General features: G+C 39.8%; 1 protein-coding gene across 1 annotated transcript; it reads right to left on the bottom strand.

Annotated features, from left to right (window-relative positions):
• Positions 1–80,368: 80,368 nt before the first annotated feature.
• LOC128857233 (segmentation protein Runt) lies at positions 80,369–194,188 on the bottom strand. Its single transcript, XM_054092882.1, has 5 exons — positions 193,910–194,188; positions 189,381–189,597; positions 130,571–130,774; positions 81,584–81,784; positions 80,369–81,514 (listed from the first exon to the last, which is right to left on the bottom strand). Exons 1-5 carry the CDS (start codon positions 194,186–194,188, stop codon positions 80,625–80,627), a joined length of 1,791 nt encoding a protein of 596 aa, XP_053948857.1. The 3' UTR covers positions 80,369–80,624.
• Between the last annotated feature and the right edge of the window lie 27,282 nt (positions 194,189–221,470).

The following is a 221,470-nucleotide window of genomic DNA, read 5'->3' as shown; positions in this document are numbered from 1 at the left end:
CACATACAACCTTGATCAAAAAGTACCCAGAATATATTCAGAAAACTCAAAATACAAATTTATACCCAAAAAGTAAAATTATCGCCTTCAAAGAACTCCCCATCAACTGCAGCGCACTTAGTCCAGTGTTTGATCCAGCTCACGAAACATTTCTGGAACTGTATTTTCCGCATAGCCATCAGAGCCATCTTCGATTCTTCCATTACTTCCTTTCGGCTATTAAAACGCTGAAGTGGTTCCCCGTTGTAGTTTTTCAACTCAATCAAACAGAGAAAAATCGTAGGGAGCCATACCAGGTGATTTCGATAGCTGTTGGATGATATTCGTTTCATTCTTGGTCAAAAATTCACGCATAATAATGGTAGTGTGCGACGATGCGTTGTTAGAGTACAAAATCCACGAGTTGTTTTCCCAAAAATCTCTTCTTTTTTGGCGAATTGCTTCACGTAAATGTCTTATTTTTATTTTTTCCCCCTTGTTCATTCCACTCGGGAGCATGACAGGACTCAGTCTTGCGTTGGTTTCGTTAATCTATTTTGCTTTCTGGCAGGGTTGGTGATTAGCCTGCCACCTCCAGTTCTAAATAGGAGGAATGCCCACCTGTCGTTGCTTAGGCACAACACCTTCTAACTGTGTAGAGCGCCACCTGTGCTTCACATTTTTCTGTCAGAAGGATCACACAGATGGTTGGAAATGTCTCATAACGCCCAAATAGTAGTACTTATTAACTGTCTGGTCTGCTGCAATAAATTGGTGGTGTAGAGTACCGTTGCAATACATAAAAACCGTGAGCTTCGTACTCTTTTTTTGATTGAGAACTACGTGGTTTTTTGGTCTTGGTTCATTCGGAGCTCTCCACTCATTCGCCAGTTGAGATGGATTGCGTGTCATACTCAAAAACCCACGTCTCGACTCCAGTAAAGAGGCGTTTGAGGAATGTTGGGTCGAATGCAGCTTTGGAAATCATGTCTTTGGCGATATCAACGCGATCTCTGTTTTTCATGAAATTCAGGTTCTTTGGAGCCAACTTTGCAGCAATACTTAACTACAATGTCCTGAACGGATCCATAAGCAATGTTCAAATTCTCTGCCAGCTCTCTGATGACTAATTTGCGGTTATTGATCAACTTTTCATTTCACTTTATTGATGTTTTAATCAGTTTTCGATGTCGACGGCTTCCATAGTTGCAGTGTTTGATTTTCAACCTCGATGGCCTCACGATGTCTTCTTCGATGAAGGCTTCATGCCACTGGAACGCTTCATACCCCGGCTGTTTTCTTGAGAGTATCATTACCGAAACTCCGAAACAGTTTGCCAATATTCCTAAGGTTTTCGCACCATTAAATCCATTTTGAACGCAAAATTTTATCCAAACTCGTTTTTGCAAATTCAAATCCATTTTTAAAACTCTAAAAAATCTAAAGCACGTGCAGAGGCAGATCTGCTGAAGACGGCGTAATTTTAACAAATCTCAAGCAGTGGCGATAAAATTTTGGTAGTAACGTCAATCACAGATGTGGCAGTCTAACAAAGGAAAAAAAATCAATTGACTAAGAGCGTCACCTGGCGGTTGTTCGGGTAACTTTTCGATCAAGGACTTTTTGAACCGGAGCAACATATTTCAACGCACAATATTTGCCTGAAATTCCAAAATAAGCAGCACCACCGCCAACTTTCCTGCCAAGAATAATCTGTGACAGGGCAAATAAACATAAGCAAACCACCAAATGCACACACATCCACACATGCGTGTACTTGTGCCGCATATGCAACATATTTGTAGTTGTTTGCGCGAGCAGAACAAATATCCTGCGGGCCACGCACACACACACGCACATGCACGAAGTCTCATATTGCCAACGCAAACTCATTTCATGAGGCAAGCAACAGCAACAACATCAACGCTGCTGGGAGTGAAGGGCATTCATAAGTTGGTTGGTTAGCTGGTTGCTTTGGAAAAAAGTTTCATATCCGCTTAATTAAGTCGCTGGCAAAGTGGCTTGAAGGATTAATAATTCGCAGGATATTTGCGCATTTGTTTGTTTGCAATCCGTGCGCATACAAATGAGCCAAATGAAGCGACGAGTGCGCTCCAGCCTCGGCTGACAAGAATGATTGGCGGCAGCCAAAGGTGAGAGTAGCAACGCCGGCAAAAGGTGAGCTGTTGCGACAGCGTCGGTGGCTGGTGTGCGACGCTGCTCTGCGCGCAGATCCGTGGGTTTGTTGTGCAAATGAAAAAGTTTCAAATGCAATAAAGTTGGTAATGTTACACGAGTAAGAACAAACAACACGAATAGCAACAACAACAACAACAACCGAAACCGTAAGTACAAACATGAAGAGGCACTTGAAAATTATTATGAATTGTCGTCGTGAACGCATTGTTGTTTTTTTGGTTTCTTTTTTTTTTCATTTTTCATTTTTGTTTACAGGTGGATATGGATATGGAAATGCGTGCAGTCTCAATTAAGCTCATGACAATACGCGCGCTAATAAGGATAATGAAGACATTTTGTTTACTTCATTTGTTGCCGAAAGTTTTGCATTTTTCTAATTGTTGTCATGAGGATCTTATTTGCATCAAGCGAATAGCAAAAACAATTTTATTTTCATAATTACAGATATGTTGCCACCTCGACACTTCTTCGGCACTTTGCCAAATGTACCCGACGTGACAGCTTTAGATGGTAGGGGGTATTGCATGGTAGTTCTAGTATTTTTATTAGAGGGTCGCATAACACTTGGGCTGAAAAGTACCTGTCAACCTACGCGTGGTATAACCCTTTTACAGAGGGCCGAGAAGTAGTGGAAGATTTGCCCCGATCTGGTAGCCCATCAACGTCTTCAAGGGTGAAAACGGCGACAAAGTCAAGGAAATGGTGCTAGAAAACCATCATTTAAGTTTGAGGGAGGTAGCTTGTGACCTTGGCGTCTCTCACGAATCAATTCGCAACATTTTACACCATATATTGGACATGCGATGCGTGGCTGCTCGACTCGTTCCAAGAGAGTTGAGTTTCTTTCAAAAAATTCATCGATAACAGGCTGAAGACATGCTTGAGGAAGTGACTTCGGACCCGGCGCAGCATAACAAGTGATGAGCCGTGGGTACATGAGTTTGACATGCAAGCCAGTCAACATGCAACCAGGCGTTATCCAGGCGAATGGCGTTATCCACATGAGCCGAAACCCAAAAAACCACGTCAAAGTCAGTCAAAAGTGAAAGTCATGCTACTCGTTTTCTTTGATTATCGTGGAGTTGTGCACTCGGAATTCGTTCCTAATTGGTCTGCGGTAAATAAGGAATATCATTTGGAAGTTATGTAACGTTTGAGAGAGAAGGAAGGAGGTGCGTAGGAAACGGCCCAAAGAAAACTCGAGGATCTTGCACCATGAAAACGCACCGTCTCGCAAGGTTCATATTGTGAACACTTTTTTGACGAAAAACGCGACAAATATCATCGAAAAACCATCGTATTCACCGGATTTAGCCCCGTGGGGCTTTTTCCTTTTCCCATTTAAATTGTCACTCCGCGCACGCCGCTTTGAGTCTATTGAGGTCATTAAGGAGAATTCGCTGAAGGAGCTGAAGAAGATCTCGTCAAATGCGTTTAAAAGGTACTTTGATGACTGGACTAATCGTTGGCATATGTTTATTGCTTCTAATGGAGTCTATTTCAGAGGCGACAAAATCCCGGTACTTTTTTGACAGAATGTAGATGGCACCCATTTTATTGCATTCACCTCGCTTTCGGTTAGTACTAACCTTAAAAAGGCAGCTGTTAAAATTTCATGATATTCTATTCATTAACTCGTGAGTTATTGTGTAAGAGTGACGCTACGCGTAAAAAATATTGAGTGGATGGACGATGATTAGTCTGGGCATGTTAGCTGATCGCGCGCGTCGTATGAAAGTATAATTTTACAGGCTTTATAAAATTTTCATTGCTCAAGTCCACCTTTATTCTGTTCAAAGTGAAGAATGTGGAAGTCTGAAGAAATTCGGAACTTGATTATAAATAGAAGATAAGAAAAAGGGTGACACATACGCAAAAATATCTGAGAAATATTCCATGCCATTGGAGGCGCACTGAAGATTTTTTAAAACTTCCGAAAAAGGAAAACATGCAAGACTAAATACGGAGTAAGTCCAAAACCAAAAATTTCGATACACGTTGAGCGCCTCGTGAGAAGAAAAGTTGCAGAAAACTCTAAAATTTCATCAACTGTGTGGACCGAAAGTTTGAACTTGGATGTTTCCGCCAGTACAGTGTGGATAGATAGATTGTAAAAGAGGTTTGCACTTCGACCTCATGGTCTTTTGTGCCCTTTACTCGTCACCGTACCTCATCCAGACCCAGTTCCTTATTAAACTGAGGATAGAGATGAGTTGGATTGAGCGTATGTGCCTTTTCTCTGGCTGTAATTGGCCAGGATGCCTCAAATTTATCCGTGCTATAGCGCGGCATACTAGGAGAACATGCATTGGAGTGTCCCGAGATTCGTGGCAGAAATTGCAAGAGTCCGTCGACCAAATCCCGATCACGTGCAGATGACTCCGCAGTCAGCAGTGGCCTGTGAGAATGCTAGTTAGCATCCACAGTTTATCTTTGTGGAGGGTTATGTGTTTTTTAAACCTCTTTTGGTTATACCCTAATGTAATGATTTCACCTGTCGCAGCTCCATAGTTTGGTGCTAGCAAACCTCCCTTAGCCCTAGCTCTTTACTCTTGAGCTTCTCCTTGATGGTGGGTTGTCCCTTAGCAAGGAAAGGCTCGGGTCCGAAAACATAACCTGTCTCGCCAATGCGTCCACTTTTTCGTTCCCAGTTTATGAATCCGTCTTGTGCGTTCCTAGTAGATTAAGTTTTTCGATGCACTCATGGAACTAAGAAAATTTGGTTTAAAAAACTATGTCGCAAAAAAATGGCCACGGCTTTCCATTGCGATTAGGAAAAGAGGCTTCAGTTTGCGAAAAAGTATCTTGTTGAAAGATAAACGACGCGAAACACGTCCCACTTTGCTACTAACTTTTATAAAGAAAGCGTCATCGAAAAACTGAACTGGCCAGCACAATCGCCGCTTAAGTCCGATTAACAATTTGATACCAAGATAGCAAAAAGCAATCGTTGAAACATGGAGTAATTTTTCTCAGAGATGAGCCTGGAATAGGTTAATATTAAAATAGGGTTTTCCAAACAGAGGTGTTATTTTGATGTTCAAAGAAAAATGTTATTTTTTAATATAAATGATCGGATTTTTATTTCAATATAAAGAGGAAGATATGCCGTTAATAGTGGAAAATAACATCAGGCAAATTACCACCACGTCCGCGCTTACAGGACAACATCCTTTTCATGAAATTTTCCACAATCGAATTGCAAAGTTGCTGCCCTATGTCATTGATAGCCTAACGAATTCCATCTTTGAGGTCTTGAATCGACCCTGGGCTGTTGGCGTAGACCTTCTCTTTCACGTGGCCCCAAACGAAAGAAGTCACAAAGTGTTAAATCACAAGATCCCGGTGGCCAATTGTGATCACCTCTTCCAGAGATAACGCGGTCCGGAAACTTTTCCCGTAAAAGATCAATTCGTTGCTTGTGTGGCACATAGCGCCGTCTTGTTGAAAATAAACGTTGTTCAGATCAATCCATCCAATTTCGGCCATGCAAGTTCGTTAATATCGATATCGCAATCCATTCATCAATAACACCTATTATTGGAAACCCCTATATTAAATGGTCAATCCAATTTTCGACTACTTTTTCCAATAAATCTAGCTTGCAACTTTGAGCTAGCAAACCATAATTATCGATATCGATTGATTTCGAGCAGCTAAAAAAAATACCCGATGTAAAATTCGTCATCGTCGTATAAAACTCCTCCCTAACCTCAACACCCGACCCACCTTCAGACTCTCCAGGCAGGCTTTCTAAGTGCTATAAGGCCTTTGATAAACGCCTTTCTAACACTCAAAAGGTCTACTAGGTTATTAAAAAAGTTTCGCAGTTCGATAATAGAAACACAATTTTTTGGCCCTAAATGTACTTTATTATACAGTATAGTCGCCCGGAACATCAATAAACTTGTTCCAATGAGATTCCAATTTATGAATTCCATCCCTGAAGTGAGACTCTGGCTGGCCTGCCACATTCATTTCCACAGCTGTTGTGACCTCATCATTTGATGAAAAACGCTTTCCACGCATGCATTTTTTTAGATCTGGAAGCAGATGGGAGTTGCTACGGGTCAAATCTGGTGAATTCTTCATGGATAGTGAATGCTCCAACAATTCAAATTTTAATTCATGGACTTCAGCCATTGTCAAAATGTGTCTTGCGGCAGACTGGATTCCCCGAATAAGGCAGATGCTACGACATGTAATAGCCGGATGTAAATATTGTCGAGTCAGGAAGACAGAACCTCACACGCCATGCCCTGATGAAAAAGAATTTGTTTCTTTTGAAAACTGTGACTTTTTCACAAATTTTTTCCTTTATCTGGTTTAAAAGGCTACAATAACATTCAAATTATATTAATTTTTTTACCAGTTTGCAATTCCAATCGCATCCCAAAAAACTGTTGCTAATACTTTCTTGGCCGATTTCTGCACACGAACTCGTTTCGGAGCCGAAGAACCAGGTTCACACCATTCACACCACACTTTAGCCTCTTGTTTTGATTTAGGATCATGGTGTTAGACCCAAGTCTCATCCACAGTGATGAATCGACGCACAAACTCCGCTTTATCCTTTCGAAAACGCTCTAAATGTTGCTGAGAAATTCGCCTTCGAATGTGTTTTTGTTCGATTGTTAGCAAAGGTGTCACTTATTTTGCACACAGCTTTCTGAAACCCAACACTTCAGTCCAAATATTGCTTACAATGCCTAACTAGACGCCTAGGGCTTCTGCTAAATCTCTTTCAATTACTTGACTTGTATATTTTTTTAAATGTTTCTACGATTTCTGGTGCGGTTGCTGTTTTTGGACATCCTTGACGTGGATCATCTTCAAGACTTATACGACCACGTTTAAATTCAGCAGCCCATATTTCTACTGCACTAAATGATTCCGAAAAGTCCTTATGCACTTTCAACATTGGTTTATAAATTTCCTCTGGTTTTAAACCCCTCAAAAATGAAAATTCAATCCTTGGCTGATACCTCATTTTTTTCATATTAGAAAATACTGTGACACGTCGATACTAAACGGCTTGCAAACAAAGAACGAATTGACAGATTGAAATGAAACTTCTTCTTGCGAAAAGTGTACCAACATAACAACAACAAATTTAGACTACTATCAAACGCTCCCTCTTATCGATCGGAAAACCTATTGAACAGCCTAGTATATATTATATTTATCGGGTGTACAACTAATTAATTTCGTATTTCTTACCAACCTCAAATTATATTTATGTAGTCAATATTTTGACAATGACAGCTATTCTATGTTGAAGCACGCAAAAAAATCAAGTAAATTTGACATGTCACAGTGAATTTTAGTAACCACACACATTTTTTTTTATTGTAGTCAAAATGTCAAACTACGTTCCAACAAAACAGCATTTGCGGGGAGGATTGCTTTTGCTCTTCAGTTTAAAGAAAAGTGCAAGAGTAGCACATCGTTTACTCTCAGATGCTTATCCTGAATATGCTTCAGAGGTTAGAGTATGTCAGCAGTGGTTTCCATGATTTAAAAGTGGTGATTTTGGCACAGAAGACGAAGAGCGATCGGATTCATCAAAAAAGTTTGAAGACGAAGAATTCGAGGCATTACTCGATCAAGATCCATGTCAACCTCGAGAAAAGCTTGGAAAAACATTGGAAGTCACTCAACAAGCCTTTTCTAAACGTTTAAAAGCAGCCGGTACATTCACAAACAAGGAAATTGGGTGCCACACGAATTGAAACCGAGAGACGTTGAGAGACGATTTTGCATGTCTGAAATGCTGCTTAATCGCCACAAAAATTAATCGTTTTTGCATCGTATTGTCACTGGCGATGAAAAATGGATTCATTACGACAACCCAAAGCGTAACAGATCATACACATATGTGAAGCCAGGCTAACCAGCCAAATCGACACCTAAGCCGAATATTCATGGTTCGAAGGTAATGCTCTGTATTTGGTGTGATCAGAAGGGTGTGCTGTACTAGGAGCTGTTAAAATCGGGCCAGACAATCAAGGGAGAGCTATACAGGCAATACGTGATACGTTTGAAGCAATGGGGGCCCTGACACGGGGCGACCTGACACGAGAAATTGATTTTCCATTATGACAATGCTCGGCCACATGTTGCAGTACCGGTCAAAAATAGTTTGGAAAATGCCGGATGGGAAATTCTACCTCACCCGCCTTATAGCCCAGACATAGTTCCTTCTGATTACCACTTGTTTGGGTTAATGCAGAATCATCTTTCAGGAATACGGTTCACCAATGTTGAAGATATTAAAAAATGGCTTGAAGACTTTCTCGGCGCAAAAGATGAGTAGTTTTTTTGTGACGGAATCCATAAATTGCCTGAAAGATGGGAAAAAGTAGCCGCATCTGATGGACAACATTTTGAATGAAATATTTTTTCACTTTTATACTTAAATAAATGGTTTTTTTAACAAAAAAATACGAAATCAATTAGTTGTACAGCCAGTATTTAGCTTGGCACGAAGACAGCACTAATTTGTCCGATAACTTCAAAAAATATATTTTGTAAAAATGAGAGTACACATACACATACTACTACTACTACTGATACTACTACTAGTAAAGATATGTGTACATATATATCGCCCTATCTCAACGATCCTCATGAATGTTCATTACAACTTCTCCAACACTCCATAATTTCGCATATTTCTTACCTAATCTCGCTGCAACTTTTGGAATTCGTATACTCCGTTTACGGTTGCGTGTGCGAATGTGTGCGTGTAGAAGTGAAGTTCGACGACTATTGATTTGAATCAATTAATTCATGTGGTCGGCATTGGAATTAATCCCACGAATCTAATTAATTTTAATGCGCGAATACACAGGCATAGAGAACCCGCACCCGCATTTGTATATCTACTTCTATGTATGTATGCATGCATGTATGTGTGTGTATGTGTGCATATTTGCACACATGCAAATGTAATCACAAGCCAATACTCACACATGCAAATACCCATCCATGTGTGTTGTATAAGGCCAAAATTTGTATGTGTGTACACACACTCACACACACAAGCGCACAAACTATCGCCGAGAATGCACTGACTGACTGACTGACTGACGAATGATGTTGCTGGCGCTTCCTGTTCACTGGATTTATATAAGCTGAATTATACAATTTGCTACCAATTGATTGCGTTTCTCCGTCACTGTCAATGCACCAGGATGTATGCATGCATTTTCGTTATCTGTGTGTATGAGTGTGTGTGTGTGTCTGTGTGTGAGTTTGTGGGCATTGGTTTTTATTTTGCCAATTCGTTTTTCTACATTCGACATTCGAATATAATGAAATTCTTGTTAAAATAATATTTGCCCATTTTGGCCAAATCATTGAAACGTTTTAGTGAATTTGCGTTCGTTCGTTGGCTGTTTTAGTTTGTTGGTCGGCTGGACGGTCGGTCGGTTGTTTGTTTGGTTGGCTGGCTCGCTAGTTTTTGGCCAGTTGGTGGGCGGGCGGTCGGTCGGTCGGTTTTGGTGAAATAGTTGGTCAAATTGGTGTATGTGAATGTGCATTTATCTAAATTTATGCTGGCTTATCTCTTCACACACACAGCCACGCGTGTGTACGTCAGGCTAGGAATCCAATATGGCTGCTAGCTACTGCTGAGGGTTGTTGGTGCAATATTCAAATTCACGATCAGAACTTGCGAGTGCAAAATTTTGATATTTTGAAATCAAATCTGTACAGATGTAGGTAAAATTTTCAAATAGAGTTGGACTTGGGAAAGTGAGAACAGCGCCGAGGACAAAAGGCTTCATTAAGGAAGCACTTTGCTTAAGGTTGTAAAGTGTGTTACGCTGTGAACTTATGACTGAGCACAAATGTCTGTAACTCTCAAGCGGTTTATTCATTGCAAGTGCATTTTGGAAAAAAGTAGTAGCCAGCGATGGGCAATACTTTCAATGCTTCACTTGTAACCATTTTTTCAGAATTAAGTTGTATTTTCATAAAAAACACAACGAGAACTTAGTTGCGCACCTAATACTGCGGCGGGAAAATCATCTCTGTGGCGGTATACTATAAAATTATTCGGGGGAATATTTGATTAAGTGAATCGATGTGTAGGGAGCCTACAGGATCAGGCACTCGAAGTGTAACCACTTAAAAAGGACAAAAATTTAGTTTGGAAAATTTACTATAGGCTTGAGACGGTCCAGAAACGCATCGCAAGCGGCCGGAATGTGACTTGCAGGTATTTTGGCCCACTCGCGGACAATGGCTTTTTTCAGCGCCTCTAGACTGGTGAATCTTTTAGTTCGGACTTTGCTCTCCAAAATGACCCAAAGAGAATAACCCATCGGATTGGGGTCTGGTGAATTTGAGAGCAATTGTGTGGACGTTATGCAGTTCGGAACGTTATTTTTTAGCAATTCTTGGTTCACTCGGGCTTTGTGAGATGGTGCCGAGTCCTGTTGAAACGTGCGTGGTCTGCCACCGAAATTTTTGTCTATCCACGGCTTCTAAGCAACATCCAGAATACTTTCCCGATAATATTTCGCATTTACCTTGACGCCGAGCTCGATGAAAACGATTGGAGAATGCTCATCTGCGGTTACAGCGGCCCAAACCATTACCTGCGGCGGGTGCTGCCTCCTGGTGGCCAATCGATGACTCAAATTCTCTTATGAACGGTCGGTCAAATAAACGCTCTCGTAGTGTTCATCGCGCGCTCAGGCCAACTTATGGTGTTCAGCAGTGAGCTTAATGGCTACGTCAATAAGGAAAATTGCCGTATTTGGGCTGAAGAACAGCCCCAAGCCATTCAAGAACAGTCAATTCATCCATTGAAATGACCTATGGGCTGGATCATCGGCCAATATTTCTTCAAAGGCAAGGCTTGCACCACAGTGAACGGCGAACGCTATCGCGCCCTGATAAATGACTTTGTGATGCCGGTTGCCGGAAATTGAAGCCCGCGATCTCCACAACATTGGGTTCCTACAAAACGGCGCTATTTGCCATACAGCCCGTGAAGAAATGGATTTACTGTCGTCGTTTCAATGAGCAATTCATCTCTCGTCTCGGACCAGTGGGTTGGCCACCGAAATCGTGTGATATCACACCTTTGGACTTTTATTAGTCCATGTAGGTTAGGTTAGGTTGGAGCGGTTGTCCACTATGAGACACACTCAGGCTCATGGGCCATTGTGATGCCGCATGGGGAACTAGCCCTTATCCCTCCTAAAACAATGTGTACTTTTCAAATATAATATTTTGTAATATCCTTAATTTCTTCCAATTCATTAAAGGTTTGTCTACCGAAAATGGCGAGTCTAAGTCTAGATAGAACAGAAGGTGCGGGAACGTCTCTTCCTCGTGTAGACCACTTCTGCAGAAGTCATGTGTTTGCACACCCATTCTTTGGACGTGCCTACCGATTAGGCATTGACCCGTAATAACTGAAATCAGTGTATTAAGGTTCTTCTTAGTAGAAGTTCCGTGCGTTTAGCAATGAAAGTCGGTCACAGTTGTCGGGTGATTTTGCAAGTGGCTTCGTTACGCCATCTTTCATTAGCTACTCTTATAATTTCCTCGAGGATACGTAGATTACATGTTTGCAAGGGTGTACCTATGTTATTATCTATGTGCTTATCAGTCAATTTGGTACCGATTTTCGCTAGTTCATCGGCTCTGCAGTTCCCCTCAAAGTCACACTGGCCAGGAACACATGCTACCTTTAGGTGAAATGACTCAGCCATCTCGTTAGAGGTGTGCGGCATTTCATGGCTAGCTTGAAGGTTATCGACTGTTTTGTGAGGGATTTTATCGCCGCTTTGCTATGTATACATGGATGGAGTCGCCCTGTTTTACCACGTCCCGTTCCCACTCTTCCCTTGCTGTGTAATGGCAAGTACTGTGTTGCCCATATTCGACGGACCCATGTGTTTTGTTTTTAAATCAAAGAAAAACACAATTTTTTTGATATTGACGAAAATAATAATTTTATTTAGTTCAAGTAGATTTGTTGACATCACTTTTTGAATAGGATATCTCTCAAATGGCCGCCTTGAGCCTGTACGGCGTATTGGGCCCGTTTTGCAGCATTTTCCATAGTTTTAGCTAACATTTCGGCTGGAATAACGGCTATTTCCTCACGGATGTTGTTCTTGAGCTCTTCTATGGTCTTTGGCTTATTAATATAAACCGTTGATTTTAAATATCGCCACAAGAGGAAGTCAGGTGGCGTTAAATCGGGCGAACGCGGTGGCCAGTCAAAATCGCCATTTTTCGACATCAAACGAAGAGGAAACAATTTCTTCAAAAAATCGATTGTGGTGCGAGCTGTGTGTGGTGGAGCGCCATCTAATTGAAACCAGAACTGCCTCATACGCTTTCGACGAATAATTGGCATCACAAAGGTGGTTATCATATCGTGGCTCTTCCAATGCTTGTTTTCGAAGAAAAACGGCCCAATAAAATCGTTTTCGCCCTAACGCCGCACCAAATAGTGACTTTTTCGTCGTAAAGAGGCACCTCTTGAATTTCGTGAGGATTTTCAGTGGCGTAAATACGGCAATTTTGCTTGTTTACCGTCCCATTCAATAAGAAATGAGCCTCATCGGACATCATGATTTTGTTCTTCTTCTTCTTCTTTTGACTTCTTTTGTTGAATGTAATTTTCAACAATTTGGGAGCGCTCGCGTGGCGTGTACTGTTCCATGGTAAAAATCTGCTTGGACTAGCGCTTCCAACGCGGTATGTCATGAAGCGATCTGACGTCTCTGTCAAAAGGGTTGCCAGATGGGTCCGCCGAATATGGGCAACCCTGTATAGTCCATTAGTCCAGGTATGTAAAATCTAATTGATTTGTGGACAAACCAGCTTCAATTGTGGTATTCGAAGCCAACATTACTAAAGTTAGCCACGAGCTACCGACCGAAGTCCGCCAGCGAGTCGCGAGTCACTCAAAATTGGTGTTTACGGATGGCCGAAATACGGCGCAGTAGCGGCCAACATTTGAAAGGGATTATCTTTAAAAAATAAATATCATGAATAGTTCTACACAAAAATAATAAAGATAAAATAACTTTTGTGAAAAGTCTACCGAATTCACAACGATTTCTCAAATAACCCAAATTATATAAATTTTATTATTTGGTAAATTTCGTTGCAGAAAATTTTATTCTTGATATTCTGATGGTAAGCAGTTTTTAGTAGCCACATTTTATTTCTTTATGCCACGAATACACACACACACACGTATGTATGTATGTATGTGTGCGTGCATATATTTCTAAAGCATTTACCAATTTTGCAATCAACTGCTCCACTTATCGCAACCCGTTGAAATTACGTAAAGCATCGCGCCATCAATTGTCATTTGGCGATTGCAGTGACCGCCACTAATGGCTTAAATATACATAAAACATTTGCCTATCGAACTGTTGCATAAAGTTATTTTTAATTCGCATTACAAATACTAAAATGCGCACCCCTCGCCCCCACTCCCCCACACATGCCTACATTTTTATAATATTCAAATCCTGCTTAATACAAAATGGCTTACGCAAGAGTCTCCGCGTTCCCCCGGCCATCACCACCGGCCAGCACTACCCCACGCACACTTCCGGAGGGCGAACGCAAGGACGACCAATAAATGAATGAATTGAATGATTTCAAATCGTTTTGTGGTTTTTAGAATGCACTGCAAATCATTTTAATTAAAATTTTCACTAAAAACGGAAAATGCAAATTTTCAGCGTAAATGCGAAATGATAAAATAATTCATTAGAGTTTGCATTGTGCAACAGCAACAACAACAACAGTAATGGCTATAAACCACGCTAACGAACAATAAAGCAGTTGCCAATTTTGCATTTAAAAATCATTATTTAATTCTGTTTTATTTCTAAATTCATTAAAATGTATTTCATTTTAATTTAACGCGCCGCTGGCCGAGAGTTTAGGGATTAATGGGCGAGGTGAGCAAATGATGATTCGGTGGAATGCGCGCATTTGGCGGGAAAGTGTTGCGCTTACCCAAAAACGGTGTATGCGGCGCCATCTGTTGAGCATTTAGCGGCGAAACATTCAATAGAAAAAAATAAGAGTAATTTTTTGTTTTTTTTTAGTTTTTAAATCGCAAGCAAAGAGAACCACACAGGTGTAGCCTCAAGAAAAAGTACGCCTACTCTTAGCGGCGCTCAAGTACCTACATACATATAAAAAAGGGGAAATCAATGCGACTTTTTTTTTTTTTCACTTTTATTTTCTCTTTCGCCTTCAAGAAAATTCCGCCTTGCTCAACATCTTGGAAGAAAGCCACCCCTTTTAGCTGGGGTTTCTTAGAAAAAATTCCAAGTGGAAAAAGCAAAACCGAAGGGATATTTCTAAAGGCAGCCATTCCACCACCCCACTCTTCCCACACTCGCGTCAGCTTAACGCGCGCGCACTTCATTTTCCTTATACTTTTCTTAGTAGCCACTCAACGGAGGCTACTGTGGGGAGATTGAGGAACTTTTGGGTGGCTGGCAAGCACTTCAACACGAATACCAAAAAGGGGTTGGACGCTGAATTTTTCTCAAGCATTTCACGAAGGAGAACTTCTTAAGTGCTGTGTGCTGTGTTTGGGGCGCATGGGTGGCGGCGGTGGGGTCGAAAAGTTGCAAGCTTCTTAGCGTTATTTTTTCGCAATACAAATTTTTTTCTTCAACAAAAGTTGCTTCATAAATTAGCGTTAATGCGCATCCCTGACGATAGATGGCGACCCGGTGAAAAGCTCCACTTTGCTGGCTCAAGAAAGTGGCAGTTTAGAAATAAATAAGTAAATATTTATTCGCAATGTGCTTTTGGTTTTCGTAATATTTTTTTAACACTTGCACATTCTCGTATTTACTTTTATTTCGGTTCTAAAAAAAAGCAATAACTTCTTTGGCATTTATTGCGCTCCGCATTCACTCGATAAATATTTATATTGTACTACTTAGCTCTCGCTCATACGTTCATAACTTGGCATGCTGCTTGAAGAAATGGCGCATATCCTGACACATAGTCACACACACACACACAAAGGGGTATACCCATAAATCTCAACATACAGCCGCATATGAGTCGGATTTCGACCAATTATATTTTGTGGTTAACCGCAAAAATTCATTGAAGACAATTTTCGTAGTTGTACGACGTCGGCGCTCTGATGTTTCAGGCATCGGCAGCGCTCTCGACTGGCTGGTAGAGGAAGTCAACTCTCATACGCGTTCACTCACATTAAGCACTGCGTAAGGGGATGTATGTATGGATGCCCCTGCCAGCCGTCTACTACACTAACATACACACGTGTATTAGGGTCGAATTAATACGAGTACGTATGCATATGTATGTATGTGTATGTGGGCAGAAATACTCGTAATCAGTCATTCATTCGCATATTGGAAATTTTATGCAAACGGTTACTTAGCAGCTGCAATTGTACTCAGTGGTGGTGAGTGGTGAGTGGAGTATTTTTTCATGTGCACATACTCATGAACTGAACAGTTCCAACCCTCACCAAGTGAGCGTACTCGTATACTGGCTGCCCGGCTGGTTGTGCGATTGACTGACTGACTAACTGACTAGCTGTCTAACTAGCTGACTTGTCGTTGTTGTTGCTCGAGCAGCTTACTTGTCGTCGTCTTATCCGCTGCTGTCAGCAATGTTTGTGGTACTTTTGGTGAATATCGACCAGATAACGTTTTAGTGTTTGCACCTATACATGTGTGTGTGTACACGTATGCAAGTTCGTTTTGTGCATGCGAATGCGCTCTCTTCATAAAATTTGGTTGGATGAATTTTTACGTACCAGCGTTTTTCTGTTGACTGGATATGGAATTATTATGATTTGCGGTTAACCACAAAGAAAACAAAACTCCGCCCCTGCCAGACATACAAATGCACTTGAGCACATGCGTATGCAGGTATGTATAAGTCAAACACATTCGTACTCTGGCCATGAATTGGTGGTTGATGTGAAATATTTTAAAATTGCTAGATGCCCTGGAAATGAGAACTTCTAATGACTTCGTAATATTAAAAATATTTTTTTTTTCCATTAAATCCAGAGAAACATTTTTTTTTTGTATTATAAATTAAGAATTTATACAACTTTACTAATTTCTGTGGAACCCATGCGCTGCTAAGTATACGTTATGCGTTTGTATGTACATATGCACTTGTAGGTAACTAATTACTCAGTACGCGAGGTAATCTAATTAGTAGTCATCGTATTTCTTCTTACTTAATAAAGACTTGCGAAATGGAATTTGTTGATTTTAATTGAAATCTTTCAATACAGCGTAAAATATGAAATTTTTCATGCAGAGAGCAGGGCCAAAACTGCGCTAAAAGAAAAACTTTTTCTAAAAGGGATGACAATAGAAATTAATATAAAAAAATGTTTATACATTGTTTATTAGTACTTAAACTTTATAATTAAAAAAAATTAATTTTAATATTTCTTTAGAAATAAATGAAATAAAAAAACACGTGACCCAAAGTACAATGAAAAAAAGTTGTTCCACGGTCTGCATAATTTCTTCTTGAAATGTTGAGGAATCTGTAAAAAGTAAAAAAATTCTTGTAAAATAAAGTTGTACGAGTAGTTATGTCTGTCGAGCCGGATTTTTGAATTTCGAAAAATTTTGCAATTTGCGGCATTTAAAAAAAATTATGCGTTTTACGTCATAAATTTCACACTTTAATTATGTTTATGAAATTTTTTTTTTATAAAAATATCAAAAATCCGGCAGTCTCGGCAGGCTATAGAGAAAACACTTTCGAATATTATATTTAAAAAACAAAACCGCATCAAAAAATATTAAAAACTGTATGAGTTATCATGCAGACCGTGCCAGAAAAAGGAGTTTCGAGAAAATCGAATATAAACTTTGAAGTGACGAAAGTAACGACCAGCTGCTTCAAACGAAGGACAGCTACCTGTGCGCATCAAACCCTCGTCGGTCAGCTACATTTTCTACGATAACTTTGTATCTACGGCGAATTTTTACAATCGTCTTCCACAGAAATACACCTAAAACTATAAAAAATAATAATCTATAAAACAAAAAAATCAAATTTTTTAAAATTCTGGACACATGTAAACCCTTAAGTTGTTATCACTTTTATATCAACTCGCTCTCTTATTTATCCAATATTTCATTAGGATTAGGTGGCGCAAATTTAAACATCCAATTTTGTTCTTGCACAATTTTTTTACTAAATTAAAAAAAAAAAACATATTTTGAGTAATAGTAGTCTTTACTTTGGCCTTTACGTGCTCCATTGCTTGTCTACTTATACACAACGTGAAAAAATTATGGGACCAACTAAATTTCTTATAAAGGGTGGTTAAATTTCAAGGGCCGATGTTGAATGTGAACCACACCTAAACGCCAAGTCTTTTCTGCATTTCATTTGACACTTTTCAGTTTCAGACTAACTCAATTTGAACCATGGAAATATACACAATCGAGGAACGCGTTAAAGTTATTCAGGCTTATTATGAAAACGGGCGTTCAAATCAAAATGCATATCGCGCACTTCGTGATTTTTTCGGTCAATTTAATCGTCCAAATGGAAAAACTGTGCAAAAGTTAGAGCAAACCGGGTCTGTAGGAGATGTGAAAACACCAGTGCATGCTCGTACAGCTCGTACTGCAGGAAATATTGCTGAAGAGCCGTCCACCTCAACTCGTCGTCGTGCCCAACAATTTCACCTCTCACGCTCGTCGTTGATGAACATTATGCATAAGGACTTGCATTTACACGCTTGCAAGGTGCAATTGACTCAAGAACTAAAGCCCCTTGACCATTTCAAGCGTCTTCAATGGTCGGAATGGTGGCAGGAAATGGCAACAGTGAATGAACCATTTTCGAAGAAAATCATCTTTAGTGATGAGGCACATTTTCACCTCAGTGGATTCGTCAATAAGCAAAATTGCCGCATTTGGGCGAACGATAATCCAAAAGTGATTGCCGAAAAACCAATGCACCCACAAAGAGTGACTGTTTGGTGCGGTTTATGGGCCGACGGCATCATTGGGCCGTATTTTTTTCCAAAATGAGGCCCGTCAGGCAGTTACTGTGAATAGTGTTCGCTATCATGAGATGATACCGAACTTTTTATGGCCCGAATTTGAAGATATGGATATGGACGATATGTGGTTTCAACAGGACGGTGCCACTTGTCACACAGCTAACGAAACAATGGCTCTTTTGCGCGAAAAATTTGATGGCCGAATAATCTCACGTCGCGGCGATGTCAATTGGCCGCCAAGATCATGTGATTTGACATCGTTGGACTTCTTTCTTTGGGGTTATTTGAAAGAAAAGGTGTACGTCGATAAGCCAGCAACAACTCAAGAGTTAAAGAATGAGATAATTCGGCACATTAACGGCATAGAACCTCAATTATGCCTCAGCGTCATCGAAAATTGGACCATCGGATGGAGGTGTGCTGCCGAGGCCGGGGCGGTTATTTTGCCGATATTTTGTTCCATACGTAATTGAGCCATACTAATATTATCATAATAAAGAGAAATGACAAAAATTTCTTAAAAAACTTGTATTTTATTCAAAATCAACATGAGCCCTTGAAACTTGGCCACCCTTTATTTGTATTATCAGTTTAAGGCCAACGAAACTTGAATTAATTATTAAGAAAAGTAAAATCTATAGAATGAAAAAAGTATAAGAGCCGTGTTTTTATATTCAAAATAAACAAATAGAATTCTTTGGGTTAGTTTATAATTTGGAACTTAGTAATTTGTGTTGGATAATAATTGTTGAATTTGTCGAGACATCGACCTGATTAAGTTGATTATAATACTTTGGTACATTTTTGACCACCCGACAATAATCGCACTTCTAAGGCTCTCACTACGTCCATGCCAACGAGGCCTATTACTAGTCACCATCCCAACCCTGTATCAAGACAAGTTGGTGATGACATTCCATCAGCGTCTGGTGCCAGAAGTAGGCGTCCCCTCGCCAAGGCGCGGGCTGAAGCCTTCATAGCCGAATACCGGGAGAAGGCTTAAATGGATTCTGCGCTAGGGAAGCGCAAAAATGGAGTGAGGGGACATCGGCTGAAGCCAAAAGATCTGAAATGTCCGCCACTCAAACAACCAACAACATGAAGAAATCTTTTGCGGGAGTGTCGAAAGAAAGCCACATTAGAGCGGTGATTGATCGCAGATCCCATGACGGTGCGATCACGCAAGCCAACTCGGGCCTGATAAACAGGAGTCTCTGGAAAGTTTACAGGGACATCCTGCAGGAAATCCAGGACCCCCACCCAGCTGCTCGTTCGCGGGTTGGTTTCAATCACGCGTCAAATTAATCGGGTGCGCTGATCAATGATCGGTGGACCTATACACTCTGGGAATAAAGCGCGTAGGGGAGCCTTGGCCGGGGGTCCGCCTCGATGGGGTTATCCGAGAAGGCATCCCCAATCGGCTAAGATCTAAAGCATGGATACCAGACTTCCACACCGACCCAGAGGAAGCTCAAACTAGGTAACCCTGAGCTACTTACCAGCGATTGGAAAGTAGCAAAGATTGGTGAAGTGGATGGCAAGAAGAGGCTAGCTGTGATCATCTTGAATGAGGAATCACTGGATCCACTCGCCAACCAGAATGGAAGATTAACTACGGCTTCCAATCACTGACACTCCATGTCTACAGACAACATGTAGCCAGTAAAAGCAGCTCCGCAGAAAACATGACCTCATCTGCGGAGGAGACCACGGGTGCGTTAGACAACCAAAAGACGAGGTGGCATCCAATTCCGGTATGATAGGCGAACTCCTCCGAAGGGTTACCCTAGATGATATGGGGGAATATTCCGAGCACTCGAATGCTTTGGGAGATGACGAGTATACTCCCACTTCATCCGACGAAGAGAACGCTGACCAAACCGTGGTTGGCTGTCATCCAACAACGTATACCAGCGATGGTGGGAGGTGTACAGATCAAACTTCACCACAGTAAGGCGGCTTCAGCTGCACTCATCCTCTGTCTCGCTGAAAGAGAAGAGGAAATTGCGATCATCCAAGAACCATGGGTCGTAAGAGATCGGGTTTGCGGGTTGAGCAACAAAGAGTTTAAACTGGTCTATGCCACCGACCAGCCACAATCAAATTGTTTTACATTTTTGCAAACCGATGGAGAAAGTGTTGCCCAGGCATTTTGGATTGGATTAAGGTTACTGCTGCAGGCAGACTATTCTCAAATTGGTATGCTTTTATTTTTTGCTACTGAAAACTCTTTTGTTGCTTTGGAAGCATGAATGGCTCCGTTGACACGGTGGAAAATCCACTTCTCATAGAAGTTATCATCAAAATAAGGTTCAGTACTTCGTCTAGCAGATGTATATACTTGACACCATTCAATTTTATGGATATGAAACATTTAGGCCTTTGAAAACATTTTCCTTGACACTAATGGCTGCCCAAACCATTACAGAAGCCGAAAATTACGAGCCATTCCCTTCTCTTTTTTCTTCCAATTATCATGCCTGGTCCGTCCAGATTGAATTTTTTTTTTTGATCGGAAGAAATTACTGTTTCCTATTTATTTTCCCAAAATTAAAAACTTTTCCGCATATGTCAGTCTGGCCTGTTTGTGTCGTACGGTTAACTTAGGTTTGGATAGCGAAAATTATAAATCTTCCGATAGGGTGATTAATTTTGCGCCATTTTGTATCATATAATGAGTTTTTTTTTTTTGTTGGGACAACTAGCAAGTACAGCACTCAGACACAATTAAGTCCATTGTACTGCACTCGGGTTCCCTTTTGAATTTTCTTTAAATCCACCCGACCTCCGAAGAAGAGTAGATCTGAGTAGATCTTGTGCTGCCAAGGAGCCAAGGTGGTCGCTTCTTAACACATCAGTGTCAAAGACCCCAATCCTGATACGAGCGAAGGCCGGGCAGATGCACAGAAAGTGGTCCGCCGTCTCATCCTCCTCTCCACATGCTGGGCAAAATGCACTGTCTGAGATGCACACCTTTCCCATGTGCTTCGGCCACAGAAGGTGCCCGTCATCAGTACAACCAGCTGCCCACAGTCCCTTCCGCTTAGTGATAGGAAGACCTAGACGGACGGTCGGACATGACAGGTAACATCAGTTTTGTCCATCTGCAGTATCTCTCAGTCCGCCAAGCTCGCTTGTGGGTTGAAGTAACCGGTTTGGTAACCGTGGCTTTGATGGCTGCAGAAGGGTATGGCAGAACTGATTCCGGGACAAACTAGTTGGCCTCAGAGCCCACCCTAGCTAAAGAATCAGAGGTCTCGCTTTGCAGTCACTTCAGACACATGCAGATCTGCTTCTCTACCTGTTTTCCACCTGAATCACTTTTCGTTTGAGAAAAAGGAGAAAATACTAAAAACATTCAAAAATATTCAAAAGTCCAGAATATCAAAAACATTCAATTGTTCGCTTAGAAGTTAAAATTACGCTCCCAACAAACAAAGTAGTCCTTAGACTGTTTTTGTGGTCCGCTAAAAATAAATGTTACACCGAGCGTATAGAGTCGTTGAAAGAGTTGAAAGATCAAAACAAAGCTAAGATTTGTGAGATAATGATGAAGCTTTCGAAAACTTACTGAAACATTGGCTTGACAGAATGGACTACTTGAAAACCAGCAGTGGATTAAAATAAACAAAATAAAGATTTAAATAAATAAATAAAAATAAATAACCCTTCGGCCCCAATGCAATATACGGAGGACTCAGAAAGTCCTGGGGACTCCACGCTATTCAATTTCCAAATTCGTAACTGTATTTATCGGTTATTGGGCGGTCAGATTACATGCAGAAAAGCTACGTTCACCATTTAACCCCCATTGCAGAAGCTGTGGGAGCTTTGAGAGAAAGAGACTGTAGAGCATTTTCTCTGTAAATGTGCGGGTTTGGCAGCTTGACGACTAAGGTCACTGGGCGCTCTTTTCTTCGATAGCCTGGGGCAGTGCGCCAACCTAAATCCTATCAATCGCCTCCATTACATAAACAGCTCTGGCTGGCTGTGGATATCTGCCTGTTGGCGGTCTCTTTAGTGCTACTGGAGGAGTGCCAGACCGGCACTTCAACCATTTCACCTACCTACCTACCTCGATGTTGTTCCACAAATGGAGGGATCTACAAATTTAAGCCGACTCCGAACGGCAGATAGTTTTTTGTTTTATGAGGAGCCTTGTCTTGGCAGAAATACAATCTGAGCCTGCCGAGGGGCGACCGCTATTAGAAAAAACGTTCTCTTGGTTGATGTTCATGCACGGAGATTCGAATCTACATACTCTAGAATGGTAGTCATGCATCAACCCATTCGGCTACGGCAGTCGCTGAACTTTTTCCAATAAAGAAACCAAAAGTCATTAAAAAATATGAATGCGCCTTTTATTTAAAAGCAAGTAAAACTAAATTCCAAACACTAAATGGATCACCCTTTATAAATATCAAAGTAGGAGAGGCATTTCTTTCGGTGCACTTTCAAGCGTCCTTAAAATACCACATCAATTTATTCACTGATCCTCAATGTGCAAATAATTGCCTGCGTCATCCTTTTCCCCACTCAGGTATGTGTGTGTGTGTATGTATATGTATGCCCTCAGACTGAAGGCTTTTGTAAAGCTAAATTTTAATTAATCCCACTTGAAATATTAAAATAATACTAATTACACTCACTCGCCTTCGAACCTCAACAAAAAAGCAACTGACCCATACGCAAACTGGAAAAAGAAGTGGAAGAGGATGCAAGCCAAGCGTCGGTGGTAGATTTTTCGGTGTCAGACGGACGTAATGAGTGCACTCGAGCAGATTAGAAACTCTCTACTGCGGGTATCTGTAGATAAACAAAAGTTAAGGGATACTTACTGCCGCACACACATACAGCCTCGTCTACATATGTGAATGTATGTATGTATGTGTGTGTGTGATATTCCGGGGGGGAAAAAGTAGAAAGTAAAGCAAAGTAACGGAAAACTGCAACACTTCTTATTGATGTCTTTGTTTTTGTTTTGTGTTGTTGTGTGAAAGACGAAAGGATTAAAAACTACTTCAAAGGATAAATGTGCCATGTGTGCATGTATAAGTGAGTGAATGAACAGGAACGAACAAGTGAAAAAAGAAAAGTCACATCGCTCGAACTGTTTGCTGAACTAAGAGTCGAGGGACTAAGAAGAATAATGCGCCAATACTGAGCTACATTCTGGGTGTGTGTATGTACAAGGTGAAGTCCAAAGTAAAAAAGACTGGTGTCATAAAAATGTTTTGGATGGCGCCATCTTTCTAATGAGTTAGTGCGTTGGAAGTTACATCCTTAGCTGACTTCCAGTGAAAGCTTGTGGACATTCGGTTCAGTGGAAGCGAAGTTATTGCGTCTAAAGTGTCAGTATGTTTCTGTCAACGGTACAAAAATCAGTTTCAAACAAAGAGCTAATATCAAATTTCGTTTTGAAATCGGTAAAACGTTTAACGAAACATTTGAATTGATGAAAAAAGTTTATGGCGATGATTGCCTAACTCGTGCCAGAATTCATGAGTGGTTTACACGTTTGAGAGATGGTTGTGAGGACATAAATGACAATGAACAAACGGGTCCAAAATCAGTCATCAACGAAAACTCCATCGAAATTGCTCGTGAATTTATCAAAACTAAACCGAAATCATCGTTGAAATTCATGGAATCAGAGTTGAATTTCTCCAAAATATCGATTTATCGCATTTTAACTGGTAATTTGGACTTACGAAAGGTCTGCGCACGTTTCATTCCGCTCAAGTTAACTGAGGCACAAAAATTGCTCAGAACTCAATATTCGAAAGAACTCATTAAAGAGCCGAGAAAATACGCGAACTTCTTTTACAACATTGTGACTGATAATGAAACGTGGTGCCTCCAACATGAACCTGAAACTAAGCGTCAAATTGCCGAGTGGAGCCCACACCCAGACCCCAGACGAGCCACCACCCAAAAAAACGCTTTTGGAGAAGTCAAAAGCCAAATCGATGCTCATTTGTTTTTACGATTCCAAGGGAATTGTCCACAAGGAGTTCGTGCCAATGGACCAAACCGTGAATGCAATTTTCTATTTAGGCATTTTGAAGCGTTAGTCCCATCGCATTCGTCGAATTCGCCTTGAATTCCGCGAAGAAGGTAACTGGCTCTTACTACATGATAATTCACCATCTCATCAATCCACTCTTGTGGCTGATTTTTTGAACACAAATCGCATTTGAACCATCAATCACTCACCGTATTCGCCTGATGTGGCTCCCTGTGACTTCTACCTGTTTGGAAAAGTCCATTTGGCCATGAAAGGAAAACGTTTTGCGTCCGTAGAAGTCATAAAAAAGGCTTGCAGTGCGCAAAACAGTGTATCGAGGTCAGAGGGGACCATTTTGAATAAATAAACTCGAAATTATCAGATTAAGGCTACTGTCGTTTCTATTTTAGCTCAGTCTTGTTTATTTTGGACTTCACCTTGTATATAAGTACAGTAGAAACTCGATACTTACGAGAAAATTTGTTTTCATTGCGTACTCACTTACTTGCGACATTAAAACCTATTTGCCTGAATACTTGCAACATTTTTTGTTTACTCTTTCTCATTAGCTCAGTTTACGGTGTTTTTTTTTTTTTTTTTTTTTTTGAGAATAAATCAGTAAGGGTAAGTACCATGTAATCCATTTGCTGACGAATTGACAATTTTTCGTAAACGTTTGCTTGGTGGAGTCTTATAATGGCAAAGGGAAAATTTACGCTGCTTCCGGTAAAAGAAAAAGCTGGCATGCATTAAATAAAACTTTCACATGCATAGAGCAACAATATCTCGTATTGCAAAAATGAGCACCCCATAAAGAAGCTTGTAACGAAATCTAAGTTCGGTCCCATAAAGAAGCTTGTAACGAAGTCAGGTCCAGCTAAAAGTTTACTTTCAGGCAAAAGTTTCTGAAAAAAGATATCTGAATTTCCAAAAATGGAAAAGACGTTGTTCGATTGGTTTTCGGATCAAAGGGTAAAAAGCTTACCAATTACGAGTGATATGCTAAAAGAGAAAGCCAAATTATTACAAGCCAACATTCAGAAAAAGCTTGGAGGCTTCCACGCTAGCATTTGTTGGGTTGGCAAATCGGCAATAGAGGCCTGGAATACTATGTCTAAAAATTTGCGTAGAAAAATGATCAAATAAGAGTGACTCCATCAACCCATTTCTGAACAAAATTTAACAAAATAATTATGGATTTAAGTTTGACAAAAAAATAAATACGCAATGCCGATGAGATTGGTTTGGGTTTGGAAGCTCTTATCCGCTAAAACTCTTGTGCGCTCAAAAGAAACCCCGGCTCCGGGGCATAAGAACAGTAAAGAGAAAATTACGTTCCTTGTTTGTCAAAATTCTGCTGGAAATCATAGAGTACAAATGATGGTTATTGAGAAATCGACGAATCCGCGTTCATTAGCAAATTTTACTGATATGTCTGTTGTCTACAAAGAAAATAAAAGTGATTGGGAGACTTTAACTTTGCTTGAAGAATGGTTTCACATAACATTTGTTCTAGAAGCATGTTCATTTTTCTCAAAACAAAGAATCCTGTTTTAATAAAAAAATGCTTAAATAAGCAGATAAATGAGTTCCTTCGTGCATCGCAAAGAAGGCGTCTTAAAAAGCTACGGTCAAATATAGGTAAAAGGGTCTAAGGCTTACTAAATCGAACTACATGAAATCCCTCTTAAGTCACATTTGTACTCGTGGAGAAACTATCCATGAATCACTGCAAATTAACGATCTAAAAAATGAATCATAATATGCTTTTTAGCTGGTGCATGGGCTGCTCGTATTGCAACTTCAATTCAGTAATCGTCCCAAAAATTATTTGAAAACTCGTCTGACGGGGATTGTGACGATGTCATTCCTTTTTCTCAGTTACGATTGCAGATAGATTATCATCAAAATCATCATCATCGTTTTCTGTTTATTCTAGTGGCGCATATTGCCTCAGTAAAACATCGCCATCTGGTTCTGTTTCTTGCACCATCTAGTTCTGAATCCCTTTCAAGTTTTTACTGACGTTTTAACTTCCTTTTCGATCGTTCACTTCCAAGATATTTTTTGGCGGTCAACCTTGCGAAGATTTTGTGGATCCCAATACAGTGCTTGACGACAGATTTCATTTGCGCCTTGCGAAGCGTCTGCCCAATCCCCTTCCACTTTCGTAGTTGTACCATTTTAGCTACTGGCTGGTTTTTGCACCTCTCGTATAGACCGTCGTCATTTATGATGTTGGGCTACCAAATATTCAATATCTTGCGTAAACATCACACAGCTTTGAATTTTGTTTTCAATCGAGTTCTTTGTAAGCCAGGTCTCCGACCCATACAAGAGTACTGATAGTCAATTTGACTTAAAAGTACGTAATTTTGTGTATACGCTGAGGATGCTTGACGACCAAATAGATCGGAGCTGTGCATAGGCGCCGTTTTATATTTTTTTTTTTTTGGCGAAAACCTCGAGTTTCGCGCAATGATACTAGTCAAGTTAGTAAAAGTGTCAACGTTCTCAATTTGATCACCATTTAAGAGCAGCAGGTGGCTGCTCGTGGACTGAGCTTTGATGGCTTTCATTTTCTCGTGATTTATTTTTAGTCCTGCATTCAATGAGGTTGAAAACAGATCGTCAATTCTGTTCTGCATGTCAGTGTGCTTGACTGAGAGAAGGCAAATATCATCACCAATAGATACCTCTTCTTTCCACCCAATGCTGCTCAATAACAATTAAAAATAACAAAGGAGACAATAGGCAGCCTTGCCGTACATCAGCACTGGTGGGAATGCTTTGTGGTAGATTACCATTGTGCAAAATCCTGCATTTAAAGTTGTTAAATAGATAGCCGATGATGCATCCAATATTCAGTTCATTCCAACTTTCCTTCGGGAAGTAGAGCCACTGCAGCAAGTCTCCCAATCTGAAGTCGAGCATTGGACTGTTGACTCTCATACGGAACCCACAGCTTTAAATGAAAAATACTGTTATGAAGACGAAACAGTCGGTGAAGAAACTAACGACGAGATGCTAAATACGAATAAAACTGCACCAGAGGAGGCAATATCAGCATTCAATATTTGCTGGCATTGGGAAGAGCAAAATAGTGCTTCCTTAAATGATGTTATGATGCTGAAGAGGCTCTGAAACTGTGGGGCACTGGACAAGCGAGAGTGCACAGAACAAAAAAGAATGGAAATTTTTTATATTTCATTTGAATTGCATTTAATTAATATAATAAAACCAAATAAACTCGGATTGCTATCAGTAAAAAAGCTAATTTCATTTGTATAGAAAAAAGAAGGAGCTCCCCATCAAGCTCAAATGCAGGCTTCCGGACGAGCGTAGTGTTTTCCAAGCGGACATAGTCGCAATTAAGGAAGCAGTGGATTGGTTGCTTACCACTGTAATTACTGGAAAATACGTAAATATCTACTCCGACAGCCATGCGTCAATTAGGGCCTTGGGTTCGTTGCTTGTGCGTTCGAAATGAGTCGGGGAATGCTTGACTTCTCTTTCGATAGCAGCCTTCGATATCAGGCTCATAGGTGTTCCCGGGCGCAGCGGCATAAAAGGGAAACTGCTCGGCTGATTAGCTGCCTAGACAACTAACCCAGGAGACGGTTTCATCGCAAAACGAGAGGATTGGGGTTACCTTGAGAACCTGTGGTTAACTCTTCGTAAGATGGGTCTTAGAGAGCACTGGGCTACTACGCAAACGTGCAAAGTCGCGAGATCCTTCTGGCCATGGGTAGATCGGCGGCGAACGAGAGCACTTCTAAGGGTAACAAAACAGCAGCTCTCGAATTTGCTATATATTCTTACCGAACGTTGATCGCTAGGTGTTCATGCGGTGAACTTGTGATTGCCTGAAGTACTTTCTGCAGAAACTGACTAGAGTACGAGTTGGAACCATCTCAGCACCTGCAGATATTGCGGCTTTAAATATCACACATCTGGTGGAATTCATCAGTAGCTTGAAGCGGCAAATTACGAATCTAAATTTGCCACTGTTAGTCGTTATCCTCTACTCACAAGGTTCCTTCTTCTTTTTTGACCTGTCTCGTTCATTTCCTTCTCTATTCCCCTGTATGGTATCACAACGAGCGAATTTTGAGTTTCGAGTTTCTACTGTATATATGTTTGTTTGCTTGTATGTATGTATACCCCAACAGTTCTCCTCTGTGTAGGATGCAGAATATCAGCCAACATTGGAAGCATCAATTTACATGAAATTTAAAATTCTACATACTTACATATATACGTATAAATACACTTACATATATACTACTCACATACACACCCACACATAGGTAACGCTTCGTTGAAAAATACGAGCATGAGAAGGACAAACATCAGTTGAGCTCAGATAGCGCAGCAACATGATTTTAATGCGAGGAAGCAGCGCGTTTTTCCGCAACATTCACTTAAAATTAATAGTTTTCCAAGTTAAAAATGATGATCGCCTTTCAAGTCGCTAACCGCCGACAATATGTAAACGACGACGCGAAAGGATGTGGTGGCTCAAATGTGTAGCATGTGGAGCTGGTCGGGGGTGTAGGTGGATGTTGTGTGAGCAGCGTTGACGAATAGTACAAGTGGCATGTACGCCAAAGCAATTTCGCAGTAGCTGTGCTCTTCCTCGTTTCTCAAAAATGTTGTTGTTTACCCAGACTTAAGGATTTGCCACATACTTTAGCATTTTCGCTTCACTTTCCTTGCCATACTACATATTTTTTCACGGAATTAGTTTTGCGATAAAACCATTAAAAATCCAAACTAATGCCTGTCGAGTTGAAAGATGCTTGCGTCTACTTTGTCTTCCTCGTACTCCTTATTGTCACAGGACTCTAAGACTCGGTTGTGCAATATTGAACATTCATACGTGTGTGTGTGTGTGTGTCATATCCTGAGTGGCGCATGTTTTTCCTTATCCCTTTCTCATTTTTCACTATACCACATTTTATGTATGTAAGTATAAGAACTTGTTTGGCATCTCGACCTCTTGATGTGTGCTTCAACTTGGATTAGATTGCACTGTGCACAGTGAAAAATATTAGATGAAGTTAAAATTTGCCAGCGATAAGAGTTCACGATTTTCAATGATGAAATTAAATTAGTTTAGATTAGCCACTTTATATATGAAATTAGTCATCCAACTTTGTTTTTGAATAACTTTTTTACTACATACAAAAAATGGCTTTGAGGGATTGGAATCTTTATTTGAGTCCTCTACGTGAACTCTGAGCTGGCAGTACTTCACAAAGGCGATATCAGCGATCGATTCACCACCAACGCAGTCGTAAGCCAAGGTTGTCCCCAGACGCCCCTTCTCTTCGCCATCATCCTTAATGACGTCACGAGCCAACTGGCCTGCACAAAAAAGGTATCGTACGGAGCAGCACCAGACATCTTCAGGACCTAGATTTCGCCGATGACATCTGCCTTCTCTCTCACAAACTCTCTGACATACAAGCGAAGGCAGACAGACTAGTCGCTCTGGCACGCACTGTCGGATTGGAGGGCAACAACGTCAAGGCTAAGGCCATAAGAGTTAACCACAATAACGCCAGGCAGATATTGGTTGACGGATGCCCGGTGGAATTCGATGAAAGCTTCTGCTACCTCGGCTGCATCATCGCGGCAGCTGGTGGAGCAGATGAAGATGTCAACTGCAGGCTAAACAAAGTAAGGGCGGCTTTCGGGCGAATGCATACAGTATGGGGGAGTTCCCAAATATCCAGGCGCTCTGAACTACGAACATTCGGCTCACGCATGAATGCAGTATTGTTGGGTAGAAGTGCAGAATATTCTGGTCAAACACCATCAGTAACGACGCACTGTGGAGAATAACGAGCGACGAGCCCATCCTGAGGCAAATCACACGTAGAAAGTGGCGATGGATAGGTAACACATTGAGAAAACCACCAGATAGCAACACGAGAATGGAACTGGGCTGGAGCCCGTAAGGGAGCAAAGGTCGCGGTCGAACAAAAACACTTGGAGAAAATCTATGTTGCGCGAACTAGCAGATGCCGACATCTCATGGGACGGTGCAAAACCAAAAGCAACGAACATCATACGTTTGAAGAGTCTTGTCGAGGTCCTATGTTCCCGAAAGGAGTGAAGAAGGAAAAAAAATGTTGACCGTTACGCGCTCATTACTTGTCGTTTGTATACTGCAGCTGCCTAACTTCTTCCACTTGATTGGCGCAATAACCGCTCACGCCATTTTGGCCCAGTTTAACAAAGCGTGTTAGTCGTTTCCTCCTCGTGCTAATCGGCGCCAGTTGGAAACACCAAGTGAAGCCAAGTCCTTCTGTACCTGATCTTTTCAACGCAAAGGAGGTCTTCCTCTTCCTCTGCTACCACCAGCTGGTACCGCATCGAATACTTTCAGAGTCGGAGCGTGCGTATCCTTTCGGACGACATGACTCAGCCAACGTAGCCACCTGCCCTTTGTCAATGCCGTCGTACAGCTCATACAGCTCTTTGTTTCATCGTCAATGATACTCGCCATGGCCAATGTGCAAAGATCCAAAAATCCTCCGCAGAATCTTTCTGTTAAACACTCCAAGGGACCCTTATCGGATGTTGTAATCATCCAAGCTTCTGCGCCATACGTTAAGACGGGCGTGATGCGAGTCGTGTAGAGTGTTGGTTTTATTCGTCGAGAGAGGACTTTACTGCCCAGTTGCCTACTTAGTCCAAAGTAACAATTGGCAAGAGGGACTCACCTTTAGATTTTAAGGCTGATATGGTTATCGGTGTTAATACTGGTTCCTAAATACACGAAGTCTCTTACATAGATTGCAGTATCACTCTTCTTGTGGATTGGGCAGAGCAGACTTAAATTCCAATCGACAGGCATGCTTTCATTCGACCATATTTTGCATAGAAGCTGCGGCATACACCTTACCAGCTCCTCGCCGATATGTTTGAGTAGCTCAGCCGACAGTCCGTCGGCTACACAAAAATATACGTTGTTGTTTACTCTTTATCGTTATCGCTATTCTCACCTCGTCATGGTCGGGTAGCACAACAAAAGTTCCGTCGTCAACGAGTGGGGCGTCGGGATCTTCACGCTCTCTGTGATATCCGCAGCTGTCACTATTTAGCAAGTTCGAGAAGTTTTTCCTTGATAATTCACGCACGCTCTAGACGTCAGTCACCAGATCGCCGTCTTTGTTCTTACAGGAAAACGTCCCGGTCTTAAAAGCTTCCGCAAGCCGCCGAACTTTCTGGTACAATTTTCGTTGTTTCTATTGGCCAGCATCTCAAGCTCCTCGCACTCACGTATTTCGGCCTCTCGTTTCTTCTTTCGGATAATACGTCTCTCTTCCTTTCTTATCCCATATGGCTCGCGTTGCGCTCGATCGCAGCGTGGCTCTATCTTTTATTTCTGCGGCAGCATGACATTCCTCGTCGTACCAACTATTTTTTCGGGCTCGCCGGAACCCGATTTCTTCTTCGTGAAATGTTGCTCCATTGCTCGCGCATGCCGGTTTGTTGGGCAGTACTCTCTGAGAGCAGGAGTGTGAGTCGAGTGGCGAACCTTCTGGCTGTATGTTGTAATTGCAGCTTTGCGATGTCGAACATTCTTTGTGTGGTTAGCTGTACGCTTTTTGCTGCACAGAGGCGTGTGCGTAGTTTGGCTGCAACTAGGTACTGATCCTAGTCGATGTTGGGTCCTCGGGTCGTACGTACATCTAATACACTAGAAGCGTATCTTCCATCTATCACAACACGATCGATCCGCTCTCGCGTTTTTCGATCAAGAGACAGCCAGATAGTTTGGTGTATCTTCTTATGCTGGAATCTGGAGCTGCAGACTGCCATGTTTGCAAATATATTTTATTATTATTACTAACATAATGAGGGTATTTAGTACTTCAAACTAAACGATCTGGTATGCCTCCTTCATGGCATCAAAATACTTCTCCGAGCCAAAATTCCTCAATAAATTGTGGAGTAATTGCGTCAGTACTCAAGTCTTCCACGAAGCCATTTCTGTACCGCTTTCGCTCAGCCTATTAACGTTGAGTTAATAGTCAAAACTTACAGGCTGTGGATTTTAGTAGTCTTTTACAGAAGGCGTGTTGTGGTGATAGAAAAAGAAAGTCACTTCCTCGATTCAAGCGAATGCCAAACACACAGAAAAATACCGATCTGGCGGAAATTTGGTGTGTGTTCTTCCAAGAGATGCTACAAACTAAGCATAACTGCGATACACGCCAGTAGTGCCATCTCTCTGACTTTGCACACGGACTTTTCCAACGACCCTCGTATGATAATTTCTTTAAAACGATTCACTACAGTTCACAAAGGCTTCTAATTTTGTTTATTTCATCGATGTCGAGCATAGTATATTTTGGCACTTAGTTCATAAAGAGGCCATGCTAAATAATCCTTATTACTCCGGACTTAGGTAGGTAAATGAAATGGTTGAAGTGCCGTTCTGGCAATTCCCAAGTTGGCGAGGACTTAATGCGCTGTGAAATTATTTACATCAGATTGTTGAAAAACGTAAATATTATCAGCGAACCGTCCGGCGGCAGCCTTCAAGTTTGATTCTATTAAAGAGCAATTAATCAGAAACTTAACCCGTTGCGCCATAAGCCAACACTGGTGTGTGTGTGTGTGTGTTTGTAAATTCATGTATCTCAAGTCCACCGCACGGCATTTTCAACTCCGCTGTCGATTTTTGTGTTGTAAATGCCAGAAATTTTAAACACTAATGAATTATCCTTTATTAGGATAATGTATGATGTGGTTCTTTGACCCTCCGCCCTCCCCCCCCCCCCACGGATGTTCGCGCGAACTCATAGCAAAAGAGCATAGCGTTCATGGTCGGGTCGGCGTCGTCATCGTGAAGTGGCTTTTAAAAAGGGCACTTTGGCCTTTTTCCATCCTACCTCGCACACGCCGCCGTACATTCATTGTCTCGCTCGCCAGCAAGCGCACTTTTCTGTGAAATGTTAAGCTGAAGTTGTTGGCAATTTATGAAAAGAGCCAAATTAATCAGACTAATAACGAAAAGACGCAGAATTACAGCAACATCAACAACAACAACAGCAGCAGCAACATCAACAACAACAACAGGAGCAACAGCAACAACAAAGGCAGCGTTTCGGCAACAAGCAACTAAATGCGAAACTTCTTGCATTTCCCGCAATCACCAGCCTGTAAGTTATGAAAAGTTTTCCTTAATGAAAAGATTTACGATAGCAACGCAAAAATGTTTACAAATTCTCAACTCACCGCAGTTCAACTCACCATTGGATTTGCTGTTTATAGTAGAATTTTTTTTTTCCAAAATTTGCCTACTTCAGTGGTGGTGCTGAGGATATTTGAAGATGGATTGCTGGAGGGGGACTGCTGTTGCTGAGGATGAGAGTTTGCTTTTGCTGCTGGTATCGATGACGCACTGGGCCTAATTAAGTTGGGTGGGGGTGGGGTATCACAAGCAATTTGCTTTATTTTTCAAATAGAAAGGGAAGGGGCAGTAGGCAAGGCTGTTGTAGAGAAACTGTGCAGCCCGCAAATGCAGAAATATTTGCAAATTAGGGCAGAATGGCGGTCGGAAAGCCCAAGCAGGCAACGTGCATTTATGCTTGTAGAAACTTTTTGTACTAACGCAAGAAATTATTTATTTTTTTAGAATAAAAGTGATGTAAAATAGCACTTCTTAAATGCTTTAATTTGTGCATACTGGGTAATTTTTATTTTTCGCATTTCTACTACATAACTTTTTTTGTTGGTTTTTGTTTTTTACTAATAATAATAAATATCTGTTTAATAAAAAAACTTAAACTTCAGCAAAAAATTTGTATTACGAATTCCAAACATTTATTGCAGCATCAAAATTTCGTTTCTCCTTCCCGAACTTGGCCGCCATTGCTTATATTCTGTACTGTTGAAGCAATTTAGAAAATATTTCTTCAATCTCAATAAAAAATTTTATGGCGAGTGCAAATTCTCTACTAACTCCACTGCGTACATCGAACTCGGATATTTTGCAGCGCCAGCTGAGCTACAGCTGCTGTTGGTGGCGAAAGGCAGTCAGTCACCTCAAAGCTGCTAAATCTTTTACTTTTGTACACATTTACATACACACATACAAGCATATGTATATGTGCGTCTTGGCTGTGTGGAAGCTGTCTACCATTTAATACGCGCAAATATTCAATATTTATAAATTTTTCCCGCAGCTGCCGTATTGTAACAACGCCGAAAGCTCCAATGGGACGCTGCACCAGCACAAATTGGCCGAATTCCGCGCGAACAACTGGGTGCGGACAGTCTAAGTTGCATGCACAGACATAAGTACGAGTGGTATACAATTTTTCTAAAAATTAAAAAGCCAAAATGTGAGGAGCCTGGAAATCATATTGCGCTGTTTTGCACATTTTCTCAAAACTTTCAATGAAACTTGTGCGAGGGAAAGTTGAGACTTGCAAATGAATCGCAATGCAATTTTGCTCGTTGAGGCAGTTAGCGGTATAATTTTGTGCAATGGAGTACTCGGTGTGTGTGGGAGTATTGGTAAACTTTCATAAAATAGCCTTTTAAGTAAGCCGCTCCTATTCCTCTTTGTTGCAAGCTCTGAAAATTAGAAATATTTAATATTAGGTCATGTAAAAAAAATCGTTTATCTTTGCATGATATTGAATGAATATTTATTATTATATATATATTTTTTTTCAAGTAGTTATTTTTTATGGATTTTTCAGTCAAATATAAAAGTGAAAATCTGACTTTTATTCTTCGATCACCTATTGCCGTTTGAAAGTAATTTTATTATGATTATCTCAAAGGAAGCCATGATTCAATAGTTACAGGCTTGCTCATTTGTGGCATTAGAATTCTGGCACTCCCTTGCAAAAGGTCGCATTTACGAAGTGTGAAAAAAGTGGAAAAATTAAATACCTTTTTGGTAAAAATGGTAGCAAAACAGTGTTTTTTTTTACTTAAGGGGAGAGCCTGCTTTAGAGGCTTCAAAAATCGATGTTTTTGCATAAATGTTTTCCCAAACTATCCAAGAATGTGTTCTCAAAATTTCAAAAGCAAATTCAAAATATTTTCGAAGTTACAGAAGAAATTGTGAGCAAGCGCTCGAATTGCGATTTCTCGGTTTTTTATTTTTACGGTTTTTCCTAATTGGCGGGAAAGATAGAGAAAAAGTTAAACGTCCAATCGACACGAGATTACATTGATTGTATTCGGAATTACAAACGACGACACAGTAAATCCATTGTTTCACGGACTGTATGACAAGTAGCGCCGTCTTGTAGGAACCAAATGTTATGGAGATCAAAGGCTTCAATTTCTGGCATCAAAACGTTGTTTTTCAGGGCGCGATAGCGGTCGCCATTCAGCGTTACATTGGTGCAAGCCTCGTCTTTGAAGTGATATGGGCCAAAGATTCCTCCAGCCCTTAGGCTGCACCAAGCAGTGTTTTTCAATGGATGCAATGGCAGTTCTTGAATGGCTGCGGGTTGCTCTTCAGCTAAAATGCGGCAATTTTGTATATTGAATAGCGATAAATCGAAAATGGGTCCCATCGCTGAACACCATATTTGGACTGAGCCCACGATGAACGCTTTTCACAGAGCGTCGATTTTCGTAATATAATTTTAGAATTTGAAAACGTTGTTGAGGCCTTGAAAAAATGTCCATCAATTCTGAAAAAAAAGAATGTATTTAGTTTGATAGTAGTCACGCGTGATCTTTCAAAAAAAACCCCCTACTGGAAAAATTACCTCCAATCTGTTCTTCTTTTATGAAAAAAAAAATCCTACATTTAACACAAATATAATAAATAATTCGGCAAAAATTCTTTCATACACCAAGAAATTAATCACAAAATAAAATGAATTATGAGAACAAATGCAGGCCACTTCGCTGACCAACAAGAGCAGCAGAGCCTATAAATCAAGGAAATACAAGGGGGGCAAATTTTGTTTACATGCGTATTAGATGGTCACCTCGTGCAATAAATAATTGAGCGTGGCCAAAATAACATAAGAGGTTAGGGATTTCTCCCACAAGATGCGAGATGTGTGAAAGAAAGGATTGCCATTGACCTTTGCAACATACATACAGCCATTTATCCTCCAAAACACTCACTTTCACATTATTTCTCCCGAATTTTTTTGCTTAAGAAATTTTGGCACGTATTTGGCCACATTTACAAAACATTAAACAACTCAGCGTATGCCACATGGAAGGATGTGAGTGTGAGCCTGGTGTGGGCAAAAGGATGTCCGACTTGCTGGCGTTTACAAATTGCTTATTGAATGCTGATGAGTGGCCGATGGGAAAGGCAAATAGCAAAAAAAAACACAAAAAGGCCAAGCAAGTGGAAGACAAATGCGTGAGAGCGGGAAATTGAAGTGCTGGTAATTTTTCTTAGTTCAAGACCAAAGGAATCCGCAAAGGCCAACCAAACATGCGTGGCGAATGTGTGCGAAATTGGTGAGTTCAGATGAAGGATGGAGAAATACTGTAACAGCTACATACATATGAGCATACTTATGTACGATTAGATAGTAGGTATAATAAATCATTTTAGGCCATGTTGTGGCAGCAGTGAATAAAAAGAGAGCAAAAGAAAGCGGGGGAAAAAATACTATAATGAAAAGGCAGAATTAATATCTGAAGATATCTGCTGCAATGGAAATCAATTTGTTATCCTTAGAACTATCACTATACTATTTGTTGCTGTTACGCCCCTGTTGGCTGACTTACTATTTTATGAATGGAATTTTATACCTACCATCAAACTAAATCCATGACTTGTCTTTCACAATTTAATTCATTCGGACCTTATTCTTTAACGGAGTCCAACTACAACTTGCAGCGCCCAGTACAGTCGGTTGGATATAATTTTGCACAGGTCTGTCATGTAAGCCCTGTAAGCCATGATTCCTATGAAAGATCGAAAGGCGTAGACCACCTACCTTCCTACAATTGCGCACCATCTTCAATAGTGACTGTCGAAAACAGAGCGAAGAAAAGCTGGATTCCTAAGTAAAGAATTAGCAGCAAAATTTTTCAATAGTGTTGCCAAAAATTAGAAACAGAGAACGATGACTTATTATCATTGAATTAACCGTTTCTTACTACTTATGGAATTTATCAAGCGAATGAAGTCTAGGTCTAAATAAAAAAATAAGTGAGACCCAAGATGCTTCAATCCTTCTTCTTCTCCTTCTTAATTGGCGCGATAACCGCTCACGCGATTTTAGCCGAGTTTAACAAAGCGCGCCAGTCGTTTTCTTCTCGTTCTAACTGGTGCCAACCTGATCTTTTCAACGCAGAGGAGGTCTTCCTCTTCCTATGCTACCAACAGCTGGTACCGCATCGAATACTTTCAGAGCCGGAGCATTTGTGTCTTTTCGGACGATATGACCCAACCAGCGTAGCCGCTCAGATTGCTCACATGGAAAGAAAAATTTTAGGAAAGATCTTTGGGCCAATAAGAATGGATTATAGAATGGTACCTATAGAATCCGGTTGAACTCAGAATTGAACGATCTAACTCAGAACGAGACAGCTGTGCGTTTTGTTAAAGCGCAGTACATAAGATGGCTAGGTCATACGATCCGTATGCCTGTTGTCTGTACCGTGAAGAAAGCCTTGACAGGAAAGCTAATGGGCGTGAGGAACCGAGGAACCGTTGGATAGGCGCAGTGGAACACGATCTTAAGAAGCTGAGAATACGTAACTACGAAGCAACAGCTCAAGATAGACCGCTTTGGAGGAGCATTTTGAAGGAAGCTTTGACGCACCCCGCTTTGTAACGCTATGAAAGAAGAAGCGTAGCCGCTTAAGTCCTAGCACGGCGAGAACAGAATAATTGAAAAGTAGGTAAGGAGATGTTTTCACCTCATTCTCCAGATAACTACTGCAAACGAGACTCAAAGTGATGCCAAGTCTTACCGCATGGTTGCATCTTTGCGCTAATTGGGTCTGGGATGTGCTACTCAAAAAACCCCTACACCAGAACACATACAAAGTCGAGATCTGTGGCTTTATGTTATTAGTTTTAGAAGTTCCCTCAGTTTTCCTAAGATGCATAAATGACTAGAAGCATGCGATGGCCTTATAAATTTGTATAATGGCTCAGCACTCGCTGAGTTGACGTGAAATCCTTGAGTTGACATGAAACTTTCCTTGGGCAGACCACAAGGGACTACCAACTTAGTGTTCCCTGCCTATGTAGCATATCACACTAACACTTTCTGGAATATTCATGCAAATAGGTACTCCAAGCGGCCGCCGTAGCCGAACGGTTTGGTGCGTGACTACCATTCGGAATTCAGCGAGAAAGTAGGTTAGAACCTCGGCGAAAGGCCCAAATGAAGAAAAAGTTTTTTTAATAGCGATCGTCCCTCGTCAGGCAATGGCGAACCTCAGAGGCTATTTCTGCCAAGGAAAATCTCCTCATAAAAAAATATCCCTCCATTTGTTAAACAACATCAAGAAGCACGCCACAAATAGGAGGAGGAGCTCGGGCAAGTACGCAATAAGGGTGCACGCTCCATGTGTTTACTTAAAAAATGTTCATAAGCAGTCGAAAGGGAAGTCAGACACTCTTCTATTAGTTTTGAATGCATCATCAACAAGCTCAAGACCTTAACTCTCGCCATGACAGCTTCTACATCCGCTTGGAAGGCACTACAGTTGGACGATAGTCTAAAATTGAGCTTGATGGGAGACTCCACGCAGAATACTTCTTCACCAACCTCTCAGTTCAAGTGCGAGCCTTTCATGAACATATTCACCGAGCTCTATATCTAAATGTTGCAACTCACCCACTTTTCCTTGAGGTTATGGGAATGTAGAAGATCCCGCTTGGATCCAGTGTGGGTGTAGAATGATCAATCAAAATTTCTAAAAACCCTGGAGTTTTCGTCGTTAAGTAAAACTTGTGGTCCAGGCCTCTCGGACAGATTGCGGCACGCTCAACGCCAATTTTTCCTGCTATATAATGCCTGCTTGATGATTCCAATGAGTGGGAATTTTTGTACTTGTTGTTGTAGCAGCAAAAACATTCCCCATACATGCACGGGGAGTGCTGCTGGAGTGACCGTCCTTGGCCGGATATAAATCCGGGTCGTTCCGGAAACATAGACAGTCGGGTCATGGGAACGACTCTTATATAGTCTTCCAACGTGCAAAGGTCCAGAAATATTCAGCAGAATCTTTCTTTCAAACACTTCAAAGGACGCCTCATCGGATATTGTCATCGTCCAAGCTTTTGCGCTATAACAAATAGGATGGATAGGGTAAGAGAGTAATAAAGTGTTAGTTTTATTTGTCGAGAGAGGACTGTACTATGGTATTTCCTAGTTAGTCTAAAGTAGTATTTGTTAGCAAGAGAGATTCTCCTTTGGTTTTCAGGGCTGACATTGTTTTCGGTGTTAATGTTGGTTCTTAGCTTTCTAGGTGATTAGCGAGCCTGATCATTTTCGTCGAGTTTCACCAGTTTCCATACAACAAAACTCACTTTTTAATAGTAATACAAAGTAGTTATCGTGAGCGAGGGGCTAAATTTTTTGCCAGTGTCGATCTTGTAGCCGAATTCCGGGAACGTTATCGAAAATCAGTGGCTGAAGTATAAATGACATCGAATGAACTACACTGCATAGTTGATTATAGAAAAGTATGGCTTTGATTACAAAACCTACAGCACAGCCGAAGACAATGACGTCCTTACTTGCACACAGCAACGGGTTACGTTAGGCGACGTGCGTGAAATGAGTTGGTAAAGGATTTTCATTGAATTTTTTTTTTGCCACTCAGTTCGTTTACGAATACAGTCTACAACGAATTTTTGCACGTCCTTGGAAAAATTCTTCGGTCGTTGCTTAAGTTATTTTTCTCTATTTTCGTGCATTTTGAGCTCTTTCTTGCACACGACTTGGTTTTGTGAGCAGTTAAAGTGGTCATAAATCGCATGGGAACGTGAGAAGCGACTCAACGAAATGAGGTGCTGACAGCAAGCGACACAAATACCGGCTCGTAGATGGTGCAAAAGGGGAAGTGTTTTATGTTGCATATCTAAAGCAAAAATCTTTAAAAAATCCTGTGAGAACACTGAAATTTAGTTCATTAAACCGAACTCTTTTTGTTTCTCTGCTTGCACCAATATTTTATTTCATTTTCTAATACATTTCGTTTTTTTTTTGTTTTGCCTTGCAATGTCTATCATTTTTTCCGCCCGTTTACCACAACTGAAGGACGTGAGAAACGGCGTAACGAACAAAGAATGTAAAATACTTTTCACCATTTTACCGCCAACACAAGATTTAATTAAACCAAAGACTTGATTTATGAACGGCGAAAGGATTCAACGCAAGCAGCCGCTACAAGCCGAAGTGGTGGCCTCCGTTGCGCATCCGGCACGAAAGCTGTGAGCACGAAGAAAAGGAATATATGGCAAGGATGTTGTCATCACAAATGGGGGCGACGGTGGTGGTGGTTATGGTGCTTAGGAGGCAAATGGGGTGCGCCACAGGCGAAGACAAATGACTGTGGGAAGAGAGTGGAAGCGAAAGAAGTGAATGAATAAAAGAGATCCTTCGCCGAGTGAAGGCGAGGCGGGCCATTCTGGTGCACTTGGGCGATGTAACAGCCGTTGTTGTAATAATGAGTACGTCCACAAAACAGCAATAATGGCAACTGTGCCAGTCGCTGGAATAACAGCAGCAATAGCAACAATAGCAACAACAGCAACATCACTTCAAGTCATATCCCTTTACTGTGTGTACAACCGTTGCAGGCATTGTTTTAGCCCTTTCCCGCCTGCCCGCGTTTCCTGCTGCTCTTGTTTTGCTTGTATCGATTTGAAATTGAATAGCGAAATTTCCTGTTCCTCCTCTGCACTTGCCCCCTTCTCTAGCCGCTCTATGTAGGAAAGCACCTCGTTTTTATTTGCTTTTGCCCGTCTTGTTGTACAATATTTGCTCTGTGTTTTGTTTCATTTTGTGAAATTTTTCATTATTTTAAATGTTTGCGCTTCTTGCCTTCCCAACATCCTGTCGGTTCCTCAAATACACCAAACTGGTCGTTTGGCCGACGGCGGCATTCCGTCGATGTATCCACCAATTTGGGTTATTAAAAATAAGCGTTGCGCCACAGTTGGAGTATATTGAGTGTATGCGTGCAGATGTGCTTGTATTTGTGCAATATATTTCTAAGTATGCGCAATGTGAGCGAATAGCTATGGATATAAATATTATTATTTACGAAAGGGTTTCATAGATGGCTGCGCTGGTGCTTTGGTTCTGTCTCAGCTTGAGTTTGTTAACATAATCGATAATCCGCCTTTATGGACGCGTTTTTTTTGCTTTTTTTTGTTTTAAGTCGTCATGTAACCAAGTTGGATATTAGGAGAACAGGAAGCCGAAAGGAATCGATAGCTTAAAGACTTTAAATTCGAAATTACGCAAAGAAAGAAATTCTGATGTTTTTATAAACAAAATATTTTTGCCTCAGCACATTCATGGAAAAGCGAGAAAGCCAAGCGTCAAATAAAAACAAAAATACAAAATTTATAAATTTCGGGAACAGTAATTTTAATACAGCCACGACTTTGTTCTTTTGCCAGGTATATACACTCAAGGACCAGTGGGGACTTAATCTCACACGACGCTCAGAATGGCAATTCGCTCATTCTGGAAGTTTCTGTCTAATTCTATCTTCATCTCTGCACTTCCGCTTAGAAGTTGCTTGTAAAACTACCCATCGGCACAGAACGCTTGGTTTTGGGGCCGTATGTATATTCCAATTCCTATGCCTACTATGGTATTCGAGCCATCTGTATACCAGTGCAGGATATACTCCTGGTGTTTCCTTAGAAATGTAGGTCTACTCCAGTTTAACTTATTGTCCATTGCAATTCTGAACTTCATTTCGAATTTGATGACTTTAGTCATATTCCCGTGCTGACTGACGTACAGAGCAGGTGACTGACGTACAGAGCAATCTTAAATTATGGAGGGAACACTTCTCGAACCTGTTAAACAGTGACAGGTCACAGAGAATGTGAAGATCCCGATACCCCAATCGTTGACGACGGAATTGTCGTTCAGCTACCCGACCATGACGAGATGAGATAAGCGATAACGCGGCTAAAGAACAACAAAGCCGCGGGCGCCGACGGACTGCCGGCTGAGCTATTCAAACATGGCGGCGAGGAGCTGGCCTATAAGGTTCTAGCGAGCGTATTGTGTGAAAGACTGAAGCCCAGCGTCAACCAGCGTCAACCAACAACAACAAAATTGGACCTTATCAGTGTGGCTTTGGACCTGGAAAGTCTACCATCGACCAAATATTTACAATACGATATCATCGGCCTTAACAACCGCGCTGTTAGTTCTGCCTTCTCCAAACTGGATAAAGAGGCAAAGCGAATGGGTTTGGTGGTGAAAGAGGGCAAAACGAAGTACCTCCTGTCTTCAAACAGTCGGCGCACTCGCGTATCGGCACCCACGTCACTGTAGACAATTATAAATTCGAGGTTGTAAAGGACTTCGTTTATTTAGGAACCCGCATTAACTCCTATAACAATGTCAGCCTTGAAATTCAACGTAGAATCTCTCTTGCCAACAAGTGCTACTTTGGACTAAGTAGGCAACTGAGCAGTTAAGTCCTCTCTCGACGAACAAAACTAACACTCTACAAGACTCTCATCATGCTCGTCCTAACGTATGGCGCAGAAGCTTGGACGATGACAGCATCCGATGAAGCGACGCTTGGAGTGCTCGAGAGAAAGATTCTGCGCAAGATTTTTGGACCTTTGCACTTTGGCAACGGCGAATATCGCAGACGATGGAACGATGAGCTGTATGAGCTTTACAACGACATAGACAGCGTAGCGAATAAAGATCCAGCGGCTACGTTGGCTGTGTCATGTCGTCCGAATGGATACAAACGCTCCGGCTCTGAAAGTATTCGATGCGGTACCAGCTGGTGCTAGCAGAGGAAGAGGAAGGCCTCCTCTGAGTTGGAAAGATCAGGTGAAGAAGGACTTGTCTTCACTTGGTGTGTCCAATTGGCGCCGGTTAGCACGAGAAAGAAACGACTGGCGCGCTTTGTTAAACTCAGCCAAAATCGCGTAAGCGGTTATCGCGCCAATTAAGAAGAAGAAGTGATATTCCCGTACCATAACACCACCTTCACCGCTGTGATGTCGACTCAAGTACCTTTCCTCCTTTCTTAAGTCATGGAAATAGTATTTTTATGCATCCGGTCTATCCAGATTGCACTTTCTTCCATTCACCGAGATCGTTATTTCTTGCAGAACTCCAAGCCACGTGGTACCTTGCGAAATCGAGGCGGCGTTATTTGCGGAATTCATTCAAAGGTGTTTTTTTTTTCGTGCATGCGGCGAATTAATTTTGCTCAACTCTTACGAAAAATCTCACGTGCTGTCTATTCACGTATTTCTTACTTGACGGGCTGGTTCAATCTACCCGAATTTTTTAATCACTCACTTCTCATTTAACGAACCTCAGTCAATACTCCGACCATACTTTTTACGAAATTTGGAAATTGTGGCACTCAAACTTAATTATTTTTTAAATGTTTTGGGAAAGAAAACGCGCATACTGTCATCTAGTGCTCCGTTTTACTAACCCAAAGCTTGCATATGTTAGACGGATTTTTGTTTTAAAATTTGTTTAAAAGTTATGGAAAATTGTTGGGAAATTCAGACCAAATTTTTGAAAAAACTAAAGTTTTGGTTATAATCACAAAAATGTTGATATTCTATCCTTGCAGCCAATGATTTCAACTATAGAAAGAATTACAAAGAGACTTCATTACACAAAAAAGCAAATATCTATCTGATTTGCTCTTAACCTTTGTACAATAACAAAATTATGTTGCCCTTGGGAAAATCCATATTAGAAAAGCCACCACTTTGTTTTAGCCATTGTATTATATTTTCTACTTTCCGCCATTTACGATTTTTTTACAGGCAAAACGAAAAAAAAAATCCAAATCAAAAAACTCATAATCGAAATTGGTCACAGGTGGTGTCTGGCATTGGCCACTTAATTTAATAATAGACTCGGTTAAAGTAGCAGCTGTTTAAAGCAACAACAAGAACAAAGTACTTTGTAGACGCATTTCCATAACGATAATGGGTGGAAGAGCTAAAAGTTAGTAAACAAAGTAGTAAAGAGGAGTAAAAAGCAAAAGTGCGCATTATAGCAAATGGTTTGTAGAATTTAGTATGTGGCAACTAACAATGCCAGAAAAAATAATACCAAAATACATTCACATTCATATGCATGTACCTTCTGCTCAAATATGAACGAGACGTTATCAATAAAACGGTCCGCGGATGACATATGGAAAAACTAAATTTTTTGTTTTTTGGTAGGGCTGTTATAAGCTTACATGGTGAATTTCAGCGTGATATGTCACATAGTTTGTTTTCTGTGCTACTGTAAACAAGTCAAGCTCGAGTGTGTTCTTCGAATTTAACGATGGAAATTCAAGTTGAACAAAGAATTTGTTTGAAATTTCCAACAATTCAAGTCAGGGTCAAGTCGGATCTTCATCCAAAGAAGTTCATGATATGTGTTTGGTGGGACTAGGAGGGCATGATATAATATAATATAATACATTAGGAAATGCTCGACAAGAATGTCACATTGACCAGCTACACTGCGTGAATGAGGCTATTTGACTAAAAAGACCTGATCGACATGGTCAAACCATTATCCTCCACGACAACGCCGGGCCTCGTGTTGCACAATCGCCTCATGTTGCGCAAATCGCCGCGCCCCAAGAACTCGAATGGGTCGTTCTTCGGCATCCGCCGTATTGTCGGGATCTTGGACCGACCGATTACCAACTTTTCTGCTCTCTGTCAAACCATATGAATGGCGTTACCTTCGATAACAAAGAGGTGCTTAAAAACTGGCTCAAACTGGCTTTTTTGACATCAGACCAGGCGATTTTTGGCGGAATGGCATCAACAAACTGGTCGAGAGGTGGGAAGAAATTGTAAACTGCAACACCGAATATATAATTGATTGACTTACTGATATAATTTTGTTTTTTTGTTTAAATAAAAGTCTGATCCTACGGTAATAAGAATAGAAATTTCAGTTTGGTGTGACTTAAAAAAAAAATAAATAATTGGCGCGTACACTTCTGTTAGGTGTTTGGCCGAGCTCGTTCTCCTATTTGTGGTGTGCGTCTTGGTGTTGTTCCACAAATGGAGGGACCTACAGTTTCAAGCCAACTCCGAACGGCAGATATTTTTATGAGGAGTTTTTTCATGGCAGAAATACACTCGGAGATTTGCCATTGCCTGCCGAGGGGCTACCGCTATTAGAAAAATGTTTTTATTAATTTTCCTTTCACCGAGATTCGAACCAACGACCTCTCTGTGAACTCCAAATGGTAATCACGCACTTGGCTTTCCTAAATAACCTTACTTTTATCGCCTATTTTGCAGAGTCCAGAGTCTCTGAATCTCAAACCAATCGGGGGTGTCTGATTGCATTTAAAATCATCTGATTGCCTTCTCCGTACTGCAGCAATTTACGCTTACATCCTTTATTTGGTGTTTGGTAGAGCTCCACCTCCAATTTGTGGTGTGCGTCTTGAGATTTTCTCACAAATAGACGAACCTACAGTTTTGGGCCGACTCTTAATGGTGATGGTTTTTTATGAGGAGTTTTGTCATGGCAGAAATACATACACTCGGAGGTTGCGATTGCCTGTGGAGGGGTGAACGCTGTTAGAGAAAAAGTGCGTGTAGCGTAGTACAGTACATAACAGAAGTGAAACTTTCAAGGCAGACAAAGAAAGAGAGAGAGACTCGAGAGAGAGAGAAAGAATGTATATCTAAATTCACAACAAATAATTCACAACATTTGCAGAGAATACAAATAGACAAAATTTACAAAAAACGGAGAAGGGTCGACCGGTGTAGGTTAACACCGGACTCAAACCGTGGCAACAACGCGCATTACTCCGAGCGTTTATCACCCGCACAAACGCAGCGATTCCAGGACCGCAGCAACGGCACAAATTACAATTACGCAAGGCAATACCAATAAATCCGTCGCCGGAATGGATAGCACTTTATAGTACACACAAGTACTATCCGGGGAACGAAAATTAGCGCCAAAAAGTAGGACTAAAAACACGCCAAGAAAATTGGAACCAAAAAACGTCCCAAACAGTAGGCACCAAAGCAATATAACGCCTAAACGTAGGCACCAAATATATATTTCCTATAAGTTTGCACCAACAAACAAGCGCCAAAAAGTAGGCGGTGTTATTTCTCACTAGAAATTAGCAACCATAAGGAAAAACTCAGGATAAGTAGCCTAAAGTGTATCTAAGATATATATAAGTTATAGCTCTCTCTCTCCTTTTCTTCAACGTTATATCTTTTTTCTCTCTCGCGGAACGAAAATGCCCAAAACGTTGCATGGTCTTCAAATTTCACTCTCCATTCTCGCTCGTCCATCGACGCCTAAGAAGTTTCACTTCTAAAACTTTTTCTATAATTTGATGTTTCATATGCGGGGATTCGAACCTGCCCACTTTTGAATGGTAGCCATGCACCAACCCATTCGATTACAGTGACAAGCGATAGATCACCTAAGAAACAAATTTCCGCACTTTAATATGGAGCACCGGAAAAAAAGGTTTGGTTTGAGAACTGCATAGCAAACGGGCCAAGCTGAATAGGGATGGGTATACCAAACAAGAGACGGAACAATAAATATTGAAATTATGAAAAATAAGATATTTTTTAAATAATGTGAAATGTTACTTAATTAATAAGAGAAATATATTGAAATAAAAGTGCCCTCACTGCGAAATAAATTAGACTTTAATGCCTGTCAGACGCATTGTGATAATTTCTTTTGTACCCATTGTGCATCTTTGCCAACCAGGTTTAGAAACGTATTACTGGAATACAAATTATTTGTGGGCCGCAGTGTTCCCTTATCTTTCTTTATCCAATTTCCTATTTATCTGCCTTTTCATACATCTTTAAGACTTTGATTTCAAGCAAACTCGCCAGTTCTCTTTAAACATTGCTGTTTTATACTTGCCACTACTGGCTGAGGCGTGGATCCCACATGAGATTTTCCAATTGCTGAAAACCATTAATCAAGTTAGTGTCCCTTTAAATTAAAAATAATTGATTTAACACCCCGAAACAAAGCGCCACTACAATAATATCAACATCAGACAGAGCGGATCGGTCGCATCGCATTGCTCCCCCTTCTCGTGGCGTGCCTACTATTTCTCTGAACTAATGGCATCGCCATAGCCATTCGGATACGGATGCGCTGATAAATGAATGCAAAATAACAAAGACCGCATTGCTAACAAAATTCTACATGTCTATGTGAGTGCACATGTGTGTATGTGTGTGCGTGTATGAATGCATGTATGCGTGGAAGTGTGCTTTCACATGCCAACAGACAATTGAGCAAAAAGTTACACACATCCAGCAAACAACAGTAACAAACAAATGGACCAACTAACGGACTGACAACGAAGCATCACAGTTCACTTCAATTCTGTTAATACACACATACATACATGCATATATTTATACATGCATACATATATGCACACATACACTCATGCATACATACAGCTACCTAAATTTGTTGCAACCCACAGCTGTGGCATGGGGGGGGTGTTGGAGTGATTGTGCGTAACTGCTGGATAAAGCAGAGGCGTCGGGCATACGCCAATAAAAACCCCAAAAATTTGAAATCAGTAATAGAAAATACCGTACCCACATCGCAACGCACCACAACACAACGCAAACGGAAATCAATCATTAATTTTCTGTCGTTACCAGGGACACGGCAGTGTTGGGCTGCAGCAGTAGAGATGATGAGGGTGTTAGTCCAGAAAATGCGATGCTGAGGTAATTTCACATCGCAAGTAAATAAATTTGCTGATTTTCGGTTGGACAGCAACTTAGGCGGGTATTCATTAATGATTTTTGTAGTCTGGATTTCGGACATTTTAAATTATTCAAATTGTGTAGTGCGCAGAAATTTAACAATGCAATACAGAAGCTCTGTTCATTAGGCTTCGCAGCTTTTTCAAACACACTGGAAGAAAATTTACTGAAAGGAAATCATTAAGGGTGGCACAAAATTAATCACCGTATCAGGAAATTTATGTCAATTATAGCTGATACTTGTGAATCAGACAGCTGCAGCATACAAACAAACAAGCAATGGAAGTCGTAAAAGTTAAAAAAAACCCAAAAAAAAACTTTTTATTTAGCAAAAAGTTTGTTCAAAATCAAAATTGGGTAATTAATTTTACGCCAACTATTTAAGTTTTTTTTTTTTTGTGGAAGTATTGAGAAATACAAACAGTTGCTATCCACCAACAAGTACCAAGAAAGCTCTTAGAACGCAAGCCTTTATCAAACGAGCACGAGATGTGTCATTCGGAGTTCTTATAGGGCCCCACCTAATCTGATGGCGTGTTTGGAAACATGAAGGGAGGATGAGTATGGATTTTTGAAGATTCTGCAGAAGCTATAGAAGCGGGCGAAGTGAAACAAACAATTTCTCATCTTCTCTTTTACAGTCCTACACTAGGAAGCCGAAAAAGAACATTTTCATTAAACACCTTTGTTTGGTTCTTAAATTCAAATTTTTTTTAAATTTGCCGGGATTTTATTTTATTAAAGTTTAAAGCGTGATTTTTGGACATTTACAAAAGGAAGCTAAACAAAGAGAATGAATCATTGTGATCAGTAAACATTCACATTCGGCCGTCGTAGTCGAATGGGTTAGTGCGTGACTACCATTTCATAGCGTCCGGGTTCATCACCTCGGGCTGGAAAAAGTTATTTGTATTGGCGGTCGCCCCTTAGCAGACAATGACAAACCTCTGAGTGCATTTCTGCCATTAAAAAACCGTCTGCCGTTCGGAGGCGGCATAAAACTATAGGCCAATATGGAAACCAAGCGATGGATAGGTAGATGAAATGGTTGAAGTACCAGTCTAGTACTCTCCAAGTAATACTAAAGCACCGTTTTGATCCCATTTTGAGACCTCCAACAGGAAAATAACTACTGCCAACCAGAGCTCTTGATGTATCGGAGAAGGTTGATGGGATTTAGGTTGGAGTACTGCCCCAGGCTGTCAAAGAAACTAGCACCCAGTGACCTTAATCGTCTAGCTGCCAAGCCTGGACATTTACAAAGAAGTGCCCAATGGTCTCCTTCTCTGCAATGGGGACTAAAAGGTAAATCTAGCTTCCTCGCGTGTGTGCTAATCGTCCAGTGTCCAGTAAACACAGCTCCGAGTTTGGAAATTCAATTGCGTGGAGTCCCCAGAATTGCCGGCGACCTTTACATATCGTACTGGGGCCAAAAATTTTTGAAATAGCACCTGAAGTAACGGAGCTCCATCTAAGTTGTGCAATACCCCTTTAATAACAGTCAGGGTCATGCCGATAACCGGGTACGAGGTCTCTGGGACCGATTCAGCCCCCTTCCTGCAAGCTCATCAGCAATTTCATTGCTTTCTATGTTCCTATGTCCTTAAAGCCAGATCAGCGACATTTTATCTGCACATCCTTTTATCCTTACTGGAGTTGTTTAATTTGGATCTCACCATGGCGTTGTCATAGCCTTGATCGCGGCTTGATTATCAGAAACGATGTTAATATCCGCATCGCTCCCACCTTCCCTAAGCATTTTGCAAGCCTGCAGAATTGCAAAGATTTCTGCCTGAAAAACACTAACAGTATTCGGCAGTTTAAATAAAATAATAAATAATATATTAAAATAAATATGGTTAACTTTTAAGGGCTGGTGTTAATTTTGAATAAATTACAATTTTTTTAGGAAATTATTATCATTTCTCTTTATTCAGATAATATTGGTATGGCTCAATTATGTGTGGAGGAAATATTGGCCAAATGGCCCCCGCGGTGTCGGCGGCACACCTCCATCCAATGGTCCAAATTTTCGATGACGCTGAGGCATAATTGAGGTTCTATACCGTTAATGTGCCGAATTATCTCATCCGTATCGACGTACACCTTTTGTTTCAAATAACCCCAAAGAAAGAAGTCCAACGGTGTCGTTGACGTTTAGGTGTGGTTCACATTCAACATCGACCCTTGAAAATTAACCACCCTTTAGATAAACTGACTGCTTCAGCTTCCGATTCCATCTTGGGACCGCCAGTGAAGGCAGAGGTACCAGTTTCGGTACAGATTTTCGCTTCGTTGCAATCCCGCCTACTTGGAAAGATTGCGCGTCCCGACCTTTAAGCTCCAGTTTCAAGAAATGCGATGAGGACATTCTAAAAGTTCTACCATATCTCTTGAGGGAGTACCTCCAGAGGCTAACCTCCTTTGACCTGAGTGAACTTTGAGCAGCGATGGAAAGTCGATGGAAAGTAAGTGCAAAATGACATTCAGGATAGCACTGGGGCAAGTTTCACATGGTCCGCTGATGCCAGCACATGCAGTCCTCTCCCCCTTCCCCAGTTTAATGATATTATAGCTCTACCGACGAGCTTTCTACCAAACCAGGGATGAGCTTTCCCCTAAACCACTCACGATGCAGAAGAATCGACACTTGTTTCTCGTCACTCTGGATTATTTGATAAGCATGCATCGCTGAATAGAGTTGTGCATTAATAAGAATCCCATTGATAAAGTATGAGAATTACTCAGAGGAAGATAATGGCTCATTATTATTATTAATAGTTGCTACCGTGCCGACTTTGGGCGCATAGTGCCGAGACAAATGTTTGCCAATGTTGCCTACTTCTCGCGTTTGTCTAAATTTGAGTCCAGGAGAGAGATTCGCCAATTTCTAAAAACTTCTCATTAAGGCTACGTCGCCAAGATCCTTTAGCGCGTCCTCTGCGGTGCATTCCTTATGGGTTCCAGTCCAGCACTATTCTACTTATGGCGGTCGCTGGCTTGTGCAGTGTATGGCCAATGCATTTCGATTTTCTCTGTCGTATTTCAATGTGAATTGGTTTTTCGATCAAGGAGTTGTACGGCTTAAATTCTCGCAGAAAAGAAAGGCAAAGAAGAAAATTAGCGAAAAATGAAGTAATCGAGTAGGAGATTCGCAAATTTGGAAAATTAAACCGCTCAGTGTAGTTTTTGTTAAACAAAATTTAGTTTCTTGAAAAACTGACCAACTCGTAAGATTTTATGTGTCTTTAGCCTTTCCTCCTTCTTATCTAACTGGCCGCCTTACGTAATTTAACAGCGGCAAATCCATTGAAGAGAAGGAGGAAGTCTGCTCGGAAAATACAAAATAAGATGTGCCTCGTGGTGAATAATAAATGAAAAGTTTCAAAATGGTCAGTCTGAAGTTCATTTTCTTAGTTGCTAAAGAAAAACTGACCTCCTTTTACCATTTATTAGTACTGATAAACTGAGGGATATCTGAAAAGGGTCCCTTTTAAAGTCGTGTAATCAAAAACGAAAACCTCAGAAACCAGAAAAAGCTTCAATGATGCTGATTGGCATTTAAATAGTTAGATAGCGTTGAGGCTATTTACGCCCGTAATTGAGTTGTCAAACAGTGACGTGGCTAAAAGTAGACATTTCCCAATCACGAAAATAAATACGAGAAAAAAAGCAGCAGCATAGCTGAATATTTAGAAGTAATGATGTTGACCATGACTTGCAATTAAGTTTCAAAAGGAATTCGGCACTGCAAGTAAATAGAAGCTGGCGCACAAGTGGCACGGGGGATATTGGTAAGCGAACGTATTTTATTTATCTGCTAATGCAGTGTGAGCTCTTTAGCGTTAGAAAATTCAATTACGCCACCAAAAATGAGATGAAAATTAGGTATCGCTGCTGGAAAGGAAGGCGCAGGAGTTCTCCTTGTGGTACGTGCGGCACAAGCATTTGGAATAGAATTGAAGGAGCACTGACTACCGTCACAAATATGTACATTTATATATGTATGTGTACGTATGTAGCTCCGATTTTTAGTATTTCTTTTTTTTGCAATAAATTTTTTATTTTCAATTCGATCAACGGAAAAGCAATTGCAATGCCGCTGCCACAGACGTTGATTGCCGCGCAACACATGACTTGCAATGCTGCCGATGATGCTGGCAACTCGTTGTTGACATTGATGAATCGTGCAACACAATATTGGCCCATTTCGTTAGCATTGCTACCACCAACGAGCTACCAGCCACCAGCCGGCGCATAAGCCAGCCATCACATTACAATCTCATTATGTGCAACATATTGCAGACGTTGGCGAAAAGCATTTTTCGAATTATAATGATTATCGTATGTATGTATATATGTGCTGGTACATCACAAACACACACACACATGTACATACTCGTGCAACAAAAGTTGATTACAATTTGCTTATCACCCAGCGCAAAGGCAGCGAAAAAAGAGGCAAAATGTAGCAATTGTCATTCGGCAAACGAAATGTCAGCATCTCAAAGTGTCACCGCATTTCGCACAATTTGCGAAGGCTGAAATTCGCGCTATTTTATGCTTTTAATTTTTGCATTGCATAGTTTTTGGCGTTCAACAGTGGCAGCGCTCACCAGTGCAACAGCTATTAGCGGCACCCAAAATCAGCGATAAATGACAGTTAAGCAATGAGCGACCAATAGAAATTTCAATGTATTTCGGAGATGATGCTTCGCAAACGGAGCATGATTTTAGGCGTTATTGCATGAAATTGCAAAATGCAATAGGAAATTTACGCTGACACATGTCAACGAGGCGTTAAGGTTGTCGTTCGTCGCTAGTTTTTGATCGCACTCGATAAGAAAATTTTATTAATTCAAAAATACTGAAACGAAAACCATTAAAAGCACTGCGCCAGCACAATTCTCGTAAAGTGACAGTCGGAGACGACGCCCTTGCTTTCTAGAATGGATGAAATAAGAAAGATTTTCGGCTTTAAAGTAGGCTTGAAATGAACGTTGAGTCTGATCAAATGATTAGCTTGATAGCTACTGATTTTATATCGATGTAAAATTATCGAATGGTAGATAATTCCCTTTCCTAGTTGAAGAGATTTGCAAGTAGGTATAAGCTAGGTTAGGTTAGGTTAGTCAGATTGCTTGGCTCAGACAAGGCACTCGGTGGCCCTATGGCTCATTGTGATACCTGTACTTTATTTCCATCCCCTAACTAAGTTGCTTAAATCATTGCTTAAATCATCTTTTTAAGAAGGCGACTAGTCCCTCCAGTGAGACATTTTTGCAAATTCCCCGGTCTTCAAAAAATAATCGCCAACATATTTGGCACGGTTTCTTTGAACTGCAGGACATTCACAGAGAAGTTGTTGTACCAACTCAATTTCTTCTTCATCTACACATCTCCTGCAGAAGTCATTATGAGATACACCAATTCTACTGGCTAGGGTGGCCAATAGTGCAGTGACCCGTTAGAACACCTGTGAGGACGCTGGTAGTTAATCTGTTGAGAACAAGCAGACATATTGTTCTTTTAAGATTCAGTTTTGGCCCCAGCGCTTTGGAGACCAAGCAGTTAGTAGTCAGAGACTATCTTCCATTGGTTTCCGTGATTACACTCAAGTCAATCGCAGTGTACTATTCGTTGAGAGGACTGCATATGTCCTCTACCCCTCGCTGAAGGTCAGCTTCAGAGCCTTTCCTTGCACACTCATCCACTCTTTCATTTCCCTCCACTTCAGAGTGCCCGGGAACCAAACAAAGTGTGCTTTTGTGTTATTGGATAAGCGAGAGCGATCTCCTGTATTCTTTAATTCTTCGTGACTTGATGCGCGCTGAGGCCAGTACCTTAATCACTGCTTGACTATCAACAAATATGGTGGGGTTTCTCGGAGGTAAGTCCATCAGTCTTGTCGTTTTTGCTGATTTGTCTATAGCGTCTCAGCTTGGAAGACGCTACACCAGTCTGGGAGTCTAAAGGTGGAGTTTAAGGAAAATCGTTCCGAGTACACTCCCGATCTTTGAGCCGTCAGTATAAATATGGTGACCCCTGTCTCAAATGTATAAACTATGAGAATTTAAAAAATTGTTATTATAGGTGTCGTTTGTTAAGCAATATTACCGATATTTACTAGATTATAAGAAAAAACTTGGGAAGGAATACAATTCTAAAAATCTTATATCTTTTATATTCCTTTTATATTTTGCATCCTTGGAACAGTACGTGTGGTATTTGGTATTTTGTAGCATAAACTTACGTGTATGACATTTTCACTTACGAGCTTTATTTCTTCTCTTTTCAGTGAGCTGAAAAATTCATCTCGCCTAACAAAAGTAATTAACTCGTGAAAATTTTTGGTTCGATGATTTATTACAATTTTCTAAGTTAATTATTGAAGCACTTACTTCAACTTTTGGCATTGAACCATCACACTTAGCTGCTGCGAAACACTGGTACAACGAGTTCAGACCGTGCCCGTTGATTCTTACAGACTGAATTTTGTGAGTACCGTCCAAAAACGGATGTTGTGCCAGAAACAAACGATGTTGTGCGTCAATTGTCAGTTTTAGACAATTGATAACGCATGATCGTCATATGACATGTCGCGACGTAGTGGAATCATTGGGTACCAGTGGGACTAGCATGCATTCAATATTGCAAAAACATTTACATTTGATCCTGAAGAAGATTTATTCGTGGTGGCTAAAACATAATTTGACATTTTCGCAGAAAAGGACTTGTGTCGATTGGTGTAAAGAAATGTTGAACAAATTCACCTGCATCGTTCAAAACACGTCTATGACATCGTAACAGGTGACGAATGTTAGATCTGTGCTTATGAGCTTGGAACAAAACAGCAATCGCCAATATGGCTGCTCCAATACGAGCTCAATCCAACAAAAGTTTTTCCCGGAAGAAGCAGCTCAAGGCAAATGATCGCCTGCTTTTCCAGAAAATCGCAACAGTACCACTGGAGAAACTTAAAGCAGTAAATTCTGAGTGGTATATAACCATTTGTTTCTGGCAGAAGTTTACGAGTTTCGAAGAATTTAGGAAATCCAACGGCCGAAGAAGAATCATTCTTCACTAAGACAATGCGAGCTCTCACGTATCGGTTCATACAAGGGAGGTTTTGAGTCCTCAAAAGATTGAAATAATAAGTCATCCGTCGTATACCTTGATTTGGCACCTAACGATTTTTTTTTGTTTCCTAACATCAAAAATAAAAAGCATCGTCAACGATTTTCAACGCCTGAAAAAGTTGGTGAAGCTTTTAAACAGTTCGTTTGGGAGATATCCTCTTCCCGGCGGCAAAAGTGAAAATTGGTGCAGGCGAATGAAGTAGTGTATTGACTTCAAAGGGGAATGCCAGCTTCATGAAAACGTTCCGGGAACAACCGCCACGTGACGCTCTCAGTCAACTGGCTTGAGTTCTATTTTGTTGTTAGGTTGCCACATCTGTGATAAAAATTTCCATCAATCGCCATTGTTTGACATTTGTAAAAGTTACTCCGTCTTGGGTAAATCTAGCTCTGCACGTGTTTTCGATTTCATACAGTTTTGAAAATACGCTTGAATTTGCAACAACCAGTTTTTATCGAATTTTACATTGGATTCAATGGTGTGAAGACCTTAGAAATGTTGGGAAACTGTTTCGGTGATACTCTGAAGAAAACAGCCATTTACGAGTCGCATGAACATTTGCGAAGAGATCGCGCGTCCATCGAGGATGAGGAACGTAGTAGCAGGCCCTCGACATCGAAAACTGATGTAAACATCAATAAAGTGACAGAAATGTTGATCAATAACCGCAAATTATCCATCAGAAAGCTGGCAGAGGCCCTCAACATTGCTTATGGATCCGTTCAGGACATTGTAGTTAATGAGATTATAGTGAGATATAATTTTTTATTAGTTTAAAAGCTCTACCTGTTACGGCAGCAGGGATATCTGACCCAGATACATGTACCCTTGTACCCTTTTCACTTACAAACTCACTCCCCTACAAGACAGCTGACTAACATATAATCACTCAGATTATCATCATCACTATCCTCATCCAACTACACATTTTTGTTCTAGCTATGGAAAAGTCGGTGTGATATTCTATCTCGCTTTTACCAATAGCAATTTCTTATAACTGAAAAATATATCTACTACTATGCTCTAAAGGCAAGGCAACTTCTCATTTTTGTTCTCAACAAGTAATCAGCACTGATAGGCCAAACTACTCATTTTCGTCATCAAAAAGTAATCAGCACAAACTCCTCAATAACTCCTCATTTTCGTTAAAAAGTAATCAGACTGAGGAGTTTAGAAATTATAAAATTTATATATTTTTTTTTTCATTAAAAAATTTTTGCACAGCAATTCGGTGTTTCATCCACGGAGATTCAAACTCACAAATTTTCAAGTTTTAGCAAAGCTACTCATTCGCCTATGGCGACGTTATAACAACAATAGCCAAATTTCATACTAGAACTTTTTTCAGAGCAGCCACATTATAAAAATACAAATGAGATGCCTTGGCGTTTAAAGTATAGTAGATATATTTTTCACTTATATGAAATTGCTATTGGTAAAAGAGAGATAGAATTCACACCGAACAGGGGAAAGTAATATCAAATGAAATATTTGATTTCCCCATTAAAAAATGTTGTATAGTATATGATATTCTGATAATGTGCATGTATTAGAGACTAATAAAATACTTGTAAATGTGTAGGTATTTTTGTCGAAAGTGCTCAGCACTGTCTTGTAGGGTACCAGATATCATATATCACACTCATACCAACCCATTTTCTTTTGTCACTAAGTTCCGTTCTGAATATTTGTATTAAGCAAATCTTCGCTTGGTTAGTACACCTCGCCATTCCGATCTCCAGGTATTGCTACATTAGAGTATAAATCTTTTGCTACTCAGATACCCTTTTCCACGTTATTCCCTCATTCTCGAAATGTCGCTCTTCACTTAATTCTGAATGTGAATATGAAGAGATTTTAGTTTTCAAAGAGCTTCCATGGGTGCTGTTGAATAGGTTATCATGACTACTGCAATGCAAACCTCTGCAGCTTATTGAGCAACTTAATGGCGCTCTACCGATTGGTTCTGTATTCCATGGCGAATTCTCGTAGGTTATTCGCTCCCAACTGAATATGAATTCATCTTTGAATGTAAAAATATAATTGACGCTCACGCTCTTTATTTGGTGTTTGGCCGAGCTCTTCCTTCAGTTTTTGGTGAGCGTCTTGATGTTTTTGTCCACAAATCAAGGAACCTACAGTCCGCCGCCGGGCGGCAGATGGCTTTTTTAAGAGGAGGCTCTTCATAGCAGGAATACATTCGGAGGTTTGCTATTGCCGGCCGACTATAAAGACGGATCACATTTGATATACAGGCGAAATAGGTGAAGAAATGGACTTTACTCAATCATCACACGTTCAATTTATTTTCATGTGGACTTAAAATTGTAGTGTTTTCAAATATATACAAATATTTCCAACCTTTCCTAATAATTTAGGAGGAAGCTGTTCTACCTACCCTTGTGGAAAGGGTATCAAATAACACGCTGATGTGTATCCCTAGAGTTCTGAAATCGTTGATTTTCGGCCAGTTTTACTTGTATTGTGTTGACATGAAGAAACGCATTCAAACAAAAGCTTGAATGCGTTTCTTCATGTCAACACAATACAAGTAAAACTGGCCGAAAATCAACGATTTCAGAACTCTAGGGATACACGACATGAAGAAACGCATTCAAGCTTTTGTTTGAATGCGTTTCTTCATGTCAACACAATACAAGTAAAACTGGCCGAAAATCAACGATTTCAGAAATTTTAAATCAAGCCAAAGAACTGAACATACTCATATCACCAATTCTCGTAGAAAAACCGTCTCATCCAGAATGGATCGTACCAAGCTATTTAGCCATAAATAATTTAATGCATCATCAAAAAAATATTACTGGCCCCGATGAATTCAAACAATTATATCTTGAAACTGTTTCTCCTTTGAAATCAGACTGGGACCTGTTATTTACTGACGAATCTAAAACCGATACCTGTACTTCATTTGCCGTAACAAACGAAATAGGTACCACTATAACCGTTGGAGTTTTACCAAGTTACTGCTCAATTTTCACAGCCGAAGCTGCTGCGTTACTTGAGGCGGTACACTTTGCGTCCCAAAAAAACAATCAATATATAATATGCAGTGACAGCAAATCAACAATCGAGGCTATTCTGAACCCAGCCAATAACACTCCAGTAATAACAAAAATGCGCAACATGCTCACACAAAAAAAAAGGTTCAATTAAATTTATGTGGATCCCGGGGCACAGTGGCATCAAAGGTAACGAACAGGCCGATAGTAGAGCTAAGGAGGCAACCAAAGAGCCATTGTACATGTTCGAATACACTCATCCAGAAGATATAAAAAAGTTGGTAAGGTAAGATATAAAAAAGTTGGTAATTATGAAAGTTCCCTGAACAAATGGAACCAGTACCAACATCACTACAAATCCTTCAATCTCTCGAGTTCGAAAAACCAATACCCGTCAAATTCTTCATGCCGGAATATTAAGACCGTTGTTCGTCTGAGAATTGGCCATACAATTTCAACCCACTCGTATTTGCTAAATGGTTTGCCGAAACCCCCGTGCCCGTTTTGTGGATTTAGCGAATTCACCGTATCGCACTATCATCGGTGTTTAGAAATATCAAACCATCTGAACTTCTGAAGCAGACAACGGACTATAATATTAGTATCATAAACCAATTCGTTTCTTGCTGTAAATTAAAAATTTAACTTCATAGACTTCTAAGTTATCTGGTGTGTATAGTAGTGGTTAACTCCACATACCTTCTATTGTACTATCTTCATCTTCTCCACTGTAGATATTGTATAATATATTTTTATCTCGAATCTAGCGTATAATAAACCTAGTATAATATAATTATTTCCTTTTCTCGTCTTGATATATAGTATTAAACATTTAAAACAATAGCCGAAGGCCTTAGCAGCCAGTGCTTGTTCCTTTTTTTCTTACCTTTAAGTGGAATAATTATTTATAATTATTACTCTTTTCAATAAATAAATAAATTTATTTGTGCACAGTATTTTCACTAAGGCAACCTCTAACCGCCAATGAATTCCCGTGCGCCAATAAATTGTAAAGAAAGTTAATGAGATTGGAAAGGAGAGAAATCACTGTTTACATTTCTCATTATCGTATATTGCACTTTAAAGTAGACAAAGCCAAAGAAAACAGACAAAAAACAGAAGAAATAAAGTTTTAATCCGTTGACAGTTGCAGTCACCAAACTGCGAACCACACCTCGCTTTTCAATACCAAAGGTATATCAGCCGTTGGCTCTCTTTGGCAGTGGCCACAAGGAATAAATGGAAATGCACCCAATTTATGTTAATGTAATTTTCCAACAGGCAGAAAAGTAAATGAATATTTTGATAGTTTGTTTAAATTCTTATATCCAGTTCTTTTGAATTAGAATTATTTGAAAAAACTGTTTTGGTGAATTTATTTTAAAATCAGAATGGAGGCATTTAAAAGCTACAAAGGCGGTATCCCGCTGGTGCCAACTTTTGAAAGGAGAAAATCTTAAATTGTTTAAGTAAGTGCTATATTCGGCTTAAATTAATGAGTATAAGGTGGTATAAGGAAGAAGTGCTCAACGAGTCCATGTAATACGCTTAGAATGCAAAAATTCGATTTTATTTCTCTCTAAAAACCTCAGTCCATGATTACTTCATATTTCTCTTAGAACTCTCCCAAAAGGATTAAAATGAACTCATTCTAAAACAGCTTTTAGCGTTATTTCTTCATAGCCAGTAAAATAACTGATAGGCGATAATGACAAGTCGGAAATAAGCAAGACTAAGCTAAACTAGAAACGACAAGAGCTTTGATCTGATAACTTCGTGTTTATTTCCCCGAAATAGTCCTCTCTGGCCTCGATACACCGTTTTGCGTTGATCTAAAAGCTTTTCAAAAGAGTGTTTCAGGTCATTGACCGGAATGTCCTTCAGGATGTCGGTACAAGCCTTTTGGATGGACTCTACAGACGCAAAACGTTTTCCTTTCATGACCAAATGCAATTTTCCGAATAGGTAGAAGTCACAGGAAGCCATATCAGAGGAATACGGTGATTGATTGATGGTCAAAATGCGATTTCTAGTCAAAAAATCAGTCACAAGAGTAGATCGATGAGAGGCAATAAGCGCCAGGTTCCTCTTGCGCGGTATTCAGGGTGAATTCGACGAATGCGATACAAACGACGCTTCAAATCGCTAAGATAGAAAATCGCTTTGACGGTTTGGCCCATTGGCACGAACTCCCTGTGGACAATTCCCTTGAAATCGTAAAAATAAATGAGCATCAACTTGATTTTTGACTTCTCCAAACGCGATTTTTGGCTGGTGGCTCTTCTGTGGCCTTCCATTCGGCACTTTGACGCTTAGTTTCAGGTTCATGTTGCAAACACCAGGTTTCCTCACCAGTTACAATGTTGTAAAGGAAATTCTCGTCCCTTCTCACCTCTTTAATGAGATCTTTTAAATGCTGAATTCTGAGCAGTTTTGTTCCTCACTTAATTTGTGCGGAAGGAAACGTGCACAGACCTTTCGTAAGCCCAAATGATTCGTTAAAATGCTATAAGTCAATGTTTTGGAGATATTCAACTCCGATTCCATGAATTTCAATGATGATTTCGGTTCATTTTTGATAAATTTGCGAAGAATTTCGATGGAGTTTTCGGTGATTACTGATTTTAGGCGGCCCGTATGTTCATTGTCATTTATGTCCTCACAACCATCTCTGAAACGTGTAAGCCACTCATGAACTCTGGCACGAGAGAGACAATCATCACCATATCACCAGGCGATCCACGAATGCCCAAATGTTGAGAAGGTCGAGATGTCGATGACGAAAGTTGTTCAATAACTCTTTACAGTACAACAGCAAAATTCTCAACAGAATGACCAGTTTTTGGTCTGCCAGTCCTTATTTTAACCCCAAGAGCCTTTATATTTCTTCACCAATCGACTCAATCGGACAATTATTTGCATTAAAGGCCGACCATTTTCATAGTAAGTTTCAGTAATTTTAGCGCAATATTCCATCGTGACAAATTGTACCTCGATCTACTTGAGGAATGTTAGAGACAGATGATATCATCTGGGAATTTTTCACTACTGATATGTAGTCGTTACTTTTGAAGAACCCTTTATTACACTGAGGGACTGTCCAACTGATCCAGGAAACACTTCATATGGACATGAAACTATTGATGGAATATCATGGGAACATAAAAATAAAAAAATCTTTACCTATAAAACAGCCTTTAGAGAGAACATCAAAACGAAGTGCTATTATTTTATTGTGAGAATAAAGTTAAAGCCAAATTATGCCTGGAGCGCCTATTATTGCCTTGCCTCGATTACTTATTTTATTTTTGTTATTACATAGTTCAATTTTTATATTTTTATATATTTTTTTCTTAATTAATTATTTGTATAAAATTTTTCCATGCATGCCTGCGTATGTATATGTACGTATGTGCCTACATAAATATATTTTCAATTCAAATACTCTTTATGCATTTTTCTTCTTTGTTTTTTTTTCGGTTTTTGTTTTTTTTTTTTTCTTTTCTGCCAGTAAAACTAAATAAATTTATGCCAGATTACAACGAATGGCAACATTGGCGGTGGCGGCGGCGGCAACGATAATGATGGCGATAATCAGCGCCAAGAAAAGCTTTTAAGAAAATTAATTTTTTTACGCGCTGGACAAAAGTTCAAAATTAAAAGAGTGCAACGTGCAACATTCCGGGCGGCAGTGGGAAAGTAGCAGAAAAATTTTACGAGTTCGTTAAAGTTTTCTATTTTGATATTTTCTACCGGCTTTTGTTCAACTGGCATTCTTTTTAATTTGAAAATAAAATATGGAGGTGTGTGTGAAAAAGTGAAGCAAGGGAGTTAAGAAAATGCGTTTTTAACTTCTTTTTTTTTGTGGGGCAAATAAAGAAATTCTTAATTGAATGGTCCGGTCAGCGCTGAGTTTCATCAGCCAATGTGGGCAAGTAAAACAACAAGCAAAGCTGCAATGGGGTTGAGCTGATTTTCTGCTAATTTATATAGCACTTTTTGCAATTTTCATTGGTAGAAGAAACTCCATTTAATTTGAGAAGAGATGTTTTTTTTTCCTGTTTTTTTTTACACTAATGCCCAACTTACAGCGGTAATACGCTGATAAGCCCTCGTAAAAGCAATGAAATTGGCTTTAGAAACATAAGGCAAACGAGTATTCTTTCACGTCTTTCCTACTTCTTCCGTTTTGTGCGATTTTATCTACTTCTCTCTCTGCATTTCTTGCCGTAACTGCAATAAATTCAAAGCGCACTTAGCATATTTCCTTGAGTACTTAATTGAGGAGCTAAATCTAAATTATATTGAAACCCTATAATCACTGCAATTTCACACGCTCTGCTGCCAAATCTCCACCTTCTCGCTTCCGTTTGCAGTTCCATAGGCCTTTATGACCACTTGCCGTGCAATAGCAGCTCGTTGACATTCCGACTTTGCAGCATTTCATCACTCCCTCAATTGCTTGACATTCGCACTACAATTAAGAGCAATTTATTAATTTCCTTTCACGCCTTGCCAAGCAACACGTATGCACATATGTATGTGTGTGTGTGTATATGAGAAATTAATTGCGTTTCCTGCCTTTGAAGGTATCCTTACATTATTGCCACCACCAGCACCTCTCCTTTATCTTTGCAATACCACAAAGCCAAATCGACAATTGTGCTTGAGTGTATATGTATGGATGTATCTATATATGTATGTGTGTATCTATATGCATGTATGTGTGGGTACACGGAGAAATAGCGCAAGAATGCGACTGACGCTTTGATATTTGTGTATGTTAGCTTTTGAGTGAGGTGCTGACTTTTCGCGGGACACTAAAGAAGCTGGCATTTCATAAGAAGTTTCAATAACTTTAACGCGTTGTTCTATCGCGTCAAACTGGAGATCTCTCTACTTCATAAATATCAAAGATGATAAACAAAATTACCGAAATTATTCACTAGTGACATCTAGGCGTCAATTTAGAATGACTCTCTATAAATGTGGTCTATTCTAAAAGTTCCCTGCTTTCTTCGAGAACAAAAACTTAACAAAGCAGGCTAGATACCTATGAAATAAGACTTTTTTCAATTTCAAACGGTTATTAACAAAAAATGGTTACAAATTGAATCTTCAAAATAATAGCCATCGCTAGCGACACATTTTTCCCATCTCTCAGGCAATTTGTGGATGCCGCGCCAAAAAAATTGACCGTCTTTGGCCGCAAACCAATCATCGAGCCATTTTTTGGCTTCTTCGTGAGAATTGAAGCGCTGCTCGAAAAGTGCGTGGCCCATCGATGCAAACAAATGATAATCGGAGGAAGGTGCCAAGTCTGGTGAGTAAGCCGCATGCACCAGCGGTTCCCAATCGTGCGCCTCCACCAATTCCCGGGTCGCTCTTGTTCGATGTGGTGGTGCATTGTCAATAAGAAAAATTACTTTGTGACGCCGATCGGCATATTCTGGGCGTTTTCGGTGTATAGCGCTGTTCGAATCGGCCAATTGTCGTTGGTAGCGTGCACCTTCAACTGTTTCACCTGATTTTAATAGCTCGTACCAAATCATACCACGCTGATCCCAGAAAACTCACAGCATTGCCTTGCGGCCAAAGCGATTTGTCTTGGCCGCTGTTTTGGGCTTGTGGCCGGGCGGACCATACGATCGTTTACCCTTGGGATTAGAGAAATACACCCATTTTAACGATTCGATGCAAAAAAGACTTCCGTTTGAACCGGGAGAGCAGCATTTCACAAGTGGTTTTTCGGTTCTCTTGCTGCCTTTCAGACAGTTTTTGCGGCACCTATCTTCCGACCTTTAAAATCATGCCCATATCTTTCAAACGTTTGAAAATGGTTTTTTGGGTCACTCCCAACTGCTCTGCCATCATTTCTTGCGTTTGACCATCATCTTCATCCGACAATGCGTGCAATTCGGCGTCCTCAAACTAAATATCTAAGACTAGGGAAGAGAAGGATATATCTAAGTATATCTGTATTTAATATAATTTGCTCGTCCATCCTTTCCCAGCTCTGTGAAATAGCTTATCCTCCTATTTGTTCTGATTATCTGAATCTTGTCATATAAATGAAGGGCAGGCTGTACAGTTTATCCGTCCGCGAAAAGCAGATGGTTTTTAAGAGAAGCTTGTTCATGGCACAACTGCGCTCGTAGGTGCCGAGAGGTGTCCGCTATTACAAAAACACTGTCTCTATCATTTTATGTTTAAAATCTCGGGCGAAGTTTGAACTCGAGACCAACCAAATAGTAATCACTTACGAGCTCATTCGGGCACCGCGACTGCCTAGGAAGGAATATTTAGTTGAATACTTTAAGTTCGTTTTTTTTTTGATATTTTCGCTGCTCGACTTATTACCTCTTTCAACAAACGAGAAATATGTACTTATATCAGTTAATGAACCCTCGCATCAAAATTTTTTTATTTGTTTGCCATTTGGAAGGAAAAAGAGAAAAGATATGTACATAAATATATATTTTTATGTTCTATTACTATTATGATTATTATTATTATGTATTTACATTCACGTTTTCTTTCAGTGTATGGACCATAAAGGTATTTTACTTTGCTGATAACTAAAGCACAGTGACGGTTGTCGACTGTAGATGCGATTTTCTCAAAACTTTATTTTGCGAATTGGCGAAAAGTTATTGACCAATCTCTCGGAAATTTTGCACTTATCTTTTTTATGATATTAACTTCTCTGTGAATTTACAAGTTTTCGAAAATTTTTCAAAAAAATAATATTTTCGAAGCAAAATTAGTGGGAAAATTCGCCCCAAAATTAATTTTTTTTAAGTATTATATTCCGGGAATTTGTTTGGTTTTTTTCCATTTTTGATTAATTCATATAGAAATTATGACATTAATAAACAAACAATTTTTGGTTTTTTGTATTCAGGTCACTGACATCGATGCTACAATGCCCGCCGATTAAAAGCCCCGCTGCAACCTTCCTGGAAGAATTGAGTGTACATCCGCCATTTTAAATGAATAAAATAAAAAAAAAATTGTATATAATTTTAATGTATAAATAAACTGTGTACCAAATTTGAAAAAAATATATTGACTTCTTCATTTTAAATAATTTTAAAGAAACTCAGGGAAAATATGGCCGTTTACAGCTATCTTTCTCCTTAAAACAACAAAAAAAACATAACATTCAAGAAATTTTCAACAAAATTTCTAACCACATAAATCGAAGTTTTTAGTTTTGTGTAATTTAAAAAAAAAGCAAAAGTTAAACAAAATTTCAAAACGAATAAATCTAAGTTTTCAGGTTTTCTTGTTTAAAAAAAAAAAAACTCCCAACAAATTTCAGTTCAAATAAATAAAAGTTTCCAGTCTTGCATGAATTAAAAAAAAATATTGGACAAAATTTCCAATCAAATTCCCAACCAAATAAATCCAAGTTTTAAGTTTTGTGTGATTAAAAAAAAAAAAATATTCAACAAAATTTCAAATCAAATAAATCCAAGTTTCCAGTTTTGCGTGAATTTAAAAAAAATATTCGACAAAATTTCCAATCAAATTCCCAACCAAATAAATGCAAGCTTTAAGTTTTGTGTGATTAAAAAAAAAACATTCAACAAAATTTCAAATCAAATAAATCCAAGTTTCCAGTTTTTTGTGATTTAAAAAAAAAAATATTCGACAAAATTTCCAATCAAATTTTCAACCAAATAAATCCAAGTTTTCAGTTTTGTGTGATTTAAAAAAAAAAACATTTTCATAAAATTTAAAATTTTTTTATGAGAATTTTTAGACAAATTTCAAGTAGGCAGCTTCATAGCCCATCATTTCTTATTATAATAAAATGCAAGTTAATAGCGACTTAAAATTCGGCATCGATTTTTTACATTTTTTTTTTTTGCTGATGTTTTTGCCGGGTGGCCTATAAAAAAATGTCGAGCGCTCGTGATATGGGAAAATGCACAAGGTAGCCAGCAAAAAAAAAAACAATTAGCAAAAAACAACGTGATTTTCGTGTCCCTGTGCTGTAGTTATTTAACGCACTGTACAATACTTGATTGCAAATTTGCGCTGCTTCACTACTAGAAGCACACTTAGATATATTCATGTTCCAATGAGGGTATCTACTCACACTTAAACACACATACACCCATTGCTTCTTGACATTTGTATTGGTAATGGTAATATTCACCGTTAAATTTATTAGGCACGCACTTTGCGTAATGATGACATAATTAGCGCAAAGTGTCACACACCCATGAATTCCCTCATATCGTAACATACACTTACATACATAAGTACATCCCCACAACTTCCTCATGTAAACTTCGATGTTGCTTACGCCGCAACGAATCTACCATTGCAAGTGATGCATCTCATTGCGTGTGAGAATTTCGATGGAAGCAATACTTACATACCTACACACATCTGTATTTATGTGCTTAAGTGCGTATGTATGCAGGAGGCTGTATCTGTATGTTTTTGTTCCGAAATTCCTTCACACACTAATGAACGCTTGCACAAAGTTATTCACATGCGTACTTAGCCTACATATAGGCGCATGCATTATGTAGTCACTAGCACCTTTATGGTTGCATCTTCCACTCCACATAATGAATCACTGCTGCTTCAATTTTCTGTACGCACCAAAGATCGCAAGGTTCGCGGTGCGCAGGAGAATAGCACTCTTGATAATGACATAAATCTAAATCAGTGTTAGCAGGTTTTGAAACAATTTCTGGTTTAATTGGATGGTAGTGTAAATTCATCGGAATTCTACATTGAAAGCTCTCGAGGAAATTATCTTAATCAGCTTTAAATTTATTGAAATTATACATAAAGGTATTTGAAATTAATCGAAGTGCGTATGTGCGTGCAATGCACTTGGGTGATAGTGAAAATATATATTTTTTTGACAAACTCGATGTTCAACTTAGGCTGCTCGAAAGAACAAATTCTGAATGCCGCGCATGCAATAAAATTATAAAAACATATAGTAATGCATTCCAACAAAAAAATATCAGGAATTGTTCATTTAATAAGCGCGCGTTACACATCTCTGAATGTTTAAATTTTTGTTTGCTGATATGTTGGTACAACTGTCCTCTATAGTGTCGCAGAGATTGAGCGTGACTCGTCAATTAGCTTGTTTTTGGCACTAAATTTTATCAGTCAACCACAGGTATGCTCTGCGATTTTCACTATGGATAAAAATATCGACCAAATAATTTCAAAGAATCATTGAAAATGTTGTAGAAAGCCTATGGCGAGTGAGCTTTATCAAAAACACGGGTCTACGAGTGGTATAAGGCTTTTACACAGGGCCGAGAAGTCCTGGAATATTTGCCCCGATCTGGTCGCCCTTCAACGGCTTCCACGGATGAAAGCGTCAACAAAGTCAAAGAAATGGTGCTGGAAAAACATCAGTCAAGTTTGAACGAGGTATCTCATGTCATCATCTTAACGTCTCTCACGAATCAATTCGCAACATTTTACACCATTAATTGGGCATGCCACGAGTAGCTGCTCGACTCGTTACAAGAGAGTTGAATTTCTTTCAAAAAATGCATCGGAAGCAGGTGGCTGAAGGCACGGTTGAGCAAGTGACTAGTGAATTCGGAGCCAATGAGTTTAACATGCAACCAGGCGGCTGAATGGCGCTATCCACATGAGCCAAAACCCAAAAAACTACGTCAAAGTCGGTAAGTGAAAGTCAACCTACTCGTTTTCTTTGATTATCGAGATGTTGTGCACTCGGAATTCATTCCAAATGGTTCTACGGTAAATAAGGAATATTATTTGGAAGTTAGGCGACTTTTGAGGGAGAAGGAAGGAAGTGCGAAGGAAAGGGCCCAATTTGGGGAAAGAAAACTGATGGATCTTGCTCCATGGTAACGCACCGTCTCACAAGGCTCATATTGTCAACACTTTTTTGACCAAGAACTCGACAAATATCATTGAACAACCACCATATTCACCGGATTACGCTTTGAGTCAATAGAGGTCATTAAGGAGCACTCGCTGAAGAAGATCTCTTCAAAAGCGTTTAAAACAAGTTTTGTTGACTGGACTAATCGTTGGCATTTGCTCTCACGTTGGGCTTAATCTCTACACACAGAGTTCATATAAAGCCAATACCGAACAAATCTAAATTATGAAGCGCTCTAGATGGGATATGAAGATAGATACGCTTCAGAAGGGAACGGCAATCCACAATACCTTGAATTATATCTAAGGAAGCTACCGTACGAACCAAGACCGAAAAAAGCGCGCCAAGTTCGGTCGAATGTAAAAGTTTTGCTTACCGTTTTCTTCGATTGCAGGGACATGAGTTCTTGCCATAGGGTAAAACGGTCAACAAGGAATATTACCTGCGAAGCAATCTGCCAGGAACGCCCGGATTTGTGGAAGAACAAAAATTGGCTCTTGCATCACGATAACGCCGCTTCTCACACATCGTTGCTTGTGCATGACCTTTTGGTCAAAAACAACACACTAATGATGCCACAGCCACCGTACGAGTATTCCCTAGATCTGGCCCCCTGTGACTTTTTCTTGTTCCCGAAACTGAAGAGGCCCTTAAAATGGCAACGCTACGCTACGATTGATGAGATAAGCATCGAGACGGCATCGAAGAAGGAGCTAAACAAGATAAAAAAATGATTTTTTGAAGTGCTTCGAAGATTGGAAAAAACGTTGGCGCAAATGCATAATATCTCATGGGAATTACTTTGAATGGGACAAAATAGATATTAATGCATAAATAAATAATAAAAAAAAACACAACATTCGTGATACTTTTTGAACACACCGCGTATGTATGTGTATTAAACTTGGCAATGAGCATGAAATGCAATTGTAAGTATATATTAATAACCGGCCTTACAGTATTCGATTTAGGCAGTACAAATTTTCAGTACATTTTTGCAAGCTTCAGCACTTATTTCACCAGCTGTGGCAGTTTCGGTTTCATGAATTGTGTCTCCGGATGGTTGGCATAATATTTGTCCTAAACAATGCCCTTCCAAAAGTAGTCTAATGGAGTAAAATAGTAGCTTCTGAGTAGTCAATTAACATCTCAATAACAGCTAATTATTTGAATTTCGATTTTCAATATTCGATTTTAATATTTCCACAAATTTTTCAAGCAAAAAGCAAACTACTTTTTAAATTTCTAATTACCAACTGCATTTCTAAAGCAAGGCGGATGTTGCAGTAAAAAAAATCTATAGTTCAAAACACTAGATGGGATGTCCCCGGATGCGTCTGTATGTGCTTCGCTACCTCACCTCAAATGTGTCACCAAGCCGGCAAGGAACAATCGATTTTCCAGCAGCAACCAACTAACTGACGGCACAGTCAACTCAATAGTCGACTTGAGTGCCTTCCACAGTTTATTAAGCAACTGTCACCTAAAGAAAAGGAATATGCACAGACACATACATACATACATACATTTTGCTGATATAATAAATGAAGAAATTCAGCAAGCGCACCACAAAAGTAGAAGTGCATTCGAAGAAGTGGCAAGCGGCGAGACGTGGCAACGACGGGCAGAAGTTGAAAGAAATACCTTTAAATTATGAGCAAATGCCAACTGTAACCAGAGCTGCCTTATGAACAACTGATTATTTCAGAGGAGGTGTCAGAGAGAGGAAGTTCATCAGACTTGTAGAGAAATGTGTCGGTTGGTATGTCTTTGGCGTAGTTCGCTCTATGGTTTTTGATCTTGAAGTTATTGCAAAGAACCCCAATTTATGTTTGAATGTAGAAACGCGCACACACACACACACACACACACACACACATAACTTGTCTCATCTTCAATAATGCTTGGCTTACCGATTGTACCTGTTCTGCATGCAGACGCTTATCCAAGGCAACTGGCACACCTATTCGGTATGAAGTCATACATTTGCGAGTACTTATAAATATTTATCAACGCATACAAATTTATTATTAAGCAACTTTCAAGTCAACCTTAAGAGTGGCGACAAAGGACTCGTTGTCAGTGGCAACTTGAGGTTTGGCTTATTGTGGCCGAAGCAGCGGCTGCGAGCCAACCACCAACCACGAACCATCGCACCAAGCAATCGCCAATCCAACCAACCAACCAACCTACCGTCCGACCGTCCAACCGATCGACCGACAGTCCGACCGACCAGTCATGCAACCAAACCAACCAAGCAACCCAATTAAATAAACGACTAGAAATCCTTTATAATAATGAACATTTTTGCTTGGTTAGCCAAAGTAACTAAAATTTCCAAGCAACACCAATACAATGCGTTTGTATCCTTATGCAGGACATGGCTACCAACAACAAGCCAGCAAACCACCTACTGCCAACGCTTTGAAGCTGATTTGTTTTTACTTACATTTACATACTTACATCGGTGACTGCTGGTGTTTTGCTGTGCGGTGGTAAAGGTGGAGTATAGTCATGTTTGTATGCATGTGTGGTGTGCATGCTGGTGGCCGGTGTCAAAGGTGAAATCGTTATGTGTCAGCAGACAGTGAACTCGAGCATTCAGTCGCCACTAACCAGACCAAACGGCCCGGTCGCATCGCCAAGCCAAATAAGTTTCGAGCCAAGTGTTGATTTCGTTAGAAATCTCTCGCTTCTTTCGATGCTACTTTCTTCATAAGCGTACTTTGGCTCGATACAAAGTTAGTGACATACTTGAAATTAAATTTCTGTCACCGCACAAAACGACAATATGGCTTGTTGCTCGGCTGTTCGCCTGCTCGTCCCGCCGCCGCCGCCACTGCGTGTGTGCTTAGTATGTTAATTTCATTCCTAATGTCCTGCCACAAGCACCGCACACCACCACCCTCACATGTGCAGGCATACATATTCGTAGTTATATACATTGATATGTATATGTGCAGGACACATGGCCTCAGCTGCTCGTCAGTTCCAGCTCATAAGTCAAGTTAATTTCATGTCATTTGTTTTCAAAATTTTCAACGCTAGATAAAATTCTTCTTATCTTTTATGTGAGCACCCAAAAGGATGCGTACATAACATTAAAAGGAGGAAATGTAAAATACTTATGCGAGTGTGTGTGTGTGCGTATGCGTGTGTGAGTGATGACGGTATAGAAAAGCACCGGATTTTGTGGATGATTTTACCTTTTTCGCTTATTTACAGTAGCAGTTTAGGTGCGTCTAAGTTCCGAAACCCCTTTTTGTGAATTCCAAAGTATTTGCATTTATTTTAATTGGATGTTCACAAATTGGGATTGACTTAAAATTGGAACGGAAATGAAGATGAAGAGAAGAATTATACTCATTAAAATAAGAAATATGTACGAGGCTCGCTTCATTTTATTGGGTAATACCAGCATAGAAGCCGCCTTGTTTCACGGCATGTCATGAGCATAAAATTTGTTAGTTTTTCATAAAACGAGTAACCTGAAAGTCAAAAATAGAAAATTAAATCAAAATCAAAAACAAAAAAATTTTAATTTTGAGCTTAGAATCTCAATAGCCTCCAGTTAGCTACACTAATTAGAGTAAGATCCGAGAAATTATAGGAATACCCTATTTAGAAAATCTCAGAAGATAAGATGGCTCGGACACGTTTTGAGAATGCCCACAGAGAGAACAAATCGAAAGACCGTTGAATTACACCCGTTGGAGGCCCAAGAAGAGGACGCCCCAGAAAGATATGTCTCGAAGAAGTGGAAGCTGACCTCGCAAAACTAAACGTGCGGAGATGGAAGAATGTAGCCTTAATAGAGAATGAGATAGAGATAGAGATAGAAATAGAGATAGGATAGAGATAGAGATAGAGATAGAGATAGAGATAGAGATAGAGATAGAGATAGAGATAGAGATAGAGATAGAGATAGAGATAGAGATAGAGATAGAGATAGAGATAAGGATAGAGATAGAGATAGAGATAGAGGTAGAGATAGAGATAGAGATAGAGATAGAGATAGAGATAGAGATAGAGATAGAGATAGAGATAGAGATAGAGATAGAGATAGAGATAGAGATAGAGATAGAGATAGAGATAGAGATAGAGATAGAGATAGAGATAGAGATAGAGATAGAGATAGAGATAGAGATAGAGATAGAGATAGAGATAGAGATAGAGATAGAGATAGAGATAGAGATAGAGATAGAGATAGAGATAGAGATAGAGATAGAGATAGAGATAGAGATAGAGATAGAGATAGAGATAGAGATAGAGATAGAGATAGAGATAGAGATAGAGATAGAGATAGAGATAGAGATAGAGATAGAGATAGAGATAGAGATAGAGATAGAGATAGAGATAGAGATAGAGATAGAGATAGAGATAGAGATAGAGATAGAGATAGAGATAAGGATAGAGATAGAGATAGAGATAGAGATAGAGATAGAGATAGAGATAGAGATAGAGATAGAGATAGAGATAGAGATAAGGATAGAGATAGAGATAGAGATAGAGATAGAGATAGAGATAGAGATAGAGGTAGAGATAGAGATAGAGATAGAGATAGAGATAGAGATAGAGATAGAGATAGAGATAGAGATAGAGATAGAGATAGAGATAGAGATAGAGATAGAGATAGAGATAGAGATAGAGATAGAGATAGAGATAGAGATAGAGATAGAGATAGAGATAGAGATAGAAATAGACATAGAGATAGAGATAGAAATAGAAATAGAAATAGAAATAGAGATAGAGATAGAGATAGAGATAGAGATAGAGATAGAGATAGAGATAGAGATAGAGATAGAGATAGAGATAGAGATAGAGATAGAGATAGAGATAGAGATAGAGATAGAGATAGAGATAGAGATAGAGATAGAGATAGAGATAGAGATAGAGATAGAGATAGAGATAGAGATAGAGATAGAGATAGAGATAGAGATAGAGATAGAGATAGAGATAGAGATAGAGATAGAGATAGAGATAGAGATAGAGATAGAGATAGAGATAGAGATAGAGATAGAGATAGAGATAGAGATAGAGATAGAGATAGAGATAGAGATAGAGATAGAGATAGAGATAGAGATAGAGATAGAGATAGAGATAGAGATAGAGATAGAGATAGAGATAGAGATAGAGATAGAGATAAGGATAGAGATAGAGATAGAGATAGGGATAGAGATAGAGATAGAAATAGACATAGACATAGAGATAGAGATAGAGATAGAAATAGAAATAGAAATAGAAATAGAAATAGAAATAGAAATAGAAATAGAGATAGAGATAGAGATAGAGATAGAGATAGAGATAGAGATAGAGATAGAGATAGAGATAGAGATAGAGATAGAGATAGAGATAGAGATAGAGATAGAGATAGAGATAGAGATAGAGATAGAGATAGAGATAGAGATAGAGATAGAGATAGAGATAGAGATAGAGATAGAGATAGAGATAGAGATAGAGATAGAGATAGAGATAGAGATAGAGATAGAGATAGAGATAGAGATAGAGATAGAGATAGAGATAGAGATAGAGATAGAGATAGAGATAGAGATAGAGATAGAGATAGAGATAGAGATAGAGATAGAGATAGAGATAGAGATAGAGATAGAGATAAGGATAGAGATAGAGATAGAGATAGGGATAGAGATAGAGATAGAGATAGAAATAGAAATAGACATAGACATAGAGATAGAGATAGAGATAGAAATAGAAATAGAAATAGAAATAGAGATAGAGATAGAGATAGAGATAGAGATAGAGATAGAGATAGAGATAGAGATAGAGATAGAGATAGAGATAGAGATAGAGATAGAGATAGAGATAGAGATAGAGATAGAGATAGAGATAGAGATAGAGATAGAGATAGAGATAGAGATAGAGATAGAGATAGAGATAGAGATAGAGATAGAGATAGAGATAGAGATAGAGATAGAGATAGAGATAGAGATAGAGATAGAGATAGAGATAGAGATAGAGATAGAGATAGAGACAGAGACAGATAGGCGCAAGGTTGTGAATGAATCACCGATTCACCAGGAGCTGTGTTGCTAAGAAGAGAAGAAGAAGTTTGTTTTCACAGAGCCATAAGGCCTGTCCTCATACAACTTTCTCGGCGCACTGACGTTCGCAATGCGCGAAAATCGAGTGCTTGCTAGCCAAGAGCGATAGAATAAGAGATTGCGCTTTCCGATTGCGGTGCTATGACGGCTGAAGAACTATTATATGGCCCAGGAGAAAATAACGCAGTATAAGTAATTAAATAATTTGTATAACTCTATATAAATCGGTAGCAAAACTTTAAATGCGTTTTTCTCAAAACTATGTTTTTTGACGTCGTGATCACTGTAACTTAAAAACTGCTTGGGAGATTAGGTTAGGTTAAGTTGGCCTGGCTGGCGGAAAGCTATCACATAGACCTATTGGTTCTTAGTGGTACCAGATGGAGCTTGACCCTTCTCTTACTACTTATCTTCGTTCTGTTTACACATGATTTTCGCGGTTTTTCGAGTGGCTAGCTTGTTCAACCTCCTGTCTATCCGTGTTTTCATGTCCCCAACGATGCCATTGTAGATCGTATTTAAGGGTTTCGTTTTCTTGTTGGAGTTGGATGTAAACAGCGCTTTTGGCGATCTCATCTCCAATTTCGTTTTCTGCAATGCCCTTATGTCCGGGTACCCACTAGATGTGTAACCGTCGGTCTGCGGCTAGTCTCTCTATGGCTTCCTTGGCCCGAAGAACGTTTTTAGATGAATATGAGTTTATTGCCTTTATTGCCGCTTGACTGTCAACGTACTTATGTTAGAGTTGCTCGATGTCCTTGCTAGTGCCATTTCTGCAGCCTTTCCTACGGCTTGATAGATTTAAATAAAATTTATACTGCTTTTGCTTCATACCTGATCGAAGGATTTTTTTTTTTTCAAAAACTTCCATTTAGTTTTAACGATTAATTCTCAGTTTTTTCTCGAAAATATGAAAAATATTTCCTGAGGCTGTCATATTGTTAATTTTGAAGAAAAACAGCTTCGATCAGGCACAAGATTATCTTTTAATAAAACTAATTTTTCTTTTCCGATTGATTTTAGATGAATCTCCAAGGACTTCTGATGATCTGGAGACACAGGAAATTCCTTAAAATTTTGCTAAAATCAAGTCGAAACATGACATATTAATGCCACGTTTTTATTTTTGTAAAATAAAGGAATTTACTAGCAAAAAAAATTATTGAAAATTATCATTTTTTTGGGTCTCTGACTACCCCTAACCCCATAAACCAATACCCAGTTTTCAAGAGAGTTACATAGTAAAAAGCAAAATGTCTTCAGCAAAGTGTGGTTGAATTTGACTATAATGAACAATGAAAAGAAAATAAGAGGTTTTGAAAATTTTAAAAATGACTTTTATTATTTACTTTTTTTATTTATTTTATTTATTCATTTTACTTAATTACTTTGAAACAAAAAATTGTAAATATGTACATCTCGACGTTTTTCCATTAACGTAAAAACGAACTGTTCTCTTCAGTTAACTTTGCTGCCATTTCGTCCATCAGCAGACGCAACCATAAAGAATATTTCTTCAACCTTTATTTTTAGCAAAATATATTATTTTGCACCACAAATGAGCAGAGCCCTTCCGTTGCTTGGAAATAACAACTTCTAAAAACTAAACGAGAAGCATGAAATTTGTGGTTGGCACTCTTTGCATAAAGTAACAGAAAATTCTGGTAGCCAACAGAAAAAAGGTGTCCACTCACTTCATTGTAATGCAAACAGAAAAACAAAAACGTACAAAGAAGTCACGCCGCAACTTAAAAGATGCAACTTAAAAACGAGCTACTATTTATTTAAATTTTTAAAATTGTAAGATATTCAGTACTTTTTTGGGTATCCTTTATTAACAATTACAGCTTGAAATCTACGTGGCTTGGAGTCAATCAATATTTTTGTGTGTTGATTCCACTTCTTAAGTATCGCCTTTTTAAAATCAAATTGGTTATGGATATCATATTCTCTAATATTTGTCTTCAAAACTTACCACAAATTTTCGAAGACGTTCAAATCCGGTGATTGTGCGAGTATCAACAATATGGGGCATTTATATATATATACATTGAATTATTTTGTGACTTGTGCTTTGAATTATTGTGACTTGTGCTTGGGGTCGATTTCTTGTCGATAAAAGCGGAAGTCATCTTCAATTTGTTATTTCCCAGCGCTTTGAACCAAATTTTCTTGCAAAAGTTGCTTCGATCAAAGTCAAATTTCCAACTCCATTGAATGGCATGCAAGCCCAGCCCATCACGTTGTAACCACCTTGTTTTATAGTAGCTCGCAAATCCTGGGGATTCAGCTTTTATTGGCCTCGCGGATCTGCCATCTGATCCAAATAAGTCGTCTACAAAAAGTACCGTCCTCCAAAGTGCAGCGGTCGTATTTAGATTTTAGATTTATTACGGGCTATTTTGCCACTGAAATTTTCTTCCCTCAGTATTTTTCGAACAATTTTCTTCACTTGGCGCTCCAACCACTGACTTTCTTTCTCTGTGAAAGTTTTATTTTTAGCCTGTCGTCTCTTATTTACCACAGGATTTTCACGCCAGACCAGCACTTCAACCATTTCATCTACATACCTACCTTCATGCATAAGGTTGACGAACTTAAATGTACAATTTCAGCTATTTCACTACGAGGCATTATTTTTTTGAAATCCTCCAAAACTACCTTACACTATTTTATCGAAGTACGAAGAAATTAAATAGAAACAAAATAAATAAAATATATGCATTCATAAACGCAAAATATTGTGAAATATATAAAACTTTAAGTAAATCGTAAATGCATCAAATAAGGTGTGAGTGACTGTATCAATCTTATTTTGATTGTTGGTTCATAAAAATACTGGATTTTTTTTAAATCATTGCTTGTTTATTACTCTGACCCTTTAAAACGTTCTGTGCCTTTTCGGTCCGACTCCGACTGAGACGGACTAAGATTGTTCGCTCGTTGTTTGCTTCTAGCCTTTTTTTACAAGAAGGAAGCACCGAAACCCTAACCCGGATTTTAACTCGACTTAAACCTCCTACCGCCAAAGACCGATGCACCCAATACTCCCGTCAAGTATATATTTCGTTGGGAGTTGGTTCAAGCTCTACACTCATCGTCTGTTACTGTCCTAACGCAATACGTCGAAAGCGTCATCTGCTTGGTACCACCCGCTGTTTAAATCATTTGAGAAGAGACTCACCCCTGTCGAATCAGTGTGGCTCCATCTGCCATGTCCCTGTCTACACAATAGAAAGGTTAGTTTCTTACTCTAATATCGTAGGTTTGGCTGCATTTTCGCTTTTACTTGCTTACACGAGGCTTAGATATAGAGTACACAGGAGGCAAAAATCAAAATTCTCCACACCTGCTTTTCTTTCCTTTTCATCGAGGTCAAAAAGCTGTCGAAGCAGCCCCGGACATTTGCGAGATGTATGGAGAAGGTGTCATAGGCGAGTTTACCACGCGAAAATAGTGTGCAAAGTTTAAAAAGGGCGACTTTGCGGTCGGTGACACGTCCCGCAGCGGAAGGCCTTCTGAATTCGATGAAGAACGTCTCAAACCACTTTTGAAGGAGAAAATCGCCAAGTCTGTCGTGAACTGACGAAAAAAATGAATTGCGATCATAAAACGATTGTCAATCACCTTCATTTAATGCAATTTACCGAAAAAATGGGAGTGTCGAAAAAAACAAAGAAAGTCGTCAATTTGCTTCTCAGCATCTCGCCCGCCATCGAGCAACACGCGAATATATATTAAATAGCACTTTTTGTACCGAATCGTCACGGCTGATGAGAAGTGGCACCTATACATCAGTATGCAGCAAAGAAAGGAGTGAGTGGCTCCCGAAGATCCGCCAAGGCAGAGAGTCAAGCCGGATCTTCCTCCAAAGAAGTTCATGATATGTGTTTGGTGGGACTGGGAGGCCATGATGCACTGGGAAATGCTCGAAACGTATACCGCGGTCAATGAGGAGTTCTACATTGTCCAGTTACGCCGCGTTAATGAGGCTATTCGGCTGAAAAGACCTAATTGATATGTTCAACCCATACTCCTTCACGTCAACGCCAGGCACCATGTTGCACGATTCATCAAAACCGCACACCAAGAGCTCGAATGGGTGTTCCTTCGACATTTGCCATATTCACCGGACCTTGCACCGACCGATTACCAACTTTTCTGCTCCCTGTCAATCCCTTAACTTCGATAACAAAGAGGTCCTTAAAAACTGGCTCAACAACTTCTTTGACACTAGGCCAGGTGATTTTTGGCGGAATAGCATCAACAAATTGGTCGAGAGGTAGAAAGAGATTGTAAACTGCAACGGCGAATATATAATTGATTAAATTATTGAAAATAATTATTGTTTCTTGTTTAAATAAAACTCTTTGGTAAAAATGTTGTGCTGCCAGTTAAACTTCGGATGTAAAGAGTGATTAAATTTCAAGGGCCGGTGTTAATTTTGAATAAAATAAAATTTTTTTAGGAAATTATTCTCATTTCTCTTTATTATGATAGTATTGGTATGGCTCAATTACGTATGGAACAAAATATAGGTCAAGTAGCTGCCGCGGCCTTGGCGGCACACCTCCATCCGATGGTCCAAATTTTCGATGACGCTGAGGCATAAATGAGGTTCTATGCTGTTAATGTGCCGAATTATCTCATCTTTAACTCTTGAGTTGTTGCTGGCTTATCAACGTACAAAGAAAGAAGTCCAACGGTGCCAAATCCCATGATCTTGGCGGCCAATTGACATCGCTGCGATGTGAGATTATTCCGCCAATGATACTTTTCGCGCAAAAGAGCCATTGTTTCGTTAGCTGTGTGACAAGTGGCACCGTCCTGTTGAAACCGCATATCGTACACATCCATATCTTCCAATTCAGCCATAAAAAGTTCGTTATCATATCCCGATAGCCAACACTATTCACAGTAACTGCCTGACCGGCCTCATTTTGGAAAAAATACGGCCCAATGATGCCGCCGGCCCATAAATCGCACCAAACAGTCACTCTTTGTGGGTGCATTGGTTTTTTGGCAATCACTCTTGGATTATCATTCGCCCAAATGCGGCAATTCTGCTTATGGAAGAATCCATTGAGGTGAAAATGTGCCTCATCACTGAAGATGATTTTCTTCAATATGCATTTTTATTTGAATGCCCGTTTTCATAATAAGCCAGACTAACTTTAACGCGTTGCTCGATTGTGTATCTTTCGATGGTTCAAATTGAGTTTGTCTGAAATTGAAAAATGTCAAATGAAATGCAGAAAAAGCTTGACGTTTAGATGTGGTTCACATTCAACATCGGCCCTTAAAATTGAACATTCCTTTAGAACTACTCTTAGATATTTCGCTTTGTCTGTAAGTGGAGGTCGAAGCCCATTGATTGATGGAAGTCTAAACTGAAGAATATTACTTTTGGTTTTAAACAACATTAATCGCGTTTTACTTGGATTAACATTTAGGCCACTGTTTGCGGCCATTGAGTACTGGCCTTCACACGGCCATTCTTCCACTTTTTGCTTGAGTTTAGTTTAATTCCTTTTGTGGTGATATTAAAAAAACGTGGGTTTTTTTCTTTTGAACTGGGATGTTTGGAAGTATATATATTTATTTGATAATATTTTTCTCACTGCTTTCGTCTTTTGGTTTTATAAATATCAACAGAACATTCTAGACTAATATTCACATTTTTCTCTTTGAAATTTCATATTGAAGGTATTTTTGAATTAACTTCAAAACCGAATTCCTCTGAATTTCATATAATTTCAAATATTTACATGTCTCACGCACTTACATACACACATAGATGCATACGTGTGTGTATGTGTGTAAGTTTTATAACTTCATATGCATGCACGTGTGTATGTATGAGTGCCCGTGCTTACGATATACTTATAGATGTTTATAATTACAATTAGAATGAAATTTTGATTATGTTTTTAATATTAATTGCGATGTAAGTACATTTCTTAAATTGTTTACACATTTTTCTTTTATAAATTCGATATGTGATTTTCTTCGTTTTACAAAACAGTACATTTTCCTCCGCCCACAAGAGCACATTTAGCATAGAATTACTTATTTTACATAAAACTACTTAAAAACCTTTCACTGTCACTGCGTTCTAGCCTCATCTAAAATTCGCTACACAATAAACGAAACTGTGCTTCGCTTGCCCCAACATCAGAGCGCGTCCACGCTACCCTCCTAATCCAATTGCTTTACGTCAAGCTCCAACTCATCATCGTCTGCTTCGCTCTGTTCCGCCAGCACTTTTAAGCCCAACGCCGTCACCATGGCGTTACGCAGCCGCTAGTAGGGGCGCCACACATCCGCTGACTTTGGAGTGCGGCAACGTATTGGCCCATAACCACCGCGTTCCAGCTCAGTGCGTGATGTCGTACTCACATCGTCCAGATCGATAGTCTCCACTGGCGATGGTGAACGTCGCGTTGATGTGACTGGCGGCGAGGCATTCGGATTAGCATTTTCCACATCCGGCGAATGAGAGATTAGCGTTACGCAACGCTTCACCAAATTGACACCGTTAGTACCCGCATCCACAGCCGCCACCGCCGCCGCTGGCAGGTTATTTGCATCCGGCAGTTCAGCTTGCGGCACACCAGCTACTGGTTGCGCTAAGACATCACCTGCCACGTTGCTCCTAAACCAAGGAAAGTCACTGTAGTTACCATAAAGCTGTGTATATAGCCATTGACTGGGCTGTGGCAATAGCGGATTCTGCAGGAAAAGCTGAGCTGCTAAGGCAGGATTGAAGTTGTTCGCTGTTGGCGAGAATTGTGATGCGAAGCCGTTGAAGAACTCATTTTTGCGCAGTGTCGTCGAATTTCGTTGTATTAATGATGTAAATGCACCACTGCCACCACCACCACCGCCGCCTCCACTGGCCGAGCCACTGTTCGAGGGTGGTGAAGTACTGCGACCATCGTCGTCTTCGTGCAACGAAGAAGTTTTTCTTGGCGAACCCGTCACCGAAATACTATCACTTTCGAAACCTGTATCTATGTTGTTGTTATTATCATTATCACTATTCGTCGTGGTTAGAGGCGGGGAAGTGGTGAGCATCGGTCGTTCACCTAAGTTGGTGGTTGTGGTTGTGGGTGAACCCTCCGGGCTGGTGGTGCTATGCGCTGCTCCCACTGTTGATAATTGACGCAACTGTGTCAGGTGATGATGAGAATCTGTAAAAGGAAGAGAATAAGAAAAATGTTACAAAAAATATTAGCTTTTGGAAATTGTGGATCACAAACCATTTAGAGAGCGCAGACCATGACGATCCAAGCTGCCGGCGATGCTGTGCGCCTGAAAAGCAGGATGTTGATGATGAAAGAAGGGTGCACCGTGTGGAAAACCAGGTCGAACTAAGGCTGCTGGGTTGCCAACGGCGCTCAAGGCACGCCAATCGGGCGCATGTAAATGGCTGTGCATGCCGACGAGATGGTGGGCGAAACCTGCAAGAAATGGTGAGAAGTTTTCGGTATTTAATCGTTGATGATATAAAGAACTTGTAAAATTCAAACGTAAAACGTTATTTCAGGCTGGAAATAAATAAATGGAAGTACTGAATATTGAATACATCAGAACTAGAATATTGACTTGGGTGAATTGGAAATTTCTGAAAATGCTTGGAACTACCATTGTTGATCCAAGAAGATGGCATATCAGATAACGATTACGCGCAGAGCATACCTGTAAGATCCAGTCATCTCAATCTGGATTGCGCTATCGAGAAATGGTTAACGATTTTTTATGGCCCGAATTGGATGGCATTGATTTGGATAACGTTTATTTTCAACAAGACGACGCTACGTGCGACACAAACAACGAAACAATTGATCCTTTGGGAAAAGTTTCCGGACCGTGTTATCTCTCGAAGAGGTGATCACAATTGGCCTCCGAGATCTTGTGATATAACACCTTGTGACTTTTCTCGTTGGGCCCACCTGAAAGAGAAGGTCTACGCCAGCAGCCCAGGGACGATTCAAGACCTCAAAGATGAAATTCGTGAGGCTATCGAGGACATAGGGCAGCCACTTTGAAATTCGGTTATGGAAAATTTCATAAAATGTTCCTGGTGGGCATTTGCCTGTTGTTATTTTCCCACTATTAACGGCATGCCTTCCTCTTTATAATGAAATAAACATCCGATCATTTATATTAAAAAAATTTCATTTTTCTTTTAATATTAAAATAACACCTCTGTTTGGAAAAGCCTATATTAATATATAAATTATCCGAAGATGCATCCATTTCAAGCTCCGTTGATTGATACTTCTTTGAAGGCTTTTGAAATTCATGTGAATGCTTAAATCCCACTCAGTAGAACTCCTTAGAAAACAGTAATCACTATCTCCTAGTTTAATCTACTCGTGATGGGAGTAGATCAAGTAGCATTGGAAGTGCTTCCAAATATGAGGCTCCAATGCAGCTTGTCCTTGAATGCAGACCTGTATGGAAGAGATGGTTGCAGCCGGCACATAGGTAAGGCACATACGTACAGTCCAACTCAGCTCTATCTTTAGTTTGATAAAGGAACTGGGTCTAGATGAGGTACTGTGATGAGTAAAGGACACAAAAGCCGTGAGGTCGAAGTGCAAACCTCCAATGAATCTATGTATCTAAGAAGTAGAGCCATATTGAGGGTCATGAGTGCCATCGAAGTCGATTTTACAGGCTTCCTATCGTCCACGCGTCAGATGAAGAGAAGCGAGTGTCTGTAGTTAAACAGCCATTTAATATTCGTGAGGAGTCCAAGTATAGTCAAATATATAATCAATAATTGTAATTAGTAATTGAGGTGGCCGCCGTAGCCGAATCGATTTTGGCGCGACTCCTATTCGGTAGAGCACAGCTTCGAGTCCCCGCGCATGAAAGCCCAAATAATACATAGAACAAATGTTTTCTTGTAGCGATCGCCCTCGGCAGAATATAGCAAACCTCCGAGTGCATTACTGCCATGAGAAACAGCTTATAAAAGATCATCTGTTGCTCGGAGTCGGAGGCATAAAACTGTGGGTATCTTCATTTGAGGAAAAACATCAGAACGCACACCACAAATAGTAGAAGGGTCTCGGCCAAATACCCAAAAAAGAGTTTAAACGCCAATTATTATTATTATTATTATTTTTACTTGCGATCAGAAATATTCTCCTTACTCACAGATCAAGACAGGTGTTATAAGATTTAGGCTAAAAATTAGGAAGCAGTTCGTCGAATTTACGTAACAACAATTCGAGAGTGGTACAGAAGCTTCTTTTTTGAGTGCAATTTCTTCACCTGCTGTGAGTTTCAGGACGTCTGGTATCGAGGAGGGAATACACGATACCTAATTTGAAAGGTATCTCAAACAAAGGAGTAGCGAGGGAAGTGAAAAATAATTCATAATCATTAAATCCCCTTGCACTGGCTGAATTTCTTGAAAACGAAGCTCTCTTTTCAGAGCCGAAACTTTGAAACTCTCCTCAAAATTGTTTCGAATGCATTTGACGAGACAGTCAGTCTTTCTGCGGGCACAAATCTGACCCGATAGGAGCGGGAACTCAACCGGCCTGCCATGTCACCTAATACTTTCAGCTGAGAACTGAGAAAGCTCAGATTTGAAGATATCTTTATGCAAGAAAAGCTACGTTGCTAAAATTCAACGTCATGATTTTGGCTTCAAAAAGGATCCACCTGGTAACTAAGGCACCAAGATGGCTTGACACATTACTTGCGAGCAGAGAAGAGCAATTAATAAGTTCATTCTGCTTAAAGATTGAAATTGAAATTTGGCAAGGTCGAGCCAAGGACCCCCAACAGATTTGGTGGCTCCTAAAACACTCAGGCTAAAAACCCATTGTATTTAGAGCTCTGGAAAGAGGGTAGATAGTCAAGGAGGGAAGGGGAAAAGTATCAGAGAAAGAGATAGGAAAGAATAGAGACAGAGATAGAGATAGTTAGTCCTGTGAGAATTTTCCAGATTCTTTGGCAAATCTGTAAATATCCTCCAGTTTTAGAGAACAAATACTACTCATTCTCACGACTTCGGAACCCAAAATTCGTAACCTTGCTCTAGCAAAGGCAGGACACTCACAGAAAAAGTACTCAGTGCTATCCGCCTCCTCCAAGCAAGACAGGCATGCTGACCCCATGGGTTGTGTCCTGTAATAATATCGACCATCAATCGAACGTCTTTCTTTCCAAGTTTTAATAGAAACTTTGACAGTTTTCTGTTGGGACTTGTCACAGAACACTTAGCAGTTCTGCAGCGTTCTAGACCGGACCATCGATCGCTCTTTATGTAGATTGCCTACATAATCGCTGATCCAATTCATGATTCCTGCGGAACTGATTCCGATTATTGGCTCTGGCCCTTGTGCGGGAACCGCTGATCTACCGTTGGCCAATTCATCGGCAATTTCGTTTCCTTGAACACCCGAGTGTCCCAAATCTGCTTAAAGATACGCAAGCGTGCAATAGTAGAGCAAACGCTTGGTGGCATATGGAGGACGTGAGGCCCAGAGTTCACAAATAAATTGTCTAAAAATGTGGCTTACAGGAAGAATTCTCGCTCAAGAGACCGTTTGGCATTGCAAGCTGCAAGATTCGGAGGAAAAAGACCACTTGTAGTGATTGCGTCGCGGACAAAGTAAAAAAGCTTCAAGCATTTAGAAGAACTTCCTTTGTAAAAGCGGAATAAAAAATTATGTTCGTAATTATAGGTCGATGTCCAAGCTATCAAACATCTTTAAACTGTTTGAATGCATTGTAAAGGACAAAATTTATTTTGCGGTGAAGTCTTTAATTAACCCAAACCAACAGGGGTTTATAACTGACCGCTCTACAGCTACTAATCTTGAGGTTTTTTGTGAACTCTCATCATTTTTCAGAGGACTCCAAGTTGATTGCATTTACATTGTCTTCTCTAAGGCATTTGAAAAAGTGTTGTACGAGATTCTAGTAAACCAGTTAACTTGCTTGGGCTTTCACTCCACTGTAATGGCTTAAGTCATATTTGACGGACAGTGCGTGGACGGACAAATCGATGGAGTTCTATCGAGCCACTTTGTAGCTGGTTCAGGTGTCCTCCCAGGGAGCTTCTTAGGGCCACTTCTTTATGTCATTTTTATCAATTCAAGAAATTAAAAAAAGTAAAACATTGGATTTTTTGTAATTTCTTGCTCTTCGCGGATGAGTTAAAAATTGACTCATCTATTAAGAACTGAATGGATGCTTAGAAGCTCAAACTCGGCCTGAGTCTTCCTCATCAATGGTGTATGAGATCGATTTTTAACACACTCTACACCATTTCTAATAATGTACTGCAAAGTGTAACGCAGTTTAACGATCCCGGAGTTTTATGCGATATGCAATTTTTCTTCTGTTTTCGTATTAATTTCATTCTTTCAAAATCGTTCTCGGTTCTGGGGTTCATTCTTCGCAATACAACTGACTTTTCTGATCCGCATACCTATAAATTGGTGTTTACGGCTCTTGTTACTGTTAGTACGGCTGTTTTCAGTTCTATTTGAGTGGATAGGCTTTAATGTTCCACAAAGAAGTCTTCGCAATGTTTAGGAGAAAGAAAATAGAGTTTCTAAGCATTAAATTACATAGTTGCCTATGTGGTGATCCACTTGCACGAAAACTCCAGATGTCATACCTTGCGACGCCATTGGGAGGATAATAGAAAGGAAGACTAGTATTAACGAATAGAAGAGAGGTTTTTTGAAGAAGGCCGAACTATGACGGCTTACGATTGTGTTAACCGCTTTATACCACTGATGAAATTCATCAAGTGGAGCACAAAAGTTAGAGCAGAACCAAGATGCCTTGAGATTAAGACCCAGTCCGCAAAGGATACGCACAAAATTCGAATGCTGTGAGATGGTTCGGCTTAGAAGCCCAGCAAGAGCTCGCGCCCACTGTGTAAAATCTGTCCTCAAATGCTGCTTCCCGCCCAGTCTTCCCTTGAGGGAATATGAACGAAGGAATTACCCGCTCGGACCTAGCGAGGTATCAAATAAAAATAATAATAACTAATAAGCGCGTACACTTCTGTTAGATATTTGACCGAGCCCCTTTTCCTATTTATGGTATCCGTCTTGATGTTGCTCCACAAACGCAGGAACCTACCGTTTGAAACCGGACACGGAGTCACATCCCTTCGGAATCGGGCGACTAAGCTGGGCTCTAAGCTAACGTGCGGGTCGGCAGGTTGCGGTTAGCCGGAAGGCGTGTAGTAACAGATTAGTTGTGAATAAGTTTTAAACAAATAAACAATCCCCGACAATGAGCGTCAGAAACGAAGGATGCGGTTTAAAAACTAGCAATTCCGATAACGTTATTTTGTCAAAGGTGAATAGACACTGCCTCCTCCTAAATGAGTGTCTCCTTCATCGTGCATGGTGAGTAATACAAATCCAAGAGCGACGACAGTTAGCGGCTACCTGGTCAGCGTCTGTACCCCAGGTTAGGGGCGGTTGTTTCATAGTGGGCATTAAGACCGAGCCTAGTAAGGACTTAATTACGATATACTGAAAAATGTTTGAAGCATACTGCCACGAGTCGGCCGTCAGGAACTATTCTGTCTCTTTAGTAAGCAGAGTGAAATCTAGCTGAAATGGCATACAGGTTTATGAAGCAGCCGCCCCCACCTTGTTAAAGCTATGGCAAATCTCTAAGAACGCTCCATATCCCATCGCCATTAAGTGCCGGCGTAGGTCTAGACGTAACATTCCTAGTTACCATTGATTCGGTTCTGAACTTAAGCTCTCCTAAGGAGCCTTCGTCGACCCTCACATGACCTTCCTGCTTGCAAAGATAACCATGGAATCATGAATAAGTCACTACGCCCCGGGATATGGATAACGGCTTAGGAGTTGGGGTCCAACAGCCATGACTTCAAGCAATCAAAATATAAATATCCTAGAAGAAGCTAAAATAGCAACAATCAATCCATCATTGGATTTGCCAAAAGAGACTCCAGATGGTATTAACAAACAGCGGGGAGCTAGTAAAACCCCCTTTCAAAGGAGCTCCAGATTGGCTCATTCGCTTCCGTTGATTGGAAGCACCAGATCTGCGTCACCATGCATGCAGTACAGCAGTCTCGTAAAGGAGGTCACAACAGAAGAGCTCAATCGCAGCATCAGTGCTAAGATTAAAGAGCGAACGGAGATGATGGAACTCCCAAAGCGTAATATTAACAAGCCAATGTGTGATCTGGTGTCGAGCATTTCTGAGTTCCATTAGAATGGTTGATTCTGACTTCAAGAATAAGGTTGCTAAAGGGGACAAAAAGTATGGTACCCGAAGCAAAAAACGAAGGCACGCAAATAAATAAATAAAGCTATCTGAGAAGGTGAGAGCTGTAAGCTGGTATCCAATGCCGAATTATTACGTTTTAAAGTATTTTTTTGGAGTTCTTGAAAAAAATATACTCTACTTTTACTTTCACACAGAGAACAGCGGTATCATATTTTACAAATGTAAGAAAAGCAAAACAATGGCGCTTAAATACCTACTAAAAACAATTTTGAACGACTGACAGCTGCTGCATTAGTCTCATCTCCAATGTCTGCCCTGAGCAATTTTTTATATTATTTTGCCACAAACTTAAATGCCAAGTCACCATGCCACATGGTCGTTTTAGCACTCACACAGCTTTATCGACTTTCTACTACTACAGTCGCACAATTTTGTGTACACTCACACAACCACCTCGGCGGGTAATGCAGTGCGAGAAAGAGTCTGCCGCCAATACCACAGAAATACGAACACAACACTTGAGTTAATGCCTGAGCATGAATTCGTACTCGACGTCGCATGCAATTGTATATATGGCTCTACTTTTGTATGCGTGTGTGAGTGTGTGTATTAGCCAAGTTTGCAATGGCAGTGGCTTTGCTTGCACTCCCACTAAAACCTAAATATGCGGTCCTGTAAGGAAACCCATGTGCGATAAAGGGTTAGCCACGTTGGTCGCAGTTTGTGTTATGTTCTTATGCTCCGCAAGGGGTTGGAGCCTACGGCGCTCAACGATGCTGGCGGGGAAGAGAGATAGAAAGAGACCACCAAACGGGAGGTTGACTCGGCTCGCCGGCCGCATCGAGTCTCGCCATACTTCGGCTGCCTTCTAAGCCTTCTTCGTGGTGATGTTGTGTATACAGATGTTTGTTGGTGGTGCGGCAGGGGTGGCGGTGAATGGCGCTACCACAAGCACATGCACACATGTTCGGTGAGAAAAAACACACGTATGTACGTTAATTTGTGTATATGTAAATATGTATGTATTTGTACAAATATGGGTCGTCGGTGTCTCGTTGTCGTGTCTCTTGTTGTTGGTAGCATAAAGTTGGTTGAGTCGGTTATGCATCGAATCGTAGTATCGTCGTCGTCGCGTCGTTGGCATTTTGGTCAACATACACAAACACACAGGCGGGCATATACACACAAACACGACTGTATGTAGATATCAATGCATGTTCTGGCTTTGTTGGCTGTTGGTGGTGGAGCTGACGGGGCATAACGTGGTCCCATTGGTGCGCCGCAAAAAGCTTTCTTGCTTTTGCATTCACATATTCACACACACACACACTGGCAAGCATTTATATAGGCGACACTGTTACTGCCTCCGACAATTGTTGCCACAGCCACCACCACATCTGGCATTGCCGCTGCTGCTACTGCGACTGCTGCTGCTGCTGGTGTTGGAGGAGCAGCAGAAGCTCAAGCTGGCAACAGTCTCATCATCATTTTGTATACACTTTGAGTTTGAGTTGCCTGCTCAGTCTTATTGCCTACGTAGTCGGTGTGCCACTGTTGGTATTTTTCTAGCTGCGCTGCACTGTGGTTGGGCGGTCGGGTTGATGCCACAGTTGACTATAAGGCTGTGGTGGCATTTTGTGGCAGCAGTAGTGGTGGTAATAGTATACATTAGTGTCCCATACAGAGATGCTCTCGGTATTGCTGCGAGGAGGTATTTTGTCACTGCCGCTGCTGCAACTCCTCCCGACGGGCGGGTGGCCGCTTGGACGTTCAGTTGTCGGTTTGTGTGTGATTCCTCAATGAATGCGACAGAATTCCAACACAAATTGGTATCAGCCCCCCACAAACTGGTGGAGCTGCGGCTCCGACCAAGCAACCAACCGACCAACCAAAAGTTTCATGCCTGTTTTCGGTTGGTGCATATTTTCTCTGATGCCTTTCGGTTTTGTTTTTTTTATGGATTTATTTATGAAATTTTATTTTATTACCCCTTTTTCGGTTATTCGATGTGTGTGCAAATACACCCACAAATGGGATATTTTTCGAACCAGTAAAAGTAAAAACAAATGCAAAGATTTACGGCGAAGTTGGGCGGATTGGGGGTGTATGAGCAGCGGGCGAAAATTTGGGAAATAAATGAAGAAATATTTCTTAAAGCAAACTGGACTTTGCAAGTGGGAATTTCTTAAAGCATTTACGAAAGTGAGTGTTGAAAGGTATAGAAATGCTGTGAGGCAATTTAATTAAAAAAATGTTTGAATGTTGAATAGCTTTGAAATCCATGAGATTCCCTACGACTTGGAAAGAGCAGAATCGGCAAACGCCCTTGTGGGGCCGGAATCATTTTGTGGCCTTAAATGGTTTCAAGATTCACATTTACTGCGAGGGTAGACTCAGAGGAAGGTAAAGATATTAGGAGATCTCAGTCAGGTCTTAGTTATCTGTTCAGTATAAAGGGCTTTAGGCTTTTTGGTAAAGCTGACATATAGCTTCTCACTGCTTCTCCAAGGAATCAGAATCAACTGACTTTTTTATCTCGGCTAAGTTCAAAAGTGAAAGAGAAGATAATCTAAACAAAGCACTGCCATATAGCTTCTCACTGCTTCTCCAAGGAATCAGAATCAACTGACTTTTTTATCTCGGCTAAGTTCAAAAGTGAAAGGGAAGATAATCTAAACAAATCACCAGCTTGCCAAAATACATGTTTGGCCGCTGTATTCGAATTAGTGAGGTATCCGTGAGGTGAGTCCGCGAGTGCGTAGGTTCGAGTCACTGTGCAAGAACATCAAATAATAAGGTTTTTTCTAATAGCGGTCGCGCCTCTGCAGGCAATGGCAAACCTCCGAACCTCCTCATAAGAACCATTTGCCGTTCGAAGTCGGCTGAAAACTGTACCTCCCTCCATTTGTGGAACAACATCAAGGCGCACATCTCAAATAGGAGGAAGAGTTCATGCTTGCTCACATGCTATAAACATATCAAAGTAGGTGAGTAGGTGGATAGATAGAAGTGGCAGTCGGTATCTAAACCAACTCACTTAGGCCGTTATCGGTCCATTACAATACCACAGTAGCTGCTACTAATCGCTAAACCATTTTATTTTAAGTGCAAACCCATTGATCTGGCTGACACTTCTCTACGATCATCGATATCATTCAAGAATAATGAGCAAAAATCTCTAATCGCAGAACAGTGATAGACTCTTCCCCCTTCTTACACTTGCAGCCTCTGCAATGGTCGAAATGCGGTATGTTCAATCTTTAAGCATGTCGACCTATGAGACAGTGGCCTGGGATCACAGCAACTAGCAAAGAGTCGTTTTTCCTTGACCGATTAAGTAGCGTCACTACTAATATCCCATTTACTAGGAAAAGAGTTCTAAATATACCCACACTGGGAAAAAATGGAATAGAAGTACCTCTAAAGGAAGAGGTTAAATACCTAGGAATTATCTTGCGGCGACCGCTATTAGAAAAATGTTTTTCTTTAATTTTGGTGTTTCACCGAGATTTGAACCTACGTTCTCTCTGTGAATTCCGAATGGTTGTCACGCACCAAGCCATTCGGCTACGGCGGCCGCCCTAGATAAAAAGGGCCTCAGATTACTCTATGGAGCACTTACAGGTCACTTTGCCTGCAATAAACATTTTAGCACAATAGAGTTATCTACATAGTACAAGATCATGCAGGTTCTGCTGTGATTAAGAGGAGTCTATGGAACACTTAATCACCAACTGTGAGGCATTAGGCCACAGGAGACATAGAATCCTCGTGGCTACTAGAGGAGGAAGACCTACAATTGCTCCCCCCTAAGCAGCTAGTTCGACTCCTAGGTATACTAAATAATTATAATTAAGTGCTTAGGGGCGCACAATGGATCAATCTGGTCGCAGTGCATAAAGGCCGTAGCCTAATCCGTACAACCATTACCATTACCATTACCAAGTAGCGCCTTTGAGCGTCTAGTGTCCCATTTTGGCTAAATCCTTTTTGCCGCATTAGAGAGGAGGGCAGTTTGTAGGTTGAGTGAGGTATGCCTACAATCTCAATCACCATACAAAGAGGAAGGAAGGTGAGTGGTGGTGCCCCCTCCCGCTAATTTAGCTGCCTTATAACTCCCAGGTATGTCACTATGTCCTGACACCTAATATCAATCCATATTGTTAAGAAATGCGGGGCATTGCTAAGATATTTAGTCGCCGCTTGGCTATCAGAGTAAATATAGTCTACTAAAGTGTAGTTAATTTAAGCAATAGTCAAAAAGGTTACGTACTGGAATAAATTACTATCACTTGAGCGCACAACTCTCTTGGGCGAACAAAAAAATAATAGATAGTGAGCGTCTAGTGTTTTTAACGTGAGTACCTGCTGGCGACAGCTCAAACCCACGGTACCCAAAGGCACACGGATCAAAACGATGCGGTACCAATTCGCAGTGTGGCATGGACACACTAACCGCCTTGGTAGGGCTCGAGGCCTACCCAAACCTCTGCCGTTCTGAAGGTCCCGGCACGTGGTTACAATGCAACTCTACATCGAGCCAAAGCTCTACCCGCGCTTTAGGTCTCAACCACAGCCACCACGAAAACCTCCCCGAAGGGCCGAACAGATAGTGAGTGTCCGATCAAGGGTAGATCCACTGTAAATGTGCATGCTTAAAAAAAAAAAACTTGGATTAATCAAAAAATAATATTAATCACCAAACGCCACAACTTCGAAAAAAATTTAGAAAAAGTTGTAATTTCCTTTAACCACCAAGTAGAAAATTGTTCCTTGATAACATGAGGATCGTTTGAAAAGTCTGTTCAAAGTCAGAGAAATGGCACTACTGGTCCGTGTCGAGGTTATGCTTAGCCAATAGCATCTACTGGAAGAACACACACCCAGTTTTGGCCAGCTCAGAGTACTTCTTTATGTTTGGCACTCGTTTGAATCGAGGAAGTCAACTGATTTTCCTGTGCCAACACGGCAAAGCACCAGCACACGCCTCAGCAGTTGTGGTTGAAAAAAATTGTGCAAAAGTTTGAGCAAACCGGGTCTGCAGGAGATGTGAAAACACCAGTGCATGCTCGTACAGCTCGAATTGCAGAAAATATTGCTGCTGCTCGCGATAGTGTGGTTAAAGAGCCGTCAACCTCAACCCGTCGTCGTGCCCAACAATTGCACCTCTCACGCTCATCGTTGATGAACATTATGCATAAAGGCTTGCATTTACACGCTTACAAGGTGCAATTGACTCAACAACTAAAGCCCCTTGACCATTTCAAGCGTCGTCAATGGTCAGAATGGTGGCAGGAAATGGCAACAGTGAATGACCAATTTTCGAAGAAAATCATCTTCAGTGATGAGACACATTTTCACCTCAGTGAATTCGTCAATAAGCAGAATTGCCGCATTTAGGCGAATGATAATCTAAGAGTGATTGCCGAAAAATCAATGCACCCATAAAGAGTGACTGTTTGGTGCGGCTTATGGGCCGGCGGCATCATTGGGCTGTATTTTTTCCAAAATGGGGCCGATCAGGCAGTTACTGTGAATAGTGTTCGCTATCGGGAGATGATAACGAACTTTTTATGACCCGAATTGGAAGATATGGATGTGGACAATATGTGGTTTCAACAGGACGGTACCACTTGTCACACAGCTAACGAAACAATGGCTCTTTTGCGCGAAAAATTTGATGGCCGAATAATCTCACGTCGCGGCGATGTCAATTGGCCGCCAAGATCATATGATTTGACACCGTTGGATTTATTTGTTTGTGGTTATTTGAAAGAAAAGATGTGCGTCAACATTTCAAGAGCTAAAGGATGAGATAATTCGGCACATTCACGGCATAGAACCTCAATTATGCCTCAGCGTCATCGAAAATTTGGACCATCGGATGGAGATGCACCGCCGTGGCCTCGGCGGCTATTTGGCCGATATTTTGTTGCGTACGTAATTGAGCCATATCAATATTATCATAATATAATATCAATATATTCAAAATCAACACCGGCCCTTGAACCTTTACATGAAATACCTTAAGAAGATTATTCAATATGCTTTATTTCAATATATTTTTATTTGTTTATTTACTCTTGTAAATACAAATGTTTCATAAAAAAATGTTTGTGAAAAAAAAATTATTTTTCATATTGGCTGTTGCACTTTTTTATTCCTTTTATAGAAAAAAAAATTTCTCATTGCATAAGAAAACAAAATATCAGCAAAAAAAATTTAATTAAATTCAAAAATGTTAATGTTTTTATCCAGTCACCAGCCACAGCCGCACGACTTCAATCTTAAAATAAGTCCTTTGTCACATAAAAGTGAGTGATGAGTTGCGAATCAAACAAAAACATTTGTCTTGACATCGCAAGTTATTCACAAATAAAAAAATATTTGTATTAAAACCAAGTAGATATTTTTTCTCCGCAGCCCGCCTTCTGTAATAATTTTTTTTTCATAAACAGATTTTCGTTGTTAAGAAATTCCCAGCAGTGTTCAGACAGCAGTAGGCGCGCTTACATTTTATAGTCACTAATAAAGACTAGCCACTATACTCTGAGCCCCAACATTCAACTGATTTACTGTTAATGTTATTAATCCATACCTGTCTTCAAACTAAACTAAAAAACCGCATAAAATCTTTAGTATTTTATTTTTTATTTTTATTTTTTTAAATAAATGCAAAACACCTTAAATTCCCCACGCAGCGCAAACAATCAAGTGACCCAGATATACTTAAAATTGCTTTGCTATGCCGTCATCTTTAAACTCTCCTTCAGTTTTCTTCGCAAAATCGCTTTTCCCGTCGGCATTTCGACAATATCCTTGTCCGCCGCAAATTTCTTAGCCGCAAATTCACCACATCTTGAAATATGATTCCACTCAAAAAGTTCACTCAATGCCCCACCTCTACGCTGCCATTCCGTTAAGCACCCTCGCCTCGCAGTTGTCCATAACTTGCTAATTTTTTCACCCTCTTCCACTCAGCAATCACTCACCATTTCCAACTGAGTAGCGATCCGCACTCATCAGCAGCGAGACAGCTGATTTCTGAGCGCTCCACAAGCGCGCATGACCGCAAAAATGAGCGCAAAGCAATCAGAAACAGAACGAGAGCTGTGGCAGTCGCTGCAAATGTAGCTCATCCTCGTAACAGGCGAGTGTTGCGTAGTTTTTCTTAAAACCACCTACTTAGACGTCTATTGGTGGTGTACTCTGCCTCAGTAGCGACAAGTGCACCAGCAGCAGCCATCGGCAAATCTAACTTCGCATACATATGTACACGCACATGCATACATACACGCATACACGCATACCGAGTACAGCCCATAAAATGTTATCTCCTTTTTTTCGTCTTATTTTAGTTTATTTACTACTTTTTTTCTTGATTTTATTTGCCATTTTTTGTTGTGTGGAGGTTCTTGGCTTTTTTGGTCACATTATTCGGTTTGTTGTTGGTGTATTCGCACTTATTTGGCCTCTCTAGCCGTCCACCCATTCGGGGTCTCATATTGGGTAGTGTACGGCGTGGAAGTATATAAAATAAAATTTATATGAATAGTGAAATAAAATTAAATGGGAATGCAATGTCTGGCTGGCTTAAAGAAACTTCTTTCGCAAGCATTTTGAGGCGATTGCATGGAGAGTGAAAGACTTAAATTTAAATTTAATTGAATTAGATGGTGGATGGAGTTAAGAGTTGTATGATAGTAGTAGTGTAGTAATTTTTTAGACGTATTCTTGAAATTAGCAATACCCAAAGGTAGTGGGCAATGTAGGTTTAAGTATTGAAAGGATGAATTTTATATTCAGATTAGTTGAGAGTTAGGTTGAACATTTTTTTTTTTTTTGCTAAAGGTTTAGGTGCTACTATACATATTTTGTAGCAAGGTAAATTATGGAAATGTTTACCACAGACATCCTATTTAAAAGAATACAAATTTTTACTTTTTTTAACCCATGAATTAAGTACTCGACTTAATGTTAAGAAGAAAAGAAGTAAGGCAGTGCAATGCGTAGGATTGTGGGAAATCTAACTTTGTGCACCTGAGGCATGTGTTTACGGAATTCTCATCAAATAAATTTTCTAATTATCAATAATTATATTTATTTATATGAATATCAGTATGACTGCTTTTTAGGAGTAAGGCAGAGCACAATTTCATTAAAAGTTTTGTGTGGTAAACACAAACCTGGAGTCAAAATCACACTAGATTTTTGAAGTAGGGGCAATTGAGGTGTTTTTCGAAAAATTCTAGAGCCTTGCATTTACTTTTATCAGAAATTGAAGAAAAATTACAATTAAAAAAAACTTAAGTAAGTAATTCGCGGAACACTTCTGTTAGGTGTTTGGCCGAGCTCTTCTTCCTATTTGTGGCGTGCGTCTTGATGTTGTGCCACCAAACAAGGAACCTGCAGTTCCAAGCCGACTACGAACGGCAGATATTTTTTTATGAGAAGTTTTTTCATGAGAGAAATACACTCGGAAGCTTGACATTGCCTGCCGAGGGGCGACTACTACTAGAAAAAACTTTTTCTTCATTTTGGTGTTTCTTGTACGGATATTCGAACCTACGCACTCCCGAATGGTAGTCACGCACCAAACCATTCGGCTACGACGGCCGTCAGTCGTTTCTTGAAAAATCCGTTGTTGTTGTTTTTGTTGTTGTTGTAGCACCATAAACATTCTCCACATGTATGCTGCTGAAGTGACAGTCCTTCGCCAGACATAAATCCGGCTCGTTCCGGTTACGAAGAACCGACTGTCGTGGGAATGTTGAATCAAATTTCGGGTTACTTGAAAAAACCTGTCTTTATGCCGGCTTTGCTTTTAAAAGCTTGAAAATTTAAAATAATAACACAAAACAGAGATGTTGTTGAAACGAATTTTTTGTTTAATTTGTTTGTACATAATTTCGTCGTATTTATTTTTTTAATTTGATGTGCGTCATATGACCGCCGCGGCTACTAGTTGCTGGTCCATTCGATCAGTTAAATTTTTGACTACTTTTTCCAATAAGTCTGAAAAATAAATCTCCATGAACCAACTCAGCAAAAGTGCAATGAAAGCGATGGTCTTCTGACTGCAATTATTGCTCGAGCTGTGTTTTGTCAAGTCAAGAGCCTTACGTAAAATGTTCCACGTAGTCGAAGAACAAAGGCCAAGAAGTTGAAAACGACGACGCATCGGCATTTCGGCATCTTCTTCAACACTTCGCTCTATGAACCTCGTAGACAGATTTTTTTCAAATTGAATGTGCACACTTTCGAAGCGTTCTTCTGGCGTTAAACGAATCATGATGAGTTGATAAACTTTATTGAAGTAAAATGACACCACAGTTTGCCATTCTCAGCTGTCAAGCTATAGTTACCGATATCGATATCCACAGTTCTCATGCTGCTAAAACACAACCTATACCAGGTGGCGCAAAATTAATCATCCTAACGAAAGATTTATGATTTTTACAAATGGCGTCGCACGTGAATCATATTTGACACTTGTGAACTAAGCAGCTGCAGTATACAAGTAGACAAGCAAAGGAGCTCGTATAGACTCAAATTAAGATTTCCGTCATTTTTTTATTTTTATGTGGTAAACAATTTACTAAAAAAACAAAGTTGGATAATTGATTTTGTGCCATCTTGTAGATATAAATATAGTATATGAATGAAGCATTTAATTTGGTTATACGACAGTATCACTAAAGCTTAACCGTTTTCGAGCTAATCGATTTTCAGGATTATTTGAAAAATACATAATACTTTTGTAGCTTGTACGTGCACTTTTTTTAACGTCTTTTTCTGTTTTTAGTTGAAGAGTATATCAATTAATGAAAATCATCAATAAGATTTGAACTAAGCCTTGGCAATTAAAAATGGCCCTTAATAAAGCTCTGAATTTGCGATTTTTCGATATTTATTTCATCATCATCAGCTGCATTCTTCTATTTAACTAGATCATTAGGCAGCTCGTTCCAATTGGCAATGCTCATTGCCCTTAGATCATTTACGACAGAATCCAGACACCTTCCTCTGCTTTTTCTTCGCACCAGTGTTCTCTGATACGTTATGCTAGTAGCTCTATTTTTTGGAATTCTGCTAATATAATCTAGCCATCTTATTCGTTCACTATTTGAATATCTTACTACAATTTCTCTCTCTGCAAGTATATCGAGCTCTTCGTTATATCTCACTCGATACGACATGGACCTAGACTGATGTTTTGTAGGTCCACATCTCGCAACCGTACGTAAGGATTGGCCTGTTTAACGCCTTATAGTGTTTCTGCACTCTTGTTAACAGTCGCGATTTTAAGAGTTTCATTTACACTTGTTCGCAGTGTAAATTCGATCACTTATGGCCACCGATGTATCGGCATTGCTGTTTGATGATTATGCTTAGATATTTGAATTGCTCAGGGTGGATCAATGCTTCGTTCTCGATAGTTAAGGACTTTCTCAATGTCGGATTCTTACTTCACATCATAAAAAACAATGTTGTATGTAAACTATTTTGCAAATTGTTTTAACTATAAAACTATAATGTCTTTAACTATACATCAGAAACGATTTAAATAATAATGCCCTTAAGTATTTAGGACGGTTTTCCCACTAACCGCTGCATATAACAGCAGCAAGCATTTAGTTGCGTATACGCAGTGTTGCCCCAAGTAACCGCACAAAGGAAAAGAAGTTGAAAACCTGCTAGGAGCAGCCGAAAAGATTATATTTTTACTTTATATTCTAGTGATAATGAAAATAGTAGCACAATAGGCTCCAGCAGTTTTCAAAAAGAAGGTTTTTGAATTTTGAATTGAATTTTGCACTGTAGGATTTTCAAAAGATCTTCCCTTTACGTTGGCCGAAATGGTGTTATGATTTTCTAAAATACAACCAAAAAACACATTAAAAAACAAAAAAAAAAGACTTTTAACCCTGGAATATATAGAATTCGGCGCTGCTCCTCTAACGCCCCCTTCATGTGGATATGACTTAGAAACACTTTAAGCGCCTTTTTCTCAAAATATGAGAAAAGCTGCAAGCAGAATACAGCAAATCATCCTGAATCACGTACATAATTTTTGATAAGTTTATTTATACAATATTTAGGCAGTAGTTTCTTTTGGCAAAAATTCAACAAAATAATATCAGTATGTATGTACGTGGTCTACAAATTACAAATTACACTCGCGTATATTACAGATACTTTTTTCACCGAATTCAAACTGATATCAGCTATATGTAGAGCGTGCTTTGAGAGAACTGCCGCAGTGTCGCCATTTTGTAATATTTTTCCACAAATTTAGTTGCTAATACACCCATGTAGTATTTCTTAATCCCGTAAATAAATTTGTTTTAGTGGTGTTAGCCCTTAAGTTCATATTTTGTGTCAAAACTGAGCTGTTTTCCCCCAAGAACTAATGAAATATCTTACTTTTCTGGGTATTTCATTGCACAGGTGATCAGATGAACCGAAATCAAAATCTGTAATATTGTAGGTGCAGGTAGATGAATCGCCACTTTAACCAACTAATCAACCAACTGGAGGCACTACATTTACTTGTGTAGTCACACTCACCCTCCAAACAGTCAGCAACATGCCATGTAAATAAATTTCCTGCTCTCTAACTCGCAAATGGATGGTCGAACCCATTCCTTCCATCTTTCTTAAAACCTTTTTTTTAATTTTAAGCCACGAATATTTTCTCACTTTACTTAAATGGTGAAATTAAAGCCTAGAGAATTTTATGAAAATGTTGCTCCGTGTTTGTTATTAATTAGACCCTTATGATTTGGAAGTAACTCCAAATGCAAGCGAGAAAGGTAACTTTAATGGCATATTGCAATCCGTTCTATGAAAGCACTTTTATTTCTTTTTTAAAATCAGATAATTTCAAGTAAATTGTTTGTGATGTCAATGAAAGCGAGCCATGTTTCGTTATCAATTCAGCTAAGAGTAGATGGAAAAAATGAATTATGGATAAAGTTTTTAATGACTGAACCTTAGAAAGCATGCACTTTGATTTTGTGTCGAAGTTTAGAAAATTTGCGGCACTCAGTGGGGTGTGGTTTCAGCCAAAAGCAGACTTCTCTTTTGACGCAAGTGTTTTGAAGATCACAGTTTATGAATACGAGGGGTGCCTTTTATATGTCGGGATTAGAGAACAAAAACAAATTTTAATCATCGAAAATCACTTTATTGTTTTTCAAAATATTCTCCATGAAGATCTATACACTTTTGCATGCGTTTGAACCAATTGTCAAAGCACTTTTGCCACTCTGAATGAGGTACCTCCAAAACATGCATTCTGAATGCCGCAACCGCTTCTTCAGGTGTCGAAAAACGTTGACCTCTCAGTTTGTTTTTTACGTACGGGAATAAAAAGAAGTCATTCGGTGCCAAGTCAGGACTATACGGCGGATGACCCATTAATTCGATGTTTTGGGTGCTCAAAAATGCAGTTGTGTGAGAGCTCGCATTGTCCTGGTGAAGAGTGATCCGTCTTTGGCGATTTGTTTTCCTAATTTATTGCAAGACAACTGGCAAGCAAATGGTTGTGTACCACTCAGAATTTACTGGTATGCGTTGTTCTAGCCTCAATCTCACGATAGGTCACATGACGATCTTGCAATATCAGTTCGCGCCCAGCATCAATGGTTTTCGAAACAACAACTGATTTTGGACGACCTTCACGAAATTCGTCTTGGAGTGAACTACGACCACGATTGAATTCACCATACCATCGATAAACACTGGTCCTTGATGGAGCTTCATCGCCAAAAAATGAATTAAGTTCATCCATGCAATGTTGCTGAGTTAATCCACGTCGAAAGTTGTAAAAAATAATCGCACGAAAATGTTCACGATTTAATTCCATTTTTGGACCGAGATGAATCTTTTAAGTTACTGTAAACAACACAAATAGCGCTGGTATTTCCTTCCAAACATTTTGAGTACGTAAAAGCCAAAAAATGTCAAACTTTGCGATACAGCTGTCAGTTGCCAGATTGCAACACCAGGGTTGCCAAATCCCGACATATAAAAGGAACCCCTCGTATATTTCTTTATCAGGAGCATTCGTTAGCACAGGTAGCCTGAAATCTCTAACAGCCAGGCTGATCTCTTCATGAACATTGCTATTTCAAGGTTTTCAGTTTTTACAATTGCCAAATATGGGAACTTAATCGAAGTTCCAGCGGTACCAGCTGGTGGTAGCAGAGGAAGAGAAAGGCCTCCTCTGCGTTGGAAAGATCGGGTGGAGAAGGACTTGACTTCACTTGGTGTGTCCCATTGGCGCCGGTTAGCACGAGAAACAAACGACTGGCGCGCTTTGTTAAACTCGGCCAAAATCGCGTAAGTGTTTATCGCACAAATTAAGAAGAAGAAGAATCGAAGTTACATTTAAGAATACAGGGGTTTTCAACAAGAGTTTAGTTTTCACATTTTTAATATCAAGACAGTTCTTACATTTAATTTTCCGCCATATAACCAGAAGAAGCTTTGGTAATTGCTGCAATGAATTCAAACTCACTCAAAACTCGCATTAAAATAATAAAAATCTGCTATGAAAGTTGTGGATTTCTTACATTTCGTAAAATTAGTAATGATTTTGATCATCATAGCTCTCCTTCTGATATGGATATTAAGAATAGAATCGATAAATTTGAATCGACCGGTACCAAGCCGGTAATGTGCCAAAATAAACGCGAATTCGATTAAGTCGTTCAAGTGAAAACAACTCATCAGTGAGAAGGTCCGAATTTGTTGACGCTCTCTACAATTGGGGCTATCCACAACGACCACAAGTCGAGTTTTGTGCAAGGATTTAGCTTGAAGTCCTACAAGGAGCAACTATTGAAGCCGACTGATTATAAGAAGAGGGGCTTCTACCATTTTATTGGTAAATTCCCCTTATTTGTGAAAATTCCAGTTACTACAGGGTCCACCACTCGAAGTGTAACCAATTACAAAGGCCGTAGCCCGGCCATTCAGTTCGGAAAATTACTTTTATTCAATTCAAAGTAAAAAATGTGTGAAAACAATACAAAATTAAGAATCAATTTATTTCTGCTCCATATTACCACCTTTTGCCTTGATTATGGCCTTTAGAATGTATAAATGGATTTAAAAAAAACAGGTGTTTGCAGCTCTTTATTTGTACAAAACGTCAAGTTTGTTGCACTAGAAAGAAAACGCTGGTAGTATTGGCGTTTGGCAAAATTTGCTGCGTGGAGTAGATATTGACGCATTTTGTAATCGTTGCGGTTATTTTGGTTGTTGGAGCTTTGAACGGCGCACAAAAGGGAAAACATTCTTATGAAGATAAATTTTCTATTTTTTTACAAATTTAAACATATATGTAAATAGAAAGTTTTCATAAAGTACTCCTTGTTTTATAATCGCCACTGCAAGCACCTTTGCTACGCTTCCTCCTACTGTTAAAAACCGCTATGAAAATTCGCTATTTTGTATTTAAGACTTATTGTACAAAATTGTAATTTTTTCAGTAAATAAACGAATTTTAACATATCAACAAAAATTTTCCACTTTTTATAACTTTACTCCATTTTTTTAAATCGGTCACTATTTTTTTTTTAATTCTAGCAGAGTAAACAATTTTCAGTTAGCACTCTTTGCCTTAGATTCGCTCCATTCATTCAAGAACGACCGAAGGTTTTATTGAAAAAATCTTGTCTTCAGACGAGGGTCATATTGATTTGTCTGGATAGGTCGGCAAGCACAATTTCCCCAATTGGGCGTCTGAATATCCACGGGCTATTATTGAGAAACATTTGCATGTTCAACGTGACACTTTTTTTGACTCGCTATGTGGTCTAGAGGTGCGCTTGGGGCAGTTTTATTCTCCGAAAATTCGGCAGGAAATTCGGCTACGGTCAATGGATTACGCTATAAAAAGTTGTCAACAACTGAGTTTTGGCCTAGTGTCGATGATAAGGATATCACTGGCATGTGCTTTCAACAGGATGGTGCCACATGCCATACAGCCACTAGGACAGTGAATTTTTTTCTAACCAAATTTCATGAGATTTAGCTGTTAATTGGCCGCACCGATCATGCGAGTCAACTTCACTGGATACTATTTTGTGGGGCTACGCTAAAGATAGAGTCTATACGCAGCCAATCGAATCGATTTTAGTCTAAAAACTCAAAATTAGTGACGGGATTAACGAAAAAGATATGTCAGGTTGGCAAAAAGTGATTGAAAGTCTTGATGAAAGAGTTAATATTTCGAACCGTGGTGGCAGTGGGCATCTTTTTGATATCACCTTTCATTTAAATTATCCAACCTCATTCAATAATGATACATTTTGTACACTAATTAATTTATATAGAGGGTGGCTAAGTTTTAAGGGCGGGTGTTGATTTTGAATAAAATACAATTTTTTTAAGAAATCGGTCTCATTTCTCTTCATTATAATAATATCGATATGGTTCAATTACGCATGGAACAAAATATTGGTCAAATAGCCGCCGCGGCCTCGGCGGCACACCTCCATCCGGTGGTTCAAATTTTCGATGACGCTGAGGCGTAATTGAGGTTTTATGCCGTTAATGTGCCGAATTATCTAATCCTTTAGCTCTTTAATCGTTGCTGGCTTATTCACGTACACCTTTTCTTTCAAATAACCCCAAAGAAAGAAGTCCAACGGTGTCAAATCACATGATCTTGGCGACCAATTGACATCGCCGCGACATGAGATTATTCGGCCATCAAATTTTTCGCGCAAAAGAGCCATTGTTTCGTTAGCTGTGTGACAAGTGGCACCGTCCTGTTGAAACCACATATCGTCCACATCCATATCTTCCAATTCGGGCCATACAAAGTTCCTTATCATCTCACGATAGCGAACACTATTCACAGTAACTGCCTGACCGGCCTCATTTTCGAAAAAAATATGGCCCAATGATGCCGCCGGCCCATAAACCGCACCAAACAGTCACTCTTGGTGGGTGCATTGGTTTTTCGGAATCACTCTTGGATTATCATTCGCCCAAATGCGGCAATTCTGCTTATTGATGAATCCACTGAGGTGAAAATGTGCCTCATCACTGAAGATGATTTTCTTCGATATGAATTTGATTTGAACGCCCGTTTTCATAATAAGCCTGAATAACTTTAACGCGTTGCTCGATTGTACATCCATGGTTAAAATTGAATTAATCTGAAATTGAAAACTGTCAAATGAAACGCAGAAAAAAACTTGACGCTTAGGTGTGGTTCACATTCAACATCGGCCTTTGAAGTTTAACCACCCTTCATTATATCTTCTCCTCTTAGCATTTTCAATAGTTTTTGTAACTTCCATACAATTTTTATCTTTATCGAGATCTTCATCTTTACATAGCGCAGCTGCGTAATAAATATCTTTAGTTAAATTCTATTGGCTTATTAGAGTTTGAAAAAGTTTTTAAGACCCATTGCAGTAATATTTGCATCAACTTACATCCTTCGCTATATTCCGCCATTCCTTTGCATTCAAACCTTTTATTCTTTCTTTGAATAATTTTCAGCTAAATTCTTTGTTTTATTTATATTAGTTTTGAAGAACAAAGTTCTTGTTGAAACGCGCTTAATATAATATTTAAATTCAAAAATTCAAATTCAGGAAATCTGGTCGGATGAGTTTAACATAACTCCTTGACTTTTGCTATTACTTTCTCATTTTATTTAATTTTTCAGGACCAAGTAAAAGATATCTGCGAGTATATGCCTACAAGTAAATGGATGCTTCGGTGCACACTCACGAAATAAAGCACATAAAACAAGCTGAAAGCAAGAAATCCATACACTGGCAAGCAAGAAACTAAGTCATCAATTATCTGAGTGGCAAGTCTCTGATTTTCACAGCAATTCGACACACATCATTATCAAGCACAAGCGCACCCAGCGGGAGCAGCAGTGACACATGCACGACCTTTTTTTTAATAATAATTTCAAAACTTAAAAAATGTCACAACAAACATGTTTCGATGACAAATCGTATAGCCAACGCAGCATTTGTCACACGACAATGCGGATAGAAGGGCGAGGGTGAGACGAAATGTATGCACACACACACATACACACACAAACATTGCTGCCGACACGCTGAACTAATAAAGTGAGTCAAATAAAAACAAGTACACAAAAGATGCGGAACATAAAAAATGGAAAAAACAAAATGATATGAAAATTTATCATCCCACGGGGATATTACGACAACAAAGTGAAGCAAAGCAAGTCGTTGGTCTCGCCTAAGAATTCATAACTTTAACGTGCGCGCATACCTACACATACACAGCGAACGTTTACCCATATCACTTGTTAAATATTGCATATGTGCCTAAGGTCGCTTTGGCAGAGTCCACCCCCCAACCGGCTGGCCGGAGCTGAGCTGCATGTCCATTTGGCACGCACTGCAGGGGCGGCTGAAAGTAACAAACGGCGAAGGGATGTTTGATTGGGTTGAATACGACTCAATTTAAAAATGTGAAATGAAATTTTAAAGTCATCATCGGCAGAGGTGGCACAAGACTGCTGACAGCCTGCCAATATAGCGCACCAAGGAACAAGCAGCAGCAACCCCCAAGGACATATTACAGCATTGATTCAATTTCTTGTCAATTTACGTGTCAATGTGATACTAATACGCAAAACACACGCACGCACGCACACACACATGCGCATAGTCCCACGCACACTGGCATTAGTGCTTGTTTTGCGAACACTGAATGGTCGGGGGCTGCTTGATGCCGCCAGGCAACGCGCCGAGTCCGTAGCTGCGACATATGCCACATGCCACATGCCAAGCAGCCGACAACTTGTTCACCTTATTATTTATAAGGTTTGCAAAATATACTCGTACCTCCTCCCTTGCGCCGGCTCCTGGGCGGGCATAAGTTTCACCGCACTCTCGTCACCACCACCGCCACCCCGCCGTAAATGTTCTACGTCTTTGCGCTGTTGATAAAGTCCTTCGTATCTTTTTTTTTCTTTATTTCTTTCCTCTTTTCTTGGCCTGCCCCCTTGCCACTGAAGGATGTGCGAATTTCTTTGCTGAATTTAAGGTTAACTACCCACTTGATAGACGACAACAAGCGGCAACAACAAAAACACCTATGCACCATTGACATTCTCTGCGTGTGTGTTGACATTTTGTGTAACGGTAAATTTTTGTGTGTAACACGTTGTCAACTTGTGCGTTGCTATTGTTGTTGTTGCTGTGTGAATTTGCAAATTTGTAGGCATTGAATTGGTTGTGGAATTGGAATTGGGTGCAAAAAGCCAATATTGGTGGGGGCTTAGACACACGCATGTACGTGTGTATGTATATGTAGATATGTGCATGCATGAATACCAATAAACTTTGCAAAATAAACAGCTACTCACACATACATGCATACTTAAGCATGAAATTTCTCATTGAAAAATAATCACTTGGCATTTGAGCATCGGAGTGTTGCTCGGCGGAATCCAAAGTGAAATCCTCACTGACGACGGATTAATACATACCAAACAATTTGCAAATCTGTAATAATACCGTTATAGACACTTTTTGACACTTGACACAAACCGTCGCGCGCACACAGCCAGCCAAGCAAGCAAATACGCCAGCCAGACAAGGAAGTAAACAAGTCTTAATTTTATATTCAGCCGCTGAGAATTCAACGAATCTGCAAAAGCGTATGAGTGCTGCGAATTGTATTTGCTTTAGTATTTGCAAATAATCAGCAGGTAATTGATTTTGCTATGTGGAACGCCAAACATTCAGATGGCATAGGAAGGCACAAATTAAAAATAAAGTAACCCTACAACCTGCGGCAAAGGACAGCAGATGAACGTTATGACCAATTTTGACTATTTTTCTGTCTTTTTTTATATTTATTACAATATTTTTTTATAAAAGTATAGCTCCTTGTTTAACAAACCCCATAAAAATCCAATAAATAAGTAATTAAATAAAAATCCAAGTTTCAAACTCATACAACCATTTGAAAGTCTAAACACAATTTGCATTACCACTCCACGATTTTTTTTATATTTTCTAGAAACATCTTTAGTACGCAACTTTGTTGCTGATTAAATTCTAGTGTAATAAAGTGCAAGACTGAAATTGCTGAAAAATTCCGTTGATTTTTTATATTTTTTTCCTTGGCGGTATTACGTACTATATTTCCTCCACGAATATTTTTAATTTTCATTTATTTATTTATTTATTTACAATATTTATTTAAGTCTATAATTACAAGAACCTAAATATACATATAGTTACGTAAAATTAATTTTTACTGACTAGAACAAAAGAAATGGAAATAAATCTTGGCATAGCAAAATCTAGGTCGAGTAGGCTTTAGATATCATAGTACCTGATAGTATCAGTCCATAAGTTCGTGCGTATTTTACCCATAATTTCACTTTTGTACGATTTTTCAACATTCCGAAGTGGTAACTGCGACGTGGAGGATGCTCCGCGCGCTGGTCGTCCTGAAGTCTTTAACTCAGAGGTTAAATTCATCGCATGGAAGAGTCCACAGGCACCTGGTTCAGTTGGGAAAGCTTTCAAAGCTGGAAAAATGGGTTTTGCACAGACTTCTTGTCGCAAACCTTCAGCAGAGAGTGAATGTGTGTTCTCAGCTGCTGCAACGGCTTGAAAATGAAGGACTACTCCTCAAAAGAAGCTATAGAAAGGGATATCGAAGCGTATTTTGGCTCCAAGGACAAAGAATTTTATGAGCAGGGAATTAAAGATTTGCCTAAACGTTGGGAAAATATTGTAAAAAATTAAGGAAAATATATTATTGATTAATAAATACTTTAAACATCTTTTTTCTGACCTTATATTTAACTCAGTAAGAGCCCTCGTAAAAGATGGAAAAGGGTTTCCAAAAACAGGTGTTATTTTGAACAGCCCGCTATTTCAGTAGATGCCATTTTTGATGCTGTCATTTTTTGATATTTGACAAGTAGAAACTACGCCATTAATAAAAATATTAAAATTCACTATAAAAATGGGGAAGGTTTGGTAGAGATGGATTATAAAACTCGAATATTTTTGGGTCATCGGGAAGCACTTTGTTGGACCGCAATACAGAAATTGGTGAAAAAACTCTAGCTGTTGAGACAAGTTAGTGATGTGAAGAATAAACCGAGCCGAAAATATTGCTGTTGTAGCCGAAAGTGTTGAAGAAAACCCAGGTTTGTGCATTCCTCGTCGTTCTTTGAAATTAGCATTGGCATTCCACAAACGTCATTACACCGTATTTTGCATAAAGATTTGGCTCTTAAGGCTTAGAAGTAGTCCAGTTAACACAAGAACTTTAGGCCGCCGATCATCAATAACGTCGTGTCTTTGCTGATTGAATCGTTGAAATGCATGAAAATGCTCTGGAATTCCATCGAAAAATCATCTTGAGTGACGATGCCCATTTCCACTTCGGTGGCTTCGTCAACAAGCAAAATTGTCGGATCTGGGGCTCAGAACATCCAATAGTTATGTTGAAAAGCCTCTCTATCCTCAACGTGTGGACTGTTTGGTGCGGTTTATGGTCCGGCGGAGACATTGGACCTTACTTTTTGAAAATGAAGCTCAAGCAACAGTTACGGTGAATTAATTGCGCTCTCGAGAGATGATTAACAATTTTATATGGCCAAAATTGGATGGTATTGATCTGGACAACTTTTACTTTCAACAAAACGGTGCTACAGTCCACACAAGCATCGAAACCATTGATATTTTATCAAAATAACACCTGTTTTTGGAAAACCCTTTAGTATATAAAGAAAATGCGCATCACCGTCAAAGAAAACAATTATGAAAAATCAATTGGGTCTTTAGTAGCCTTAAATTTGCTCTTTATTACATTAAAATTCAATGGACTACAAAACTGCATACCAAAAATCTGTATACAAATTCTAATTAAAAGTCGGGGAATTGGAATGAAAATTTTGTGGAATTTCCCCTATTTTTATATGAAATTTCAAAATTAAGTTTATATCATAATTTTTCCACAATGAGCATTTGATACAAAAATAGTGGAAAAATATGCAATAAATAGTCAAGACTGGTCGAAATGTTGAAGTGATGTCGCTTTGTCGCGGGGTACAGTGTTAATTAACACAGCTTCTTCTTCCTCTCGTATATTTTACTCTTTCGAAAAAGTGTCCCTCATTTGAAAGATGGACGTGAATTTTGTGCATTTTTGCACGCTAAAAATGCGGAGTGGCGGCTGAGTCTGAGGGCATTTTAAAAAACATTCTATTAGCTATACATCTTTAAAAAAAATCAGGATGAAGCCGGATGCGGACCTACACATTTTTTTCAGAATCTCTTTTTTTGTTAGTTTAATGGAAAAGTGGAACGAACAAAGTTGATATAAACAGATAATAGTATTTTTTTTAGGTCCATCTTTAAAAAAAATTTTTTCGAAGGTATGTATACCAGGATATGGGAACATTTTTCGATAAATCTGTGAAAAATAAGACCGAAAAATGTATACAATAAAAGAATGAAGGGTGATAAATTTAAAGGTATCGGATTTTATATTGAAATTAAAAAAACGAAAATTCAAATTGATTGGGGAATCTTTATTATTTTTGTGTAGAACCACTCATGATATTTAATTTTTAAAGATTTTTTTTTTTTTGTTCACTCCTCTCAGAAGCCTAGGGCCTCGACTAGAATCAGTCTTGCGTTGGTTTCGTTAATCTATTTGATTTCTGTCCGCTACCAGTCCTAAGTACTGTCGTTGCTTGGTGGGTACGTCGCCTTCTTACTACTTGAGCGCTATCTGTGTCTCACATTTTTCTGCCAGAAGGATCGCACAGATGGTTGAGGACTTCGCTAGACTTTGTGTGTCTGTACTATTACCGCGGTCGCCCGCTTCATCTTGCAGGCGCCACTGATGCAATGTGTAACTGTGCGCTTGCTTTTTGCTTGCTTGTTTTAGCAGTCACAATGCAAATAATGCGCTGACTATTGTGCTGGAGAAAGGATGGAAAATACAATATAAGTTTTTGTGTTTGAGGAAGGAGATTGTTTTTTTTAGAACCAGGGAAAGTAGCTAAATTGTGCATGGGACCCAAGGCTGGTTATCCCTACAGCCCATAGCGCACCGAACAGTTGTTTTTAAAGGATATAACGACTGTTTTTGAATGGCTTCTAGTTGTTCTTCAGCCAAATATGAAAATTTTTGACGTAGCCAATAAAAACAAAATTAGCCATAAGTTGGCCTGAGCGCGCGATGCGCAAGTGTGTCGAATGCACAGGTAATTCTATGTAGGAACTTAAGGTTTCCCGCATAGAGTAGGGAGATGTAATTGTTCCGAATATCATTCATAAAAAGAAGAAATGATAAAGGTTCAGGGACACTGCCTCGTGGTACACCAGACGTTGCAATAAAATGATTACATTTGTAATTTTCGGCTTCAATAAATATTAGCCGTATTGCATGAGTCTCAAACGAAAATTCCAACTCAGTTAACTCAACTATGGCAGTGCTGAAAATAAAGTAATTAATTCACGAAACTAAACAAACATCGAGCAAAGCAAACTGACGTTTGAGAAGAAATCGTCCAATTCCTTTATGACTAATCACAACAATGCGAAAATTCAGCCCACACCAAGTCATATAGTTTTTTGCAAATGTGATGCTACTGAGTTAATAATCGTGTTACGTTGTTGCTTTGCATGTAAATCGGCATTTAAGCGAGTGTTCTTTTTCAATTCATGTAGAAATTTAATTGTAGTTTAACTCCTACTTATTCCGGTTAGGCCCAGACATACCGAAATTATGCCCTACATATGAAGATACCACGCGATAAATGTTTTTGTCTTCAGAGGTGACCCAAAAAACAACCGAAATTAAATTTTAAAGTGTCTTTATTGATTCCTTTCATACAATACAATCCCGCTTACAAACCACTTTGACTTTATTTTATTTATTTATGAACTATTTTTATTACATTTTATTCTTTTTCTTAAAGCAACTTAGCAAGCATTTCCCTCCTTTTGGCCGTATTCCGTCGAAAATACCGATTTTTTGTATCTGTTGATGAAATGATCGCCCAGTGGCAATACTTAGTAGTAGAGCATCAACGTTTGCGGGCCTTAGTAAAACTGCTTCAAGAACAGCTCATTTCGAAAAAAAATTACGAGCCATCATTAATGACGTAGAACAAGCATTCAATTAAGAAAAAAACCTGTACTACTATCTTTCCACTTTGTTGCTTTCAAAAATACCTTCAACTTATAATCAGGACTTTGGCAAATGAGGAAAAAAGTAGACAACCAGAAGCCTTCCCTCAAATGGAAGATAATAATTATTATTTATCTAAAAACGGAATGCTGTAAAAGAATTTTCGTTATATGAGTACTAAATAATTAACAAGGTAATGGGCCCAAGTGTAAGTGCTTAAATTGAAAAGAGGAATGTATATGAATATCTGCCTACACATGTGTGCACAATATTAGCAGCGCGACATATTGCAAAGTTTGGACTACTTATTATTATTTTTTTTTTAGACGTGATAAGGTCTTATAATTCGATGTAGCCGGTTGCACGCACCAAAAAATGCGTCGTTATCTTGCTCATGCGTCGTTATCTTGCTTTTGCGTGGTTACCTTGCTTGAACTGCAAGCGAGAGCGCGGAACGAACGACAAAGAGGCACAATCGATCCCCGTGTTCAGCAACGTTAGACATCTGGCTCTCTCCTTCTTGAGTGAACATATATATGTATGTATATGTATGTATATAAATTCACATACTTGTATTTGCATATGCCTTCTTCCTGTGTGCATGGTAATGAACCATTTCTCTGTTGAGAATAGGACGATGATAGGAAAAGTAGGAAGTGAAAGCGAGTGTTTCGAGTGTAAAGTGTCTTGAAAAAGGCAAATCGATGATGGTGCCTCTTAGTGTTGTTGACTTATTAACATCTGATGCACAATTGATCAATTCCATTGCGATTCCATTTATCTCCTCTTCTATATCCATACAAAATATCTATCAAACAAATAAAATTAAAATTTTCTTTTGAAAAATGCAACCATTCCATCAGTATTTTTTTATGACGTTGTCACGTTAAACTATCGACAGTAAACCGACTTTACAGACAACCTCTTTTTACTCTAATCCGAAAAACTTGCCAATCCGTAAGGCTTTACAAAATATAATCAGCCCCGAAACTAACGTCACAAAATATCTCGGCATGCAACTTGATAGCAAACTTACATGGAAAATTCATATTTTCACCAACCGGAAGGCTCCAGGAATAAAACTCATACGCCTAAATTGGTGACTACATCGAAATTCGCATGTTTCTCTTGAAAGGAAGCTCTCACTTTACTCAGCTAATTTGAAACCGATATGGACAAATGACATTCAACTTTGGGACGCTGCAGCTCACTCACACATCGAAATACTTTAAAGATTCCAGTCGAAAACCCTCAGAATGATCTCAAGCGCCACTTATTATAACAAATGCGATAAACCTCATCTCAAAGTATCCACAATAATTGCTGAATTAAGAAAATATACAACATAAACGGCAAAATCACTTAACCTTCACCAGACTCAAGAGAAAGTCTACAAGAGATCTCATATGGCAATAAATTAGTCTAAATTATTATTTATTATAAATTTGGTCAATGGTTGCACCACTGGATGCATTCCTTAAATGCCTCTAAATGATTTAAGGTCTGGTTAAAAATTGAAAAGTAAAAGTAAAATGTGTTGAAAATATAATGTGAAAATTTTAGACTAAAATTCAAAATAAAATGTTTCCATTATAAATTTCCATTTTTAAAATTTTTAAATTTTTTTTAATGGGCTATAAAAATACATAATTATTTTCGAAAAAAAAATTTATGAAAATTTCTTAAATTTTTAAAATGTTTAATTTTTTTAACTTTTAAATTTTTTTTTTATTTTTTTATAAAGTTCGAAGCTTTAAGTCAATATTAACTATGTTTGTAGTTGTTGTTGTATAAACTATGTATTTACAAAAAATATAAGATTTTAATAAAAAATAAATAAATAGTCAAAATCGTGCAATATGCGACGCTGCTATTATTATACACACAGGTGTATTTGGAGGTTTGAACCCTTTTGGTACTGCCAGCGCCTCTGCTTGAGTTTTAGGTGTCGCCGTCGCGGTATTGCCTACATACCGCCACTAAATTGTTACATTGCGTCTTTTATTTTTCCCTTTTTGCATTTTTAATTTAATTTTTCAGCGAATACCTTATGCCGAAAAATGGCCGCGTACGTCAGCTTTGCTCAAAACGCGCGCGAAATAAAATAATGAAAATTTACCGCGGCGTCGTAATTTTAATCACATGTGAAGTTAAACTACACCCATACATACACAAGCAGTAGCCCCCGCATCCGCTTATCTGACAGTCAAACACACCGCCATATGCATGAGCACACATACACTCTCACACACATACATACACGCATAGACATAGCCGCATATTGGATCAAAAAGCCTGTCAACGCATCGTCCTCGTGCATGGTGATGGTGGGGAAGTGCTCGCGGAAGGAAGTAGCGCACTTGAGATGCCAACGAGTGGAAACAGGACCTTCGATATTAGGCCGGGTGGGTTGGGCAAAATTATGTAAATTATGTGCTGGTAATAACCCTTTACCGTGAGCTCAGGCGTTGACTTATTGGATGCATGGATGTATTATATGTACATTTGTATGTATGTGTGTTGGTATATTCTGGTGTGTCGGTAATCGGGTCACACGCACACTTACGTGCGCAGCACTTTTAAGCAAATTTTATTATATTTTCTGTAAAAGTGTTCATCAGTGACTTGTCAACGCATCGCTGCGCCCGAGCGCCTCCATCAGCTTTGTTACAAATTTTCATGCGCACACACACATATACATATGTATATAAAAATCGACTTTTGAGAAAATTTGAAATTTGACTTCGCGCTCGAAAAAACTTTTACCGCCCAACCCCTTTCGTCATAGAAATGATGGTAGAAGGAAATGTCCATATGTTTGTAAGCCAGGCTAGGAGCGTAGTTGGTATGGTGAAGGTTTCAAGTACTCAGGGTACGTGTAAATTAATTCAAGTTGAAAATTCATTTAGAACATTAAAACACACAACCATATAAACACATTTTTTCCACATGCCCAGCTGGAAATTTGATATCTTTAGTCCATCAATAAGTCAGTTTATGAGAGATTGTCACAAAGACTACACAAAGGCCCACACACAAATTTCTATGGAATGGCACTCCATGCATAAATCAGTTCAAGCAGGAGGGGTTATTGATTCCGATCGGTGATTTAATTTTATAAAGAAAAGTATGAGGATAATATGTACTTACATTCTGTTAAAAAAGTACCTAGAATTGTCCCATAAAACGCAAGATAATTGATTAATCATCAAAATTTATTTTGTCACCTTCAAAATAGGCTCCATTCAAAGCAATACAGATATGCCAACGATTAGTCCAGTTATCAAAGCACCTTTTAAACGCGTGTGAAAAGATCTTCTTCAGCTCCTTCAGCGAATTCTCTTCAATGGCCTCTATCGTCTCAGAGCGACGTCCGCGGAGTGACAATTTAAGTTTTGGGAAAAGGAAAAAGTTACAGGGGACTAAATCCGGTGACTACGTTCGTTGTTCGATTATATTTGTCGAGTTTTTGGTGAAAAATGTCTTCACAATATAAACCTTGTGCGACGGTGCGTTATCATGGTGCAAGATCCATGAATTTTTTTCCACAAATTGGTTCGTTTCCTACGCACTTCCTTCCTTCTCCCTCAAACGTCGCATAACTTCCAGCTAATATTCTTTATTTGCCGTAGAGCCATTTGGAACGAATTCCGAGTGTACAACACCATGATAATAGAATAGAAAATCTTCTCGGCATGCCTGGCAGTGGCCTACATACCACGCTCTTGGAGGATGGTGAGGGTCGCTTTCATTCCAAAGGTTGGAAGAGACGACTACACCAGCCCCAAAAGCTTTAGACCCATCAGCATGACCTCTTTCATGCTGAAAAGTCTCGAACGACTGGTGGAATTTCGCATACGTCAGAAGTCGCTGAGGGCTCACCCTCTGCCTCCATTTCAGCATGCCTATCAGAGTGGAAAATCCTGCGAGTCGGCACTGCAAAACTTTGTTGCTAGGGTAGAGCTGGCCATCGACAGGAGAGACTACGCTATGGGCATCTTTTTAGACATAGAGGGGGCGCTTGATAATGTCACTTTTGACAGTATGTGTAGCTCTGCTAGTAGGCACGGTGTTGACCGGGTGCTAGTAAATTGGATTCGTTCGATGCTGGCCCAAAGAATCGTTTCGGTGCGAGCAGAGGAAGATCTGCTGGTGTCATCCGGGGTTAATAGAGGCTGCCCCCAAGGCGGTGTGCTGTCTCCATTGCTCTGGTGCATGGTAATCGATCCTCTACTCACCACCTTAAACGATTCGGGAGTCTACGCACAAGCATATTCGGACGATGTTGCCTGTTTATGTTTGGTAACAGGCCCTTCGCTTATGAACATCTGCAGGAAAGTGCAGACAACTCTGGATCGGATTGACACTTGGCGCTGTGCGAAAGACTGGTATTGTCCTCTTTACCAGAAGGAGGAAGCTTGATGGACTCGTTCTGTCTAAGCTAAAAGGAGTCACAATACAGCTATCCAAGGAAATTAAATATCTTGGAGTAATCCTCGATAGTAAACTCCTATAGAAATCACACGTTGAAACAAAGACATCCAAAGCACTGACAACTTTCTGGCAGTATAAAGGTGTCTTTAGGAAAACGTGGGGTCTTTCTCCTAGCAAGGTCCTATGGATCTACACGGCTATGATAAGACCTATCACCTATGCATCAGTGATCTCGATGAGTATACTCTCTCTAGTAGGAGTCAGAAAGACCCTATGGAGACTAAAACGTACTGTGGCCACCTGTTGTACCACAGCGTTTCCGACTACTTTAGGCCCGGCATTGGATGCTCTAGTTAGTCTACCACCACTTAATGTTTTCATCCAAGGAGAGGCATTGAAGGCCATCTGCAGGCTGAAACACAATAGGAACTGGTACGGCCCCTATCCGGCATTGGAACACAGAGAAGGCAAGGATGTCGATCCAACGATTCTCTCCATGCCCCTTGACTCCATGCCATCAAGAGTCGTACTTGAAAAGAGATACAGTGTAGTGCTGCCAGAGGCTCAGTTGTGGAAAGACTCAGAAAATGAGCCCGGCAAACACTGTTTTCGCATTTTTAAGGATGGCTCCAGGGTCGAGCATGGCTCCGGCTCTGGGGTCTACGTGGAATCCAGCGGGACAAAACTGCACTTTGCTCTTGGAATGTATGCATCTGTGTTTCAAGCGGAGGTGTATGCAGTTCAAAAAGCGATGAACTTTGTTGTGGAAAAGCGATGGAGAGGCAGATCTATACCTTCTGCTCAAATATGAACCGGTCCGCGGATGACATATGGCAAAACTAAATTTTTTGTTTTTTGGTAGGACTGTTATAAGCTTACATGGCAAATTTCAGCGTGATATGTCACATAGTTTGTTTTCTGTGCTACTGTAAACAAGTCAAACTCGAGTGTGTTCTTCGAATTTAACGATGGAAATTCAAGTTGAACAAAGAATTTGTTTGAAATTTTGTTATTCCAACAAAATTTCGGCCTCAGACGCCTTAAAAATGTTGCAGACAACCTATGGGGACTCTGCTCTATCGCGTGCACGTGTTTTCCAGTGGTACAAATCGTTCAAAGAGGGCCGTACATCGGTTGAAAACTTGCCTTATGAACGTCGTCCAGCAACATCAGTAAACGACGAAAAGTAAAGTAAAAGTAAAACTATTTTGCACCGAAGTTGATGAGAACATATATTATTCTTTTTATTGCAAATCACTTCCAATTTAATAAAGCACTGATAATTTCGGAGATAAACTAACCTGACAAGGTAATTTATTACTATAGTATTTTTTATTGTTCTTACTATTGTTCGCCTAGGTAAAATTCCACAAATGGTAGGAAATAAAAATATATTTTTTTTAATTAAAAGAAAAAATCTGCCATTTGAGGAATACCTTAGACAACTGCCGTGATATGCCACTTCAAATGATTCAAGTACAATATTTTAAGCATGGTCGTAATAGATTTTCCTATTGGCCACTTCTGCACACACACATACATATACATGTGTATGTGAACATATTAAACGAAACCTCGCATATAAAATTACTTTCCCAAATGAGTAAGTATGAGTGTGTGTGTGTGTGTGCATGTTTGAGCGAAAGTGCCAACAATTTTCATAACAAAGAGTACTTCAAGTGGAAAATTTTAATGTAATTTTCACTAAAAACGTCAAACTTTTCTTTCGGTCCTTTCTTCACACACGCACACGACTGCACTCATATGGCTATAATGCTTACATAAAAATGAATATCCTGTGTGTATGAGTGTACTCTCACATACATACATATGTAGATGAGTAGGTATATACACATTTACATACAAATGCACGCTTACTTATGTGTTTTCTGTATGAATATTTCCATTTCACATAAATAACTGTATACAGGCACTAATGCGTGCTCGTCATCCGCCATTTTGGCACATAAACATCTACTGTACTATTTTACTTGCATCCATAATGAATAGACAGAATGCCACTAATGGGTGTAAAGAAATAAGAGTCGAGAAGTGTCGTTAGGATGCAGGGCATAATTCAAAATAACAGCAGCATTTCACACCTCAGGCTCTATAATTTTTCTTTAGTACCAAAACTTGAAAAAGTCCGCTGCAAAAATGGACAGTTAACACATTTGCGTCTGGTCTAAAGGCATCCTGGGCTATAATGGTATTGAGGAATTCAGCAGCTGGAAAAAGAGAAACTCAAATGTTTGAGACAAATAACTTTTCAAACATTTTAGTTTCTCAAGGCATTAACGAAACCACAAACTGTCATATACAAGATCACATAAAAAATTATCAAAAATATATCGTGAGATATCTAACTGAGTTAACATATCTACAAGTACATATATTTGTATGGAGAATGGCCTGTTCATTTGTCAGAAAGACATTCTTGATATATACTAAATATTTTAATGGTAGTAGAGAGTCTATGAATGGAAGTGGTCTCATCAGGAATTTCTGAAAAAAAGCTTCGAATGCATTTCATTTATTATCTTTCCTTGCAAAAGAAAAGTTGTATATCTTAATAATCTGAGTCAAGGCATAAAAGGACGACAGGCTTACTGACTAGAACACTTAGAAAATTTCGATAGCGATACCAGAAAAATACCTGACAACTGAGGAAGAGCAAAGAAAACTATGCTGTTCACCCGTACCGGATTAGTTTATAAGAATAATTAACCTATTAGAATCAGTGTACAAAATTATATTGGGTATGGGAATAAGCTTCTGTCTTTTCTTAGCCAAAGTTACGAACTATTTAAACAATTAAAAAACATGATATTATGTGAAGTGTGTGCCACTGGAAGCTACAACTTTACTCCATCTTTCAGTCAACATACGGATTCCTCTGATGAAAAATTCGGGTTCTTTTGACTTGATCCATTCATTGAGCCAGTTTGCGAAGCTCTCGTATGAAGTGAATCGGTTTCCAATAAGGGCTGAATGCATTGTTCAGAACAGATGGTAATCCGAAGTTACAGTGTCTTGGGCATACGGCGGGTGGGGAAAGATTTCCCAATTCAGTCACTCTAAATATTTCTGAACCGATTTAGCAACTTGCGGCCTGGCGTTGTCATGCCGCAAAATCAGTTTGTCATGTCTACCATCCCATTCAGGCCACTTTTCTTTGAGAACGCGATTCAAACGCATTAGCTGCAGTCGGTAAGGATCGCCAGTGGTAGTTTCAGATAGTTTAAGGAGTTCATAATAGATGACAACCTTCTGATCGCACCAGATGCCCAACCCAACCTTTAGAGCATGAATATTTTTTTTCGCTGTCGATGGACCTGGTTCACCTGACAGGCTTCAACATTTTGGACACCTAGGGTTATCATAATACATCCATTTTCTATCGCCAGTGACGATGCGATGAAGAAAACATTTTCTTTTCTGCCGTTCAAAAAGCATCTCACACGTCACCAAACGTCTCTCGATATCCCTCACCTTCAATTGAAGTGGCACCCAGTTAAACGCTTTCTGGACCATCCCATTTACCAACATACTATATGTACTTTAGACATGCTGTTCGACATGCGTCTTCATACAATAACTGTTGTAGTTAACCCTTCCCCTCGCGAATAACTCTCCAATATTTCTGACTACAATCAGGATCAGTCTATTTTGATATTTACATTCGAATCTTTACTTAAAATTTGCTGTTTTCTTCTTCATCTAACATTCGGAGAAAGTTCGTATCAGATTAGGTTATGGTTCACGTTTTTATTGACAGTCAACCCTATTATCTCTTTGCTCCACCTGCGGTCAATCTTACTCTTCGGAGTAGTTCTTTTAGTATTTCCATATCCATTAGTATTTTTCGAGAAAGCGCACAAAAGATTTCTACATATGTTCAGTACGATAGACGGAGGATTCTGAATGTCCTAGGGATCCACGACATTCAATTTCCGAACTGTTTTTATCAGTCTTTATCATTGTAGAAGTTGTGGACACCTTTCGGGAGAAGGGGCCTGTTGCGCACTTTCTCTCTAAATGTCCGGGTTTGGCATCTAGAAGATTAAGGTCACTGGGTGCTCCTTTCTTTGACAGCCTGGGGCAGTGCTCCAACCTAAAGCGCATCTTCTTCTTAATTGGCGCGATAACCGCTTACGCGATTTTGGCCGAGTTCAACAGCGCGCCAGTCGTTTCTTTCTCGTGCTAACCAGCGCTAGTTAGACACACCAAGTGAAGTCCTTCTCTACCTGATCTTTCCAACGCAGAGGGGCCATCCTCTTCCTGCACTACCACCAGCTGGTACCGTATCGAATACTTTCAGAGCCGAAGCGTTTGTATCCATTCGGACGACATGACCCAAGCGACATGACCTTAAGCGCACCAACCTTCTCAATTACATCTGTAGCTGTAGATATCGGCCCGTCGGAAGTAATAAAATGGCGCTTTAGTAGTACTTGGGGAGTACCAGACTGGTGTTGCAACAATTTCACCTGATTTGCGATTCTCTATAAGCTGAAATACTGGCGCGCTCCTCGGTTAATGGCTGTGTATCTCTTCGCATGGTGTTCTAAAAAGTAATTTTCCCCGCCTGAAAATTATTTATAACAGTTTTGTTATTATTTGAATTGATGAAAAAATTTTATGGTGATGATTGTCTATCTCGCGTCAGAGTTCATGAGTGGCCTACACGATTCAGAGATGGTTTTGAGGACATAAATGGCAACGAACGGCCCAAAATCCGAGATCTCCGAAAACTCCATCGAAATTATTCGTAAATTTATCAAAAATTAACCGAAATCATAGTTGAAATTCATGGAATCGGAATTCAATATCTCCAAAACATCGATTTATCGCATTTTAACTGATAATTTGGGTTTACGAAAGGTCTGTGAGGACCAAAAATTGCTCAGCATTCAACATTCGAAAGACTTCATTAAAGAGGCGAGGAAAGACGAGAACTTCTTTATAACATTGCAACTGGTGCTGAAACGTGGTGTCTCAAACATGAACCTGACACTAAGCGTCAAAGTGCTGAATGGCAGGCCCCAGACTAGCCACCAGCCAAAAAATCATGTTTGGAGAAATTAAAAATCAAGTCGATGCTCATTTGTTTTTACAATTCCAAGGGAATTGTCCACAAGGAGTTCGTACCAGCGGGCCAAACCGTCAATGCAATTTTCTATCTTGGCGTTTCGAAGCGTTTGTTGCATCGCATTCGTCGAATTCGCCCTGAATACCGCGAAGGGGGTGCTTATTGCATCTCATCGATCCAATCTGGTGACTGATTTTTTGCATTTTAACCATCGATCACTTATCGTGTCATATGGCTTCCTATAACTTCTACCTCGGAAAATTGCATTTGGCTATGAAATGAAAACTTTTGCGTCCGTAGGGGCCATCGAAAAGGCTTGTACCGACATCCTGAAAGACATTCCGGTGACTGACCTGAAACACTCTTTCGAAAAGCTTTTAGATCGCGCAAGGCAGTGTATCGAGGCTAGAAGGGAGTATTTTGAATAAATAAATTCGAAGTTATCAGAACAAAGCTCCTGTCGTTTCTATTTTAGCTCAGTCTTGTTTATTTTGGGCTTCACCTTGAATGCTCGAAATATTATCATTTTCTGCCGAGCGGCGACCGCTTTTGAGAAAAAACCCGATCGAAGGTTTATGTTAGTAGTAGGCATTGTAACCAGGAATTGTTTGTGAGTTACGTAGAAATGCAGTTACATACTCTGGACGCGGATATAAAAACCCATACAACAATAACATTTCTTTCAGCTTTATTATTTCGACGTTATTTATTTACTATTTTTTTTGTTTTGCGAATTGTTTTAATTAAATTGTATAGCCAGCAATTTGGATGATGACGATGACGATTAATTGCTATCGCTCCGAGCACTGAGCGCCAAAACAATTTTGACTGCTTCTTGCATTTTTCCTTGGGATAATTCCCTGGATGTGTTCTGAGCTGGAGGAGAGCTGCACATACCTCGTTCTCTCATAATTCTTCAAAAAATATTTAACGAAAGACTTTCGCTATCCTATTTTTTCATTTACGAAAAATTTTCGGATAGAGTGAATTTTTTTCCGTAGGTCCAATATTTTAATTTATATTTAAATTCCAGTTCATTTTCTTCGAACTCGTAATACTACCGCCTTTTTCCGAAAGTTAGACATCCTCCGAAAATACGCTCTATAGTGATTTTCGGAACTTTTTGTAAAATAAGGCATCCCCCTAAAATAATCCCTGGTTAAAATAATGTGACAAAAAGAATTCGTTAAAAATGCTGTTGATTTATTAAGTGTAAGTATCATAATAATATATTTAGTTTCCCTAATACTCGTATTTCAGAGAAATGTTTGAAACAAAATATTCCGAGAAATTAATTATTTACCTCTACAGTTCGTTTCAAATTGATTCTTAATTAAAAATACAGCATAAGGCAGCAGTTTTTACTGAGTGACAGTGCAGGTATAGAACGTTCATTCATTTCAGTTTTGCAAGTCTGATTATTTCCTCATACGTAATTTTATTTAAAAATAAAGTGAATAAGACTACGTTTACCTGTGTCAACTGGTGGACCAAGGAAATGAGAAAAAAATCCACAGAGTTGGATCAGGTCGGCAGCCGTCATTTTCTGAGTTGGAAGATTGCATCTAGTAATGGATTGCAGGCAGGAGGGCAATGGATTTGGTTGTGCGCAGGGCTGATATTAAAAAATTTGGCCTTGGAACAGCAAGTGAAATTGATATGCATATGCATTTTGGCGATTCGTCTAGATGGCAAGAAAGTATCGCCATATTAAATCACTAAAGGTAAAAAAGACCAGATTCCACGTTTTTCAGGAATTATGCCATTGAAAGTGATAAAGCCTGATGCTCCCAAGCAGTTATAAGAAATTACATTGATTTTATGCTGCCACCACTGTTGAGGGGTCAGAATAGAGGTTTACTAGTTTAGTATTCAGCCAGTACTCACCGCGCTAAAGACATGAAAAACTTTCTTGCTGAGAGGAAGATTGATCAAATAATTATTCCGGCAGGAATGACTGGTTACCTCCAGACACTTGGCATTGCAATAAGCAAGACATTCGAGGATCATTTGCGGATGGTAATCAATGAACAAAGAGAAAACAGAATGGTGAGAAATCATTGAGATAATTTTCTAAAACCAGGCTTACAAGAAGTTGTAAGTTAGGTAACAAATTCATGGAACCAAATAACTGACAGAGATGTTTCCGATGCTCTACAAACCGGCTACTTAGACAAGAAGTAGTCATTTAACGGTAGTTATATCGCAAGACATGAGAGATTCGGACCAATGAAGGAAATGGATTTGGAAGAAAATCAGAATATAATATAATTCAGAATTTTATTTATGACGATGTTCCAGAAAAGATGGCATGACTGTAATTGAATAAATTTAAATGTCTGTATTCTGTGTAAAATAAATATTAAATAAAAATATATTTATAAACATCCTTTTTTTTTGCACTCCCCCGAAAATAAGCGCTAGCGCGTATTTTTGACCAAAAAAGAAAGAAAGACAGTGACTTATATTATATATACGAAACTTTCACCGCAATTAAGCAACAATTTTTCACAAGCCACATAAATTTCATATATTAAAGAACACTGTTCCCCCCAAATCGGATTCGTGTCTCGCTTCTCCCGCCCGCCAGCAGCTCAATAGTAATAATTATCGAAATGATGTCACTGCATATACTTAACTCATCGGCATAATCACTAGCAACAGCAGCAACCAGTAGCACAAAAACAAAAGCAATAGCAACACTTACAATAACAAAGTGAATAGCAAAGAAAACAACAGCGAAATGCACAACAGCGATTGAAATAACAAAAGACAGGAGTTGGTAACGAAAGCGCTGGGAGCGGGAGGCATCGTAATTTACTCATATACATACATACATCCATGCACACATACATTCATACATACACGCATACATACACACATACATGTACTGGCGGAATTTGCAGGCTTTTACGAATATGAAGCCTAAGCAGGCAGTGTTCTTGGAGACATAAAATCCATTAAAATGTTAATCCTTTAACAAGAGGCAGCAGCGAAGTTGTCAGTGTGCATGTATGCATGTGTGTTTGTGTGTGTGTTGTGTACAGCAGCATTTGGCACAATTTGTGGAACGCCAGTTAACAATTATGAGAATGAGACGGGGATAAATGTGTTAGGGGCGAAATTTTACTGCTATACAGAGAAGGCAGTGGAAGGGGAAATGCTGGGCTTGCGAGGCTCAACAACAGATTTGTTTGTCAATAAACGGCGTGCAAACAAAGTGCGAACAGTTAAAATTTTCGATTTAATTTCTTTAAGAAATTGGTGGAAGAGTGAAAGAAACGGTGAAAAGGAAAGTTTTCATATTAAACATATTTAAAACTAAATATATAAAATATTTACGCACATACAAATATGTGAAAAATAATAGTTGCACTTTATTTTACTAGTCTAACTAATACATATTCTTTGGTGTTTCTTTCACTTCATACAATTATTTATAATAAGTTTACAATTTTTCACCAAAAATTTCAAACATTGCAAGCAGAATTTAGAAAAAAAAGTGGGCACGCAGTTTAAAAACAAAGCGCGTACGCTTCTGTTAGGTGATGTTGTTCCACAAATTCAGCGACCTACAATTTTAAGCCAACTCCGAACGGCAACTGATTTTTATGAGGGGTTTTTTCGCTAGCGACCGCTATTAGAAAAGCACGCAGGCTTAAGTCCTTCAAATTTTGGTAAAGGGTAATTAAGTTTTAAGGGCCGGTGTTGATTTTGAATAAAATAAATTTTTTTAAAGAAATTATTGCCATTTCTCTTTATTATAATAATATTGGTAAGGCTCAATTATGTATGGAACAAAATATCGGTCAAATGGCTGCCGCGGCCTCGGCGGCACACCTCCACCCGATGGTCCAAATTTTCGATGACGCTGAGGCATAATTGAGGTTCTATGCCGTGAATGTGCCGAATTATCTCATCCTTTAGCTCTTGAGTTATTGCTGGTTTATCGACGTACTCCTTCTCTTTCAAATGACCCCAAAGAAAGAAGTCCAACGGTGTCAAATCACATGATCTTGGCGGCCAATTGACATCGCCGAGACGTTAGATTATTCGGCCATCAAATTTTTCGCGCAAAAGAGCCATTGCTTCGTTAGCTGTGTGACAAGTGGCACCGTCCTGTTGAAGCCACATATCGTCCACATCCATATCTTCCTATTCGGGCCATAAAAAGTTCGTTATCATCTCACGATAGCGAACTCTATTCACAGTAACTGCCTGACCGGCCTTATTTTGGAAAAAATACGGCCCAATGATGCCGCCGGCCCATAAACCGCACCAAACAGTCACTCTTTGTGGGTGCATTGGTTTTTCGGCAATCACTCTTGGATTATCATTCGCCCAAATGTGACAATTCTGCTTATTGACGAATCCACTGAGGTGAAAATGTGCCTCATCACTGAAGATGATTTTCTTTGAAAGTCCGCGATATGCATTTTGATTTGAACGCCCGTTTTCATAATAAGCCTAAATAACTTTAATGCGTTGCTCGATTGTGTATCTTTCCATGGTTCAAATTGAGTTAGTCTGAAGTTGAAAAATGTCAAATGAAATGCAGAAAAAATTTGACGTTTAGGTGTGGTTCACATTCAACATCGGCCCTTGAAATTTAATTTATTTTTGAACAATTATAAAGGGTTCTTCAAAAGATGCATCCAGATGTTGTTTTAAAATAAAACATGTCAAGGCTTTTTGAAAATTTTAGCACATTCTGAGGTTTATTTCGCCATAATTTATAAGATTGTACGGCGATACCACCAAGGTGGTGTAGCTCTTTTCTGTCTGGGGCAGGACATTCACAAGAAATATATTCCCAATTTTCATTATCCATTTCACAGAATCGAAAGATGGTGAGACTCAGCGAGACCAATTTTGTTTAAGTGAAATCTCAGGCTGCAGTGGCCCGTCAAATTACCAGTTACAAGTCTTAAGTCTACTCTGCTGAATAAAAGTATTGTAGCTTATTATAAATTCCTCTCTCCGGCGATTGAATTTCGCCAGTATTCAATGAATTTCTTCTCCTCATTCTTCCTGATAAATTCGTTAATATGGCTCTTGGTAAGCCCACAAAACGGCTCAGGACTCATTAGATGCGTTTTTGCCCTGGCTAAATGGTCCACCATTTCATAACACTCATGTCCAAGAACTAACCTAATAATATTATGTTGAAGCTCTCTAAGGTCCAGGCAATCATTTACTATTAATGAGGTGACTACAGTTGATAGAAGGGTTTTCAAAGCCGCATGATTATCAGAAAGTATGTAAATGTGTGATACTCTAATTTTTCTACGGAGACATTCTCTCACACATATCCATGGCATGCATGTCTGCCCAGAAATAGCTGGTTAAAAACCCATTGAAATCGATTTTTTTTAAATTAGGTCCATTGATGACGGCTCCGTCCCTATTCTACCATCTTCTAATTTCGACCTATCAGTAAACCATATCTGGGAGCCAGGTTTGAAGCTGATAAAATTACTTCTACAAGCTGTACGTTAATTAATAAGAACTTAAAAGTTCCTGAAAAGAATGGGTTTTATTTTCCTTTTTCACTCCTCTCGGAAGCATATGGCCTCGACAAGACTCTTTCATTGTACACGGGAGAGATGACGGCATCTGCTAGTTTGCTCAACATCGACCTTCTCCAAGTGTTTTTTGGTCGGCCGCGACCTCTGTTTCCTTGCGGGTTCCAGTTCAGTGCCATTCTCGTAATGCTATCTGGTAGTTTGCTCAATGTATGACCTATCCATCGCCACTTTCTGCGCTTGATTTGCCATAAGTTGAGTTCCTCATTAGTTAATCTTCACAGTGCGTCGTTACTGATGGTGTTTGGCCAGAAGAAGAGGAGGCATTTGTTGACGAAAGATTGTAGCCTCTGTGTGATGGTGTAAGAGACCAGTCATGTTTCACTCCGTACAACAATACGGACTTCATGAGCCGAACATTCGTAGTTTAGGGCGCCTGGAGATTTACGAGCTCCCCGTACTGTTTGCATTCGCCCGAATGGGCGGCCCTTCCTTTGTTTAGGCTGCAGTTGACATCAGCATCTGCTCCACCAGCTGCCGTGATGATGCAGCCGAGGTAGCAGAAGCTTTCGACAAATCCCACCGGGCATACGTCAACCAATATCTGCATCGCGTTATTGTGGTTAACTCTCATATTCTTTTTCTTGGCGATGTTAACCTCCAGTCCGACAGTGCGTGCCAGCGCGACTAGTCTGTCCGCCTTCGCTTGCACGTCAGACAGTTTGTGAGTGAGGAGGCAAATGTCATTAGCGAAGTCCAGCCCCTCAAGATATCGGGTGAGACTCCATACATGCAGGATCAGTGGGCTCATGACGCCATCAAGGACGATGGCGAAGAGAAGGGACGACCTTGCCTTACGCCTGCGTTGGTAGTGAATGGATCGCTGATATCCCCTTTGTGAAGCACTGCCAGTTCGGAATTCGCGTTTTCAAACCATTTTCTAATCGAAATCAGAGAGTGTCGGTAAGTACATTGGAATAAGAGTCTCTTATCTGCCTGGAAAAAAGTTCCTCATAAAAAACCAACCTTAGTTCTCGCCATTTGTGGAACAACAGCAAGACGCACAGCACAAACAGGAATGGGAGCTCGGCCAAACACCCAAAAAGGGTGTAAGCGCCAATTAAATCTAAGTATGAGTATATACAAGTACAATATCGAACTTTTCTTTACTAAACATGTTTACAAAGTTATTGTTTTCTTCTTTTTTTCATTTGTTTTGTTTGTTTTGGCTTGATTACGAACAGTTCCCTCCTCGATGCACTTAATACAGATTAACTTTCACAACAGGCTCCCCTGAAGGCGAATTTCAATTACAGATCCGCACAAAATCTGCCTTAGATGAATGAAATGATTTTTAATGATTCACTTAGTAGCCGGCTTTGTTTGCCTATTTTATGGTAATTTAATACTTTGTGACGCGCTAACGCCTTGAGCAATTCTTCAGTTAACATTCGAGCCTCAATGTTTTGTCAGCAAGTTGTGATGCGTCGCTCATTCCAGCAGCGGACGGTAGATATGCAGGTAAGCAAATAAGCTGCTTTTAATATTATCCGCATAATGTGTGGAAAAGCTCGCTAACAACACAAAATATATGGGGTTGTGCGTAGAATCCCTTCAGCGTTGAAAATCAACAAGTATACCTTCATCGATAACAACAACAACAAGTACAATGTTCCGTAGCTGCCGGCAGCAACAAATCCTTGACAAGACAAAAATGAAAGGAGATAATCGACTAATGGTTGGCATGTGAAATTCACTCTCTGATTCTTCCGCAGTGGAAGCGAAAGCCTAAGCGGGATTTATGGTGGAATGGAGTGAATAAGAAAATTTAGCAAAGATTTACCTCGAAAGAAACTCGCTGTTTTATAAAACGGTATCATAGCTTAAAAACTTTTTAAAAGCCCTCAGGTAAATAAAACCAAGTAGCACTACGTACTTGTTGTTGTTGTAACAGTTCACCAAACCCTTCCCAGTGCAGTGAAACCGTCGGTCGTCGTCGTTTATCACATCTAACTATTAGAGCCAGGAAGCAGGCTGTTTCGACAAGGGTGGTACTGTAGGGAAAGTAGTGTTAGAAGAGTGGGTTTTTTTTGGTGGTGATAGTAATCGTCGCTACTACGTGTGTATAATGATTCCACTGAACGTATTCCTCCGAAAAATATTTCCTCTTTTCTTTTCTACTTCCGCATTGCTTGGAGGTAGAGCGCCCAGACGGCGTCCTAAGAAGGACACTTACTTACTCACCCTGCATCCAGGGTTACCTGTTTTGAGAAACCTATGCTCAATGCTCTTCAGCATAAGTTTCCATTTCACGCTTCTTTTTTTCGGATAATATCCTCCACGAAACTTGCGACGGCATTCCAGTTTTCTCCGTCTATCAACATTTTCTCGATTATTTCTTCAGGTGGAAGAAGCTCGGTGCAGAGCTGTTCTTTCTATGTCCCACCTTTCGCATTTAAAGAAGGTGAGCTCCGCATCATCATACTCAGTATCTCCATATATGCAGTTTGGTAGGCTCTCTTTTCCCATTCGCCACAAATACTTGCGAAAGGACCCATGTCCGGACAAAAACTGTGTAAAGTAATAGTTAACCTCACCGTGCTTTCTTTCCACCCACTTTCTTAGATCGGGTATTAGTCTCGTTGTTCATCCACCGTACCGTTCAGAGTTTCATCTCGCCTGCCAAAGTGTGAGCGTTTGAATTCTAATATCGGAGAAGCGTGGTACTGGGATTCCTGAGGTTTTTGCCTCCCATCTCCGTTTGCGCTCTTGTGCTAGAATATCAATAGGGATGGTTCCGCTGATAACTAAAACCGCTACTTCCGATACTGTCCTGTGTGAAGAAGCCACTCTGAGAGCGCAGGTGCGTTGCACAGATTGCAGAGTTTTCCGCCGGCATTGCACCCTTAGCGAATCTGCCCATATTTCGCATCCGTATAAAAGAATCGAGTTCGACAGCTCTGTAAGAGAATTGAAAGAGTATTTTCCTAGACAACCTGCTCTGATTTTAGCTAGAGCTGGACAATTGCAAAGGACTGTTTCTTCCTCTTCCTCATCTCAGCAACTTATGGAATATTCATGCGAGAAAACTCCTAGTCTTGAGGAATGCTTGCCAAATAGCCAATGACCGGTTAAACAAGCCACGACCTTCGAGATATTATCTCTTGAGAGACTAAGCAATTCTTTGTCTTTTTCTTGTTTATTTACGGCCATAGTATCCTTCATCTCTCCATAACCTATTCGCCTCTTGGATAATTTTGCTTTTGATTATTAGTTTACTCGTGGCCAAATAAAGTTAAGTGGTTAAGTTTTAAGGGCCGGTGTTGATTTTGACTGAAATACAATTTTTTTAGGAAATTATTATCATTTCTCTTTATTATGATAATATGGGTATGGTTCAATTATGTATGGAACAAAATATCGGCGAAATGGCAGCCACGGCCTCGGCGGCACACCTCCATCCGATGGTCCAAATTTTCGATGACGCTGTGGCATAATTGAGGTTCTATGCCGTTAATGTGCCGAAATATCTCATCCTTTAGCTCTTGAATTGTTGCTGGCTTATCGACGTACACCTTTTCTTTCAAATAACCACAAAGAAAGGAGTGCAACGGTGTCGTTGACGTTTAGGTGTGATTCACATTCAACATCGGCCCTTGAAATTTAACCACCCTTTATACTCCAATGGTAGGTACTTTTATCACTGAGTAGTTGTAGAACAGTACCTTTCCTAGCTAGCTCATCGGGTTTACAGTTTCCCTCAATATACCTGTGCCCCGGAACCCAAATAAGGCTGACCTTGAATACGACGCTAATATCATTTAGGGCTGCCCGGCATTCCTGTGCAATCTTCGATCTTAGTATAGTCGCATTCATTGATTTGATGGCCGCAAGACAAGTACAACTCTTCCCCTCAACTCCACTACATTTAAGGGGGGAGCCTGCTTTAGAGGCTTCAAAAAATCGATTTTTTTTTACATAAATGTCTTCCCAAACATTCCAAGAATGTGTCCTCAAAATTTCAGAAGCAAATTCAATATATTTTTGGAGTTACAGAAGAAATTGTGAGTAAGCGTCGAGCAGGTATACGATCGCTCGAAGTGCGATTTCTCGGTTTTTTATATTTACGATTTTTCCTAATTGGCGGGAAAGATAGGGAAAAAGTTAGTTAGTTAGTCGAAACGAGATAACATTGATTGTACTCGGAATTAAATTCTCTTCTAGTTGAACCTAAAAAACCTTAAGAAAGTTATGATTAACCCACTTTTTAAACAATCTCAAGTGAGTTTGTTTTTCCAAAAAAATTAATTTTTATTTTAATTAACGAAAACTTCTTGAATTTTTCACTTTTTGTTTAATTTTCTTGGTTTAACTAGAAGCTATATTATACTTAAATAAAATTTGTTTTGGGTTTCAGATGAAAATTGCGACCTGCATCTTTCCCGCCGCACGACAAATGCGCACTCGAGACGCCTCGGCAAAATGCTTGTACCAGGCATAAAATGACATATATTTTTATGAAAAAATTTGAGAAGGCTGTTGAAATATATAACAATAAAACCTGACAGTTTCGTTTCAATCGAATATACCTTTCCTTCCCAAAAAAATCCATGAAAAATCGATTTTTTGAAGCCTCTAAAGCAGGCTCCCCCCTTAAAAGGCAGTTGACCTAAAATTTCGATCGTATGGCGGTTATTCTTACGCACATTTCATTCAAATTTTAAAATTTCAGTCTCTTCGAAAATTACCTGGAAATTTGAATGGCAGTCCACCCATCAGAGGGTCACCAGGTCCGAAACGCTGCGGTCCGAAGGCGAACGGATGAAAGCCTTGATGTCGCACTTTGGAACGCGGCTCGCGCGGTCCGTCCACAGTCACCTTGATCGCCTTATTGTAGGTGGCGATCTGTATGGGGTTGGTAGATATCACAATGCTCAGCGTGAAGCTTTTGCCTGGAAGGGAGAATAAATTAAGCAAACACACAAACAAACAAAGCACAAGGAAATCAAACTAATTAATTAAAAGCGCGTATAATGTTTCATAAATTATGCCAAAAAATACATATTTCTAAAACTGCAAGTGTTAAAATTTACAGCACATGAAATAACCATCTAATGCCGTCATAAATTATATAACCGCATGCCGCTTCGCCACCCCTCCTCAGCCACCTACTGCCAGCTTTAGTGTTTTTCCAACTGAAATTTTGGAAATTTTACTATGCGCCGCATTTATTACAGCTTTTCATGCACACAAATTCAGTATCAGTTGTATGCTAAGTAAGGCGCACAGGCACAGCGCAGACAAAGAGCTGCATTTGTTGCAAGTTGCGATGAGTGTGCAAAATACTATACTCGTACGTCGGACGTCGGGTGTATGTGCATGGATATGAGCGCGCACGCGCGGGAGGTATCATAACGCATTCATGTGCATGGCGCAACGCAATTATTTTATGAATTTATGGATTTTCTATCTGCATCTCTCCGCCTACGCTGGCAATTTCACTAAGCAACGCAGCACACAGCTAATAACAGCAACTGTGCTACCTCGGCGCTTGCAGCATTTTGTTGCGCGCAATGAACTTGCAAAATCATTAAATTAACCCCAACATAAAACGCGAAATATTCGCAAACCATCCCTCTCCATCTCCCAACAAATTCGCGCACCCATCTCACCTAAGCATTCCCGTACAAACATATCGACTGCCGCCACATTGAAATGGAATTGGATATGGAAACTGAAATTGTAAAAAGGACAATGTGGCTACCATGCAATCAGGCAATCATGCCGCCCATTTACCGTTCGTCCTTCGTCGTGAGTCCTCCTACTGCTGCTCATATAAAATTCTGAAATTTTTGCAACCGAAAATGAAGACATAAAATTTTCAAATGTTCCAAAATTCCGCTGATTTCCCTTTTATTTGTGGCAATTTGTGGCGCGCGCACACACTAACACTAGCGCAAATAGTATTGTATGTTACACACACACACACAGTTTTATTGCCGCACGCCATCAACAACTCCACATTGCGACTCCAATTGCAATGCCGGAAATGCTGAAGTGTGACTAAGGAATTCACAGCCGAGCTCACACGCACACCAACTTACGAATATTCACGCGCAACAATGCAGAAGCACTCACACAAACGCTGCTCCGCATATTACACAGCTACATACACACATACATACATCCATACTTATCTGAAAACATTTGCACGGCTATAGATTTAAGACAGTTGCATTTGAACTTGTGACTCCACCCCTTAAGAGTCCACAAGAATCTCGTTGTGTTATTGCCCTCACAGATATGAATCTGAAAAATTCATAAACTGTACTTCATCCATCCAGCTCGTTGCCAGCCGCCTTCATCACTACCGTCCCCTCAACACTTCCCATGCGGTGATTTTCTGGGCGCGTTGTGGGAATTTGACTCACATATTGTTTTGCTTCAAAATTCGATATGTCTGGATGGCTTGTCATTTATGCAAGCCGCCATCTACAATGGAGAGAGTTCATGTTTTGCTGCGTATAGTGAGAGTTCTGATTAACTAAGAAGAAAACTGAATTTACTGCTGCTTTAAAATTACTTATTCACAGCACTTTCTTACTTTTATGAATTCAAGACTGTGCATGTAGTTGTAATGAAAGTAAAGGATACTCCTGACAGATATTTAAGCCGAACCTCTTCTCTGATTTATTGTGCAAAACTATGGATTCTCTTAGGAAGGTAGGTGTAATAGTTGAAGTACCAGACTGGCACTGCCCAACTAGCACTAAAGCGCCGTTTTGATACCATTTTGAGATCTCCAACAGGCAGATATCTACTGCCAACCAGAGCTCTTGATGTATCAAAGGAGGTTGATGGGATTTAGCTTGGAGCACTACCCCTGGCTGTCAAAGAAAGAGGCGCCCAGTGACCTTATTCGTCCGGCTACCAAACCCGGATATTTACAGAGAGAATGCTGAATAGTCTCCTTCTCTGAGAGGTCCGCAGAGCTTCTGCGATGTGAATCAAATGTCAAACCCATCTGTGTGAGTGCCAATCCTCGATTGACCGAAAAGCGCAGCAGATTTTCGAAATATCACACGAAATACCGATGGTTCAATGGTCAATAAAAACAACTACGAGTTTGGAAATTAAATGGCGAGGAGGCCCAGCACTATCTGCCTCCTGCGTTTTTTATACTGGGGCCAAGGGCATTCGAAATACCGCACAAAGAAATGAAGCTCCATCTGATCTGTGCTTTCCTAAGAAATAAGGTGTGCAATTTCCCTTTAACAACTAACAGGGGGATGCCGATAACCGGATGGGAGACCTCGGAAACCAATTCAGTCGATCCGCTCCTGACAATTTAAACAGCAATTTCACGTCCCTCTATGTTTTTATGTCCTGGAAACCAGATCAGAGAAACATTGCCCAAGAAATTTGATCTCCATCTTATGGAGTTGCCTTGTTTGGATCTGCACCATGGCATCGTCAGAGCCTTGATCGCAGCTTGACTATCGGAAAAAAATGTTAGTATCTCCCTCGCTCCTACTTTCTCTAAGCATTTTGTATGCCTGCAGAGTCGTAAAGACTTCTGACTGAAAAACATTAGTAGTATTCGGCAGTTTTAAGAATAAATTGGCTGATTTAGAGAAAACTTCTGCTTCGACTCTTGATTCCATTTTGGAGCCGTCAGAAAAGACAGAGATGCAAGTCTGGGTACAGATTTTCCCCTCATTCCAATCCTGCTTACTTAGAAAGATTGCCCTGGCACGACCCTTAAACTCTAGTTTGCGGATAGAAAAATCTGTCCAATGTTCAAAGACCCAAAAATGTCAACTACTCAAAAATGTTACCAATCCTTTGCGAGATTGCCTCCAGAGGCCAACCTCCTTTAACTTGGTTGCACTTTGAATAGCGATGGAAGAGCGTGAATGCCGATGGGAAGTTTGTAAGTGCAAAACGACCTTTATGGTATGGTAGGGTTTATCTTACTTCGAAGGAATATTTTCTGCAGCCTTCGAAAGGCAAATGGTATTTCTGAGGAAAAATGCACAAGGCGGCTTGTTGATGCCTGCTGAGAGTCGCACGGTAATAGAAAAACAAGAGGCATTGCTAAATTTTTAGTTTCTTCGCAAGAGAGGAAGCTCTGCTAAAGCATAGCAATCTGGTTCAATGAAAAGAGGGTTGAACCAATATACAGATTATACGGATGCGTGGATGAAATTTGATAAACTAATGTCGGAAGATAGGTTGTAACTTCTGTTCGTAAAATAACCAGAATTTCCCATTTAAACTCAACGAGCTAGCGATTTTGTCAAAGCCATTTTGTTCTAGTCATTGCTCGCTGTACCGAAATTAATTAACCAAAAAACTTGTCTAAAGTTTTGTATTTCTAAAAAAACAGCTCCAGTTAACGGTAGCTTACAAAGATTCTAGAGTGACGAAAGCACCAGCCTAGAAGCTCTACAAAGAGTTCAAAGCAGACCGCACTGGGGTTGATATTTTACCTCGTTTCGGTTTGTGACTGCAGCATCGCATAGCTGCTTCCAAAAAATTTTTCGGGCCGCTGACGAGACACGGGTCTATGAATATTATATCAAAACGAGTCAATAATCTTCTGAATGGCTCTTCTCAGATGAGTAACAATCCAAAAAATCAAGAAGAGTGGCAATCTGAAAACAATTTTTTTGATTGTGGTAAGTAATGCACTCCAAACTCCTTCCAGAGCCAAACTGTAAATAAGGAGTTTTATGTAAACGTCCCGAAATGTTTGAGGAAGAACGCCAGAGACCGGATTTGTAGATTTTTCACCACTACCTTGCACCAGCTCAAGCAAGGTGACTCAGTAAGACTGCATATTAGTTTTATAAATAAAATACTAGAAAAATTGTCAAAATAATTTTTTATTTATTTTTATTTTATCAATCATTCATCTATGCCATTTTTGTATGAAATACAAAATCCGCTAAATGTCCACAGCGTTTCCTTTGCCAACACAGGACGCGCATATCAAAAGTTGTCAAAACCTTTTACATGGTTCAGGCTGTATATCATTTTTAAGGCGAATGATTTCGTACTTCAATTATGAAATCCTCTCGTACTGAATGGATGAGACTATAGTTTTCAAGATCACTCAGAGAAGAAAGTCCAACGGTAGCAAATCGAAAGATCTTTCCAACCATTTGACCTCTTTTTTTAGTGAGATTGCATTTCTTGCGAATTTTCTTCACAATAAAGCCATTCCCAGCACATTTCTCGCACCTTCTCTGCACTCCGTACAGATCTCCCCATACACAAACTGGGTTTTGAAGGTTAGGCTAGGACTATCTTTCCAAACAGGCTAGATTGGTATTAGGGGAGAGTCTGCACGGGCACCTCAACCTCTCTTTTCACCGACAGATTAAAGCTGGAATCTTGAATGGGAGCGGGTGGTTTTCTCTAAATCAGCCAATATTTCCGTATCCTTTAAACTGCCGAAAATTAGTAGTGTTTTTCAAGCAGAGGTCTTCGCGATCCTGCAGTCGTGCCAAATGCAAAGGGATCGTTGTTTCGTGGAAGACCTAAATATCTTTTCCGATAGTCAAGCTGCGATCGAGGCCATGGCATGGCTATGGTGGAGCTCACTTCTGGACAACTCCTCTAAGAAGAAAATCAAAAGTCTTGAACGTGCAGGAAACATTTCTCTCATCTGGGGAAGGCTCGACAGAACCGCTTTCTGTTGTCCACATCTGAGCTATCGAAAGACAGCTGGTGTTCTATCTTAGCGTGTGCTATCGCAGAAACACTTTGGACACAGTACGATATAAGCTAGGCGCCTTAAATGCTGTGGATCGCCCGGTTCAATCATTTTCCAAACTCTCAACACTGATCACCGGCCACTGGGTGATCGGAACTCATGCGGAGAAGCCTAGACTTGCGTACAAACACCCATTGCAGCAGTTGTGGGTATCCAGCAGAGAAAGAATATGTTGAACACTTTCTTTGCAAAGGTCTGGATCTGGTGGCTAAGCACTTGAGAATTCTTAGTGTACCTTTCGGCGATAGCCTGAGGTAGTTCTTTAGCCTAGGCTGACTGTAGATGGTTTCTCTTCCTTTGAGTTAAAAAACATGTGCCTTAAACCTCGGAAGGGGCTTCTAGTTCAATTTCGTAGTGCTTCATGACTAAGTTTTCCAAAGCCTGTAGTACTAATTGTCTGAAAAAGTAAGGTAAAAAATTAACACATAGCAAATAATAGCGGCCAACGTAGCCGAATTAGCTTGTGCGTGACTATCATTCAAAAGTGCGTAGGATCGAATCTCTGTGCATGTACACCAAATTAGTGCCCTCGACAGGCAATGTCAATCCTTCGAGTCTAGCATTTCGCGGAAAGCATTTTGGGACGATTGAGGTCTTCTTCTCAATTGGCACGATAACCGCTTACCCGATTTTGGCCGAGTTTAACAAAGCGCGCCAGTCGTTTCTTTCTCGTGCTAACCGGCGCCAATTGGACACAACTAGTGAAGCCAAGTCCTTATCCACCTGATCTTTCCAGCGCAAAGGAGGCCTTCCCCTTCCTCTGCTACCACCAGCTGGTACCGCATCGAATACTTTCAAAGCAGGCGCGTTTGTATCCATTCGGACGACATGACCCAGCCAACGCTAGATCTTTATTCGCTGGGCTATGTCTATGTCGTCGTAAAGCTCATACAGCTCGTCATTCCATCGCCTGCGATATTCGCCGTTGCCAATGTGCAACGGTCCAAAAATCTTACGCAGAATCTTTCTCTCAAACACTCCGATGTTGTCATCGTCCAAGCTACTGCGCCATACGTTAGGGCGGGAATGATGAGAGCCTTGTAGAGTGTCAGTTTTGTTCGTCGAGAGAGGACTTTAGTGCTCAGTTGCCTACTTCGTGCAAAGTAGCACTTGTTGGCAAGAGAGATTCTACGTTGGATTGTATGTGGGGGGATGGTTCCATGTGTAGAAGTCCACGCAAGTGGGGAAACTTACTGACCGCCATTCACTTGGGAGTGGCCAGGACGATTCTTCTGCATATGGTTCAAGCAGCTCATAACGTCCGAGATTAGCCCACGTATTCTATGGGTAGCTTCCGAACACCCGTTCGGGAGTGAGCTAACGTGAAAAGGCGAAGCATTCCAGGATAGCTGGTTGTGCGCTGGGTTTGGGATCCGTCACTTATAAATCCTCCCCAATGAAAACACTTACAAAGCCTCAGATGAGAACTACCTTTACTGAGGGACGACTGAGGTGACAAAGGAAAATTTGGAACTCAAGACGCATGCTGTTCGCTACCCATCTCTGCACCATGTGTGTAGTAGTGTGCGCATCTGGAACCCGAATGTGGTAGTCGTTTTTCTTCGAAATGGAATACCTGTTGAAAACCTTGCTATCAGGGTCAGAAATCCAGCACTTTTTCAACCCAGAAATCTGCCTTAGCATTCTTTTGCGAAACTTGGTATCAAGGAAACTCGAGTCACTTAATCATAGCTGCAACTTTTCAAGTCTTCTGCTGCTTGTTTAAAAATGTAAAGAGTCGCCTCTTCAATGAGGAACTACAATGCCGCAAGTTCTCATTCTACCCGTGATCGAGACATACAACAATGTAGGACAAATAAGCCTTCATCCAAAAGTAGTGAAAACTACAAAATCTCGTAGCTTAGCACGTAACTCTCAAGCAGAATTTCAGCAGCTTCCCAACCACATTTGACGAGCTTCTCTGAAGTAATAATATTAAATTAAACGAACCCTAAAGTACACACATTAAGCGCGACATTGAGCAAAGACAAGGAAACCAAACAGACACCGAAGTAACTGAACAAAGAAACCCAGAACCACCAGCGTAGAACAAATGAACATAAACGAAGCAAGAAACCGACCGACAAGAACAACACCAAAACTGAAATGAAATGAAACTTTTTTAATTATGCAACACTAAAGATAACTGTCGACGTCAAGGAGTTGGTAACAAGCGACGTGGAGGTAGTGGAGGAAAGAGAAGCAAAAAGACGATATGCTGGGGTGCTTTGACAAGCACTACACCAAATAAATCTGACGCCATCTTTAAGCCGGGGCATTAAAGCGTTAACAAGGTACGGCAAAGAAGTCACACAAATGAATGCTTGCGAGGTAAATGAGCAACAAGCTGGCCATAGCGCCCAAAAGGCGGCAAAGAACTTTCGCTAATAAGACTGAAAATCTACATCCTGTAGAAGGAGCAGAAGTAAGGCAGATGAAGGAAGAAGAAAAGTGTAGCAAAATGCGTAAAAGCTATGTGAATTTGGACGAACATACAGCAGTAAATGTAATGCGAATACATACAGATAAACCAGTGAAGAATGGCATAGAAATACTCGTAGATGGCGCGCCTCAACCTACTCGGATTCGCAGACATTCGTTTCAACAAAGCGCAAATTATCACCACTTTGCTAAGGCGACAACAACAATTAAAGTGCCAACAACAGTCAAATGGTAACAGCCGCAACAACAACAACAACCACAACAACAACAATGCTTTGGCATCAACAAAAACAAAAATAATTATTTCCATTTAAGACTTTTAAAACAAAGTTTAAACGTTGGCGATGAACGCGAAGCTTTTGCTAAAATGAAAATGAATGTTGCCCGCATTGGAGTGCTAGCAGCGCCCCCTTCCTCTACTATTCTCTTCTAGTTATCCCATAGGCAAGATGGTGCGAGGAAGGGCTGATACTTGGCAGGCAATTTGCAACGCATTGTTTTTCTCACCAACTTGATTCCACAGCAGCAACTGAGGTATTCTTCTTCTTATTGCTGCTGTTGTTGTTTATTTTAGTGGGTAGCTCATGTAATTTGACATTAAACAAGTCTGAGGCTGACAACAAAATGACACATTAAATATACAAATACGAGCAGTAGCATCGAAGAAAGTTAGCTTTTTGGTGAGTGCTGCTGAGCGACTGTGCCCTGTCCCCTGCCGCCCATCGCCTGTCGCCGGTAAGCTGTAATAGAAAAATGAGCTGGTAAAAAGTTGCTACGCATAACACAAAGCAGTTTCAAATTTTCAACACTTTGAAATCAGCAAAGCCAGCTAAGTAACCGAATGCGTCGCTCGACCTTGCCCCCTCATCATAATATTCGTGTTGTTGCATGCTGCGGCACCATAACTCAAAAATAATTTTCTCATGGTACAGGTCGTTGACGAAGAGTTCAAATTTAGTAGCGTTGCTGTTGACAACCTTCTTTTGTTGTTGCTGTTGTTGTTGTTTGAGCTGTACTCCTACGCTTGACGCCTGCCATTGTATTTGACAGTTTTGACAGGCAGTCGCACCAGCTCATTTCTTGCCGTTGGCTTGGAATGAGCGAGTGGCCACAAAGCGAGTGAGCGCCACACGAATGGGCGTCGCAGTAGCGGGGAATGCAGGAAAAGCAACCAAATCGAAAATTTAGAGGTTATATGCGTAAACTCTAAAGAGGTTTGTATCGAAAAATACAAAATTAACGCAGTTAATGTCCATGAAATTCCATTTGCAATAATAAGGTGGATTTTTTAAGAGGCGTAAGACTGTGAATTCATAGCGAAATACAACTTTTAGGAAAACGAACTTCTTTTGAATCATAAAAAATTTCATAGCATTAATGATGAGACGTGATTTCGAGCATTTGGTTATCTTGGAAAGGACGGCCATACGTCACCCTGGAGTAGTGATCCAAAACGAATGAGTTTCTTTCTTCCGAGCTAATTTGCAATAAAAAAAGGCATCAGAAAAAATTATCTCCGCAAATAATGAAAAATAAGAATTTTGTGAGGAAAGTATCCCTAGACGGGCAAATACCACACTTCTAAAGTCATTTATCGAAAGTTCTATATCAAACCCATATCATTGCATGACACAGAAGCTCGGCTGATAGCAGCATTCTACCAGGCGGCACTTTAAAGGTGAGAAAAAAAGATTCTACGATTTATGGAATATTGCCTGTGGTGATAGCGAATTTCAAAGACAATGAAACGATGGGCATAGTGCCACAAATAAAGATGCAGCGCTTGTGACTCGAGCCCTGTGGTATGAATGCACGCGCATGCCAGGTCTCAGCTCGGAAAGTAGTCAATGGGCTACCGTGGCAAAGAAAGAGAATAGCATTCTCGGCGTAGGAAAATCAAATCGAGAAGAACTGAGACTCACTTGGTGTTTCTAAGATGAAGCGACCGGCGCAGTTACTACGAAAATCAAAAAGTAGGAAACATTTACAGAATTGCAAAGCAAACGGAAATGGTATTTCAACCGGAGACTTCTGCTACACGCAGCACAGCGGTATGGATCATTGGTAAGAGGTGACGCGTATATAGTATATACAGGATTGGAGTCGTTGGCTGAGTTGTTGTCATGTCAACCGTTTCATGCTACAGATGGAGTTCATCAGGTTTTTTAATATCAAGGTCTACTATAACAATACCACAAATTGGAGGATGAGCTCGGCCAAGCACACAACAAAGGGTGTTAGCATAAATGGCTGCACGCGCGCGGACTCAGTTGGACAAAGAATCCAAATTCTTGGGAAAACAGAGAGAAAAGAACCAAAGAGTGGATAAAAGGAAGGATGGGCTTTGGATTGGAGGACTCCGACCAACGATGAGTAATTACATTTGTATTAATCGACTCAAGCTGCTGATGAAATTCACCACATGTGTGATATTTAAACCCGCAGTTTTCGCAGGGGTAACAAAGAAATGAAGCCAAGATGCTTTAGGCTTAGCCCTGCGAAAACAGGGCAGCTAAAAAGAAGGTGCTGAGATGATTCCACCTCATCCACAATACAGTTGACGCAAGACTCGAAGTAATGCCGAGCATGCATACCTCGTGGATAGTGCTCTGTAAGGGCACCCACGAAATTCGAGTGCTGAGATTTTGTTAACCTCAAAAGATTCCTCGATCGCCTCCGATCTGCTCATGAGCCGAAAGATTACGCAACCTTACAAGTTTGTGTACTTGTCAGCGCTCACTGAGTTGACACGAAACCCACCATTTCAGGAGCAGGAACTACCTCACAGTTTCCCTTACTAGCCAGCTCATAAGCCTCGCAGTTTCCTACAATGTCGCTGTAACCAGGTACCCAGATAAGCCTTATATCAAAGTATTCGGCTGCGATCGAAAGTGAAGTCGGGCACACCCCAATCAGTTTCGAGTGCACCATCATCGAGCCCAGAGTTTCTGCGTGGGCTACCTTTGCTTAAAACACACTGCAGTGATCTGGTAACCTGAAGTTCAATGGGGAGCTTCTCGCAGAATAATCCTCCGAATGCACTCGAATACTCAGAATATACTTTCCGTCCAACTTCGAGCCGTACATGAACAGGTTCATCAGGTCCTGTCTTCAAATGCTGCCCCCCACTCCCTCTTCTCTTAAAGAAATGTGAGTGGTGAATGTTCCTCTTGGACTAAGCGAGGATGTACATTGATCCGTCGCCAAGGTGATGAAGCCAAAGTGTCCAAGGATACTTGAGTGTCCGTAAGTGAAGTCAAGCCTATAGCCCGAGCTTCTCAGTCTGATTGTCATACATGCAGCGGCAGTTTTGCCTGCGATGCCTACGGGTACCCCATTGAATATTCCATTTAGCGCTAGAGTAGAAGTAGTTCGAAGTGCTCCACTGATTCCAATGAGAGGAGCCCTTTGAACTCTCCCCAGTTTCATCACCGATATCATCCACTCCAGTGAGTGCTACCAGCCAAAGACTCTATACGTCAGAATTGGCTTTATAACAGCATAATGAAGCCAAAATATAACTCAATACTTAAGACAAGGTGACTGTTGCCTTCCTTATTCTTTCGTAAATTTTGAGCTTCCACGTTAGTCTTCAGTCAAGGATTAGACCAAATGTTTCACCTTATCAGAGGGCACCTATTGAAGGGAGTTGAGTTTTGTGTATTTTATATTTCCTCGTAAATAAGACGAGCTCTGTCTGGAGAGGATTCCACGATAGGCGGCAAATTGCTCCTCAGCTACCAACTACGTTCAGATATCCCTGCATCAACTCTTGCAGAGTATCTGGAAACTTGTCTCTAAAAATGCCACACCATCCACATAAACAATCATTCTGCAGTTCCTTATTTTTTTGTATGCTTACGTCATTTTTTTGCAGCCCCTTCTCAGTGGCTTCCCCAGCAAGTTATTGACAACGACAACCCAGAGAAATGCTGATAGAACACCGCCTTGCGGCGTGATCCAACCCACCTGCCAGCGAAAATAAACGGCACCTCATTTTGCCGCCATCATTCTGTAAATAAACTTGATAAGGTCGGTTTTGACCCCCAGTTTATCCAGACTCTTAGCCTCTTTTCTAAATTTATGCAACTTGTACACAAAAAATAACCTTCCAGGGGAAATTAGCTTGGCAATACAAAAAATCCTATTTGATCGCGTTTTGTACTTAGTAACTAGCCTAAATAGATACATTCATACTTTAACACTTAAATTAATAAGATGTGAAGATTCTTTCTTCAACTCTTAAATAAAACATAACTGTAAATTATTGTTATATCTTTTTAAATTTTGTTTCATTTTTTTTTTTCATCAATATGCCAGATTTAGCCACCGAAACTCTTTAAACAACTCATATCCCAACTCACAAATCATATTTAAGATTCGTTGCCATTAAACATTTCAAGGCAAACATTTTAACCCGTTAACTGGGCGAAGCGGAAGCTAAAAGTTGCGCATTCACCAAAAACGGGTTACGATTTATGATTATTAAACCATTCCCCGCCGACGTGAATGAGGCAGACATGGAAATATGGCAGAGCGCGTTTGCTAATGCTGCTACACAAAGGTAGCTAAAGCAAAAAATATATAAACAAAGAATAAAAGAGCAAAAAAAGGAACAAGAAATGGCGACAAATAATTCATAAACATAGTCGAGGACGAAGAGCAAAGAAAATTTATAATTCCCAAAGCAGAAAATGAATTCATATTCGTGTTTAAGTCCACACATTTATGTACAGCGAATGTATGGGGCATTCCTTTAAAAACTGAACACATTTGAGTAAAAATTGTTCCACATATTTCTGATTTGGCTGGACATTTTTTAATGGGGATATACCGGAAAAAACTTATATACATACGAGAACTTTTCTTTTCATTCTAGAGAGAAGAGCACAAAATTACGAGAATTTCCGGATTATTAATTTCAAAATGATGCTTTCCATTTCAATTCAACCGGGCTATTTGGGTCATGTTCTTCGATTTCGATGAAACTTAAATATGCTGCTCTCTGGTCAAAATAATGAGACACGTATTTTTTTGTTCGCCCGAAAAAAAATTTTTTCAAGAGTTATCGGCAATTTTGTTTTTCGGCTCAAACTCGATTTTTTTTTTTAATAATATAAAATTTTTTTTTTTAAATGCTCATAACTTAGTCAAAAATGAACCGATTTTAATAATTTTGGATTCAAAATGATCGTCATTACTTACACGAGCGATTTCATGTAGAAACAGTTGCAAAAAAGTAGTTGAAAATTTTTTATTTTGCAAAAAACAAAAAGTGCGAAACAGGTTTTTTACTCAAAAATTCATTACTCAAAAACAACTCATTTTAGCTACTGGGGCATTCAGCTCAATTGAAGTTTGATGTGTCCTCTTGATTTAAAAAAAGTTATAAAAAAACAAAAATACTCCTTTTGAAATATTGAATTTCGAAAAAATCTAATTTTTTTTTCTTTTTTGCTAAATAAAAAATTTTCAACTACTTTTTTGCAATTGTTTCTACATGAAGTCGCTCGTGTAAGTAATTACGATCACTTTGAACACAAAATTGTTAAAATCGGTTCATATTTGACTAAGTTATGGGCGTTTAAAACAAATTTTTTCTTATATAATTAAAAAAAATCGAGTTTGAGCCGAAAAACAAAATTGCCGATAACCCTTGAAAAAATTTTTTTTCGGGCGAACAAAAAAATACGTGGAATGGAAAGCATCAAAATCATTTTCGAAAATTCGCAACTCTGGAAAAAAAATTATATTTATTCAAGTTTTTTTTTTGTTCATTTTAGGAACTAGAAAACTAAACTTTGAGAATTTCCATATTTTTAATTTCAAGATTGGTTTCCAAAATTCATAATAAAAATTATAAAGGGTGGTTAAGTTTCAAGAGCCGGTGTTGATTTTGAATAAAAGACAATTTTTTTACGAAATTATTGTCATTTCTCTTTATTATGATAATTCTGCTATGTTTCAATTATTGTACGTATGGAACAAAATATCGGTCAAATGGCCGCCGCGGCCCCGGCGGCACACCTCCATCCGACGGTCCAAATTTTCGATGACGCTGAGGCATAATTAAGGTTCTGTGCCGTTAATGTGCCGAATTATCTTATCCTTTAGCTCTTGAATTGTTGCTGGCTTATCGACGTACACCTTTTCTTTCAAATAACCCCAAAGAAAGAAGTCCAACGGTGTCAAATCACATGATCTTGATAAGGCCCAATGATGCCGCCGGCCCATAAACCGCACCAAACAGTCACTCTTTGTGGGTGCATTGGTTTTTCGGCAATCCCCCTTGGATTATCATTCGCACAAATGCGACAATTCTGCTTATTGACGAATCCACTGAGGTGAAAATGTGCCTCATCACTGAAGATGATTTTCTTCGAAAATTGGTCATTCACTGTTGCCGTTTCTTGCCTCCATTCTGACTATTGACGGCGCTTGAAATGGTCAAGAGGCTTTAGTTCTTGAGTCAATTGCACCAGTTAAGCGTATAAATGCAAGTCTTTATGCATAATGTTCATCAACGTCGAGCGTGAGAGGTGCACTTGTTAGGCACGACGACGAGTTGAGGTGGACGGTTCTTCAACCACACTATCGCGAGCAGCAGCAATATTTTCTGCAATACGAGCTGTACGAGCATGCACTGGTGTTTTCACATCTCCTACAGACCCGGTTTGCTCAAACTTTTGCACAATTTTTCCGATTGTTCGCACATTTGGACTATTAAATTGACAGAAAAAATCGCGTAGAGCGCGATATGCATTTGAACGCCCGTTTGCATAATAAGCCTGAATAACTTTAAAGCGTTGCTCGATTGTGTATCTTTCCATGGTTCAAATTGAATTAATCTGAAATTGAATAATGTCAAATGAAATGTAGAGAAAAAATGACGTTTAGGTGTGGTTCACATTCAACATCGGCTCTTAAAATTTAACCACCCTTTATATATTCAAGAATTATTATTTTTATTTTAAAGAATAGAGAACAAAATCATAAGGTTTTCAGATTTTTAGTTTCAAATTTCATTTTCGAAAATTCATAACAAAAATTATAGGTATATATTTAAGAATTTTTCTTTTTTCACTTTAAGAACGAAATTTTGAGAATTTCCAGATTTTTAATTTCAATTTTCGAAAATTCATATGACAGAACAATAAGCAATTACCCTCACTCTTAGCGAGTCTTTAGTATTGCTATGGTGAGACCTGGGACCAACCCTATGGAACACAATGTACGATGCAGTCCTGAAGTTAAAGTTCCCCAATAGTGCTGTATTAGTGGATTATGCTGATGATACCGCCCTAGTTGTGGTAGACAAAGAACTAGACAAACTAGAAGAAAAATGCAACGACGCTGCAGAACGAGTTCAACGTTGGCTCAACCAAGCGACATTAGTAGTAGCAGTTCAAAAAACTGAAGCAGTTTTGACAAGCGGAGCTGGGCAAAAGTCCGTTAATATTAGAATAGGTGACCTTGGCGTCTGGACTGACGTAAAGATACGTTTCAGAGAGCATTTGATTAATGCCAGTTCCAAAGCGGCAAGAGTCGATGGTGCTTTAACACGAATTCTCCCTACCATAGGAGGGCTCCAAGGCAATCAAAGGTGTGTACTGTCAACGCTTGTTGATTCTATCATCTTGAATGTGGTACCTATCTGGGCAGCGGCCAAAAAGGGTATCTTGCAGGATGTCACATAAACACACAGGCGAAGCGCGTTGCGAGTAGGGTGCGCATATAGAACCGTGTCGGACGATGCAATCTGTGGCATTGCAGAAAAGCTTCCGTTGGAACTGCTGGCAGGGGAAATGAGCCGACTTCACAGCACGCAGGGAGCGCGGCCTACATCGAATCGAAAAACCTCAAAACGAGCGCTGACAATTGAACGTTGGCAGAAGCGTTGGGAGCTGTCTCAAAACAGACGCTGAACATACTCGTACAAACTCCTTATGTGCATCGATGAGTGGCTCACAAGAAAGCACGGACGTAGACTACTACCTGAGTGCACACGGCTATTTCCAACACGATGCAGAAAAAAAGTATTGCTGTTGTACTTCCCGTTAATTTAATTTTTGTTTTTTTTTTTTTTGGTCATTGAGAAAAATAGTCAGATGTCAATACTGCATAATTCTTAGACGGTACTTTTTTATGACATCCTTTGACATTTGTCCAGTATTTGTCCACAGTTTGACCCGACAGAATAATGCGTTAAAATTATTGAACCTTATTATGTAAATGGCCGAGCTTCAAGGGCAAAAATTCCAGGTTTTTTGGTGGAAATAATCGTCCGAATGAGTCGACCATTCAAAAGTTGGTGAAAAAATTCAAGAAACTGGTTCTGTCAAGAATAGAAAAAGGGCCGGCGGACTAAAAACTAGACGTTCTGTTGTTTTTTTTTTTTTGTTGTAGTAGCTTACTAAACACTGTCAGTGCAATGTAATTCCCGGCCGTCTTTGCCTAGCCCGTCTAACAGTAGGCCCAGGAAACTTGCTGTTGTGTGCGCAGAAAAGGAGAGCAAACTATCGAAGGTAACTCCAAAAATTTTGGTGTTGTTTACTGGGTGTGTCATCGACTTTGAACCTTAGCTGTAGTTTGAGCTCCTTCGTCCAGGTGGTAAAGAGAGTTGGCGTGGATTTATTCAGGACGTTCTGCGGAGAATAGTAAACATGAAGCGAAATCGTCCACAATTAGATATTCACTAATCGACTGTTTAGTAGACTTTACTTGAACACCTGGTGCTCATGGTGGACATTTAAATGATGTAATTTTTCAAATTTATTTGTTAATAGCCGTGTTTTCAATAAAAATAGTGAATCCTGAAGGAAATTAAATTTAAGGTAGTAGTCTGGTCAAAACTCATTTTTATAAATATTTTTTAGAATTTTGTTTTTTTGCCAGAATGACAAGCCTACAAAATAATAATCAGTTTAACTTTTTCGTTTCAGATGTCCTGAAGAGCCAAAATCCTGTTGACAAGCCACCTATCTTTGTTTTAAGACGCTTACTTTGGTGCCACCCTACTACAAAAAAATATTTCAAAAACAAAAAACAAAAATGTTTTTGTATACCATTTGATGTCAATAATAACATACTATAACCTCACAACGATCGCATTTTATTTTCTTAAAGAAAAAATTCCAAAAAAATATCTATAAAAAATGAGTATTTGGCCAGACTACTAGCTTAACATATTTCATTTTAATACAACAGAAAGTGGCGTCTTATGAAAGACCCCCTATTATTATTTGGAAAAAGTAAATTTATCCAGAGTGACAAGAAGTTTCAAGCTAAAAGTTATGAATTTTTGGAAAAAAAATTCTGAAAAATTTTATTCGTCTATTTTCGAAGACAAAAGCAAAAAACGAAAAATCGTAGATTTTCAAATCAAAAACGTGGCAGCCGTTCGCTTTGCAAAAGAATGTCCCCTAGTAATATATGAACCCGCACACAATGCACCAGAAAATGTGTACAAGCAGACACATACATACACATTGGTAACTATGTGCATGTGGAAGCATTCTCTTTAGGGATCTCCTTTCGGCGAGACTTTCCAAAACGCGGGTCATGGTGTGCGCAACAGACAACAGTTGGCGGATGCATAGCGAGCACATTTATTACACCAAATGTCGCGCAGCTAACGTTCAGTGCCCTCCATACCCAGCTGTCTTCTGTCTTACCCACGTCCCTCGAAAGCAGCGCCCCAGTGCTTGATTTTGCCATAAAAGCAACGATATTTTTCTTGCACACCCGTTTTCAAACTTCTCCGCCAATTGATTCAATTATTTTAGCAGCGCGGATGCGCCTCAAGCAATTGCTGATTTTTCCGACGCCTGAGCGCCTTGCAGTATGCAATATATACTAAATATATTAACCAAATATTGCACACATAATTTATGGTCTCAAACTAAAGCATTTCTCTGCACACTTCATGCAGCCCCTCACATTTATTACTACATACCAACACCTACCTACACTTGCTTGTGTGGGTTTCAAGCTGCCACTTTCTTATTGAAAAATGTTTTATGGCTTAAATGAAAACACACAGCCACTGTGACAATAGCAGCCTTTAAGCTGAAATTAATTAATGCGACTTTGTTCTTAGCCAAATATCCTAAGACAAGTAATTAATAAGCGAGCATTTTCAAACAGCAGCTATGCATTTGCACATATTTACACAAGAGCCTCAGGCGCCAATCAGCTACAAGGAAACGCACACATCGAAAGGGGCAAAGAAGGCAGCGCAAGGATATAATGCGCCAGATTAGAGACATACACAACACACACACATGGACTGACGTTGTACATATAAAATATATTTGTAGGTACACAATATAATAATACAACAACAATATGTGTGCGAGTGTGCAAGGACGGACGGTGAAAGCAATAACTGGACCGACATGATCCTGTGTCAACACAGGCGAGCGTATGTGCGAGTGGATAAGTGTGCGGGGCTACCCTGCAGTAAATAGGAGTGACAAGTATCCCATACAACTGGTCGCTGCCATGCGTTTCATGCCCTTACTTTATTTCTTTGTTGAAACCAGACTAGATTTACAGGGATACATAACAAAAGCCTAAGAACTAAAATTAAAAGGATGGTTCATTTGACAAATAAAAAGACTCAATAAGTGACTCAAAATCAAGGTTAAGACTTCCAGGAAGCCAATTATGTTGTTGTTGTTGTCGCAGTAACTTTTCCCAGTCAGTGCAATGCAATTCCCGGTCGTCTTCGTCTAGCTCAGCGCTGATTGGACAGGTTGGGTCCAGTGGAAGAGGGGTGTTAGATGAGTGTGTTTGATGGGGCAAGCGAAAAGGTGGTTACTGTCGTGCGGGGTGCCTTCGCATGCCGGGCATATGTTTAGTATGTCGGGGTCAATTCTGGATAGGTAGAAGTTTAACCTGCTACAGTATCCAGAACGACTCTCAGGGAAGTTAGAGCTCTTCGTCTGCAATGGGTGGTGGTTGGACTCCGATGACGGCATTCGGGAGTCAGGAATTTAGGAAGGTGGTAAGTGTCTCTCAATGAATCATTTAGCGTCTGTCTAAATACTCTCCGTTCCAGTAATTGTCGGTCTGATTTGTTCTGGATCTTGTCCGCGTAATTGAGAAGGTGCCTCCTGACGTACTTGGAAGCCGGCTCAGGCTCAAACAATTTGATGAACTTTTTGCGGTTTTGGACTTTAGTGGCAATTGCAGTTGTATGCGCTGAGAAGGAGAGCAAACTGTCGAAGGCAACTCCCAAGATTTTGGGTTGTTAACAGTCTGAATTGATGTGTCATCGAATTTTACCTTAAGTTGCAGTTTGACTTCCTTTGTCCAGGTGGTGAAACGGGTCGCCGTGGCAAAGTAAAGCCAGTAAACTAGCCCTGTCTAGTGTACCGTGCCGATTATGATCTGCAAGTCCTCTTGTGAGGTCGGCTAAATTAAGGTAATTAGATCTAAGAAGTTCAACTTAAAATGAATAAATTATAAGAGCAAAGTAATACGTGGACTGAAAAGTTTCAAACCTAACAAAGAAAACACTTTTTTTTTTCAAAACTAACTTTCTTCATCAACGTAATTTCCATCAAGAACAACGCAACCATTCCAACGCCACTCCAACATTTCAATACCACTTTTGTAGAACGATTTATATTTTGCCTCAAAATAGGCCTCAGTTTCAGCGATAACCTCTTTTTTCGAGCGAAATTTCTTACCGGTGAGCATTCTTTTTAGGTCTGCGAACAGCCAGTAGTCGCTGGGAGCCAAATCTGATGAATGAGGTGGATGTAGGGGCAATTCGAACTACAATTCATGTACGAGGGTGTTTCAATAAGTACCCGTGTTTGATGACAAAGAGCGTTCCTGAGGGAAATTGGTGTTAGCAACGTGTTCTGCCATCTATGAAACGACGGCAGAACAAATTTCAGACTGATTGACATTTTTATGAAGATTCACCAAAAAGTAGCAATCTTAGGAACACAAAAACTGCCCACAAAAAAAAAATGCCTCTGAGGAAAAATAAATAACCAAAAGGGCAATGCTGATCGGTACCATTCCCCAAGGAACTAGTGTTGCGCTGATTCGAAACTGGCTCAATAAACTACAGTATAAATACAAGTACATATTTTGACTATCCTACCTAAAGTAGATATTCTGCTCAAAAAGTACCAGGAATTGTTCAATAAAACGCAAAATAATTGTTCATTCATCAAAATTTCACCTTCAAAATAGGCTACATTCAAAGACATACGGCCAACAATAAGTCCAGTAAACAAAGCACCTTTTAAACGCGTTTGAATAGATCTTCTTCTTCAGCAAAAGAAGATAGTCACAGGGGGATAACTCCGGTGAATACGGTGGTTGTTTGATGGTATTTGTCGAGTTTTACCCGTGGTTTTGATAAAGCATTCTCGCCTTAGTCTTTGTGCAACATTTTCAACGATTCGGCAAACGAAACCCCGTTGACAATATCGATCGAAAGATATCGATATTTTTATCCATAGTGAAAATCGCAGTGCCTACCTGTGGTTAACTGATATAATTAAATGCCAAAATCAAGTTAATGGACAGATCTCGCTTAAACTCTGCGACACTATAGAGGACAGTTGTACCAACATTCCAGTAAAAAAAATGTAGGCACTTAGAGATGTGTAACGCGCGCTTTTTAAATGAACAATTCCCCGTATTTTTTCGACAGAATGTATGTACGCAAGTAGGTCGTCGGACACCACAGGAAATGTAGTACCCTAGCAGGGGTACTTAAATACTTGCATGCATGCATACTTAGACGTATGCTTGCATATGTAAAAGTACATAAGGTGCATATGTATGTGTTGTGTTGATATTACAACGTCATTTCCATAGAGCAGCACAGATTATGGCGCATTAATAAGCGAAAGCCTCGTAAATGCTTACGATACACATTTGGAATTAGAACACAGCTTGGAAATTAAGCACACATCCGTACATACACACATGTACCTATATATGTGTGTACCGCAGCGAACACTGAAATTCGGACACTTGCATAGCAGTCAATTATAGTTGGACTTTAATGGGATGTGCTAGGCTGACATTTTGTCTTTGTGTCACTTAATTCATGACATTTTTTTGTTATTATTTGAGTAAGCGTGAAAAAGTACGAAAATGCCGCAAATGCATAAATATTAGCGAATTTGATAAAAATTTTAAATTTTAACTTTACGGCCCAAAAACTACACCATTCGAGAAATTTGTGGCAAAGTTAGATTTAATAAGATTATAATTTTTCCTCACACTAACTTCAGCTTCCAGGCAAGAAATATTACTTGGAAAATATCTTAACTGAAGGCTATTAAACACTTTAACCAAACACACTATATTTACAGTCCGTCGAATAGAAGCGTAACCAGCAACATTCAAACTTAGAGCTACAGAGAGGCGGAGTATAGGTTACGGTTGGGTTGACCTGGCTGAAAGCCATTACATAGACCTATTGATCCTTACTGTTACCAGATGGAGCTAGACCCTTACGTTTCTTTGCAGTCGGTTTCTTTGTATAAGCCTGCGTCTTTTGCGAATCTAAGTAAACTTTGGAGCTCTATCCCCGAGAGGTATTCTAACTTCTCATAGTGTAGAGCTCCTAAGCATTTCATTCGGGTTCTAGCTAATGCAGGGCAAGAACTTAGAAGGTATTCCAGAGTTTCCCTCTCTTCTAGTTCATTACAAAATCTGCAGCTATCGTTGTTTGCAATTCCTATCTTGTATGCGTGCGCCACTAACAAATTGTGGCCTGTCAGCATACCTAAGATAGTTCTGTTTTCTTTTCTAGACAGAGCTAGTACGAATCGGACGTATTTATCTACACTCTGTGTACACATGATTTTCGCGGTTCTGCAGGCGGATAGCTTGTGCCACCTCATGTCTATCCGTCCTTTCATGTCCGCAGCAATGTCATTGTAATCTCATTTCCTACAATGCCCCTATGTCCAGGTACCCAACTACATATAAGTAGATGTGCAGCCGCCGGTCTGCGGCCAGACTCTATATGGCTTCCTGATTTTTAGAACGTTTTTAGATGGAATTTCATATGAGTTGATTGCCTTTATCGCTGCTTGACTGTCAACGCATATATTTATGTTGGAGTTGCTCGGTGTCCTAGTGCTATTTCTGCAGTCTTTCCTACCGCAAAGACTTCTTGAAAAATAGCAGCTTAATTGGCCGCCTGATGTCCAGCTCTGCGCTGGACATAATTTTCGAGCCGTCGGTAAATATGTTAAGCGTATTGAGGCTAGGTTTCATACCTCGTTTTCACCTCTCTTCTTCTATTGTTGCTCGAAATCTCTATCACTAGAGCACCATAGAGTAATATTGGTTGTACTACAGCTGAGTAGCACCAATACATTATTGAAGGAGATAGACCCCATGTAACTCCCAGTATTCTTTTTACATGCGTATAGTGCGTTACTGGCCTTTTTCTTCCTCTCCAATATATTGTGCTTCCATGATAGTTTGCCATCCAAAATTACTCCAAGGTACTTTGCGTTGTCTTTAAGAGTCAGTCCTATTTGTTTTTTTTGTTTTTTGGGATCTTGCACTTTTTAGTAAAAATTATCATGTCCGTTTTGTCAACGTTATTCCCAGGAATGCCTGTGTTGCCCATTGATGCACTGTTGCCAGTGTGTTATTCATTATGTCTCTAATGGTGTCTAGGCATTTGCCTGTCACTACCATGGATATGCCATCTGCATATGCTATTAGTTTAGATGCCTTCGAATTTCGTTAATAGCTCATTAGCTGCGAGTAGCCAGAGAGAATGTCACCTTGTGGCATACCGTCACATGCTAGTTTAGTGAGTTTAGCTTCGTTCCGTTCCGCAAGTACGATTCTACAACCTAAAAGGTTCTTATCCATGACTAAACAGCAGTTCTGTATTTGTTGTATCTAAGCCTCTTAGAATGGCTTCCCTGAACACATTGTTGAATGTACCACTAATGTCTAGAAATGGCGGAATATAGAGTAGCGCTAAATAGCTGCTAAGTAGGCGTATCCTTCTCGCAAAACGCGAAATATATTTTAAAAATCTGTTCAGTATTGCAGAGATGCGAAATATCTCACGTTCGAAGTGGCTCTTTTAAATAGCTGAGCCTGTCTCAATTCCTGCCGAATATTAAAATTTTCTTATCTGTATACACTTAGCGATCTGCTTAACAAATAAACCCCAAACTAGGCTTATTTTTTATTACAAAAAAGCTTCATTGTAAAAACTCCTGCACCACAACAATCGTCGACTGATTCATTGAGTCAACTGCCGCCAGCTGATTTGTTGCACGTAATCTAAATCTTCTTTAATTATATTTTATTTTACACAATAAGTTGGTCAAATTGATTTTCCATACAAGTGAATAGACGCAGTAGCAAAGCGTTGACAACGCGTCTGCTTAACACTTGGAAATCAAACTGAGAGGAAATTAAATTTCGGCAAAGTCAAAAATTACAATGAGGCAATAAACGCGGCGCGACGCGCCACGCCGACATTCTGCAATGAATTTACCGCTTCCTGCACTGCGCGCCCGGTTGTCAGCACACCAGCCCGGAGACACCACAACAGCGCGTATGCCACCGACAATGCCGCCAACAGCCAACAGACAATGGCGCAATGACACACAGCCAAATAGTCAGATGCGGTGGCGTAGCATTTGCCGAGGCCTCGGGCCATTTGCCGGAGTTAAATAGGCGATTGAAGCTGATAGATGGAGTGGCAGCAGTAAAATGTGAAAGAAGGAAACGACGTTTATTAAAACGGAAACTCGAGAAAGTGCCACACAAATGCGCACACAAATCCAAACATACACATACACACCCACATAAAGTGCGCAACGATGTGGGACGCAGAATAATAAAATGGAGGACAAGTAGCGGCTGAAAATAAAAGTTAAGAAATACTTAAGCAAAACAATGTCCTTAGGCGTTAAAATTAACATCAAAATCAACAGGAAAACAACAAAAAAAACCCATAATGATAATAATAACGAACCGAACAGCAGTGCATGGAAATCGACGACACTTCTTTGGAGGCGTTGAAAATGAAGGCAAAGCAAAAGTGAATGCGAAGGCGGGGTCATGGCGTATAACTTGGCTTTGGCGTTGAAAAGAGGAAAGCAAATACAACAACTATTTTATGGCTAGACGCGGATAATCATGATGACTGCAACAACAGTGGCTTGGCCAACAACAGACGGCCATGAAGTAACCATGAAAATGCGATAAGGATAAGGACAACGTCGCCGCGCACAAGTGCCATTCAGACACAAGCAAGGACATTCCTTCAAAACGCCTCGAAAAAAATTAAAAGTCGCCTCAAAAGATGTTGTAATGGACTGGTCCATATGTTTATTGTTGCCGATGGTAAGTGACAGTCAACGAAAACTGTTAGTACGGACTTTAGGTTGAAATATCTATTGAAGATGCTGGGAAATGACAAAGTTTTCGGATTTCCGTCCAAATCGGCCAACGATTTTACTAAGGCACAAACACAGATAGGAACAACCAATTTTATTTAAATACAATAATGTTCAACATAAAACGTCGAAGCATATCAAAGAAATATACAGCCTGATTTTCAGACCTTCTTTCAAGAGAAGCAAACTCAGTTAGACTTCATATTTTTCATATTCCATAATACAAAGACTCGCAAGAGAACGGCATTTGTAAATTTTTCACAGTACGCTTCGGCTTCAAATTCTGCACAGGTTTGAAGGGTAGGTTAGGTTAGGTTGAGTGGCTGTCATCCGCCACACTTAGGCCTGAAAAGTCCCATTGTGATGCCACTGGAGCTCGTCCTTTACACTCCTGAGTCTTCTCTGAACCAACCCGTGGATTTAATGAATTTTGTCAATTTCGGCAACACTATTTGGAGATCTCTCGTAGCGGCACCCACGTCACTGTTGACAGCTACGATTTCGAGGTTGTAAAAGACTTCATATACTTAGGAACCCGCATTAACACCGATAACAATGTCAGCCTTGAAATCCAACGTAGAATCTCTCTTGCCAACAAGTGCTACTTTGGACTAAGTAGGTAAATTCCTCTCTCGACGAACAAAACTAACACTCTACAAGACTCTCATCATGCCATCCTAACGTATGACGCCGAATCGTAACAATGACAACATCTGATGAAGGGACGCTTGGAGTATTTGAGAGAAAGATTCTGCGCAAGATTTTTGGACCTTTGTACGTTGGCAACGGCGAATATCGGAGGCGATTGAACGATGAGCTGTATAAGTTTTACGACGACATAGACATAGCGCAGCGAAGAAAGATCCAGCTGCTACGTTGGCTGGGTCATGTCATCCGAATGGACACAAACGCTCCGGCTCTGAAAGTACTCGATGCGGTACCAGCTGGTGGTAGTAGAGGAAGAGGAAGGCCTCCTCAGCGTTAGAAAGATCAGGTGGAGAAGGACTTGGCTTCACTTGGTGTGTCCAATTGGCTCCGGTTAGCATGAGAAAGAAACGACTGGCGCGCTTTATTAAACTCGGCCAAAATCGCGTTAGCGATAATCGCGCCAATCAAGAAGAAGATAAATATGTTCCAAGAAAAACACAATTTTACGGTTTGAAATACACTTCTCACACATCAATACATTTGTTCCAAGGAGATTCCAATTTATGAATTCAATCCCTGAAGGGAGAATCTAGAAGGGCTGCAAAATACGCTTCCCCAGCTGTTATAACCTCATCATAAACAACGAAAAACACTTTCCACGCATGATTTTTTTTAGGTCTGGAAACAGATGAAAATCGCTACGACCAAATCTGGTGCATACGGGGGATGCCCCAATAATTCGAAATTTAAGTCATAAACTTCAGCCACTGTCAAAATGCTTTTATGAATCAGTGCATAGTCCTGATGAAAATGAATTTTTATCTATGGCAAACTGGGTCTTTTTTCACGAATGTTTTCGTTCAGCTGGTTTAAAAGGCTACAATAACATTCAGAATTTATTGTTTTACCAGTTCACAGGTAGTCCACAAACCAAATTCCTTTCGCATGCCAAAAGACTGATGCTAACAACTTTATGGCCGATTTTTGAACACGAACTCCTTTCAGAGCCGAAGATCCTGGTTAACACCACTCGTTAGCCTCTTGTTTGAATTTAGGATCACGGTGATAGAACCCAGTCTCATCCATAGTGTTGAATCGATGCAGCAAATCCACTCTAGCCTTTCGAAAACGCTTTAAATGTTGCTGAGTCACTCTAAAAGAAAGAAGACCCTGTTGAGCTTGACTCTAGTCTGGCAGTGTAAGGAGACATAAAAGGTATGGCATAAGTGGGAGATATTATAACTTTGGTTATTTTATCGACAATGAAATGCCACTACTCTCATTGTTTCCTTACTTACTTGATTAAATGGAACGTGTATCATTGCTAAGCCATCAAATGGATATATTTATATTGGGTAGTCGAAAAAGTCTTTTCGTATTTTGTCAATAGATGTCGTTAGAGTCATCTATCTCCAGTGCTACCAATCACATTGTGTCATATCATACGGTGTTAGAAAAGTGACATTTTAAGCTTCATGTAACCAAACAAAAATTAAATTCGGAGAAGTTGAAAAAAAGTTATAGCTGTTCAAAAATGAGTGAAAATAATGAAGAAATTCGCTATATTTTGAAATTTTTGTATAAAAAAGGGAAGAGTGCCATGCAAGCCACCAATGAAATTTGTGAAGTTTACGGAGACGATGCTGTATCAGTTCGTGTAGCACAACAATGGTTCGCTCGCTTCCGTTCTGGAAATTTCGATGTGAAAGATGCACCTCGCTCCGGTCGACCTATCGTTGAAAAAGTCGATGAAATTATGGAAAAGATTGACCAGGACCGTCACATAAGCTGCCATGACATCGCCAAGGCACTAAACATTCATCATCAAATGGTTTTGAACCATTTAAAAAAGGCTGGTTACAAAAAGAAGCTCGATGTTTGGGTACCGCATGAATTGTCTGTGAAAAATTGAATGGACCGAATTAACATCTGCGATTCTTTGCTGAAACGAAATGAAATCGAGCCGATTGACGCCTCGAAAGGTTATGCTGTGTGTTTGGTGGGATTGGAAAGGAATCATCCACTATGAGTTGCTCCAGCCTGCTCAAACGATTGATTCTACACTTTACTGTCAACAACTGATGAGATTGAAGCAAGGAATCGAAAAATAAACGGTCAGAACTGATCAGCAGAAAGGGCGTCGTCTTCCATCAGGACAACACTAAGCCACACACATCTTTGATGACTCGGCAAAAACTGGGAGAGCTTGGCTAGGAAGTTTTGATGCATCCACCATATAGCACTGACCTTGCACCATCGGACTACCATTTGTTCCGGTCAATGCGAACTCCCTTAATGGAGTAAAGTTGGCTTCAAAAGAAGCTTGTCACAGTTTTTCTCCGAGAAACCACTAAAGTTTTACACTGATGAAATAATGTCTTTAGAAGAAAAATGGCAAAAGGTAGTCGACCAAACTGGTACATATTTGGTGTAATAAAGTACATTATAAATATAAAAAAATGAGTGGAAGTCTTATTAGAAATAAGAAAAGACTTTTTCGACTACCCAATATATTTTCTGGTATTGGGTTTTGATGCAAGCTTCTTGATCCAAGTATCACGAGTTTGTTATATACTTGTAAACATATTTTAATAAAATGATATCACTTTAATGTGTTATTATTATAATTAAAATTTGGTATAGCTCCAACACCCAGGTATGATCCAATTCAAGGACATTGCTAGGTGGGGTGTTTGACTGGGGCGGTACATCTCTCAAATAATAGCGGAGGTGTCCCAAAGCCAGTTCGGTGCTGACAGAAACCACACATATAGCAAAAGGGCAAATGCTGACTTAATCTCGGTGTTCAGTACACACAGAGACAGTAAAAGCTCGGCCTATCGAGCCTTTTGGTTTAAAGAGTTTTTAAAAAGAGGTGTCAGAAAAGTTTCACCTCTTTCAGTAACTCGACGATTTTCCAATACGATTTTCTGTATTTTCTACGATTTCGGGTGTTTTTCATGTTTTTGGGTTTTTTTTGACGTGGATCATCTTCGAGGCTTGTACGGCCTCATTTAAATTCAGCAACCCATCTTTCTACTGCACTAATTGATGGCGAATAGTCCTCATACACTTTAAAGATTCGTGCATAAACTTCCTTTGCTTTTAAACCTTCTAAAAATAAAAATTCAATGTCTGCGCGACACTTGATTTCGTATCGAGTATCCCAAGTATGCAAATGAAAAGTTGAACTTCATCGCACTGTGCTCTCGAAAATTTGTTCAAAGTTAATAGTTCATCCTTCAATCTCTGAGAAATCTAGCTGTAGGATCCATAACAGCCTTCCTTCATAAAAAGTCCGCAGATAACTTCAACACTAAGGATTAAAAACCTTTTAGTTGAATGCAACAGCTACGCCAGGTCGCAATTTGCCCTCCATTCGGCGGTGCCCAAACTAATTCTTTACTAGATTGCCATTATTTTTTCTCGAGTGTAACTACTTTAGAAGCAAACCCTAAATGTCACATAAATGCTGAAGCAATAAAAAAATCGATTGCATGCCTATACACACACAAGACGCGAGAAAAAGTATAAACTCAGCAACTGAAGGCAAAGGCAAGCCGCTCTCCAAGCACACACACATTCATGCACGTATTGCCATGGGCACAAGACATCTCCATCTCAACGCAGGGCGCGTCGCGGCGGGTGTGCCCCCAAATCCGATGTAGGCAATTTATGGCGTTTTAAGGTTTAGATTGAAGATTTGGTTTTTTCCTCGGTGTCATTTGTTTTTATACATTTTTTCTCCGCTTACGCATCGTTTATATTGGCTCAGTTTAAATCTGCTCATCCCCTAAATAGTGGAACATAATAAAACAAGCAATTTATTTGGCTTTGTTTCTCTCCCCTTGTTTGTGCTTTTTGTATTTTGTAAAATTGTTTGGTTTGTTGCAGATTTAAAGTGATTTGCGATTTGGTTGTTGGCATTTATTTTGTCGGGAAGTTGATATGGCTACAAACAAATTGGGTCAAGGCGGATATAATTTTATTGAGATCCATTTGGAAATATGGCCAATTTTGAATGTTTTATTTTGTGGTTACCTTTTGGCCTGATTTACTGTAGGAATGTTGCAGTAGGTGATGTCAGTGCAGGGTGGGCCATATAGCGTTTGCTTTTTGAACCACCTATTTTTTTGAGAATGGTAACACAAATGACATGTCGAATGTGTTCATAATTTACTTAAAGGTTTGACATTTACGAAATGGGGCAATATACGCTTGAATAAAATTGTGAAATATTGAAAACCTATTTCCAAAGTGGTGAGTCTTCTTCTTCTTTTCTGATGAAGCTCATTTTCACATCGGTGGCAACGTCAATAAGCAAAATTGTCGGATTTGGGGCTCAGAAAATCCACACGTTACTGTAGAGAAGCAAATGCATCCACAACGAGTCACCGTTTGGTGCGGTTTTTGGTCTGGCGGCATCATCGGGCCATTTTTTTTCGAAAATGAGCGAGGAGCCGCGGTTACAGTAAATGGCGAGCGTTACCGTGACTTGCTCAACGAGTTGCTTCCAAAAATTGAAGACGATGACATGAACGACATTTGGTTTCAACAGGACGGTGCAACTTGTCACACTGCCAAAGTTACACTCGAACTTTTGGCTACCGTTTTTGAATTCCGATATCAATTGGCCGCCTCGGAGCTGTGATTTAAGCCCGTTGGACTATTTTTTGTGGGGAGCCGTTAAGGACAAATGCTATGCGAACCACCCAGAGACGATTGATGCTTTAAAACACGAAATCGAAATTGCCATTCATGAAATTGGAGCCCAAACAATCGAAAATGTGCTTAAAAATTGGGTTGATCGAATGGCCTACTGTAAAGCCAGTCGTGGCAGTCATTTGAACGATATTATTTTTCATTCATAAATGACAATGTTCAATCTTCAAAATAAAAAAAAAGGTTCAAAAAATATTGATTAGTTTTTTTTTATAGCCAATTCAAAAAGCAAATTTTACATGGTCCACCCTATATTTTCAAAATAAAATTTCACCATTTCTGCAGTGAAGGTACATATTTGGGTGAAATGGTTGAAGTACCAGTCTGGCAATCCTCAAATAACACTAATGCGCCATTTTGATACCATTTGAGACCTACAACAGGAAGATATCTACAGCCAACCAGAGCTGTTGATGTAATGGAGAAGATGAATGGGATTTAGGTTGAAGCGCTGCCCTACGCTGTCAAAGAAAGGAGCACCCAGTGACCTTAATCGTCTAGCTACCAAACCCGGATATTTACAAAGAAAATTCTCAACAGTCTGCTTCTCTGAAAGGTCCCCACAGCTCCTGCAATGTGGGTTATATGGTGAACGTAGCTTTTCTGCATGTAATCTGATCGCCCAATAACCGATAAATATACAATAGTTACGAGTTTGGAAATTTAATAGCGTGGAGTTCCCAGGACTTTCTGAGTCCTCCGTATATTGTACTGGGGCCAAAGGGTACTCGAAATAGCAAATGAAGAAATGGAGCTCCATCTTTTCTGCACTTTCCTGAGAAATAAGTTGTGCAATACCTCTTTAATAACAGTCGGGGGGATGCCGATGATCGAGTAGGAGGTTTCCGAGACCAAAATTCTGCACCATGGCATCGTCAGAGCCTTGATCGCGGCTTGACTATCGGAAAAGATGTTACCACGTCCCTCTCTCCCACGTTCCGTACTTATTTTGCATGCCTGCAGGATTCCAAAGATTTCTGCCTCATAAACACTAGCAGTATTCGGCAAGTTTAAGTAAATAAATGAATTGGGTGATTTAGAGAAAACCACTGCTCTGATACCCGATTTCATGTTGGAGCCGTCAGTAAAGATAGCCTCGGTACAGATGGCAAATCTTGTTTCAACCCAACCTACTTGGAAAGATTGCCCTCAAACTCCCGTTTGCGGATAGAGATATCTGTCCGAAGCCCAGAGAAATACGATGTTAACTGCACAAATATGCTGCCATATCCATTGAGAGATTTACTCCAGCGGCTAACATCCTTTAACCTGATTGCACTTTGAGCTGCGATGGAAATAACGTAAAAGTCGATGAGAAGGAAGTGCAAAATGGCATTCTGGGCGGCACTGGGACAAGTTCTACATGGTCCGGTGGTGCCAATACATGCAGTCCTTCGCATCCTCCCCAGTTTAGTGGTATTATAGCCCTTCCGAAGAGCTTCCCACCAGCCAGGCATCAAAATTGACAGAACCACTACGTTGTACATCCACAGCACGACCTGTGGCTTGAGTCCCCATTTATTTCCGAACATATCCTATGATCAGAAAGCACCGGGAAGGTGATGTTGACTGGTTTCTTCGATTGCCAAGGCGTAGTGCGTCATGAGTACCACCTTCCATCGGACCAGACAGTCAATAAAGAATATTATTTATCCGTTTTGAAGCGTTTGAAAGGTGCTGTACGTCGCAAACGGGCGGAAATACGGGCAAACAATTCTTGGATTTTGCATGACGATAACGCGCCATCTCACCGAGCCCAAATTGTGCTGGATTATTTGACCAAACACCAAATAAATACCATCGTGCAAGCACCGGACTCACCTGATATGGCCCCGTGCGACTTCTTTTTGTTTCCCAAGTTGAAGTTACCACTTCGCGGAAGGAGATTTCAGTCGATAGAGGAGATCAAAGAGAATGCGACGGAGGAGCTGAAGGTCATCCCTTCGGCCTACCAGAGGTGCATGGAGGAGTGGGTTAAAAGTTGGCTCATGTGTGTTGCTTCAGACGTGTCATATTTTGAAGTAGATAAAATAAATTTGCCTGAAATTTAACTCTGTTTTGTTTTATTTACTTAAACATTCTCGGTACTTTCTGATCATATGGTAGATTTGCAAGAGTAGAAAGCTGTACTGGCCTTCTATAAAGGATTTTCAATACATAGCTTCCAATGGATTTTGGCGTCAAATAACACTCCAAGATTCCTAACTTTCGATGGAAGCGGCAAAACGTAATTGTTTAATTTGGGAAGTCTAAAGTGTGGGGGCTCATATTTTCTGGAGAAATTTTGAGTAAGAAATTTGAAATTTTGCTTAAAACTTGCGGAAGTTTTAGAAATTTTATGCAAAGTTCGAAACTTTGCTTTATAAGATTGTTGTTGTAGTATGAACTATATTAAAAACAAAGTAGTTGAAAATACAAAATAAATAAATAAATAGTCAAAACTTTTCCATATGTGGAGTCCCCTTTTGGTTGACGCTGGCTGTATGCATGCAGAGAGAAAGATCGCACCACCTGTGCTTCCTCTGTGTGCGCTCATTTAAGAATTGTACCCAGTTACTTTCTTTGTATCCTTTTCTTCGCCCACTCATTCATCAAGTCACCGCCATCACGGCTGGGCGTTTATCACTTCGCTGTTATTAATTAAGCTTAACGAGGTTACAGCACCACCGCCAGTGCCACCTCTACCGCCACTGTCACTGCCACTGCAACGTTAACCAGTAGTTCTCACCCTCAAACCCCCTCCACCAATTCTCTATTTCACTGACCTACGCACGTGTGTATGTATATGTATTTGTGTGTGCGCATCTTGAGCTCACCTTCTTCAACCATCTTCATTAACATCCGCTCCAGTTGCTGCTATCACCACCGCCATAAGTGTCGCTAAGCTACAAACACATAGCAGCAAAGCAACAAATAACCAAAAACAAAATCAACCAGTAGTGCTCTTGGTAGCATCAGCTGCTGCTGCTTATTTAAGCTTCACCTTTTTATCCCTCACGCTCGTGTTACTACTCCAAGTTGCCGGTATGCAAACTTTTCGGAAAATACATCCGGCAGTGTAATGAAATTTCGCCCTCATCTCATTAGTATTTTGAAAGTAACAAAGTATCAGCCCTCTAATGGGCGTATGTACGCCTGTATGTATGTATGTATGTATGGCAACAGCTACCGTCACTCACCTTCATGCTTTCACCCTTCACTCTTGCTAACCTCATAACACCTTCGGTTATGTGCTCTTGATCTGGTGTTATTGAATGTTTGTTGTCGGGCGCTGCTCCATTTGCAAAAAGTTTCTGCTGTTCAAAGTATTTAACCTTTACTTTACTTTGCTCGCCTGCCTCCTTCTCTGCTGTTCGATGAAGTTCTGCTCATTACTTGAGTGTCCTTTGCGTTCAACCCTTTTTAGACGGTTAACGCCCGCGTTGCGCTTACCACATTCATTTGCCTAAGTATACGAGTACTTCTCCCTTAATGGCTCCTTCCTTCCTTTTCATTATTTTATCCTTTGACTTGGCCTGTTTGTATATTTCGTTTTTAATAATGATAATCATTATTTGCTGGTGCTTCGCGCTGGAACTTTTCTTAAATCTCCGTTTGCATTGAAGCACACAAATAAAGTTGGTGTCTCACAAGAACTTTCGTTAGTTTGTTGACACATTAACGCGATTACCAGCTTTTGGTTTTTTATTTGAAAAATACTAAATGGCTTAACTACTTTTTTCTAAGGAAAGTTCGGAATGGCAGTATTTTAAAGTTAAGGTAGGGTATGAGTTGAATTAGGAGAGATATTTGTATATTTCGTTTTGGATATGTTGTATATTGGCGGCTCTGGTGTGATGCGATAGCTGGAAGTGATATCTATATTTGCACTGACAGCTAGACGGCGGTAAAATCCTTCACAAAGCAATCGACAACCTCCAAGTTAGCCATGAAATGCCGCTAATCTCTTAACGAAATGGCTGAGTCATTTCAGGTAAATGTAACATGGGTTCCTGATCATTGTGACCTTCTGGGTAACTGCAGAGTCGATGAACTAGCGAGACGCGGCACCAAATTGAGCGATGAGTACACATACAATGACATAAGCGTACTCTCACGGACGTCTTAGCTACTTATCTTTGAGAAAATCGTGAGAGCAGCGAATGAAAGATGACGTAATGAAACCACAGGCAGAAGTACAATTCAGGTCGACTCTCAATGCTAAACGCACAGAATCTCTGCGAAGCCGAAACAAGCACAGTCTTGGCACACGGATTTCAAATATTACGGGGCACTGCTTAATAGGCAGGCACGCCTTGAGGATGAGTGTTTACACACATGACTTCTGCAGAAGCTGTCTAGACGAAGAAGAGGAAGAAACGATCCGTCTCCTTGTGTGCTATTGTCCTACTCTATCCAGATGTACATTTACGATTTTTGGAAGACAATTTTAAAAGGGATTGAAAGATATCAGTTCTGTGGATATCAGAAGTCTTATAAAATTTCTGAAAAGTACACAGAACCGGTATTCACTCCATTAGGGGCAGTCAAGAATGAAATTTCCCTAAAATACCTTCGAATCGCGGATTTTAGATGGAGAGGCCAGACGAAATGCAAAATTAGCAGGACGTTATGGCGCACCTACAACCTCAAACAATCGTCAATATTGTTAAACATGAAACGATGGGACACCTGGAGACTAAGGGCAGTCATAATTGGCTTCTGGTCTATCGGAGAACAATCAGCCAAAATGGGTATCCCTCACAGCACATGCTGTCATAGTTGCAGGGTGTCTGTGAACGTCTTACCCTATGGGAGGAAGATTGTTTCCCTTTTCTCCGGCTGTTTACAACTATGACAGAATGTTAACCGTGGGCAAACCGCTGTTCGATAGTCTCGAACAACTGTCTGGCTTATACGTCAATAGCCTAATAAGGTCCCTACACCGCACAGAAAAAAAACTGCCAAACAAGTTGGTAACGAGGATGTGGCAACAAAATGGTGCGGAGGTGCTAGTTGGATTCTGGATGAATCACCACTCTGACTAATCAACCAACCAACACATTGATTGTAGGAAAGATAAGGAGAAGTTCCCCACACTGCATCACAATGGGCTATGAGCCTGAGTGTGTCCCACAGCGGACAACCGCTTCAACCTAACCTTATCTATGTCTTAATATAATACTCTAATAATGTAATTGAAAATACTCAGCAAGTAATCCAACATAACGAAATGTCGATTTCAAAAAATATATCTCAGTACGTGGCACAACTTAAGCAATCGGAAAAACATTGACAAAAATTTAAAGAAAATAATTTAATTTTTATTATTTTATATTGAAATGCAATTGTTAAGGGTTTTGTTTTAGTCACGTATTTTTACTATTTTTTCCTTCGATCCGCCTCACTTAGAGGCTACAATCCATCGCCAACAAATGTCTCCGCATCAACTGCAGAATATTCTGGCCAAACACCTTCAGTAACGACGCACTGTGGAGATTAACGAACGAGAAGCCCATCCTTAGACAAATCAAACGCAGAAAGTGGCGATGGGTAGGATACACATTGAGAAAACCACCAGATAGCAACACGAGAATGGCATTGGACTACCAAAAATACTTGAAGAGTCTTGTCGAGGCCCAATGCTCCCAAGAGGAGTGAACAAGGAAACAAAAAAGAAAGTGAAACATCAAATAATAATATCAATTACAGTTAGATGAAAAACCAAGTCACCAGCGCTCTAAGTGAATATCCTCAAGTTTTGACAATTTTTTGGAGAAAATTATTTTTAGGATTAATTTAATTCTTCAACTCGACTTGGTACAAGAACAAAAAATCTCACACATGTACGTACTTATGTGGGAACACCCACCCCACCCTCTTGCCGCACACAATGACAATCGTTTTCTCAAATATTTGCCAAAGGACAAGTATTCGCAATTAAATTTCCTCTTATGCAAACGCGCGTGCATTCTCACGCACCACACACACACACACATACATGCGCTCAAATAAGCATATGCAAATGTACGTTCGAATAAGCAAATACATACAGTATCCAATTTCGAAATTACTTGGCGTTGAGGAATTCGCCTGGAAATCGAAGGAATTTAATTGAAGTCACGATTTCGCAAATGCCGCAATAGCGAAATGTTGCGTATGTGTGTGTATGCTGGAACCACCACCAACACCACCGACCCATATGCTTACACAAACAAACGCGTCCATGCACGCAATTGCAATCCAAATACGCACAAACACACACACGCAAGTCCCAATCAAAAGACAATCGAAATCGCATTTGCACAATCACACACGCACGTGTGGGCAAACATGGTGCTTACATACTTACATATGTGAGTGTATGTGTGTTACTTTGAAACTAAAGTATTTGAACACTTCTGCATGCAAAGGCATGTCCGTGTGGCTTTTTTCATTTCTTTGTGATTTTGAATTTTTGATTTTCTTATAATGACGATGAAGAATGAATGAGAGAGCTAATGAATTTCATTAAAGTTATTCTGTATTCTTTATTTGATGCATATTTTTGGAATTTTAAAGGCAGGTTTAGGTTTCAAAGTAGATTAAGAAATCTCAAAATCGAATTTTATACTTCGTACCCGCTTTAAACTAAGTCAAACTCGTAAGTACTCTAAGCTAATAAATTCCATAAATTCCACTCATATAGAGTGAAAATTATCAAAATGTTGAGCGTCACAAGAAAACTAAATTTGCATAGCTGGAAGTTGTTAAGTTTTTTTTTGACAATTAGTCATTACGAAATAGGTACAAATATTGAGGTCTCGATCGCAGTAGTTGACATCCGTTTGAAGCGTAAACATCCTTTTTTATCTGACGTCAAAAATGTCCTCGTTCGTCCCGAAAAACAGCATTTGCGGGAAGTTACTACCTTTTAAAGAGAAGTGCAGCTGATGTTGACAAATCAACCGTCAGCAAAAGTGGATGCCACATCAATTGAAGGTGAGGGATATCGAGAGACGTTTGGTGACACGTCAGATGCTTCTTGAACGGCATAAAAAGAAAACCTTTTTCTGCATTGAATCGTCACTGGCGATGAAAAATGGATCTATTATGATCGGGAAAAATGGATCTTAGGGTCGAAAATGTTGCCTGGTGAACCAGGTCCATCGACAGCGAAAAAAAAATATTCATGCTTCAAAAGTTATGTTGTGCATCTGGTGGGATCAGAAGGTTGTCATCTATTATGAACTCCTTAAACCATCTGAAACCATCACTGGTGATCGTTACTGACTACAGCTAATGCGTTTGAATCGAGCTCTCAAAGAAAACCATGTTGCTAAATCGGTTTAGAAATATTTTGAGGGACTGAATTAGGAAATCTTGCCCGACCCGCCGTATGCCCCAGACACTGTAACTTCGGATTACCATCTGTTCCGCACAATGCAGACAGCCCTTATTGGAAAGCGATGAATGGATCAAGTCAAAAGAACTCGAATTTTTCGTCAGAGGAATCGGTATGCTGCCTGAAAGGTGGAGTGAAGTTGTAGCTTCCAATGGCACATCCTTCACATAATATCATCTGTGATTTAATTGTTTAAATAACTCGTAACTTTGGCTAAGAAAGGACGGAGACTAATTCCCATACCCAAAACAAAAATGTTGGAAGGCGTTGGTGAAATTACAAACTACAGTAACTTTTTTACTAAATAAAAAAAAAATATTTTGAGCGCGAAAATCTTTGTATTGATATTTACGCACTTGTTTGTTTTTGTACTGCCTTGTCCAGTTATCAAATGTCAGATATGATTTCGACGGCTTTAAATCTTCCGATATGGTGATTTTACCAGTCGTTAGAAAAAAAGGAAAAAGAAAATACAGGGTCCGGCACTCGTAGTGTAACCAACTTCAGAACGCTCCCACAGGTGATGCACAGGCAGCTGTCTGTTAGTTGACTAATGGAAGTATTGTTTATAAGCGCGTGGAAGCATTTTGGCGAGAGTAAACGCGAAAAAATAAAATCAGTATTGGATTTCAAAAGTAAAATGTGATTGCATTATATTTGGCTGGAAACTCACAACCAGCGATTGTTCACGAGCGCGAGCACCTTAAAGTAAATAAAGTTTTTGCTTATCGCACCATTACTCGTTACAAAAACACTGATAGCATCACGAAACGTCATGGAGATGGTCATCAAAAGACTGCAACGTCACCTGAAATGATTCAAAAAGTGAAGAAGCGACTTGAGCGAAATCCCCGACGAAATGCCAATCAAATGGCGAAAGAACTGAAAATATCTGACCGCATTCGGCGCACACTGAAAAATGATCTCAAAGTCAAGCCTTACAAGATCCAAAAGGCGCAAGATTTCACACCAAATCAGCAACAGGTCAGACTTAAGAGAGTGAAGGAGTTGCTTCGCTTGGTCGAAAGTGATCAATTTCGGAACATTATGTTTGCTGAAAATTGTGAAAATTTTTCAAATTGAGCAATTCGTAAACTCCCAAAACGATACGGTTTATTTGACCGACCGTTCATATGAGAATTTAAGTCATCGATTGGTCACCAGAAGATAACACCCACCACATGGTAATGGGCCGCTGTAACCCCACATGGGCGCTCTCCAATCGTTTTCATCGAGCCTGGCGTCAAGATAAATGCGAAATATTGTCGGGAAAGTATTCCGAAGGGTTGCTTTGAAGCCGTGAGCAGACAAACATTGCGGTGGCAGACCATGGACGTTTCAACAGGACTCGGTACCGTCGCACAAAGCTCGAGTGAACTAAGAATGGCTAAGGAACAACGTTCCGAACTTCATAACGGCCACACAATGGCTCTCAAATTCACCAGACGTGAATCCGATGGATTATTCTCTTCGGTCTATTTTAGAGGGCGAGGTCCGAACTAAAAGATTCACCAGTCTCAAGGGGTTGAAAGAAGCCATTGTCTGCGAGTGGTCCAAAATATCTGCAAGTCACATTCGGGCAGCTTGCGATTCGTTTCTGGACCGTCTCAAGGAAATAGTCAAGGCAAAAGGTGGTCATATCGAGCAAAAGTAAATTGATTCTTAATTTTTAATTAATTTCACACATTTTTTACTTTGAATTGAATAAAAGTTATTTCCAAACTAAATTTATGGCCTTTTTAATTGGTTACACTTCAAGTGCCGGACCCTGTATTATTGAAAACCGACCTACAAAAATCTCAATTATCTTGTCTTAATTAGTAGCTGTTGACCAACTAGCCATTTTGTTTCTGAGATGTGAGTTTGGGACTCAAAATGCCATCACACTTACAGCGACCGTCGTCTATTGCGTCGAGTCGTGTGACCACTAAAACAATCCCTCCTCCTCTTCTGGCGAGACTTCCTTCCCGGGACTACTTTCTGCATTACTTTGGGAAGGCCCAAAACGACAACCATGAAATTGACCCGTTCTAGTGGCCCACGTCTTTGTCCAACCATGCTTGTGGCCAGCTTCATGCAGCTTTGTCTTGTTATGTTCTCTAACTGTGGGGCTTCGTTTTGTTGTACTGCATCGAGGTCTATCTTTCTGCTGCGTAATACGCCTTCAATGTGTCTTTTAACCACATTTCAGTTATCCTCGCATTCAAGCATCTCGTCAATCGCATTGATCGGTGCGATATCGCCAATCAGCTCCCTCAGAGCATTCCTTTCCACGAGCATCTGTCGCAACGTGTGTTCGGTGCCATCGCTCGATGCTTTGCAGTATATGCACCTGGGGTCGTTTAACTTACTTATGCGGTATAGGTATTTCCGGAAGTATCCGTGCCCCGAGAGGAACTGAGCTATGAAATAGCCCACTTCCAAGAAGTTCCTTTGTTGATACCATTTCCCTATTGTAACACTCAGCTTAGCCTTGCATCTGCCACTCGCTTCAGTGTCCCATTGGATTTGCCACCGCATCTATCCCTCTATCATATCTAGTTGATTCTGGCGAAGAACCAGAGTTTTGTAGGCAATAAATATATGGCATGTAATCAATTACTTATAAAATTTACCGACTTCTCACTTCTTATTGTTATACAGTGCAACACTAAAACCAAAAACAAGGTTCCGCCAAAGGAAAGTGGCAAAGAAACAGACAAAAAACTCACATGTGAATGAGTTAGAGGGCTAAAATGTTCTAAAGGAATTATTCTAGCAGTATTCCACAGAGGCTTGGCTTGCTGAACATATTTTGTAGTTCAGTTGCAAGGAATTTTTTTAATTTCAAGAATATGCAGTTTCTTCCTAAGAAGGAGTATAAACTTCGATCCTGCCTGAAACGAAGAAAAATCAGATGTAAACTTTAAAAACTTTGTATGACAGATTTTGAGGCTTTTTGCTCCAATGCGAGATAAAGGAAATGAAGATGATACAGTTATGATTACTTGGTCTCCTTTACCGTATTTATTCCTATGGTGGAGCCCTGATATTTAGTACAAAATTTAGATTTCTTTGTAAGTTGTTGTTATTATTATCGTATTTTACCCTCTAAAATCTACTTAAAAATGAAGTCACTTTATATTCGAATAACAAATCACTTCCTCAATCTATTGAACTTATAAAAATCACGTTTAGCCCAAACTTTAGGCAAAAAAAATGTATCCGCACTTCATCAGCAACAATCACCTCCAACTCCTGAGCAATGGAATACCAGAACTGCCATGGCTACCGGCGTTGCGTAAACTGAGTAACAACCTAACAACCACTTAAGACGCACCTGCCACTTAGACTTTGGCGGTCCTTTGGCTGCCCTCTCTTTATTTACAACTTCCTGCTTATTTATCTAAGACGCTGCTTTCCGCCTTGCTTTTCTGCTGCCTTACACATTTTTTCACTTTTCCACCATTTATTGTACTTGATTTTTTTTTTCTTCTTTGCGCCCACTTCATTTTTTCCCCGTTTTTTTCTTGCTGCCGACCTTTTCCTTCTGTGTCTGATGACTTCCGCCTTTTAACTTTTGGCTTTCTGTGTGCTGCTTTGTGTTTTCCTACTGGTTCTCTGACTTGCCGCTGACTTCACTTTAAGCTTCCGGCATCCATTAAACTTCATTAAAAATTTAATATTCTTCTTTCACGTTCATTATTATTTTTATGTACGAAATATTTTTTCTTTCGTGCTTCTTTATTGAATCTTTTCATTGCATACTGCTAAATACATATATACTTTTGTATGTATGTGTGTGTGTATGAATATGTCCATGTACTCAAACACGGCAGCCTCGTCGCTGCTTGGCCATTTCGTGCCTGCGTCAAACCACTTTTTATGTTTTTTCCTCTTTCACCTTGGCGGGTAAGGCGGCAAATCGCTGGCATTTTCGAGTGGTTGTTGCGGGGAAAATTGTGCCACTCTGCGCGTGCAACTCACCTGTTTTAATTTCACTTCTTTTTTTTATGCACTTCATTGTATGGAAATTTGGGTGATTCTTGTGTTGCAAGTTTCTTGGCTGATTTCGTGCTCATTTTAACTTTCGATTGAAATTTGGTATTTCTTATTGTTTGTTTACTTTTGACTGTTTATTTGTTTGGCTGATTTGGGCTTGTTAACTAAAAGTTGGGGCGATAATTTGTGACTCAAAGTTTTTAATGGAGTCTTGCACATTTTTTATTTCTGTTCATTTTCGAAGTAATGAGCATCTTACAGACTTACAAGTATGGACAGAGTCAGGTGATTGGTGAAATTGACCACAAATTTCGTCATGGTTCTTATAGTTTTTGTTTTTTTCCTGAACTTTTAAAAGCTTTTATTATAGATAAGACCTAAAGAAGTAGGGTTTTGCATTTGAATATGTGTATACATTTTTGCGTCGAAAGCTAGAACCCTAGGTGGAACATAAAGCCTTAACAAACAATCCAAAAATAGATTTGTTTAAAGCTTGGAATTTCACTTGCGGCCAAGAGCGGCCTGCTTGTAGCACTCCTGCGTCGACTAATCGCCTCCACGTGTACGATGATCTGCCACATATACGACTTCCTTGCGGTTGCCGGTCTAAAGCTGCTTTGGTGATGTGTCCATTGGGTTTCCGTAGATTATGGTCAATCCATTTCCGACGGCGAATTTCAAAGTGGACAGGCGTTTGTTTTGTAAAACCTCAGAGATTGTTGTTAGAGACAGTGTTAGGCCAAAAAAGGGCTCCTATGGAGGCTGTGTTGATAAAAACTTGTAGGTCATATATATCCCACTCAGACTGGTTTCAAGTCTTGCATCCGTATAAGGCAACTGTCTTCGCATTGGACTCGAATATTCTGTGTTTCGCCCATACCTTGTCCAACATGCTAAACACTGCATAGCCTTTTGATATTCGGCTACGTTTATCAGCTGCGGAGCCGCCGCCTTTATTAATGAAACTCCCGAGATAACAAAACTCTTCTACGTATTCGATGTTTGTACCGCATATTTATAAAGGTTGGGGTCTTGTGGTATTGATCCAACAATCTTCGTTTTGGCGATGTGAATTTTTAGACATGCCTGAGCTGCAAATGCGCTTCCCGCTTCCAATTCTATAATTTCTTTCATACTCGGAATACTCATACGAGAAGATGGGAACGACGAAAAGCATGCCGGACGCCCGAGCACTTCAACAACAGACGAAAAAATTGATGAAGTGAAAAGAATTGTATTGCCCAATCGTCGAATCACCGTCATCGAAATTGCTGAGGACCTAGACATATCGATTGGCTCGAGCTATTCGATTTTTTTCGATAATTTGGGCATGAGATAGGCATGAGACGCCTCAAAATTCTTTCCAAAAGTGCTCAATTTCGAAAAAAAGCAGCATCGCATGAACATTACTAATGAGATGTTGAACTCTATCTGCGACGAACCAAATTTGCTCCAGAGGGTCATAACTGGTGACGAATCGTGGGTTTATGGTTATGACGTGGAAACCAAAGCTCAATCATCTCAATGGCAGCTGCCGCACGAACCAATACCGAAAAAAACGCGCCAAGTTCGGTCGAATGTAAAAGTTTTGCTTACCGTTTTCTTCGATTGCAGGGGCATTGTGCATCATGAGTTCTTGCCACAGGGTAAAACGGTCAATAAGGAATATTACCTACAAGTTATGCGCAATTTGCGTGAAGCAATCCGCAATCCGCCAGAAACGCCCGGATTTGTGGAACAACAAAAATTGGCTCACACATCGTTGCTTGTTCGCGACTTTTGGCCAAAAACAACACACTAATGATGCCACAGCCACCGTATTCCCCAGATCTGGCCCCCTGTGACCTTTTCTTGTTCCCGAAACTGAAGAGGCCCATGAAAGGACGACACTACGCTATGCTACGATTGACGAGATAAAAACAGCATCGAAGGAGGAGCTGAACAAGATAAAAAAAAATGATTTTTTAAAGTGCTTCGAGATTGGAAAAAATGTTGGCACAAGTGCATACCTCATGGAGATTACTTTGAAGGGGCCAAAATAGTTATTAATGAATAAATAAATAATTTGTGAAAAAACACAAAATTCGCGATACTTTTTGAACATCCCTCGTATACCTCCCTTTTGCAAGATCCAGACTTTATTCAGCTGCCTTCATTTAAAAACCATATCATGGTTATATACTTAAGGGGCCGTAACAACCCGTTACTGGGCTAAAGCCTGCGGAATAATGTCTCTCTAGGTGTCTCTGTTTTCCGCACACCTTTTCCAGTTTCTTAAGCCCTGGCTTTCTTGGCTTAAGAAACTGGAAAAGTCATCTTCAATTTGGTCATTCCTGCTGACACAAGGACGACCTCTTCGTCGTCGTCCGCCAATTAGCACCTCAAACAGCTTCTTCACCGGAGCAGTTTCTTCCTTACAGACTACATGACCAGCTACCGCTGCAGGATGAATCGTTTATCATCAATATCTTTGTAAAGCTCATACAGTTTGTGGTTCATTCGAAAGCGGTTATCTACTCGAGCAGCACCAAAGATCTTGAGAATTACTTTCCTCACGAAAACTTCAAGAGTGCCTGCATCTGATTGTTTGACTGTCCAGGGTTCAGCGCCATAGGGAAGTACCGGAAAGATGAGCGTCTTGTAGATTGTAGTTTTCGTTCGTCGAGAAAGGACTTTACTACCCATTTGCGCGCTTAGTCCAAAGTAGCATCTGTTAGCAAGACTTATCCTTTCCTTGATTTCATCTAACAGTAATGGCGTTGTTGCTAATAATAGCGGAACCAAGATGTTTGAAGTCCTTGATCACATCGAATTTACAGTTGTTAACTTTGATCTGTTATTCCAGGCGCCGCGACTCCCTGCAGGACGCCAGCATTTACTTGATTTTGTCCTCGTTTACCACCAGACTCCTTTTCAATAGACGTAACCATATCATCCTACTATTTATTAAATTAAAAGAAGAGATTCACAAAATATTATTTTCTTTTTTTCTCCGTTCGTTGAGCTTCGGGGAGCTCTAACCATCTTATTAAGCGAAGAATTAATTTAAAAACTCTGCATAATACATTTGCCTGTACTTTTGTAGGTCTTCTTCCTGATTGGCGCGATAACCGCTTTAGCGATTTTGACCGAGGACAACAAAGCGCGCCAGTAGTTTCTTTCTCGTGCTAACAGCGCCATTTGGACACATCAAGTGAATTCAAATCCTTCTCCACCTGATTTTTCCAATGCAAAGAACCCTTTCGTCCTCCCCTTCTACCACCAGCTGTAACCAAATCAAATACTTTCAGAGCTCGCGCGTTTGTATCCATTCGGACGACGTGACCCAGCCAACGTAGCCGCTGGATCTTTATTCGCTGCGCTATGTCTACATATGTCGTCGTAAAGCTCATACACTTCATCGTTCCATAACCTGCGATATTCGCCGTTGCCAACTTGTAAAGGTCCAAAAATCTTCCGCAGAATCTTTCTCTCAAACACTCCAAGCGTCGCTTCATCGGATGTTGTCAAACGTCCAAGCTTCTGCGCCATACGTTAGGCCGGGCATGATGAGAGCCTTTTAGAGTGTTAGTTTTGTTCGTCAAGAGAGGACTTTACTACTCTGTTGCTTACTTAGTCCAAAGTAGCTCTTGTTGACAAGAGAGATTCTACGTTCGATTTCAAGGCTGCCATTGTTATCGGCGTTAATGTGGGTTCCTAAATAAACGAAGTCTTTTACAACCTCGAAATCATAACTGCCAGCAGTGACGTGGATGTTGATACGCGAGTGCGCCGACTGTTTGTCTGATGACAAGAGGTACTGCGCTTTGTCCTCGTTCACCATCAGACCCATTCGCTTTGTTTCGTTATCCAGCTTAGTTAGCCTTCTGAACAATTACTACTCTGTCCTACCCTTTTGGAAAGATGAGCTTTAACTGCTCTCATACGTCATCTGCGTCAGGTCTCAATAGTTTATGTTGAAATTTCAAAGTGCCAGTATGAGAAATTTTGCACTTTCAGTAGTCCTATCTGAGTTAAATGATGTTCCTGATTGGATTACTTCCCTGTATATTGGAGCTGTACGAAGCCTGTTATATGATTACTTGTACTGCTTTCTGAAATCTTTTCTTTTATATGTTAACTCCCCATTGTTGATGATGGGTAAAAACAATCCATTAACTAAAACAAACAAACAAAAAAGTGCTTGTATCGTAGTACACATAACAGAAGGGAAACTTTCAAGGCAGACAAAGAAAGAGGGAAAGACCCGAGAGAGAATGAGCGAAAGAGAGAGAGAGGGAGAAAGAATATATATCTAAATAAATTCACAACATTTGCAAAGAATACAAATAGACAAAATTTACAAAAAACGGGGAAGGGTCGACCGGTGTAGGTAAACGCCGGACACAAACCGTGGCAACAACGCACACTACTCTGAGCGTTTATCACTCGCACAAACGCAGCGATTCCAGGACCGCAGCAACGGCACAAATTACCGCAAGGCAACACCAATAAATCCGACGCCGGAATGGATAGCACTTTATAGTACGCACAAGCACTAGCCAGGATACGGAAATAAGCGTCAAAAAGTAGGCACATAAAAAACGCAAAAAAATTGGTATCAAAAAACGCCCCAAACAGTAGGCACCAAGGAAATATAACGCCAAAAAATATGCACCAAAAGTATATTTCCTACAAGTTTGCACCAACAAACAAGCGCCAAAAAGTAGGCAGTGTTATTTCTCACTAGAAATTAGCAACCACAAGGAAAACTTCAGGGAAAATAGCCTAAAGTGTATCTAAGATATATATGAGGTATAGCTCTCTCTCTCCTTTTCCTTTACGTTATATCTTTTTTCTCTCTCGCAGAACGAAAATGTCCAAAACGTTGCATGGCCTTGAAATTTTACTCTCAATTCTCACTCGTCCATCGACGCCTAAGATGTTTCACTTCGAAAATTAGTTTTTTGCTCTCTCATAATATTTCGGTGCCACACCGTTTACGAGGAATTGCGACGATATGCGGCTTGGTAGAAATTCAAATAAATATTTGTTAAACTTGGACTCCAAAAAGTACTAGGGATTGTCGCCATTTATCAATATCAAACTGTTAGTCAATTAGTCCTACAGCCATCAGCTTTTATTTTTTATAGAATAAAGCAAGCAAGCCTTCTTGGATATCAAGACTTAAATGGAATTATTCCTAAACCAAGCTGTTCAGGTAACCTCCAGCAACCGGTTATCACTTAATAATGCATTCTGCATCCAATCATACGAAATTAATTAAGTCTACAATTAAAATTCCGGAAAACATAATAATCAAATATTAATAAAGTGATTGTCAACGCTTCACTGCTTTCTGTACGAGGAAACAAAACACAGGAAGTAACACTGCCCTTCCAGCCACGCAACTGCCACAACAATGAAACGGTTACGCCTATGTGGATATGTATTTAACACACTTCCACTCCCAATGCTCCCCCATGAAGTACCGCAAACACTTGGGTGCATCCCTATTAATCCGCTTTCGAATGCCTGTTTGAAAACTTCAACTTTCATTGGCATTCGTGCGGGTGGTGGGGAGTAAGCAATTTTCCAAATGCATTTTCTGCAAATCAGCAAGTGCTTAACGCCTAACAAAAACAACAACAATGCTTCGCATATGCACGCATCTACTCACACGTATCGATGTGTATATGCATTCAGCTACTACAAAATAATTACAACTACGCTAATGATTACTTGAAGTGATTAAATACAATACAACATGAAGTGGCTCGCTTTGCTTTGTGCTTGTTGTTGCTAAGTGTTGTTGCACTGCTGCATTACTGCTTTGCATGTTCGGCAAGTGAGTGCACATTGACAGCGTGGCAAGTGGCAAATGGCAAGATGACCGTGTAATGCGTGAAGTTGCCACAACCCACCGAAGGTACTAGAAAATGCAAAGATGCAACGCAATGCAGCTCAACTTAAGTGCTTTGTATGGCGACGCTCCCAATCTCCAAAATGGACAGCCCTCATCGAGGCGAGTAGTTATGGAGTGAAATAGCGAAGCCACTATAGGCATTGTGTGTATGGGAGGGGGGGCGGGGCACTAATACACCTATACATTTAAGCATTAGCGCAGCCAGTGTATTACTCAGCTCGTGCATAGTTACATAGCAATTCATTAGCTGTTGTTGCTGCTTGTGGGATTATGCATTTCCGGTCGAATGAGCACACCCATGCACACATCCTCATACACATCTACACGCATACTCATACACATCTACATGCATATGTGTGTATTAATCTCACGGATACCTGTAAAGGGTCATGCACTTTGTAACACTGGAAATTAATATGAATGAAAATTGTAAGGTTAGGTTAAGTTAAGGGGGGAGCCTGGTTTATGAGGTCTAAAAATTGCATCTCTTTGCGATTTTTTTTTAAGGAAAAAATTAATTTAGCACTGCAAAGTTTTTTCTATCTTTTAATGAACATTTAGAAAGTATAAAAAATTTTTGTACTGGTTAAAATAAGTTGAAAAAAATGTTTAACTTAGAAATTAGTAGACCGCTGCAACGCTGGAGTTTCCAACTGGCGTACAAGATACAGCTCGTAATTATTATCTAAAGCAAAAAATTCAAAAGGATTTCTAATTATCATGATTTTTTATTCTAGATGAACTAAGAAAACTGAGAGAAATTCCAAAATTTCAACTTTTTGGAGGTTTTAAAGAAAAAAATGCCTTCCTATAAAAAAAAAATCACTTCAACTTGGTATAAAAATCTTGAAAAATTTATCTATTTTGTTAGTTCAAATAGAAGAGAATTTAATACTGAAGGGATCAAGCTATGATTCATTTCAAAAGGTTCATTAGTTTTTTTTCATTCATGTACGCCAATTCAAAGAAATCATAAAAATGAAAAGTCGAGAAAAGAAGATAAAGTTTGTATTATATATTAGCTGTCCGGTCACAGCGTAACTACCTAACGCTCGCCTACCTTTGGCTTTGTATCTACGGAAATATTGAGAATTAGGCTCTGTAACTTTGTGTAAATATTCTGAAATATATTAGGAATCGCTTAAAACGAAAAAAAAAATTGATTTTTTGACCTTATAAACCAGGCTCGCCCCTTAAATGGATGCCCTTGCTTGGGGCCCACTTGGACAAATACTCAAAAAAAAGCCGGATCAAGCTACTGATGAACTTCACCAGATGTATGCTATTTAAACCCGATATATCCGCAGGTGTAGCGAAAAAATGGAAGCTCAGATGTCTAAACCTTTGCGAGAGAAGAGGAGGGTAACTGAGAAGAAGATGTTGAGATAATTCGATCTCGCTAGGAGCAGACCACAGGTTCTTAAGGGAACCCCAACCCTCTAATTTTGCGACGAAATCGTGTCTAAAGTTCTTAGTCTAGGCAGCTCATCAGCCCAGCAGTTTCCCTCTATGCCACTGTAAATGGGAACCCAAATTAATCTGATATCAAAGTTTTCGGATGCAATTGAGAGAGAAGCGAGACATATCCCGACCAATCTCGAACGCACAAACAACGATCCCAAGGCCCTAATTGCCGCTTGGCTGTCGGAGTAAATACTTCCTTACCGTTAAAGAATTACCGAAGTGAGCAACCAATCCAATGCTTCCTTAATTGCGGCCACCTCCACTTGGAAAATCTACATTGGTCCGGAAGCCTGAATTTGAACTTGATGGGGAGCTCCTCACAGAATACTCCCCCACTAACCCTTCCGTCCAACTTCGAGCCATCCGTGGCATGTTGGGTTAGCTGCATTGGAATATTTTCTATAAACTGGACATACATTTATCGTAACGGATGGATTTTGAATAAGCAAGGCTGTCTTACAGCCTCTTGTTTTCTCCAAGACTTACCAAGTGGCGAATAGATGAAGCAAATGAACAGATGTCGACGGGAAGAGAGCTGCCTTGAATTACATATAAGGCTGGTAAGGCAGTGTGGTCTAATGAGCTAACACGCTAGTGGCGAATCTTACTCGGTAACTTTGTTGTTGCTTTCGCATGCAAATTTTTCGTCAAGTTAATGGAGCATAGAGAAAGCGAGCGGTGAAATGGCGAATAGAAAAGGCCTTTAGTTAATGCATGAGAGCCTCTTTGCAGCATTAGATTAGGTTTTTGTCGCAGTCGGTTTAGAATGGTGGTGGCGATGGAGGTGTTGTCTGAGTGACACAGCCCGGACCCAATTAGCGCAAAAAGTGCAATTTTGATACACCACTGGTAGAACCACCACTACTTTTTATTAAAGGAACCAACTTGATATGTCCATAAACCTGCCTATGTAGTCTATTTTCTTTTCTGTCCTTTCTTTCGAGTTAACTTTCGAGAATTCCCCCAGTATTCTATGTCGTAGAGCGCCCAGACTTAAGCACTCACACAGATATTGAGAAACTGGTTCCTTCAATTTTTCTTGATTGCAGCTTCTACATCTGTTGTTGTACGGTCAGCCCATCTTCCTGGCTGTGGTCTCCCAAAAGCCAGTGACCAGCTATTGTTGACGTAATTCTGAAGATGTTTGTTCCTGGCTTTCTTAATAGCTCATCAGTTCTGGACTTGTTGTTATCTGCCCACGTTTCTTTTGCTATTTTGCAGGTATCGGTGTTAGTCCATCTGTCAGCGACCTGCTTCTGGAATAGCCAGAAGATCTCCCTTTTGCGCACGCCTTAGAGACAGCCTATTTCTTCTGCTTTGGACTCGTTATAGGATGCCCTACCTTGCCAGCTCATTAGCTTTCTCATTTCCTTCTATATTCCTATGGCCAGTTACCCATATGAGAGTGATGTCTGTCATGTGCGCTAAAGTATTAAGTTCTCCTTTTCGCGGTCTGACGATTTTTGAATTGGTTGTAGGTGACTTTAAAGCTAAGATGGCTGCTTGACTGACTCTAAAAACATGCGTACTTCTGATAGTTGCTTCTGATTTCTGATTATCCTGCAAGCTTCTCCTCTCCCGACAACTTCTGCTTGAAAAATACTATTCCAATTCTCCAGACGAAAGGACTTGAAAGTTTCGAGGTCTTTCGAATGTGTACCCTCACCGACAACGCAATCTATCTTGGGTTCATCGGTGTAAAGAGTGGTGGTATCTTCCTGGACTACTTAATTTAACTCCTATTTCTTTCGCGCGGGAAACTTTACCTCAAACTCTATTCTAAAGTAGCGGTAGCAAAATCTGATGAGCTGCTAGTAAGCCTTTGGCTCTCTAAAATAACACTAAGACCAAACATTCTAGCATTCCAAAAACCCAACTTTTTTTATTCTGAAGTCGGTATTCATTGCTGTTAGCTGTAATTACAAGTCTGTTGGTAACAGGTAGAGCATGACATTAAGTACCTCAGGGGGATACTAGACCGTTCACGTCCGTTTGGGCACGAGAACCTCAGTGTTCATTTTTCATGAAAGCATTTAGATGCTCTTATGAAGTGTAGGATAGTTCCGTAAGAGAGTCAAAAGAGTATTGTCCTAACAACCTGGCTCTACTCCTAGCTAAGACTGGACAATTTCGGGGGAAGTGTTCTTCAATTTCTTCATCTTTCTCGCCTCTACAATTTCTGCAGTTCTCATGAGAAAATACTCCTAGCCTAGAAGAGTGCCTATCTAACAGCCAATGACCGGCGACACAAGCCAAGACCTTCGAGATTTTCTGTCTTGAGAGATTGAGCAATTCTCCTCATCTTTTCTTATCTAATTGCCGCCAAATTAGTCGGGTTGTGTAACACACACGTATTTCCTTCTCTCCATGACCTGCTGGCCTACTGGGGAATACTATTATGTATCTTTAATTTTCAAGCAGTGGAAGATTAGTACCCTTTTTGGCTAGCTCATCGGCCTTGCAATTTGCTTCAATATCTCTATGTCCTGGAATCCATACAAGATTGCCCTTGAGGACGGTGCTAATATCATTTAAAGCTGCCTGGCATTCCTGAACAAAGTTTGATCTTAGTATAGGTGCCCCCATTCATTTGGCTGTCCGAGAAGATATTTATCGTAGTTTTTGTTACGGCGTGTGTGTTAAGGAGGTACACAGTTATCGCCTTAATGGCTAAGACTTCTGCCTGGTAGACGCTATAATAGTCCGGAAATCCAATAGATAATTCTAGTCATAATTCGTTTGAAAAAAAACCCCATAGCCTACTTTACTTTCCTGCTTGGATCCATCCTGTAAAAATTGATTTCTCCTCTTCTCCAGGGCCCTTGAATTTGGCACTCTCTTCTTGACGGGATGTTAGTCTTGAAAGAAGTATATATGAAACCTTGCATGACAGCTTATACATTCCTTTGAATACATTTGATTTAATTATCATTACGCATTTCCGCGACAGTCAAAGCGCAAATTCTGTTATACGTAAATTATTTATATGGCCAATCTTTAAAAACAAGTAAACACTAGTAATGGAAAAGTCGGCAAAACTGATCTTACGGAAGCATATCGCGTTGAAACAATGTTTTTCGCAACCCGCCCGCGTGTCGCCGTTTGTGTGTTCGTGCGCGTCCGCGTAAGTCGAAGCGCGCATTTTGGCACAAAAAAATTAATTATAATTAATCCTTTTCGAATTGCACGCATTTTTTTCCATACATAAATGCATAGATGTTTATTACGTTAATATCCTTAAAAAATTTTCATCCCAGAGGCGCAGAAATTAGTTAAATTTTTAATTGTTTATAAAAAAAAATTATTTACAACAACAAAATATCAAGTTTCGGAACATAAATAACGTTTTTGAAAAATATCATCCTTTATCAGTCTGCAGTTGAAAAATCGTTGTAATCGGATACTTACTTTACGAGAAATGTGATAATTATTCAAGCGCTGCAAAAAATTTCGGTAGTTAATAAAAAAAAACTATTTAGAATTTTACAACAAAATTTTCTGAGTGTGCTTCTGGATGATAGAACTCAGTCCTGGCTGAATTTCATCGCAAAATATTCACTTTGGTAATTTTGTGGCCCACTTGAGAAAGCCTTACCCTGGCACATTGGGAGATCCACTTAGGGGGATTCACTTGTATGGATAGTGAAAGGGTTTATGCAGCTTGAATTCAATCAAATTGAAAGCGATAATAATTACTAGTCATTTTCTCCAGCACCTCCAAATAGAACAAGTACGTTTTTTATTTACGCTTGGCAACGACAGAGTTGTAAAACCACCGCATAGCTCCAATCCTTGACTTAGCTCCGTGACTTCTGACTATTCAGATCATTTCAAAATTCAACATCGATTACTTCGCGAACTGAAGCTCGTTTTGGATATCCAGTTAAACAGCAAAGTGTATTGCGGTTTGAGGGCGACAAAAAAGATTTAGAAATATAAAAAAAATTTAAATTTATAAGCAAAGTCACCAAGGCCAAGAAAAGTTAGGCTCGACCTTACTTACGGACACTTAAGTATCCTCAGAAACTTTGGGGTCATCCCCTGACAACGGTTCAGTGTGGACCCTCACTTAGTTTAAGCCGAAGTTTCACCACCCATATTCCATCAAGGGAGGAGCGAACTGGGTGCAACACTTGGGGACAGGGTTTGGTGAACCTGTTCATGGATGACTCAAAGTAGGACGGAAGGGTTGACGGAGGAGTATTCTACACGCAGGTAGCCGCAATCCAAGAAGCAGCTGATTGGCTAATCACTTGCGTAATAACAGTTAAGAACGTAAATATTTACTCCAATAGCCAAGCGGCAATTAGTGCCCTGAGCTCTATTATGGTGCATTCGAAACTGGTTAGGGAATGCCTAGTTTCACTTTCGATTGCATCTGAAAGATCTGAATGCTTTGACATAAGGCTAATCGGGAAAATGCCACAAAATGCGGTATACTGCGATGCGGACGGACTCTCCAAACAAGGAACCTATGAAGTAGTTTCCCCGCGTAAGGAGAAGATTGTGATCCCCTTGACAGCCTGTGCTCTACTCCATGAGCTATGGGCTTCCCGTCAGCTCAGCGAGCAAGTAGGCAAACTTGGAAGGTCGCGAAATCCTTCAAGCCACGTGTGGATCGAAGGATATTCTGAGGATGACTAAACCACAGCTCTCAAACTTCGTGGGTGTCCTCACGGAGCACTATCCGCGAGGTATGTATGCCGCGAGATTTGGAATTACTTGGCGTCCTTTTTGAGTCAGCTGTATGAAAGATGAGGTGGAATCATCTAAGTACCTTCTCCTTAGCTGCCGCGCTGTCGCTGGACTAAGATTTAAGCAACTTGGTTCTCACTTCTTTTCGTACGCTTGATGATAAAGCAGGCCTTGATATCAAAAATCTGATGAACCTCGTCAGTAGCATAAAGAGGCTAACACAACCGCAAATTAGGCACCGTTCGTAATCCCCAAATACTCAACGCCCTCCTCCTTAAAATAAAAGTAAAATAAGGCAAGTTAAATTTTTGCTTTGCTTTTAAATTGTATAAACTAATGAAATTCCCAAAAGCCAATATGAATAAGTTGTGGCGCGATTACCATTCGGGAGTGCGTAGGTTCGAGTAATCGTGCATGAAACACCAAAAGTTTTTTTTCCAATAGCGGTCGCCCATCGGCAGGCAATGACAAGCTTCCGAGGGTATTTCTGCCATGAAAAAGCTCCTCATAAAAAATATTTGCCGTTCGGACTCGGCGTAAAACTGTAGGTTCCTCCATTTGTGAAAAAATCAAGACGCACACTGCAAAAATGAGAAGGAGTTCGGAGCCAAACACCCAAAAAACTTGTAAGCGCCAACTAAATATATAAAAATGAAGTATTTTTGTTTTAAATGCATCAACAATTAATCTTAATCGGAACTTCGGGACACAGAGAAATCTTTAAGTTGCTTTTGGCACCTAGAGACGACCTGATACCCACAGTTTCATTTGGGTGGAAATTTGATGTCACGCAATGGAGCAATCCAGAATGCATGCAGGAAGGTTTGACGGATATTTTCTTTACCGATGGATCCAAGACTGAAATAGGGTCTGGAGCCGAATGGTACTTAAGCTATAGTAATAAGTTTCACTATGCTAGTTTTGTCTTCCTGAAAGTAGCCGAATGGATAATCAAGAGGAGATGGAGCGGCAAACAGATTGAAGTTTTCAGTGACAGTCAGGCTGCGCTGAAGGCCCTGGAGAGCGCGAAGCAAACCTCAAAGATTGTTCAAGAATGTAAAAAGAGGCTTAATTCTGTCGCAAGACAAAACAGGCTTGTACTTATATGGGTTCCAGGACACTCCGGTGTTCAAGGAAACGAAATTGCCGACGAATTGGCCAACCGTGGATCAGCAGTGCCTCCACAAGGGCCAGAGCCAATAATCGGAATCAGTTGCGCAGGAATCATGAATTGGATCAGCGATTATGTCGGCAATCTACATAAAGAGCGATCGATGGTCCGGTCTAGAACGCTGCAGAACTGCAAAGTGTTTTGTGACAAGCCCGAGCAGAAAACTGTCAAACTTTCTACTAACACTTTTAAGAAAAGACATTCGGTTGATGGTCGGTATCATTTAAGGACACAACCCATGGGGTCAGCATATGACCACCATTGGAATTATTGAGAGCCCGATGTGCCTGTCATGCTTGGAGGAGGCGGATAGCACTGAGCACTTTCTCTGTGAGTGTGCTGCCTTTGCTAGAGCATGGCTACGAGTTTTGGGTTCGGATGTCTTGAGTATGAGTAATATTCGTGCTCCAAAACTGGAGGATATTTACAAATTTGGCAAAGAATCTGGGAATTCTCACAGGACTATCTATCTCTATTTCTGTCTCCATTCTTTCCTATCCCTTCTCGACTATCTACCCTCTTTCAAGAGCTTTAAATACAATGGGCTTTTTAGCCTGAGTGTTTTGGGAGCCACCAATTCTCCTGGTGCTCCTTGGCTCAACCTTTTCAAATTTCAAAATTTCATTAATCTTAATCAGCTTAACAACAAAATTATTTATCACATCTCTCATGCCACAAAATGAATAACCCTTTAAGTGAATTCCACTGCAGTGTGCAATTCCTCCAACAACACCACATGAGACACATACATGCAAAATACATTGGCGATCTTATCATTATCTTGTAGCTACATAAAATAAAATTAATTAAAATTAGCCAGCAGCAGCTTGCGTCCAGTTCATCAGAGCTCTAAACGAATAAGCCGGCTGTGTGGAAGAGTGCAGCACAGACGAGAGCTTAGTGGAATGTTGTTAATTAATTACTAATGCACAGCTGCCGAACGCACTTTCGCAGGCAAAGCAGGCGAATACAATGGAAATTCTAATGGAAATTACTTTAGTGCAAAAGTGCATAAAATTATTTGTTATCCCTTTGACGAACTTTTAGTTGGTCACACTTCGATATGAACTAATGCCAACCACTCAAGCCGTTGGTCAACACCTGCAGTTGCTCTCCACACAAACCTAATACTCAAAATGTATTAAGTGCAGTATTAGCAATGTGGCTGGGATATATTTTGCTTGCTTAGAATTTCCAGAGATTACTTTTCTTCCTTAATCAAGAATTTTCAAAATAAGCGCATAATTTAAGAGCTTAGCATTTGTGCATTAAGAACGATTTGTAATCCGCAGGCAACTGCCTTTTGGGGACTAAAAGGAGTTCTTAATTTTTTTTTATTTATTTGTAATTTTTTGTTCAAACGATTTGACATGCAAAGGATGCGCGTAACTGTCGCTGACCCTAGTAATCCTTTTGTAAATATGCAAAAGCTCGGCAGTAGTGAGTGGAAAGGGTTTAGATTTGATTATAACCAGCATCCAATTTAAATTCATTTGTTGGCAACTTTTTGTAACAAATCCCATAGTAAATAAATAAAAGAAGGGTCTCTCTAGTCGGCCAAAAGCAAAAAGTACGCCACCGCCAGCCATCGCCACTTCAAAAAACAAAAAAAAATTCAGAAATGCAAATCTGTGAAGGCGAAAAAGCTTATTTGCCAGCAAATCCTTGGGCATTATCTGCCACTTGGCACAGCATTTAAAATGTCACTCGGCATTTGCAGAGACATTAAAAATGGTGGCCTGCAAAGGGACAAATAAAAAACACAAAAAAGAGCAGAAAAAATACTCGCTTGACGCACCGACATTGCTTAATGAGCAAATTGTCAAACGCCACGAATAATCTACTTCACAACCGTCAACCCTCCACCACTTACTTGACGGCATGCGCATCCCCCCAAATTAAAAAGAAACTTCCATATAAATACATCAAGAAAAGAAAATCATTCAAGTTTTTTTTTTTTTGGTTTCAGTTGGAATGGGCAGGTACTTTGTGGAGCTCAAAATAAACAGTGATTTAATTTTCTGTTTAGTGATTTTCTTCGCTTTCACTTCGTCTACTGCCCACTGCTCAGTCCGAATCAATGAGCCGGTCCGCTTTTTTTCCTTTCTTTTCTACAGTATGCTTAATTTCAATCGCCATTCTCGTCACCCTCCATTTGAGTTTGAAAGAAATTGAAAGCAAAAAACGCAATTTACGCAGGCAAGCAGCCTAGCAATCGCATTGAGCGGCAGGCCATGATGGATTGGCTACAAAAAGCCGATAGGCAACGGTCTGGAGATGTTGTAGTTCATGCGCCAAGAACAAGTCAGCAACCAGTTCCACAGTGAATGCAAATAGTTTAATGACATAAACAATAGCATATACACAAGCACATAAAGTGAGTTAAAAAATTATGGCACAGGGACTTATGACAAAATTTGACAATTTTTTTGTTTTCTATTTAATTTGAATCATTTTTTATGTAAGCAAAATACAAAAATCACATAAATCCAAGTTTCAAATTTCGGTCAGGTATAAAAAAAATAAAAATATTTTTATCAAAATTTAAAAAAATTTCCCAAAAAAAAAAATTGAAATTTGGACGATAAAAAATGAAAAACAAAAAATGTCTAAGACAAAAATTAAATTCTGATGAAAATTTTTTGAGTTTTTTTTAAACTTGCCCAAAGTTAAGAAACATTTTGACGAACACTTTTTTTATTATGAACTAAAAAAAATTTTAATTTGGTTGATAGAATATGAAAAAAAACTATTTTACAGAAAAAATTTGAAATTTCGATGAAACTTTTTGATCTTTTCTTAACTTGGCCGAAAAAATTTTCTAAAAACAATTGAAATTTGGTTCATAAACAATTATTTCTACAACCAAAATTTGAAATTTTAATGAAACTTTTTTGATCTTTTTTTAAACTTGGCCTAAAAATCTTTCTGAAAAAATTAAAATTTGGTTGATAAAAAATAAAAAAACAAATCATTTCTATTAAAAAATTTGAAATGTTGATGAAACTTTTTTGATCTTTTTTAAACTTGGCCGAAAAAATTTTCTAAAAACAATTGAAATTTGGTTGATAAAAAATGAAAAAAAAATTTTTATACAAAAAAATTTTGAAGTTTTGATGAAACTTTTTTGATTTTGTTTTCAACTTGGTCGAAAAATTTTTTTAAAAAATAAATATTATTTTTGGTTAATAACAAATGAAAAAAACAAGTTTTTTCTACAAAAAATTGAAATTTTGATGAAACTATTTTGGTCTTTTTTTAAACTTGGCCGAAAAAATTAAAAAAAAAAATTGAAATTTGGTTGATAAAAAATGAAAAAAAATTATTTCTACTTTATAAAAAATTTTAAATTTTGATGAAACTTTTTTTACCGAAAAAATATTCCAAAAAGAAATTGAAATTTGGTTGATAAAAAATGAAAAAAAAATTATTTCTTCTTTATACAAAATTTGAAATTTTTATGAAACTTTTTTGATCTTTTTTTTAAACTTGCCCGAAGTTAATAAAATTTTTATGAACATTTTTAGGGTGAACCATATTTTCATAAAATATTACTAAATTGAAATAGGAAACAAATAAATGGTCAAAAGTTGTTTTTTTTCATTTTTTTTTTTTCATTTTTTAACATCAAAGTTGCAATTTATGTTTTTAGACAAAAAAAACTTTTTTTTTAACCTTTTTTCTAACCTTAGGCAAGTTTAAACAAACAAAAATTAAAAAAAAGTAATTTATGTAATTAAAAAATTTTTTTTTTTGTTTTGAGAAAAGGTTTAAACATAAATAAAAATTTGAAATTGTTTGAAATTTAAATTTGTTTTTTAAGAACTTTTTTTTTCAAAACTAAAATTTGTTGTTTAAGAAATTTTTTTTTTTTTAAATAACAAAAAATTAAAATTTGTTTTTAAGAAATTTTTGTTTTTAAACATAACAAAAATCTTTTTTAAAAAAAACATTTTTAACTTTTTTTTTAACCTTAGCAAGTTTAAACAAAAAAAAACATTAAAAAAAATTATATTAAAAAACAAATAAATTAAAAAAAAAAAAAGAATTGTTAGCAGTTGTTGTTGTTGTTCTAGTAGCATAAATATTCATGGAGTGACAGTCCCTGGCTGGATATAAATTCCGGTCGTTCCGTTAACGTAGAACCGACTGCCGTAGGAACGAATTGTTGCAGTCTCATGGATCACTCAAATACAATTTCCCCCCCTTTTTCGAAATCTCCGCCACCTGTTAGAAAATACCACCGCGGAATGCAATAAATCGCTTAACGCTTAAGCAGCATGGGAAAATATTGCGAATCTACTTCCAAATCGGGATTATTGAATAGAAATTTTAACCGAAAGGAAACAAGGAACGGGACCTGCGGCACGCAAGCTTCGCCGAAAAATTTGTGAGATTGGCTAGTGGAAAATACGCTAGGACCCCATGAGCATACGGTGCGTACCGACGAAAGTGGTGGAGGAGAGAAAATTAATGCAAGAACTTCAATTTCAACAACAACTCAACATTTCGTGCTCCAGCCAGGTGGGAATTAGGAAAGAGTTCGGATTGTGAACTTAAAGTTTTACTAGTTGGTTCTTCTTTTAGTTGGTTCCATAAACCATTTATTAAGAAACTAATGCATGAAGGCTTAAGCGCCTTAAAAATAATTTTAAAAAAAGTTAAAAACACACAGGACTTCAGGTTAAAACAAAATGTCGATTAAGTTAATTGATCAAATTTTTAATTAATTAAATAAAAAACCCCCATAAAAAACTGATTCTCAGCCACAACGAAAAAAACTAAATTTTTCCTTTCCTCCTCAAAACAGCAACATTCCCATCTGGCTCACTTCTCAGTACGCGATAATGTATTAAATACCTAAAAATCAAATTATTTAAAATAAAAATTTGTGTCGCTATTCACAGGTATTCACACGTCATTCTAAATATTCATCCACCAATATTCATTTCTCTTTCAACCTACCACGTCCACTGCGTCCGACGAAGCGCAAATCATTGAATTTGGCCACTTGATTTTTCATTACGGCCGTACAATTCCGCAACTCCGCACAGAAGTTCTCGTCGTTCCCCGCGCGTATTGTCACAATTGTACCATCCATCACCTCGCCCAGAGCGAGTACTTTAAAGGCAATTGGTAGCGTTTTGTTCGAGCGCCAATGTGTGGGTAATGTTGTGCATACCTGCGGAAATAATGAGAAAATGAAAGGAATTAAATCAATTTTTGTATTGCAAACAACAAAAAATTTCTATTATCAAACAAATAATTGGTGTTAATCAATTTGGACTAAGGGTTGTGAAAAGTTTGTGGTATATTGATTTTGTGCACTCTCTGTGAACTCTACCGGAAACATGTAGATAGATTACTCTGTAAATTTAGATTGCACACATAGATAGATTACATTCTGCCTTGAAACAAATTTTTCGGCATGAATCGCAGGATGATGTGAGTGAGATAACGTTAAGCACCTTGACCCAGGGGCTATGGATAACTTCACTGATGGCTCAGAACTAAATAGTAAGATCAGAAGTGGCATTTACCGAGAAGTGCTGCAGCTGAACCAAGCAGTGTTAATAGCTTAAAGAGGCTATATAAAAGAGGTTGCATTGTGGATCAGAGGATCGTCCGTTTTAGCACAGCCGATCCCAATTTACTCTGATAAGCCAAGCTGCCTTAAAATCTCCATAACGCAATAATAATTCTTCCAAAGTAGCAATTAAATGTAGGGCTATTCGAATTATCAGTAGCCAGTAGCCAGTATGGCTAAATGCACTGGCGAAGCGGTGCACTGAAAATGTTGACTACGTCCCTGGGCACAGAATAATTCCTGGAAATTGCATCATGGATGAGCTGGCTAGGTCGAGAACTGGCCTTCTATTAGTCAACTCTGTCCAAAATTTGGGCAGTAAAATTTGGAGCTCTTCCGACTACTTCAAGCCCGGCTTTAGATGCTCTGGTTAGTCTACCACCACTTGGTATTTTCATCCAAGGAGAGGCATTGGCGGCCATCTGCAGGCTGAAACTCAATGGGAATTGGTACGGCCCCTGTCCGGCATTGGACAACCGAGAAGGCATGGACTTCGATCCAACGATCCTCTTCATGCCCCTTGACTCCATGCCATCAGGAGTTGTACTTGAAAAGAGTGCTGACAGAAGCTCAATTGTGGGCAAACACTGTTTTCGCATTTTCACGGATAGCTCCGAGACCGGGCACAGTTCCGGCTATGTGATGAGATCCTCCTGCCATTAAGCAGACGAGACATAAGCGAAGCACATGGAAAAAGCAGGCATCTCAGACAGTGCACTCAGACAGTGCACTCTACCCAGGATAAGGAGATAAGGATGAGACGGCGGACCACTTTCTGTGCGTCTGCCTGACCTTCACTCTAGTTAGGCTTGAGGTCTTTAGCACTGATGTCTTGTTGTTATTGTTGTTGTAGCAGTATAAACATTCCCCATACTTACATACGGGGAATGCTGCTGGAGTGACAGTCCTTGACCGGATATAAATCCGGGTCGTTTCGGTAACATAGAACCGACTGTCGTGGAAACGTCTGATGTCTTAAGAGCGACCACCTTGGCTCCATGGCACCACAAGATCTACTCAGATTTCTTCGGAAGTCGGGTAGATTTAATGAAAATTAAAAAGCGAACCCGGGTGCAGTACAATGGAGTTAATGTTGTCTGACTGTTGCGCTTGCTAGTTTGTCCCGACAAAAAAAAAGGTTTGGAAATGCGTTTGCTGCTATTTAAAAAACAACCTACAGACTCAGTTCTGTTCTCGATTTAACAACGTACCTTATAGCCGTCTGTCCATTAACTGGTCTGAAAACGACGGGGTAAATATTATGCAAAAGGAGCAGAACCCCCATCACCTTAGTTTATAACAAAGAGAATTGATAGGAGTTTTTTGTTTAAGAATTAGCGTACTTTCTGAGGAAGAAAATAAATAATAAATGTTTTGATAGCTTATACAAATTTTATGTTATAATTATTTTCGCCCGACCAATATTTTTCGTGACCAACCGCGATGTTTCTTGACTTTTTCAATGAAACCGTGCTTTTAAATGCTTGACCAGCACAGTTCCAGTTTTTCAGTGGTAAAATTCGTAAGTCGAAGTCTCCTTAGCTGCCCTGCTCTGGCGCGGCTAAGATCCAGACATCTTGCCTCTTACTTCTTTGCCACGCCTGCTGATATGGCTGGCGCTGGCATTAAAAATCTGATGAATTTCATCAGCAGCACAAAGCGTTTGACGCAAACATCGTTTGTAATCTGCACGCTCCTAACCATCCCAGCACTACCTCTCCCCGCCCTTTCCCTGCATCCCATCGGTCTTTCTCTTTCACCTCACCTCCTTCATAATGGTATCACAAAGGACGAATCCGTTTATCTTCGTCCAAGTGTGTTCATTCCTTGGGCAACCATACCAACCTAACATAACCTAAGTCGAAATTAACCCCTTGCCGTGCTCTAACGAGTCTGACTCGTGATACAAATTTTGGTCCAAACATTAATATGACGAGCCAGGCTCGTGAATAGATCGTCGAGCCAAACGTAGATATCACGAGCCGAGGTCGTGTACAGATAGTCGGATCAAAGATAAACATCATGAGCCCGGGTCGTGATTGAATGTTAGTTTCTATCTGTACGCCACCAGACTTAGTCTAGAGTCTCATAATTGCTCTCGAAGGTCGAGGCTTGTGTCACCGGCCTCTGGCTATTTGGAAAGCATTCCTTGAGACTAGGAGTATTCTCCCATGAATATTGTAGAAGCTGTAGAGATGAGGAGAAGGAAGAAATAGTAGAGCACTTCCTTTCCAATTGTCCAGCCTTTTGTCTAGGTAAATACTTTTTTAATTTTCTTACAAAACTATCTGGCGCGGGGATTAGACCAATCCTGCGCTTCATAAGAGCCTCAAAATGGTTTCATGAAAGTAAATAAACAATGGACCTATAAGGTCTAAGTGAGTTGGTCATACGGACCGACTCCCACCATAACCTAACCTAACCTCATAATTGCTGTTACAAAGTAGTTTATACAGGGGGCGTTTGCTTTTTGAACCACCTATTTTTTTGATAATAGTAACACAAATGACATGTCAAATGTGTTCATAATTTACTTAAAGGTTTGATATTTACGAAATGGGACGCTATACGCTTGAACAAAATTGGGAAATATTGAAAACCTATTTCCAAAGTGATGAGTCTTCTACTCAAACTGTGAGAAATTTTAAATAAAAATTCCAAAAAAAGATTTGCCAACAAGACAGTTTGTGGATCAATTTGTTAATCGTGTTCGTGAAAGTGGATCGTTAATGGATAAAACAACACGAGGACGTGCTCCTACAGTGCGTACACCCGAAAACATTGCTGCTGTAGCCGAAAATGTGCGTGAACATCCAACAACCTCAACTCGTCATCGTTCTCAAGAATTGAACATTTCACGCACTTCTTTGAGGAGAATTTTGCATAAAGACCTCGGTATGAAGGCTTACAAAGTTCAATTGGTGCAAGAACTGAAGCCTAATGATCATCCAATGCGTTTTCAGTTCGCTCAATGGGCAGAAAATCGTTTGACCGAAGATGAGTATTTTTACCGAAAAATCATCTTTTCTGATGAAGCTCATTTTCACATCGGTGGCTACGTCAATAAGCGAAATTGTCGGATTTGGGGCTCAGAAAATCCACACGTTACTGTAGAGAAGCAAATGCATCTACAACGGAGTCACTGTTTGGTGCGGGTTTTGGTCTGGCGGCATCATCGGGCCATTTTTTTTCGAAAATGAGCGAGGAGCCGTGGTTACAGTAAATGGCGAGCGTTACCGTGACTTGCTCAACGAGTGTTTGTTTCCAAAAATTGAAGAGGATGACATGAACGACATTTGGTTTCAACAGGACGGTGCAACTTGTCACACTGCCAAAGTTGCACTCGAACTTTTGGCTACCGTTTTTGAAAACCGAAAACCGAATAATCAGCCGAAATTCCGATATCAATTGGGCGCCTCGGAGCTGTGATTTAAGCCCGTCGGACTACTTTTTGTGGGGAGCCGTTAAAGACAAATGCTATGCGAACCACGCAGAGGCGATTGATGTTTTAAAACACGAAATCGAAGTTGCCATTCATGAAATTGGAGCCCAAACAAACGAAAATGTGCTTAAAAATTAGGTTGATCGAATGGCCTACTGTAAAGCCAGTCGTGGTAGTCATTTGAACGATATTATTTTTTATTCATAAATGAAAATGTTCAATCTTCAAAATAAAAAAAAATTTTGAAAATATATTGATTAGTTTTTTTTTTATAGCCGATTCAAAAAGCAAATTTTACATGGCCCACTCTTTATTACTCTGATCTGTTAACCACGCGTTGACACGTAACACTTGGGCCCGAGTTTCGTCGAGCTAAATGGCACGGCAAGGGGTTAACCTTGTAAAATTTAGTTTAGCACTGAAAAATTGTTTCTTAATTCCATATAACGCTGCCACAATGCTTACCACATGCGGAGAGCCGGTCTTCACCAATTCACCCGGATGCTCGGCCAACAACACATCCACAGTTCGTTCAATGAGGTTTTCAGGCGTAAGGTATGGACTTGTGTCCACCACTTTTTTGTTATTACTACTCGCATTGTTGTTATTAACACTACTATTATTGTTGTTGTTATTGTTGTTTGTGTTATTTGCACTAGCATTGCGTTTCGACGGCGCACCACTGTTGGCGGGCGGTGGCTGCTGATGATTTGTGGTTGAACTCACTTCACTTGAGATGTGCATTTTTGCCAACTAATTTACTACACCCGTTATTATATTTTTCTAAAACACAGACATTGAATTTTCACGCACTCATCTGTGCCCTTTTCAGCTGCCTTTATTGAGAGATGTAAGGATGTGTGAGTTAAACGATTGGCGCGAATAAACTTTGAACTTCAATTTGGGCAATGAGGCGAATTTCCGCACTTCATTTGAATACCAAGTAGGGGATATATGTAAGTATGTCACACATACATACATACATGCAAGACATATGTGAACGGCGGCAAGTCATGCGTGGGTGTGTGTGTTTGTGTGAGTATGCCAGTATAGGCGTGTGTGTGCTCTGAAGTGTGTGTGGCCACAGCTATCAAAGCGTGCGAAAGTAGAGGAGGGAACCTGTTGAATATTTAGCAAATTTGCAAGCCGGAAACGGATGTGAACTTTCAACAATTTCAAATGCTCAGAAGTGTACGTGTAAGCGCCAGCAAAGTGGGCGTGCGTAGGGCGGCATTTTTGGCGCTTTCAAAGGATTACACTTACCCCGCGCACTTTTCTCTCTCTTCATGCAAGTAATTTTTATCACTGCCTGCCGCGTAAAAGGGTAGAAAAAATGCAGAACAAATGTGGAAAACCATCAAAGATTTCAGATCAAAGTATTGTCACATGCTCACGCACACACACACACACACTCGCATATGCGCTGAGAAAAGTGGAATAGCAGTTATCCTTTGATCTTCGCGCTTTTGCCGCTTATCGTCGCAATACACAAATTGAGCGCACCAATTTTTTCACCACAAACATGACGTGACTTTTCACTGCAACTACAATAACATAAAAAAAAAAAAAAAAAAAGAAATCGCAATCCACAATACGCGTTTGTTGCTTTTTGTTGTCTTTTTTTTTTTTTTTTTTTTGTTTTGTTACTTTGATTTCGGTGTTACTCTCGACATTCTTTTGTTGCATCCGCGTCGTTATGAATCCGTCATTCGATTAAGCAAATCAACTGCTGTACACCGACACCAAACGTGGAAAAGCAATTCATTCAAAAAGTTAAAAGCCAAAAATACCAACAAAAAGAAGTCAACTACAAAAAATCGGCGAAAAACTGAAAACTGCCAAACAGTGGTTGATAATGTGTGGCAATGCGTACAATCAGACAAAAGTCGCACACACAAACATTTAAGCTCAAACCCACTCACATTCTTGCACATACAAATTCAGCAAACGAACGCCTTGTTGTTGTAAGCGCACATCCTGGCACACTCACGCTCGCAGCTGTTTCCATTTGTAAGCGCACAACGAGAATTAAATTGGAAAAAAAGTGTGAGTATGTGTGAATGTATTTATGTATGTGTATATGTATGGATGTGCGTATATATGCATTTATGTATGTATGTACATATGTATGTATGTAGGTATGTGTGTCTGAATGTATGTATGTATGCATGTATGTATGTATGTGTGTGTAGTATATATGCGCATCCTGTTAAGTGCATGCCCACACCATTTCAGTAAGCTCGCGCTTTTGCTTCAAATTTTTTAAACAATTTTTTTCATTTTTTTTTTTTGTTTTTTTTCATTATTCAATCATTCATTCACTTGTACGAGTATTTGCGATTTTTATTTCAACAATTGTCGCACAGTTTGTTACTCGTTTGTCTTTTTGTGACAATTTCCGCTTTTATTCGACTTTTTAAACATTTCTTTTTTAATTTTCATATCAAGTGCCTGCGGTGGACCGAACCTCCGTTAACATTAACGCGGAAAAATATACCGTAAAAAGGGCGTAGACATTGCAGGTATTGAATTCTGAAAGAGTTGAGTTGCTATTTACTTGTGAATTATGAATTAAGTGCAATGAAAAAAATGTCTATACCAACCATATTAACCTATTTCCGCCAAGAACTTAACAGCAGCCAGAGTTGGGCATATGTACTAAAAATTTAATGCAATAAGCGAATAGTTAAAACACTACTATAAATCACTAAAAAATCAGTGATAGTGCAATTTAATGGTAAAGCAAATTGAACAACCCTAAGCCCGCAGTTAAGATCTCGGTTAAGTTTCAGAAATACTTTGAGTTAATTCAAATAGCTGAGTTTTAGATCTTAGAAGTCCTGGTGAAAAGATGTGTAGAGGTGCGGTCTTTAACAGACCGTTATTCGACTCTGAGCGAATCTGACACAACCATTTGATGGGCTGACGTCACTTTGGATGCGTTTGCACAAAAACTGAGATTGTGCTGGTCCAGAAAAAAACGGGTTTTTTCTTGTAACTTAAACATATATTGGAGGTTGAATTAGTTTTAAAGGTTTTTTTCGAAGATTTGGGGCTTTATTGTGAAAAAACGGTACAAAATATTTTATTCGAAGTATTGGCCATCGCTAGCTACAACTTTCGCCCATCTTTCGGGCAATTTCCGGATGCCGTTTCACCAAAATTCTGGCCGCTGCTTGGCTATCCATGACTCAACCCATATTTTGGTAGCCTCGTACGAGGAGAACCGCTGGTCCGCCAAATCGAGACTCATATGCCGGAACAAATGATAATCGGAGGGAGATATGTCTGGACTATACGGCGGGTGGGGTAACACTTCCCAGCCAAGCGTTCCAAGGTATTTTTTGACAGGTTGAGCAACATGCGGCCGAGCGTTGTCATGTTGCAAAATAACCTTGTCGTGCCTTTTTACCGTTTCCGGCCGTTTTTCTTTCAATGCCCGGCTTAAACGCATCAATTGCAGTCGGTAACGATCCCCCGTGATTGTTTCGCCCGGTTGGAGCAGCTCAAAATATACGACGCCGACCTGATCCCACCAAATGCAGAGCATGATTTTCTTGCCGTGAATATTCTGCTTGGCCGTCGACGTTGATGCGTGGCCGGGCAAACCCCATGATTTTTTGCGTTTTGGGTTATCGTAGTGGATCCATTTTTCGTCGCCAGTCACCACCCGATGCAAAAAACCCTTCCGATTTTGTCGCTCGATCAGCAATTCGCACGTAAAAAGTCGCCGTTCGACGTCGCGCAGCTTCAACTCGTACGGGATCCAATGTCCTTGCTTTTGGATCATTCCCATCGCTTTTAGACGCTTGCAAACGGTTGATTTATCAACGCCCAATGATTCAGCAAGCTCTTCTTGGGTTTGGCACGAGTCCTCGTTTACCAATTCCCCCAATTCCGCGTCCTCGAACTTTTTGGGCAGGTCAAGACGCTCCTTGTCTTCGGTGTGAAAATCACCACTTTTGAATCGTCGAAACCAGTACTCACATGTTGAAATCGACGGAGTATGGTCTGGGTAGGCCTCCTGCAGCAATTCACGGGCTTGGGCTGTATTTTTTTTCAAATTGAAGCAGAAAAGCAAAGCTTCCCGCAAATTGCGTTTCGACGGCACGAAAGTTGACATACTCGGAGCACGAAAACACTGCGTTGTTTATACTTCAGCGAAATGACAGATACTGATAAACAAAGCCTAGGGATGAGGCTTTGTCATGAATATATATTCAGTATTGCCAACGCGATAAAGTGATAAATAGCGCCATCTGTGTGTCACCTTTAAAACTAATTCAACCTCCAATATTTCGTTCTGCTTTTTGCTACATAATAGTCCCACTCAAGGGCTACGACGCCAGTGCTAACTCAGCTTTTCCTGTAAACGCAACCAAACAAAAATGAGTGAGAAGTACGCGAGGGCAGTGTTTTTATGCACGAATTCGAACGGACCGAAATTATCTTACGCCGCGGCTCCGAAAGTGATTAAAAAATCAAAAAAGTTTGTTGTGAAGTGGAATCAGTGGTGTACACAAATGTTGATAACTTTTCCGAGCGCGGCTTGAAGCGACTGACGACAAAAAAGCAGGATAAAGTGATCGGCCAACTTTTTAAGCAGGACCCTTCTTTACAACTACACTAAGCACACACAATTCTTGCTAAAAAGAGAAAAGATGTGAGTATCAACACCACCGAACAACGACTGAAGGAGATGAACATATGCTACCGACCCACATCATCAAAACCACTGCGCTCAGAAAAACATATTGAGAAAGAACAAAACAAGCAAATGGCGTCACAGTATTGGGCTGGCCTTCACAGTCCTAAGACCCCAACCCCACTGAAAATGTGTGGGAAAATATGAAAACTCATCTTGCCGGAAGGCCAGTCCATGATTTAAAGCAACAAAGTTCGCAAAATCTAGTCCTGTTTGTCGACGAGCTACGCAGAAAAGCTGGTTCAAAGCATGCCGAGAAGATGCCAGGCTATACTCGACAACGAAGAGGACTGCACGGATTATTGAGTAATTGCGATTCGTAGTTTTGTGCATACACATGCCCCACAAAGTCTGCGTTCACCCGAATAGCCTTCTTAAATTTATTAAAAACAAAATAGAATACAAGGGGTGCCTTTTATATTTCGGGATTTGGCAACCCTGGTGTTGCAATCTGGCAACTGACAGCTGTATCGCAAAGTTTGACATTTTTTGGCTTTTACGTACTCAGAACGTTTTGAAATACCAGCGCTATTTGTGTTGTTTACAGTTACTTAAAAGATTCATCTCGGTCCAAAAATGGAATTTTTTTTTTTTTTTTTTTTTTTTTTCCCCCATTTATTTTATACATCTGTCCTTTGACATTAAGTATGTTGTTTAACAATTTGGTCAGGATTTATATACACCGCTTAATGGCCAGTGTCAAAAAGCGATAAAATTAAAATAAACGAAATAATAGCAATTAAATAATATACAATAATACAATACAAGTTTCACTTTACATGATTACATTTTACAACTATTTTTTTTTTTTTTTTTTTTTTTTTTTTTTTTTTTTTTTTTACATATTTATGGTTTTTTTAGCATTTATCATACTAGGTCGCTTGGTCGGGTTCTCTTTAAACGCCTTTTCCCGTTTCTTTCCCTTTCAAGAAGTTTGTTGATTTCTGCATTACTGTGTGTGTGTATTTTTTCAAAGTGCCTTGTTGTTATCTTTTTGATTTCTTCGTCTACTCTTGCTATATTAAAAGTCCTGTGGATGTCATCATTTTTCGTGTACCTGTCAGACATAGTCAAAATTCGAAGAATCTTTGATTGCTGTCGATGGATTTTTTCTATATGAGTTTTTTTAGCCGTTCCCCACACCTGTAGTCCATATAGCCAGATTGGTTTAATCATGGCTTTGTACAATAATAGCTTGTTTTGTATAGTAAGTCTGGATTTTGTGCTGACTAACCAATGAAGTTGTCGAAGTTTTTCTTTTATTTGTTTAACCTTTTGCTTTATGTGGTGATTCCAATTTAGTTTCGAGTCCAAATGTATTCCAAGGTATTTAGTAGTTGGTTTAATTGAAATTGCTTTGCCATTTATTTTTATTGGAACTGCAGTAAATTTTGTTTTGGTAGTAAATATAACCTGTACGGTTTTGTCTTCATTTATTTTTAGGCACCAATTATCAAACCATTCCTTAACTGCGTTTGTATATCGCTGCAGTTTTTCAGTAGCGATAATTAAGCTTTTGTCTGATGCTAATAGTATTGTATCGTGTTAAGGGTGGGATGCATTTCGCTTCACTTTCATAACCCTCTGTACATAGGTAGTTGCCAATAGAATGATTGTAATATTTAACTCTAATTTGAATTACTCTATTTGTATCTTAATTTTTGTTATAATTCTGTTCTGAGGTAGTTGACTATAACTGATCGTTCGATTTGCTATTACTTCATTATAGGTCCCTTTGTCATTAAAATTTATTTTCTACTTTTTAGTTCGATTAGCAATAAAATGGTGTTTTTTAGTTTTTTAAACTATTTTTTATTTCTGACACAGACTGTACCCGAAAAAAATTAACCAACACTTGAAACTTCTCTGCCGTCTGAACAACGACTGATTGGACGAGTGTATGAATATGTGTGAAATGATCGCGTAGCAATCTGCTGCCAAGTTTCCCATGTGACGTGACAGCCGAAGTTACCCTCACAATTTTCTTTTTTACCATAATTAAAAAGCAAACCCAAGGATGATAGAATACGGAATTGCGCCTTCCGAATTTGCTGTGTCGTAAGAGCCCATGAATAAGCAAACAAAAGAAAGGAGAATTACTTGTTTGTGAAGAAGAAGAGTAGGCAAAAGCAATGGAAACAACCAGACACAAGAAATTATACGCACACACACACACTTTCTTGCCATGGCGCTTCCGCATGAAAATGCAAACAAACTGGATTTCGAAGCTTTATATTAATTTGAGCTTTCACAATTTAACAGGCAGCTATTCATTTTCATTAGTTTGTTTAGTTTAAATCTCACAAATCCCAATATTAGCAATCCATTCACTGAATTTTCACACCATGAAATTACTCCTTCTTTTGTTTAATTTTTTCTTTATTTAGTATTGGAAAGGGAACTGACGTCAGCCTTGTCAAAATCACGAAAAATAAGGTAACAGTTTTGGGAAGGCGCCACCATTAATACTCAATTCACCTTGGGTCAAACCTTGTAAATCCATCATCTTTGGAAGAAGCGTCATCTGCAAGTTCTCCGCTCTATTCCATTCTTCTTTTTAGTAGTATTTGTAGTGGCAGCAGTATAAACATTCTCAAAGTAAGTATGGGGTGTGCTGCTGGAGTGACAGTCCTTGACCGGATAAAAATCCGCATCATTCCGGTAACGTAGAACCGACTGTCGTGGGTTCTTCTTTTTCGTTCTAACTGCCAGTTGCAAAGCAGTGAAGTGTCCAGACTGGATCACAATCTAATATAGGTGTGAGTATTAAGGTTAATATATCGATATGTTTTTCCAAGTTTGCATTGATTTTGTAAAGAGAAGAAGTTGGATTTTTTGGATTGTCTCGAATAGCCTTTTCTAGAAGTCTCTAATGAGATATCAACAGTGTTTTGGGGCTCAAATTGTACTTCGAGGAACCTAAGGTCGCGCTATCAGTCTAATCTGTCAAGCGAAATAGTAAGACCCATCAGTTTTATGAAGTGTAGAGATATGTTCCCAACCATGTCTAGGAAAAATCGAATCACTTGTGGCCTCAACTATATTATTAGTTGCCAGTTTTTTAGAGGCTTCTGATTTAAACACCCGTTTTCATAATAAGCCTGAATAACTTTAACACGTTGTTCGATTGTGTATCTTTTCATGGTTCTAATTGCGTTAGTCTGAAATTGAAAAATATCAAATAAAATGTAGAAAAAAGCTTAATGTTTAGGTGTGGTTCTCATTCAACATCGGCCCTTAAAATTTAACCACCCCTTATTTCACTAAAATGCAACAAGTGGCTTAGTGAAAGGTATTACATAATTACTTTTGTCGATGCTGTCAAGATACTGAAGAAAAGGCAACGTGGAACACCTCCTGTGTACAAGAAAAAGGCTTTCCACGCTCGGATTCGCCTTTCGTTACAGCATTGAAGAGGTCTCTCGGCCAATAAGGTTGCCGGAATGGGCATAATTCCTTACATCATTGGTTCACAGAAGCCACGGGAGTGGAAAGGACGAGCATCAGTGGTATTACAATCGGGCTATTCGGGCCGAAGTGTGTAGGATGACAGCCACTCAGCCTAATCTAACCTAATCTAGGGCTACAACGCAAGAAAGTGATGAGATTTCGCTTCGATTCTAGGTCTCCTTTTGGAATATGGCCGCACCTTAGCGGACGCTGTCTAACTCAAAAGAAATATAATTTTTTTCTGCAAACAAGAAAATTAAGCGCAACAAATGGGTCTAGAGGTAAAATCCTTGCGGTAGATTCTAATAAAGCAACTAATTTGATTTTCTGAAAATATTCAAAATCGGCACATTCAAATAAATGAAACCAAAAAAAAAAAAAGAGAATGAGTAATCGCCAAACTAAGAAAAATAGGCTCAGAAATAAATGAAAATAACTAAATTAAATTAGTAAAATTTTGAAATCTTCACTTTTCTATTAACATTTTTTTTCCAAAGGCGCAAAGTGCGCGCCTCTTTGCGGTACGATTTTCCATTTGTTGGTATTAAAATGAACTGCGAAACTGCTGATGATGACAATAATCGCAAGCCCATCACCACACTTCATCATCGGTCACATGAGCCCATTTCCATTATCGGCATTACGTACATGTGTCCATACAAATGCAGCAGCTGGACAATAAACGACGAACTGATGAGCGCGTTAACACTGCTAACCATCTGCTTGTCTGATTGTCTGCGTGAAAAGGCACGCCGAACATGGGACCTCACTCCGGCACAGCTTCCATCAGTGCAAATGTGACTGACGACACTGTTGAATGGCAAGCTAATATGTGTGTGCGGCCACCGCCCGGTTGACCGGCGATATCCGCGCACATTATTGTTAATATTTTTTTAATCTTTTATTTTGCTTTTTTTTATATTTTTTTCCTGGCAAAAATTACTCCTTGCCATCAGATTTGCTACTTTTAATTTTTTTAATAAACACGACAGCAATGCCGCAACCAATAAAATTAGCAACAAATGCTGCCACACCAACGCGCACGCATACGCACAAATCCATACACACGCATATGCATGCACACATACACAGATGCAAAGGGATTCACATGCGAGTAAGAGGGAATTGAAATCAAAACTTTTTTTTGCAATGGTTGCAGATCAAAAAGTATATGTGCGTGTGTGTATTGTGACAAAAATAAAAAGAAATTAAAATGAAAAAAATAAAAATGAAAATAAAATTGAAAAAATAAAAATAAAAAGTTGAATTGTTGGTCATATTGCGTGCTGCCATACTGGTCGCGAATGTGTACAGGCAGCTGGAGCAACATTTGCGTACAAGTGTATGCATACAACAATGCCGCAGTGAATGGAGCATTTGGTGTACCGCTGATTGGGAGCGAGAGCACACAAAAAGGGGAAAACCTCGTTGCGAGACCATTTAAAACTGGCCTACGAACTGAATTGTTGGTGAGCACGCAGTTGAGGGGTACAATGCGTTTAGCAAATTAACAGTTGCGGAAAATGGTTTACCGACAAAAGAAAAAACGCGCAACGCCACTAACCCACACACACATACGCGCTAAAGAGTGGAAAAAGTTCATAAGCAAACAAATGTCAACAGTTGCAGGAGTTGATAAAAATAATCGTCATTTGAAGTGCGAAGTGGTTGTGAGAAGGAGTAAGACGGCGCATATTGCCTCTATATATGTGAGGATGTGTGTGTGTCTAAAAGTATTTATGTATGTACGTATAATATTTTGTATGCTAAATAATTTCTATATAAATATAATACATACATACATATGTATATATGCCGAAATTTACAAATGAATGGCATGCTACGGTATTCGAGGTTTCGCCACGGACGTTAAGAAAAATTTTTTAATAAAATTATAATAAAGGGTGTTTAAATTTCAAGGGCCGATGTTTCACATTTTTCAATCTCAGACTAACTCAATTCGAACCATGAAAAGATACATAATCGAGCAACGCGTTAAAGTTATTCAGGCTTATTATGAAAACGGGCGTTCAAATCAAAATGCATACCGCGCACTTCGTGATTTTTTCGGTCAATTGAATCGTCCAAATGTGCAAAAGTTTGAGCAAACCGGGTCTATAGGAGATGTGAAAACATCAGTGCTCGCTTGTACAGCTCGTACTGCAGAAAATATTGCTGCTGTTCGCGATAGTGTGGTTGAAGAGCCGTCCACCTCAACTCGTCGTCGTGCCTAACAAGTGCACCTCTCACGCTCGACGTTGATGAACATTATGCATAAAGACCTGCATTATCACGCTTACAAGGTGCAATTGACTCAAGAACTAAAGCCTCTTGACCATTTCAAGCGTCGTCAATGGTCAGAAAGGTGGCAGGAAATGGCAACAGTGAATGACCAATTTTCGAAGAAAATCATTTTCAGTGATGAGGCACATTTTCACCTCAGTGGATTCGTCAATAAGCAGAATTGCCGCATTTGGGCGAATGATAATCCAAGAATGATTCCCGAAAAACCAATGCACCCACAAAGGGTGACTGTTTGGTTCGATTTATGGGCCGGCGGCATCATTGGGCCGTATTTTTTCCAAAATGAGGCCGGTCAGGCAGTTACTGTGAATAGTGCTCGCTATCGTGAGATGATAATGAACTTTTTATGGCCCGAATTAGAAGATATGGATGTGGACGATATGCGGTTTCAACAGAACCGGTCCACTTGTCACACAGCTAACGAAACAATGGCTCTTTTGCGCGAAATATTTGATGGTCGAAGAATCTCACGTCGCGGCGATGTCAATTGGCCACCAGGACCATGTGATTTGACACCGTTGGACTTCTTTCTTTGAGGTTATTTGAAAGAAAAGGTGTACGTCAATAAGTCAGCAACAATTCAAGAGCTAAAGGATGAGATAATTAGGCGCATTAACGGCATAGAACCTCAATTATGCCTCAGCGTCATCGAAAATTTGGACCATCGGATGGAGGTGTGCCGCCGAGGCCGCACCTAAATTGTATTTTGTTCAAAATCAACCGATGACACCACAATATTTGCTGACAAAATTAATGACCTGCAATATCTCCTTAAAGAAGTCAGTGGAAAAAGTCTAAAATCCGGCCTGAGTCTTAACCCCCAAAAAACCAAATTCATGATTGTTTCAAAAAACTCTCAACAAATCACCAATTCAAACATTTATCTATATGACAATCCGAACCAAAGAGTATCCGGATTTAAGTACCCAGGATGTTGGCTTAGCGAAACATGGACAAATGACAGAGAAATTTGCTGTCGGATTGAAGCTGTGAAAGAAGCATTCTTTAATCACAGGAAAGTTATTTCCAAAAAAAGCTTGAACATGAAATTACGTCTTCGGTACCTTAAATGTTACGTTCGATCTGTTTTTTTTTTGTATGGAGTGAAGCCATGGACATTAAAGGTTACGAGTATGAATAAATTAGAAGCGTTTGAGAAGTGGTTAAATCAGCGAATGATGAAACTATCGGGGACAAACAAAGTTAGTGACAAAGAAGTCTTAACGAAACGTAGGAAACAAAGAGAGCTTTTACTAACGATAAAGCGCCACAGAACCGCATATTTTGGTCATTTCATGTGTGGTGCTAAATATTAGTTGTTGCAACTGATTGTGCAATGTAAAATCAAAGGCACAGAAGAAATTGGAAGGAAGCAAATGTCTTGGCTACGTAACATAAAAGAGTGGAGTGGGTTAAGGACGATTGGGCATTTGGTTGCAGCAGCACGAAGCAGAGGCAATCACCATAATATTTTATAGTTTTGATAAATGTAAAACAGAAGAATTAATTATTATTTATCAAATTTGTATTAAAATTAATGATCAATTAATTACTGTGATCGCTTGCATTCTGTATTAAGAATTTGCTAATAAAAAAGATCAAACTAAGCTTTTCTCCGCTGTATCTTTCTAATTCATCACCCTGTATTCTTTATTTTTCCACACTTGTTGATAAAAATATATCAATTGAAAAAAAATACTATTTTAGCTAATTTAAGTATTTACTAATTAAATGAAACTTTATTTACCTAATGCAGCACTTAAAATAAAAATATGTTAACACTTCAAAACCAACTCAGCGCAAACTTTTATTTACTGAACTCTTACAAAATATTATTAATATTGCATTTTCAATAGTGTACCTTCAAACCAAAACCACAAATCGACATATGGAGCATTAAGTAAATAGAACTACTATGCACATTAGGATGACCCAAAACAAACTGTTCTTATTATTACTCCTAAATTTGTTCTATGACTAAAAAGCATTAAAAAATAGAACTACTATGCACATTAGGGTGCCCAAAATAAAAAAATGTCTTAATGCTACTTCCTACATTTGGTGTATGACGAAAAAGCATTAAGTAAATAGTTATTTTAATACTTGTATATAGGTATAACTACTGTGTGCATTAGGGTGGCCCAAAGAAAAAAAATTGTTCTTCATGCTACTTCCTAAATTTCTTCCATGACTAAAAAGCATTAAGTAAATGTAACTACGATGCACATTAGGGTGACCCAAAAGGAAAACCAACAAAAAAACAGTTATTTGATGATGCTTCCTAATTTCTTCTATGACTAAAAAGTATTAAGTAAGTATTTATCTAAGTACTTGAATATATAAGTACTATGCACATTAGGGTGACCCAAAATAAAAACCAAAAAAATAATAAGTTTTTTGACGCTGCTTCCTAAATTTGTTCTATGACTAAAAAGCATTAAGGAAATAGAACTACTATGCACATCAGGGTAACCCAAAAAAATGTTTTTAATGCTACTTCCTACATTTGTTCCATGACTAAAACGCATTAAGTATTTATTTAAATACTTTTATATATAACTACCTAGCACATTAGAGTGACCCAAAATAACTTTTTTTCGTAATGCTACAATACTTTTTACATTTGTTGTATGACTAAAAAGCATTTAGTAAAATAACTACTATGCACATTAGGGTGATGCAAAAAAAAATTTTTTTTTCTTGATGCTGCTTCCTAAATTTGTTCTATGATCAAAAAATTGAGACATCTCTGTTTTACTCATTCATTAATTTATTACATGTATATTTTTATTTTTTATTCACTTTTATTTTTTATTTATTTTTATTTTTTATTTAGTTTTATTTTTTATTTATTTTTATTTTTTATATATATATATATATATATATTTTTTTTTTTATGTACCAGTTGTTTAAAGTAATTTTAATTTGGCATTATTTGCACAGATAACTCCTCTTTCTAGTTGTAATATATATACTAAATTTCCAAATAACCAATAAATTGCGTAAACAATTTTAAAAATATTTGAGACGCACAAAATAACAATTTTTTTTGCTATTAAAAATGTCGTGTACCAAAAATATAAGGGAAAAAGATAAATATATTTTTTATGTAATGTTTAACATTTTTTTTAATCCGGCAGGGTTTTCAGGGTGCCCATAAAAACTACTTAATTTTTTTTTTAATAAAGCTTTTGACACCATTTTTTGAATACTTTTAAAGGAGAATTAAAAGAGGAGCTGAAATAATATCGATGAGTACAAATTGTACATAAAGTTTACGGCAAAATAAACTTTTCCGAAAGGAGTTCGTGACAGTTTTCATAGCGCTTGCGAGTAGGTTAAATTAAATTATGGTGGCAGTCGGTCTGTACGACCTTACAGGTCCGTAGAAGTAGCATAAAAAAAAAAATGTTTGGCCACCTTAATGTGCACAGCGTTTAAAGCACAAATGTGGAGTAGATGCTTCCAATCCACACTTCAACCACCTTAGAAAAGTTAATTAAAATTTTTATACAATATATTCTAAACTTATTTATCTGGAACGAAAGTATGAGGAGCTGGTTTGTCCTATAAATATTTTATTTGTAAATTTATATATGGTACTACTAATTTATAAAAAAATACATAAATAAATAAACTTAACTAAGCTGTGTTAAGCTTTCGAATATAAATTTTTAATTTAGATAAATATTAACTATAGTCTCAGCCTCTTATTCAACATTCTGCTCTTTAAATCATCGCTTTTAATTTAAATAGCCCTTTGCCTTCTACGTTCATCTCTCAATCATCATAATAGTCCAAGGGAGCCAAGTCTGGAGAAAAGAGGGTATGTGAAATGAATTGGAACTATATTTCCACTAATTGGCTGCTGGCAAACTTGTCCTGATGGAAAAGGTAAATCACTCGACTTTCTCGACTCGATGTGAGTGAAGCCTGGAGTGTGTTCTTCCAAGAAATGCTACTAACTAAACATAATCTCGATACGCACTGGTAGTGGTCTTTTCAAACAACCCTCGTATATCGATTTTATGCAACTCCTAATAGTCCCTACCAATTCACTGGCCAATTACCTGCAGTAAACAGAAAAGCTATATAAAATTTCAGGAAAATTTAGAGATATTTTTTTAAAATAAGTAATTCGGGTTCTTGCTGAGTACCGTGAAAAAATAAGTTAAATAACGGTCTGAATTGCGAGAGTACAATTTATACCTTCTTCAGCAAGGCACCGCGTCGGTGACTCTTGCCACATTACCAGATTAAATATAGCAAAGCGACGATTTTCGTTTTTGCACAGAATTTCACGAGTTTTTTAGAGTAAATACCTTAAAGATTTTAATTTGTAATCAGTCTATGGCAAAACACCTCACTAAAGTCCTTTAAACTGCACCACATCTTGGACCTCCAGATCTCTGCCTGGGCACAGGGCAACGTATCCAATGAGGAATAAGCTCGTATTCTAGAGTTTCACGCGCGCTGCGAAGGAGTGGGAGTGAATACATGCAACGATATGCAGGGTCCGGCACCCGAAGTGTAACCAACCGGTCGCGCGGCTGATACCCGATATCTGATAAATAACAGTCCAGAGTATTGTTTACAAGCGCGCGGAAGCATTTTGCCGAGAGTAAACGCGAAAAAAGAAAATCAGTAATGGATTTCAAACGTAAAAGTGTGATTGCATTACATTTGGCTGGAAAATCACAACCAACGATTCTTCGTGAGCTCGAGCACCTTAAAGTAAATAAAGTTTTCGTTTATCGCACCATTACTCGTTACAATGGCACTGGTAGCATCGCGAAATGTCATGGTGGTGGTCGTCAAAAGACTGCGACGGCACATGAAATGGTTCAAAAAGTGAAGAAGCCACTTGAGCGAAATACCCGACGAAGTGCCAATCAAATGTCGAAAGAACTGAAAATATCTGACCGTAGCATCCGCCGTATATTGAAAAATGATCTCAACGTCTAGCTTTACAAGAGCCAAAAGGCGCGTGATTTCACACCAAAGCAGCAACAAATCAGACTTGAGAGAGCGAAGGAGTTGCTTCGCTTGAACGAAAGCTGTAAATTTCGGAACATTGTGTTTAATGACGAGAATTTGAGTTATCGACTGGCCACCAGGAGGCAGCGCCCGGCACTGGTAATGGTTTGGACCACAGTGACCGCAGATGGGCGCTTTCCAATCATTTTCATCGAGCCTGGCGTCGAGGTAAATGGGAAATATTATAAGGACAGTATTCGAGAGGTTGCTTTGAAGCTGTGGGCAGACAAATATTTTGGTGGCAGACCATGAACGTTTCAACAGGACTCGGCACCATCTCACAAAGCTCGAGTGAAGCAAGAATGGCTAAAAAACAACGTTCCAAACTTCATAACGTCCACACAATGGCTCTCAAATTCACCAGGCCCGAATCCGATGGATTATTATCTTTGCGCCATTTTGGAGACCAAGATGCGAACTAAAAGATTCACCAGTCTCGAGGCGCTGAAAAAAGCCATTGTCCGCGAGTGGGACAGAATACCTGCAAGTACCATTCGGGTAGCTTGCGATTCGTTTCTGGACCGTCTCAAGGCCACAGTCAAGGCAAAAGGTGGTCATATCGAGCAAAAGTAAAGTAAGTCTTAATTTTGTATTATTTTCACACATTTTTTACTTTGAATTATTATTAAAGTAATTTTCCAAACTAAATTTTTTGGCCTTTTTAATTGGTTACATTTGGAGTGCCGAGCTCTGTACTATTCGCCAAGTACCTGACGTCTTCGAGGAGGCGACTCCGTAATTTTTTGACGACGAGGAACAAGAAATCTAGAAACGTTCATTGGACGATAGGCACACACGCGGAAAAGTTAGGTTTCTAATTTAACCACTATTGCAGAAATTGTGGGGACCTTTCAGAGAAGGAGACTGTTCAGCACTTTCTCTGTTTTTTTTTTATGTCATCGGTACAAAAATGAATTTCGAACAAAGAGTAAATATCAAATTTGGTTTTACAGTCAGTGAAACGTTTACCGAACCATTTGAATTGATGAGAAACGTTTATGACGATGACTGTCTATCTCGTGCCAGAGTTCATGAGGGGTTTACACGTTTCAGAGGAGATTCAGGCTGTGAGGACATAAATGACAATAAACATACGGAGCGCCCAAATCAGTAACCACCGAAAAAACAACTTCAATGATTCGTAAATTTATCAAAAATGAACTGAAAACATCGTTGAAATTCATTGATACGGAGTTGAATATTCCAAAACATCGATTTATCACATTTTACCTGATTATTTGGACTTACGAAAGGTCTGTGCACGTTTCGTTCCGCAAAAGTTAACTGAGGACCCAAAATTGCGCAGAATTCAACATTCGAAAGACCTCATTAAAGAGGCGAGAAAAGACGAGAACTTCCTTTACAAGATTGTAAATGGTGATCAAACGTGGTCCTTCCAATATGAAACTGAAACTAAGCGTCGAAGTGGCGAATGAAAGAAGTCAAAAAGTCATTTGGAGAAGTCAAAAATCAAGTCGATACTCATTTCTTTTTACGATTCCAAGGGGATTGTCCACAAGGAGTTCGTGCCAATGGGTCAAACCGTCAATGCAATTTTCTATCTAGGCGTGTGAAGCGTTTGTCCCATCACATTCGTCGAATTCGCCCTGAATGCCGCGAAGGAGGAAGCTGGCGTTTATTGCATGATAATGCACCATCTCCTCAATCCACTCTTGCGACTGATTTTTTGACTAGAAATCGCATTTTAACCATCAATCACTCATCGTATTCACCTGATATCTCTCCCTGTGACTTCTACCTATTCGGAAAATTGCATTTGGTCATGAGAGGAAAAATGTTTTGCGTCCGTAGGGGCCATCCAAAAGGCTTGTATCGACATCCTGAAGGACATTCCGGTCAATGATCTGAAACACTCTTTCGAAAAGCTTTTAAATCGCGCAAGACACTCGATACACTGTCTTGCGCGATCTAAGTCTTGCGTCAGAGGGGTCTATTTTGAATAATTAAAATCGAAGTTATCAGAACAAAACTCCTGTCATTGCTATTTTAGCTCGGTCTTGTTCATTTTGGACTTCACCTTGTATTGATGCAAAACAGCTGGGTTTGTCGCAGTGGCAGTTTTAGTTTGTAATGCATACCACGGAACAATATCCATATTACTAGGGAATAGAAAAAGATTCATTGAGGTGACTAAGCTTTTGCAGAGTTACTTATGCTCACTGCCGATGTCGGAGATGCAACTTTCTGCACCGAAATATTGTGGAGAGATGAGTCTAAGTTCGACTAAGATATTATTACTAACTATTGGCCGCTATTGGGCGAAAAGCTCCGAGTTAATAATTAAATAAATAAAATAAATAATTGGCCTTTGCACTCTTTCGGGGTGTTTGGCCGAGCTCCTCCTTTTATTTGTCTTGTGCGTTTTTAAGTTGTTCCACAAATGGAGGGACCTACAGTTTCAAGCCGACTCCGAACGGCAGATATTTTTATGAAGAACTTTTTCATGGCAGAAATGCACTCAGAGGTTTGCCATTGCCTGCTGAGAAGCTTTTAAAAAGACCACAAAAATAATGACCAATACCCCACCCCCACTTGATAAAAGTTAACTGCCCACGTCTTTAAGATCTGTCAGCGGCTCTTTTTTCAACTACTGCCAGTGGCTATCAAACTGTCATCACTGGAGCGTATTTGGATGCTTACAACAAATATTATTTACTGATTAGCACATGACTTGTTGCCGTTATTTCAATGACGAAGTATGAAATGCACAGATTTTTTTCTTAAAAACCGTTGCATGCTTGCACACATGCATGGAAGTACGTATGTGTGTGTGTATATACATACATATATCCTAAGTCGGCACCAACACTTTTTCTTCTTCTTTATATTATTAAATCTCAAATTTTTCATTCAAATCTAATTTTATTGATTCACACTTTGACGCGTCACTTTTCGAATCACATCGGACATCTGTCACTCGACAATGGACAATCGACAGTCGGCTGCAACTGTTGCCAATGCACCCACCAACAACACCTGGGTAAAGCGGTAAAGCGCGCGCCTTAATTGCAACACTCTTTTGGCGGACGACCCCGCCTACAAAACGCACACGGAATTCACGCGGACAGCTCAAGCGACGACGGTTAGAACGCGTCTGAGTCACAAGCGCGTAAGCGAAGCGTTTCAAAATTATCCTGGCGATCAAATCAAGCGACACGATGATATTAAACTATTTTTTTGCGGTAATCATGAACGCGACCACTGCTATCTGCGGCAGTGGTAACGGTAACGGCAGCGGCAACGACTGTCGTAGTCGATACGCAGCACTACAAATATGCCAACAACAGCAACACGTGTACGGCACACCGACGCGCATCAATGTCTAAAATGGACGTCAACCAAGTTTAACGACGACGACGACGACGACGATGGCAACGGTGGTGACACTCACTTCCAACCCACAGACATACAAACTTAGGTGAAGATGGTGTGCGCGACTTTGGCGACTTTGCAGGCGCTGGATTGTGCGGCTTGCAAATTGTTGCGGATAGCGAAATGTTCTGAAGCGCTCGAAATACTGCCGTAAGTGCGGAGCTACTCCTGCCACACGCTTGCTTGCTAACGACAGACCACTATCAGTATTTGTGGCGATGGTGACGAGCACCAACACAGCACGCCAGAGTGGCAGTGTCAGCAGCAACAGCAACAGCTCCACCACCGCAGAGCAGTCATCATTATCATCAACAGCATCGTCGTCAGGCCAGCCATATGGCCAACGGAGGATTGTCGTTCCTTCGCACAACAACAACTGCAAATGGTGGGAGAGGGGGATGGAGTGTGGCACAAACACCACAGTGCAACACGGCAATTACAACAATGCGGCGCTTATGTACGAAAATCCTTGCTTTCGCCTCTTCTTCTTTTGCTTCTGCTTCTGCCGCTGCTGCGCCTTCTTCTTCGCCATGCGTTTCTTGAGAAATTCACTTTTATTATTTTTCTTGGCTTTGCCAGCTCACCGCGAGAACCAGTAGCAGCGGTTTCTCTTGTGGTGTGACCCGATACCGCACGTCGAAACCCAACAATGGGCCACAACTGCACCGCACACCGTTAACGGTTGACGCAAGGCACACGCGCACACACACACAGCGAGACGAAGTAGCTATTGCAGCAACAACAACAAAACCAAAAGCTTTCTCTGAAGAAAAAAAAATTGGCAAAAGCAAAAATAACTCAACTCAAAAACACCAAAGCAGCCCGAATCATGGAAGCGCAAGCGAACAAAAAAAAAGAGAAACGCAAAGCAAAACAAAAAATGAGTTGACAACCTCAGTCCAATGCCACATTCCCCACCGAATAACTTAGCAGGCGACAGGCGGCAGCTCCAAGAAATCGCTTTCCAAAGCTCATTTTGAGCATTTTTACCTTCCAGTGGCAGCATCTTGAGATACGCCATTTCACAGAGAAAGTCAATTCAAAACACAAAAAAAAAACCCCTTAAGCCATAGCTGGTATGGGTGGCATTCCATTTCCTCAAACAGCGCGTAGTGATATTTTACTCCTACCAAGCAGCCAGTGTATTGCGCTCACCAAAAACCCCCCACAATCAGCATCAGAGGGGATGGTTAACGCGCTACGGGCACAGTATTTGAGGGGGCAATGATATTTCCTTTCAAAAAATGCGCGCACATTTCACTCAGCCAGCAAGCAGCTCGCCTGCCTGGTGCTCCAGTATTCCACAAATGGGGGAGTATTTTTTCGCCGCTTTTTTCTTTTTACTTGCTTTGACGTTTACCGTCAATATTTCTTCTCTCTTTCTTAGCTAAGCAAAAGCAGTTGCGGCGGGGAGTTGTGGACACTCAAATCTTATATCCCAGCAAAAGAATGAGTGAATTTGAGTCGAGTTTCAATGTGGTAAATTTCAAGGTGGAGAAAAAAAAATGTTTAGTGAAAACTCAATCACGGCTTTTGGTAGTCCTTCACGGTTAAATATGCGGTTCTCTGAAGAAAAATTTGAGTGACAAAAAATTAGCACTAAAAATCTCAATATCGCAACATTTGCTGTTACTATGTAAATTTGCACGCATACCATGAAAAGACTCAGGCAGCAATCGGCTTAGCTATAAATTGAAACAACAATAAACTATAAAGAGTACACAAAAATGAGAAAATCACGCAACAACAACCTCAAGATGTCAACCAAGAAAAAGTCTCCCATAATGATGGAGATGCCGGCCCACGCGAATAGTGCAGACGATCTCATGCTGACACATATTTCACATACATAAACATATGCATAGCTAAACATATGTACACACACACATATATATATATCTAAATACAATATGTGCAGCGGGACTGACAAAAATTCCACTCGGTTGGTGTTACTTCAACAAGAAATTTTAAGAGTTTTCTAAAAATTAAAAAAAAAAATATTTTAAAATTTAAGAAATGTTAACTTAAATAGAGACTGGTAAACAGGTGGCACAAAGCATTGAAAGCCGAAAAGTGTGGGACTTGCCTTTCGACTCACCCACTAAAAACCCATCCCAGCTCCGTTTCCCTCCCACCGCGGGACAACCGTTAGGCATGACTTCGCGAGAGGGGGAGCGGCCTATTGCCAGTTCTTGAAAATTTGCGCTGTGTCGTTCAGCGACGTCAACCGTTAAGTAAAGGGTTTTTCAATTGACGCGGGTTGATTTTGGCGCCCTGTGGCAGTCATTTTGTTTTGGTGACATCTGTCAAATCTTTTGTTTATTATTCAGTTGTTTATGACAAATCATCATGGCAAGTTACACGATTGAACAGCACGTTCAAATGATAAAACTTTATTATCAAAATGAGTGTTCATTAACGCAAACGTTGCGCGCATTGCGCCCATTTTTCGGTAGACGTGGTGGCCCTTCCATTTTCTTATGGCCCAAATTGAACCATATGGACCTAGACGACATGTAGTTCCAGCAGGACGGCGCTACGTGCCACACAGCAAACGCCATTTTATTCCATTTCAACATCTACCCGCCCTTATTGAAAAACCCTTTATTACTTGACGGTAAGGGGAGCGGCCTTTGCCTCTTCATGAAGATCTGCGCTGTTGCTCAGCGCGACGCAGTTTGGAGATTACTATTTTTGCCATATCACATACAGCAGACCAATCATAATATCCACTAGGTTATCAGCCGAAATTGGCTTCCCCACCCTAGTGCTTAATTCCTCCCTTTCGAACACTAATCCCGGACAGACAAACAAAACATGTTCTGCGTCTTCTACAGCTGGTGCACAGTACTGGTCGTCTTCGTGCTTAAACCTATATAGATAGTATTTAAAACACCCATGTCCCGTCAGTATTTGTGTCAGATAATAGTCTAACTGTCCATGCTTACGGTTAGCCCATTTGGCTATTAAGGGAATCAGACGGTACGTCCAGCCTCCGTTCAGGGACGAACTCCAATTTCGCTGCCATGAACGCAGGCTACGCTCTCTTGCTTGCTTGCGTATTGTCTGCCGTTCTGAAGTACCTTTGTACCATTGGTAAACTTCAGCGTACTCTTTTGCCATTAAATTTATTGGGAGTAGTCTTGCAATAACCATAATGGTGTCTTCTGATATCGTTCGAAACGCGTAGCACACACTGAGGACACTCAGTCGATACACTGATTTCATACAACTCACATATGAGCTGCAATAAGTTGCTTCCGCCCGTGCTGGAGCTGTATACAGTAAAATCGATGAGACAACGATATTAAGTAGTCTCCTGCGGTTTTGCCTAGGGCCGCTAGTGTTCATCATTACGCGCGTCAGTGCTGTTACTGCCTCTGCCGCTTTGCTTTAAAGGCCATGCAACGTTTTGGGCATTTTCCTTTCGCGAGAGAGAAAAAAGATATAACGAGAGGAAAAGGAGAGAGAGACAGATATACCTTATAAATATCTTAGATACACTTCAGGCTATTTTTCCTGAGTTTTTCCTTGTGGTTGCTAATTTCTAGTGAGAAATAACACTGCCTACTTTTTGGCGCTTGTTTGTTGATGCAAACTTGTAGGAAATATATTTTTGGTGCCTACTTTTTGGCGTTATATTTCCTTGGTGCCTACTGTTTGGGGCGTTTTTTTGTCCCAATTTTTTTGACGTTTTTTTTTGGTGCCTACTTTTTGGCGCTTATTTCGGTTTCCTGACTAGTGCTTGTGCGTAATATAAAGTGCTATCCATTCCGGCGTCGGATTTATTGGTATTGCCTTGCGGTAATTTGTGCCGCTGCTGCGGTCCTGGAATCGCTGCGTTTGTGCGGGTCCGCCGTTTACCTACACCGGTCGACCCTTCTCCGTTTTTTGTAAATTTTGTCTATTTGTATTCTCAGCAAATGTTGTGAATTTATTTAGATATATATTTTTTCTCTCTCTCTCTCTTATTCTCTCTCGGGTCTCTCTCTCTTTATCTCTCTCATTCTCTCTCGGGTCTATCTCTCTCTTTCATTCTCTCTCGGGTCTCTTTCTCTCTCATTCTCTCTCGGGTCTCTCCCTCTTTCATTGTCTGCCTTCTGTTATGTGTACTACGCTACACGCACTTCTTGCGTTTTTTTTTTTTTTTGGAAAACTGTTTTGCTCTTTAGAACATCTGACATTTCACCTAGCATCAGTTCTAAACAAATTTATTTTTGTTTCCATGCCCCAAAGTCTGTTCTTTTTTCATACCTTCTTGTGCTTCTACCTTCATACCTTCACCATGACTTCTGTTCTTGAGCTTAACTTTTCTTCTGCCTTAAATTTGCTTGTTTCAATAGAGAAACTTTACGCGCTATTCTGTCTGGTAGTTTCAAGTTGTCCAACCGGCACCGTACAGTTCTCGCTTCTTAGTACCAGTTCTTGATTTCAGCTGTAATGGCCTTTGATGACTTAAAAGGACCTCACTTGGCAAGAATCACAACTAACTTGTGAGTAGTATAAGTCCTTTTTGTTATTGCCATCACTTCTTTCTTGAGATTTTTTAGGCTTAAGGACATTTATAACAAAAGTTTTGGACCGTCCAAGTGACTCAGCGATACATTTTTACGAGTTCTTGTTTTTTCGAAGATTGGCATCAGCCTCCGCTCTTCAACTGTGCAATGCAGCGCACGCCCCATCGGAAGGTTTACTTTTCATTAAAATAAACTAAATGCGGGTTTCGGGGTATTGGATGACCGAGAAAAAATTCACAGATTTTATCAGTGAAGGTATTCCATGACATATTATTCATGCCGAACTATTGTTAGTCCCCCCTGCAGCTATAAAAAAACAAAAGTACGCCAAACGAAACCCAAAAACCGAAAACACTACATCACATCACACCGCCAATTTCTTCCGCACAACCTTTAGCCACACTAAATCTTGCATTGCACATTATTGGGTGTCAATATACCGCTCGCCGGATAGCTGCTTGTTTGTTTAAAAATGTGTGCGTGTGTGTGTGTTTGTGTATTGTCTCAGCGCGTGAGTGAGCGAGCGAGTTTGTGTGTGAGCGCAATAGCACCACGAGGGGAGCAACGCAGCGCCCAATGTGTTTGTGGCTGGCATTTGCGGCTAAAGACAACCCATTTATTTTTTCTTGGCTAACCAACTTGGATACCAACTCATTTTTCCTTTTTTTCGCGCTCTAGTTTGCTTATTTCTTTACGTACTCACTTTCACATACATACATACATAAGACATTTTGGCGAACCTATAAAAATCAAGTTGATGGTTTTTCATTGTGGTTGTTGGTCGTTTGAGTGCTACAGCAGCTCCTCCTGCAAACGAATCTACGTTACGGTACATACGAAGAGCGCGACAAATGCCCGCCGCCGCCGCCGCAGTCGAGCCGCGGAAACCACATGTGTGTGTCGCTAGCCATGCAAGCGATATCGGCAGCGCTCTGAGCTGCCCTAAGTGGGTGTCGTTCATGCTACAATGAGAATGCCAGTTATCACAAGACATGCCACACTTAATTTCTTTGTAATTTCCTTACAATTTCTTTGCTTGCCAATGTGTAGAAAGTCTCAAGCAAAAGGGCGGAGTCTTTATAGATTTTCATACTTAGCGTAGCCGCACACTTGCACAAGTACATATATTCCATATATTCAACCAAAATCTGCACCAAAGTTATACTCCTTTACTTACCCTTCGCCCATGCCAACTTTCTTCCAGTGTAAAATTGCATTTTTCGCTTGCGGTTTCCTGATCATCCGCAAAAGGGTGTGTACATGCGCCTTCTCACTCACTCTCCTCTCTTCTTCAGCACTCAGAATGCGCCAGCCAGTCGCTATCGCATTGTCTCGCCGCTTGCCATGTGTGGTTGTGGTTGAATTATAAAACCACAAGAATTATTATTCACTGCGGTCGATAAGTGTATAAACTTGACGACCAATGAGGTTGCCTTGCGAAAAAAATGTCTAACAGCGGCATCCAAATGCAGGGATGAACCGATTGTGGTATTTGGGGAGATAAGAAATGAAAATGGCGTATTTTCGTAGTGGGAAAAGCAAAAACTACACTACGAGTAGGTGTGTATGTGCGTAAGTAGGTAATTGGTGGCGGAGATGCGAACTATGATTATAGTGGGTGAAGGTAGGGGCTATAATTAAGCTTTGCTGATATTTTTGAGGAAATTTTCAAGAAATTACAAATAAATCTCGTATGAAATTAAGTCGAATTCCCTCAACTTGCTTATATTTAGTTCAATGAAAATATTTTTAAAAACTTTATATTAAACTATTTCCAGTAATAGACTGAGGCTGAGTAGAAAGTAATATTACTAGTAAAATATTTATTTTCTCGGTACACCAAATTGTGGTCATATATTGCTTTAAGCCAATTTCAAGCTAGCTGTATAAACCCCATGAAAATTCGTCCAGCAGTTTTGGACAGATAAAAAGATACTCGTAAATACACACACACACACATTTTTTTTCTGAGCCTACGTTTAAACCTGTCCACTAGTAGGGTTGCCTATCGACTATTACATCGAATTTTGACGCACCCTCTTGATCTCTTTGGTGCCAGCGACTGCAAAATTCTTTCAAGATACATTTTTTTTCGTATAACTCAGCTTGGAACATAATAATTAATGACTTAAAGTACTATTTCGGCATGGCAAACATGTTTACGGATGGCCCGAAGGTGGACGGAAGAGTTATGGTGAGGGAGTATTCTGCGAGGAGCTTCCGGATCATTATAGTGTTTTCCAAGCGGGGGTAGCCGCAATTAAAGCAGCAGTGAATTGGTTGCTTACCTCTGTTATAACCGTAAAACACCCGACTAGAATTAGAGTGAGGCATGCCGAAGAATCAGTTAGGCCCACGTTAGGCAAGGCAAAGATTGGCATGCCAGAACAATACCAAATTTGGTTGTGGTCACGAAAATCTGTGGCAGTGTCTCACTTGGGCATAAATTCGAATCCGTAACTGATTTGTAGAAGGGCATACGGAGTATTACCGAAGTTCGGCTTTTCGAACCTGCTCCTAATGAGGCAGATATGTGGCGATACCTTTCAGGACTTGGGCCTAGTTTGGCTGCCTTATGAGGCGCAAATTGGGAATGCGGTCTGCCTTATTTGCGCTTAATCACCGCCTTACCAAAATTTCTAGTCGGGCACGTAACTATCGACACCAAGCGGCAATTAGAGTCTTGAGCTCGTTGTTTCCAAATTAGTCGAGAAATGCTTGACTTCTCTCTGGGATGCGGCCGAAGTCTTTGAAATTAGTTTCATTTGGATTCCTGGTGGTTACTGCGACAAAGAAGAAACTGCGAGGCTGATGAGCTGGCTAGACAGGGTGCCCTGGAGACGGTTTAAAGTTCCCTTGAGAACCTGTAGTCTACTCTTCGCAAGATGGGCATCAGAGAACGCTGGGCTAGTACGCAAACTTGCAAAGTCGCGAGATCCTTCTGGCCACGGGTAGATCGAGGGCGCTCGAAGGAACTTCTAACACTAACAGCTCTCGAATTTGATGGGTATCTTCATCGGACATTGTCCGTTAGATGTCCATGAGATGAGACTTGGGATTGCTTTAAGCCCTTTCTGCAGTAGCTGTCTGGAGGATGAGATGAATTCATTTCAGCACCTTCTCCTGTAGCTGACCTGCTCTCATCGGGCAAAGATTTAGACATCTGGGCTCTAACTTTTTTTGCTACACCTGCGGATCACAATGGGCCATGAGCCTAAGAGTGTCCCACAGGACAATCGCTACAACCAGCAGATATTGCTGGTTTAAGCATCACACATTTTGGCCAAATTCATCAGTACCTTGAAGCGGTTAGTACGCATGTAATTAGCCGCTATTGGTCATCTCCCATCTCCCAATCCAAAGATCTTTCTTCCTTTTTCCACATGTTTGATTATTTTCCTTCTGTTTCCCCACCCTCTTTGATTATTTGCCCAAGTGGGCTCCTCGCAAGGGCAGCCACTGCTCCTAGCCTATCGTAGGGAACTATTTTGAAGTTGAAATTTCCAGTTTTATTACTCGTATTGCCAATTTTCATTTCAGTATTCGGTCTTTATTAAATTTTAATTTCCTATTTCGGGATATAATCATTTTTTTTTTGGCAGCAAACAAGTACGGCACTCAGTCAACATTAAGTCCATTATACTGCACCTTTTGAATTTTCCTTAAATCTACCTGACCTCCGAAAAAATCTGAGTAGAACTCCTTAAATCTAAAGAACTCAATCCTGATTCTAGCGTAGGCCAGGCAGATACACAGAAAGGGGTCCGCCATCTCATCCTCGTCTCCATATGCTGGGCAGAGTGCAATGTCTGAGATGCTTACCTTTTCCATATGCTTCGCTTATAGAAAGTGGTCCGTTATCAGTCCAACCAGCTCCCTACAGTCCCTTCTACTTAAGACAGCAGCATCTGCGACAGTCGGTCAGAATGACAGGTAACATCAGTTTTGTTCATCTGTAGCCGTTCTCAACCTGCCAAACTCGCTTGTGGGTTGAAGTATCCGTTGCTTTGATGGCTCCTTAAGGGCGTGGCAGAACGGGCTCCAAGTCAAAGAAGTTGGGGTCAGAGCCCATCCTGGCTAAAGAGTCAGAGATCTCGTTACCCGCACTACCCACGTGTCCCGGGACCCATGCTAGCACCAGGATATTATGTCTACCGACATAGTTCAACCTGGATTTGCAGTACTCAACTACCCTTGAAGTGGTTGGAGGGTTTTGCCGCTTTGCTGTCGGTGCAGACACCTCCAGATCTGCCTCTCCACCTGTTTTCCACAACAAAGTTTGTTGCTTCTTGAATAGCATACACCTCCGCCCGAAAACACACAGATGCGTGCATTCCAAGAGCAAAGTGTACTTTTGTCCCGCTGAATCCCACGTAGACAGCAGATAATAAATGGTGGTGGTTAAATTTCAAAGGCCGATGTTGAATGTGAACCACACCTAAACGTCAAGTTTTTTCTGCATTTCATTTGACATTTTTCTATTTCAGACTAACTCAATTTGAACCATGGAAATATACACAATCGAGCAACGCGTTAAAGTTATTCAGGGTTATTATGAAAACGAGCGTTCAAATCAAAAGGGGCGTTCGAAGAATACCATCTTCAGTGATGAGGCACATT

Source organism: Anastrepha ludens, chromosome 3, assembly GCF_028408465.1.
Source record: "Anastrepha ludens isolate Willacy chromosome 3, idAnaLude1.1, whole genome shotgun sequence".
NCBI lineage: Eukaryota > Metazoa > Arthropoda > Insecta > Diptera > Tephritidae > Anastrepha > Anastrepha ludens.
Note: the sequence above shows the minus strand (reverse complement) of the source record. Positions and strands in the feature narration are given on the sequence as shown.

Bases quoted from the DNA above. Each gene is read 5' to 3' on its own strand.
- LOC128857233 (XM_054092882.1), bottom strand. From the start codon at position 194,188: ATGCACATCTCAAGTGAAGTGAGTTCAACCACAAATCATCAGCAGCCA. The intron at 189,598-193,909 runs GTAAGCATTGTG...TTATTTCCGCAG, and splicing joins AGACCGGCTCTCCGCATGTG to GTATGCACAACATTACCCAC. The intron at 81,785-130,570 runs GTAATTTTCGAA...CATTTCTTGCAG, and splicing joins ACTGCCATTCAAATTTCCAG to GTTTCGCCCACCATCTCGTC.